General features: G+C 51.8%; 3 protein-coding genes across 11 annotated transcripts; all 3 read right to left on the minus strand.

Annotated features, from left to right (window-relative positions):
- Positions 1 to 581: 581 nt before the first annotated feature.
- NUP214 (nucleoporin 214) lies at positions 582 to 95,583 on the minus strand. 5 transcript variants are annotated; one of them, XM_087869258.1, is made up of 36 exons: positions 95,419 to 95,583; positions 92,984 to 93,179; positions 92,250 to 92,401; positions 90,996 to 91,194; positions 90,253 to 90,323; positions 89,020 to 89,083; positions 88,460 to 88,563; positions 86,448 to 86,554; positions 85,545 to 85,611; positions 82,321 to 82,447; positions 81,072 to 81,233; positions 77,479 to 77,926; positions 75,586 to 75,761; positions 72,913 to 73,010; positions 70,046 to 70,132; positions 69,702 to 69,851; positions 68,654 to 68,812; positions 66,194 to 66,297; positions 64,170 to 64,352; positions 63,400 to 63,485; positions 63,218 to 63,301; positions 54,115 to 54,375; positions 53,021 to 53,182; positions 50,576 to 50,675; positions 39,682 to 39,757; positions 38,275 to 38,353; positions 35,122 to 35,212; positions 32,828 to 32,889; positions 28,909 to 30,723; positions 27,097 to 27,167; positions 15,517 to 15,667; positions 8,807 to 8,959; positions 4,246 to 4,417; positions 2,176 to 2,315; positions 1,313 to 1,337; positions 582 to 866 (listed from the first exon to the last, which is right to left on the minus strand). In XM_087869258.1, the coding sequence occupies exons 1-36, from the start codon at positions 95,461 to 95,463 to the stop codon at positions 833 to 835; spliced, it is 6,261 nt and encodes a 2,086-aa protein (XP_087725384.1). In that variant the 5' UTR covers positions 95,464 to 95,583; the 3' UTR covers positions 582 to 832. The 5 variants fall into 5 exon arrangements, with proteins under 5 accessions (XP_087725384.1, XP_045627247.2, XP_087725387.1 ...); XM_045771291.2 differs by having other exon boundaries at positions 15,517 to 15,670; XM_087869261.1 differs by having other exon boundaries at positions 15,517 to 15,670; positions 72,913 to 73,007; positions 95,419 to 95,582.
- A 1,428-nt stretch (positions 95,584 to 97,011) lies between these two features.
- On the minus strand, positions 97,012 to 118,726 carry AIF1L (allograft inflammatory factor 1 like). 4 transcript variants are annotated; one of them, XR_015727274.1, is made up of 7 exons: positions 118,570 to 118,726; positions 118,350 to 118,411; positions 107,552 to 107,618; positions 104,976 to 105,017; positions 102,697 to 102,859; positions 99,412 to 99,886; positions 97,012 to 98,629 (listed from the first exon to the last, which is right to left on the minus strand). XR_015727274.1 is itself a non-coding variant. In XM_045771064.2 (6 exons), exons 1-6 carry the CDS (start codon positions 118,598 to 118,600, stop codon positions 99,799 to 99,801), a joined length of 453 nt encoding a protein of 150 aa, XP_045627020.1. In that variant the 5' UTR covers positions 118,601 to 118,726; the 3' UTR covers positions 97,012 to 99,798. The 4 variants fall into 4 exon arrangements, 3 of the variants coding, with proteins under 3 accessions (XP_045627020.1, XP_045627021.1, XP_087725388.1); XM_045771064.2 differs by having other exon boundaries at positions 97,012 to 99,886; XM_045771065.2 differs by lacking the exons at positions 118,350 to 118,411; positions 118,570 to 118,726 and adding an exon at positions 116,765 to 116,963 and having other exon boundaries at positions 97,012 to 99,886.
- Positions 118,727 to 121,932: 3,206 nt separating this feature from the next.
- On the minus strand, positions 121,933 to 178,543 carry LAMC3 (laminin subunit gamma 3). Of its 2 annotated transcripts, none has more exons than XM_045771159.2 (28): positions 178,118 to 178,543; positions 163,988 to 164,292; positions 159,850 to 159,980; positions 156,678 to 156,844; positions 154,484 to 154,672; positions 154,289 to 154,406; positions 152,387 to 152,485; positions 150,550 to 150,686; positions 148,105 to 148,215; positions 146,062 to 146,254; positions 145,755 to 145,873; positions 142,326 to 142,544; positions 140,548 to 140,736; positions 138,548 to 138,793; positions 137,566 to 137,719; positions 136,766 to 136,908; positions 136,128 to 136,306; positions 134,653 to 134,794; positions 133,168 to 133,373; positions 132,701 to 132,777; positions 132,105 to 132,239; positions 130,850 to 130,997; positions 129,725 to 129,916; positions 129,451 to 129,553; positions 126,908 to 127,107; positions 126,189 to 126,335; positions 126,009 to 126,108; positions 121,933 to 123,408 (listed from the first exon to the last, which is right to left on the minus strand). In XM_045771159.2, the coding sequence occupies exons 1-28, from the start codon at positions 178,488 to 178,490 to the stop codon at positions 123,158 to 123,160; spliced, it is 4,773 nt and encodes a 1,590-aa protein (XP_045627115.2). In that variant the 5' UTR covers positions 178,491 to 178,543; the 3' UTR covers positions 121,933 to 123,157. The 2 variants fall into 2 exon arrangements, with proteins under 2 accessions (XP_045627115.2, XP_045627117.2); XM_045771161.2 differs by having other exon boundaries at positions 129,725 to 129,874; positions 178,118 to 178,542.
- Positions 178,544 to 214,962: the final 36,419 nt, after the last annotated feature.

The following is a 214,962-nucleotide window of genomic DNA, read 5'->3' on the forward strand; positions in this document are numbered from 1 at the left end:
TGACCAATGTCACTGTCACTGGAGATAAAGGCGCTCTTCTCCATCACGCCTCTCCAGAGTCGAAGAAATCAGCTGTGGCACACACAGCACCCAGAGCCAAACCGAGAAGACGAGCTGACGGGGCTGGTCCAAGGGCGGCATCCCCGTCATCGGCGCCCACCAGCCTATTTTCCAGGCTCACCTCACGGCCACCTGTACTTTTACTTCAGGTGCCACGAGCTCTTCTGAAACTCAGCCCGTGTGAGGGAGCTCGTGGCCCTCCACCCAATCACAAGGCTGGTGCCTGATTCCCAACGGCAGCAAGGACACGAACGGGAGATACCAAAAGAAGGCCACAAAGAGGTGGCAGGCCAGCACTGAACCTCTTCCCTGGGCGAGGGCCTAGGCCTGAGGAGAGCGGGGTCTTGGGAGAAGCTCCTGCCCACCCTCTTCGTCCACCCATCATCTCCTAGGCCGCTAACTTCCGGTGTCGCCCTTGAAGACATACCCTGCTGGCTGGCGGAAGGCCAGGACGGTTTCGCAGAGCCACAGCGATGTGGGAACCTCTCTCTCAGGCTGTGACCTGACATAACCCACATACGTTCAGCATGGAAACAGACCAGAGTTTAATAGTGGGGGACCGGCGGCGGGGGGGCCACGACAACCAACACGAAATAGAAAATAAAACAAACAAGCGATCAAGCATCTCTAAGAGTTTTGGTTTCTGCTGTTTCTTTCTGGGTGTGTGTTTCAGTGCGAATGTTCACGGGAAAGGACTGCTCCAGTGTGGCTCAGCGAAGAGGAGCTGAGAACGTAGTTGGTCACAGGAACTGAAAGGAACACCGACACCCACTCAGCTTCTCCAGCCACCAAAGCCCTGGACAGACCTGCAAGGAAGCGCCGGGAGAGAGGCAGATCAGCGCCTGCTCTGAGGAAGGGCTTCGAGGCTCATGCAACTGCCCGTAGGCCAACTTCGGGACTTTAATGTCACGTAATTACACGAAGCTTCTGAGACCCTAACAGGGACTAAGGAACAACATCTCTTGGGTCCTGCCCTCCAGTCTTTGCTCATCAGAAGGCACACTGCTCTCTCTCACGCATGGCCCTCAGAGGCAGCCAGGCCTGGCACCTCCTGCTATCCTCCTGCTGAGACCAGCAGGTCTACGAAACCCAAAACCTCTGCTGAACCCCCATGCTTCCACGACAAGCTTATAAAACAGGAAAATTGGATACAAATGGACACATAGAGCAAAAGTTAGTAGTGTAATATTTTCACATACCACACACTCCTCCCTCCTTATTTAATGGCTGGAAACTGGAGGTGGATACTTACGAGTTAGACGATCCAAAGCTGAATCCTGAAAAAGACAGGAAGGTGGGCTGAAGCGAGTGCACGCACACTTGAGAGGCGGAGGGGGGTCCCGGACCTCCCCGTGTCCCTCCCTTCACTCCCCGTAGAGAGCCCCGCTACCCGCCACCCCAAGGCCAGGTGGGGCGGGGAAGGTGAAGGGCCTTGTTGGCATTTCAGGGTTCTTCCCTCCCCGGCACCCGCTGTGGGCAGTGGGTCCCTGGCACGGCGCCTCCCACTCAGCTGCGCTGGGGCCACATGGACCCCCTTCATTAGGAAACCATGTTTTTGTTTTCCCATCCACTTGCTGCTTCTTGGAGAAGCAAGACACTTGGGTTCTAGGCCCGGCTCTGTGGCTCCCTCTCTGGCCCTTTGGGCAAATGGGCCCCATGGGGTTTTTGTCTTCATTTTTAAAATAACGATGGCGCCTGACTTCTGTGCCTCACAAATGTGTTGCAGGGACAAAAGCAGAACATACGTCTTCCACTATCTGAGGAAGCGGGGGTTCAACAAATCAAAGACATTTCACCAAGTCCCTACATCTTATTGTTGGCGTTTGCCGCCTTGGATTTTTAAACCAAGGTCTAGTATGACGATTACTATTTTGGGTTCTTGTCTCGAGAGAAAAATCAAGGCAGTCATTTCTTTCTTTGGTAAGAAATGGCACAACGTTACACGTCTAATTAAAGCCTGAAAAGAACATTTTGTCTTTCACCCACTTTCAGCCTTCAAAACACGACACTGCATCGCCAGGTAAAAACCACTCATTTCTCTGGGGGCAGGGGCGGGCATTTACCCAGGAGAAGGCAGAAGGGACAACAGTGAGGGAACCATGTCTGGCCACCTACCTCCTCCACCCGATCCGAAGCCAGAGAATCCCCCGCTCTGGGTCCCAAAACCAGAGGTCTGCTGGGACAGCGACCCGAAAGTCGGCGCGTTCTGACTTGCGAGGGTGCCGAAGGACGTGGTGTTGCTGCTGCCCCCAAACCTGGGTTCCAGGGAGAAGGCGGTCGGCGGTGAGTGCGGCTGCACAGGCACCGGCTGCCCGCAGGGCCTCGGGCTGCATGCCACGCACAAACTGAGGGGACGCGCTTGGTTCAAAGTAGTGGCCTCTCAGAAAGAGCAGGCTAGAGCCCAGAGTGAATCTCAGCTTTGGGAAGGAAAAGGACAGGCACGCGATATAAAAGCTAACTGGCCCAGGGTTTTAGGTTTTCTCCACTGTGTGGAAATTCCAGCTCATCTGGAAATGGAACAGCATGACATTTTTTGCTCTATCGCCAATAATTCTTGGATTTCATCCCATCATTTTAGCATTTCTCATTTATCGACAGCCTCTTTCCCCCAATTTATTTGTCTTCAGCTCCTCTTTGGATCTTGATTCCACTGACTTTTCATGACAAGGTGAGGGGTCTTCTGGAAGTAGACCCTCGGAGTGGTCCTGACTGGTCCTGCTCTATTCCTACCCCTGCTCTGGGCCTCACACAAACAGTGGGAGCTCCTCAGACATCTGCCAGGGGCAGATCAGGGACCTGGGGAAAGGCGATGGGCTCTTCTGGAGTTCTCGTACCAGAGTTGGTACCTGTCAGCCCTCTTTGACAAAATGGAACTAACCAGCCAGTTGGATTTATGTGGGTGAGCCCCCACCTCCGCCCAAGGCAGAATATGATACTTTTCTACTAGTAAAGAAAATAGCAGGTTTCAAATAAATAAATAAAACCTCAAGATTCCCCGTCAACCCCAAACCCTCCAACCCTGCAATACTCTGTGCTGGGCGGTCACTGGAGACATCAGTGTCCGTCGGAACCTGCCAAGAATACTGGTTTAAGTTGGTCCCAACTCTCCTTTAAAAGCTTTCCTTAACTTTAATTCTTGGGGCTTCCTGAGGGAAACTTAAAAGAACCATTAGTCTCTACATGAAGTCCAGGAAGCAATCTATCAATTCGCTCACTTTCTGGAAACTTGCCAGCATTTCCTCACCAGCATCTTTCATGGGGGGGGAAGGGTATGAGTAAGAACATACTTTAGTTTACTTTCAAGATAAAGATGCTATCACTTGGCCAAGACTCACCCCAAGTACCCCGACCATTTCCCCAAACAAAGCCCACCTCCTCCCCCCCTCTTGAGCTTTACGCATCCCACGTCCTGTGGCCAGGGCCACCAGACAGTGACTTCAGACACTAATACATCCTCTGAACGAGGCACTTTGTAGTCATCACCACAGACATTTTATCGGGACTTTGTAGTGTGGTGAAGGCTATTTATTTTCTCCTTGGGGTTTTGGCAACCAGATTGAATTTCTGGGGCCCTTAAAAGCCAATCCCTAATATGGCATTTTCAAGGGAGGATGTGCACGAGGCGGTAAGAGCAGCTTTGAAAGCAGGGCAGTCACTGAGACTCTGAAATGTGCCCAGTGTGGAAGCTGGGCCCTGGGGCTGTGAAATGAATACCCACTGTGGGGGTCTCAAGTGCAGCAAGGGACACAAGGAGTGATCTGCTCAAGGACAACGGGTCAGTGACACAACAGTCCCAAGAGGAAAGAATGTGGCAAAAACTATTCATCTTGAATTCCCTAACAGAAGTCACCCCACAAGGCGCAGGCCTGGCTCTAAAATAGCCAGGATGGGACTGTTTTTCTTCCTTAAATCACCCTTTAGTTCCGCCAGGAGAACGGGGGCCTGCCGATCAGTACTCTACGTTTTCGGGCGACGGCAACACAGCTTGTGCCCATCCGCAGTCGACAGTCTTGCTTAGGAGAGATGAGCCTTCCCCAAGGAGGATTTCAAGGTGGATTGGTGGATTTCAATGGAGGGGGGCTCAGCTCAGTCAACAGTAGGGAAAACGCAAGAACTGTCTTCCTGAAACAGGAGTCCCGGGCCCCGTGCTTCCGGCGGTCCCCAGGCCTGTCCCCAGAGGCTTACCCGAATCCTCCCGCGCTGGCAGCCGCAGTACCCTCTCCGAACACTTTGCCTCCCGTCGAGCCCAGAGGGCTTGTAAAGGCTGGGGCTGAACCGAATGCTGGCACCCCTCCAAACCCAGGGGATCCCCCAAAAGTAGGAGGGCTGCCAAACACTGGAGCAGCACCGAAGCCACCTGAGCAAAACAGAGGCAAACAAACAGAAACAGGGAAAAAGAAAGGAGACAGGAAGAGAAGACAATGAGTGGTGAGAAACCAAATCAGAAGAGGAAGGAAAAAGGGGAAAATAGGTTAGAAATTCAAATTCGAAAAACTGTGACTGGGGGCGACAGCCTTTCTAAATACCAAGCCATCCCCTCCATTTCTAGCAGAGGGGTCGGGTCCACCAGGGGAGCTCCTTGGAGCCCTATGAACCCCACAGATCCCGTTTGTCTGTGAGACCCTCAATCCCTCCCATGGGCAAGCTGGACATATCGGCTCCCAGTCTCGTGGAATCAGATTGTCACCAAGAACCAGCCTGGCGCATTTCTGACCCCTTCCCAGCCCCACTGTGCCAATGTGAGGCTCCTCACTGAAAAAGCATTCTTGAAAACTCTGACCCCTGCCCAGTTGTCAAAGATGACAGATGTTGTTACTGTCACAACACAGGTAAGGCTTCCAGCTTCATGAGAACCCACATTATAAAGCCAGAGGCTCGAAGTCTCCTCTCGGGGAGAACCTATGAACTGGGTTACAGAAGAGATGGAGAGGCGCACGGCACTGGTGCTCAGCCAGGGGCTTTTTATTTATTTAAAGCCTTATGGCTCTCACATCTCTCTCCACAGTCTCTCCGCACGGAAGAATTTCTTAAAAAATGCTTTCTCTCTGCAGTCAAGAGCTACTCCTCAATAAAAAAGCACACCGAATTTCCTCTCTGGAGGAAGGCGGCTGGATAAATGTGATAGAACAATCCATCAGCTCTGAGGAGAGCCACCAGAGCCCCTGACGTCCCCCGCTGCTCACGCGAACAGAGGCGGTGGGCCGGGGCAGGCACACTCGAGGGCCATCGTGCCCAGGGTCAGGTGCGCCGAGGTGGCCTCCTCGGGTTGGTGGATTTGCCCACCGGGCGGGAAGACCAACCGTCCTTCCCTGACTATTCCTTCTGCTCCCGAGGGGGTTCCCAAACCCCAAGATACTGTGTACATCATTTAAGGCTATGAGCGGAGACGCTCAGTGAGTGTCCGTCGAACAGAATGGAATAAACTGCTCTAAGAAATGTGCTCTAGAAAGGAGTATTTCTTAAAATGAGTACGGGCCTAAGGAACTACGTGCTAAAGGGAATGACAGAGGCCTTGGCACAAGGAAAGGGGCGCCAGGGACACTATGCTCGCCCCTTGAGGAGAGTGAGTCTTGCTCTCAGAGGCACCAATCAGGCCTTCTTACATAAGCATCACCTCACCACAAGCTTCTGCTACCTGAATCAGGAAAGATCGGACCCTGGGCAGGAAAAGCTGTTAGCTGAATTCTTTCGTTATTTGTCATTTTGTGATTCAATCACGTGCTTACTTATCATTGTTACTGAAGATACTTTTTGCTAAAGCTCATGTTTGGGTTAACATTCTAGATTTTCAAACCTTGAGTGAAATTCCAAGCCATGATAATGGAGACTGTTGGGTTACAAATATAAGAGACTGGAAAAAAAAAAAAAGTGCTAAAAAACCCTTGCAGTTGAATTATTTACGACCGACCACAGATCTAGTTACACTTTCTTCCTAGACACACGTGGCTGGATCTGGTGCCGTGTGCACAATATTACTCCGACTTCTTGGTGGAGGGCGAGTGAAAAATGAGAAGTCACAATGATACAGGAAGTACACTGGACAGGGGAGAGATTAAACACACGTACACACACGTGCGCCACCCCTCCCTCCCACATGCACACACATCACACCCACACAACACATACACACCCACCCTCACATACATACCCCACATACACACACACAACATAGACACACACCACACACACACGTACACATACCACGTACACTCACACAATGCCCCCAAACAACAAACCTGGGTCATAGCTAAGTGAAACAGGAGGAAAATGGTCACTCTGGTATTATTTTTTGGAGATAGGCAACTCACTCCTGATGCTAGGAAGGGTTTGATTTTATTAGATGCTACATTTTCATGATTTTCCTCTCCAGAAAAAAGAGACATTTGCTAATAAGCAATGATAATAAACACCTGACTTACTGACGGCCCTCTGCACGCCAGCTCCGAGACAGCCGTTTGCCTTATCCTGCCAAATAAACCCAGGGTCCCAACCTTGCAGGAGGAAACAGGCTCAGAGAATGTTCTTTGCCTAAGTTCAGCCAGTTGATTGTGGTAGCGCTGGGCTGACTCAAGACAGCACCCACCACCTAACTGCATGGGTCAGCCTGCCTCCCTCCACCGCAACTGGGGTGAGCCCGATAGGCTGGGCACGGAGGTCTGGGTCCACCTCTGCCCCCCCCCCCCACCCAAGTAATCTCCAGCACTACTATTTCCTAAGGCAACTGTACTGAGGGAGGATGGACACTTTGGAATTTTCCAAAGACCCATCAAAATGGCCCATCTAAAATCTGTATTAAAGCAAAATGCCAATCGTGATGTCTCAGGCATTTGCACTGCCTGCGCAGGAAGGACGACTCCTTTATTTAAAGCAGCCTTTCCTTAAGCTCAGGGCTCTGTGGCACCTCCTTCTACAGAGGGAGCCCCCTGAGAACTGCCGTGAGTCCTGCAGCGAGAGCCAAAGCGCCGGAAGCGCAGGGGACACAGGCTGCCTCCACCCTTGCTGTCACCTCTGTGGCTACCAGCTCCTCCATCCCTGTAGCTTCCTCTGTCTTCAGTCTGAGGGGTTTCACGGGGCAAACAATCAAACAGGAAAAATATTCTGAAAGGTAGGAGGATAGATTTTCTCTAAGACTAAAAAAATAAAAGCATAAGATTCTCGAAGTCAATTGGGACCTGATTCCAGGATAAGGAACAAAACAAAATAAAAATACACGAATCAAAAAAAAAACCCCCAAAACATTATCTAGTTCCTTAAAAAAAAAAATTAAAATAAGCCTCGATAATTAATGAATTAAAATTTCTTAGTCAGATGTTTGCTTTGTTAACTAGGACCCAAAGTTTTGTAGCCTTTTCACTTCTAAATCATTGACCGTGAGGAAGGGTGGGGGCAAAATGAAGCTGCAATGCTCACGTCTAGTGCATTTTAAAGTCTAGGAAGAAATCAGAACCTGGCAGCCAAAGACTAACCCACTCAAGCCACAGGTCTGAGTAATGGAGCACAGTGCATGGAAACCACGGCAGTTTACGTTCTAGACCGTGGGACTCCAGGCATGGAATGCAGGGCGGTCCTAAGTCAGAGCCACCTACGCATCTGGTCCTCGCTAGGGTCCTTCCTCTGGAACTCACATAATTTCAAAGGCTCCCAGACACATGAGGGACAAGTATCCTGGGCGCTCACCCTTGGGAAGTCTGCTTTCAAGAACTCCTTTCTCTACAAACATCCTCCCCCACACTGCCACTGATCTCTTTGGAGGGAAAAAAATTTTTTTTTCACGCAATTTTCCACACAACAAAGGCAGGAATGCAGACCCTCTGTAGATCTGAGACAGAAAGAGGACAGAGAGGCAGCTGACAGAAATGAAATATGTTTTTGTATCTAAACATGTATTGTTCCTTAACATTTGAAATTATAAATGTCGTATATGATTATAGAAAGTCACACAGTTCACATATGTGTACTTTAAAAGTAACGCTGGGGGGCGCCTGGGTGGCACAGCGGTTAGGCATCTGCCTTCGGCTCAGGGCGTGATCCCGGCGTTGTGGGATCGAGCCCCACATCGGGCTCCTCTGCTGTGAGCCTGCTTCTTCCTCTCCCACTCCCCCTGCTTGTGTTCCCTCTCTCTCTGGCTGTCTCTATCTCTGTCGAATGAATAAATAAAATCTTTAATAAATAAATAAATAAATAAAATAAAAGTAACGCTGGGATAAGAAGGAGCGCCGGTGGCGCTCCGCCGGCGTGGTCTCCCTGTGAGAAGTGACTGCGCTGTGTCCCTGCAGTAAGTGGATGTTGTATGGGTACACGTATATGTAATATATTTATGTATGTTATGTTCAAAAGTTAAAAAAAAAAAGTGACTTGAGAAAGAGGACAAAGGAAATAGACATAAAAACTATGCAGACCATCGGTCTTGCCCATGACTGTGAATGGGACCCCAGCTCTTCTGTGACCGGGTCCTTTCTTGTTTATATTTTAGTTATCACTCTCTTGTATGTTCCCATACTTTCGTTGCTCTGCACCTGCTAATTATTTACATTCTTGTTTTTAACATGTCTCGGAGATCTAGAACAGCGTTAGGAACACAGTAGATGCTCAATAAATGCAAAAACGAATCGGGGAGAAAAGGTCATTTCATCCATACTCCAATCCTACTCCCGGGAGAGCCAGCCTAGAGACATCTCCTTCCAGGTATCTATGCGTATGTAAATATACATCTAAAAGTAACCACAGCTAATAAGTATCCGAGTACCTGTTTTATTTGCAGTAGAAAATCCGAAGCCTTGGGACGCCACACTTCCCCCTCCAGAGCTGAACGTGCCGGCAGGTTTCTGCTCTCCAAACGATGAGCTGGTGAATCCACCAAATGTCTTGGCCCCACTGTTTCCGAACAGATTAGAGGTATCTAAAGAAAGGGGGAACATGCTGAGGGAGATCAGAGGTAGAAAAATGTCCTTATCTACTTAGAACAGAAAAGAAACTGCAGCTAGGTGTTTGAGGAGAAGCAAGTGGCAAGTCTGGGATTCAAGGGAGCCAAGCTGTGGTGAACACCTTCTGTGATTTGCTGGCATGTTGATGACAAGTTCTTAATCTCTGGGAACCCAGGCTCGGGATTCTACGGGCACGGCATACGGGGGAGCTGCAACAGGGCCCAGTGAAGAGGCTCCTTTGCAGGACGCAGCTGCGCTCCCACACGGATCAGTCTATCTACCAGCTTCCCGCGAGACGTGTCTCTTCTGAAGAAGAAGGCTTGCTTTCATTCATCTCCTCACATGAGCACCAACTTCACGTTTTGTCGAGCTAGAGAAATAAAGTCAGAGCAAATCCGAACCAAGCTTAATGGCTGCCAGCTTCTGCTTTCATAGTCAGGTTGGACGTGTTTCTGTTGCCCGATCTGCTCAGGGAATGGTGGCGCAACAACAAAAACCATGAAGCCCCTAACGCCGATCTGAGGGGAGCTAGAGAGGCTCTGAAGAATGTGAGCAGCAGCAAGACTTCCGGTCTGATTTCCTTTTCCTAAGCCGTTCAATGAAGCCCTTGACCTTTCAGATGCTCATCTAGGTGGGTCACTCCTACACACTGAAGCCACGCCAAGAATGCAAGGAATAAAGGAAACTAACTCCTAAAAACCAAGACGGGTAAGAAGTGTTTTGTCAGTTATACAAGACATGCGAATCTGACCGGTAATAAGTAGCCAGAACCATATGTACAGAAGCACTTGGGAACACGAACAGCACACTACCAGGAATTCTTCTATCACCCTTTTTTGGGGGGAGAGGGGAGGGACAATTCACACTTCCCCACCGTGTTTGGATGGGTGTTTTACTAAAGCAAGTTTGCATCCAAAGAAGGCAGGGAGAAGCTGTCCCCAAACAGGGTCTAGGCCCAAAGGCACAAGCATATGCGGGGCGCTGAACGGATGCTCTGGGTGGGTAATGGAGAGCGTGTGCCACATCACCAAGTGAGAGGTGCAAACATCTGCACGGGCCGGTGTTCCCCCAAGCCGATCAGGTGCTCGCCGTGAAGGGGACAGAGAGACGTGGAGGGGAGTAACTCACTCTCAAAGTCCAGGTGTTTGAAGAGGTGGCCCATCACTAACCTGTCAATCCCAAGGTCCCCCATCTCGCTCTGCTGCCAACCCCACCCCCACATGAGATTAACTGTTAATACTTCCAGTTGCAACGCTCCTGACCTACAATCCAGGAAGTGAACGGCCTTCACTCAGGGACATGACCACCAATACGCAGAGGCCCAGGCCACCACATGGTCACCTGCTCTGTGAAACCCCTGCTGGCAGTCTGAGAGCCTGGCTAGGAGTGTGCCAGGCACCGATGGCGGGAGGGGTTCACAAGCTCCACTTCATCACCCCAGACCCGGTACCACAGGATTATGCACCTTCCTTTTGTTGAGGGTTCGTAGGGGGAGCCTGCAACACGTCCTCTCGAAGAGCCGGAGCTTGCCGGAAGTAAGCTAGCTGGGAGGCCACGTCTTATTCTCTCAGTGGCTGTACATTCATCCGACACTGGAGATGAAAACTGGGCTCCTCAGCCATTCCTTTACTTGGTACGTCAGGAACAGAGGACTGCAACTTTCTGACTCTGTTAGGACCAACGCGGCAAAAATTACAAATAGCAAATCATTTCAAGTGTGAGATTTGGGGCTAGCTCTCCTCTTGGAGAAATCTGAGATACAGAGGTGAAATGATTTTACTGGGATGATGCCAGGAGACTGAAATGCCTGAAGTTAGAGAACACAGAAGTTTCTGGGCATCTTCACCCCTTCATCTCCTTGAGACGCCTATCTGAAGATGCTCACGGGCGTTACAGTGGAACACACAGGCGTTCTGCAGCCAGCCCCGGCTCAGGATACCCAGTAGCTGTGGGCAAGGACTTCTCCTTCCCAAGTCCCTGTTTCTTCTAAGACAAAATGGGGACAGCCGGGGTTGAGGGGGGGCGGTGTCCGCATGGCTGCTGTGAGGATCAGATGAGCTGACGTACGAGGAGCGCCTAGACGGGCGATAGCAGATCCTCAGGAAACAGAACTTCCCCTCTCTGTTTCTTTAACTCTTCCTCCTGCTACATCCCACTTGTGCTCAGTATAATAAGACACAGAGCAGATCAGCAGCAAAAAATGTAATCCTTTCCATTTTGCAAAGATCATGAGAGTTAAACCAGTCAAGTTGTAACAGTTTTCGTTTGCAGTCTCAAGAGAAGTTCTGCGTGTTGAAAGGTTTGAGGATTTATTTCAGCTGTTCTGAAGCAAAGTGGCATTAACCGAGGTCTGCTTTTCTCTGTTTCCACGGTCAAGGATGTGCTTCTCGGTTCTCTCCTAGCGGTTCCAAAATAACACAGTCCCTAGCTCTTAAAATACGGCAAGTAAGGGGGTTATATCTTGGTTGTTGGAACAATATGTCGTTGTAGGAGATGCCTCTTCACTTGTGGGCAGAGCAGCCCAGAAGAAAGCCTGTCTTCACAGAGCTGGCTGGTGACTTCTACTCTCGGGGGGTGGCGAGTCCAGGGACAACCTGTGTCTGCTCTGGGCTTCCCCCTGCTGGCACGACACGGGGCCTCTTGGGTCTTGTATTTGGCAAAAAAAAAAAACACTTGCATAACCCAACATCAGGGTCCAACCCTACTCCAATTAAATTATGCCTGATATGATTAAATTAAATTTGATATAAACACTATCACAGAGACCAAGTCCCATGTCATTCTGCAGGTCTAAAGTCACTAATTAGAATTTCACATGCACTGAGAAGGGGGTTCTCAAGCAGCTCTAGTCCCAGATACTTTCCAAGACATTTTCTTAAAGAACAGTTGTAGAGGGAGCCTTGCGGGCCCAAAAGATTCTCCTCAAATGGCTTCTCTCTCCTCACACAAGTACGTCTTTCAGGCCTCCGAACAGAAAGAACGTGTCGAGGATGGCCTAACCAGGGTCCTTCGGACAAGACTCGAGGGGGCAGTAAGTGCTTATTGCTAACAATGTGCAGTGGTGCTGAATTTCAAGCGACCCCAGGGGTTAACAGAGCATCTCAGGTAGTCTCGGGACAGAGAGCTCAGAAACCCTGAGGAGGTGGATAAAGAACTTGCCAGCTCGCAGCAACAGTGTTCCCGGCCTGTCTTGCTCCATCAAGGCGGAGGTCTAATGACTTCTCAGGGCTAAAGACAGCAGCTTCAGGGCCAGGCGGCCTGGGGTCTACATGTCACAGGGGAAACTGGTGGCTCAATCTGCGCTCAGAGATCCGTCTGCAGGGGAGCGTACTCGACGCCCCCGAGAATGAGCCCAAGGGCTGTCAGACAAGACACACCTGGGAGGAACCGTGCTCCGTTGCAAGGCTAGGAAGATCTCAGGAGGCAACGGGGTGGGTCAGAGTTCTGGCAACATACCCGGATTAAGCCCAGGCTGCTCCACTTAATGGCTGCTACCTCTGTAAGTCTGCATCCCTTCTGCAAACCTATTTCCTTATTGGTAAAATGGGGACGGCCACACCTAAAAGCACTGTTCTAAGAAGTGGTTAGCCCAACTACACGGAGCATCTGGCACACAGTAGGTGGTCCATAAAGATCTGTCCCTTCCACTTGATGTCACATGAAGGAATGGAACAACACAAGGGCTGTTGGATTCCAGAGAGGGAGAGATCGCCGTGGACCCACGACCCGCAGGCCAAGCTGCACACAGGCGCAGACTTAGAGTCACCTTTAAAGGAAGGGTAGGTTTGGTGGGTGGAGTGGAGGAGGCAGGGGAGCCCTGGCGCTGAAGTGGGGAGAGAGGAGTGGCGTGTGTACGAAGGACGGCCAGCAGTGGCTGACACAGAGGGAACATGCTGGGGGAACAGGAATGTGTGCAGGGCAGCTCACGGAGGGCCTGGATTTCCAAGTCGAGGAGCTGGCTTCACATCCGTGGGAAGCTGCCAGGGGTTCTGCGTAGGGAGAGTGGCAAAAGCAAAGCAGAGTTAAAAACACTCAGCTTCGTGTGAATGTCCAGATGCCAGGGGAGGAGGCTGGATACTGTGATAACCCAGATGACAATGGGGACATGCCTGCAAAGACAGAGAGAAGCAGCAGAAAAGGAACCGTTTGGAAGGAAGGAAGAGAACGAGGAGAGTCGGTCTATACAGTCCAGGAAAGACGTTGAGCTCAAAGTGTCAAATATTGCAGAGTCACCCAAAGAGAAAGAGGCTGTCTCTGGTGGTTCGCAGAAAGCATCCTTAGTTCTGGTGAGGACGATGCCTGTCCCCAGGTGACTTCTAGCTACTTCTCCTGCACTGTTCTTCCTCTTCTCGTGCACCTGGTCCTCTGGGCTACAGAGGCTCCTGTCCCTTTCACTATCAAATCATATCCTCAGTTTTCAAAACCAAATAATGTTTAAGTCTTTTCTGTCCTTGAAACTTCTCTTACCATAAAAATAAACTGCTGGTTTATAAAAAACCAATATTTAGGAAAATGAAGACCAGCAGGTGTCCAGTATCAAGCATCCGGTATAATCCTATAAAGTATCTGGTTTAATTTTAAACCAGAATTAAAGAACTGGAAAAACGGTGTGCCAGTGAATAACGGATGGGGGGGTGGAGGGTGACCTGCCGCGCTGTCCAGTTGCCCTGGTGTAAACACTCGCACGATGGCAGAGTTCAGGCTGCCCAACATGCGATCACCCGAGGCAGAATTGGAGGTGTGCACAGCCAGCCCTCGCAGGCCAGGGTATGCCATCGCCAGTCCCCCACTGAGAGAAGGCAATTCTTTCACAGGTAAAAGCCATGGCCTAAGAGATGAATCAGCCAGGAGGAAAGGGGATTTTACAAGGATATGACACACCTAAGTCTCAACAAAACTGGTGAGCAGCACAATCTCGCAGACGGTAACCTGCCTATGGGAGAAACCCACATTTCTAAGTAGCATGTTCCAAGTGCCTCTTCTGCACCGGATGCTGTTTTGTATGCTACATATGATCTGGTAGAGTCCTAGATCTGCCACTTTCTGGCCTTGTGACTTCAAATCACCTCACCATTCGGGGCTTGTTTCCTCATTTGAAAATGGAGAGAATGCCACACAAGGATCCTGTTGTCCGAGTATGTGTTATGGAGCCCTGCAGTCCCATGCTGAGAGCCGGGGAGGGGGGGGGATGGGGAAACCACCCAGTATCTCTGGTTCTTGACCCCTGCTTCCAAGTAGACCTATTTTTACCTGTTTTACGCATTGAGATTCTGCTTAGAAGTTCATCAGCAGAAAGAGTTTTTGAAAACTACTAGACTCAATTTCTTGGATCCCTTCATTCTAGGATTCTTTTGTTTTTGTTTTTTGTGTTTTTTTTTGAAGATTTTATTTATTTGATAGAGAGTACACAAATGGGGGGAGCAGGAGAGGGAGAAGCAGGCTCCCCGCTGAGCACAGAGCCCGATGTGGGGCTCGATCCCAGGACCCTGGGATCATGACCTGAGCCAAAGGCAGATGCTTCACTGACTGAGCCACCCAGGTGCCCATCATTCTAGGATTCTAAATTCCTCCTGGGAGACTGAAAGCTGAAGAACAAAGATTTCTGCTCATATAACTGCACAAGTGAAGAGGTCTGTGTCTCTTGACTCTAATCTTTTACTAGGTGGACAGTGACATCAAAACAACTGATCAGGGAACGTGGAGACTCCGAATAGAGAGCTCTGCTTTGAGCTGCAGGAGCCTCAACATGAAGGTAGTATCTGTCCTGTCGGAGAACAGTAGCTCCCGATTCGCGGGGATCTTGGTAGCATAGCAGATGAGAGAGGCTCCGTGTGCAGTGTGTTAAATGAGGGAAGCAGAGATGATGACAGGCCCCCAACTTCCCTTCTCAGCCTCCATCGGCAGCAGGATTTTTTTTTTAAGATTTAAAAAAAACACCCCAAATTTCTTTCATTTCCAGCCATGAATAGACAGATCAACAAAGTATTTGAAAAATTAGCTGGAGAAAAAAAGTGCCAACAGAACGATATAGCTTCATTTGAAAATAAGACAAAAATGTAAAGAGATAAGAAATAATGAAGGCTTCAAGTTTTGGGTAACATTTCTCTGTGGCAGCTGAATTTTAAAGCGAATTCAGAGAGAGGACTACACCACACAAATCCAGACGCTCCTTCTCCAAGCACACCCAGCTTGCCCTGCTGCTCTCATTCATGCCTGTCCGCTTGCATTCACTTCGAGTCATTTCAACCCTAGGAAACAGAGCGATCTGGGCCTTGGAGAGAGGAGAGGAGGAGCTCAGGGCACAGGTCCTCACCCTGCAGCTCCGATGCCTTTTCACGATTATAGAGGACATCTCATTACAAAAACCAAAAATCAAAATCAAAACAGATCACACTGCTTTGATCCATATATTAAATGGGCCTTCTAGACCCCTCTCTTTCCTTTCTACATTTGTCACCAAAGTTCTGCTCGCACCACGGGGATGACAATGGCATTATGGGGCCAAGGGACTGGGAAAACGGTCTCAACTTACTTGGGGTGGCTGCAGATCCAAAGCCCCCGCTGGCCGAGCTGAATGGGTTTTTGTTGGCTGCATCCTGGCTGGGTTTCCCTCCAAGGCCACTGAAGAAACCTCCCCCTCTTCCAGTGTTTCCAGACCCAAACACGCTCCCACTGGAAGAGGGTTGCTGGAAAACAAAGGGGGCAGGAAGCGAGATAGGATGAGAGGTCATCGTCAAACAGCAGGCCACATCCGCGGAGAGGAGGCACTCACAGCTGGGACAAATGGAAAAAGCAAGAGTACTCTGATTAGTTCTGGGACGGAGGCTCTAACCGCCACAAAAGCAGCTGGACTCTGGACAGGGACTTCCTACAAATCAGTAGTTCTTAAGCTATTCCACGTTCACAGTTCTCTGAAAACATGATTTATGGGAGGAGGGAACTTTGAATGTTTATCTGCCCTGCTGCCTGCAGTCTCTGCTTGACACAATGCCGGGGCAGGAAAGTCGACCCCTCAAGAGTTCCCCCAAATGAGAAAGTTTAAAAACATTTCTAGGAGATTATGAACACGACTTATTATGATTCCTCCAGTATTTGGCTGAACTCATCAGCAACTGATGAAAAGTGATTTACACTGTCTTTTCTCCCAATTTGTGCATTTTTATTTCATAATGACTTTCCCATACTGCAGAAATAAGCTTAAATTAGCTTCATTGTTGAAATGATGACCATAGCTGAATTTTGTCCAAGTCTGCAAATCTTCTGCTCCGAGGATGCTGCTAACTTAGGGTGAATGCTGACTCAAAGCTGTCTCAGGCACCACACACTTTATTTCTGTTTGGAAATTGGTTCTTTAAGGAAGACCAGAGCTAGATTTGAGGGACCATTAATATTAGTTTCATGTGATGTCTTCTTGGCTAATGATGTAGAATAAGATAGGCTTTTTAGAAATGGGTCACTGCGGGGGCGCCTTGGTGGTTCAGTCGGTTAAGCGTCCGACTCTTGATCTCAGCTCATCAGGTCTGGATCTCAGGGTCATGAGTTCAAGCCCCACACTGGGCTCCACACTGGGTATGGAGCGGAAAGGAAAGGGAAGGGAAGGGAAGGGAAGGGAAGGGAAGGAAAGGAAAGGAAAATGGGTCGCTGTGCCCAGGAACCTTATAGAAGTGCCCTTCAAAGGCGGACACAGTGGTGCCGAAGTCCATCTCCTGTGAAATGGGAATAATGAACTACCCACCTCAAAACGCTGAGCCAATTAAATGCTCTATGACACGTGACGCAATTTAGAATAGCGCCTGAAATCAAGCACAGGCTCAGAAAACAGCTGCTGTTTGGTATTTTAACAGTGATGGTAACAGACCAATGACTGGGCACTTTCTAGGTGCCAGGCATTTTTCTAACACTTCACACTAAAGTCACACCTCCAGTGGGCCACCTCTGTAACCCCCCCGGGCATCCCCTCACGGGCACATCCCCTCAGACCACCCTGGTCTGAGCCACCAAACCTTGACTTCTCACCTGGACTACAGAATGTAACCAACGTCCTGCTTCCGCTACAATCTATGTTCACACAGCAGTGAGAGTAACACCCACGAACTGCAGTCAGATCATTAAACTCATATTTAAAAATCCTACAAGACCCTATGTGATGTGGCCCCTGGCCACCTCTGACATCATCTTTTATCATCTCTCCTCTCCTCTTCCCCCAACATGGTCCAGTTACACTGGTCTTTTATACTGGAACACGACAGGCTAATTTTTACTTGAGGGTGATTGTACTGAAGGCACTTATATTTGTCTCTAACTCCCTCTTTTTCCCCCCTAAATTTCTTTAAAACAACAGTAAGTTTACTACAACCATTTAATGAGTAAGAGCTTTTTAAAACCTGGAATCCAGTCCTAATCCAATCCAATCATAAAAGCATAGGCTTTGATAACTAGCAGCCAGACTCTGAAAGGAAGGAAGACATGGCAACGAATCCACGCACCATGTAGAAACTGTCAGACTTCGTAGCTGACTCCCGTGCATCAGACTGAGACACAGTCAATTGCCAACATGTGGCTATTTTCACCCTACCAAAAAATGGCAATTTCAGATGGTTCAACCTAAATTGCAAAAATAGGATTTGAAAAATAATGGCTAGCTGTAGAAATGAATAGAAGGGGATCACAGAAGTGAATGTGAATTGATAGTTACTGCATCCTCATAAATAGGTTAGAGAGAGTCCCGTTCATTTTAATTGTAATACATTACAATAGTTTAAAAATATTATGGAAAATCTCAAAAGTGTACAAAAAGTAGAAGAATATAATGCTCCTACCCCATGCCCATCATCCAGTTTCAGTGAACTCACAGCCAGTTGAGTTTTATCTATAACCCATTACTTCCCCTCATCTTTTATTAGCATGAAGCAAATCCTAGACATCTTACCATTTGAACCACTGATTTTTCTAGTATAATCTCTAAAAGATAAACCATAACCATATCATTATCATGCCTAAAAAATTAACATTTATTTAATATCATTAAAGAGGGAGTTATTGTTCAAGATCCAACCTCATGTTGCTCCCCCCGCCAAAAATCAAATCTGAATCTCCTCAAGCCTCCAGACCCAACCCCCACTTCACAGGAAGTTAACAAAGGACGGGACGAAGTTAACCTAGGAGCTGTAATGTGGGAATGCAGTCAGCAACCAGACCATAGGAAATTCTACAGAACAACTGAATTATGAGAACAACAAAAGGAAGAGAGACACAGAAGGGTTATCTGTAGAGAGAGACACTCAGGAGACCTATCAAGCAGTCGCAATGTGTGGACTGGATTTGATCCTAATTCAAAGAAACAAATATAAAAAGGAAAGGGAGACACTGATGAGACTTCTTCAGAAAGGCATTTCCTGACCATGTAACCTAAATCGTTCTTCCTGATTACTGTTTTATTCTCTTCATAGTACTTAAAACTCTGAAATTGAACTATTTTGATAAGGACTCTCTCCATCAAATGTGATCTTCCAATCCATGAACGCTGGATATCCTTCCATTTATTTAGATCATCTTTAATCTCTTTAAACAATGTTTTATGGGATTCAGAGTGTTTTACACTTATCTTGTTAAATTTATTCCTAAGTATTGTGCTCTTTTTGATGTTACTGAAAATGGAATTTTCTTACTTTCATGTTCAGATAGTTCATTGCAAATGTATAAAAATAGGTTTTTAAAAATATTAATCTTGCATCTGTAATCGTGAACTCATTTATTAGTACTAATAGCATTTTAGTGGATTCCTTAGGATTTTCTATATACCGGATCAAGTTATCTGCAGATACAGAGTTTTACCTTTTTTTTTTTTTTTAAGATTTTATTTATTTATTTGACAGAGAGAGACAGCCAGCGAGAGAGGGAACACAAGCAGGGGGAGTGGGGGGAAGAAGCAGACTCCCAGCGGAGGAGCCCGATGTGGCACTCGATCCCAGAAGGCCAGGATCACGCCCTGAGCCGAAGGCAGACGCTTAACGACTGAGCCACCCAGGCTCCCCAAGAGTTTTACTTTTTCCCTTCCAATCTAGATGCCTTTTATTTCATCTTCTTGCCTATCTGACCTGGCTAGACTCGACAAATGCTTCTGAGACTCATCCATATTGTTGCACGCATTGGTCACTCTTCCCCTTAGACTGCTGAGTAGTATTCCATTACAGGAGTATGCTCGTGTCTACTATTCTCCTGCTAGACGTCTGGACTGTTTCCAGGTTTTGGCTGTCATAAATAAAGCTGCTATGAGCACTAAGTCTTTTTGTGGACCTAGATTTTCAGCTCTTTTGGGCAAATACTTAGGACTGGAACGGCTAAACCACAAAATTAGTGTATATTTGAGTTATGAAATCGCCAAATGGTTTTCCAAATTACCACTTTATAATCCCACTGGCAACACATTACGAGATTTGCTCTAATCTCCACATTTGGTTTTGTAAGCTCTTAAATTTTAGTAATTCTAGCAGCTTTGGAGAAGTGCCATATTGTGGTTCCAATTTGCATTTCTCTGATGACTAATAATGGTGGGCAAGTTTTCACATGCTTATTGGCCATTCACATACTTTGTAAGTATCTGTCCAAGTACTTTGCTTAGTTTTTAAAGTTCTTTATATATTCTTTACACATTCTGGACAGAAGTTCTTCATTTGATATATGTATTATAAATATTTTCCCCCAGTCTATGCCCTGCCTTTTCGTTTCATAACAACATTTTGGTGAGCATTACTTTCTTTTTTTTTTTTTTTTTAAAGATTTTTATTTATTTATTCGACAGAGATAGAGACAGCCAGCGAGAGAGGGAACACAAGCAGGGGGAGTGGGAGAGGAAGAAGCAGGCTCACAGCAGAAGAGCCTGATGTGGGGCTCGATCCCATAACGCCGGGATCACGCCCTGAGCCGAAGGCAGACGCTTAACCGCTGTGCCACCCAGGCGCCCCAGCATTACTTTCTAATTCTGATGGAGTCTACTTCTTAAATTTTCTTCTTTTATGGTTAAGTGCTTTTTGGGTTCTAAGAAATCTTTACCTAATAATGGTTTCTTAACAGTGGCACTGACACTGTGGGCTGGATAATTCCTTGTTTTGGAGGGTTATGGAATGTTGAGCAGCACCCCTGGCCTACATTCCCTAGATGCTGATAGCATCCCCTACTCATGAGGACCAAACAGGTCTCTGTTGCAATTGTGAAATTCCCTCCCGCACAGAGGTGGGGGGTGGAACTGGTAACATTTGAGAACCACTTGTCTATGCAAAGGGAGCAAAGATATTCTCTGCCTTTTTGCTCTGGTTATCATATATTTAACATCTCCTCATAACCATACAATACACTGTTTCCTTGTATGGCCTGAGTCTTTAAAGCTGCTTTAAAATTTTTCTCTTTGTATTTGGTTTTCAGAAGCTTATCTATGATGTGTCTAGGTGTGGTCTTCTGGTATTTACTCTGTTTAGGGTTCACCGAGTTTCTTGGATTTCTAGACCTTTATTTTTCAATACATCTGGAAAAGTTTGGACATTTTTCTTCAAATATTTTTTGTCTACTCCCTTCTGTCTCCTCTCCTTCAAGGACTCTGATTACACATACAAGAGACTGTCCGACATTGTGTTACACAGGTCACTACTGTTCTGCCCAGTGGTTTTCTCAGTCTCTCTGAGTTTCATTCAAAAAAATTTGTTTACTCATTTATATATTAATTTGAAGTAGGCTCCACGCCCAACGTGGGGTTTGAACTCAGGACCCTGAGATCAAGAGTCTCACGCTCTACCAACTGAGTTTCAGGGGCCCCCATTCTGAGCTTCCTTTTAGATAATTTCTAACTGACTTGTGTTCAAGTTCACTGTTCTACTGTAGTACTCACTCTGCTGGTATGCCTAATCATTTTGAATTTCAGATACTAGATTTCAACTTCAGATACAGATCAAGACTTCCTATTTATTTTTAAAATTGCCAATTCTCTGCCGAGATTCCTTATTCAACCATTCTTTTCTTCTCCTCTAAATCCTTGAGCACAATAGTCACAACAGTTATTTTAAAGTCTCTGCCTGCTAGTTCCACTATCTGGATCATCCACAGGTTGTTTCTTGCTGTTTTCTAAGATACGATTGTGGGTGCCTCCTTTTATTTTTGCTTTTTCACATGTTATATATCCTATATATGCGATATGTACGTAAAATATATACATACCTATATTTTTTGGTATATAAGACTTTGTATATAGAACAGTGGTGTGGGGACTGAAGAACACTGTTCTTCCTACAGCATGAGAGGCCTCTCTTTCATCTGTATCCCAAAGTGAATGTGCAATTATTCACATCTCATTAAGTGTTCAGTTGATCTAGAAACAAGTCCAAGATTGAAGAATGCTCACCTCTGTGTTTGCTTAGGGTTTAAGTTATTTGTCTTATGGTTGAGCCTGGAGCCAGGAGGCAGTTGGGCTGCAGTGTTACCTCTGGATTCAACAGTTCTGGGCAATGAGAGATTGTAGGAATGTGCAAGTTCTTTCTGCTTTTCGGTCCTGCCTTTCCGTCCTTTCTCTTAGGAAAAGTGGGGGAGGGGTGGATAGGGAAGATTTTTATATCAAATAACTGTTGTACTTGGAGCCTTTCAGACCCCAATTTGTTTTTTAACAAAACAGCTTTATTGGGATATAATCCATACACTACAAAACTCGCTGATTTTAAAGGATAAAATTCAATAGTGTTTGGTATATTACTATTAACTTAAAATTGTGGCAAAGTATCATTTCGTCATTTTAACCATGTAAGCATACAATTCAGTGGCCTGAATTTTATTCACAATGCTGTGCAGCCATCATCACTACCTATTTCCAAGATTTTTTTCATCACCACACCAAAATTCTCAACCACTAAGCAGTAACTCCCGTTCTCTCCTCCTAACAGCCACCGGTGATCTCTAATCTACTTTCCGGCTCTAGGAATTTACCTAAATGCTTCCTGGACGTGGAATCATATATTATCTGTCCTTTTATTGTGGCTCAGTTTATTCAGCATCACGCATTCAAGGTTCATCCATGCGTAGTATGAATCAGAACTCCATCCCTTTGCAAGGCTGAATAATATTCCACTTTATGTACAGACCATACTTTGTTTATCTAGTCATCTGTTGATGGACACCTGGGTTGTTTCTTCCTTTTGGCTATTGTGACTAATGCTGCTGTGAAGACTGGTGAAAAGCGCCTCTTTGACTTCCTGCTTTCAATTCCTTTGGGTATATACCTAGTAGTGGAATTGCTGGGTCGTATGGTAATTCTGTGTTCGGCTTTTTGAGGAACCACTGAACTGTTTTCCACAGTGGATGCACTATTTTGCATTCCAACCAGCAATGTTGGGTTCCAGTTTCTCCACATCCTTGTCAACACCTATTCTTCTCAGGTCTGTTTGTTTTTTAAATTATAGCCACCGAATGGGTGTGAAGTGGTATCCTTACGGTTTTGATTTTCATTTCCCTATCATTTAATGATATTGATCATCTTTTCATGTGCTTATTGGTCATTTATTCTGCTTGCCCCCACTGTTGCCAATAACTTCTGGCTTCTTCTCTAGCCAGTACATTTCCTCAGTCTTCAGCGAAGCCTCTCTTCCACTTTCCAAACCCAGACCTGACATGTGCCCCCACAATCTGCTATACCATCACACTTATCTACAGTTGGCTCCCCTCTCTGGAAATGAGGCTGATGCTCTGTGACTAGGTCATAAAAGGTTATATATTTTCTGCCTGGCTCCCTTTCTTTTTTGAAATTTCTCCTTGGAATCCAGCCACCACGTTGTGAGGAAGCCCAAGCCACAAGGAGAAGCTAAGACCTCCTGTTCAGTTCTGAGCCAACAGCAAAACCAACCACTGGATAATATAAATGCCACTGGGTTTGGGGGTCAGGTGTTACACAGGACAAGAGAATTCCAATATGCAAAGGATAAGTGTGATTATTACACTATCTGGATTTTGTTTGGTGTTGTCACAGGAGTTAAGGTCCTCTGCATCCTAGCCAGAATTTGCCTCGTATCCTCAGATATTTCTGAGGATACTCCTATCAACTGGAAATTCATTCACTTTTAGTGCTTATCATGTGCTAGCCACAGTCCTAAGAATTGGGGACATAGCAATGAATACAACACAGAAGGCCCCTGTCATCAGAAAAAGAACTATCGACTTGAATTTCTGGCCCTTCTGATTGCAAACATAATTTCTGTGATGGAAGAATATGTGGGTTGGGGAGTGGGAAGGAGTAACCAATACGGTGTTGATCACAGTAAGTTTTCTATCTCTTAGCGCAATATCACGCCTGTGAGTCCCCCATGCCACTCCAGTTCAGTCATTTTCATACTGGATAAAATTCTATAGAATACTACAAATTCATCCATCCATTGGAATACTGGTCAACATCTGGGATGCTTCCAGTTTTTGGTTACTAAAACATTGTGGTTATGCACACCCCGTATCCTGGGGCCCGTGTGCATGAGTTTCTCTAACGAATACACCTAGGAGTTGGAATTACCAGTCTCCTCGGGGTCACGCCAAACTATTTTCCAAGGTGGTTGTACCAAATGACACCTGACCAGGCGTGTATGCAAATTTCCTTTGCCTGCAGATTCGCTGGCATTTGGTATTGTTGGACTTTGAATTTCTGCTGTCGTACAGGTATGCATCCCTTTGTCGGTTTAATTTGTATTACTAATTGACCATGTTTCTTGGTCTTCTGGCTAACCCTTATTTACTTATTATATTTTATTTCTCCTTCTTCAAAAAATTATGATAAAATATACATAAAACTTACTGACTTCAGCATTTTTAAGTGTATAATTCAGTAGCACCAGGTACGTCCACAATGCTGTGCAACCAACAGTATCTTTTTTTAATGAAATCTTTGCCTGTTTTCTTTCTATTGTGCTTAAGTTCACAAATTTTATGTGTAAAGAGCTCAATGATTTTTGCCATGTGTTTGTAACAGTTCAAGATAGCAAACGTTGTTTTAGAACTTTAGAAGGCTCCTCTGTACCCCATGTTTAATGCCCTAAGAGAAACCACTATTGTAATTTCTATCACGCTAAGCTTTGCCTGTATTTGCCTCTTTAGGAAACTGTAATCCAACCGTATGGACTCTCGGATCTGCTTCTGTCATGTAACACTAGGTCTGTGGGACTTACGCAGTCTGTTTTGTATGCGAACAGCACATTTGGTTTCACTGCTCTGCAGTACTCCACTGTATAAATACACCGCAATTAATTATCTCCATTCTTCAGCTGATACGCATTTGGGGTGCTTCTTATTTTTAGTTACTATGACTGTCTACTACGAACATTCTTATACCTTCTAGTGAACACAGGCCCTTGTTTCTGCTGGTTACATATCTAGAAGTAGATACACTGGCTCAAGAGGAATTTTTTGTGTATCTTGTTTTGATAGCACCAGGTGGTTTTCCAAAGTGCTTCTATGGATTTGCACTCCTCCTGCAACATGTGAGAGCTCCTAGTTGCTATACTCCTCACCAATATTGGCTATTGTCAGCCCTTTCAATTTTAGCCATTTTGGTGGGGGTGTACTTGTCTTTTCTCTTTTTGATTTGTATTGTTTATATATTCCGAATACAATTACTCTGTCAGTTTTACAGGCTGTAATTTTCCTATTTCATGGCTTGTTTTACCCTAAAATTAAGAGAACCATAATTTTAGTGAAGTCAAATTTTCCTTTTGCCTCAAGAACATCCTTTAGAATTTCCTTCAGGTCTGCTAGGCATAAATTCTCTCAGTATCTGTCTGAAAAAGGTTTTGATTTCCACTCACTCTTTAAAGATGTTTTTTGTGGGGTTTAGAAATTCTAGGTAGCTAGACTGTCTCTGGCTTTCACTGTCACCGCTGAGAAGTCAGCTGTGAGTCCAATGATTGCTCTTTTGAAGGTAACCTGTCTTTTTCTGACTGCTTTTAACGTTTCATCTTTATAGCTCTGCAGCTTCACTGTGATGGGTCTTGGAATTAGCTTTCTTTCACACATTCTGCTTGGCGCTTGTTGGACTTTTGAATCCATGGGTTACTCTTTTCTACTGGTTTTGGAAATGTGTCTTTCTCTTTGATATTGTCACACAACCTTTCTCTTTCTCTTCTCTGATTAAACGTGTTAAATTTCTCTTTTAAGATTTTGCTCTCTCTTGTGTATTTTCCATCTGTTTTGCTCTACGTGATGCATTCAGGCACCTTAATCTACCTGCCTTCCAGCTCGAGGGCCACCAAACTGTAGTCCGTGGGCTCAATCCAGACTGCTGTCTTTGTAAATAAAGCTTTTTGGAAACATAATCACGCTCATTCACTCACTTACTGTCTATGGCTGCTTTTGTGCAGCACGAGTAGCTGTGACGGAAACTGTACGTGGTTCTCAAAGTCGAAAATATTTGCTCTCTAGCCCTTTACAGAAAAAGTTTGCTGATCCCTGTCTATTATACTACTGTTCTCTTCAGCAGGGTCTAATCTGCTGGTGTTTAATTTTAATTATATTTTTCTAGAAGTTCTCTTTGGTTTTCAGTGTAGCTATGACACTTATCTCCTATTCTTTACCAGTATGTACAAGTTTGCCTTTTGTTGCTACTGAACATGTAAAAACAGAGCTGTTCTATATAGTCTAGAAGTCTTTGCAAATGAATGTCTGATGTTTATCCTGGCCCTTGCTCATAGTTCTTTGTTTCCTTTTGTGATTAGTTTAGGCGTAGGAATTGATGTCCTTAAAAATTGTCTGAGGCCTAGAGTAAAGTTACTTTTCTTCAAGGTGGGTCTGTGCTGCTTTTGCCAGACATCTGCAGACACCACCATCCTAGGATCCTGCCAGGCTACATTCACAGGCAGAGACCAGTGAATCTGGAGTCCCAGCTCATTGTGGGGCAGGATCTCTCCTAGACTGCCTTCTTTGTGCATACCTCAGTTACTGATTTCTGCCCCTTTGCCCTTTGGGTTTATTAAAATAGGAAATTAAAATTTTCTCAGATTAATAAATGCCCTCATGGCAACACTGGCTCTTATGCTCCCATCACTTCTAGAGGTACCCATTTTCTTTTCATGTGGCTTGGCAAAATACCTCGTTAGCTTGCCAGTGCTTTGAAAACTATGGTTTTTATGTTTTATCTACCATTTTTAGCTGTTTCCAATGAGGAACTTGGTTTACATGACTTAACCTGCCATTACCAGCTCTGAAGTTTCACTTCTCCCTGCCACAGATCACGGAGCAGGGCAGAGCCTGTCTTTGAAGGAACGGGAGCACAAAGAAAACGTCTTCCTGGAGATGTGGCAGAAACACACAATACGTCTGCTGCTTTGTTAGTTAATGGACACGTGCCAAGCCCACCTTCAGAAAGCCACTATCGTCTCTGATCTATCAGAAGACCTTTCTTCAGAAGGACTCTTCAAGGTGTTACTAGGATCTGAAAGCAGCTGGCATGTGATGTAACATTACATTTACTCTCTCTGGGCCCTTGCCGTCCTCATCTGTGGAATGGGGACAATAATAGCACCTACCTCACAGAAGCACTGATGATTACGTGAGTCCATTTATGGAAAGCACTTAACACTGTGCCCACAGGTAGATAACCACTAGCTGTACAAACTCAAACTCAGGTCACCAAAGGGAGCATATACAGCTTAGTCCTGGGGCCATATATGGTGTTGGTTGCATATTCTTTTTTTTGCTTAAATAACCATTTAAAAGGGTAAAAACTATTCTTAGCTTCAGGACCTTGACACACACACACACACACACACACACACACACGAAGGCTGAGGAGCGGATTTAGCCCATGGACTGTAGTTTGCCAAGCCCTGCCCTAGCAGAAGATGGATGGCGATCAGGCAGTGTGCTTTTTAAGTGCTTTCCTAGAGGACTGTCAAAGAAGGGTCAAAACTGTAGCGATTCTCAAGAATCAGAGGCGGAGATCTCTGCCTGCCCGAGGGAGCTGCAGAAGGCTGAGCTGAGAACCACGTGAGGCTGTTTGCTGGCACCGAGCACACAGGACGAGCTGCTTACACCGTGTGGGAACAACGGGGATGGGTCTGCTACATGTGGATGCGAATGGAGGCAAACACACGTTATTTACCTGGCCAAAGACTGTTCCACCGGTGCTGGCTGCTTGACCAAACAAAGAACCAGTATTAGTAGACCCAAAACCTGTAAAATAAGAAGAATACAAGTTTAATTCGGATGACTCTTTCACGACATCAAGTATTTTGTTTGCTTTTAAATGGCATTCAGGTGTACTAAGATACCTGATAATCGATCAACTCGTGAATAAAACCTCTTTTCCTTTATACGCAATGGAGAACATTATGAGTAAATAAAGACCCTTGGTCACTGCTAACATTTCATACTAGTATAAGTTCCAAAATCTGAGGACTGAATCCTTGTCTCCTACCAAACCGCGGGTGGGTAGGGCCTGGGTACACGCACGGGCTAGCTTTTCCTTAGATTTAGCTGTCAAGGAGTCTTTCTAATGACTGACTTAATATTATGAATATTTTTACTCCCTGGTTTCCTCTGATCTCAAATACGAGATTCTTTTGGGGTAGTTTATCTTTCTTCTGGGTGGCGTAAGACGATTGAGGTGCTAGTCTGAACAGGGCCTGGGAAAACCGGGGGGACTGTGTATTTTAACCAAAGAGACCTAGACAAGGGAGTCAGAAGGCTGGAGTTCCATTCTCATCTCAGGCCAAGTCTCAATTCCTCCACCAGGGCTGGAGTAGACTGCTCAGGTACCTTTCCATATCATTACCAGATGAGAGAGTTCGTCAGAGGTTCTCAATTGTGTTCAAATAGTTTGATTACACTTTGTGAGGGATTCTCAAGTTCAGACTGCAGAAAAAAGGACGTACTCGAGAGCACCCTTCTCTGCAAGACCCCTCAGGCTTTTCCCCCTGCCTACTCTCTCCACCATGTCATCACATTTCCCGTAAATCCCACAGGCCAAACAGCGTCCCGACAGGGCAGCAGGTAGATCTCAGGACTGTCTTTCAGCCCTGTGTCCTTGTAGCTGAACTTAGTGGGAGCTTAACATTTGTTGAAGGAAGGAAGGAAAAAATTGAATTCCTGATAAATTGAGCCATTTTCAAATAAATAATCACCAAATGAACGAATGAGCCGTTATTTGTAATCCTGCCCACCAAGAAATCGTTAATCCTTGTTTCTCCCCCAACAGCCTAACTACTGAAGAAACGCCTTTCCTAAGATAATGATCAGAAAGTGAAACTTAGAAACTGTTTTCAAATTGTCCTACTGATAACTTGTGGGAAGTAAAAGCAGCTGCTAAAATTGGACATGCAACAGTGGATTATGTTTTATTTTAAAAAATGGTAACATTTATAGATTTTTGTTTTAATTACACTGAAAATAGGAAAAAACACAACTTTTCAGAAGTCAGTATCTGCCCTTCTAGCAAGCAAGATGGCGTCAGAGGAAGCAAATATAAAATGCTGGCAGGCAGCGAACTAGGGACGGGGTGCTCCGGAGTCTGGGTCTGGCCCCACGATTAGCACCTCATGACATTAGATCGGTCTCCTTGAGGCTTCACAGTTGGAACATAAGAGCCTCTAAAGCACCTTCCAAATGTTAAGGTTCATTTTCATGAGTCATTCATTACTTGCCATGACCTTAAGCTAAAGATGCCTGTGTTTTTCCCCCATGAAACTGGCACTCTGGTGGCTAACAGACTGGAGAATTTGCTGAACAGCAAAACTGCAGTGATGGTGACAAGGCCCAGAAAATTCCCAAGGCTGCCAGTACTCCAAGCGCCCTTCTTGAATTTAGAGTCTTTTGTTTTCCCTTCCTTTCTTTTAATTCGAAAGTAATAGAGGACTTTTGCAAATGTTTTAAATAATGCAGAGGAGAACAAAGGAAGTCTTCCATAAATTCTTACCTGAAGCTTGACAAAAGCTAAACCCAGAGGATGACGCTGTCGTGGTGGTGGCCGGGGTGCCACCAAACACAGAGCCTCCCTGCCCAAAGCCGGGACTCTGCCCAAACGCAGGAGGGTTGCTTTGGCCAAACAGCACCCCTCCTGTGTTGGCAGAAGACTGTCCAAATGAGAAGGAGCTGGAGCTACTGGTGCTCGAAGAGGCACCAAAGACGTTCCCACTGGCGGACGTGGAGGTGGAGGACACGGGCTGGCCAAAAGCAGGCACAGAGCTGAACCCAGGCTGACTGAAGGAAAAGCTGCTCGCGGGGCTGCTTGTTGACTGCCCAAAGGCCGGGGCCTGCCCGAACGTCGTCTGTCCAAAGACCCCGGTGGCTGAGGTGCCGAAGGCGGGGCTGCCAAAGCCCGAGCTGCTGACCGGTGGCGTGGCAGCCGCTGTGCTGGCTGTGCTGCCTGTGTGCTGCCCAAACAGGCTCGGTGCGGTGCTGGCCGCCACCTGCCCGAACACGGGGGTAGCCGAGGGGGCGGTGGCCGTGTTGCTGGTGAGTTGACTGAAAGCCGAGCTAGAGCTGGCAGCGGGAGGCTGGGTGAAGACAGATGAGCCCGAAGTGGCCGTCCCAAACACCACCGTCTCCGTAGCCAGGCTTGGAGCGACACTGGCAACAGAGCTGGAGGTGGTGGGGGGACCTGGGGTTTCAACGGCCACGGGGACCGCGCTTGGGGCCGTAGCTGCCGTGATGGTGGTCTGCCCGGGCGCCGGGAGCGTGGAAGCAGGAGATGCCGGCTCCGCCTTGACATCAGGGACCGCGGGCGCTGCTGGTGTGGCCTCTGCACCGGGTGCCACGAGACTGGAACTGGACGCTGCAGGGCCGGGGCTGCTGACTGCAGGCTGCGCGAGAGCAGCTTCTTTTTTAACAGAGTCGGAAGCCTGCAGAGGAGCCTGGGGAAGCGGGGCTGACTGCTGCTGCCCGAGAAGCGAGGCTGACGCTGAGATCTCACCATTGTCTGGCTTCTCGGGCGAAGCTGATGCTGTGGCCTCCTCTGTGCTTTTACCAGAGGACGCAGGCAGGGTGGGAGTGGATGCTGAACTCAGGAGGCTACCAAACGACAGGGTGGGGAACGAGGTAGGAAGGGGAGCGGCAGTTGTCGCCGACGGAGGGGCAGATGGGGGCACTGGACTACTCGTCTGTTGGCTTCCAAAGGAAAAACTCGTCTTGCTACCACTAGGGGCCATCCCACTGAAACCAATCACCCCGGACGATCCCGCACTGGTGAGGGGCAGGCCGCCAAAGATGCCAGTCGAGGAACTGCTGGTGCTTATGCTGGCCGCAGCCGCTGCCCCTGTGGCGGCGGTCACACAGGAGGTCACGGGGGGCTCTGCATGCTTCCCTAACACGGGGGGGCCAGTAAAACTAAACCCCGAAGGGACGGTTGAAGTCTTGGTCGGCTGTGTGCTGGTCAGGCTTGTGGATGAAGCCTTCATGGCTGGCTTTGGAGAATCATCTGCTTGGCCGACGCGCAGTCCCGAGAAACTTCCCAGGGTCTCTCCAGCCAAAGAACTTGGAAACAGAAGCTCTCCCAACTTCGACGGTGGAGTCTCCAGCTTGCTAGTGGCAGTAGAAAGAGCCATTCCAGGTGCCGCGGGTCGGCTGCTGGAAGGCGCAGCCTCCGCAGGAGAGGTGGTGGCGGCTCCAACGTGCGGTGCTGTCATCCCCGAGGGGGGTGAGCTTTCAGCAACGGGCTCGTAAAAGGGTTTGCCTCCCCCGCCAAATGAGAACGTGTCGAGCTGGTGTGACTCTTTAGTGGGTGGTGCTGCCCCTAGCAAGAAAAAGAAATTAGAAAGTGGGTTGGATTTAGCGACACATGACCCGTCACATTCCGTTGGACTGTTTCCAAGCCCCGGTCTCTCTCCCCTCGATGCGGTCGGGACGGCTGCTCTGCGACAGCGCTTTTCCTGGGGGAACAGCATGAATGCTTTCACAGGAGGGCTAGCTCTGAGTGAGGTCACGGAGGTGAGAAGAACAAATACCCTTTCAATGACCGTTACGTCGCCAAATACACCATCCTATCTAGAAGGCATGAAATTCACAGTGGTACCCCGAAAGAGAAATAAAACGGCATCTTCTCTCATTTTCCCTTGTGTGTGACTTCCTCCATAACACTCTTGACACCGTGCTTGTCTATGGACCTCCTGGTAGGCCAGGACTTGATCCAAAATGGAAGTTTCTCCTGTGTCTTTTATGCGCAAAGAAAGTGTCAGTCCACAGACAATTATTTTTATGTACAAGGAAGGGCTACGTCCTAGTGCTCACCTCAGAAGCAGCTATACAGAGGCCATATGGCCTAATGGTCAAGGACACAGGCGCTGTGCCACTTGCTGGCTGTACAACTCTGAAAAAGTTACTTTACCTCTCTGGTCCTCAAGTTCCCCATTTGGAAAATAAACATAGTAATAGTAGCTACCTCAAAGAGCTGTTATAAAGATTAAATGAAATATAGGTGAAGCACTGACAAGGCCTGGTCAAACAGTACGTAGTCAACAAATAAAGTAACCAAAATTTGATAGTTATAGGTAAAATTAACTTATTACAGTGTTTATTGATGTTTCTAACTCCATATTGTTCTAAGAAGTCTGGCTTCTTGGGAAGGCTGCAAAGCCCCAACTTCCCATGTAAAACTTCCTGAAAGACCTTGTTGTATCACTGCTCTTGTACTAAGTTGCTTATGGTTCCGGGTTGTTGCTATTCTCGTATTAATTAAAATGTTTACAGAATTACCACTGCATTTTATGACTATTTTGCTTATGACTTCTGACAGCTACTGTTTTGTTCCTCTTAATCTTTTTATATCACTGAGTTGTTTTTCCTCTAGAAAGTGGGACAGGGAAGAGATGGGCCTCGAGGGTACTCTGCCATATCTAAGTGGGCAAAGGTTACAAAAACAGTTTAAGAATCACTATTCTAGAAAGAAAGGAAGGAAACTACCAACACTTTAAGTGCCACGCACAAATCAGGTTTAGGAAGTCTGCTATGCTTTCAGCCCCCCAATCTCCCTCCAGATCTTAAGGGATCCCTTTTTTACTAAAGCCTCTAACCTTTGAGTTGGCACACAGAAAGGACTCAAAAAGTATTTGTTGAATTAACAGATGAAAGATGGTCAATGTGTTATTTGTTATAGGGAAAATCTGGAAATAACTTAAATGTCCAACAGGTAAATGGGTTAAATAGGTCACGGCATATATACGAGATAGAAATTATGCAGCCATTACAAATAACATTTATATAAGATTTCCAGTAATACTGGAAAAGTCATAAGAGATAGTGTTAAATGAAATAGAGTAGAAGACAAAAAACCCTGAAGGACCTATAACCGAAATGCAGTAACTGTGGGGTGCAATGCGTGATTTTAGAATATATCACTTTCATAATAAGAGCTTGCTTTTAAAATGAAAGAAAAACAAACATAATTACTTAAACTGAGAACTGGAAGGCACTTAAAAATACATGTGGTTTCTTTACAGGTCCCTAAATTCTTTTCAACATTAAAAACATGGCAGTTGATGGATACATAACCAGTGTGCTTGCCAACAGGTTATCCAGGAGAGAAGACGAATAGACTTTTACAGATAAGAAGATGGAGTGAGACATTTTAATTCACACGTTAACATCCACATTGAAAGTACAGCCTTGCTTTTCCAGAACCAAATCCTTTCCTTGTTCTTAATTTAAAAAGTCAACAGAAGTCCTCCCCTTTAATTTAAATCCAGCTTATTTTGAATGCACAACATCGACACCGAACTTACTGCAGATGCTTTAAGCAAGACTCAGCAGCAAGGAAAATGCTGACACATCTGTACGAAAACCCAGCATTTGTTTTGAGGAAACACAAAGGGACGGCTGCACCCCGCAGAGAGAGACTGTACCTTGTGTGGCGGTGACGTTAGAAGACGGGGTTGGTGTGATTATCCCAAAATTAAAGCCAGTCCTAGGGAGCGCAAGAAGAGAAGTTAAAGAGGAACAAACACCTGGGGCACAATATTGCCCTTTTAATGTCACATTTTACGACTCATTCATACGATCGATCTGCTCATAGAACTTACAACTGAGAAGATAAATGACAGCAGAGTAAAAGCGTGGATCTCGAAGGCAGTAAAGGGCTCAGAGGGACAGCTGGGCTTTCCACGGCAGAGTCTAGGTGGGGCCCTGTGCCAAGGAAAGCTAAGGAGCAGTTGTGGAAACGCGTCGGGAATGTGCACGCGGGCACGGTGGCTAGGGCAGACGGCGTGACTCGTGACGGAGGCAAGGGAGCCGGGCCAGGGAGAACCCCTTATACCCCACCCCGAGGTCAGAGAGCTCATCAGGAGCGCGCCACACTGCCAGGGGGCAGGGAGGAAAGCATGAAATAGAAGCCACGACCCCTGCTGTTTGGACAGAACTCTTAGTTCTCGGCTGGGAAAATATGGTTCAAACCCTCTCCAGACTCCTTTTATCAACCCCTCTCTCCTATTGTAGATTTTCTTTAAACTGTAAGTAAAGACACCACAGCCAAAGGAGAAAATTCAGCACATGCATGAACCAGAAGAGACTACTCACTGTGATAAAAGTTCAAACAGCAAATTTAAAACCACAGTTTTAAAGCATAAAGGGCCAAGCATATCAAATACGGTATTGTAAGGAAATAGGTGTTCCTCTCCCGTCACTGCCTTCCGAATGGACAAAGACCATCTAAGAGGATGTATTAAATATTTTATCATATTTTTTAAAAAACCCTTTTTTTGTCTCAACCTCGGTGAAGAAATTTTTATCTACTAGAGGTAAGCCACTGACTGAGTGACCCAAACTTTTTCACCTTATCTTAAAAAAGGGAAGAAGAATATCCATTCACACAAGTAAAGATTACCAGCCTTTGTGAAAGTAGCAATAACGCCTGGCACTGACCTACTCTTTAAGATGGGCTCCAAACTATCTTTGAGAAGTATAAAACACAATGATTTACGCTAAAGAAAAAATAATATATAACTTCCCCCCTCAACTTCTATTCTAACACCCCTCTTTGCTCTTTATGTGTTAGGTTGAATGACACTTAATGTGTCACATCAGGGAAGAAACTGTGGTTAATGTGATTCCAGTCACAAAAGCATAAAACAGAAGCTCCAGAGGCTCTCCTAATGGAACTGAACACGCAACCCTTCAAGGGCAAAACAATCTTTGGCTAGGTTTTTCTCTCTGCTCCAGAGAGCCTAGCTCCCTGCTAAAGGCACCTTCCACAGGGCTCCACACAAGTGCCTCCAGCACAGAGAAGAGGCACTGTCCCTCTGAGGTTAATCAAGGCTCCCTTGGGAAGAAGGTTAGAACACTCTTTTGTTTTTAAAAAGACTCAACTTTACAAGTACAGCCATCATTACTTTTAGAAAAATGAAACAGGAACACTTCCCCATATCTATGTAAGACCCAGATGTCCCAATGGTTACAGTCTTTCCCCACCTTCTCTCAGTTTAATGTAGTGACCTCTCGAACAGTAAAGCCAATCCAAATGTCACACCTAGCCCCCAAATGGTGTCTGAATGCAAGTATGTCACGGTGATAAGCTAGAAGACCAGCCACAGAATCTGACACAGACCTACTGTCCAAAGAAAAGGAGGCTTATCCTAAAAAACAAAGCAAAGAAATACAGAGTAACAGACGTATACACTTGAACTGAAAATGGGAAATACAGCTGGCCCTTGAACAATGCGGGGGTTAGGGGACACCCACCCCCGTGCAGTTGAAAATTCGCATGTAACTTTTGACTCCCCAAAACGTAACCACTAATAGCCTATTGTTGACGGGAAGCCTTACTGGCAACATCAACAGTTGATGAATACATATTATATGCATTATATCCTGTACCTTACAATACAGTAAGCTAGAGAAAAAAACATGAAGAAATCGTAAGAGAAAAGACATCTATGGTACTGTACTGCATTTATCAGGAAAAGAAAATCTGCGTGTAAGTGGGCCTGCGCCATTCAAACCCATGTTGCTCAAGGGTCAGCTGTAGATTTACGTGAGGACAGTAAGCTGCTGCTACTATTATCAGATGCATTATTGACGTGATAAGAACTCCGGGTTCATATGCAGTTAGTAAGCAGATAAATATACCTCTGACTGTAAGACTGGGGGAAGCTATCTATAAGGTTGCTGGCGATCTGCCATGAAATTTAAGCTCATTACTGACCCTGCTGGAGAAAACGAGAAAGACTTGCTGAGCTGCCCAGCAGCAGGCGGGGGAGAAGTCACAGCTGTTTCTATCTTGGCTGCCCCTGGCCCTGAAATCATGGGAAAGAAAATAAGAACATTACAACAAAGCTATTAGAAACACCGTTCCAGTGTGTGATTCTGTGCAGTCCCAGCTGTGTGGTGCCACACAGAGGAGCGCAGCCCCAGCCTGTGGGCCCCACCGTGCTCTCCCGACGGGTCAGGTCAGGGGTCAGGGGCCAGGGAAGCGGGTGCGTTCCAAACTCATGCACAAGGCCTCTGAACTTGCTCATTGGCCCTGTCAGTGTTAATTCCAAGCCAACACATGCCTCACCCTCCTTTGCAGAAGAGCTATCAAAATAATTCCAGGGCAGTTTAAATTGAAACCTTTGAAAGTAGTTTTATAATTTTATAAGATATAATTTATAATGAAGTTTTATAATTATGGAAAAGTAATATATACTGAAGGAAAAAAATCCAAAGAGAAATAGATTAATATGCAAAATATCTCTGAGTAGTGACTTCATGGCCATCTGCTTTCTCCCTACATTCCTGTATTTCTCATAGAGGATAGTTTTATATTTAACAAATAGCTTTCTTTTTCATTCCAAAAGTAATACATGATTGCTATAACGCAGTCAAGTGTAGAATGCTAAAAGTGCAATCCAACCTCTTCCTCATGTTCAATTTCACTGTAAGCACTCATGAACAATTTAGGATATTATCTTCAATCTCCCCCTTACTGCTTCACTTTAAAAGAGGGAGGGAGAGCAAACACTTTATCTAAAAAGCCCAAACCAGGGTGCCTGGGTGGCTCAGTCGGTTAAGTGTCTGACTCTTGATCTCAGCTCAGGTCTTGATCTTGAGTTCCTGAGTTCAAGCCCCAAGGTTCAGCTCCACGCTGGGCATGGCACCTACTTTAAAAAAAAAAAACAAAAAAAAAACCCCCAAACTAAATCAAACGTAAGAAAAAGTACATTCTCTTCAAATGAGTCTGGGGTATATATTAGTAAAATTATTTAAAAAACTACTATAGTGCAATGTGGTGTGTATTAAGGATATTCAGTGCAACCTTGCTTATAATCTTGAAAAATCAGAAACAATCTAAACTATCAGCACAGTACTCAAAGAACTTAACAGGGTGCAAATCCTAGGCTACAGCTGAAACAGCAAGGCAGAGCTGTGTCAGAGGTGGAAAGATGAACAGAGTGTTTATTGCAATGGGGGGAGGGTTAGCATATACAGGACATGCCAGTTTCATTTAAAAAACAACAATGAAGTAATCTTCAAGATATACAAATTAAATCATTAAAGGTTGTTATTTCTGGAATACGAATTTAATGGGCAGCTTTCACTTTCCACATTATATGTCTCTTCAATGTAAATTTTTTGAGCATCTAGCTTTATAATCAGAAAAAACAATGAAGGTTATTTCCATTCTTGATAAAAGAACTATAGAGGTTTCAGAAAAAAATTTTTAAAGAAACTTGTGTAAACTTTTACACAGTATTTTTCAGGGAAATTTTTCTGCCTCCAAAAGTCCTTTTCCTTTGATTATCCATCAAGTGAAAACAGAAGTAAACGCCCAACAATGAAAGACAATATTTCACAATCGCCGCTACATGATGAATTTCAGAAATGTCTGGGCAAGTCACGCTGTGTAAGATGTATGGGAAGCAAAGTTTCTTTGATTTCCTTAGTTCTTAGGTTCGGGAGTGACAAAAAGCCCTTCAAAACAGCCCTTGAAAGAAGCTGGGATATAGGGTCTTTCAAAACTTTCCGAAACATTAGCCAGAAATGGAAACAAACTTAATTTGAATCCTAAATGATTCCAAAGCCTTTGACAACTCTGCCTAATTTTTCCTTCAGTCAACTTTATTTTTTTTTCTTAAAGATTTTATTTATTTATTCGACAGAGATAGAGACAGCCAGCGAGAGGGGGAACACAAGCAGGGGGAGTGGGAGAGGAGGAAGCAGGCTCCCAGGGGAGGAGCCTGATGTGGGGCTCGATCCCAGAACGCCGGGATCACACCCTGAGCCGAAGGCAGACGCCCAACTGCTGTGCCACCCAGGTGCCCCCTCCTTCAGTCAACTTTAGATCCCAGTCAAGATTGCTACACACCTCCTTCTCATGGAGAGCTTAGAAGGCAACAACGGTGACTCTGCACTAATCTAAATTCTAGAATACGACTTTGGCGTACATACTAATGGTTTTCTTCTGAGTGCAAGGACTACTAACTGAAGATAAACCCAGTATCTAGTCAGACAGCTTTCAATTACAGAGAAAGTTAGAATGACAGTATGGCTGAACAGAGATGATGGAAAGTGGGCTGCTGATGTGGGGGGTTCAGTCTCCAACAGAATCTGCCTGGAGACCCACTTGAGAGCATGAATGAAAACAAAGGCCGGAGTCCCAGGTGTGGTGAAAACTCAGAGCTCTGGGCCACACAAGAGCCCCGAAGCAGAAAGTAACACATGCCAAATTAACCTTATAAAAAAAGGTGCCAACAGAAGGGGGTGCTGAGGAAGACCCCATATCAACATCAGGTTAAACATCACCTTGTGCTTCAAGGTGGTTTGGGCAACGTGGAACCCTTGAGCAAAGCCTTGGTCGAAGGGTGACTCCAAAAACTACGAATTTTAGTTAAGACTAACTAAGCTTGAGTGGGTATTGGGAAGTACATGAGGTCATGAAATCTGATGCTGACATCACATCTACTCTGCCATCTTATATCACAACACATCTGTTTTACCTTCTGCACTTTACCAGCTTTGAGTTAGCAGTGTGACCCAAGAGGATTTTTCATCCCTTTTAGTAGAAGAATATAGTTCACATTCCACTCCACTCCCCTCCCCTCTTGACTTTCCAGCAAGGCTAGTGAAGACAACACTATTGCTCCTTTTCAGAAAAAGCATTTCCAGGAAGATTTTCTTCTACTGTCCTCAAATTTCAGAAACCTGCAGAGCTGATAAAGGACTCACTGATTTCCTGGAGATTCTTCATTGACTGAGGCTTCCCAAAGATCTCTTTATTTGATTTCCTATGTCAACCGCCTCCGTGCTCTAGAATGCTAAACTGCTATGGGGGGTTTCTTTCACCTTTATTTTCACTAAAACAAAAATGCAAACTGACCTGAAGCTTTATCACCAGATGACAACGGACTAGACACTGGAGTGGGCCCCGACGGCTTTAGGGAATTTATTAGAGATCCCTGTAACAGAACACAAACAGAACATTTATGTGAAACCACTAACCATCCTTTAGAAAAAAGAAACATGTAAAAGGAGAACATCATTTAAAGTAAGCAAGCATAAACACTTCAATTTAGTTCAATTTTTAAAATCCTTACAATTTAAGTGAGTATTTTTAAGTGCCTGCTGTGTGTTAAGAGCGTATTGGAAGATGGAAATAGGAATATCCTGCAAGCTCCAAGAACACAGTCTTGCCTATGTGGCTATTTTCCCAGTGCCCAGCACAGTGCCTGGCACACAAGAGGCCCCGGATTATCTTGCAGGTGAATAAGTGAATGAATGAAATGGGTGCTGGCTCTCAATAAATTTATAATAAAATAAAAAGCAAAACTGTTTAACTTCCCCATCTCCGGGGCAATGTTCCTATACTCATGTATTATCACTTATGCCTACCCAGGTGTCCTCCAAGGTCAACACGGAACCCTCCAGAAGCATGACCAAATGCTAAATGCTTAAATGCCATTTTAAGTCATGGCAAACTAAGGCTCAGAGCCATATTGAGAACTCCCAGAGGCAAATTCTGATGTTCAATCTCAAACACAATCTGAAATGACTCATCTCAGAGACATGGAGAGCAGCAGAGAAACCAGATCTCCTTAGGGAAGATTTCAGAGATGGCTTAATCTACCTTTCAGCCATCTCTGATTGTTCTTTTCTGGACTGTTTAATTGTTTACCTGTTTACAATACAACCTATTTTTCTAAGGAACAATGTTTATCAGGCAAGAACCTAAATGTAGATATAACGAAGATTACTGAATAGACAGGCTCTGAAAAACAGACATTGTCGGAGAAAGCCAGAGAAGCCACTCCCCAGACACCGATCCTGAAAGGCGCAGTGTAAAAGCCAGATGGCAAGAAGGTACAAGAGCTGGGCACCAGCTCCAGCATTTCCTGATCATGCGAGCTTGCGTCAGTCACTCGCGCCTCAGCTTCTTCATCAGTGAAACACATTTAAACACCTGCCCCGTTGTACTGCACATGGTTGTCATATGGGTTAACGAAGATCATGCTAAGTGAAGGTAAATTAGAAACCCAGTAACCTGAGCAATGATAACATACTAGAATTGTGACCCAAGACGACTAGATGCAGAATGTCAAACGGCATGAGAAGACGTCAGGTCCCGACTGACCTACTATGTCAAGATCGGCATAAATTATAGGGAAAGGTTCACAGGTCTTTGTCGGCCTTATAGTTTGTTTAAACGAAGTCAGGACTTAAAACAGTACTGTCTTCAGTTTCAAAGACAGACACTGCATGGCTGGTCACAAAAGCAAAGGTAAGTCACCTGCTTAGCCTGGTTAGCAGCTGCTGGGGTCGTCGCGGGGTGAGGGGTCTTGGCTGCAGAGTATGGCATCGAAGAACTGAAAAACACAAAAGCATATGCTCAAGGGAGAGGCACGTGGTGGAGATTGCATTCATCCTTGATCCTACCTTCTATCCAAGAAATGATACCAATTTTGGGTACAATAGGTCAGGGACCCTAACCAAAGTCAGGTGACACTTTTCTGAAGAATAAATTCTTTAAATAAAATCTGAGTCTTTAGCATAAAAGTCAAAGCAGTGAACTTAAAACTTTTTTTTTCTTCCTGAAAGCCTAAGAAAAAAAGTTAAAACTCTTCAGAAGTAGAGTTTTTTCTTATCTGGAGAGTCAGCCTTTTTTATCCTCTTCCTTCCCCCATCGCTGGTTCTAGACTCTGTGGCGCATGCTGATTCTCTTCTCCAAGCCTGAGAAAATGTTCGACAGGATCCATGGGATATATAGGAACTGCTGCGATAAATGGCTCCAAGGTGTTCCTCGAAGAGGAGACAGCAGCCACCCCCCCGAGCCCAGTGCCCACCGGGCAGCACACAAGAGAGTCAAAGGCACCGCTATATCACGTAACCTGCACCTTCGCTGCGGTCTGGAAAGCGCGTCCCTGATTTGTAGAAAAGAGATCTTCCGCTAACCTGGAACGCAGTATGCAGTGAACTCGAATTTCAGTAATTGTTTAGTGTTAACGTGTGAGGGAACAGACCTGCTTGCTTAATGCAATCATGGATAAAAGCTCTATTCTTGGTTCCTGGGAGCAATTTATTTATCTGACCTCAGTCCAGAGCTACTTTGGTAAGAACAGCAGTAGTAGCTGCAGGATCTAGTTTTATTTTTCAGAAATCCCCCTAGAATAGGGAGGCTTGCTATTTTTCCACCAAAAAATTAACTTGGAAGAGGAAAGACAAAAATAAGTCCAGGCCTCAGAGAAGAAAATTATCAAATGATGTAACGATCTTACAAGCTCATGACTCTGCTGGATTAACACAGGAGCCCTCCTAAACTTTATGAGATTGAGAGACAAGAAAAAATGGAGTTTTTTGCAATGAAACATTCCCTTTGCTTTTCCGTGAAGACAGAAGAAGCTATAAACGTGTTCTCTGAAGGAACACATCTCTGCTCCCCTGAGATGTTCCACCACAGAGAGAAGGAATGTGGGAGCGGGGTTGCTGGGGCTGAGAAAGCCCCGGGTAGACACGGCCGACCTGGGTAAAGATGTGGTTCGAGCTCATAAAAATCACAAGGGAAATGAAAATCTTTTATGCTTTCCCAAAGACAAACAAAAAAGAAATTATAAGTAAAAATAAAAGCAGCAATTTATCCAACTTTCGAATATTTTTTACGCCCAAAACTTAGTCATGACGTCATGGTAAATTAAACCATGCGCGGAATGGGCTGAGTATAATTACTGTTCTAGTTGCTTGTGATAATGCTATAAAATCTCTTGGGTGTCCTAAATCCCCAAACACACAGCATCAGGAATTCACAGCACCTCCACGCTGGGCCACGTGACAGCCCTGCAGAGAAATGCCGCTCAGCGGAGTCCGCTGACAAACCAATGGACTAGATGGGATCGGCCGTGATCCCAGAGAGCAACAGACAAGAAAGGATGACTGAATTCTACTTTCTAGCAGTACAGGCCTGAGAGGGACGATCAGAACTTCATCTGATATGCTCTGTTCCACACCTGAAAACACAACTCAGAGCACTGCGAGCAGAAACTGGCAGCGCACCAGAGCTCCAAAGAGACACCGACTGCAGGCGTTCACAGATGACATTACACTATTGGCGACACTTAAGCGCTGCTTTAGAAATGAGTAATGGGGTCGTGCAGGTCACGGAGAATGGTCCAATTTGGTTTCTGGAGAAAAACACTTTCAACGGAATGCAAATCCTCTGGCTCCCAGTCCCAGACCACTCTGATAAAAATTAAGTAACAACCACCCCTAACCTGTCCCTAGATGTGGGCTGATGTGCCCATGTTGTCGGGTGTGCATTCTACACACGATTATAAAACTGAATTGTTAAGACCGTGGAGCAAGAAAATGTCACGTAGGCCCTACGAACTTTAACAAGGTAAATATACCGTTGTTGTGAAAGGGGCCAACTACTCATCCTTTCACCTACTTCAACATTTTCTTTTTAAGTAAGCTCCATGCCCAACATGGGGCTCAAACTCACGACTCCATGATCAAGGGTCGCACGCTCTATCAACTGAGGCAGCCAGATGCCTCTATTTCAACATTTTAAAGGGCTTAAAAAACAAGAGCCCTGGTTATGCTTTATTTTGGTAATTCTGCATCATTACCATGAGTATCCGTTATGTATTCATTGATGACACAGCAGATCTAAACTGTGAAAGCTACTCAAAACTTAACTAATGAACTAAGAATTCTTTGGTAATCGTTTAAAGAAAGGTAAGGCAAGTGAGGAGAAAGGACAACATCTCAAGAGCAACCGAAGAAACAGACAAAACAAAGATCAGGAGAGAAAAGGAAAGCAGATGATAGAAGATACAGAAAACAAAAGCTATCAGTCCATTTTCTCACCTACCAGATGGACAGTCACCCTGAAGTCTGATAACAAATATGACACTCTGGGCAAAGAGACGGGCAAGCTTGTGGTCATACACGGCTTGTGGGAAGATAAATGATACCACCTCTACAGAGTAAATGTGGCGACAGCTGTCATAATTACATCCATGTATGTCCACAAGTACACAGGCGCCTCCGTGGCCTCCACAGTCCTGCACTGGAGAGTTTATCCTACAGATACAGCTAGCTGCAAGCATGAAAAATGATCAATGTGTCCAATTATTTATCCCAGCATCGTTGGTAACAACCCAAGAGGAGCATCCCCAATGTCAGTTAGTGGAGAAAAAAAAGCTATCAGTTCATTTTTAGGAGTTTCTCATGTCTGTCAGTGGAGACAGTAACTACCAACCACTGTTCCCTATCGGTAAATTTTATGTCCTTGAAGATTCAAAATATTTTCCAAAATATCATTAAAAGTCTTCTAACCCAGACTGCGGTTCTTGCATGAATGTCCAGGTGCCAAATGACTTAAATAATGTAAAGTTGGAACTGCTTTAGAGTTCTGAGAAAGGCCTATAAAAACGGGATTCTGTTAAGAATCCATAAGAACATGGAAGATGTTCACAATTAATAATGTTTCATGATTAAGCTGAAAGAGGAGGTTACAAAGCAGTATGTATTCAAACTTCACTTTAAAAAACTAAATTTTCAGAGAATAAAGATGAATAATACGCAGTGACTGAACCTTTGTGATGGGAATAAAGGTGATTTTAATTTTGTTCTTTTTAACTATCTGCTTTTTATAATGTCTACAACGAACACTTATATAATCAGTAAACATAAGGATCAAAGTTTTTTTTAAGGTTATGGTTGTTACCAAAGTTAAAGTGGGTCAACAACTTTAAGTCAGTGAAAGAAAAAACTGTCAACCTAGAATTCTTGGTGAAAATATCCTTTAAAAACAAAAGCGATATAAAGACTTTGGCAAACACATGAAAGCTGCAAGAATTCAGATCTACACCTGAAGAAATGTTAGAGGAAGGCCTTCAAGCAGAAGGGAAACCATAGCAGACAGAGACATGGGGCTAAACAAAGAAATGAAGGGCACTAGAAATGATAAAACCATCTGGGTAAGCAAAAGAGGTTTTTCTTATTTAAAAGATAATCAACTCTTTATAAGGACGTATTATGGAACTGATGACACAGGTGGAAGTAAAAACATACAATGATGACAGCACAAAGGTGGGGAGGGCAGAAATAGAAGAATACTGCTGTAAGATTCTTACACAGTAGTTTTAAAAAAGATTTTATTTATTTGAGAGAGAGAGAAAGAGCAAGACTGCATGAGCAGTGGGGAGGGACAGAAGGGAGAAGCAGACTCCCCACTGAGTGCCCCCCCAACCCCCGACATGGGGTACAATGTCACTCGGAGACAAACTGGGGTAAGTTAAAGATGTATACTGCAAACCCTCATGCAACCATATAAATAACACACAGTGTCAGAGCTCATAAGACAACAAAAAAGATAGAATCATAAAAAATACTTAACCCCAAAGAAGTTGCAGAAAAAGAGGAAAAATGGAACAAAGAACAGATGAAACAAACAGAAACCAAACAGCAATATGATAGATTAAAACCAACATCATAAAATCACATTAAATATAAATGGATTAAGTACTCCGATAAAAAGTCACAGATTGTCAGACTGGATAAAAAGCAAAGACCCAACTATATGCTGTCTATAAGAAATACATTTTAAATATAAAGGCACAAAATAGATTCAAAATAAAAGGATGGGAAAAAGATATACCATACTAGCACCAAACAAAGAAAGCTGGATTGGCTACATTAATGTATGAGAAAGTAGATTTCAGAGCAATTAATCTTACCAGGGATAAAGAGGGTCATTTTTATAATGATAACTGGGTCATTTCATCAAAAGAATGTAAGAATCCTAAACGTTTATGCAACCAATAACTAACTTCAACAGGACACAAAAACTGATAGCACTGTTAGGTAAATAAGCAAATCCACAACCATAGTTGAAAATCTCAACACCACTTTCAGTAACTGACAGAATAAGTAGATAAAATCATTGAGAATATAGAACACTTGAATAACACTATCAACCATCTTAACTTAATTGACATTTATAGAACACTCCAAACAACAAGAACAGAGTATGTGTTCTTTTGAAGTGCACAGAGGACATTTACCAAAATGACGGATATTCTAGCTCAGAAGTTGGCCAACTACAGAACAATGACCAACTGCCTGTTTTTATATCTAAAGTTTTATTGTTAACAGCCACGTCTATTCATTTACGTGTTGTCTATGGCTGCATGCAGACTACAGTGGCCAAGATGAGTAGTTGAGACACAGACCACATGTCCTGCAAGCCTGAAATACTTACTGTATGGCCCTTTAAGAAAAACCTTCCTGATCTCAGTTCTTTTTTTTCTCTTTATTCTGTTAACATGATGTATTACATTGATTGATTTTCTTTCTTTTTTTTTCAGTCATGAAAGAAGTCCCAATAAATCGAAAGACTTCGAGTCATACAAAACATATTCTCTGCTCACAATGGAATTAAGTTAGAAATAACAAAAAGATATCTAGAAAACATTCAATTATTTAGAAACTAAATAACACACTTTTAAATAATCCATACGTATACATATATTTTTTAAAAACCCAAAGGATAAATTCAAAAGTATTTTGAACTGAATGAAAATGAAAACGTAACATATTCAAAATCTGTGGGATGTAACCAGAGTGGATCTAAGCTAGAAGGGTATAGCACCAAATGCCTGTGTTAGAAAAGAATGGTCATAGATCAATGACCTTAGTTTCCACCTTAAAAAACTAGAAAAAGAAGAGCAAATGAAACCCAAAGCAAACAGAAAAATGAAAAAAAAAAAAAAAGATAAAGTAGATAAATAATAGGAAAAAAAATCAGTGAAACCAAAAGTTGGTTCCTTGAGATGAATAAAATTGATAAACCTTTAACCACACTGATAAGGAGGAGAAAAAAAAAAAGATATAAATTACCACTAACAGGAAAGATGGAAGTGAAATCACTATGAATTCTAAACACATTGAGAGGCTACTAATATGGGACTGTTATGAAAAACTTAACGCCAACAGATTCAACAACTCAAATAAAATGGACAAATTTCCTGAAAGACCAACTACCAAAGTTCACTCAAAAAGAAGTAGGTAAGCTGAAGAGTCCTACAGCTATTAAAAAAACTGAAAATATTAAGACCAGATAGCTCTACTAGTGACTTCTACCAAACATTTAAGGATGAAATAATAACAAATCTACATAAACTCTTCCAGGAAATTGAAGAGGAAAGAATACTTCCCAACTCACCCTACAAGGCCAGCATTGTTCTGATACCAAAATTGAACAAAGACATCACAAGAAAATCTACACAATAATATCCTTCATTAAGACATATGCAAACAGAATTTTAGCAAATGGAATCCAACCATATACAAGGGCAATGCATTGTTATCAAAGATTGGTTTGCAATCAAAAACCAATCAATGTGACGAGGCTATCAAGACAACTTAATGGGGGAAATAGAGTCTTTTTGACAAATGGTCCTGGGACAACTGGATATCCACTGGCCAAAGAATGAAGTTGGACCACAATGTGACACTATTTACAATAATTAAGTCAAAATGGATCAAAGACCTAAATATAAGAGCTAAAACTAAAAGATTTAGAAGAAAACATAGATGTAAATCTTTATGACCTTTGATTAGGCAATGGTTTCTTAAATATGACATCCAAAGCACAGGCAAAATACATACATACAAACACACATATATACATACATACATAAATAAGCTGAACTTCATTAACATTAAAACTTTTGTGATTCAAAGGACACTATCAAGAAAGTGAAGAACCACCTGAGGAATGGGAGACAAACGATCCATTTAAAAAATGGGCAAAAGATCTAAAGGGACATTTCTCCAAAGAAGACACAAATGGCCAGTAAGCACAAATGGACGCCCAACATCATTAGCCATTAGGAAATGCATATTAAAACCACAGGAGATACCACTTAACAGCCAACTAGGAGGACTATAATCAAAAACATGGATAGTACAAGTGTTGGTGAGGATATAGAGAAAATGGAACTCTCATTGCTGTTGGGAATGTAAAAGGGTGTAGCTGCTTTGGAAAATAGTTTGAACTATGTTTAGCCTAAAAAGCTAAATACTGAATTAACAATTTGATCTAGCAATTCTACTTTTTTTTTTTTTTTTAAAGATTTTATTTATTTGAGAGAGAGAGAGAGAGCGCGTGTGCACACACAAGCACACATGAGCAGGAGGAAAAGAGCAGAGGGAGAGGGACTCGATCCCACGACCCTGAGATCATGACCTGAGCTGAAATCAAGAGTCAGATGTCCAACCAACTGAGCCAGCCAGGTGCCCCTAGCAATTTTGCTTCTAAAACATTACCCAAAATACTTGAAAGCAGGGACTCAAACAGACACTTGTATACCGCACAAGGACAGTACACAATGTCTACATTATTCACAATAGCTAAGAGGGGGAAACCCACGTGTCCATCAACAGATGAATGGATAGAGTATATCCATACAATGGAATATTAATCAGCCATAAAAGGACGGAAATTCTGACACATGCTACAACTTGAATGAATCTTAAAAATTCAAACGAAATAAGCCAGACACAAAAGGACCAATATTGTATGATTCCACTTATATGAGGTACCCAGAATAGGCAAATTCTTAGAGACAGAAAATAGGATAAAGGTTACCAGTGACTGCGGAGAGGGGGGAGTGGACAGTTATTTAATGGCACAGGTTCTGTCTGGGATAATGAAAGTTCTGGAAATAAATAGTGGTGAGGCTTACACAACATGGTAAATGACTTAATGTCACTAAAATTCTACAGTTCAAAATGGTTAAAATGATAAATTGGTAAACAGTAAATTTTGTTATGTATATATTCCACCACAACGATTCTGTTTCTACCATTCCTTAGTCTACTCCTTTCTCAATATAAGGACCAGAAGCTTCCTGCTAAAACCATAGGTCATCACAACTTTTGCTGTTTATCAGAGCTCACAGAATTTTACACTAAACGAAGGTGAATTTTACTACATATAAATGACGCCTCAATTTTAAAAAATTTGGTAAGGTTAAAAAACAAAACAAATCAGATCAGGTCATACAATTGCCCCAAAGCATCCAACAGTCCACAGCCAGGTCCTGACCAAGGCTCACTAGACGTTAGAGGACACAGAACTCCGTCCCTGCCCCCGCTCCGACCTTGGCTCCAGGCGCCCTCCCTCCTGCTCCAGCCACCAGCAGCCTCCTAGCCTTCCCAAACTTGCCAGACACGCTCCTGCTACAGGCCCTGTGCTTAGGGCTTTCTTTAGGATACTCATGAGACCTGCCTGCTCTCTGAACTTTCGGTCTTTACTCAAATGTCAAGTATCAAAAGCCACTGAAAGGCAGAATTTTATGTAAGACAGGAAGATCCAGCTTAATGGTGAAAGCAATATGGTCTGGTGCTTCTGAGATACTTTAGTCATTAACCAGGGAGGAGAAGCACCTTCTTTGGCCACCCTCTTTAAAATTGTAGCCCACACCCAGATAACAGTCCTTAAATCCACTGCCTACGTCGATTTCTTCCATCACACCTGTCACCATCTTAAACACTGCATATTTGACTTATTCATTTCACTTTTTGTCTTTCCATGACTAGGGCAGGGTTGGTTGGTGGTTTTTTTTGTCTGTTTTGTTAACTGTTTTATCCCTAGCACCTAGAACAGTGTATTAAGTATTTAATTAAGGGGCGCCTGGGTGGCTCAGTCAGTTGGGCGTCTGACTCTTGATTTTGGCTTGGGTCATGATCTTGGGGTCGTGGAATCAAGCCCTGCATCAGGCTCCACGCTCAGTGCTGAGTCTGCTTTTCTCTCTCCCTCCCTCTCCTTTTGCCCCTGTCCCCACTCACGTGCTCTCTCTAAAATAAACTGATTAATTTTTTAAAAAGTATTTAATTATGTATTTGTTGAAATAATAAATAAATGAACACCAAAATTCCTGAAAGAAATGATGTGTCTGGGCACCTGCGTGGCTCAGTCGGTTAAGCGTCTGTCTTCAGCTCATGATCCTGGAGTCCCAGGATCAAGTACTACATCGGGCTCTCTGCTCAGCAGGGAGTCTGCCTCTCCCTCTGACCCTCCCCCCTCTCATGCTTTCTCTCTCTTAAATAAAATCTTAAAAAAAAAAAAAAAAAAAGAAACGATGTGTCTGGTGTGTTTTGGTAACAACCAAAGAAACCAGCAACCCCACATCATTTGGCCTCCCTCTTCACACTCCACCTCCTGCCAAGGTCTCTAGCCATACTGGCCTTCTCTCGACTCTGCCTCAAACGTGCTCTGCTCTGTCCCAGGTGTGGGCTTCCAGATATTCTGCATCTTCTGTCCAGGACACTCTTCTCTCCACGGGCAACTTCTGGTCACTTTCAGCTAAAGTATCTTTCCCTTAACCAACCTCCTCGTCAGCCCAGACTCAAGCAGACTGGCTCGTTATACGCCCACACTTCTTCATCGGACTTACAGTACTGAAACCAAATAACTGCTTGTATAATTGCCAGTTTAGTGGCTGTCTTCCTAAAACATAAGTGCTGTGAAAGCGGGGACTTGGTAAGTTTTCTTCATGACTGCATCCCTAATACCCAGGGCAGGATCACACTCAGAGCAGATGCCTGGTAAGAAGCCGCAGACGCCAAAGTGACTGAGTAGCTGTGGGTTCACACTAGATCAACCCTCTTCCTTAAAACAGGGTGGCTCATCACTGAATGTCATGGATGAAGCCGATGAGCATAAGATACACCAATGACAGAAATATGTAAGCTCATCTTACAGTAAGTCTTCTGTACGATACTAATCACAAAAAGTTAAACACAAAGTTAACTACTTAACATACACTTAAGGAAACTACCGCTTACCAGAATCTGAAAGCAGTTTCATAATGAATGTATTTCTCTCTCTAGCTTTCTTACTGGAAGAGGCAGTAAATGCCAATCTGCGTTTATCAGTTATGCTCAGCATTAACGCATTACTCGACACACGGTTACTAAAAATGAACTACATTCCAGGCACCACGCTGGGCATACAAATTCAATAACTGGACTGGAGTCCAAATCCGTAGGGAAGGGAGAGAAAGTTTCTTCAAGACTCCTCTTCGTTTTTTGTGTCTATTTTTCTTAGGTCAGAGAAAAGGGCAAACTTAGATCTGTTCCTCTGACAAAGTCCTGCTCAGAGATCTGTTCAGACGAACCAGTTGAGGGAAACAGAATTTAAGAAAAGGCTAAGTGGGGGCACCTGGGTGACTCAGTTGGTTGAGCATCTGCCTTTGGCTCAGGTCATGATCCCAGGGTCCTGGGATCGAGCCCCATGTCGGGCTCCCTGCTCAGCGGGAAGTCTGCTTCTCCCTCTCCTTTGGCCCTCCCTCAACTTGTGTGGTCTCTCACTCCCTCTCTCAAATAAAAAATATATTAAAAAAAAAAAAAAAGAAAAGGCTAAGTGAAATCACCAAGAGGTGCTTCTTCTCCATGGTTAATGGCTAAAGTATCTCAGAAATACCAGACCATATTGCTTTCACCATTAAGCTGGATTTTCCTGTCTTATGTAATATTCTGCCTTTTGGTGGCTTTTCTTTGCCTTCCCTACACTAGGAATCTGGCTACAATTCCCAAACTCTAATGCACAGTTCTTTGCCTTGGAAGTTCACAACAACCACAAATGCCATCTTGGTATAAACAGCATACCAAAGCTTCAAGGTCACTACAAGATAGGAAAGTGGGTAGGCTTGTTTTTGGCCATTAGGATAGCCCTGAGATAACTAAGAAATTCCTGGAACAGGCAGTGTTGATAAACGGACCAACGAGCAATAAAGAGAAGGCCGGTGGACTAGTGAAGCAGGGCCACTTGATAAGGCCAAAACAGGGCAGTGAGCAGACCTGCTCTGTGGGGTGGCAGAGAGCAGGCATGATGTGGAAAAAAACACAGGTCCCGTGGCTGCTCTTCCTGCCGCGGGACTAATCACCAGACACCAACTCCCTGAACGACACTGGTCCTCATCATCCCTATGTTCAAAGTGAAGAAATGCCCCTCAACTGTGCCCGGGACAGGGTGCGGTGGATAAAGAGATCTAACCTAAGAGAACCTAAGGCTCGGCCAGAAACAGCAAGACTGCAGCAGTGCTGCCCCCTGCAGGCAGTCCATAGCTACTACAGAAGAACTCATTGGCTGAAGCACACTCCAAGTAGCAACATACCCCATCGCTGCAGAGGTGGCCGCGGGATTATTCTTCAGTTCCTGCACATTTACCACTTGAGGGACATTCTTCAGAGTTGATTCAGTTAAAGTACTTACAGCTATTTAAACAGAGAAGAGAGAGGCGTATTAATTTCAGTAAAGGGTCACAAATTCCAGCCATACACAAATGAATAACCAGGACAACAAATTCAAGCAAAATGTAATCTTATTATATAAAGGAAATCTACTCTGGGCAGTTCTGCAGCTCTGTGTTCAATGGGAGAGCTGGCCTACTCCATTCATAAACATTATGGGATGAGGTTTTGTGCAATTTAATCAAGTGTTCTAGTTTAGGAAAAAAGAATTCCCTGGCCAGCTTTTATAGAGCAGAGCTGAGCTACCTGCAACACTGTTGGCTCATCCTGGAAAAGGGCAGAAAGAGCTAGAGGATGAGCAGTGTTCCGATTAAGGATTTCTGCCATCCATCCATCCATCCATCCATCCATCCATCCAACCATTCTTTCACACGGGTGGCTTATTATTGCCAGATTCTGTTAGGTGCCGGGAATACAAAAAAAATGTCCAAAATACGGTTTCTTCTCTAAAGGAGCTCACGGCCTAGCGAGACAGGCACATGAATAAGGTGGAAAATGGAGCCTGGCCAAGAGGCCTGAATTAAGGAATGGCAACAGGGGTGGGCGTGACACCTCATCTATCTTAGGTGTGTCAGCTCGCGGGTCTTTTTTAGTCCTGTCGTTTCAAACTGCGCTCCAAAACACTTAATGACATTTTATAATTAACTACCAAGAAAGTATGAGCAAAGCTCTTGGATCAGTTTTTTGGCACCACTGAACATGGTGGCCAAGGGGGGACGGGGGGTGCGACAGCTCACTCACTCCCTCCTTCAGAGAAGCGAGCAGGCTCGTCTTGCCTATGGCTGCACACACTGCATCTTTCACGTTCAAAGGTGCCTACACCTTAGAGATTTTTTTGCTTCCAAAATGATAACAGAGATCACACCACCTCCTGCTGAGTGGAATAATCCTACACCCTGGCAGATTTTCCGTTTATAAATAATCGACTCCATCAGCTTGATTTGGGGCCTATTCAGCACAATGCCAAGATCCTGCTTCCTCCAAGACTTCTATTTTTTCAGAAGGCTCAAAGGTACCTCTTTTTTTTTTTTTTTTTTTTTAAGATTTTATTTATTTGAGAGAGAGAACATGAGCAAGAGAGCAGAACCAGGGGGAGCAGCAAAGGCAGAGGGAGAAGCAGACTCCCTGCTGAGCAGGGAGCCTGATGTGGGGCTCAATCCCAAGACCCCGGGATCATGACCTGAACTGAAGGCAGCCACTCAACCGACCGGGCCACCCAGGTGCCCCATCAAAGGTACCTTAAAAAGTTATCTTGTTTGTGCTGTTTCATAGCTATTTCAGATGCTTTAATAAGGGTTTTAATATTTGAACTTTTCTTAAGAATGCTTTTATAGTAACAGTAATCTTTTTTTGTCTAAATCAAACCACTGTCTCTTTAGTCTTTTAAAAAGAACTGTCCAAAGTGATATGTGTTCTGAGCAATGATAAAACTAAAAAATTATTTTATTCAACTAAAACAAAAATATTTGCTTTCTAGCAGAGTTTCTCGACTTTGGCACTACTGATATTTTCGGCCCGGATAATCCTTTCTTGTGGGGGTGTCCTGTGCATTTGAAGATTTTTTGCAGCATTCCTGACCTCTACCCACCAGATGCCAGCAGCACTGCCAACTGCTAGGAAGGAGTGTGGGGTGCAAAACAGCCTCCACTTGAGAACCACTGGCTTGTACAAACTGATTACTAGTGACAACTGAAGCCCTTGAGGCCAACTAGCTAGAAATCCTAACACAGGAAGTTCTGGATAACCACAAGGCATTGACAAATGCAAGTGCTGACGATGACGAGCTCATCAGAGTCTCCATCTGTAAAGGCTACACTGGCAACCTAAGAAAACAGTGTGCTGAAACAGAAAGAGCACAGGGCTGGAGGCCGGGTTCTGCGGCTTATTGGCTGGGTCACCTTCACTCTCCCCGAACCTGACATTACTCGAAAGCAAAATGGGCACACTAATACCCACCTCCCAGGGTGGCTGGGATCCTTAAGACACCGAGAGACAATTCTAATGTTATCAGGTGATCTAACAGCAAAGATTAATTTGGGGCTCAAAGCAGACATGATTCAAAAGTAGGGATCAACCACCTCATCCCAAAACCACTGATTTCCCCCTCGACTGGATGAGGCGGGTCTAATACCTCCCCTTGAACTGAAAAAGCTTCAGCTCTAGTCTCTGCCTTCTTGGGACCCGCTCCCCAAAGTGGTGGGAGGACTGTCCCATCAGTCCTCTCTTCTAAAGGGCAGCAAAGAGAGCCAGCTGCCTCCTGGGACCTGCTGTGCTGGCCTGCAGTGGCTGCGGCTCACGACCGTGTCTACCTGGGGCCTGGCTGGCCATCTGACGTCTCAGTGCTGCAGCGGCGGCTGCCTGGGGGGCCGAGAGGCTGTGGGAAGGACCGGGGGCACCATGTTTCACGGTTTTTGTGGCAAGCATTGTGCTATCAGCCCCTTGAGGAATGATTTTGCTAGCAGACGTCGACACTGAAGGAAAAAGAAACACTAAGTGAGACAGTTGGTCAGAGAAGAGGAATACACAAAAGTGAAAAGTGGCAAGTCCTCCACTGTGAAGTTGCAGGGAAAACGCTAAGGTTAAAAATGCTTAAGCACGCACACGGAAAAGTACCAGTAAACTCACAGGCTGGCACTTCTTTCAAAGATGCCACATGCGATGTGCCTGCCCACTTCTATTAGCTAAATCCTTGACACAAGCATTTTCTCTGATACGGACTGAGATAGAACTTTCACGCCAACGCAGGTCAACTCCCTGCTCTCTTCTCGTAAGATCTCTCCATTCGAGCGCCGCCCCATGGGTGTTTGTTCTCTGTTAGAAGTCCCTTCAATGTGAAGTCCTGACACTGAACTGGAGGTGTGACAGCCCGATACCGGTCACCTCTGAGAGCCAATACTGACACCAAGCGTGGCAGCCGGCAAGTTCCGGGGCAGCATATGGCTACAAGGAACGAGCTGAAATGATTTAGGATTTGAAAGGCATGAGTGTGGATGTTGCTTTAGAGCGAGGCAAACAGCCTCCTCCTCTTACTCATGAAAACCCCATTTGTGTGTGTGTTTTTGTTGTTGTTTTTTGTTTGTTTTAATGTATGTATGTAATCTCTCCACCCAACATGGGGCTCGAACTCATGACCCTAAGATCAAGAGTCGCACGCCTCTCCGACTGAGCCAGCCCGGTGCCCCACACCTGTTTTAGAAATACCAGCTTGACTCAGCAGAAGAACTGGGCCAGTGTGAGCCCTGCAGGGCCCCTTCTTCCTGCCTCTTTCAGATGTTTAGAATTCAGCTTCTAATTTCTGGACTATTAGCAGAGAGGGGCTGGACTTAGTGGTGTGACAGTATAACAGCCACGTACGGCTCCTCCAGCAGACACAGACCTAACAGGGAGCCCGCAGTGCACTTACTGGACGTTCCCATCACGCCAGGTGAACCATGAATCAGGTGAGATTTAGTGAAAGGCGTTGCCTGCGGCAAGACACCGGGCTGGATGGAAGGGGTGCGCACCACAGGCGCGTGCCGTGGGACCTGCGCCACCGTGTCATCGTCTTTACAGGACGCCCGCGTGTCTTCGCTCTCCAAAGACTGGGAGACGGACGACGTGGAGCTGGCTTCATCCAAGTCTTCATAGTATCTCTGAGATAGGAAGGCTGACCGGGACAGGCTGGCTACCAAGCCCAAAACAAAACACAAGTTAGACGATTCGAGTAAGTCTGCAAGCTGTGTCATTTTCACTGTCGATACAGAAATACCCAGTTTAGAAACACTTGAATTACAACTTCTTTTAAGTGGAAGAAGCTGTCGTGGAAGGTGAACATACACGGTTTGCCGGCCCTGCTCCAAGGAAGCTTTGAGAAACCGAGCGGTGTAGGACAGGAACATTCTGACTGTCAAACAAAATCTGAAGTGAGAGACAGAATGCTTGCTGTGCAGGAGACCTAGAGCTGCAGCCACAAGTTCTCACAGACAGAATACCAACAAACCTGGAAAGTACCAGACAAGCTTGCACAGAAGAGCCTCTTGCCAACGACAAACTTCTAAGAACAGGTCACACGAACTGGGGAAGACCAAATGTCCTCAGTCTCCACGCCTCCAACATCCCCAACCCTCAAATGATTCTTTTAAATCAATCAGGTTAAAAAAAAAAAATTCCTGACTGAAACTAATTCTGACTTTCCCTCTTTTTTCCGCTTCTATAAATGATGAAGTAAGGCCTCACACTAGTTTGGAATACATAGGACTACGTGTATACTAGAAAAAACACAAACCAAACCAAGACCTAGCCCTTTCTAAAGTTACTTAAAAGCACTGCTACTATTAACTGACTTGGTTGCCTGACAGGCACATCACTCTGCAAGATTTTATTTGTTGCACTCACCAAATGCAACTGAAAACCCATGCTACCTGCTGGGGCTGCGGCACTGTTCAGCTTGGCGGTCATTAGCCATATGTGACTATTTAAGTTAAAAATAATTAAAAGTAATTAAATGAAAACTGCAAGTCTTCAAGCTTCACCAGCCACGTGGGGCTATCATACTGGAGTGCACAAATACAGAACATCTCTCATCACTGAAAGTTCTACTGGACAGCACTGGGCCAGAGTATTTTCATGCAAGTAAACAGGCAGCAGGGTTACTTGGAAATTCCATCCATAACCACCAGCACTGCTAGTAAAACTGCAGTGCGTATCTTCTGAGAACTTATTTGGTGCCAGATGCGATACAAAGGATCTACATAAATTATTCCATTTAATCCTCACAATTATCCTATAAACGAAAAACTGCTATCAGACTTTATAATTAATACTTAGAAAGATTAAGTATTTGCATAAGGTCCTGAAGCTGCTAAGTGGCGGACCAGAATTCAAATCTAGCTGCATCTGACTTGAAAGACCATGTTCTTAACAATATTACCAAACCCTGTGCTGGGAGGAACGGTGATCCCATGACCTTTGCCCCTGGGGCCACACCATGGTTACGTTTCCTCACATGGCAAAGGAATGTTGCAGACATAATCAAGGTTACTAATCAGTTGGTCTTAAAATAGGAAGGATATCCTGAATTATTCAAGTGGGCCCAAAGTAAAATCTCGTGAGCCCTTAAAGGCAGAGAGAGGAAGCAAAAGAGGAAGTCAGAGAGCTGAGGCCCGAGAAGACCTCACCGTGCTCTTGCTGGCAGGCATATGAAGCCAAAGAAACACGGACCTCAGTCCGACAGCTGCAAGGAGCTGAATTCTGCCAACAAGGGGAATGAGCTTAGAGGTGGCCTCTTCCCCAGAGCCTCCAGATAAGAGCTCGGCCCAGCCAACATCTTGACCTGAGTCTGGGAGCCCGGAGCAGAGGACAGAGTGGAGCCACACTGCTCCTGGACTCCTGTCACGCACAACTGTGAGAGCATAAATAGGTGGTACTTCAAGCCACTACATCTGTGGTGACTTGTAACGCACAGAAAATAAGTAGAAACCCCACATTTTCTTAGGGCCATACTGCTCTAAAACAGTTCTCTAAAATCTTAGTTCCTGAGAGGTAACAGCAACAAAAGACAATTCCCATTCATCGCCTTCAAGAACTGGATAGAGACTGCCATAACTATGCTTAACTCCCAAGGTCTGATAGAACCCAGGAGGTCTCGTGTTTCCTTCCTTCATCTTTATTGATGCCATTCACTGACCTTGGATGGAGGGAGATCCACTGCGTGAGAGATGCAATGGCTATGCTCACTCACAGAGGCCAGGAGCCTGGCCTGCCCACTCTCCTGATGGCGCTGTCTTCACAGCTGATATGCCCACTCCCTGCTGGGATCAAGGATGCGGCTACCTTCCTGGCATTAGAAAAGGGGCCCCACTGAAACCTAAAGAATCTTATTCTGCATAAACCCTAACTTAGGTTAGAAAAGGCAGAAAGCCATGTTAACAGAAAGAAAAAAAAAGAAATCATCATCTCAGTAGACACAGCAAACCTCCCATCTCATGGGGAACTACAGATGCCCACTCACCACTTTAACGGACTCTGCACTGGAGGTCCTAGCAAGTGAAATAAGGTAAGAGAAATAAAGGACCAAAAAAAGAAGAAACAAAAGTATTAGTACCTAAAGAGACTACACCTGTTCCCATAGAAAGTTCAAGAAATAGCTACGTACATTATTTGAATAAATGAGTTTAGCTAGGTTGCTGGATACAAAGTCAACACACAAAAAATTCAATATATTTCTATTATCACATCTAACATAAAATAAAACATAAAATGAAATTTAATGAAGAAAATCCACCATTACAGCAACATCAAAAATATTAAACTCATAGGAATAAATCTAACAAAAGATGTGTATGTTCTTTACAAAGAAAACACTGAAAGAAATTAAAGACACAGATAAAAATACACCATGTTTAGGAACTAAAAGATTAACACGGTACAAATGCCAATTCCCTCAAGTCGATCTAGAGATTTAATACAATTCCAATAAAAATCACAACTTTTCTTCGAGGGTTGAGGGGGACAGAATTTACAAAGACAATTCCAATATTAATATGGAAATGCAAAGTACCCGGAAGAGCCAAAACATTCTAGATCATGGGTCAGCAAACTAAAACCATGGGACAGCTACCTGTTTCTATAAATAGAGTTTTACTGAAACACTGACATGCCCACTCATTTGAATACTGTCTGTAGCTGCTTTCCTATCACAAGGGCAGAGTTGAATTAGGTACAACAGAAACCATGAGACCAGTGAGCCTAAAATATTTACTACCCAGCCCTTAAAGAAAAAGGTTTCCAACCACTGTCCTAGACTGCAGAACTTTCTGTGACAATGAAATTACTACTATCCTGTTACAGTAGCCACTAGTCACATGTGCCTACTGAGCACTAGAAATGTGGCTACTAGGGTTGTATAACTGAATTTTTAGCTTAATTTAGTTTTTATTAATTTAAATAGGCTACTGTATTAAGACAGCACAGCTTTAGAATCTAGAAAAAGAACCGTGCTGAGATTTATTTTAGTACAAGGTAATTAAGGCAGTGTGGTAGCAGTGGTTTCTAATCACTGTATGACACCAAGAGACCTACATATAAGGATAACTGATTTACAACAAAGGTGGCCACAAGCGGGGAGCAAAGGAGTCTCTTCAGTAAACATTACCGGGACAATCCAATCTCTAAACACAAAACACGTGAGCCATACTTTATTTCTTTCTTTTTTTTTTTTTTTTTTTAAAGATTTTATTTATTTATTCGACAGAGATAGAGACAACCAGTGAGAGAGGGCACAAGCAGGAGGAGTGGGAGAGGAAGAAGCAGGCTCATAGCAGAGGAGCCTGATGTGGGGCTCGATCCCATAACGCCGGGATCACGCCCTGAGCCGAAGGCAGACGCTTAACCGCTGTGCCACCCAGGCGCCCCCATACTTTATTTCTTATGCACAAGTCAATTCCAGACAGTATACACAAAATGTGGTATACCCATACAATGGACCACTACTCAGCAATTAAAAGTCATGAACTACTTACGTTATGCGTCATGCGCGAACCTCAAAAACATACTAAGTGAAAGAAACCAAACAAAAAAACTACATATGATTCCATTTATACGCAATTTCAAAAAAAGGCAGATCCCTACAGAAAGAAAACAGATCCGTGGCTGCTGGGGGCAGAGGAGGGAATGACTATAAACAAGCACGAAGAAACTTCCTGAGTGGTAGGAGTGTTCTAAAACTGGAATGTGGTGATGGTTACACAATTCTGCAAGTTTAATAAAAATCATCATACTCTACACTTATAAAAGATGAATTTTCTAATATGTAATTATACCTCGATGCAGCTGTTTAAAAGAAAATCAACTCCAGGTAGATGGGAGATCTCAATTTGAAAGGGGAACCATTAATATTTTCAGACAATAAAAAAGTGCACGCATACTCCTGTTACCCAGCACTAGAGAAGGATTTCTTAAAGAGAACATAGGAAGTACCAACTGCAAAAGAGAAACCTGGTAAGTCTATTTTAAAATGAAGCACTTCTGTTTGCCAAAAGACATCATTAAGAGGGAAAAAAGCGAAAAGTGAGTACCTACAATCCATATAACCAACAAAGGGCTGGAATCCAGAATGAATACAAACTTTCATAAATCAGTAAGACAGATTAACCAATAGACTGATGAGCAAAAGATGCAATCACGCACTTCACGGAAGTCAACTACTAACCAAATACTTAGTAACACATACACAGGTTACACAAAAGTAGTTAAAAGGAAAAAGACTGACAATATTAGGCTTGGCAAAAATGTAGAAAACTGAGATAGTCATACGTTGATGGTATAAGTAAAATAAGCTGGTACAACCACTGTGGAAAACCGTATAGAAGAATCTACTAAAGCTGGGTGTGTGGACAGAGTAGGAGCCAACAATTCCATTCCTGGCCACGTGACCAAATATAAGGAGTACACATGTGCCCAAAGATGTTCAGAACAACATTCTATTCTATCACAGCCACAAACTGGAAACAGTAAATGTCCACTAAGAGGAGAACGGATAAGCAAATGTAGCACATTTATACAGCCAATCACTATGCAGTAACAAAACGCTTCCCATGCCAGCATGGGTTACTCTCACCAACCTGATATGGAATGAGAAAAATCCATCCAGAGAATAAATGCGTGGATATGCACAGCCTGCAAAACCCCAAAAAACAGGCGATGCCAAATGACAGTGTCTGAGGAGACATTTCTCAGGTAATAAAACTGCCAAGAAAAGCAAAATTAAGGAGACTGAAGAGAATGACAACTTAACGCAATGTCCAATCCTGGACCGGATCCTTGATTTTTAAGAGAGGTGCTATGAAGGTCATAAGAGGGACAGCTGGCAAATTGTGAGTATGGACTGCATATAAGATAACAGTGTTCTGTCAATGTTAAATTTCTTTCTTTTTTTTTTTTTTAAGAGATTTTATTTATTTATGTGACAGAGAGACAGCCAGCGAGAGAGGGAACACAGCAGGGGAGTGGGAGAGGAAGAAGCAGGCTCCCAGCAGAGGAGCCCGATGTGGGACTCGATCCCAGGGTCCCAGGATCACGCCCTGAGCCGAAGGCAGATGCTTAATGACTGCGCTACCCAGGCGCCCCTGTCAATGTTAAATTTCTTAAATCTGATCATTATATTATTGTGTAAGAGAACATCTTGTTCTTGAAGGGCACATGCTGGAATACTTAGCAGTAACAAGTCCTGTCTGCAACTTATTTTCAAATAGTTCATCAAAAATAATAATAGAAAGATGTGTACTCTGAAAACTGTAAAAAACTGATGAAAGAAATTCAAGACGACAAAAAAAAAAAAAAAAAAAAAAAAAAAAAAGGAAACACAGGGGCTCCTGGGTGGCTCAGTCAGTTAAGCGTCTGACTCTTGATTTCTGCTCAGGTCATGATCTCAGGGTCCTGGGATCCTGAGCTTTGTGCTCAGCGGTGAGCCTGCTTGGGATTCTCTCTCTCCTTTTCCCTCTGCCCCTCGCCCCCCTTGCACGCACACTCTCTCTCTGAAATAAAAAAATAAATCTTAAAAAAAAAAAAAAAAGAAAAAAAGAAAGACATTCCAAGTTCATGGATTGGAAGAACAAATATTGTCAAGATGTCTATATTACCCAAAGCAATCTACACATTTAATGCAATCCCGATCAAAACACCAACAGCATCTTTCACAGAACTAGAACAAATAATCCTAAACTTTGTATGGAACCACAAAAGATCAAAAATAGTGAAAGCAATCTTGAAAAAGAAAAAACTGGAGGCATCACAATTTCAGATTTCAAGTTATGTTACAAAGCTACAGTAATCAAAATGCTATGGTACTGGCACATTAAAATAGACACAAAGATCAAAGGAACAGAATATAAAACCCAGAAATAAACCCACGCTTACGTGGTCAATTAGTCTTTGACAAAGGAGGAAAGAATACACAATGGGAAAAAGAGAGTCTCTTCAACATATGGTGTTGGGAAAACTGGACGGCCACATACAAAAGAATGAAACTGGACCACTTTCTTACGCCACACACAAAAATCAACTCAAAATGGATTAAGGACCTACATGTGAGACCTGAAACCCTAAAAATCCTAGAAGAGAGCACAGGCAGCAATTTCTCTGACATTGGCTGTAGCAACATCTTTCTAGATATGTCTCTTGAGGTAAGGGAGACAAAATAAACTATTGGGACTACATCAAAATTAAAAGCTTCTGCACAGCAAGACTAAAAGACAACCTACTGAATGGGAGAAGATATTTGCAGATGGCATATCCCATAAAGGATCAGAATCCAAAATACATAAAGAACTTACACAATTCAACACCAAAAACCAAACAATCCAATTAAAAATGGGCAGAACACACGAACAGACATTTCTCCAAAGACATACAGATGGTCAATAGACACACGGACAGATGCTCAACATCACTCATTATAAGGAAAAAGCATTCAAAACTACAATGAGATACCACCTCACATCCGTCAGAATGACTAAAATCAAAACCACAAGAAACAAGTGTTGGTGAAGATGTGGAGAAAAGGAGCCCTCATGCACTGTTGGTGGGAATGCAAACTGGTGCAGCCACTCTGGAAGACAGTATGGAGGTTCCTCAAAAAAATTAAAAATAGAACTACCCTACAATCCAGGAATTGCACTACTGGGTATTTACCCAAAGAAAAACACTAATTCAAAGGGACACATGCACCCTGTGTTTAGTGCAGCGTTATTTACAATAGCCCAATTACGGAAGCAGCCCAAGTGTTCATCAATAGATGAACGGATTAAGATGTGGGGTGTGTGTGTGTACAGACATAAAAGAGAATGAAATCTTGTCATTTGCAACAATAAGGGTGCACCTAGAGAATATAATGCTAAGCGAAAAACTGAGTCAGAGAAAGACATATACCATATGTTTTCACTCATGTAGAATTTAAGAAACAAAACAAACCAACAAAGGGGGAGAAAAGGAGAAAGGAGGGCAAACTAAGAAACAGACTCTTAACTATAGAGAATGAACTGCTGGTCACCAGAGGGGAGGTGGGTGGAGAATTGGGTGAAAGAGGTGATAGGGGTTAAAGAGGACACTTGTCATGATGAGCACTGAGAAATGTACAGAATTGTTGACTCACTGTATTGTGCACCTGCAACTAATATAACACTGTATGTTAACTATACTGGAATTAAGATAAAAAACTTAATAAATATATTAAAAAAATAATAACAATAATGTGAGCACGTGTGGTGGAGAGGAGAAAAATCAAGCAATTGTGACCAACGCTACTGGGAAATATGGGTGAAGGGTAAGTGGGTGCTCAGTATTATTCTTGCAGCTAGAGTTTTGAAATTTTTCAAAATAGCAAGTAAAAATTACAAATATCAAAAGGAAAAAACCAAGCAAATAAAAGCAAAGGCATACTTTCATTAACGTTCATACAGTGGTACCTCTTGGGAGCAGGAAGTCTGGGGGGCACAAGAGGAGTCTAGGAAGTTGGCAATGACAAGGTTCTGGACATTTTTGTGTTCTTTTCTGTACATGTGTTATAGTTCACAACTTTAAAAATTAAATGTTTAGGGGCGCCTGGGTGGTTCAGCCAGTTAAGTGGCTGCCTTTGGCTGAGGTCCTAGGATCAAGCCCAGCATCGGGCTCCTTGCTCAGCAGGGAGTCTGCTTCTCTCTTTTCCTCTGCCCCTCTCCTCTGCTCGTGCTCTCTCACTGGGTGGCTCTCTCTCTCAAATAAATAAAATCTTTAGGGGCGCCTGGGTGGCACAGCGGTTAAGCGTCTGCCTTTATTTATTTATTTATTTATTTATTTATTTATTTATTTATTTATTTTTATTTTAAGATTTTATTTATTTATTTGACAGAGATAGAGACAGCCAGCGAGAGAGGGAACACAAGCAGGGGGAGTGGGAGAGGAAGAAGCAGGCTCCCAGCAGAGGAGCCCGATGTGGGACTCGATCCCAAAACGCCAGGATCACGCCCTGAGCCGAAGGCAAACACTTAACGACTGCGCTACCCAGGCACCCCGAACTTTTTTTTCATTAGTCACATGGCTTCTTTTCCACAAGTGCATTGTGCCATCATTCCCTTATCAGCAGTTTTTTGCTTTATTTCCTAAGTAGTTCCCCCTACCCGAATGCAATTCTACTCAAAAGCCCATACAAATTAGACAAGTAAAGCATCTCCAGACAAAGCGGAGGCCTGGGTCCCTGGTGCCAGCTCAGGCTCCTCCAAACCCTTGGGAAGCACCACCACATAACTGAAGGACTGCAGAACACAATGTCAGAGCCACGGCAACTACCTTGAACTGCCCTGTCCAGTATGTATACGCTGCTCCCTACTCTAATATTCAGATGCACAACAGATTCTGGGGACATTTTCTCTATTTCCTATTAAGAACTAAAGGAAAACACAAACACGGATACACACAGACTCCTCCTTCCAGCCTACTTCCATACCAGGTACTCCATGTGTGATACTAAAAAATTCAGGACCAGTTCCCTTTACCTGGAGCAGTGGATCTCACTGGGGGGGTCTTCCTCTTGGCCAAGAAGTTTCTCAGCTGTGCTTGTTTCACAGGGGACAGTTTAGCTACAAGAAATTCATGAACCCGTAAGTGCTTAAGACTTGGTTTTTAAGAAGGCAACAGAAGAAAACACAGAGTTAAAGAATGAGAAAAATGTGTTTACCTGGCACTCTGGACAAGGACTTGGTGTGAGATTCTATGGTGGTTTTCAACAAAGCGTTACGGAGACTTTCGAGGTCACTGTCAAAACTGAAAAAGGATCATGTTATATACAAACCAACTATGATGTAAGAAATCTCCCCAAATATAAATGTGAGAGATGAAAGGCTCCCCAACACAGAAACAGGAAATCTGACCAATCAACCAACATAATCAATCCAAAAGGAAGAGATTACAATCTCGAACACCCTCCCTCCCCAACCCCCAGCGAACACAGCACTAACAGAGCTGTAGCACAAAGCGCAGTTAGAACGTACACATTTGGCTTAAAGGCAGAAACATTAAATCAGCCTGGTAACTTCAGGAGTAAACTATCTAACTGCCAGGCCTGAAAGTTTCTACTCAAACAAAATGACAAGTCTGAGCTTCTAGACACGTTAATCAATCTAATTCTACCAGGTAATTTTCGAAAGAACAGAGCTATTTCTAGAGACTCTGCCACGTCTACGGGCGCCTGTTTCATTTGGCACGCTTAATTTAACTCTCCAATCATCCCCTGAGGCAGGTATTGTTACTCCCATTTTTAAGCCAAAGGAACAAAGGATCAGAGAGGGTGAGGAACCTGACCAGGATCACACAGGCAACAGCAGTCACTTTCAAACCCACATCTGAACTGCTCTACGACTTTTGCGCCTGACTCCCGAACAGTTATCTATTCCTTCAACCACATTCATCGAGTGCCAGTAGCATCGACAGGCCTGTTCCCCTGCACACCCATGAGTGCCGCTCTGGGAGGTGACATCCGAGGGAAGGCTCCACTGGGAGGTCTGGTTATAGAGACGGAGCTGCTGGAGACTGTCCACCAGGTGATTTAACCTCTTCCTCTGCTGGTTGATGATTTCCCGGTTGTTGGCTAGGGTGTTAAACAGGGTCTCCCGCTCTGGCACAAGCAAGCGTCTGTTGACAGCAAGGAGGAAAGAATTCAACATGAATGGTCCAAGTATTACAACTTTAACAGTGAAAGAATAAAATGGAGAACCCCCGGTGGACAGGCAGCATCGGGAAATTAACCAGAATATAAAAACGGGATGAAAGCTTCACAAGGAAAATAAAGAATGAGGAAGGAGAAGTTTAGGGTAAGTAGGCTGGGCCTGTAGCAAAGGCCAGCAACATCAGACAAAACCTCACAGAGATTCCGGGGAAGAAAAGGGCGGGGAGTGTCAAAAATGGGGGGGGGGGATGCATTCAGCTACATACTTAGGGTTTGTCTATTTTCCTGCATGTCAATTACACCAAGAAAAAAAAGCCCTGGGGTCCACTAGAGATCTATGGAAATCAGTCATTTCTTCAGGGTGCTGTTAAGAAACACTGGGATAAGATCTTGGTGTAGGAACAAGGAGGTACCCCACCTGAAAGATCTAAAACAAGAAAGGAACAACAGGCCCTTTCTTTCTGGTGACAGGGCAGTTCAACATAAATTTTTAAAAAGCCATTTCAGTAGGGTACAAGGTAATATTTAGAAGGACTTCAAAACAGAGATGCGCTAGAAAAGTACAGATTTATGAACTTAAACTCTGCAGAAAAGGAACTTAAAAAAAAACCATGTAAAGTAGAAAATGCACGGTTGTCATAAAGGGGAAGAAAGCCTGGTCTCTCTGTTAGCATCATATACTTTGTAAGAAGCAACTTACTAATTGGCAGAGAGCGATCCATCTGTCACGCAGAACAGAAGGCTCCTGCTGTCAGGTCAAGCCAGTCCCTCCCACCCGCTTGAACATGAATTCAGAACCAGCGCAGTGAGCTGGGAAATCTCTAATGGGGATCGACTGCCCAGGGGACAAGTGCCCAGGCCACAGAATCCTCCCCCAGACCAGCGTCTGCAGCATCGAGGCTCACCTCCACCTTCCCCTACCTGTGCTCCAAACTGAGGCTCTCAGGTCAGGTACAAAGCCTTCCTCTGTGTTGTACAATATGACATATTAAATTCTGTTTGCTGAATTTTAAGCACACTCTAGCCCAGCCCCTGACATCACACCCAGCTTGTCCCACTTACAAGTTCTGTGATCCCACAGAACAACAAGTAAACAGATCATTTCCCAGTTTGGTTCCTTACAGGCCTAATCACAATAATCAAGTGTAGGTGTTTCAGAAGCCGAGCACTTTGAGGGCTCATCTGTTTCTCGGCTTTCCTGTGGGCACTTCACTGTTCTCACGAAGTATCGCCTTCTATTCCTTCAGGGAAACAGATGGCATACAACCAAACATCTGGGGACAGAAGACCAGGGTAGTACAAGGTTTTCCTGCGCCTCTCTTCCTAGTTATCCACACTAATTAGGAATGTTTTCTCAACAAGAAGATTTGGAATATACAGAAAAGTACAAAAGAAAAATTTCTCTTAATCCCATCTCACAGATATAACTGAATATTGTGACAGATTTATTTCTAGCCTCTTTTCTATGTTTAGACTTCCAAACTGAGATCATCCAGTATGATTTTTATCTTACCTCTTCCATATTTTCTGGGGGGAAAAAAATTCAGTGGTTACACAGTACTCCACGTTAAGAAAAAAATGTGACTGGACTTATTCAGCCACTCCTCTAACTTCTAACATTAGGTTGAATCCAACTTTTCACTGTCCTAAATTGTGCTGCAATATAAATTCTTTTATGTAAACTGTTGCAAAGGTTGCTATAATTTCTGTCGAACAGATTTCCAGAAATACAGTGACTGGGTCAAAGAGAAAGAACCACCGCCGGGTTCTGAGTCAGGGCCCGTGGCGGATGAGCGACCTCGCTCACTTTTGTCTTTTCTTTTGTTCCAGATGCCGGTCCCATTCTAAGTCTAGCACGTCGTTCACATCTTGGACAGCAAATCTCACGTATTGATGAAGGCGCCGAATTTCCTACAAGAAAAGGCGAGAAGGCAAATGACTTGAGTTTTCCCGTAGCTGGAGGAGGGTGTACCAAAACAATCAAAATAATCATACAATATTTCTATACCGAGAACCATACTGAACAGAGAAAATAAAAGAGGCTTTAATATAATCATTAGAACGTTATAATTAAAACAAACAACAGAACTCAACCTTTTTAACTGCGACAGAAGCAGCTACCAACACAGGCAAGCAGGTTGGGTGTGCCGGCCTAGGGTTCCGGGGAACACACGCGGTTGCTTATTCTCATTTGTCAGCTCCTATAAAGTAACTCAGCACGCTCTAGGAATTTTCCACTGCACTCTGTTGCTCCAACCACACATCCATTTGGCTTTTGCTCTCCCACCCATGAAATTAACTATAATACAGACAAAATTATCCTACAGAAGTGCTGAAAATAATTCTGAACCTATCTATTCATAGCATAGGACACGTAAGTCTTCTTACCAGTTAGGAAAAACTCATCTCTTCTCAAAGAATAGTATCAGCACTAGACAGGGAACTGACCATTCACTAAAATTCACACCGATTTACTTGAGGCCTGCAGTAATTTTCTTTAGACTTCAGTCTGGTGTTAACTTTCATGGCTACACAACCCGACTCTCAAAAATGAAAAGTGAAATGAGGATGAAGCATTCTATTAAACATGTATACAGAGAAAGACAATGTGCTACACGCTAGGAATAAGTTTTTACACCTGTACAAAGTTCTTACTGTGCTTAACTGTATTTTCAAAATACTTTTGGCTAAGGGTGTACACCCTGAGTGAAAAAGAGCAAACTGGCCTTTCAGAAGAGCCGGGCTGATTCCAGGAAGCAGTAGTAACCGTAGCACCAGGGATAACTCGCAGCTCACTACTTGGATGGCTGCAGGGAGGCCCTCTCCTTTGAGCACCTCAACTGCCGCCGTGCCTCGTGCGTTCGCGAGCTGCTGCTTCTGAGTGCCCTCCCACTCTGTCTACCAGAAAAGCCAACTTCTCTTTTAAGGCCTGTCATAGAGACTTCTTCTCTGTGGCTTAGCTGCTCCCTCATCTGCACTGCTATAGCAACAGATCCCACGTTGTATTTCTATGTTCCCCTTTCCACCGCCACTTATCCAGCTGCGGGGACGGCCCAGCGTGGCACAGTGGAGCCAGGCTCCAGCATCTGTTTCCTTACCCTTCTTTTGCGCATGGTATGTGCTCGATAAATGCTATTATTATCTGCTTAAGTACTGTGAAAAAAAGAAAAGCATTTCCTTTTGAATGGGGGAAGTGTTCCCCCAAAAGCTGCATGCTTTTCTTTTAGTTTGGACACAGAGCAAGAGGTGAAAACGCACGGAGGAACAAAGTGATTCTAGATGCAACAGGGAGGTGGTCGTTTGATGAGTGGTAGGCAGGGAGCCTGCTCTCTCTTGCTAAGACAGTAAACAGCCACAGTCCTCCAGCAACACCACAAGGGCTGAGAGACACAGCAGGGGTTCCTCAACCTCTCCAGGACAAGGATCACTTCGTTCCTTTTCCTACTACCAGTCCATTTGCCAGGTATGGGATGGAAATGGCAGAAAGCGTAGAGTCTGCGGTCTCAAACTCCCCGAGGCAGGAGGGGATTCATCACACTCACAGACCTCACATTCTAGGGGAGGAAGTTCAGAGCGGCCACCCGTGCACCATTTCCCACCAGGACTCTGGGCAAATGTGAGGAGGGAGGAGGTGACCCCTCTAAAGACTGTGATGCTACAATTTTCAGTAAATTGAAAAATGAAAACAAAAACCAGATTTGGCTACAACAGAGAATAAGAATAATTATAAATGAATGAGAGAAGTAACTTTGCTGAAGTATGGTGTACAGGAAAGAGCTCCAGCAGGTGGAGCTTTCCAACTGTTCGATCGTACTAACATCATCACCGTGGTCAAGCTCCTGAGACCACGGGGCCCAACTTCCTCAACTGTGTAATGGTATCAGTAACTCTCATCTTGCAGCGCAGGTGAAGTCTAGAAATAATGTGTAAAACACACCCAGCACCGTACTTAGTGCTCAATGAGTAACTGCGACACAAAAACTTATTATTTATGATCTGATTTTTAAATATATATTTTTCAATGGTAGGCTTTCTACCAAGATTACACTTTAATCAAGAATTCTAATGTTAGTTTTAATTCTACAAAACATGAAGTGGAAAAGTGCTCTTTTCTTGGTCACAGCCAAGGACACCTATGGAAAGTGGGCAAATTATTCACAGGAAATCGACAACTTCCTAAGAGCAGGCACCCGCACCAAGACCTCGCAAAGGAGAATGACCTGCAGGAGTCCGTTTTAAACAGCTCACTTGGGCTGGGTTCTCCTACCTGGAGCTGGGCTTCGCTCTTGGGGTCCAGGGGTCTCTTATAGAGCAAGTGCAGATACCCCGAGTCACAATCCCTCTCGTTTTGTTCCCTGGCTTCTTCCACACCAGCAAAGCCCTCGAGTAAAGTTGTTTTCAGGGTACTGATATCTCCATGAAGAGACTAGAAAAGGTACAAGGGCCGTATTGAGACAAAGAGTGGCATTTCTGAGAAACACGCCTTTCTGTCCGGATCAAGGACAACTATTTGGTGTTTCTCAAATAGCTTACATGATGCACCTGTGAGTATTCAAACAGAAATTCATAGAAAAAAAAAATGCACTGCTTGGAAAGGAAAATACAAATATTCACTTTTTTTACAGTTATTTTTTCTTCCTCATTGAAAAACCACATATTCTAGTGACCAGAAACTCAAAGAGTAAGAAAAGCTACTGACAGTACCTACAGTCCCACTACCTGGAGACAATCACTGCCGACACCCCAGAGAACTCTCCTCTTTGCAAGCATGTTTTAAGAGCGGGGCTCTAGAGGCAGACAGGCCGGGACTGGCACATGGCAACTGGGTAGCTCTGGGCAAATTATTTCACCTCTCTACGCTTCAGCCTCCTGACTTGCAAGACAGACAGAGCAATACCACCTACCAAACAGGATGGTTTGAGATCAGCAGTAATACTTGGTATTTCTATACTGTATATGCTCTTAAACCTAACTCTATTATAACCTAACAATTTATTATAAAATAAGGTAACTTTTCAAATATACCTAAATTAGAAAGTATAATAGACTTTTATGGAGTGGCTGGTATAGGTCAATGGGGTGGAAACTATTATTCCATTTTCTATATGAGAAAACTAAAACCTAGAGTAGCAACATTAACTTGTCTAAAGTCACATAACTTGTTAAGTACCAACGAGAGGATTTGAACTTGGGCATTCCTAGGTGAACTACCCATTGTTCTAAAAAAACAACACTGGGCCCTTGAAGAATGGAGTGCTAGGAGAGCAACTATCGAAGTGCAATCCAACTCCGGAAGAACGTCAGCGAGCACAGACCTCCGTGGTCTCTTTAATCTCCAAAAGGAAGGTGTGCAGGTCGTCGGATTCCATTCGCAGCATCTTCATCTCCTCCGAAGCGCCCACTTGGAAACAGGCTTTGGAAGTCCGGGCCTTCAGCTCTCCCAACTCCTTCTGAAAGTGTGCAATCTGCGGGAGCCAGAAAAGAGGAAGGCCCTCGGTCTGAACGCTGTCACTGCTCCCGGGCCCTCACAGCACGTGGCCCCCGGGCGCACCACGGCTGAACACCAGGACAAAACAGTCATGCACAAGTCTGCACTCGGAGCCACGCCAGGCTCACGCTCAGAGCTACTTCTGGAAAAAATCTGCAGGAACGACTTTACCTCCTCTCCAATTCCAGCCATCACAGGATCTGACTCTTTCCACTGATGTCCCTGCTTTTCTGTGACGGGAGGCTGAAGTGACTTCGCCTGAAATGGAAGGCACAAGGTTGACAGACGCACCCCCACCACACGTATGGCCTCTTGAAGCAGCTGCTTCAGTGCCTGGCACCCTCACAATACAGTCACTACTCCCTCACCCATTCTTTCGAACCCATACTGACAGGGTACCTACTTGCTGTGAGGCATGTTCCAGACAGTGGAGAGAGAGGTGAACAAGACAGAGGAGGTCCCTACTCTCCTGGCAGTTAGGTTCTCCTGGGCCAAGACAGGTAAGAAGTAAACAAGTCAGATCATTCCAGCTGGTGATAGTGATAGGACAAAAGTAAACAGAAACTTAAGAAGAGAAAGGGGGCACGACTGGAGAGAAGGCCCAGAAAGTCCTCACTGAGCACAGTCTCTGGACTGAGTCCTGAGGTAAAGCAGAAACTTATGGAAAGTTCTAGGGGAAACACCTTCCAGGCAGCGAGGGAGCAAGCACAGAGACTGCGAGGCAGGAAAGAACTCTGGCATGCTGAAGGCCAAGAGATAAAGTAAACGTGGGCCAGAGAAGTCAGGGAGGGAAGTGGAAAGGGCTGGGCAGGTCATGTACGACTAAACCAAGGAGTCTGGATATTTTTCTAAGAGTGCTGGAAAACTACTATTGGAGTTCCAGGAGAGTTTGTTCTTTGATTTATGATTTTAAAAGATCCTTCTTGCTGCTAAATCGAGCACAGATGTCAGTGAGAGGGAGAAGAAATAGGGAGACCAGTCAGGAGGGTAACAAGGCAAGAGATGACAATGGCCTGAAATATGATGCTAACAGGGGTGAGAGATGTGGATTTATGCCACGCACACGCCACATCAGAACACAACTGACACAATCTTCCGCTAGGAAGGACCAAGGGGAGCTTCTGTTAAATAGAGGGATCCAGAATGACTTCTGGGTTTGGGGCTTGAGGAAACCACCTGGAACAAGTTCTGGGGGAGACAGAAATCAAGAATTCTGCTATAGAGACATTAAAACTTGAGATGGCTTTTAGATTATTTGATACCTACAGCAATTACCATATAGAGGATTTTCAGACTGCATAAGCAATCAAAACAGCAAACATTTATCTAATAAATACCACGTGAGTTGCACCATGACAAAAGCTAGACCTATAAGCTGGGCACTTACTACGCACCCCGTAAACACCAAGCATTTATGTAACAAGTCCCACAAGGCAAGCATTATGCCAAAAGCTAGACCTGTAAATGGGGCATTTACTGTGTGCCCTGTGGGGGTGTGTGCTGAGGGCAGGAGTGGGGCTGTGGTTGGGAAAGAGAAGGAAAAACCATGACTCTGGTCCCGAGGGCATGCAAATCAAGTGGGAAAGTGACATAAAATTCTCTTGAAGTTAAACCATAATAATAAACTGAGGTGATGGATTGTAAATCTAAATATGAATAGAAAATAATAAAGCTTTTAGAAAAACACAGGAAAATCTTTTTGACCTTGAAACCAGAACACACAAAGCACTAATCATAAAAGAAAAAGTGACATACTGAACTATATTAAAAACTTGTCATCAAAAGACACCACGAGCAGAATGAAAAAGCAATTCACAGAGAAAGTATCTGCGTTATCTGTGTCCACACATGGATGTGTGTACCCAACAAGGAACTCTTACAGAAATCAGTAAGAAGACAGACAACCCCATAGAAGAATAGTTATAGACTTGAGAACAGACACACCATTAAAGAAGATATTCAAATGGCCAAAATCACATGGAAAAAAGACTGAATTGTAGTGGTCATCAGGACAATACTAATTAAAACCACAAAATACGACAATAAGAAGTGAAAAATAAACCGACGAGGATCCGGAGCAGCTGACTCTCACATGTTCTCAGTTGGCATTTACTGAGGAGAAATATACACGTATGTTCTATGACCCAGCAATTCCACTGCTCGGCATGCGCCCAGCAAATATGCATACATATGTTCACCCCCAGACCTCAACTAGCATGCTCACAGCAACGCTATTCGCAATAACTTAAACCTGGAAGCTCTTCCGATGTCTGTCCGGGGTAGAATAAATACTTGTATAGCCACCCAATGAACTCCATACAGCCACAATGATTGGATCAATCTCACAAACGTAATGTTGAGCCAAACTGCCCGATACAAGAATACACACCGTGTGATTCCACTTTAGAGAAGGTATGAATAGGCCAAACTAAGCTCCGCTGTCAGAAATCATAGCAGGGAGCCCCCTTCGGCAAGGGATGAATAACTAAAAGGACACAGAGGACACATGAGGGAGAACTCTGGGGTCCTGATCATGTGCCATTTCTTATCTGAGTGTTGGTTACCAAGGTGTATTCAGCTGGTGTATGGGAATACTTTCTTCCCCCATGTGTATAATATGCCAATAAAAAAATTAAGTAAAATAAACTGATATGTTGTGGATAAACGGAGATGTTTTGGAAAGCACAGAAAAAGAGGGCACTGTATAGATTTCTCAGTTACTTTGGGAACGAGAGAAAAAATCAGGCGCTACAGTCTTTTCAGACAGAGAGAGAATACAACAAAGTGAACAGCACAGTACGGACAAGCTCAGGAGCCAGCAGAGAAAACAAGGCTAAGACTCTGGGATTGAGATAAGTGGCTTTTAGAAGCACACATTACAAATGTTCCAAGCTCATATTTTAGTATTTCCCATCACATAGCCCTGAGCACTATTTCGAAGGCATGAGTTCTAAAACACGAAAACCCATTTTATTATAAACATGCATGACGGGCAGCAGATGAATACTCACACCATGGTAAGTCGGGCCTGAACATACCTGGGGAGAGCCTGACTTTGCCACTGGAGGGGTTATCCTGGGTGACTTCTGTACCATTGAGGGCACGGGGCCTGGGCTGCCCTGAGTAGACCGCCCTGCTGGAATAAGACATCAGAGAAAACAGACAGTGTTTCTTGCCATTATTTCTCCCAGCATATGTGTCCTTCCCTAAAATCTAAAAAAAAAAAAAAAGCTTCTCGGTGTCCCCAGCCCCCTTCATGATTTTTGTTATTGAGAGTGACACCAGTTTGTTAGGCCTGTTCCAAGATAACGAAAAAACATGTAATACATTTTTAAGTTTTCAGTAGTACGTTTTAGATGGGAAACTCTTTTATAAAGCAGGTAAAACTGGAATGTCTCTGATAGCAGTAGGTATGTGCATGTTTGTGCAGGCCCAGGAGGCTGGCCATTTGGCCCATCCTTACTCCCCAGAGACTCCTGTTGCACCCCTGGGAACTGGGGACAAAGTTCAAATAATCCCATTACCTTATAAGAACTCGCAGGGTCTTCAGGACCCTCCTGGAAGCTTCTAGAACAAGTCTTGCTCTTTTGCACATTAGAAACACCCAGGGAGCTTTTAAAAAACAAATATACCAAAAACTCATACCCAAACCTCACCTCCAGAGCGCCTGATTGGACTGTTAGGGAGAAGATCCTCCAAGGAGTCTAGAGTGCCACTGGAACTGTAATCCAATAACCCAGGACCCTCCAAACTTTAAGAACTAAATAACGGCAACGGGGATGGGGGTGGGGATCTGGGTGGTGAGCAGTGGAAATGGAGACCATGTATGTGCATCACAGTTCAAATGTTCTCGCCTACACTGAACACAGATGTGAAAAGACTAAGGCAAGACTCTTTAGCTTTCTGGGTCATAGACAGACGTCTTTCAGAATTGGAGGACAAGTCCTAGAATGAAGTGACTTTGGCAAACTCCACAAGGCAGTCTTTTCTCCTGAGCGATAGGTAAGATAGGTAAGAGATATGATTTCAGGAATTCCCAGCTCAGTGCCTGCTCAATATTTACCAAGATAACATTATTCCTGACACTCAAACACTCAATGTTTACCCAAACATGTCTGGCTACGTATCATCGCTGACATTCATGAAAATAACCCACTTAAAAACTGAGACACACCTGCAAACACCATCTAACCACATGAGCAAATTCATATTACTCGTGTCAGGACAAAATGAAATCATGTGACATGATACGCATCACCTACGTGGTATTACTGCCCAAAACTTTTATTTATTTATTTATTTTTTAAATTTTATTTATTAATTTGACAGAGAGAGACATCCAGCGAGAGAGGGAACACAAGCAGGGGGAGTGGGAGAGGGAGAAGCAGGCTCCCAGCGGAGGAGCCTGACGTGGGGCTCAATCCCATAACGCTGGGATCACGCCCTGAGCCGAAGGCAGACGCTCAACGACTGCGCCACCCAGGCGCCCCTGCCCAAAACTTTTAAACAGAATCTCATCGTGTGGAAACAATCAAGTCCAAACTGAGGGACCGTTCCCAAACTACTGGCCTGACCTCTCCACAAACGTCAATGCTGAGAAAGATGAGAACGGCTAAGAAATATCTGACACTTAGACTAAAGAGAAAAAACTGGAATAGAACATGTAGTCCTTGACTGGAGGGAAAAAGCCATAAAGAACATTATTGGGATAATCGTGGAAGTGTCAATGTGGGCTATTGATTAGATGATGGTTACACTTCCTGAGTGTGATAACATATCACGTACCCCTGTATTTATGAGATATGTGCTTATGTGTTTGGGGGTGAAGTCTCTGCAATTAACTCTCAAATATTTTGTTTAAAAAATATATGCTAAGGGCGCCTGGGTAGCGCAGTCGTTAAGCGTCTGCCTTCGGCTCAGGGCGTGATCCCGGCGTTCCGGGATCAAGTCCCACATCAGGCTCCTCCGCTGGGAGCCTGCTTCTTCCTCTCTCACTCCCCCTGCTGTGTTCCCTCTCTCGCTGGCTGTCTCTCTGTCAAATAAATAAATAAAATCTTAAAAAAAAAAAAAAAAAAATATATATATATATGCTAAAAAGACACCAAGCAAATGGTGCAAAATGTTACCAAGCATTGTCTCGGTGAAGGGCCCAGTCTTCACTACACAGTTTACGCAACCTTTCTGCAGGTATGAAAGGGAAAGAGAGGCCAGGTACATTTGCTCGTGGAGTTGTACCATGCACTCTGATCCAACCTGGTTGTAAGAACTATTTCCACTTGTAATTGTTATTTAATACACTTGCTCACAGTACGGCTGAGTGTGAAAATCACAGTTGGCCGTCAGAAGCAGTAAGCCAAAGAGTCACCGCAGGCTCTTCCTCCTCTATGGAACTTCACGAACTGTTCTGTAACTGCCCTTCATGCAGGGCAGGCTCCACATGAAGACAGATGTCACACTACAAGAGACTTCCTTTTGAATCATCAAGTACACTCAGCTCCATGAGAAATGTCGGGAGAGCCAAGCGTGGCAGCGGGGAGGCCGCGGCAATCCTCCCAACTGAGAGTACGACCGTCAGAGCTCATCAGTGTGCGATACAGGAAGCGAGAACAAATCATCTAGTCTGACTACGGTGGCTAGGCTTCCTAACAACTGAAACACGCAAATGTAAGAATTCGGAGCTGAGCTCTGGAGCAGTTGGCTTAGAATCATACCTGATGCCGAGGGAGAGACTGAGGACTTTGAAGACACGGAGCCAGGTGGTGCTGAGAGGGGCGTGGGGTGGCTGAGGGGTCCAGAAGCAGCCGGCTTGGAGGCAGAGGGGAACGGCAGCGTCGCGGGCGCACCCTGGGAGCTGACGGCAGGAGTGGAGGGAGCCACGGCAGTGAACCTGAAACGGCGGCCCGACTGCGTGAGGAGCGTGCGTGCTGAGGCTCCTTCACACTGGTCGTGAGCAATGCCACCAACGGAGGACTTACTGCTCCTACGGTTTTGCCTTTGTGACACATAAATGTTTAGCTCTTTCTTACAAAAGGTGAACGCTCCAAGGAAACATTTATCTTATCTTCTGCGTATTGAGGAGTAAACCACTCCATGAAAATAACGAGCACCTAACATGAGGGAGAAATGAAGTCTGTCAGGACGTGAAATGTTTTTCTTTTATCAAGCCAAGTGGAAAAAAAAGGAGGCTGGGAGTCCACTGTACTCAGGAGAGGCTAGTACTGTCCTTCTGCAGAGGCAATTCCTGAGAGCTTGCTTTGGGGCGCTCACCTTCTCTGGGGAGTGAGAAAGGCGGAGGGGAGCAGATCACCGTCTTTGGGACGCTCAGGGACATGGAAAGTTAAGTTTTACCTACACAGCAAAAGCCCGAAAACAATCTAAATGTCCAGTGTGAGCTGACTGGCCAGATACACTTCAGTGAGGCTACGAAGTGGAATCCCAGGCAGCTGTTGGCATGAGGTAGCTGTGTGACAATGGCAGCAGCGGGGGCGACAGCGAGCACCGCCTCCGTGGCAACGAGAGCCAGCAGAGAGGAGAGCGGGACAGCTGGGAGGGTTGCGAGGTATCAGGGCCCACTTTCTGCAGGAGGCTTGCATTCCAGCGGGGAGAACACAAGCAGCAGATAAAGAAGTAAAAAAATGGGGTCTGAGTGAGCTGGTAGGACCCACACGAGGAGGAAACCGAGGACCACGTTAAGGAGTCTGGACTGTCCTGGAAGAGCAATGAGAAGCCCGTGGGGACCGTCAGGCAGGAGAGTCAACTGATGCAGGTACAACTTCATAGACCACCGTGGTGGCTGTCACAAAGCAGTTCAGAGTAAAGAGGAAAAGGACTACAAGAGATTCATTCGCCCCATTGGACGTATATTCCTTACTGCTTCATTTTTTTTTAAAGATTTTATTTATTTATTTATTTGACAGAGAGAGGCAGCCAGCGAGAGAGGGAACACAAGCAGGGGAGTGGGAGAGGAAGAAGGCTTCCAGTGGAGGAGCCTGATGTGGGGCTCGATCCCAGAACGCCAGGATCACACCCTGAGCCGAAGGCAGACGCTTAACGACTGAGCCACCCAGGCGTCCCATGCTTCCTTTTTTAAAATAAGTAATATCAGGACACCTGGGTGCCTCCGTTGGTTAAGGGTCCAACTCTTCATTTTGGCTCAGGTCATCATCTTGGAGTTCTGAGATCCAGCCCCGCATCGGGTTCCGTGCTGGGCATGAAGCCTGTGTGGGATTCCCTCTCCCTCTGCCCCTCCCTTTGCATGGGCACTCTCTTTCAAAAAATATAAATAAAGTAATAAATAAAAATAAAATAAGGAGAATCTCCTACATTTTAAATCTGAAAAAGCAAAAACAAGCATAAATATATAAACCTCTAATGATTAAAAAATAAAAAATTCTAAGAGACTCTCCTGGATTCCATCCATTGATTAAACACAAATGTTTCCTATTGTTTAAATTCTTACCACTTGCCATTACTACTTTGGGAAACAGGAAAAAGAGAAAATCTATTCGTAACTTCACCCACAGTGACTCTATTTCCAGTGAATAACATGTGATATTTCTACTCATGCCACAGAAGCAGCAAACTTTTTGTCAAGTGTTACTTACTTCTCGCTAAGGTTGACCTTGACCGCAGAGGCTGAGGGTGGGAAGGCAGGCTTCAGTCCTAAGTTTGGAGCAGACACACTTGGCATCGGTGTGCTTTCCAGCGTAGGCTTAAAACCCGAGGATCCAAAGGAGAACGAGGCAGCGGAGGGCGTCATGGGAGAGGCCACAGGGGTGGGCACTAGGGAGGCTTGGGAAGGCGGAGCAAAAGAGAAGGTAGGTGCGCCCGAGCCACTGGAATATGGAGGGGGCTCCCCTGGGACAGAAGCAGATGACTTCAAGGATGAAGAACCGAAGGAGAACACAGCAGGAGCTCCACCAGCAGAAGGCAAAGAGAAGGTGGAGGGGGGAGCAGCCAGCGATGAAGGTGGGCCAGAGACGGGTGCTGCAGGGGCTGGTGTGTCGAGCTTCTGTGGGGCTTGAGAGGAGGTTGGGGTAGTGGGAGTACTCCCTGCAGTGAACAAAATGGAGGAAAAGGAAGGGAGAAGTTAGCAAGGTAACAATGGAGGTCAACATGACAAACAGCAAGTGGAAAGGGGCCGTGGCAGAACAAAGCCGGCAAGAACGGGCCTAGTTCAAGAGGGGAAGAAAAGGGAGCGGGGTGGACGGTGCGCTTGCCACCGCAGACTTTCCACATGGTAAGACAGACAAAACTTTGAAGGAAAAAGAGGACAGGGAAAGACGTTAGATTAACAGGACTTCACAAACACCCAGCTGAACCACAGAGGAAAATATGCATGTCTCACCAGTTACAGTGAAAAAGAAACCATTCTGCAACATTTCATAGCAATCAGGGTAAAACTTTAATTCAGACCTCCACTTCATAATAGTCACTAAAACCAGTTCCACCGAAATTAAAGATGTCTACACATACAGAAGGACATGTATGTGTCCATCTCAAAACAAAGGAGGCAAAAAGTGAGGAAGGTCACTGAAGAGTCTAATGACTTGAAATTTAGATGCAACCAAGAAAAAAAAATCACAAAAAGGAAAAGATTAAGATCTGACCGAGTAAAAATGGTTACATAACTAAAAGGTAAATAAACTAAAAAAATCTGTAGCAAATGACAATATGTTTTATGTATTTTTTAAAACGCTCATACAAATCGAGATAAAGAAATTTCAATACTCTGACACAAGCTGAGAACCTAATGCGAAAAATAATACATTCAATCTGTCTAATCAAAGAAGTGCAAATTTAAATGATGCATATTTTTATTGTTCTCTGAATTATCAAAATTTAAATATGTGTAACCCTGTATGTTTGGAGGGGAAAAATAACCTGAAACCTTTTACACCGGTAGGTACCTAATTCAGCATAACCTTTTAGAAAACACTTTAGCATTATGTCTCGAAAATCATAAAAAAAGGACTCAGTAATCCCACTTCTAAAAATAAAGCCTACAGAAAGAACCTAAGACATGAAAAAGACATTTATTACAACCCAAATGGTAAAAGATATTCAATGGATTAGTAAGCATTCTTTTAAATGAATCACGAAGATTACATAAGAACCTAGAAACACAATTTAAATTAAAAGCCTGCACGCCAATGATGTATACAATAGGATTACAGCTATGAGGAAAGATGTTTATGAAAAAAACCCTAGAAGGGAAAGGTAGGTTTAAATATTTCTCTATTTTCCAAACTTTCTATAAACATGTTTATTTGCCAAATTCAGTAACTCAATAAATGAATAAGAAAGCAGTGTTTTTTATCAATACATTTATGTTAGTGGATCTTGATTCTTCCAAACTGTCTGAGCTGACTGATAATTTACCTTCAATGTGTCAAAAGTAATGAAACACTTAGGATACAGGTATGAAAATACTTCTGATAAAGACCCCAGTAAACTGCCACTTTTACGGAAGTATAAAAATGCTTATGTAGTACTTTTTTCACACAATAAACATGGAACCAGTGACAGCTTACTTCTTTAAAGACACAAACGGATAGATGTTCGTCAATTCTACACACGTTTAAAAGACCAGTGTGAAAAGTATATGCCAGACCCGAAAGAAATCAGAGGCACTTTCCTAAATGAAAATAGAACTGAACATATGAAAACCCACGTGATCATTCACCCCAGCATCCGTGGAGCTGTATCGTGGAAATGGGCAGAACCATTAATGTCTCCTGGACCCACCGCCTAGGCTTTAGCTACTGCTGCCAGGCTACTTTCTCCCCCTTCCAAGGCTCTCTTCCGCTCATCTGAACACGGCTGCCTCCTCTGGACCAAGTGTGAGGGAAAAGGGGGCTTTCTCTAGGAGAGGCGAACAGTAATGCTAGCCTCTGCCTGTGCTCGGGGGTTTGACGGGCTAGCAGCAAAGTCCTTCACACACAACTGTGCTCAGAAACAAACACCATCCCGCAGGCTCCCAACTTCACAGGCTGTACTGCTTGTGAACAGACAGACCATGCAACTGAGTGTAGACAGCGTGTGGTACTCGGGAGCACTTAAAGAAAAACAACTCAAAGAGGATCCACTGTAGGTAAGGAGATGCCCCAGCACGAGGCTCACACAGGCTACGCACAGTCACCTGGCTTCCTACTTGGGGTCGTGCTGCCAAATGTGAGGAGCCCAGGTGTCCTGGCGGCTCTAGAACAACCCACTCTGCACTGGGAAGCAGCAAGAAAATATACTGTCAACTTATCCAACCCACCTGGTCAACACGCTTTCTCTTAGAGAACTGGTTACACCACACATTTTTTTTAGCCAGAGATAGTTATATAGTCACAGAATTCAAAAAGAGAAATAGTGGTGAAGTATTAAAATTTGGAACAATCCTCTTTTAAAAAGTTTAACATTTTGTTCTCACAAGTGATACACTGTCACTGTGAAAAATGTGAAAACACAAATTAGTGTTTGCGAGCGTGCATTTATGTGTATAAAGAATATGTACCAAAATGTTCACTATGACTGTTGCTTGATGACTGATGGGCTCTTTAGTGATTTTGTATTTTCTAATTTTCCTCCAATGAAGGTATACAACTTAAGCAATATTTTCAAAGAGGAGGAGGAAAAAAAAAAACCTAAGGAAAATTAAATATAAACAAAAACAAAATCTCCAATGTTCCCACCACCCAGCTATAACCACTATTTAGATTTTAATATCCACCTTTCTAATATTTTCCCTATGTATATACCTTCTTCTCAGGAGAGAAGGATCATAAAGTATACAGTGCTTTTTCATGATATGTCCCACTAGCGCTCTGTCAACAAATGCAACATTCTGAAGTTACATGGCATTCACTGTACGCACATACAAGCACATACTTAAGCAATCCCTCAGGACCACACATGTCTGTAGGATTCCGACCATATAGTACAGGGTGCTGTAACAGGATATTGTTGGTAGATTACCTGATGGGCTCCCTCTGGCTGGGCTTCCTTTTCCCTAAAGTAAAGGTTGGAGAATACAGCTTGTAGGGATGCAAGAATGTGCGTGTGTTCAAGGAACAGTCCCTGCCTCACTAAGACAGACTGCCCCGATGAAGAGGACCACTACGTGTCCCTACACAGTGTGCATTCTTGGCAATGGTCCAGAACCAACCTCTGGTATTCCCTCTGTGCGAGAGCAGGGAGAGACACGTACCTGACGACTTGGGCTGTCGTTCTCCTTCTAATGAGAGTCGCTCTGGCGTCTTGATGAGGGACCTAACCCCAGGATTTTGATTGATCATATAAAATGGACAAAGCACACCATCTGTTGAAAGTAACATAAGAACCGGAGCGGGAGGAAGAGTCTTCTCATCATCTGTTAAAAAAAGAAAGCGCAAGTGAAAAAAGAGCCAAGGGATGAAGGGCCTGGGCGGGAAGGGAAAGACCACCCCGAGCGAAAAGGGGTGTAGCGGACTCGCCCCATCAGTAGCTCAAGTCCACTTGTTTTCGATTCACACCCAAACAGCCTCTTGAGCACCAGCTCTTCAAGGAGAGCTCCTGCCATTATCGACTGCCACCGTCCTGCCGGACCCCGCACAGAAGCGCCAGCAGTCCTGCAGCAGCCGTGACTGTCCCTAAGCTCCTGCGATTTTTACGAGTGTCTCAATGTTCAAGATGTTCCCCTGACCAAGACAGGGGTCTCTAGGCGGGGGCCGGTCTAGCAGAAAAGTGACGGACTACACACTTTGGAAAACACACAGAAGGACGAAGAAAGGTGAGTCACACCACTTTATTCATCCACAGTTGAATCCTAAGATGTATTTTGTCAATTAAGAGTTGAAGAGAATCAAAGTAAATGAGCTAAGGAGACCCAATAACCTGACCAGGGAAAGGACAGGAAGGAACTCAACGGTGCTCGATGAGGACACCTGTCTACACTGAAGCACCGAAGAGCAGAGAATACGTGTTCCGCTGCGCGCGTGCAGCCCTGCCACGCTCCAGCAGGGAGAAGACACACTCAGAGCACACACTCAGGCCTGCTTTGGAAGCCAAGTGCTTGAGGGCCCCATTCTCTGTCCCGTGTCTTCACACCAAGCACTGCTACACAGGACTGGACGAGGGTGCTGTTCCCATGGGGGGCCACCCAGGGACTGGAGTGCACAGAGAAACAAGGGGATGAGATCCCTGTTCTAGATTCCGCCCGTATGCGAAAGCACATACAGATATGCACACACGCACCCACACACGCAGAGTCTGGCTTTGGTCTTATCAATGAATGTCCACCAAGTTAATCCAGCGTCGTCACAATGCACTCTGTATCCATTCTTCAAGTAAAAATGCGCTACCAGAAGTTAAAAGTGCCCCGCAGAGTAGATTTTGTCACGAACGTGCAGAACGGGATTTAAGTATCAACTATGATTAGAAAGATCACTTCTGCACTGAGCCGCACAGGCCATACTCACTGATGGTGATTTCTACTTGGTTAGTATAGTCGATGGCAACTCCCACGGGCAGCGAATCATCACTCTTGTCTGTCACAGGCAGTTCGGCTCGACTAGAATCCTCCAGGAGCCAAGATTCCCAATTAATCTAGAAAAAAGAAGTAGAAGATGAAATGTTATGTTGATTAGAGCTTTGCATTGGTTCTCCCATTACTCAAATAGGAGAGAATAAAAGGCAAGTCACTTGGTTTAGATTTACGTGTCGACTAGACTCTGAAATCCAAGAAGATGGTCTAAAAAAGCCACAAGCATCCTAGCAAGTGAGCGGTTAATTTTCCAAATCAACCTATGTGTTCCTGGTATACAAGTGCCTGCCTTGTGTGTAAGTAATCACTATCACGAACACTTTCCGTGGCCACCATCCACCAGGAACCAAGCAGCTTCCTAAAAATGGTGGATGAACCAGTTACCAGCTGCTCCTGGAGATGTGGGAGCGGCTCCTGCAGTCTGGCGCGCAGTGTGGCTTATCAAGCTGGCCAGATGCCCTATGCTCACTTGTCCATGGAGAGAATTATCCTTAGTTCCTGTCTTCTCAGATTTTGGCATCAGTTCCTCACACGGACCCCTCTTCCTGCCTTTGGGGTCCTTGAGAAACCCCTAAGTCTTTCCCATAAACTCCCCTTCTGCTTATGTCTATGCTTGAATGGGCTGTATTCCTGCCAATAAATGATTTCTGATTTTGAAAAATCACTACATCGATCTAACTCTCAGTGTTGACCAAAACTGGGCAGCATGAATCAAAAGGGATAGGGGCGCCTGGGTGGCACAGCGGTTAAAGAGTCTGCCTTCGGCTCAGGGCGTGATCCCGGCGTTCCGGGTTCGAGCCCCACGTCAGGCTCCTCCTCTATGAGCCTGCTTCTTCCTCTCCCACTCCCCCTGCTTGTGTTCCCTCTCTCGCTGGCTGTCTCTATCTCTGTCAAATAAATAAATAAAAAATCTTTAAAAAAAAAAAAAAAGGGATGAATGCTCCACGAATAACAGAGAGAAAAGCAAAGAGCTGTTTAGGAAAGGGAACATAATCATACTGCATGACTTAGCTATGGTGCGAGTAACAGTCGTATTCATAATAATGTAAACAAAACTGACCTCAACTTTGAAAAACAATCTGTAGACAAAACAAAAAAGACTTAATAATCACTAGAACAGAATGCAAACAAGTCCCAGTTTTGATTTTGCAAAAGACAAGCCACAGATGACAACAGCCAGGAGGTGGGAGTGGGAGAAGGGGTGCTAAAGGCAAGGGTGGGGGAGAAGGCATTCCTCTCACAGAGTAAAAGGTTAAGAGATACCGCGTATGGCGACACCATAAGAAACAAAGGTAAAAAATATTACTTACAGTTACAAAGGAAGAAAAAACACAGAAGAAACTACAATAGTGCTGAAATCCCACTGAGAGGAAGGACGAGGATTTGAGGGCCATATGTGAGCTACACCCTTATCCGCCACAACAGCTGATAAGGCCTAAAATTAATCATCACTAACTAGTGATGAAGCAGATTATTATTTATTTTTTTTAGAAGTGCGGAGGAGCAGAGGGAAAGGGAGAGAGAATCTTAAGCAGACTCAATGCCCATGGGGCTCGATCTCACAACCCTGAGTTCATGATGTGAACCAGAATTAAGAGTCCAATGCTTACCCAGCGGAGCCACCCAGGTGCCCTAAAGATTATTTAGAGATAAGGAGGTAACCTTGAAAAGCAAAAATTTACAGGGCGCCTGGGTGGCTCAGTCGGTTAAGCATCTGCCTTCGGCTCAGGTCATGATCCCAGAGTCCTGGGATTGAGCCCTGCAAGGAGCCTGCTTCTCCCTCTCCTTCTGCACTCCTCCCCCCACCCACACCCCACTTGTGTTCGCTCCCTCTCTCGTGTTCTCTCTAATAAATAAATAAAATCTTAAAAAAAAAAAAAAAGTAAATATTTACAAGTTAAAATATGTCCCCTCTAAATAGGGCTGGATAAGGATGGGGTAGGGCAGGGGTAATTTTATTTTTCATTTATAAACCCTTTCTACTACTTGATTTTTTAGCCATGTACATAAGTTATCCTGATGAGAAACAAAAATACAAGTATATTTTAAATGTGTCAGTACATAAAATAATTGTGCTCTTAGGAAACTGTTACTAAAGATAAGCTAAGACTTCACATCAGACTGCTGAACTCTGCCCTGTGACTCCAAAGTGGCCCACCCTAGACACTGCGAGAGCCACGCACTTACAGTGGACTACCCTGCCACCCCGAAACGAGGGATAAGTACTAGATGGTTCGAGAGGCATAAGATTCTGTGTGGGGGGTGCACACAACATTTTTACACTCTAGGCAGAGTTTTAAGAAGAAAAGTTTCCTGGGACACCTGGGTGGCACAGTCAGTTACAAGCCTAACTCTCGGTTTCAGCTCAGGTCATGATCTTGGGATCGTGGGATCGAGCTCTGCATGGGGCTCTGCACGTGGTGTGGGGTCGGCCTGAGTTTCCCTCTCCCTCTGTCCCTCCCCGCTGCACGTGCTCTGTAAGGTAAATAAATAACTTTAAAAAAAAAAAAAGAAAGAAAGAAAAATTTCCCTTTCCTCACGTCCCCCTGTGGTCACTCTGCATAACGTAGCTTGGTTTAGGATGGCTTACCACAATCACCTCAGCCCAACTCCTCTCTGCAAGGAGGACAAGTGCAAGAAAGGAGGCGGGTGCTTACACACTTGGGTGTTTTTAGCTCTCTGGTGGTTTTTCAAAGTGAAACAGAAAGTACCGCTGGCGAGTCACAATTTGGTTTGATCTGCATGTTTCTCTCCATTAATGAAGGATGGGTTAGAGGTGACTGAACAGAAGGGGCAGGTTCAAGCAACAGGAAGAAAAATAAAGATGGTAAAACAGCACAAGGCAGAAAACCCTTCTCCACACCCAGGTGAGCTCCTGTGGGAAGCTGGTTATACTGCCTGTTCCCACAGATCATGAGTGGATCCAGAAAGGACAGAAGGGCTTTTTATAACAGCGGCAGAGCTGCTGAGTCTGAAACCCACGCCTGTCCAACGCAATGTCCAAGCCACCTGTCATGTCAGCCAAGTGTTAGCTTTGCTCTCACCCAGAAACTCACGCAAAAGGACGTGGCTTCACTTAAACCTTCTCCACGTAGTTAACTCCCTCCAGAATCTTTCTCAGAAAAGTATCCCATAAAAGCGACAAAGAGTGAAATGTACCTGATCTGTCTGTCGAGCCAGGATGCTGACTTCTGTGGAAGCCGCGGACGCCGCCAGCACTAAATCCCTTCAAGGAAGGAAAGCGGAAGACCGTTAAATTGAAACGTTGCAACGGCTCTAACCCAACTTGAGGTTGGGGCGGAATCCATGAGAACTTCTCGAGACAACAAGGAAGAAGGTGAGGTTTTCTACATGGCTGAAGAAAGGTGAGAAGATTTTAGATGTAAAGCTTAACATCTTAGTTCATACGATAAAGCCCTGGAGACTCAGCCAACTGCCTACGTATTTCTGACGAAAGTCAGAGACATAACAAAATCAAGTCGGAACTTCCAATAAATCTACTGCCCTGTAAACAGAATAATCTCTTGAATTTTTGGAAAAAAGCTTTGCTTCAAGCTATCTCTCTTTCAAGGGGAAGCTTTTGCTCTCAGAGGAAACCTTTTAATACATTCCTCAAATGTCAGTATTGTCGTTAAGTTTTCACTGGAGTTATTGAGAAAACGGGTTTTTAAGATTAGTAAGTATTTGACCTAGATAATTTAAGATTGGGGAAACAAGTAGTCAGAGAGGCATTATCCAGCATCAGAGGAAAATATGTTCAAGGGCATCTCAGGTCTCTGTTCTCCTTTCCTACAGAAAAGAATTTCAGGGGCGCCTGGATGGCTCAGTCGGTTGGGCATCTGCCTTCGGCTCAGGTCACGATCCTGGGGGCCTGGGATCGAGTCCCACAGCTTGCTTCTCCCTCTCCCTTTGCTCCCCTGCTCCTGCTCTCTCGCTCACTCTATCTCAAATAAATAAATAAAATCTTAAAAAAGAAAAGAAAAGCATTTTGAAGTCAGAACAAAGCGATGCAGGTGGGACCCGACAGAGAGAGGAGGGACCCCTCCTGGATTCTCAGCTCACCATTCTTCGATGTAACTGAGGTAGTAATGGTGCTGCCTCTCCGTGCAGCTGCCATAGCAGGGCTCCATGAAGTTCACAAAGATCTCTGGGTGCTTTTCTTCTTTTTTCTACAATAAACAAAAGGAGAAAAAAAAAATCCCACGTGCAGTTATTCTACACAGTTAAGGATCTCGAAAAAGAAAACCACTTATAAGAAAATTCACTCAAGGGGCACCTGGGTGGCACAGCGGTTAAGCGTCTGCCTTCGGCTCAGGGCGTGATCCCAGCATTCTGGGATCGAGCCCCACATCAGGCTCCTCTGCTGGGAGCCTGCTTCTTCCTCTCCCACTCCCCCTGCTTGTGTTCCCTCTCTCGCTGGCTGTCTCTATCTCTGTCAAATAAATAAATAAAATCTTTAAAAAAAAAAAAAAAAAGAAAATTCACTCAAAAATCTATGTCCAAATACACAGACACACTATAAAGGCCGAGTTGAGCAGTCGGGCAATATGAATGGTGGCCACTGACCGAACTGGATTCAAACTGCTTTCTCACTTTCTGGCCATGGGACAGGCACGGACAGATTACTAGGCCTCTCTGATACTGTTTTCTCATGTCTGTAGTGGGCCTGCTGAACTTACTCCACAGGCTGTCTTAAGTGTGGAACAAGATGATACACATAAAGCTTCTAGCCCAGGACATGGAACCTAAGAGTCAATAAACGCCAGAGCTAATATTTTCCCTGGGAAGAGAAAATCTTCATGAGCTCTTGAAATAAGGACCTCAATAGACATATTTTTAAAATTCAACATTATCCGGAGCCCAAGACTTAATAAAAACAAGGCCCTTTTCTACACGTCACTGGCGATGATTAAAAATGGTACCACTGCATCATGACACACACGGGGGGCAAATGGGAGCCCCACTGGTGGGAGATGCATAAACGGCTATAACTTTTCCAAAAGACACTTTGGCAATGTTTTCAAAAGCTTAGCATATGCCACTCAACCAAACTCATTTCTAGGTATGTATCCTAATAAACATAATCACATAAAAGGCACACAAAAGAACATATCACGGTATTCCTTAGAACAGGTGAAAACTCAAAACAACAGTGAAAGAGCTAAAAAAGTTATCTGTTCAAAAAGCCAAATATAGATTGTATCCACTGACTTAGAAAGATGCTTACGATTTACCACTAAGTAAAACAAGGTTGCAAGACAGAATAACTCCTGCAACTCCCACTTTTATTACATTTAGACATTTATTTATGTATTTTTAAACGTTTCCTCTGGACTTTGAAAACCAGTGCTGATTTGAAAATATAAGCTCTACCTCATTTGCTTTTTTTTTTTATAATGCCACTGCAATTTAGTGACATTTTGTAGATCTTGTTATTAATGTTCTTCCATGTTTTCACAGTGACTCACACCCTCAGGTCATTCCACTCTCTGCTCAAACGGCTCCTCCTCAGAGGCCTTCGAGTGCCCAATCCGCACGGCACCTCTGCCATCATCTGCCCCATGCCCTTCACCGCTCCCTCCACCACCCTTATCACTCCTTGATCTACACTTATTTACTGACTAGCACACTCATCAGAATGTCAAATCCACAAAAGCAAGGACTCTGCCCCTGTCACCACTGTGTTCTCAGCTTTAAAGCAGTGCCTAGCACCCTGCAGGCATTTGCTAAACATCTGATAAATATAAATAAGTGAAAGAATTTTAAAACTCAAGGTATTTTCTTGCTTTTCTAAAACCTCTTTATCAGGTCAACATCTACCAGGACTCCCAGTTTATGGCGTAAGCAACAGCAACTTTTAGGATTTTTTTTCTCCTTGTGACTAAACAGGAGAATATGCTCTAAGCAGACACCAAAATTTTGGCCCCCAGGCCCATGGTGCAGCATTCAACTTTTACACTTGAAGTTGTACCATCCCTGCCAGCAAAAGAAGGAAACTGAAGCCAAAGCCTTGAACTTTATTAGAGGACCTCTATGACTCTCAAAGGACAAAGATGTCCCTTTCACACACATACCGGGAGGAGAGCCATCACCACATCTGGAGAAGTTTCCAAGGTCCCATCTGCAGCAGCGTATACGATTGTGAAGACGTAAGTACCAATCCACAGCACATCCAGAACTGAAACACACAGACCCTAATGAAGCACCTTATGTTCGCAATAGCTCCCCTATGTTAAAAAAGTAACAGCCCACGGGTAAAAAAATCAGAGTGCTATGGTTTTAACAAAGGTCTCGATTTCACGGTCTAAATATAACTCACAAATACAAAGAATTCAAAGCCCAAATTCGTCCCAAAGTAGTATTTTTGGTTTTTGGCGGACTGTAAGGAGGGCAAATTTTGAAATTCTAATAAAAAATCAGGGTTCATTTACTGTGATTTACCACGAGACACAAGTGTCTACCAGAGGATTATTGTCACGATGACTTCATTAGCTAACTGTAAGAATGGGAATATTCACTCAGGAGGTGCTAACACTTTCCTGAGCGGGCATGTAGCCGCGTCGCAGGATGTGAAATTTCTATAATACTGTCACCTCATTAGAGGTCGACCCAGTAAGAAAAGCAGGCGGGTTACCTCTGACAGGATGATCCGACTCATAAAACGGCGGACAAGGAATGACTTTTTTTTCCTGCAAAGTCTGAAAGAGATGGGGGGGGGGGGGAGTGTCAAATGACATAAACCTAAACCAGCGAAACTCTGTCAAATCCAGTCTGCTCCCCCAGACACCACTGTGTTTCATCTTCCCAGCCAGGAGAGACTGAACTCAGGGAAGAGTGAATGACTACGTCCAGGACCCCATCCTACTGAAATCTCCCACAAATGTGTTCGGGCGTAGAGAGAGGATGCCCAAGGCGATACCATACGCACTAGCAAAGCCACGGCCACCAGTAATGGAACAGAGAAGTGCATTATGGTACATTCACACAGCGGACTACTGTGCAGCCATTCCAAAGAATGAAGCAGCTCCATATATAAGACGTTGGAAAAAGAACCCTGATAAAGTATTAAGTTTAGGGCAAAAAAGGCAAAGAGCCGACCAATAACAATAAGCCAATTATCTTTTTACAGGCTGATGCCCTAAAAGGATATGTACCAGATTTCACATAACAACTTTTTTTGCAACAGCAAGAAGTAAAATCTTAACCTCAAACCCATACCACTACATTCCCTGCTTTACACCCATGGAGAACAGTCTCTCAAGGAGGAATGCACAGCAACGCAGGCCTTGGTACTGCCTGTGGACCCCTCCTTCCCACCCAGGCTTGACCGAACATGTATGAATTCTTTGTCAATTTATGTTGAAGAATATCTGTGAATATTATCTCAGGAAGACCACAGGGAGGGGATGACAGAGTGACAGGGGCATCCACTGTCTTGGGTGCCTACAGTTGGAGAAATTGAACCTTTGAGACGGATTCAGCTAGCAGACGAATAATGCTATCCTTCAACTGTTTTGCTGGAGTGTTTTTATGGAATGGATTGGGAATACAAAGTTAGAGAATGTTGCATAGAGTATGATCAGTGGGTACAGTAGACGTGTAAGCATCTATACACAGACTATTTGTATAAGCATCCAGAAAAGTCTGTAGACTACCACTAAATAAAACACAGAGCGTGCCTCTACAAGGACTACGGGATAGAAAGAAAGAGCTCCACTCTTTCCTGCATTCACTTGTTTACTGATGAAATTTGTTTGAGCGAGCATAAATTACATTTTAACAGGAAAAACACCAATGAGCCCCCAAACCATTCCCAAAAAACAGTGGGTAACTTAAGAAAATGTCTCAAGTCCAAGGCAAGACTTACGGGAAGATACTGGACCACGGTTCCATTCTGCTTCCCCACTGCCAGCTGCTTTCCTTTGGGGCTCCAGCACACTGAGCAAAGAAGAAAATGCTGCCAATTAAGAACTGAAGAGAATGGTGCAAACCAATGAGGTCTGTACTGAAACAGCCACATAATCACCACTTCCCGTTCCTCTGTCAGTCCATGGAAGACTGCGGGATCATCCTTATTTGGCAAAATTAAAAAAAAAAAAATCATTTTGACAATACAAACCAATTATGATGTATCCCTGGGCCATTAAATCAACTTCTAAAAATGTTTTTTCAATGAAGTATCATCCAGAAAGCTGGAAAGTACAGAAAACTCTATAGTCTTTAGATAAGGAGAACAGAGGTTTTCAAGTATCAAGAAATCATTCTCTTACTCATATTCAGTATTTGTAATGCTTTTCCATGATGGTACAAATGACTTTCAGTGTACCATCCATCGTCCTTGCAGTTCCAGAAGCAAACATTCTCAAAAACACATTTCTAAACCAGCTGTACCAAAATATTTTTTTTCTCCAAAAAACCCACGCACATTCAAGTTAAATCATGTCTGCTGTTTGGCTTCAAACACCCACTATGGAAATAAAGACTACTCTGCACTTCTATCAGACAACTACAGATACAACAAAAAACCCCATTTGCGTTTATTTCCAGAAATTAATTTTTAAGTAGATTACCATTACTGTATGTTATGGAGTGAAAGCCTTTATTACCCACCAGATGTTACTGCCACTGTGGAAGGGAGAGTCGCACACACTTTCACTGTTTCTGTGATTTGTAGGACAGCAATGCTGCCATCAGCCAGACAAACTGCCATCATGGAGGGAACAGCGGGGTTCCACTTCATATCGATCACCATGCCTCCTGCATCTTTCAAAAGCTTATGATAGGCAAATGGGCGTTTTTGCTGTTTAGCCTTTTAAAACAAATGCCCAGAAGCAAAAATAAATTGATAAATTAATAAATACACAGACATTTAATAGTTGAAGAAAACTATCAAATATGCACGTTTTCTCAAATTACAGTTCCCTTTTCTCCGTGACCATGACCAGAAAAAAAAAAAAGAGCTCTACACAACAATCTATTTGTTACAGACAATTTCAACACAACTTTGAAAAATGGCAGTCCAATTATTCTAGCACACGGGAGGGACTGCCAGCAGGGGAATACACAAAAATATAATAATTGGTAAAAAGCAAAGACTAGATTAAAATCTTGGCTCTGCTTCTTAATAGTGTTGGGTCCTTGGATGTGTAAATTCTTTGGGCCTTTCTCTCCATCTATGAAATGAAGACAACGCACCTACTTTGTGAGGCCATGGTACGTACGAATGAGGACAAGGCATATAAAGCACCAGTATAGGACCTGGCAAACAGTCAGTATAAATACTCAAATTACTGACAATTATCATTATGAAACTGCTTGGAATGGAAGAATACAGCCAGAGGAGGTCAGAGACCTGGGATGTAGGAATTTGACTTTTTTTTTTTTAAGATTTTATTTGTTTATTTGACAGAGAGAGACAGCCAGCGAGAGAGGGAACACAAGCAGGGGGAGTGGGAGAGGAAGAAGCAGGCTCCCAGCGGAGGAGCCTGATGTGAGGCTCGATCCCAGACCACCGGGATCATGCCCTGAGCCAAAGGCAGACGCTTAACAGCTGAGCCACCCAGGCGCCCCTCTGACACTATTTTTAACTCTACAGCCTTGGGCAAGGTACCTAAGGCTCGCTGGGCCTTGGCTGTCTCATTTGTAAATGAGAAAAAATACCTTGGGGCAAATGTTATGAAATAATTTCTTGAAGTCCCTTCTATCTCAAAGATCTATGATCCTACAGTTAAGGACTTTTTTAAAACCCATACTTCGATCTAGAAAATGACTCCAAGGGTCAACCCAGAAATTTCTAGGTTATGATTCAATAACAGAAAGTCTTTTTAGGTCTCATGTTGACACTACAGTTTGCCAGTAGCTTACCTCATTTGAAAATGTGCGAACATCAAAAAAAGCGATAATGGAACCATATTCACTGGACATCATGCACACGGAGAGTGTGAGGTTATCACAGCTCAGGGCCAGGTGATGTATCGGGAATTTCATAGGAACCAGCAAGCCTTGAACTTTTTCAACTAAGAAAACATTTAAAAAAGACAAAGCAGAAGTGTAAGCCACAAGCCCTTTATCCAGGTCTATGTGAAACAATTTTCACATCTACATTGATACCTGGTTATGCAGATAAATCTGTTTTCTTACAGATGTACGGTGATGCATTAAATTTCCCAGATTCTTCCTCACATGACCTAGGCAAACTGTGGCTGTTGCCCTTGTTAAAAATAACATCCTGTACTCATATTTTTGCAACAATGCGTCCTATTTGTTTGGATGGTACTATTGTGCCAACTAAAATGCCATGCAACAAAACCCTCCTCCTAGGGATCCAGAAACCAGGTTCAACTGAGCAAAAATAAAAGCATGGCAGAATGATCAATTCTTCTTCCTGCTGAGCTCAGAGGAACAACTCGCCAAAAGGACCAAAGGGAACAAACAGAAAGGCTTCCAGCATCCTATCTGGAACTTATTCTTCTTAGGGATCAATGTGAAGACTAACAGCAGTTTTAATCTATATACTAGAATGATTTCTTGGGAAGGACACTACATTAGCACTTCGCCACACTCCTCTCTCCACCGTGCAACAAAATTAAGTAACTTACCAATCTTATTGGGATCGTCACCAGGTTTATTTTGAATCAGAAGATTTTTAGTAGGAAAAATCTGCAACCCACTGGCTCCACCAGCAAAGACCAGGCCATACTTGTTGGACACCGCAAGCAGACTCGAGCGTTCCTTGGGCAACTCCTCAGGCGAGTCAAAGATTCTCACCTTCTTCAGCGCTCTAAACTGAAAATCCTATTGTTGAGGGAAGAAACCATGATCAATTCAGGATAAGAGAATATTAAATCATGTCTGTCATTATACTCCAATAGCCCTAATTCCAGTACAACCAAAATAAATATTACTCTGAGGCCAAGGGCTGTGTGGCTCAGTGGTTTTTAAGCTTCCTGTGCATACTGTGGTACGTGGCACAGGATCTTATTAATGTTTACTGAATAAAATAAAGTTTTAAAAATTCTTTCATGAAGCCTTCCTTAACTAATCCAGCTCACACTGATCTTTTCCTTTTCTACTCCTAGTTTATTGTCCTAACCACCACCCATGCTGCACTTTATAATTCATAATCTTATCCTGTTTGATGGTATGTATTGTTTCACGACCCAGGGTGGTGCTTAATAACTGTTGTTAAATATTGAAAGCATCACCCAACTACGCTGTTAGCCTGAACTTCCAGTGCAGTACTCAACAAATAATGACCACAGAATGATAACCAAATCCCAAAAGAACTGGCTTACTTGCATTAAATACGAAACAAAATTCCATCACAGAAAAGGACAGGTATGGTCAATCTCTTAATATTCAAGACCTGCAAACACACCTAGATGCTATAAGGACACCTAAACACAAGTCCAAACCCTAGGCTGTAAGGCCAGGCATGGCTTGATGTGTCTGCCTCTGAGACCTCACCTCACAACACTCTGCTTTCCTCCCACAAGTGCACCATTACCTCTGCAACATCCAGGGCCACCTCCAACCCAGACCTGTTTCGTTTCCGTTTCTTTCAATGCTCATGCTCCTTAGCACTTCAGGGCCTAGGAGCCTTCCCCAACCTCCTGTCAATGCCTGACTCACCTAGTCTTCCATGAATACATCTATACGCTTTCAAAGACAATTTTCAGTGTGTACCACCTCTTATTAAGAATTCCCTAAGTTTACCAATCACTACATTAAATTGTACCATATATGGGTGATTTTATTCAATTCCAAATCTACCTTAAGTCAAGGTGTCGGTAAAAAGAATGTGAATCCCCCTTTGCTTACATTCCCAAAGGGTAAAAGCCAAAGACAGCCTTTCTCAGCCTTCATTTTTGTACACTTGTGGTGTTTTGTACAGGATCCCTAACACAACCCACATAGTAATTTCCTTAGATTTGGTGTTTTACACATAGGTGCTAAAAGATGAACTGAAATACTCTTCTTAATTCCAAATGAGTAAAGTGACCAGAAACCCACAGCTTTCCAGACGAAACCACACAGGAGTAGAATGAAATTTTCAGTACTTTTGTAATTCTCATCCTGGTACTCCTAAATATCCTATTTGGGACACAGGGGTGTGGAGAGCCAGTGGGATGAACAGGCACAGGAAAGCTTTCCTTTCTGTTATGATCAGTAACTCAAAGGGAGACTTGTCATCTTCCAAGTCTGTGGTTCTGAAACTTTTTCTTCCTTCTGCCCCAGCATACCTGAGAAATTGGCACACTCTCATTGGGTGGCTCACCACTCCGCCCGCCCCCCGCCCCGTCATTCTCAACAAAGAATCACTACTCTAAATATGGGATGGATTACTACTCCCCAAACGCATTTCAGTGACGAGTTCAATCGCCTAAGAGCTTCCCGCAACTTACTCATAACCGTCATTTGGATCACCCGCCCCTCTCTTCAGTTCCCTGACTTTACGCTGATTTCCAATACCAAAATAGTTCTCCTATTCCATTCAACTAAAGGTTTTGTAGAAAAGGTGATGAACCCCGGCTCTGCCTTAGGCGCGCCTGGACCCTTTTACAGAGGTAGTATAGTGAGTGTGTACGAGAGGGTCTAAAAAAACCACCTCGCTTTCAGCCCCTTTATCAAATGTGACTTTGGGTAAGCTACTTCCCCAGCCTCGTTGTGCTCCTCTTTATTAACAACTCCTCATAGGGCCGCTGTGATGAGTACCACAGTGTCTGGCACACACTGAACGCTCAATAAACAGTAATTATTACCACGACTCCGACCACCACATGAAAGTAACTAGGGTAACTCAAGTGGCGCGCACAAGACCAACAAGGGACAGAGGAACTGCATTCGCCGGGGCTACTGCGCCGGCGGCACTGCAAAGTACAGCAGGACGCGCCGGCGAGAACTCTGAACGCGGCAAACTGTTCAAGCAGGAGGCGGGAAGCGGGACAGCCGGCCCCCGCGCGGCGTAGTTCAGCGGGGCTCCGAGGCAACGCCGGGACTAAGGAAGGGAGGGAGGCCCCGGCCAGTCTCTGACCTTCATCTCCCGCTCGGGGATCATGGCATCCATCTCGTCTCCCATCGCGCCACCCTCAGTTGGTCGAAGCAGCCGCCGCCGCCGCCCGCGGCCTTGCCCACACAGCCCAGGCCGTTCCGAGGCCAACTTCCTTCCCTCACCGCTGGCAGCGCGCAGCACACTCCTCATTTCCGGCGCGCTTCGGTGACGTCACGCGCCCCGGGCCGTCGTGCGGTCGGAGGAAGCTGAGCCACCCTCTGAAGTCGCGCGCTCTCCCGGCTACCGCTTCCCATTGGCCGGGTAGGGGCGTAGCCCTGGGCCGACGCGCCTACGCCCTGAAGGGCCCAGGTCCCGCCCCCGGCGTCGCGGCTGGGGCGGGCTGGCAGCGTGTTGGTGTGTGTGGTTGTTTGCGCGGCGCCAGCTCCATCTTTCTGCGCTCCTTGTGGCGCTGAAACCCCGCAGTAACCATAGGGTGTACGAGGTTATTAACAGTCCCCGAATGACGGGAGTTAGGAACCTGACAAACATCTCCAGGGGGCAGCTCTTGAGAGAGGCTTTGGAGGTGGGTGTGGAGGAACAGAGGTTCCGAAAGTGGGCGGGTGGGTGGGGTCTCGGAGGACTCTTCGGCTCTAAGCGCGAAGGCTCAAAGGGGCAGGGCAAAGGGTACCAACCATCAGCTTTGTCTACTCCTTCCATGGTAATTTCCCGAGCAAGAGCCTGGGCACTGCGCAAAACACTTCAGACGTGTTATTTAAGCTCCAAGACATCCTAGCTACCGAGGGGTTTATCGTTGTCATTTAATTGATGAGAAATTAAGAAAATTCCCCAGTGCCCCTCACTCGCAAAGTGGTGAAGGCAGGATTAGAATTCAGTTTGTCCGGATACGTTGATTGATGACAGTTCTCCGTACAGGTGTTTGTATCGGAATTATAAATGCTCTAGGACAGAAATTCTTAATCTGGAGCCTGTGGGTTACCTGGGGGGGTATTTTCTGCCACTTACTGTTTGGTTTTCAGCAAATTGCTTATCTGCTCTATGCCTGCGTCTCATTTAAAAATTTTTTTTAAAGATTTATTTGAGAGAGAGGGCATGATGGGGGGGGAGAAGCAGACTCCCCACTCAGGTGGGCTCCCTCCTTGGACCCCGAGATCATGACCTGAGCCAAAGGCAGACGGTTAACTGACTGAACCATCCAGGCGCCCCCCTGCTACTCATTTTTAAAATAAGGATAACATGCGGCACCTGGGTGGCACAGCGGTTAAGCGTCTGCCTTCGGCTCAGGGCGTGAACCCAGCGTTATGGGATCGAGCCCCACATCAGGCTCCTCCACTATGAGCCTGCTTCTTCCTCTCCCGCTCCCCCTGCCTGTGTTCCCTCTCTCGCTGGCTGTCTCTATCTCTGTCGAATAAATAAATAAAATCTTTAAAAAAAATAAAATAAGGATAATGTAACAGAACCAGACTTACAGGGCTGTTGTGAGGAGTAATGAAGTCCAGCACTTAACAGAGCCTGGCACGCGGGACACATACATCAGAGCTGTTACTATATTAGCTATCTTTTCTGAATTTGCTGAGCCCAGGAACTGTCCCCAAAATACACAAGTCAAGACACTGATAAGTTCGTCTGTTTTATTTCTAGTCGGTAGAGATGATACCCGGCGCCACAGACACTCACATGCACACACACACACACAGACACGCTTCATCCACCTGAGTGTGCCCGGCAAACTCCTTCCTTTTGAGTCACAGGGACGAAGCCATACGTGGCGGTCCCCGAGTTGCTGGTTACATTAGTTAGATTTGGTCTTTCAGAAAGAAAACAGCTGAAGTTCTAAGAAGCTGAGCCCTTAGCCAGAGAAGTAAGTCCCAGAGCCAATAGCCACAATCTGAAATACACGCACCCCCCGCCTTTCTAGGGACCACTCTTGAGCCCCTCTCCCTCCAGGAATTGAGTTCTAGTAAATGGTGGAAGAACTGGTGGTGTTTCCCAGGACACTCCCCTTCCAATGGGAGAACTCTTTCCTGCCCTTTCCAGAAGCTGGGGACACACCCACTTGTCCCCCTCCCTTAAATCTTCCTGCAGTCTTGTAAACTGTGGAACCTGTTGAAATAAGCGTGGTTGCTTCTGCCTTCCTCTCCGAGTGAGGAACGGGTACACTGACTATAATGGTTAGTTATGGAAGGTACTACCTTGCTCAAAGGTCTCAGCCTGTCCTAGAGAAGAGAGGCCAGTGGGAAGGGGTGGGGACAGGCAGTCGTTCGTCTAATGATCTGGGGGGAGGGAGAGGCAGAGGAGGTGGTGGGGTGAGATTTTATATTTACAGGGAGAACTGTTTTTGCTGGGGTTTAAATTTCAACTAGGCTTGTGCATATGAAGCGACTCCTTAGGCTGAAGATCAGCCAGTCATGGCCAAATAATCTTGTTCCAGGAACTGGTTGAGACCAGTGGATTGACCCAACCTGGGCAATTCCCCATCCCCTAACTGCTCCACTCCCTCAAGCTGCTGCAAGGGCAGCTCCTTAAGCCCTTGATTACGGGTCACTAAGCAGCTGCAGGGGGCCCACACTGACTCCCACCTCCAACAGCACCCTGACATTTCCACTTAATGTTTGGCGAGGGCTTCACCAAGACTCTTGCTCAGTCTTGGGCCCAGGATTGCAGTGCAGTCACCCCACAGTCCCCTCTTTCTTAACATTCATCTTACGGGTTGTTGTCTGGTTCTGACTTCCCCACTAGACTAAATTCCATGAGTGTCCATTTCACTCTCTGGTTCTTAGCTCTTGGCCCATAGCAGGTGCTTAATAAGTATGTTCAATGGACGAGTGCATCTAAGTCCTGAGTGGGCAGGGTAAGGGACTCCAGAACACAGATGGGGTCAGGGCTGGGGTCCCTGCTCAGCCAAGATGGGGGTAAGTGGGACACCTTCCTGCTTGAGTTCTGAGAAGTGGCTTGGCGGAGAAGCTCTAGGGAAGGCAGAACTGCAGAGGCAGCCGGGCCCTCACCCAAACCCTGGTGCTGACATGGAGGCACTGGGAAGGGTGAGTCCTGGCCCAGGTACTGACCTAGAAGATTGCCCCCCCCCACCCCTTCCCTCGTTTTCATCACTGAGACTGCCCAGAGCAGAGAAGAGGTTGGGCACGGCATCTGAACAGCTGGGTTCCAGTCCAGACTTCCATCTCCAGATTAACCCCTTGGCAAGGCACTTAATCCCTGTGAGCACCAGTTTTCCCACCTGTGAAATAAGAGGACAGGTCTAGCAAACCTACAGAGTGGATCAGAGCTCTCAAACCTTGGGAATCCATCATAAGGAACTCCAATCCAATCCCCAAGCTCAAGGTTTTGGGTGAATGGAAATGGGTTAGAGGGCAAGGCACATGTCAGGACAAAGTGGGGGGACTTAAAGCTTATAATAGGTGGTCAATAAATAGCCACTGAATGACTGAGTGAGTGAATGAATGAATGAATGAATGGAGTAAGGTGGCAAGGCAAATCGGGGAGCACAGTCAGGTTTCAAGCAGACTGGGATCAGAAAGGCAACCTTCTATTTCTCAGCTCTTGGCTTATTAGTGGTGCTGACGGTTTGCCATGAGCCTTCTATTCCTCCTCCTATCCTGCTGTCCTCAGCATCCTCCCCAAAAGGTGGCACCAGACTGAACAGACACCCCTCCCAAGGCCCCTCGCCTCCCTTCTACCCCCAAAGCCCTTTGCTGCCCTCACAAAGGACACGGGGGCTGCACTTTCCCTCCGAGCTGCCTGTAAAGGTGTGGCTGCGGGCAAGGCCAGAGGATTCCTTCTGGAACCTTCCTGAAGGGCTCAGATTGCCAAGCCCCTCTCCTTCTCTCCTTCTGTCACCTCCCCAAGGATGAGAAGTGTGGGCTGAGGGAGGAGGTCAGTGGGGGAGGTGGGACACAGTGGTCACGCCCTAGACGACACAAGAGCACGGAACCACAGAGCTGTCTGAGGAGAGCCTAGGTTCCACTCCAGGGTCTTCTGAAAGTGGACTGTGGTCCTCACCAGGGCCAGGCCAGCAAGCCTGGACTTAGCTCAGGGACCCTGGAAGGACGGACTATGCCAGCTCCAAGCGTGGGGATCACAGTCTTCCAGTCTTCCTGCCCTGGCTGCCCCCTCCAGGTTTTGGTTTGATGTCAGCCCTTCTGCACAGGGAAGAGAGAAGGAGGGAAGATGAGAGGGAGGGTCCCCAAGGCTCAGAATTCCCTGGCCCAGAGCCGCTTTAAGGCAGATAATTTGTGCTTTACAAAGAGATCACTGATTCTGCTGATTGAAACCAAAACAAACGCATGACGACCAGACAAAACAAATAAGACAAATCACAATGAATCAAGAAGGGCAGCAAGATCAGGGGGGAGGAACGGGGGGGGGGGCGGGTCCAGACGGAGGTCCTCAGGGCAGGCTGGCAATGTCTCTTTCTGGAGGGGGGCCAACTGGCTTGGGGCTGCTCTCGTTGGCTTTTCCTTCAAACATCATGACTCTGGTTTGGAGACAGAGGGGGGGGAAAAGCAGGATTAAGATTCCTTCCCTCATCCAGGGAGAGATCATCCTAGCCCTCCTGTCTGCAGGGTCCTCAACCAAATGCCCTTGCCTCCATTCTCCAGTGGGTTCTTCTCTGTGTGGAAGGGGCTCTAGCCCCATTCCACAGAACAGAAAACTGAGGTACAAAGACCTCTGTAAGCCATGCGTCTTCCCCTAACCACGCTGCCTGAAGGAGGCAGAGCTAGGCTGGGCCATGGCTCTGCTCAAAACCCCTTCAGATCTTCAAAAACCTCCCAAGGTTTTAAGAGTAACATCTGGGGTGCCTGGGTGGCTCAGTTGGTTAAGTGCCGACTCTTGATTTCAGCTCAGGTCATGATCTCAGGATCGTGAGATTGAGCCCCAAATTGGGCTCCACTCTGGGCATGCAGCCTGCTTAGGATTCTCTCTCTCCCTCTCCCTCGCTCCCCCCCCTCCACTCTCTCGTTCTCAAAAAAAGTAGCATCCGGGAAGTTAGAGGATAGGGGTTCTGGATGGAGCCTCTGGAGGGAAACAGCCTGATTTGAATCCCACCCCTACTATTTCCCAGCTGGTAACTCAAGAAAAAGACAACCCCACTCCCCACTGATGCTCAGTGTTTCCGTCTGGAAATACGGATGCCAAAAGTGCCAACAGCCTAGAACTGTTTCAAGTACCCCACTCTTCCTGTAGTCATACCTTGGCTGGGCTCTTTCTGACCCCTGGCTATAAATCCCATCCAAAGGGTGACAGTCCACAAGCAGGCCACCTCTGAGCCGATCTGCACGTCCAGGCCCTCCTTGACTTTTACCCTTGGATGTCGAAAGGACACTTCCAACTTAATCCATCAAAAACTCAACTCCTGATTCCTGCCTTCCCTGCCGGCTCTTCCCCTAAAGCAAACAGCAACCTCACTCACCGCAGACAGATAGGATCATCTGACTCCTTGTTGCCCTTTACACCCCTATCTGGGCATCGAAGCAAGTCTTCCAGCTCTGTCTCCCTAATCATTCCCGGTTCCAGCAGCTTCTGCCTACCTTCGCTGCTTCCTTCTCCAGGCCGAGTGGCCTCATCTCTTGCCTGCACAGCCTCCCTGCTGCCACTCTCAACTCTGCCGCAGCCAGAGGCTTTTAAAAGTCAGCCCCTAGCTTACAGTCGTCCAATGGCATCCCTCCACATTAGTGCCAAATGCTAAGTGGGACCGGGACCTACAAGGCCCCATGTCACCTGGCCCCTGCCCGTCTCTGCAAACTCAGCCTTCACTCACTGCACTCACTGATGGCCAGACACACTAGCTTCTGTGTCGTTCCCTTGAGCATACAAGCACAGTCTGCCTCAGGGCCTTTGCACTTGTTGCTTCCTCTGCCTGGAATGCTTTTCCCCAGATCTTCACAGGGCTCATCTCTTTACATCTCCCGCCCTCAGGGCTCTTGTCAAGTGTTGCCTTCTCAATAAGATCCTCCCCGCCCTCTGTCGCACCCCCTGTTCCTCTCATCCACTTTGTTTTTCTCTGTACGACACCATTGCGATCTGGCATTTTAGTTTTTTGGGTTTTTGATTTTGTTTTTGTCTGTCTCTTGCCATGAGAATGTAAGCTCCATGAGGCCAGCAAATCATGTGTCCCCAGCACCTAGAATAATTCTTGGTACGTAGCTGGTGCTCAATCGATATTTGCCGAATTAATAAATGATACGTCTAAGGAGTCACTGGGTAGACCAGTGCCTGCCACATAGTAAATGCACAAAATCTTAGTTTTCTACGAGCATCGACACTCCTTTGCTGCCACCTGGGGCGTCTGGCATCCCAGGTGTACTGTGGTCTGACCTTGATGGTTTTCCCACGACACCTCTTGCCCCATCCCACCTCATACTCGAAGCCCCGCTCATGAGCACTTCCTCAGCTTCCTTGGGCCTCGACTTCCCTCTTTGTAACAAATGAGGTGGTATATTTTACACCCGTACGTTCAAAACCAGAGATTCTCCAGGGAATCTCTCTGCGGGGGGGGGGGGGGGGGGCAGGAGCTGGGAAGTGTGATTTTGGCCACCACATACCAGGTGTTTGCCAAGAGCCAGGTACTGGGCAGGGGGGCCTTGCTATGCCTTACGTCACTAGCCCTCAGGAAAACACTTGACACAAGATACATATTATCATCTCTCGCTTACAAACCAAGAAACTCAGGCTCGGGACCTAAGGGGATTTGCCCAGGGTCGGTTAGGGGGCAAGTAACAGCATCAAGATTTGAACTCTGTCTCCCTTCAGAGCCGGTCGTTAACTATATTACGCTCTCCACAACCCCGTGGGGGGTGGGATCACTTTACCAATGAGGAAACCCAGGCTCAGAAGGTTTCACAGTAGATAAGATTTTATTTATTTATTTGAGAGAGAGAGAGCACACAAGCAGGGGGAGGGGCAGGGGGAGAAGGAAAAGCAGACTCTCAACCGAGCAGGGAGCCCAATGCGGGGCTCGATCCCAGGACCCCGGGATCATGACCTGAGCCAAAGGCAGATGCTCCACCCGCTGAGCCCCCCCAGGTGCCCCCACAGTGGATGTATCCTTACCACCATCATTCTACTTCCTGAGTGCTCATTCTACCGGAAGTTCTGCTGCAGGCCCATGTTGCCTGCGAGGTATGGATTAACGTGACCATTCGACAGATAAGGAAATCGGGCTCAAAGAAACCAAGCACCTCGTCCAGCAGGTCACACGGGGAGTTCCCTCCTGGCTGGGCCAAGGCCTCTCCATGCACAATGACTTTGCCTTCTGAGGCCCCAGGAGAGGCGGGAGGTACTCACAGCTTGAGGACAGCTGACCGCTTCCCCAGCATCATGTTCACAAAGTCTCGGTAGGAGATGGTGTCGCTGACCCCACCTGTCACCTCTGAGATCATCTTTTTCATCTCCAGGTGGGTCTTGGGGACCCCGAGCTTCTCCATCATCCTCTTTAAAGACATCAGGTCTGCCAGAGGAAAAGCAGATCCGTCAACTGGAGATAGGCCGCGAGCAAGGAATGAGCCCATCACACCCTCCCCTGCTCTCCTCAGAGGGAGTATAGATGAGTGGTTAGGGACATGGACTTGGGCTGGAATCCAGCTCTGCTCCTCCTTGCTGTGGGACCTCGGGCAACCTACTTAACCTCTCTGAGACTCTGCCCCCCAAAGCGGTAAAATGGGTCAATGGGATCATCTGAGAGGGCACGATGCATGAGAAATACCCGGCACAAAACAGGTGTTCAGTAAGGGAGCCACTACTCTCCACTGTTATGTCTGCTGCGCCCCGAGTCTAGGGTGAGCCGTGTGCCCGCTGCTCCAGCTCCCCAGGGAGTCACTGCCCAGCAAGGTGGGGTCAGGCTGTTGGCTTGACCCGAGGCAGGGAAAGTCATCCTGCAGGGTGCCGGGGGCAGCTTCTCTCCACCTGCCTCTCCCGCCCAGCAGTCCCAGGGTTCCGCCCCGCTGGCAGGGCGAGGGGGCCAAAAATACCCTGCAGAGCAGGAAAACGAACAAAGGAACAAAATTCAAGGAAAACAAGGGAGGCACCAAAAAGTCACTCCAGTCCACAGAATCGCAGCCTCTGACCTCCCGGCTCCCCAGATCTTAGGCAATTTCCTACAGATCGTTCTGTGAACAATGGGTCGGCAAAGGATGGCGGGAGAGAGGCGGGACAGGGGGCTGATTTTCGGGCCAGGGGAGTGGTGCGACAGCTCACCCGAGAGCAGGACGGACAGGACTGATGCCAGACCCCAAGGTGCCAGGCTGTCCAGGGCATTTGGAAGAAAACTAGGCAGCACTCTGCGGGGAAAAGTGAGAGGTCTCCCACACGCCGCTGGCCAGACTCAAAATTGGCAAGACCTTTCTGGAAGGCAATTTGGCAAGATGCTTCAAAAGCCTTTGACCCAGAATGTCTAATTCCTGAGATTTACTCTAAAGAAATAATCGGCGATGTGGACAAAGATTCATGTACAAAGATGCTCTTCACAGGACTATCAGAAGTCGTTAAAACTGCAATTGTCTAAATGGGAGGTACTAAGGCATTGGCTGAGTAAATGACAGTCCGGGCCCGCGATGGAATATTATGCAGCCATTAATTATATTTCCAAAGAAAAGTTAATCATATGTCAAAACACGCACAATATATTGGTTTTTAAAAAGGAGGTTCTAAAATGGTTCTAAAACTGCATTTGTGATTGGAACAAAAGGTGGAAGGTTATAAACCAAAATGTTTAGAGCAGTTCTTTCTGGGAGGGAGGATTGTGGTTGGCTTATTTTTGTCTTTGCCCTTTATTGCGTTTTCCAAAGTTTTTTATGATGAAAACGTATTAATTTGGTAACCCCCATTTTTTTTTTCCTGAAGGAAAACAAGGATAAAAATATTTAAAAAGGAGAAGAAGGAGACGAGACAGAGGAGGGGCTGAAACAATGCAGCGGCAGCAGCAACACAGAGCTCAGGGCGAAACGGAGGAGGGAGAGCCAGTTTGGGAAGCAAAGGCTACGACTTGGACCCTGGGCCACCGCTTCACCACCACGAGCCCCAAGCGAGTCAGTTCCCCCTGCTGAGCCTCGGCTTCCCTGTCTGTGAAACGGGGATAATTAAGCTGGCCTTGATCATGTGATAGCATTACTCGTGAAGGCCAAGGTATGGTTTGGACCTAAGGGCCATGGGACCGCGTTTGTCACCCCCCACGCCTGGATCACACAATACAATCAGGGTCTGCTGGAGGAGGGGAGCAATGTGCTCAGAAGCCCCGTGTCCAGTGCAGGACAGCGTACAGGCCGTCAAGAGCCCGAGCATCGCCAGCCCCAGGCAGGGGTGGCACCCTCTATCCTGAGTCCCCGCAGCACCCAGCGTGGAGGGCTGAGACATGCGCAGGGAGGTGGGTGGGAGGGAAGCAGTGAGGAGAGGAGTCTGGGGGCCGTGGATCCAGGGTAGAAGGCAGCCAGGCTTAAGGGGGGCTCGCTGGCCTGGCCCATGGGGGAAGCTTCTTACCCACACAGGTGGGTCAGGGGGGCTCTCTGGACCCTCAGAGCCTCCACCCACCGAACGCCCTCCTCCCCTTGCGCCATCGAGGCCTCACTTACCAATCTCGCCTTCATTGTTCAGGTCAAACTCCATGTACTTCTCTGGAAATCACAGAGCAAAAACTGGCATTAGCTCAGAAGCAGGGTCCCAGAGACGCCCTTGAGGGCAACTGGCCGGGTCCCCAGGGAGCCCACCCCATCCTCCTCACCCCCTCACTTGGGAGTCTTGCCGTGAGTCCTGTCATCTCAGCCACTGTCTTTGGAGAAAGAGCTCGCCCCGCCTGCCCCCCTGTCCCATGGGCGCCGTGGAAGAAGGTGCTGGGGCCATTCTGACGCTCTCCTGAGGAAGCCAGCTGCTGCTTCCCGCCCAGGTCCCCACCAGCATGAGCTGGCTGTCTCACACTGGCTCCAAAGTGACTAGAACAGATTCCCAGACCGATATACGGATGCAGTGGCTTTGGGAAGGGTGGGGGCAGGAACTGGTACATTCTAGAGTGTCTCAGGTGATTCTGACCGGCAGCCAGGTGTGGGAGCCACCAATTTAAGGCGTCCCTGTGGTTCTGCACATTTTGGGGGGTTGTGGGCACCACTGAGAATCTGATGTTCTCCGGAGAGAAATGCCGTGAACTGCCCTTGACCCAAAGTGGCACAAACAGTGTCCAGGGGTACACAGACCCTCCCCCCGCAAGCCTCACCTCCAGGCCTTGAGTTCAGCCTCTCTGATCAAAGGGTCCAGGGAATCTCCAACAGTGAAGGAGGATATGTGGAGCAATGAGCTCGGTATCCTCTGACAAGGGCGGCATGTGGCCCTGGGCAGGTCCCCCCCCCCACAAAAAAAGCCCTCAGGGTTTACTCTGCACTGAACAGCCAGTAGGAGAAGGCCAAGGTCTTCGCAGCGGCCTGAGTGGTCCCTGTGATCTTCATGAGAATCTGCCCTCCAGCCTCTCCAGCTGCCTCTTCCTCCCTCACAGCTGCAGCCCCTGGCCCCTCCCTCCACCCCACCCCACCCCACCCCACCCCACCCTGCCACACTCCTGCTGGGGAGGGCTGCCCCTCTGCCTGGATGTTCCTCCCAGGTGTTCTCAGGGCCCTTGCTCACGCCTTCAGGGCTCCCCAGCCTTTCTGGTTGGGCACGGCCACCCCCACAAAGCCCCTTCGGCCATCTGGGTGCTCAGCAGCGTCCTTCTCTCCCCCCCCGCCCCGCTGCACACAAGCTCCTTTGCACAGGGTTCTCTGTGCGCTCCCCATTGTACCCCCAGGCCTGCAGAGGGGCCGGCACGTAGTAGGTGCTCATTTGGAAGTCAAATGAATGAGTGAGTTGAAAACCTTTACAGTCCCTTTGCTTCCAAGCTCAGTTCCAGTGGTTCCAGTCCACCCTAATGGGCTGTGTCCATCCTATGTCCCAGTGAAGACAAGGAGAGGAGATCTCTGTCTCTCCTCCCAGAGCCACCTCCGGAGAGGGACCCCCTTGGTATCCAGAGACAAGGGAATGGACCGCTGCTGCTTTGCGTGGTTCTCCTATGGGCAGCGGCGACGGGTTGGTGGAATGGGGCAGGGACGGGGGTGTCTTTGTTCTAATTCTTTTTGTTAATGTAAACAGCCCCATTGCATAACGGTTCAGAGCGGGGACTCTCTCTCTGGAGAGAGACCAACATGTGATCAAACCTTAACTCAGCCATCGGAAAGCTGTGTGACCCCACACACGAGACCCCGCCTCTCTGAGCCTGAGTTTCTTCATCTCTAAATTGAAGCTCGCACCCATCTCCTTCCTGGCTTAATTGGGATGAGCTGGGGCACTCACAACACCGCATTCGAAGTGCTTCCCACGAGGTCAACACTCAACAAATGCTTCGCCATCAGTGTCCTGCCTAAGGACAACGAAGCTGTGAGCAGCCTGCGGAGCACTGGGCAGGCTCTTCGCCTTAAAGCAGGGAGGATGTCCACGTTGCCAAGATGGGGGGGAGGGCGCATGCGGCCTCGAGGATATTCTCTGAGGTCCTCCAGCGGCCAGGGCTCCCTGCATGCCGAGAGCATCTCCCAGGCAGGAAAGGTGGGTCTGCCCTGCTCCTTATGTGCACGGCTCCTCTCCTTTCGAGCTGCTGGCTGGGACCCAAGCGCCAGGGCCCGGAACAGAGGGACCTTTATGCCGCCCCCTCCCCGCGCGGGCTCCCGGGCCCTGTTTTCTTTTCATCCCGTGCTGCTGGGATTCAATGGGCAGAAACTCTGCCCCCTGCCCCACTGTGGCGACACAAACGTCCATTCTGCACAGGGGCTCCCGAGCCGCTCCCCCGCGGAGGGGAGAGGCCAGGGCTGCTACAAAGGGCTGATTGTGTGCTGGGGCCCCAGGAGCGAGTAGGGTCTGGGCAGCAGCGGACAGGAGCCAGCCTGAGCCCTGCCTGCTGGGCAGTCGGGGGGTGGGGGGTGCTGCGGGCAAGGGTGAGGGGCCTGGGGTGGCATGGAGGCAGGTAGAGGAGCCAGTGCCTGGGCCTGTGGCTGGGCACCCCATCTCACAGCCCTCCAGGAGGGCGTTCTGGAAGGAACAGGGGGCGTAGGCTGGCCTTGTGGGGTAAGGAATCCTATGTGCCAGGGGGCCAGCCCCGCTCTCCCTGGAGGTGGGGCAGACAGCCCCAGCTTACCTTTGAAGGCAGCAAGCTTTTCTGGCAGGTTCTCTTCATCACTGTACTTCTGGTCGCAGAGAAACTCCTTCGAAGGTGAAAGGACAGCGCTGAGCACCGGGTCAGCAGGCAGAACTCACTGACATGTAGGCCCACAGCCCCGTGTCTGCTCCCACGCCAGGTGGCCGGGCTTGGCCAGGGAGGGCAGGAGGAGCCAGTGTTTGTCCTGGCCTCCTGTCAACCCCCAGAGGCAGGTCTGCAGGAATCTGCCCTGTGGGCAGGAAGTACGCTTGGTAGCCCGGGGTGGGGCCCGGAGGGTCTGCCCTAAACACCTTCAGCCAGCCTCTGAATTACCAGTGTAGGGACCTGGGCCTCCTCCCCCAGGGCACCCCAGCTCCAAGATCCATGAAGCCGTGAGCCCCAAACACAAGCTGTCTGCTTTCCAGCATTAACTTCTTAAGTATGTGACCCTAGCTTATTAATTCCTCCCTATACCTCTATTGTTTTATCTGACAAATGGGTAGAATCATCACAGCTACTTCTCAAGTTCGTAAGAGAATCCAAGGAGAGGTGTACGTCTCTTGGTATACAGCAAGTGCTCAATAAACAGCAACTATTGCGTTATTAGTCTCTACTCTAGCCAGAAAGATGATTGTATGTTGCTTGGGACGTCACTTACTCTCTCGTCTGTGTCCTCACCTGTAAAAGAGGGCCACCTTCCCCTCAAATGATGCCTTTCAGAACCAGAGCGGGAGGGGGAGGGGTGCGGGACACGAACAACAGCCTCCAAACACCAATCCGCATGCTCTCTTAGGCTCTCCCAGGGGGCCCACAAGGTAGCTACTATCATTACTCCCATTTTACAGATGAGGGAACTGAGGCTCACCCAGGCAGAGCTTCACCTCGGCTCCGACTCCCATAGAGCCCACGTCCTTAACCCCGACACTTAAAGATGGGCAGAGAGCAGGCATTCATCCGGCTTCAAAACAAAATGCCACCAATCGGTAAGCACCTGTTATGCGGGGCACAGCGCCAGGCAGCTGGCTCGCCTCTCGCTGATCTTCAAGCTGCCCCAGAGCCTGTGTTCAGATGGGGAAGCAGAGGGCATGTTTCCATCCTAGCACCGGACTCCGCAAATCCCCTCTTCCCTGGACCTCGCTTTCCTCATCACTGAGCAGACCGGACATGGGCATTGCCCCTCCTTCAACAGTTTTTGAGGGACCACAGGGTACATGGCCCTAGAGGTTCAAGGCATCCATGGAACAGGTGAGATCAGGGAAATAAGGTCCTTACTGTAAAACCACAAGAAGCCCACGTTTAAAATGATGTTAAATGTTACCTGGATCTGTCACTCCATCTGTTTCTAAATTCCTGCTGCCAGGTACCACTCACTGACGACCACGTCTGTACTCACGCATCTCCTAGAACACAAGACTTGCCAGTCTGCTGTGTAAACCCCCAAGAGCTTTAATGTAGGAGAATGAATACGAGAATTACTGATGATAAAGTGCTCTGGGTTTGGGTCTCAGTCGCCTCCTCACTAGCTGTGAAATGGGCACAAGGGTACCCATCTCCTCGGGCGCCTGCCCCTCAACGGGGATAACCCACCTAGTGACAGGCTGGTTCGTCGGCGCTCAAACAGCAGCGGGTAGGACAAAGTGCAAGGCAGACTATGATCCCTTTGGGAGTTCATGTTCCTCCACATTGACTCAACCCCCCTGGACAGAGAAGGAGTATCCCCCTCCAGCGTGGCTCCCCTCCTTGGTTCTGGGGGCTCCGTCCGACTCCTTGAGCCCAATTTGCCTGGATCCCTAGAGGGGGTCGGTACCTATCGTGGATGGGCTCTGGCCGGTGCAGGATTTCTGCTTTGGGAGGGCACTGTGCTGTCTCACTAGGGTGGAAACAGCCAGGCCAGAGAGGTCAGATGACATGTCTGAAATTCCTGTACCTAGGAAGGCACAGGCTTCGTTTGGAACCCGATTCTGTTGGACTCCAGGGTCCAGGCCTCCAGCAGCCTAGCAGAGAGCAACCCCAGGGCCCACGGTGTGGACTGGCCACAGCCTGGACCTCGTTACCAGGTGCCACGCATGGTCCTGCCTCCACTTAGCCAGAGCTGGAAGCGTCTCCTGCCGCCTGGGAGGCCATCCTCCTTCTGACTGGCTCTGTCCAGGACTTCTCTTCCTCTTGGCTCCCTCTCATAGCTCTTCACCGCCCCACCCCATTCTCTGACCAAAAGTAGGACAATTAACTCGTCTGTGGCCCCGAGCAAACCGGGCACCACCCGGGGTCACAGGTCCTATTATGTGCACAGCAGAGGGACAACTAGGTCAGTGGTTCCCGGACTTTGGGATAATGCAGAAGGAAACATGTCCCCAAAAAGTAAAAAATAGAGGGAGGTGCTAATATAGGGCTGCCAAGGTTTTATTTTGCCAAGTAGAGACTCAAATAATCACCACTGACAGTTGCCATGAGTTCAAAAAAGGACATTTCAGGGGTGCGTGCATGGCACAGTCAGCTGAGCATCCGACTTTTGGTTTCGGCTCAGGTCATGATCTGGGGTCCTGACGGCGAGCCCCGTGTCGGGCTCTGCGCTCAGTGTGGAGTCTGTTTGTCCCTCTCCCTCTGCTCCTCCCCCTGCTCTCTCTTTCTTGTAAATAAAATCTTCTAAAAAAAAGGACATTTCGTAAAAGTAGGAAGTTCATAATTGTTCAATGGAATCCATTTAGCCTATGTTCGGTTCACCGCATTGCCCCCGTGTTCCCTTCGCTTGACCATTTTGGGAACTGGAAAACCTTCATGGGGGAGGCACAAGGGTACAGGCCAGGCCCAACATCTGGGAACCTCTGGTGAGAGGCCTGGGGGCCCTCCCAGCTCCCACATTCTGGTCAACCAGAAATCCTGCACCAGCCAGAGCCTGTCCCCAACAGGTAGCAACCCCCTGCAGGGACCCAGGCAGGTTGGGCTCAAGGGGTGGGACACAGCCCCTGATCTCAGAATCAGATCACACACAGACGATCGATCACAGGACGACCAGGCAGTGACTCCTGTTCACTGGGCCCGACCCAGGGCTGGTAGGCACACCAGCCCTGGGGAACCACGCTTATTGTCTTCTCGCCAAAGAAGCCAGTTTTCTCCTTCGTGCTTCTGACACCTGACATGCTGTTTTACTGGGGATCTCCCCCCACCCCACCCCCACCGCTAAAGTGAGTGCCTCGGCCACGCAGGCCTCCTTTCCGGGCCTCCCCTGTGCCAGGCTTGCTCCCAGCTTGGGACCTTTGTCCTTGGCTGTGCCCCCTTCCTGCAGCACTCACTCCCCCACACCCGCATGGCTCTCTCCCTCACCGTCTTCACGCATTGGCTCAACTATCACCTTCTCAAGGAGGCAAACCCCATCCATCCTGCCCACCGCAGTCACCTGCCTACTCCCAACCCGCCTACTCCCAACCCCCCTTATCTGGCCGAGCATCTCCTTTTGTCCAACGGATGAGTCACCTCCAAACGCTATTTACAATGTGATGCTAATTACAAGGGTCTCGTCCATTGTCTGTCTCCCCTCCCCCTGCTATAGTGTAGGCTGCACATAGTAGGTGCTCAATCGATAGCAGCAGGCTGAGTGGATGAACTGAGAACCAGAGAGGATAAAGAACTCGCTCAAAGCTGCACAGCTGCCGAGTGACCGCGCTGGGGTTCACGTCCACAGTGGAGACTGTCTGGGCTCCTTCCCTGCACAGAGCCGAGGAACCCAAGTGACCCAGGGTCGGGGCTGTTGGGAGGAGGCAAGCCTGCGGCCACAGGTGCCAGAAGGAGGGGGTGCTTACTGTCTCATGCCCCACAGGTGCCCAGCACATAGTAGGTGCTCAGGAAACCTCTGTTGAGTGACTGGAGAAGCCTGGCGTTCAGCCCGGAATCACTTTCTCCGCTCTCCGCCCTGACAAGGTGGGGCAGCTTTGCAAATGCGTACGCGTGCGACACAGACCGGAGGGGCTCAAAGAGGGGAATCCCATTTTTCCTTAGAGCCCCAAATGACAAGGGCTTGAGCCACAGAGTGGCCAGGGCTGGGAGAGAGGCATCTGACCCGTTCATGGGTGGGTGGGCAAGCCATGCTGACCCTGGGCTTGGGGCAGCTGTGTGGACCGGGCCCTCGGCAGGGCGCCAGGGAGGGGGCAGGTGGGCAGCAGAAACAGGAGTCTCATTGGTAGGGCTGCCAGCTCCCAGCCCGGCTCCAAGCTTTGCATTCTTGGTTCCTGCTCATGCACAGCCCACAGCCTCCCCACGTCCGGGGTCCTCCCTCCTCCCCCCTCCCCCCTCCCTGGGATCCTTGCCCAGCCTCGGGGCACAGCCAGGTCCAGTGGGCAGGTACCCTGTGTGTCCACGCTCTGGGACCCGCAGCTGGCCTGCCTCTGGGTCCCCAGGCAGAGGAGAAAGGGACAGAAGCCACCGCAGATGTTTGGAACAAAAGCAGAAGAAGAAACAAAAAGAGGGCGAGCTGGAGTGGCAAGGCCTGGGACCGGATCTGCATGGAAATGACTTCGTTTGTCTGTGCCTTGGTGCCTTCATCTGTAGGAAGGATAAAAACGCCTCCTAGGCTTGGCCCGAGAATCGCAGGATGTAAGCAAATACATGGGAAGGACTCACACAGTGCCTGGCACCTAGTAAATACCACATAAGTGTTAGCCGTTAATTACTGGGACCTCCTAACACTTACACGCGTACAATGCACTTACAAAGCCCACAGCTCACCATCCAGACCATCATCAGCTACCAAATAGATTCGGAAGCAAACCCCCTCGCCAGACTTAGGCTAGTTATGATTTCTCTTTCCCCAGTCTGGGTATTCCCATTGGATAGATGGGACAGCTGAGGCCCAGAGACATTGCTCAACTTGCTCAACATTGCAAAGTTTGAACAATTCAAGCAGAGTCTACCTCCCTTCACCATGCCCGCTCCTTCCCTGCTCCAGACAAGGAGAGGGTGGCCCGGCCACGGGTTTCTGGGCAAAGAAAGTCAATACTGAGATTTCCCTTTCCTCTTGGGCGGCTGCAGAAAGGGGTTATTCCAGAGGCCAGGGAGCTGCTCTATAGCCCACCAGGGAGATGAGGAGGCATTCCTCCACCCCCATGCCCCTCTCCACTCCAATGCACTGTCCCAAAAGACAAGTTCTTCCAGCTGCAGGAACTGCTGTCGGGGCTTCCAGGTCTGAGGGGTGCAGGGGCCCCTGGACTCTGAAATGATGGCCTGGTCAGTCCCTCGCAAAGAGCCAGAATCTGCAAGTGGGCAGGAGTCTGGGGTCAAAAACAGGAAGCTGTGAGCCTCAAACCGGAGTGTCCACGGGCAAGGCCCAGGAAGGTGGGAGGACTGCTAAATGCCCACACAGGCCCAGAACCTGGAAGGGACTCAGAGCATCCAGCTCGTCCTCCTTTTTCCATAGCTGGGGAAACTGAGGCCCCAGAAGGGAAAGTCTTGCCTCCAACCACAGTGGCCAGGTGCAGGGTGTGCAGGGCAGAGGGCTTGGGGAGGGAGGGTGAATCAAGTTGCCGGGGTTCAAATCCCAGCTCCAGCACTTGCTGGCTCTGTGGCCCTGGGCAACTTGCTTTACCACTCTGGGCCTCAGCTTCCTCATCCGTAAAGTACGATCATGATGACAGAACCTCGTCATTGGGTTGATGTAAGGATTAGATGGGCTAACTGCATAGAGAGAGCCTGGCTCCGAGCACACTGCCTAAGTGTTAGCAGTTACTATGATGCGTCTGGATCGCCCAAACTCAGGCCTCACCAAGGGAGAAGCATGAGCAGGGGAAGGGCAGAGACCCACCCACAACTCTCTGTTGTTGCGCCACGGAGTCCTCCTGGTGAGCCTTGACCCTTTGGCCATCCCTCTGCAAGGGCAAGCTTCGATTTGTCCTTGGACACCTGGCGGACTTGGCAGTGATGGGCCATCCACACGGGACACAGTGCTCCCATCACAGCCCCAGGGGACGGCGCCCACAGCCACACCTGCTCACCACTGCCTCTCTTGGTCCTCTCCAACCTCTGATGCACGTCAGAATCTACCCCCATCCCTGAGAGCCCCATCGAGGCACTTGTGCCCGGAAGGGAATATTTCCAAAACCAGCAGAGGCTGGCAGCCCTCGCTGTGTCCGGCCTTCCGGATCCCAGCCACCTGCCTGCTCCCCCCTCCCCCACCCCCTCCTTAACTCTCTTTCTGGCCTGGTACCTCTAGCACCTGCTCCCGGATGCTTGCTCCTGGCCCTCCGGGCTTGTCTTTATGTATTAGCTGCAGCAAAATTTTGGGGCGGGCAGATATCACCATCTTGGAGGCCATCCAAGGAGCTGGTGGCTGGAGCCCTGGGCAAAACCCCCAAGGACAGGCAGCACCATACCGGGCCTGGGCCGAGATGCCTCTGACGCAACCCACAGGCTCTTAAAGGGCCAGGGCCAGGCCTGTGCCCGGTCTGGTGGCTGGTGCGCAGCAGGGGCCTGTAACGTGCACCCACAAGGGCAGCAGGCTCACGCTCCCCATGGCAGCTCCGGGGCCTCATCTGGAGGCAGCATCCTTGCCAGCAGATGGAGCAGCTAAAGAAAAACACCCCACACATGACACAAATGAAGCAGACCCGACAGAAATTCCATCCCCGGCTTCCCGTGACACGGCCACGCCAAGGTCGAGACCGGCTGTACCCGCGGGGACACTGAATCCTCGGAGGCTCACGTGGCCACTTATCACCATCTCCCTTATAATATATTAAGGAAGAGCAAGAGAGACGGGTGCCCAGCGATGCCAGCAGGGCATAGTCACCCAGGCAGGGACAGACAGGGTAACACAGGGTACACAGGGCAAGAGACACACCTGCGTAGTACCTGGCTCGGGTCTCAGAGGTCCCCTATTGCTAGGGCAGGACAGGGGACATATAACACCGGGCCACAGATCCCCAGCCTGCCCTGTCCAGCTCTTCCCAGTACAGACGGTGCATGGGCTCTGAAATACCCATTAGGCCCCTAAATGCTACAGGGAATGCCGAGTGCCCTTCACTCGACCCAGGAGGGCTGGGAAGGTGGGCCAGTAGCCAGAGATCTTTATCACCTAAGCAGGAAAGGCCTGTGTCACAGGCCACCTGGCGGACAGAGTCCCCGGCAGGTCACGGGTGCCGTCCGGAGTCGGAATCCCAGCTCTGCCACTTCCTGGCTGGGTGACCGTGGGCAGGTAACTTCACCGAGCTGTTTCCTCATCTCTAAACCGTGAGCCTGAGTAATCCCTGTCCCATGGGGTATTTACAGATGTCTCTCGCACATCTGTCTAGTCAAGCGCTCCATCCGGAGGAGTCGCCGAGATGATGCATGCCAAGTACTGCGCACGGGCCAAGGCACGACGCACGGTCTCTGTTAAAGATCCTGGCCCCTGGCCGCTTCGAGATGCAGCCCTCGCCCTCCCCTGGGCTCCTCCCGCTCAGTCCCGACGGTGAGGGCACTCTGCAGGGCAACCCCCCCGGCCCCACTCCTTCTCTCTGTCCCTGTGGGAAGCTGGAGAGAATTCGTCCCGTTGCCATATAAGGCCAGGCCTGGCTGGCCCGGGGTCACCTGCCATGCCACCAAGGCTCAGGGAATGTCAGCTATGTGGGGGGGGGAGTAGGAGGCGCGCACACGTCCTGCCCCCTTCAGTAGTGCCGAGAACACCCACACATGCTCGCGCGCACACGCACGCGTGCACACACACATGCCCACGCAAGGCAGAGACGGGGTGGCTTCAGGCAATGTACTCAGCCCCTCTGCGTCCTGTCTTCTGTAAAATGGGAATAGACACTCACGAGATTAGAGTGAGCGCTCGGTGAGATAATGCCCGAAGCACTCCTGGCACGCTGCCCAGCTCATGCCAAGTGCTCAGACAATGATCACAAAAACTAGAGCAAAGCCAAAAAAAGTGCATTTCCATGCAGCCCCCCAGGACCTCTAGGTCCACCCAAGTCTCCTTCTATTTTTGCTCCTGACCCTTATAACAACAACAGCTAAGACTGAGCTGCCCTGCTATCCCCTGGGAGCTGGCCCAGCCCTGGGGGGGGGAAGGCCCCAGAGGGCACTGGGGTGTTGGCCCAGAGAAGCCCCCAGAGCTGCCAGCCAGGCTGGGCTTGGCCCCAGGCAGCAGCCACAGAGGTGCTCAGACACACACAGCCAGTGAGTCACGAGGCCCCATCCTCCAGTCGCTCCTGCTTCCGCAGGGCCACTGGGAAACCGCTCCGTCCGGCCCCCCAGAAGCTCTGCTCCAGTGGCGGCAGTGAAGCTGCACCCCAAAGAAAGGCCGTCTGGGCTGCCAACATGGTTCCCTCTAGAATCCGCCCACCCTGGGGAACTTCTGCTGTGGTTACGGTCATGGGTGAAGCGGACTCAGACCCTCAAACAGAGCGACTCCCTCAGTCTGCAAAGAGTGCCTGTCTGCTCGTCTCCACTGATTGTCGCAGGGACTCGGAACAGAGCAGGGATCATCGCTCCCATCTCAGGCAGGGAAGCCTAAGCGTCTGCCTCGTGGAAGGGTCTGGCCCAAGCTGAGCAGCCAGCATGGGCTGTGGCTTGTCTCAGACCTTGCCCCTGGAATTCCACTGTCTGTCTTTAAAAGAGCACCAAACAAACCGATGACAACAATCATAGCTCCGTGCTTTACGCAGATCATCTCGCTAAAAAGTCACCACCACCAAACTTCCATTATCTCAAGTGCGTACCCAAGGTCATAGAGCCAGTGAGCGCTCTGCCCACCCCTTCACCCCCACTCAGGACTCCACACGATGGGGGGCTGCCCGGACCTCCTGTGGGGGGAAGCAGCTCAAACTTCTGGTTTGATCCTGGAGTCCCCTTCCTGTGGTTTGATCCAACAGCCCAGGAGCAGCCCAGGTTCGCATGGTTGGGCTCCGAATAGCTTCTGGGTAGGGAAAGGACAGCAGACCGCAAGTTCTGTCACCGGCTCTGTGTGTCTGTGTGGCCTTAGCCAGCTGCCTGCCCTCTCTGGGCTTCGGGGTCCCAAGGCGGTGACACATGGCCCCTTCTTGCTCCCTTTCTCCAGTCCTAGCACTGTTCAGATCAGCCCCTGAGAGCCACGGCCCTACCGCCTTCTGAGCCAAGCCAGTTCACCGCCCAAACCACCAGTGTAGCTTACCGCACCCCCCCCCCCCCGCCCCGGCTTCCCCCCCGACCAAGGGCAGGACTGGCATGAAAGTCCCACACATTCTCAGCAACTGTGTTTTGTCTCACCGTAGTCACCTCTCCCCCATCTCCAGCTGTCTCTGGCTCAGGGTCCTGCGGGCTGTGGGTGGATTCAGCCAGCTTGGAACCCGCCCTGTCGAGTGGCCCAGGGGGCTGTATGAGGTCAGGGTTCCAGGCTTCTGTCCAGAGGGCAAGAGCAGCCAAGACCAAGGGCGGGCTGGCTGCAGAGTAAACTGGGAGGGAGCCCAGCAGCCTCGACCCCTGAGAGCCCCGGCCACACGTCCAGTCTCCCTTTCAGCTGCGTTCAAGATGGCACCAAGAGGCAGGGTAATGATGGCACAGAAGGGACCAGAGTTTACTTGGAGGGACCCTGGGTCCCCAGAGCCCTGCTTGGGATTCCTACAGCCAGCGGAAAGAAATCAGATAGACTGCCTCGTTCCAGACACTTCAAAAAATCAAGGAGGGAATTAAGACTGCAAACCTTGGCAAGGAGAACTACTACAAAATACGACAGCTGTACCGCAGCCCCGGGACCCACCTCCACATCGCCTTGACCCGGACCCTGCTGACCGTCACCAGCTTCCCATTTGGGGACTCTGAGCTGGGCTTACAACTTGGGTGCCCAGCAGCTGAGGGAGCCAGCAGGGGGAATGCCCAGCCTTGTTTCAGTGGGCATGCCTGTCAGGAGGGGATCTGGGAGACGTCTACCTTAGAAAAGAATTCTAGCACCGTCCCCAGAAGTCACCCCTCCTGCCAGGTGTTGGACCACATACACTACATGCCTTCCCTCGGTGAGCCCTCATGATGACCCCAACTTCATTCTGAGATCGGGTACCTGATGGAGGCCAGGCCCGAGCCCAGATCTCACAAAACCCCAAAGCTCGGGCTCTGCTGCTTTTGAGCTTTGGCCAATCTGGGCAGACCCTGACACTTTTCCTTATTTTCTAGAATTTACGCGGTCATTAAGCAAACGTTTAAGGAGCTCCCATTGTGTGCCTGGCAACAGCAGATTTCTATAAAGAAATCCATGAGGTCCAACAAGAAAAGCATCAAGTGTCTCAGAGAACCTTTCCTAAAAGCTGGAGTGAGAAAGAGCTGGGGGGGGGGGGCTTGCGTTTTCTGTGGGGGAGGGAGCACCATCCTGCAGTCTGGACCCCGGGTTCTAAAGGCAGCCCCGCTTGGACTCGCTGTGCCATCTCGGGGGAGCCACCTAGCCTCTCTGGGCCTCCCTTCCCTCCCGCGGCCGTACTACCGGGGACTGCTCCGAGACATCGGGGGTCCCTCCCTGAGCCCAATCCTTGCCGCCGGTCCCAGGCGGGCTTCCGGGGAGGCCCGGCCGCGCGGCATCAAAGCTCTCGGGCGAGCCCCACCTCCCCAGTCGAAGAGTAACAACTTGCAACCCGAGACGCGGGAGCCGAGTTGGGCGGAGGGGGTGGGGGCGGTGGAGGGGGACCTACCTGGAGTCGGAGGCACGGGGGCAAGGGGCCGAGGGAGGAAACTGGGGGAAGCCCAGAGGAAGAAGACAAGGGGGTTGATGTGGCGGCTGGCACAGCCCCGCAGAAGGAGGGGGGACCTGAGGGGCGCTGGGGTATCTGGGGGCGACTCGCAGGCCGCCCCGGCTGTACGCGCTTACCCTGTTGATCTCGGCCAGCCTCCTCTCCTGCCGGGCTTTGAGCAAGCCGAACGCCTTCCCTCCTGCAGGAGACAAAGAGGCGGCCCGGGAAGCGGGGGTCTCCCCGGGCCGCGCGCCGCGGGCCCCGCCGTCAGCCCCGCGCGCGCAGGTGGCGGGCAGGGGACTCCGCGCCGGGGGGCGGGGCAGGGGCGCGGAACGGCGCGGGGACGGCAGCGCCTACCTTGGAACCTGTTGCTGAGCGCGACCGACATGGTGAGCGCGGGGCTCCCGCCGGCTCGGGGCTTGGCGGCCGCGGCGAGGCACGACGAGGAGGGAGAGGCGCCCGGTCCGAGCTCCGGCGGCGTGTGGCGGCGGGACGGAGGGGCGGAGGGATGGCGCGGGAGGCCGGACACACCCCTCCCTCCCTCCCCACCCCACCCCCACCGCCCGCCCCGGGCCCTCCCGCCCCGCCGCCAGTATCAAAGCGCCTATTATGCGGGACGCCGCGCCCGCCGCCCGCCCCTCTGCTGGAGGGCGCGGAAAATGCACGGCGCGGGGCCGCCCGGGACCTCCCCGGGTCCCTTCCCCGTCCCGGGCCGCGGTGTCCCCAGAAAGAAAGTGGGGACGATCTCAGGACGCACTTGTTGGGGTGGCCGTAAGGATTAAATGCGGTCCCGGCGGCAGCGAGCGAGCGCTCCACCAGCCGAAGCTGTTAGGTTCCCGTGGCCCTTGGCGCCGCACGCGCTCGGAGAAGGCAGGCCGGCCTCCCCAACCTTTACTTTTAACTCTGGAAAGAAAAATGTGAAAACTTTCAGGGTCGGTTGTCTTTGGAGTTGGGAAAATGCATCATGACAAAGTGCTACGAAGACATCAGTGATGCTTTAAATCAATCAGAATGATTTGTTTTAATAAAATCTGTTTCTTGAGCACTCACTATGCATCAGGCACTTTGCCAGGTCAGTACAGGATATATTTATGTCGTTTCATTCTCAAAACTCTGTGAAATAGGACTTGGTGTTCCCATTTTACAGAAAGGTCAGGAAGCTGAAGCCTGGGGGACAAGTCCACTGGGATGATAATAACCCAAGCCTCCAGCTCCTGGGGGAGTGGGGCTCGGGGTGCAGGAACCAGGGACTAGTGACAGGGCAGTAATGCAGTCTCATGTCCAAATCAGGACATTTCTGAGAGTGAAGGGTGGCAATCCTAATAATTATGCTGGCAGTCACAGGTACAAGTGGGAACTGTCCTGGGCGAACAGCACACCTGGTCACCAGTAATACCCGCCCCCCACACCCACACACTGAGTGTGTCCCTGGGGATCGGCTCTAGGACGTCTCCTTCCCCACAGACTTGCCTTCATCTTCACCCCCAGGACTGGGATCCTGGGGCCAGCTGGTAGTCTTTTCTGTGGTTGTCACTGGGCAACAAAGTGGCCAGGTTGTCCCAAGGAAGAGGGCTGGACCGAATGGAATGTCCCAAGGTGGGCCAATGCCAGGGCAGCCGCAGTTCAAGGCCCCACGTCCCCAGCACAGTGAGCACCTGCTTCCCCTAGGTTATTCTTGGATGCCCATCCTCCTCTAGGCTTTGGGTCTGGCCAAGCTGTGTGACCTTGGGCAAGGCCCCCACTTGTTTGAGGCTCAGTGTCCGGAGCTGCAGAATGGAGGAAACAGCGCCTCTCACCAAGCGCTGGCTGTTATAACTTTTATGACTTTCAGGGTGGTTTGAGCAGAGAGTAAAAGCTTGCAGGGGAGAAGGGCTTAGGAATTACAGCCCTCGGTTGATGGGAGACGTCCATCTGGAGGCCAGATTAGGGACCTAACCTAGAATAGGGCCCTCATGACACACTTCCCAGTCCAGGCTCAGATGGCCTGTTGCCCTGGTTGGTTGCGGTGGTTGGCCCCGTCAGCCACTCCGCGGGGCAGAGGCCACCCCACCTTCCAGTGCTCAGCTGCTGGGCTGCCTTGCTAGCCAGATGTTCAACAGCTGCCACATTCCACCCAGCACAGCCCCACCTCTGGGGGCCGGAGAGTGGCTCTGCACACAGCAGGCATGACTGGACCGCATGACTCACGAGATGTCAAGCCTGAGGTACGTCACCATGGAATGGAGAGGAGGCCTATTCCCTCCCCCCCTCCAATTTGGATGCTGAGACTGGGCTTGGCTGAGCCCCACAGCTGGAGTGGATAGGGGTTTAATGCCAAGAGCAGGCATCCGGATGGCTGTGTGCCTTTATCAGCACAGAAACCGGGTGCTGGGGAAGAGGGGCCCCAGGGCATCAGACCCTATCTGTCCCAGGGGTCTTCAAAGAACCTGGGTCTCCTTGGCACCACCTACACCAGACCCCAATCCTCAAACTCCCTCTAGAGCACCAGCCTCCTGCCCCTGTCCTTCCTCTCCTACCTACAGAGTCCCTCCCTGGGTCACTGATGTCCACCACGTGTCTCTCTCTCTCTCTCACACACACGCGCACCCCTCACCGCCCATGGCCTTGGCTTTCAGCTTGTCTGTGGAGGACCATGCCTCTTCCCTGAATGCTCTCCTCCAACAGATCTGGACGGGTTCAGACAAGCTCTCAGTATATGGCCTTGTACCCAGAGACTCCTCTTATTCTGACTAGGAGTGGGGAGCCCTGGCCTAAGCTGGGTCTGTCTCTCTTGAGAGAAGGTGGAATCAGGACAGTTTCAAGCTTGTCTCTGCGTTTGACCGAAGACATGGGGCTAGAGGGGGGGGGGGGCGGGCATCCTCTTCCATCAAGCTCAGGAAGAGCAAAGAAAGCTGCTCTGTGGTGGGGTGGGGGGAAGCAAACATGGGTGGGGCGGTGGGCTGGGGAGAAGCAGAGGCAGAGGCCGAGGGAAGGGGCAGGAGGGAGGGGACAAGAGAGTCCCCGCCCCAGGCTGTCTGGAGGCTTGGCAGTCTTTCCCACCCCAGGATTCTAGGAGACACTCCCATGTCCTCCCAACGAACTCCCCTTTTTAATTCAAACCAACTTGAAAGGGGTTCAGACCATGTGGCCAAGAGCTTAGACTGCATGTGCTCCACAATCCATCCTACCCACACAGCCTGGGGTTCTGGAGTGATCTGTGCTGGCCAGGCCCCCACCCTGTGAACCCTGAGCTATTGCCTACCCTCCTGCCTGGAATGTTCCCTCTGTCTCCCCACCCTTTAAGGCCTGGCCCAAGCCCTCCTCCTCCTCCTCCTCATTGGTGTCCCTCCCTGAGCCTTTCTGTGCGGGGGGACACTTGATCGAGTTCACGGTGTCCTGCCTCAGTGTCTCCAGCCTGAACCAGAGGTCAGCTGAGGGCCCCTCGCGCTCCCCTAGGCTTTGCCTGACAAACCCCCTGGAGCGGAGGGAAGAGAGCAGGTGCCTGTGGTCGTCGGACCCCAGCCGAGCCCTCCCCACGGGAAGACCCTGGCAAAGCCAGTGAGCTCCGCTTTGGCCACCTTCCTGCTACTGCACATGGACCAAGGTGGATCACTGAACAATCTTCCACCCATTCACCGGGTGCTGGGCGTGCGCACCCACATGCCAGGGTAGTGAGTCTACACCGACAGCCGGGGCCCTGCTGCCAACCAGCAGGAGAGGACCAAAGGCATGCCACCCAGCTAGCAAAGGGGTCCTTTATTTTCACATTAAACAGAACCAGTCCATGCTCCTGCCTGTCCCCCCTGCCTGCGGCAAGAAGAGCCATGGGAGGGGTGGTGGGCTCCTGAGGCACGATCCTGGTGCTGAAGGCCTGATGTTGGCGCAGAGAGGGCCCCGGGAACAGGGAGGAGCTCCGGGAGGAAATGCCAGGAATCCTGGGCAGAGGCTGGCGGGGGGCCTGGCCACAGGGGGACTCCCCAGCAGGACAGACTGGAGAGGCAGCCAGGCCCCCACACCCAGCAGGGGCCTCCCCAGGGGCAGGTAGGGCCACAGGGCCTCAGGGCCAGTGTCAATCAGTCAAAGGCCGACTGGGGTCATGGGATCCCAAAGAGGAGCTCCCCCCAGGACCCTAGTCCCCCTGAGGCCCTTGAGGCCCAGCTCTCTGGTTAGGCCACAGGCTGAAAGGAGCACCGGGCCCAGGGCGGGTGATTCCCAGGATGCCCAGACCAAGCATTGCACAGAGCCAGTGATAACCGTGCAGGGGTGGGCTATCCCCTTGGTGGGCCGAGTAGGCTGCACCACGGCCCTAGAGGTCCCCAGGCCTCAGGTTCTCCTGCTGAGACCCCCCGAGACCGCTGCTGAGGACCTGGCACCTCTTGGCCTGCCTGGTCCCTCAGCTGTGCAGAGCGGGCGATGGCGGGTGTCCCGGAATGTCCTGCAGCAGGACAGGGGGCAGCTCTGGGGCTGGGGCCTCTGTCTTGCCAAACCCACCCCGGATCTCTGCAGGTGGTCCCTCCTCAGCCTCTCAGGCACCAGCTCTGCCTGGGTCCTTGCCTTCGAAACAAGCGTGAGGGCGACAACACCGCCCCCAGCATCCGGAGGGGGTGCGGCGCAGCCGAGGCACCGGAACCGGCGGGGACTGAGTGTAATGCGTGCACGCGCAGAGAAACTTGCATACGCGTGTGCACTGTGCACACCGGCGTGTCCCCACAAGGTGTGCCTGTGTTAGGACACTGGGGCGTGCACTTCTGTGCATGGCATGGGAGTGCACGCCTGGGTGAACTGTGTGGTACACTCACGCTGGTGGGCATGGACAGGATGTGACCATGCACTCGGAAGGCTAGGTGGGTATTCCCCTGGGGTGGGTGCACAGCGGCAGGCTCTGTGGGTGTGCCTGCAGGGGTGCAGCTGTGGGGTGCATGGGCATGCCCCGGGCCAGGGCCACAGCGGGGGGCCTGGGCGGCCCTCACTGCCAGCTGGCACAGCTCTTGGGCAGGCTATGCAGAATGGCCTCCAGGTTCTCCTTGTCAGCACGGATCTCGGCGAGGTCATTCTCGAAGCTTTGGATCTGCAGCTCCTGCTGCTCGGACTCCTGCTCCAACAGCCTCAGTTTCCCCTGCAGGGTCCCTGGCGGGCTCAGTTGCAGCCTCAGGCGCTCCAGTGCCCTCTGGGTCTTGTTCAGGGCCCGGGCTGGGGCTTGATGGGTGTCCAGTGACCCTGCAGAGGGGCCCGAACAGCCTCAGCCTTGGCCAGCGCCCCTGCCGGCCCCAGAAGTCTGTTCAGCACCCCCCCATCCCTGAGACCCTTGCCAGCCCAAACCTTCCAGAAGTCTGACTGCCCACAATCCACTATGAAAGCAAGGGACGGAGAGGGCAGCATGCCTGGTCTGGGCACCCCACTGGGTCCACATGAAGACTCTGAAACTTTCCCCCTAGGCAGCAGTGGGCAACTGTTCATTTTTGTTGTTGGTATTACTGTTATTGATAAAAAGAACGCCCTGGGGATGCCTCAGTTAAGCGCCTGCCTTTGGCTCAGGTCATGATCTCAGGGTCCTGGGATCGAGCCCCACATCGGGCTCCGTGCTCAGCGGGGAGCCTGCTTCTCCCTCTCCTGCTCCCCCCATTTGTGTACTCTCTATCAAATAAATAAAATCTTCAAAAAAAAAAAAAAAAAAAAAGAACACCTTGTGTGGGTCCTGAGCCCATTTCCTAAAGCCATGTGTGCACACACGGTCCCCATGACTCCTGCAGGCTCCCACAAACGTGCTGATCCGCCGAGAGCACATGCTTACAGACACCCCCTGTGCCGAGAGGCGGACGGCCACTGGGGTAAAAAGAAGCATCTCTGGCATGAGAATGAGGGCTGGGGAAGCAGATGGGGCAGGAAGGGCTGCAGGCCCCGGTAAGCAGGCAGCGGGGGTCTCGTCCTGGCCCAGCACCGGTTAACTCCATTTCTTGGAGTTAAGTACTTCCCAAAGCCTCTCCAAGGGTAAAACAAGGAGGTGGGGCCCAGTGCTCACATGTGAACTTGGTGGTGGTGGTGGCGGTGGCATGGATTCCCCGGGCTGTCACCCCCACCTGGCCTTTGTCACCTTGTCATTTAAGGGTGACATTCAACAGGAAGACGAGGTTCAGCCAGGTGGGAGAATAGTGGGGATGGGGAAGTAAGCTCAAAATGGCTTCTAATCCCACAGGACCCCACTGTGCGCAGGGCTCCCCCGAGCCCCAAATTTCCTCGGCAACGAAGGTGGGGGTTGGAGGGCAGGCAGTGGCAGGAGCTGAGGGCGGGGGAGGTGAGCAGGAAAAGGCATCGGGGAGCTGAGCCCTGCTGGCCTGGGCAGATCCCACTCCCAGCAAAGACCTCCAGCCACAGCGAAGTCAAAACTGCCTGGGCTTCGAGGAGACTCAGGTTCAGGTTGCAGCCACACTCCACCTGCCCAGCGGGGGCTCCCAGGCAGGGTCCCACGGGGTGCGGTTCACGCCTGCACCCCCGAGTCAAGTGCAGCACGGGCACACATGAATAAATGACAGCCACAGCCACAGCAGTTTACCCTCGCAGAGCGCCTGCTCCGTGCCGGGCACTGTGGCCAGTGCTCTGAGTCCCTGACGTCGGGTACAGACCAGCGGCTACCAGTGGGCACCCCGCATCTGCTAGACCTGCGTGTGAACCTCAACTTCCCCACGGACTGGCCATGGGGCCCCGGGCACATCATTTAAACTCTCTCTGCCTCAGACTGCCTGTCTGCAAAATGGCAAGAGAATCCAGCTCCTTGCCTCCAGAGCAGAGAATTCTAGAACATGTGCACGCGTAGCTTGGCGTGGGCCTGGCGTGCGGACACAAGGCGGAACGTGGCGACTCTTCCCCTTATTAATAATAAGGGAAAATGCGTGCTGTTATGTAAGGTGACCCTGAGGACGTGACACTAAGTGGCAGACAGTCATAGAAGGACGGATACTGGGTGTGAGTCCACTGATGTGAGGCCCAGGAGGGTCAAGTTCACAGAGATCGAAGAGAAGATGGGGGTGCCAGGGGCTGGGGCAGTAGGGAGTTCACGTCCAATGGCTGTGGTGTTTCAGTTTGGGAAAATGAGAAGGCTCTAGAGACGGATGGTGGGGACGGCTGCCAACAATGTGAATGCACTTAATGCCACTCAAGTGTATGCTTAAAGATGGGTAAAATGGCCAATTCTGTATTATGAGTATTTTACCACGATTTTTAAAAATGCATGCCTACTCTCCCCCCACCGTGCTCCGAGGCCTCAGGCCCTGCTGGGTGCTCGCCCCTTCATCTGAAACGTCTCCATCCTTCCTCCTCCCTGAGGGCCGCTGTTCACGGACTCCCACCATGCAGCGTGGTGAGCACTTTCTAAATTACACCAGTGTTTACTCCCATTTTACAGATGAGGTAACTGAGGCTCAGAGAGGCAGAGTGGTTTTCCCAAGGTCTCACAGCCAAGGAAGAGAAAGCACCAGACTTAAATCGTGGCCTGATTCCAAACCAGCACCTGATTCTCGATGCCATCCTTGCTTCTGTGACATCCCCTCTCCTGCTCTGAAACCCTCAACCGCTCAGGGCCCATCTGCTCCTGTGGTCCCCGCAGGTGTTCTGTCTGCTGAGATTTCCCTGTCTCTCTCTCCGCGCCGGACTGGTGGCCCCAGAAGGCACACAGTGACTCGCTTTGGGACACCAGCCCCACCTCGCACGGGGCCTGGGGCTATTACAAATGCTTGTGGCTGGGGGCGAGGAGGAAACCTTCTCTAGAACTGGGCCTCACAGAAGCTCCTAGGGGGCCCCCAGGGACCCAGGGGTCTCCTTACCCAGCCCGGCGAGCAGCTCCAACAAGGCCTGGATGTCCTTCTCCAGGGAGGTGCGCGATTCCCGGATCTGCCACTCCAGGGCATTCAACCCGGCACCCATCTGGAGGAGGGAAAGCTTGAACGGCTCCCTGCTGGCTCGGGGGCCAGGAGTCATTGGGGCGGGGGGCTTGGCATGCATACCTGCTCAGCTTTCTCCAGCTCCTGTCTGCGGGCTTGTGAGGCCAGCACCTCCCGGGAGGCCTGTCGGAGCGTCGCCCGCGTCTGGCTGGAGAGCCGGCCTGCCCGGCGGTGCTCCTGCTTGCCCTTCCTGAGCAAGGCCTTGGCAAACTGGGGGGTGGGCAGCAGTGGAGGGAGAAGGGGATGAATGGACTGAGTCTTTTCAGAGGTAAAGAGCGCTGACAGCCATAATGCCAAGCAGACAACAATTTGAGCCCCGACTCATTCATTCATTCCACAGACAAGGACCAGACGCTGGCTAGATACACAGAGCCGGCGGGGGCTGGAGAGACGCACATGGATTAGACTTTGGCCCCAGTTAAAAAACAAGAGCCTAGAAGTTTGGGGGAGTAAAGCCAAACAGACCTAGGTGAGAGTCCTGGTTACGTGACTCAAGTCACTAAACCGGGCTGGTCCTCGGGGTCCTCCCCTGTGACACCAGTGGTAACAGTGACACCAATTTCTTGAGGAATCAACAGGGTCACTTGCATGGCGCTCCAGGGCTCCGAGCCTGGGGCTCCCTGAGCCCTCAGTAAGTGTGGACCGTTCAGCATGGTCTACACGGAAGGGGGCAGATCTGTAGGGACCACGATTCACCTACAGAAGGGGCAGCTCTTCTAGGACAGTCCTCCCCCGGGCCCAGAAGGCGGGGACGTCACTGCTGTCACACCGGTGGCCCTGACCTTAGCACTGTCCTTGGCCAGCATCTCGGCTTCCCTGCCCTTCTTCCGGGCACTGGAGGAGACAGACGCTGCGTTCCCCAGCATCCTCTCCGCCTGCTTGGTCTTCTTCGTCACGTCTGCGAGGAGCCTGCCGCTGACGATGCCTGCCTTCCTCCCCACCGTGGCCTGGTCCCTGGGCTGAGGAAACTGCCGCTTCATTTCTGCAAACCCAGGAGAGGCTGCGTCAGCAGGGCGGGCTCACCCCTCAAAGCCTGCCAGGCGGTCAGTCACTGCCTCAGGCCCGCAGACAACGTGAGAGGGGATTCTGGAGGCAGGAGATCTAAGTGTAACCTTCTGAAGCTTGTCTGGGAAACAGGTAACGCACAAGACATACTGTTCAGTGAATTTAAAGATTCATATTATATTATGGTGTTGACTCCAATCGCGAGATTGCGTGGTTGGCCAATTCCTGGGCCAGGGGTGGGAATGGAAGGGGAGCCACAGCACGGTGCCCAGCAAATCCATCCAGCTCTGTTTCTGTATATATACCCCTATTTCTAAAAGGGCTTTGAGGCAGCTTATAGTGATAAGTAGGTCAACAACTGGACCATTAAACTGAAACACCAAGGGCCATATGCAACTGGGGATGAGGAAGGGCAGAAGAGGAGTGGGACATGCCAGAAAATTAGGATAGTGATATTGCAGGCACTGAATGCTCTATTTACCTCTGAGCTTCCTAGCAGCCAAGACAAAAAGGGAAGTATTATGATTTGCATAGGTTTTATTACCTAATAAGAAGTAGCTTTCCTCTGTAAAGAGGAGAGTCCAGAGAAAATTCTAAGGGAAATCAGGAGTACTAATGATAGTCACGTTTTAAAAGGAATCAAGCCTTCTAAGGCAGAATGTCACGTAATTTTCAAAGAAGATAATCGGGAAATTAGATCTACTTTGTTTCCTGTACACAAAACTGGTGTTTCTTAAAATGCACAGAGTCCGAACTCTATGGGGTATTACTAAACATCATGAGGAAACGTCAAGCTTAAATAAAGAGAACCAGGTTTCTTCATTGCAGGACTTCTCAGGACCTTTACTATTGTAAGGCACGCACCGTATGGCCTCAGGAGGGCACTATAGTAGCGACATTTCCTAAACTTATCTGAATACAAACACAACTCGTGGCAGAGCATGTCTTGGGCTAAGGGCTCCAGGGCCACACCCTGGGGAAAGCTGATCCATATTCGCTCAGTGAATTTTCCTTTCATTTTGAATACACACTGAGCACAGACGGACTGGTGGTGAGAGAGGGTGTCTCTGAAAAGGGGTAGGATTGGGGAAAAAAGCCTGGGGTTAGCGGTTTGAGACGAGTCCTTGTGTGGACCACGGTACTGCACCAGGAAGGCAAATTTCCACGCCACACATCCAATGACGAGAAGGCAGTACCCTGTGAGCTAGTGAGCACCTGTCGCTGGAGGTAGGGAAGCAGAAGTGCGAGAGCCCCTGCCCGGTGAGGGGGTTGCAGCAAACGGCTTTAGCAACCCTGGCAACTTTAATGTTCTAAAGTCCTAATATTCTACCGTTAGTATCACGGAATTTACATTCTCCTAAACACGACTCAGAGACAAGTGCTCGTGGCCACACCTTCCCATCGGAAGCCCCCTGGTTGGTGGGTGGCCAGGCCTTCCGACTGCAGAGAAACCTAGAGAACAGGAAGTGCTGACCAGCTCGCCCTCTGCCCCAGAGGGCAGGGGTCCGAGGCCAGAGCCACGTCTCTCAGCGGCAGTGGATGGAGTCGGGGAGGAAAGCCCCGGAGCCGAGGGGACCGCAGAGCCTCACTTCTGGCCTGACTGAGACCCCAAGGGGCCTCTGGGGCTGCCTGTGTTCCTGCCCTGCCCGGGTCACTGGTGCAGAGCCACAGATAGGGGGTGAGGGGGCTTCTGTCTGGAGCAGAGAGGACATCACTGAAGCCTGTTCCAGAGGGGGACACGGAGCTGGAGAATCCGAACACTGGACGGTTTCTATTCAGTGCACCTCTGACTCAGGGATAGTTACCAATCCCTTTCCTTGGTCTACACATCTATAAAATGGGACCGCTTAGCCTCATTTTCCTAAAGTCAAGGAGACCTGGACTGGCATCAACCCACACCCCTTTCTAAAGAGAAGTCTGTCTCCCTCCCTGTGGCCCCAGCTGAACCCTGGAGCGTGGCAGCCCTTTGTACCAGGTGACAGGACCCCCGTCAGAACAGACTAGACCAAGGATGGACGGCCGAGGGCATCAGATTCTCTTCCCATCTCCCCTTGACGGGTTGTGCATATGGTCGGATGACTGACAGCCACGTGGGCGAGACACCCGTGAGTGGTGTGTGACAGAGAGACAAGCGGCTGTGGGAGAGGTCCTGGCTGGGGGTGGGGGGTGGGGAAAGGGCTTCTCGGCTTATGCCCCCACATCTGGACTTCTGTCCCCTTCTTGTCCCCAGGGCCAAGCTGGCCTGGCTGAGGTGGAGTATGGATGGCTGTCACGGGCATTTGTGCGTCAAGAAGCCTTGGGCTTAGCAAGGCCTGTGTACCTTCCAGGTCGGCCAGCAGGGTCCTGGCTCCCGTGACAGTCACTGTGGCAGCCTGGACGGAGGAGGAAGCCCGGGTCAGGGCGGCTCTGGCCTCCTGGCGTAGCTGGAGAGAGAAGAGGAAGGCTGGGCGGGGGGTGCTGCAGGCGGGAGACACTGGACGGATGGGAAGAACTATTTCCAGTCTTTGCCGTTCCCTCTCCTCTACAACCCCCCTCCCACCCAAGGACAGCACCCCCCACCCCCCAGGTGCCTGCCTCAAAGGACAGGAGCCCACCTGCGTGAGGGGCTCGGTCTTGTGCAGCATGGCCTGGGCAGTGGCCTGGAGGGCCCGGGCAGCGTCGGTGGCCTTGTGCTCTCTGGATGCGACCATCTTTTCCAGGGCCTGCACCTTCAGGCTCAGGGCCCTGGCCTGGGACTTCTGAGGCTGCAGGGAGACGGTGGGCTCAGGCAGGGCCTGGCAGGAAGGCTGGAGGCACAAATCCTCTAGTGGGTGAAAGGTGCCCTGGGGGCGGCAATGGCGGGGGCTGAGGGGCCAGGGCGGGGGATGCCAGGTGGGGGAATCTGTCTCTATTCCAGCTTTACCAGTTACTAGAAGTGAGGCCTCCCTGACCTGCATTTCCTTCCCTAGGTCCTCAACCTCAGCAGAAACCCTGGGGTCGGATGGACTTCCACATTCAGAATTTCCCTGACTTGAGAGAAGCAGAACAGTGCAGGCCCTGTACATCATCTGGCACCTTTGGCGGCATCTGGGGCCGCGCTCAGGGTCAGGCCTGTTAACACCTGCACAGGACTCTTCGCGTTCGGGGTGGGGGCAAGCACAGACCCCAAATAAGTGGCTTCGGGCCGGTCAGGTTTTACCCCAAATGTATTTGCAGAAGCTTAGTCTCTTCCTTAAAGTCCGGTTTCTGAGTTCCGGGATTTCAGGATTCCTGGGCAGACATGACCACGCTGATTTATCCGGGGGGCCGACAAGGGAATCCTCTCCCGGCCCGCGTGGACACAGCCTTAGCACAACCTAATGGGCGAGCTCTGACAGGGGACCTAAGTGAAGCTTGTTGGGGGGGGAAGTCCTCGGCCAAGGTCACAGATCTGGAGTGGCCGGCGGAGCTGGGATCTGATCCCACGTCTGTCTGGTGCCTTTGCTAATGCCGCTGCGGAGAAGACGCCTGGCCTCACTATTATTATCGCGACCAACAACAAAGCCCGGCCAAGGGCTCACTCTGTGCCAGGCAGGCGCTCTGCCAAGCCACGGCGGTGGATTATCTCGTTTTAATCAACTGCAATCTAGTTAAAAATAAGCCACATCATCTGCCTGAGCTGGGCCGCACTGGTCTCCCCGCTGCCGCCTTCCCCCGCCCCCGCCCCATGCCGCGCTGCGGGGCCGGCCGGCCGGGCTGACCAGTGCTGCAGGGGCGGCCAGCGAGGCCAGGCGCAGGGCAGCGTCTGCATCGACTCGCTGCATGGCGGCCAGCGCCCTCTCCGCTTCGGGCAGAGCCTCTGCCACAGCTGTGCCCAGCGCCTTCTGGGCCGCCTGGACCTCCTGGTACCTGAGAGGAGACAGCAGAGGTGGCTCTCGGGAGCAGGACACTGGGAGACGCTTCCCCACGGCTGTCCCCCCGCGTCCCCCACCAGAGCCCTCTTCAGGGTGGGCGCCCAGCAGCTGGCCTTGGAAACTGGCCGCTACTCGGCAGCGTTGGGATGAATGGAAGAGGCAGTAGCGGCATTCATTCCGCTCAAGCACTCTCTTCTGAAGGGGCTGCCCTTGCTTTCCACCCGACAGCCATCTGTTTTGCAAATGTTGGGAGCCTCTGGCTGAATCACTAAGCGGAAAGTGCCTGGTGCTGGAGAAAGGACGGAAGCCCAGGCTCTGGTCTTGGCTCCGCTGTGCCCTTGGGTGATCTTGGGCATGCCGCTCTCCATATAAACGGAGAGCCCTGGGCTGTGTGATCACTCTGGGGCCCCTTTAGCTCCGAGGGGCTGTAGTCAACTGCCTAGAACAGTTCCCTGTCCCGTCCTGTGGATTGCACCCTCCCCGCCCAGCTCCGGAGGGCACTGCTGGGGCAGGGACCTCTGGCCATCTCTCATCTCTCCCCACTTCTCAGAGAGCCCCTGCCCCCACCCGTCCCGGGAGTGGGTCATGTGACCTCACCCCACCCACGCCAGTTGGCTGGGGGCTGGCCACCTGATTGGAGGCGGGCTAATTAGATTCTTTCATCTAGGAAGTCACCTTGGGACTTTTGAGACCTTGCTGGGTCTCTCCTGACACTTTGGCTATGGAGAATATAAGAGGGTCACCCAGAGCAGAGAAGCAGAGGCCAAGCAGGAAGCTGGCGCCTGAGAGGAGCTGTTTGGGGGAGTCTGGGGTGGGGCTGGGAGATGCTGCAGGGGTGAGAGAGGGAGGTGCTGTTCTGGACCCTCCTGGTTCAGGCCCTCGTCCCTTCTCTCCAGAGGCTGAGCTGCACCCCCAGGCATAAGTGGGTTCCTGTAACTCACCACCCAGTGGGCCCAAGACCTCAAACAACCCCCCCACAACCCCACCCAAAGACCATCAGGACTCGGGAAGGAAGCCTGTTCTGGAACCAGTGGCCTCTGGCCAGGCCCAGTCAGCTGCAGCAGGCCAATTCAAGCTTCTACCCACACCTGGGAGGCCTCACCTGTCCTCTAGTTCCCGCTGGGCCTCCAAGGCCACTCTGCCCTCCACCAAACTCCAGAGAAGCGCGTAACTGGTGTTGGAGGCGACCAGGGCCCTCCGAGCAGTGGCCTCGATCTTGGCAGTGGTATCCCTGTGGCTGTATGGAAATGCCAACCTGACCATTACCAACAGCTCACACAGAAGGGGGCCTGTGCCCGAACCCACACCTCCCACCACGTGGGCCTCCCACCATCCCAAACAGAGTCCAGCCCCGAGGGCCAGGCTCCTCCCCTCCCTCTGCCTGACACACATCAAAGGCTGATGGGAAGGGGCCCATGCTTCTGTTCCCGTTACATAGAGCTTATGCCTGCTGTCTTGGCAAAATGATCCACAGGCCTTTTTATCACACATAAAGTCTCAGTTTGGACAATAATGATATGGTCACTCTAATAAACCCATCATCACAGCAAAGGGCGGGCAGGACAGCCTGGGTCTGAATCTGGGCAGGGGGACACCTGTGAGGCTGACCCTGACCCCAGAGCCCCCCTGGAAAAGGGCTGGGCTCCCTTCATGACGGTGCGGGTGGGACCTCACCAGGCTCCCCGGGTGGGGTCTCACCTCCTGGCGAGGGCACGGGCTTCTGTGGCCAGGTGGCTCCAGGTGGTGGGCTGGCTGGGCCCTTCCTGAGGAATCGCCTTTAGAGAAGACAGGGAGAGAGCAGAAACCGCTGGCCATCCCTGAAGGGCAAGGGCCTCGTTTGGTTAAATTACTGGGAGAACCAGACGTGCCAGTTATTTTATAAATGCTGTATAAAGCCTCAAAGTCAGTGCCCAGTGAGCAGAGCCCCAGAACATGGAAGCGACAGCAATGCCCCCCCCCCCCACTCATCCAATGGTCATTCGCCGTCCACTGGGAACATGACTTGTTCTATGTAGACATGATCCCACTGAGTCAGCACAAGGGGCACTGTGTGACCCCCACTCTGCAGATGAGGAAACAGCCTCTCCAAAGAGGCACACCCCGGGCCACCAGATAGATCACCAGATGAGCCCAGGACGGGTGGTGGGGAGGGGCCCCTGGGGTACCAGCGATTTGAGGATGATGGCCGCCTGCAGAATCTCTTCTTCCGAGGACTCTAGCACTGCGTCGAGCTCTGCCAGCTGGAAGCACGTCTTCTCTGCCCGGGTCTGGGCACAGCGGGCACTCCTGCCCAGCACCCGCAGCTGTTCCCGGGCAGCCTTCACCGCACCCTCGAGGCCTGTCACCTGCTCCAGGAAGGCCTCCCGGGCTCCTGCATGAGGCCCACAAAGTCCAGGGGTCACAGAGCAACTGAGATTTCACAGTCAAGCACCACCCTCGGGGCCCCCCATCTGTGCCCTGCACTCTGCCTGGGCACAGCTGAGCTCCATCACCAGACCTGAGCACCACCACCAGTCAATCCCAAGGGAAGAGCCTCGCCATCTTACAGGTGCGAAGGCTGAGGCCCAGAAGAGGCCAATCACAGCCCAAGGCCTCCCACACAGGAAGCAGGCCACAGTCGGAGGACTGGAAGGAATCCAGACCTGCTAGGGCTGCAACAAGCAATTCCCAAATCTGAGACTGCAGAGACACCCCCGCCTCGAGTCAGCTCTGCGATCTGCAGTGTGGCTCGGTATGGACTTCTTTTTTCTCTAAAGATTTTATTTATTTATTTGTTTGTTTATTTATTTATTTAAGAGACAGAGAACGAACATGAGAGAGGGGAGGGTCAGAGGGAGAAGCAGATGCCTTGCTGAGCGGGGAGCCTGATGTGGGACTCGATCCTAGGACTCCGGGATCATGACCTCAGTTTAACCAACTGAGCCACCCAGGTGCCCCTAGTATGGGCCTTTTAACACAGAACATCTGGAGGTTCCCTAGTCTGATAATGATGTTGCTAACGGCCTTTTAACACAGAACATCTGGAGGTTCCCTAGTCTGATAATGATGTTGCTAACAGGTGCTCAGCTTACCTATGTCTGGCTGCTAAATGAGCATAGGTGCTTATGAACATGAAATTACAGAGAAGAATCAATTCACTTTCAAGCGTCCCTAAATTGCAGTGTCCCAAGGCCAGATTCCACCTGGCTCTAATAACAACTTTTTTTTTTTTCATTCACGCATTTATTTTCTATGCTGGGGAGTGAGGAAAATGGCCAATAGTCAAGACGGTAGAAATGTCACCTGTTCAGCACCAGGGACAGCACCTCAATGATTATTGGTCGCACGAGTGAACCCAGCCCCTGTCCTCACGGAGCTGACAGTCTCGGTGGGGCATGGGGCTAGATGCCATCGTCAGAGACTAATATTAACAAGGTTACAAAGTACAACTAGGTTGGGGACATTGAAGGAAAGATTCAGGGAGAGACAAGACTGTCAAGGGAGGGGCCCACGTAGTTGGGGAGGTCAGACAGTCTCTCCCAGAAAGTGACTTCTTCTTAGGACTGAGCCAAGAGCCTTCGAAGCATCCTGAGAGCAGACCAAAGGGCTCCCAGGGACGTGTCTGACCAGCCAGCCCTCCCGCTGCCTCCCGCTCTGTTCTCTCACTGTACCTTGCAGCAGGTGGTGGCCCTGGTAGATGTCCCCCCGTGGGGCCTCTCCCTGTAGAATGTGCAGTGGGCCCCAGGGCTGGCCACAGTCGGACCCCTGCAGCCACCCCTCCATCAGGGTCAGCCTGGCCTTCAGCTTGGCGGCCTGGAGGAATCAGGAGAAGAAGGGTGCATGAGGCTGGTGGCCTGGAAGTCCTGTCCGGACACCTCCCTCTGGCTTCTGCCTGGCCTTTCCTCCCCAACAGTTCCCTTCTCCCATCTCATCCTGGGCGTCAAAGCTGAGGACGCAGCAGACCTTCGAGAACCTGCCTTGCCCACCCCTTCCTCCTAGCGGTCCCTTCCCGTCTCACACCCACAGCACCTGCTGCCATTCAGCCAACCACTTCTCTGCTCCACTTAGAGAGGGATGCGCAGGGAAGCCCCAGGAGGATCTGTCTGTCCTGCTATATTGCAACAGAGCAGGCGCACCTGGGTGCCTGCTGGCCGAGCGAGCGTGCCGTGCAATGTCTCCTTGCACTGCTCTTCTAACCACACGAACGGGAACTGCATTTACGGAGCATGTGCTAGGAGCCAGCCACTAGTGCCCGTCGGCCACACGCCAGCTCACGTTCGCCCTGTAACCACCCTAAGGGCCAGGGGTCGCAGGTCCCAAGCCCTCTCTTCGATTCTAAAAGTCCAGAATGCTCTGAAAAACCACAAGGCTTTCCATTCCTTATATGATGGCAAAATCCAGGTTAAAAAAAATTCTAAGCTCATTGGGAAGCAAAGCTGTTCTGAACAAGGCTGTTTGTGGCCCTTATTTATTTGTTTGGTGTGACTATCCGCCTGTTTTCCCACAGATACGTCACTGTGTTTGACTGCAGGGACTGGCCTAGGCACTGCTGGGGGGCAGCTTATGCTCAGCGCCCATCATTGTACCTTTCTAGAGTACCATCACTCTGAAGGCTGGCCTCCGCCCCACCCCCAGTCTCAGGGAAGGGGTTGCAGGCCTGTGTCCACTGTGGAATAGGAGACAGACACCGAAACTGACCAAAAGCTAATGGGGACAACGAATGGGGCTGGGGAGGGGAACCCCAGAGCTCAAGCTCCTCATCCCTGCACCACACCAGCAACCTGCTCAAAATTCCACTTGTGCCCCAGAACGGGCATGGCCCTCCTCCTGACCCTCCCCACAAAGGGCCATCTATGGTCTCATCCCCACTGAACTTGAGAAAGTGTGAGACATGGGCCTGGGTGCTCGGAAGGACAGCCGGTGCCAGGCACTTTTCTCCCATCCACTCAGGAGCCAGGGACCGGCAGAGGTGAGGATGGAGTGGGGCTGGCCTCGGTCCGATGGCTGGGTGGGCACAGGCAGAAGGTGACCAGTGGTCCCAGAAGGCCTGAGAGCTGGGGGTGAATGACATTTCCCGGTGCCCAGCACAGAACATGAGTGCTTGGGGTGTGTGTGTGTGAAGTGATGGGAGGTAGGGCGGGCTCACCTCCTCCTTCACCAGGGCGTAGCAGGATGGGCACTCCTGACAGCGTGTGCCGCCGGCCGTGAGGAAGAAGTTGTCCTGACAGCGGTCACACTTGTAGCCCATGAAGCCGGGCTTGCACACACACGTGCCGTTCTTGTGGCACTGGGCCGAGGCGGCGCCCAACGGGGAGCACCTGCAGGCTGAGGGAACCGGGGTGGATGGCACCCCCCATCGGAAACCCCAGGTCCCCGGCATCCTCACACCTGGCTGCTCCAGACCCCCCGGGGCCAGCTCAACTATACTCCTGGGTCCTTCCCGCGGGACTGCATCAGAAGGTCAGAGGTGACAAGGACTGGTTTCAGTGCCCCTGGGTCTGAGAAGCAGCCATGTCTAGGAATGGCCAGGCAGTCCAGCTGTGTGAATACGGACGCTGAGGCCCAGAGAGGTGACTCGATGGCCCCTGCACTCGGGAATTGAGCAGTGGAGTCTGGGGCTCGAGTTTGGGTCCCCTACGCTCTCTCACTCCACATTTCTAAGGCTGCTCTTAGAAGACAGGCCCGCAGCTGATCTTTCCTTCTCTGCCACATGGCTGGTGTCCCCGTGGCTCGGAAACCTGAGGCCCCACCCTCCAGGACCCGGGAAGCACCTGGCCTCCTCACCCCGGCAGCCCTTGATGGAGAAGCCGAAGAAGCCCAGCTGGCATCTGTCACAGGCCTGGCCCTCAACCCCCGGGCGACAGGGGCACTGCCCGGTCTTGGGGTGGCACTGGTCCTCCTGGGAGCCCAGCGGGTGACACTTGCAGCTAGGATGAGGAAGGAACCCGGTCAGAGACAAGCTCTGGGCCGCAGACGGAGGGGGGCCTCAGGATCCCACTCGCTGCCGCCGAGGCCCCATAGCCACATGGCCACACGTCGAACAGCTTTCCCCAAGCTGTGTCCCGGGAAGCACAGTCTCACAAAAGTGCTACCTCTGTCCCCTAAAAAAGGCTGTGGGGACTTATAAATCTTGCAGATTATATCCCTCTGTTGGAAAGTCACAATGCAATGAGCATATTAAACGCTCTGAGGAGTCCTGCAAGGAAGAAGCATGTTTGGTGCACTGGACATTTCCCTGGGGTCTTCCACTGCTCCCTAAAGACACCGTCTCAGGTGCTGCTCTGGCCAAACAGGCCAGGGAGCGACGGCATCACTGAGTAGGGAATCAGAGACCGAACTGGCCCCTGCCCACCCGGGCGTCCCTCAGGGCTGCTCTTGGCCTGCGTCCTGGGCTGGCAGGGCCACGAGTCTGACCCCCCAAGGGACCATCCCTTTGTCCCCCTTTGGGGCAGGGCACAGTGTCCCTGGCAATAGGCCTGGGACGACACATTCTAAGCCAGGCCCCCCTCTGCAGGCTCCCCGGGACTTCTTCCATCCTGGAGACACACCCAGGGCAAGGGCACCCGCAGCTTCACCCCACCCACCTCCGGCAGCCCCTCCCGGGCTGGAGGTCGTAGAAGCCGGGGCTGCAGCGGCCGCAGTCCCGTCCCGTCACATGAGGCAGGCAGGGGCACTGGCCCGTCACCAGGTCACAGGCTCTCTGCTCACTGACTGAGCCCTTGGGGTGGCAGCCGCAGGCTGGGGACAGAAGCAGAAACAGTGCTGGGGAACCACACAGCTCATTGACTCCACCTTTGGGGGTCCAGGAGAAGATAGGGAGCCCATGGAGATGCCTTTCAACCCAGACTCCTAAGCTTTTTCTGGAAAAAGGCTCTAGGGCCGGGCTCAACTCTCACCCCATTTCCTATGTCCTTGGAGAGACAGCCTAGAATCATCAAGGTGGCAGATGGCTCTTCTGAGCCTGCCCTGAGCCCCCGCTGGCTGGAGAGAAGGCCAGAGACCTGGCCAGGGAGTCATGGGTAGACCCCTGTGCCCACTGTTTTGGGGCACTTGACCCTTCTCTCCTGGCCTCCAAAGGAGAGGCCGGCTTCCCCACTTGGAGAAAGGACTCTAGAGCAAGTAAGTTTGGGGGAAACGCCGAGCTTCCCCCTCCAGCACTTCCGGGGGCCTTCCACGGGCCAAGGTACGCTGCGGCCCTCTGAGCGGGAACAGAGGGCTAAGTGCTAACCCAGGCAGGGGAGAGGAACAGCCCAGTGGAAGCCCAGCGGCAGCACAAACGTGATGGGTGCTGTCTGCCATGGACGACAGTCACAGGTGCTAACTGTGGGGCTTGACGTGAAATGCTAAGTTATCAAGGCAGAAAAAAAAATCACAGGATCAGCATTGATTAGATCAAGGCTAAGAGAGACCCTGACCTTGGAGGAGAGCAAATCCTTAGACCTCCCAGACAAGGGGACAGAGAAGGTGAGGAATCTGCCTGAGGTTGCCCAGCCCCCCACAGCTGCTGCCTGGGTCTGGTAGAGGGCACCCCATGCCCCCCCCATGGGGCGGGAGGTGGGTACTCACGCGTGCATCTGTCTGCGGGCCGAGGGGCCAGGGCGCCCCCGTAGAAGCCTTCCTGACAGCGCTCACAGTGGGCACCTGTCGTGTTGTGCAGGCAACGCAGGCAGTGGCCAGACAGGGGGTCACAGTTGCCCACGGCGTTGGGGTCCACGTTCCCACTGCACTGGCACCGCCGGCAGGGCTGGGGAGCCCCAGAGAGCCCCAGAGGGTCCCCAAAGTAGCCATCATCACAGATCTCACAGCGCCGCCCTGGGGAAGGGAGAAGGCTGTGTGTGGAGGAGGAAGCCCGAGGCACGCGGCTGCCGGGTCCCCAAGCGGGGAGGGCGGGTGTCCCTCGGGCCTCCCTGTGCAGCAGAGCATGGGCTCCGGGGCCAGGGCCCAGCTCAGCCATCAGCTGGCTGTGTGGTCTGGGGCAAAGCCCCTGTGCTTCTCTGAACTGGGGCTCCTCGTCGGCAAAGTGGGGACGATGATGGCCACCACCGCCGAGGGCTTGTCACCACCCTCCTCAGCACCACGGCCACCATCCTCTTCCTCAGCAAGGCCCGCAGGGTACTGTGTGGTGAAGGCGGGGGCTGGCGCCAACCCAGGCCCCCTTCCCAGGGGGTTGCTCCCTCCACGCACAGCAGCGCCCTGCTCCCCCAAAATCCTCCCTCAGGCACATCTCAGCCCGGGCCAGACTCAACTTCTCAAACTGTCCACGCCCACCGAGGGGGCTCCCCTCATGTCTGCAGACCCGGGGGGAGCCAGAAAATGTGGGGGAAGTTTAGGGAACGGAGGCACAGCATGATGGCAGGGTGGGGTGCAGGGTTCCCAGCTGGGACCTGGCTCTGTCAGGTCTTGGGCCCCCCACCCCCGCTCTGCCGCTGGCCATGGGGAGCTGCTTCCAGAGCTCTCCCCAGCCAAGCAGGCATCTGACAGGACCGATGTAATGAGCCGTCCTGAGGCAGCCAGTCACCAAACACACAGTCAGATGTCTGAGAACCTTGGCAACATTATGTCAAGTGAGACAAGCCAGACACAGAAGGACAGACACTAGAGGATTCCACTCACATGAGGTCCCTGGAAGAGTCAAATGCAGAAAGACAGGAAGTAGGGTGGTGCTCAGGGTGGTGGTGGTGGGGCGGCTGCAGAAGGGGGATGGGGGCTGTTTAATGGGGACAGAGTTTCTGTTTGGGAAGATGAATATTCTGGAGACGGATGGTGGGGACGGCCACACAATGCCACTGAACTGTATGCTTAAAAATGGTTGAAGTGACAAATTTCATGTTATACATTTTTAGCCATAATTTAAAAAGTTATTAATGGAATATACCAAAAAAACCCACAACCAACCTTTGAGTTGTATACTTTAAGTGGGTGAATTGTAAGGGATATGAATAGTATCTCAAAAGAGCTGGTAAAGACAATCAGATGTTGAGGGTGGCCCCGGGGTCATGGAGTGGGGGCTGGGGGAGTTTCTGGCAACATGTTTCAGAAGCTGAAAGTCTGGGGACACCTGGGTGGCTCAGTCGGTTAAGCTCTGTCTTTGGCTCAGGTCATGATCCCAGGGTCCTGGAATCGAGTCCCACACTGGGCTTCTCGCTCAGCGGGGAGTCTGCTTCTCCCTCTGCCTCTGCTCTCCCTGCTTGAGCTCTTTCTCTCTTTGGCAAATAAATAAATAAATAATCTTTAAAAAAAAAAGCTGAAAGTTTAATCAGAGGTTTTCCACGTTAATTGTGTATCAGAATCAGCCAGAGCACTCGTTACGCATACAGATTCTTAGGGTCCATCTCGAGCTCCTAAATCAGGCTCTATGGGGCTAGGGCCCAGACGGGGATTTTCAAAAGCTCTCCTGGAGATGCTCAATCGCTCCAGTTCTGCCAGGAACCCACAGCAGCCTGGGGCCCTGGCCATGTTCTGAAAGGTCAGGCCTGCCCTCCTAAGCTGGGCCCTCCCCCATCTGTCACACTCCAAACCCAGGACCCCACTCCTGGAGGCAGGGCCCCAGGGCACGAGCCACTCACCTCTCTGGCCTAGGGGGCAGTGGGTACACACCACCTCCCTGCTCTCTGGGATGGCTGTGCAGGCCGACTGTCCGGGGCACGGACAGGGCTGGCAATCGTCGGCTTGGCCTGTGAAGGGGTTGCCATAGAAACCTGGCAAGCAGCGCTCACAGGACGGGCCCTCGGTGTGGTGACCACACAGGCAGATCCCTGAGGGGCAAGACAAGCACCGGTTATGACCACCTGAGCCCAGAATGCTCCAGAGACAGGGGGCATCTTGGTGGGAGAGGTCACAAAGCATAGCCCCAGCACAATGGAGGTAGGAACCTTCCCAGGTAGGAGCAGCACGGCCTGGGGAGAAAAAGTCTACCACTTACTGACTGTGTGGAGCTGGGAAAACATCTAACACCCTGCCTCAGTGTCCCCACCTGCAAGATGGACACAAGGGCTCTGACCACGAGGGTTTTCGTCAGGATGCAGTTAGAGAGCCCCCTACACAGTCCCCGGCTCACAGAATGATCTGGACTGTTATCGTTGGTATTTTAAATTCCAAAACCTATCAGTGAACCAACAGACGGCACATCTGTGTCTGCACTCCCGGTTTTCCTGCCCCTTCCTGTGCTCTGTTAACCTCAGGAGCCAAAAGCGAGAGGGCCGCAGACCCGGGAGTCTGTTCCTGACAGGAGTTGGCAAGGAGGCTCCCCACATATGGAGTCTACGGGTTCCCAGAGGTGGCCTGGTCTCATAGAACAGACCCCCCGCCTCCCCTGGTTGCTCACCAGGGGGACCGTGCAAACCCCCTTCTCCAGCACCTGGAGTCTGCTTGGAGCCTGTGCCCTGGGGTAGGGGGGCACTGCACCAGGGACTGAGGGAGGGGCCTGGCTAAGAAAGGTTCAGTGATGCAAGATCACCGCTTCCAGGAGGCCCGGCAGCACCTGGAGGGGAGGGGGATAGAGGGAATTCAGGAGGGACCATCCAGGGGGGACCATCATGCCTGTGCTGCTTTCTGCTGGTCCCTGCCTCGGCCCAGACCCACACGCTCACTCCTCTTTCTATCCAGTGTGAGCAGCACTGGCCACGCTGCCCATCTGACAGGTGAGGACTTGCCCAAACGGAGCAGGGAGTCATGGAGCGGCCAAGGGCTCTGAGGGGCGACAGACCGGCCATGCATCCCGCTTCCCCGGCGGGCGCTGCCTGCAACAGCGTGTGGAAGGATTAGGAGGCTGCATCTGGGCTCGATTAGTGATGCCTGCCACGGCCAAAGACTAGAGGCCACTCATATGCAGCGCACCTGTCCCCTCCGGCTAGTCTGCAGATTCCCAGGCTGCTGTCCTCTGTCAGCTCCAGGACAGGCATTTCCCAGAGAGCCCCCACCTGCTCCAGGAGGGCAGCGGGGCATGGACCCTCCCACTTCCGAGGCGAGAGGCCCACGGTGTGGACAGAGGCCCCCATTCGGCAGCTCCTGCCTGGTGACATTGGTGGAGGGCTCTCTCTGCGTTTCCTGGGCTACAAGTGGGGATGAACAGCTGGTAGCGAACTTGTGGCTGGAGCAGCTCTGCCACCTACTGCCGAACAGCCTCCCTGCGCCTGGGGTCTCTCACCTGTGAGATGGGACACTAACCGAGCATCAATGATGTAGTATACAGAAAGGTCCCCGCATGGGGAGGAACTGGATGAGTACCATTTTATGAGCATTGATCTTGGTGACCCCTCGTACATGCACACAGCGGACGCTATTGAGGGCATCGGCTGTGCTGGGTGTAGCCCAGGGGGCTTCTGGATGGGGTGCCAGGACTCACCTGTGTGGGGGTCACAAGTGCCATGCTGGTTGCAGGTGCAGGGGACACAGTTGGTATAGGGACCCCCCAGTGGTGTCTCCCTCTTGTATCCTGGAGCACAGGATTCACAGAACTGGCCTGTGTACCCCTTGGGACACGAGCAGGTCTCTACCCAGGAGGCTGGCGGGGAGAGCCCCCGCTGGGCTGATGTGAGCCGGACCTCGGTCAGGAACACCTGGCCTGAGGAATGAGCATAGAGAGGAAGAGGGTTATAGGCACACATTTCCGCGCCCCCCCCAAGACACTCCTATTCACATACGTAACAGGTGAACGGTTATTGGCCTACATACAGAAAGGTGGTCTGTGAGTCAATTACAATTTTATAAAAACAGACAAAGGGCAAAAGAAAAACAAGGTAATTTTCAGAAAAAAAATTGGATATGGCTGGGAATTTAATGGAAAGACATTTGTTCTCCCGGGTTATTAAAGACATGTAAACTTAAATAACGAGTATACGATTCACAGTCCTCAGGTTAGTAAGCATTTAAAGATCAATGACAGCAGGGGCGCCTGGGTGGCTCAGTCAGTTAAGCATCTGACTTCGGCTCGGGTCATGATCTTGGAGTCCTGGGATCGAGCCCCGTGAGCCCCGTGAGCCCCGCATCGGGCTCCGCACTTAGTGGGGAGTCTGCTTCTCCCTCTCCCTCTGACCCTCCCCCTGCTCATGCTCTCTCTCTCTCTCAAGATAAATAAATAAGATCTTAAAAAAAAATCAATGGCAGGCAAAGATGGTGGGGGGACTCATGCACAGGGATATAGGACTCTCCAGGAGATTCTGCTTCTAGTAAAGCAGGAGAGCCCCTATCAGACCCACCTTCCCCCAGAAAACAACTAGAAACTTAGGGCAAAATACAAAACAATCCGTAACCCCTGGAGAAGAACCAGAGCAGGCAGACAGTGGAGGAGGGGGGACACATGCCCTGAGAACACAGATGGGTACAGCCTTTCTGCAGGAAAATCTGGCAGCGGCTATCAAACTTTAAAATGTGCCCTCTTTGACCTAACACCAAACATTTCCATTTTTCCATTTCGAGGAACCGATGCTACAGACGGACTTGCACGAGGAGACAAGGACCTTTCTATGGAGCTCTTCCCTGTTCTCTGCAGCACTGTTTGCATAGTGAAAAACCAGAAACCGCTTCAGTGTCTAGGAATGGAGGGATGGTGGAAACTTTCGGGAGCATCTATACCATGGAACGATATGCAGTGGACGGACAGCCAGCCTTTTCTCTGTGTAAGACAAGTAACGGCCTCCAAGACACAGTGTTAGCTGAAAGAAGCAAGTGCATGAAGAGAGATGGCCCAGAACATCATCAGTGGGGAGAGGAGATCGGGTTGGAGGGGAGAGGGTCAGTCGGCGTGTCCACCTGCCTCTCCAGTTTGCCTGGCAGCCAGCACGGGCCCGGCCTAAGTAGGTGGTTTGTGAATATCTGTTCACTGAAGGCTGAGTGAGCGGCAGAAATGAAAATTCCTCCAAGAAGCCTCAGCAGGATGATCTGCGGAGCATGGAGGCTTTGGGGGAGGGGGGGCAAGGACGATGGGGATGAAACTCCAAAGAGAACGAGGGATTCGAGACAAGAGGGGCTGCGTTACAACCCCCAAGCCTGGACTTGAAAGGGCCCCGGAAGTCAAGGGTTCTCAAAAGGAGCCCATCACCCCCCTAGAAGCAAATCTGTGGCTGTCTGGGTTGTCACCATGATGGGGAGACGAGGGCCAGGGCTGTCAGGCACCCCAACATGAGCAGAACTGCCCCTGTGACTTTCGAATGTCTGGCTGGATGCCGAAAGGGGCAGGGGTGCCTCTTTGCAAACATGTGAGCCCAGACCCCAACTCCATTTTAAACATAAGCGCGAGGCATTTTTGAACGTGCAGGTGCACATGGAATGGTCTAGCAGCGCAGCGACCGTGAATGTGGAGGGACCATCATGCTTTATCATGCTCAGAATTTTCCTGAAAGTCATTCACCACTTTGGAAAATCATGTCACCAGTGCGCCCCCCCCCCCCCCGTGCTGGGAGTTCGTCACCAGTGTGCACCCTGCCCACGCCACGGGCCCCTCGGTAACTGCCCCACTTACAGTGATCTGGCCAATAATCCCATTTAGTGATGATGTCAAGACAACACATGTACAAGGTTTAAGGAACAACGGTCAACCATATTCAATGGGTGTCTGAAACTGGGTTTTACGGCTTCACCCACAAATGGATGGTTACTTTGCCGAGGCGTTTTTACCCCCTAACGAAGCAATGAAACCACCAAGGCTAAGTAAACCTTTTCAAAGAACCGCGCTGACCGAGACAGCAAAACTGCACCATCTCCTTGCCGCCTGTGGCCACGCGAACCAGCGGCTTCTGTCCCTGCCATTTCCGTCAGTGAGGGCCCCACCGCACGCTCCTCGAGTAAGTCTGCCTGGGGACTGCTGATCCTGACCCTGGTTTTTATGCCGGCGTTAGCCATGCACGCGCCTCCCGTCGGAACTTCCCTGCTCTCCGCGTATGCAAATGGCCACTGAGTTTCGGTTTCTCTGGCACCCACACTTACTCGCCACGGGGGGGGGGGGGACTCTGATTACCTCCTTCTGTCGTCCAGTGTGGTCACGCCTGAGCACTGACACTTTGGAAATCGATGATTACTTTCGTGGGCCATTTGCTTTCCTTTTATTTGCTCTGTCTACTACAACTAGGATACTATACTGGTTTTAGAAACTTGTGTCTGGGTAGGTTATGCTATCTCTAAGTTTCCCCTCCAGATAGTAAAGGGGTGTTCTGTGTGACATACCTCTTCTAAAAGGGGAGTAGTGAAGATGTCCAGTCTACACCCACACCCAGGGTATGGGTGGGGGGGCAGAGGACAGAAGGAGAAAGTACATTAAGGAGAGAAGGAGGAACCAGGAACAGTTAGAGACCAGCAGCACGATCACCATGAGAGCAGGGTGAGAAATTCCCCTGGAAGCTGGGTCCTGACCCAGCCCCCTCCGTGAGAACGTTCAGAAACCAGAGCCGCTCTCAGGGTGGCTTAGGGGCAATACCACCAATGACCAGCAGGAGGAGCCAACTCTGGGATCCTGACCTGCCCCTGAGCCCAGCACCCACAGAGGACCCTCAACGGTCCCGCCTTCTGACAGTGGTGGAATTGGCTGCTTCGTGGCCACACATCTGCCTCTTAGAGCTGTCCTTCCTCGGGCCCCTTACCTGTACAGCCCCGCCTCTGTCCTCAGGGTCTACCCTCCCGGCCCTCACCCGTTACATGACTTTGGGCAAGAGTCCTACTTCTCTGACCTTCGGATGTCTTTGTGGTGAAACAGGGCTGGTACCTGTCTGCTGTGGGGACTCAGCAAGGCTATGCACGAAGGATGGTTCTGGGGATGGGGGCTGTCCTTATCATTACTGACCAGAAGGGCTTGGGCTCTGGCCACCGGCCCAGATGCGCAGAGCCGTCAGATTGGCGAGCAGCCGCTGGAAGTGGAAGGGGGGCAGCGGAGGGTCCACGTCCTCGGAGGTCTCCTGCAACCTGGCAGGGGAGGGGGTCAAACCAGATCCCGAGGCTGGGGGCAGGTGGTGCCAAGGAGCCTCCAGCAGGGGTGGAGAGGGCGGGAGGCCCCAGACCACAGGAGGATCCAAGTGTGCCCAGACCTCAGGGACCACCCTGACTGCCCCACCCCACCGCTCAGGACACAGCAAGACACATAAGACACTTACTCAAACCTGAGCCGTACTTCCCCGGGCTGCCCGGTTTCCGGGGGCCCGGAAAGGCTGGAGTGCTGCAGAGTCAGGGCCAGGCCCGCCCCTTCCAGCCTCAGCTGCACGGGGAGTGGGGAGCCCCCGGGGGGGACCCAGAAGGTCAGTGTGAGGGGCTGTCCGTAGCTGAACCGCTGATCTCCCAGGAACTTCTCTGAAGACAAGAGAAGGCTTGCTTTCACTTACTTAGCTTGATTTCCAAGATTTTAAGTGCCTACAGTATATTGATTTTATTGACAATTAAATATTCAAACAAGATAAAGCTACAGCACGGAGAAAGCCGAAGGCTCCCTGCACAGCAGACGCTGAGCGCGGCCACCCACACCCCCTGCAGGCCGGCTTCATGGCCCTGTGTCCCTGCAGTAACACAGGGCCCCACGCCTGGCCTACTGCTCTGCTGTCACCGTCTCGAGCTTGGGTTCTGTAAGAGAAGCCTGATGGGACAATGGAGTTTCTGGAAGCAAAGCAGACATGTGCATCGCGCACAGTGGTGGCACCCAGCCGTCCCCGTCCCGATCTGTGCTCACAATACCCCACCAGGAGCTGCTGGTGGCCCCACGAGTGGGGGAGCTTAGTGGGGCTCAGAGCGCGTACAAGGTAAGCCTGCTACATGTACGGCTAAGCAGAGGCGCTGACCGCCCCGAGGCCACGCTTTCCACGGGCGTCAGAACATGTTTCGAGCAGAAAGACGGTGGTGGCATTCTAAGGAACACAGAGGAGCCAGGGGCCCTATCACGGCCTTCCACCTGCTTCAGCTGAAAAACCCCCACGTGGCAGGAAAGGGCTCCACCGGACCCTCCCTGCTCTGTCTCCCTCCTGTGTCCCGGCACTCACGAATCAGTAGGGGGCAGAGCGTGTTGCTTGAACATGGTGCGTGTCAAGACATGAAATAAAAATGGTTGAATCCGTCCACCTGCCTCACCCACTGCACTGTGCCCAGCACAGGACCCAGCAAAGACTTCTTAAGCAAAAAACTTTTTCTTAAGCCTGTCAACAAAGCAGCCACGGAATAGAGCGTGTTTTGTGCCCTCGGGCCTCTGAGCTCGGAGCACCTGCTCCAGGACGGGGGTCTTAGGACCCCTGTGACGTCTGCTTCCTGCCTGGGTGCTGTGGCCACAGAGCAAGCCAGATGTCTGTGCACCATCACTCCAGCCCTTCTTGAAGAGGGAGGTCAAGGGCAGGACTGGGTTGGGGAAGCCAGTGGACCTGGAATCTGGCCCCAGGAGAGCTAAGAATGGACTCCTGGATCCTGGTTCCAGGTCTGGTACAGTTTCCAGGAGACCAAAGTTGCCCTACTTGGTGGGGTGATTCAGAATAATCTAGAACTTGTTGCTTCTGCAGGAATCCCAGGACCCTGGAAGGAGGGTGCCGTGGCCTGACAGAGTGAGAGGCTGATGGGAGGTATAAAGGGGTTTCTGGGGCCCTGAAGGAGTCTGGTGGCAAGGCCTTGATCAAAAAGCGGGGGGCGGGGGGGCCCCCAGCAGACCCTGCAGGGCGTGTGGTAGGTGGAAAAATGGCCCCCGAAGATATCCATGTCCTGATCCAAGGAATCTGTGAATGTGCTATGTTGCATGGCAGGGGCAATTAAGACTGTGGATGGGATGAAGGCTGTTCATCAGCTGACCTTAGAGTAGAGAGATTATCTTGGATTATTCACCTGGGCGCAGGGTAATCACAAAGCCCTCCCTGCACAGAAGAGGGAGGGAGTAGAGCTGGTGTCACGGAGCTACCACAGGGAGAGACTCCCGAAGACGAAGACGAGGAGGGGCCTCAAGCGGAGGCCTCCCGAAGCTAGAGAAGGCAAGGGAACGGGTTCTGCCCTCGAACCCCAGCAGCCCCGTGCATGCTGTGATTTTAGCCCCGGGAGACCCATTTCAGCCTTCTGGCCTCCGGGACATGGAGAGAATGTATTTGCATTGCTTTTAGCCCCTGGGCTGGTGGTCATTTGTCATAGCAGGAAATGGACGTGGGGCAGTCCCGCCCCTGCCTGGGGTTGGCAGGTACCTGGCAGCGTAAGCTCCTCTTCATCTGCTGGACTCAGGAGGAGCCCCCTCGGGCTCCATCGTGCAGGATGCTCTGGGCCCCCCACACTTCCGGTCCGCCAGCCCTGGGCTCCTGGACAGCAAGCAGACACGGCCGGGTGAGGCTCTGGAGGGTGGCCTCCAGCCCCCCTTCACACCCTTCCCAGGGGTGCACTGATGGCCCCCAGAGGCCTGAGCACAGCCTGAAACAAGTGACCGGGTGTGTGGGGGGAGACTGTTCTAGAAACAGGTGGGCGTTGGGGGGGAGGTGAGAGCCAGCTGGCGCTAGCAGATGCTCTGTGCTGCCCACAGCCAGGCAGCTCAGAGCCCCCACCCCGGGGTCAGGATGGGGGTCTTAGGGTGGGAGGTAGCCCCAGGAAAAGTGGGAAAGCTCGGGGTGCTGGCTCTGTTTAGGGCGAGGTCACACCTCGGAGCCTGCCTTGCCCCTTCGGTGGGCTCTGAACACAACGTAAGGACACAGTCTGGAGACCCCAGCATGGGGCACTGGGACATTGGGGCCATCTCCAACAGTACTGGACTTTTGCTCACCCGAGACCTCACCACACCTGTCCTTTGAGAGGCATGAGTCATTAGCCCTACTGCACTGAGGGAGGCCACCGGGTTAGGAAGTGCTCAAGCTAGGATGAGAACCCAGACCTTCCCATCCCCAGTCCTGCCCACCCTCCCTCTGGTGACGGCACTACACCAAGCAGAGTCCGGCATAGCACGAGTGACCTCAAGGGAGCAGCTGGGAAATGGGGTGGAGGCCCGACCCCTGGGGCGCCGGAAGGGTGAGGAGGGAGGGATGAAGGGAAAGAAGTCAGAAAGAGGAGGTCTGCAGCTCCTGGGTGCTAGACTAGGTTCTGCCCCGCACTGGCTGTGTGACCCTGGACAAGTTACTTTGCCTCTCTGAAGTTCCTTATCTGCAAAATGGGGACAATGGGGTACTTATGGCCCCAGCAACAGTTCTCAAAGTTGGTCTGAACACCCCGGGAGATCCCCGAGCCTCTTTCAGGGCGCCCACGAGGTCGAGCTAACTTCTTAGTAACACTAAGAAGAAATTTGCATCTTTCATGCTGTGTCTTATCAACACACGGTGGAATTTTCCAGAAACTGCAAGTCATATGCTAACACAACACACTGAGCTCTACTAATCCAGCTGTAAAGAGATGTGTGAAAGTACACGAGTGCTCACCCCTCTTTTTGTCTTTTTGAAAAAGAAATATTTTTCACAAGCTCATATTATTTTGTTATACGTTTATTATAGTAATTTTAAAATGAATTAATATATAACTATTTTTAAATAACCGTTTTCATTTCTAATACAGAAAATACTCATGGAAACTACCCACGTAAAGAACGGTGCTTGGAGGTCCTCGGTAATTTTCAAGAGCATGAAGGGATCCAGGGACCAAAAAAGTTTGAGGACTGTGGCCTGAGGGTCACAGCGAGGTACACGAGATCCTGAGACAGACGGACCAAACCCAGCGCCGGGCTCAACGTGAAAACAGAAAACGGTACTGTTCTTAGGGTCTATAAAATGAGTCCCGTCTGATGCTAACACCCTAGACCCCCTGCCAGGTGACCTCAAGGCGGGTCCCATCTCCGTCCTGTTTTCTGCGCAGTGTCCAGCAGAGGGCGCACTGCCCCCGTGTCTGGGGCGCCCCAGAGCTGACACCCATCTCCTGCCTGGGGAAGATGCAGGGGTGGGGGGAGTCTGTGGGGGCAGGGCAGGGGCCCCTGTAGGCTGTGATTTAATGTAGAGCTCCACCGCCCTCCGGCTCCAAAGATGTGCGTCCACACAGCTACAGTCGGGACCCAGGGCACCATGGCAGCCCTGGACCCTGCCCCCAGACAGCAGGCCAGCCCTGTAGCTGAGAGCAAAACTCAGGAGCAGACAAACCTGGGGGCCAACCACTAAATTCTGTGACATACCTTTTCTGGGCCTCAGTGGTCTCATCTGTAAAATGGGAATAACAGTACCTACCTTCCAAGGACTCTGGGTTCCCATGCACGTAAAGAGCTCAGCACAGTGCATGGCACACAGCAAGTGCTCAATAAATATAGTCCAGGGGATTGAGCGTGAATCCCCAGCACTAGGACATGTCAAGGGAGGCCAACCTTGATAGACTGATTAGAAACCCCCCACAGGGTCTAAAGGCTGCCCCCAACCCTGCTGGAGGCTAGGGAGGGAGCCAAGGTGTGCAGGTAGGTCCTGGGGAGCGCTGAAGGGTGGAGAGGGGCACATCTTGCACGGTGTGTGTGTGTGTGTGTGTGTGTGTGTGTGCCCGTGGGAGATGCTTCCCCTGCAGCCTGAGGCTGCCCCCTCCTTCCCACCCCTTCCCCTAGCACTGCAGGGTATCCCCTGCCTGGGCGGGGAGCAGACCCCCGGGGAGGTTGCTGTGGGGGGATGAGAGGCGCTTCCTACCCTGGCGGAGGTCGGAGAGGATGTGGTGCTCCCGAAACTGGGCAGCGGCCGCACACACCTTGGAGTGGCCGTAGCAGAAGCAGCTGGTGCAGCCGGCCGGGTTGTGGGGCTGCAGGTTGAACGTCCCGGGGCGGCATCTGAAAGGAGCACATGCCCCCGGAGCGGGGGTGGCAAATGAGTCAGGGAGGTTCAGGGGATCCCAGCTAGATCAAGGTCAGAATCACTGGGGACACTTCAAAAAATATATATATATATTTTTTCAGATTTACCAGAGTTGCAAAGATCATACAGGGAGTTCTGGGACCTCTTCACCAGCTTTCCCTCATACCAACACCCCAAGTTGCAAGGACGCACTTAACCACGCCGAAACAGTCACGTTAGTTCGCTGATTTACTAAACTCCCGATCTGATTAGGATTTCTGCCCTTTTCCCACCAATGCCAGTTTCCTGGCCTGGATCTGATCCAGGACCACAGCCACCACCCGCCCCCCCCCCCCCCCCGTCTGTGCGGTATTCTTGGCATTCACGACCTTGACGCTTTTGAAGAGTAGCGGTCAGATGTTGTGTAGAATGCCCCTCAATTCGGTTTCTCTGATGCAGTCTCATGATTAGACGGGGGCCATGGGTTTGGGGAAGAAATAGAGGGGAAGTGTCCCTCTCGTCACATCACATTGGGGTAAACGACGCCTCTGTGACGTCACCGCGAGTGTTGACCTTCACCGGCCGGTCAAGGTGCTGCCCGCCCCGCGCGCTCCTGCACCGCAAAATGGCCACATTCTCGCCATCAGAACAAAGTCGCTAAATGCAGCGGGCAGCGCGGGGAGTTAAGCCCCAGCCCCCGGAGAGTGGGGTCTTAAAGACGTGTGGACACACGCTGAGACCACCACAGTAATTACCAAATATTTTGCAAGGGAGATACTTGGGGCAATGCAAACATCCTGCTTCTCCTTAAAATTCTGCCCAGTTAGACGGCTCTTGCCCGTGACCGTTACTGTGAAATTCGAACCGATTCCCTATTTCCCCCTTTCCTTCTACATTTATTATTTAGAATTCTTTTGCCAGGAAGAGGTGTCTTCCGTGCCGGTATATTTATTTTCCCCTCATCTGTTTCTATCAGTGTGGACTCGCGGGTATTTATTTGATTCTTTGGGTTATGATCCAACACCGTCATTATTTATTTTGTTGTTCAAATCGTTCCAGCTTTGGGAGCTCTTTCAGGTTGGTGCTTGTGTCCTTTTGACAAAGGCCCCCATCTTGGTTTAGAGTTTTTTCTGTTCGTTTCCATCTGGTTTTGTTTTTCATTAAGCACTTCCTTGCTCTCTGTGACGACCAGACACTCTGGGCTCATCTGGCATGGTCCCGGCCCCAGCCCCGGAATCAGCCATTTCTCCAAGGAGCCCTGGAGAAACCTTTCACAGACTCTGGTCTGCACCTGGGGGCTCTGTGTGAGCTGGCCGGGGCAGACGTATTGGGTTCGTAAGAAGCCGTCGATGACCCCCCGATGCCCAGCCAGCTCTGAGGAACACATCTCCTCAAGCCGCCCCATTTCACAAACAGGCAAACTGAGGCTCAGGAGGACCCCCTCAAGGTTCTCTTTTCTTCTCCCTCTTCCCCTCCCGTGCTCACTCTCTCTCTCTCAAATAAATAAATCTTTCAAAAAAGTATAAACAGTGTTGAAACCTTCAGATAACTTCAAGGATGGCAGACCCATGGTGCTCCAGGAAGGGGGACAGGCGGTGAAATCACCCAGGTCCGTACGGACCCTGCCCCTGCTCCTCTCCCACCACAAGCCCCGAAGTCACTCCCAGCAAGCTGAGGGTTGGGTCGGCTCACCCACCTGTCACACAGGTGGCCTTCCACGTTCTCCTTGCAGGGGCAGCGTCCGCCATGGGGGTCACAGGTGCCCAGGCTGCCGGCCGCACTGCAGGCGCAGGGTCTGCCAAGGAGATGGGACGGTAGGAAAGGTATCCGATGAGCGGTTCTGGAGGGAGGCTAGCCCATCCTCCTGGGAGGGAACTTCTCCATCCTTCCCCATTCCCTAGAGGACCAGGAGGCAGGCTGACCCAAGAGCCTGCCGCCTGGCTTTTACTACTCCCACCTTGCCAAGGAAGGGACCCATCCACTCACCTGAAGAAGGATCCATCTGCCGACCCACCCACTCATTCACCTGTACATTCTTCCAACCACCCATCCATTTATTCATCCTTCCAGCCTTCTATCGATTGACCCACCCACCCATCTATGCACCTTTCCATCCATCCATCCATCCATCCATCCATCCATCCATCCATCCATCCATCCAATCATCCATCCATCCATCCATCCATCCATCCATCCATCCATCCATCCAATCATCCATCCATCCATCCATCCGCCATCCGACAAGACATGGTTCCTGCCCTCACAAAGCCTACAGTCAACTGAAGACTGACAAGCAAACAGGTAGGTGCTGTATTTTGATATGTTCTGTGAGGAAATGCGAAAGGCTGTAGGTACACCAAGGAGCTTGGGGTAAGGGACAAGAGGACAGGTAGAGGGAAGAATTCCTGGGGGAGTGATACCTCGGCTGAGAGCTGTAGAAAGCAGAGGGGTTTGCTCGACAAGGCCAGGAGAGGCAGGGGGTTGCAAGGAGAATACTCCGGGGTAGGAGCATATGCAAAGGCCCAGCGGCCTGAGAAACCCTGGGGAGACATGCAAGTTCCTGTCTCATGGCCAGAGTTGTGCCTAGACTCACTGAATATTCTGTGGGGGCATCCAAGACTCCCCATCCAGCCCCAATGCATTTCCTCTGCCTTTCAAATACACAAAGAGCCTGTTGTAACCAAAGCCAAGTTCGTTTAAGTGTTTCTGAGATTCTAAGAGCTTTATTTTTTCGGTCATGGGTGTTTCTCAATCAAGTGATTGGGTTAGACCGGCATGTTAGGCCCCTCTTCTGAGGTCTGGACCCGGGGAGCCCGTCTGTCTCTCTCCCCTTGGATGCCCCAGCAGCACCGCAGACTCAGTCTCCCCCCGTATTGTGCTCCCTGTCGTGAATGGCCTCCCTACACCCAGGGGTAGGGGCTCAGCCTTCACCCCTACTTCTTCTGCTCCCTGATGATCACCTCCTGCCAACTCTGCCTTCCAAGGGGCTCTGCAATCTGTCCGGTTCTCTGCCTCTCTGTGGCCAAACCCTAGTGCGAGCTGCCACGTCTCCCAGCTGTTCCTGCTGCAGCCTCTACCCCAGCCTCCAACCTCATCCCACTCCTGCTTCATGCCTGTCCACAGCTCCTCCTGAGGCCTCCGAGGCCCCTCAGACCGTCCTCCTCTGTGCACCCTCCTGCCCTGTACCCCCCGCTCATCCATACTGAGCTTTGCCTTGCACTTGCCTCTGAGCCTTTGCATGTGCTCTTCCTCCGCCTGGAACACCTGTCCCTCTGCCCTATCTTGGCAGCCCTCCCTTCTCAGGCCTCACACTAGAACTCCGTGCCTCTCGTGGGAAGCCTGCCCTTGACCCCCAAGACCAGCCGGGCTTCCATGGGACTCATGGCCTGTCTCACAGTTTCCAGGGACTGAGTGTCTCTAGTCCTTGCATGGGACTGGGGGGACTGGGGTAAGAATGAGACGGAATGACGGACAGAGGGATGGAAGGAAGGAGGGAAAGACAGCTACTATCCTCTTCCTCCCACTTCCTGGCATTCATGTCCAGTCCACCAGCTGTGCCCTGCGTGGCCGTCCACACCCACTGCCCTGGCCGCCTCACCTGCAGCCTCCCTCACTGAGCGAGTGGAACCCGGGCCGGCAGCGGTCACACTTCCAGCCCGTCACCGTGGGCTTGCAGACGCAGGTCCCCGAGGCGTCACACTGGAGGCGCAGGGAGCCTGGGGGAGGAAGGGCACAGGGCAGCGGGGGCCCCGATCGGGGCAGGGGGCGGGGGCCAGGAGGTGGGGCCTGCTACCTGCCGGGTGGCAGTCACAGGGCTGGCACAGCGTCCGAGGGCTCCAGCGATAGAAGTCCTCCTGGCAGCGCTCGCAGTGTGGCCCGGCCGTGTGGTCCCGGCAGCGGAGGCAGCGCCCGCCGTGGCCCGTGCTGCGGAAGAGCTCCCGGTCGAAGGCGCACTCCTCCGAGTGGCCACTGCAGTTGCAGGCTGTGGGCAGGAGGCAGGGGGCGGCGCGTGAGTGGCTGGCGCCCAGCGGCGGGGGAGGCTGGGCCCATCGGCCTCCTGGTGATGAAGGAGCCGGCAGCTCCAGGAAGGTCCAGGATGAGTGCAGGCCCAGCTTGATCAAGGATATAGAGACCAGTCGACTGATCTTCCCAGACAGGACTCTCAAGAGCAAAGGGGGCCCCAAGACCCAGGACCCTCCCAGGAGAGCCGGACACACCATCCGCAGGCACGGATCACGGCTGGCCACCTTCTGGAGTGGCCGTGTGGCTCACTCCTAGCTGTCCCGTGGATCCTCTCAGCCCTAAGAATTGCATAGACCTGGCTCCTAGTGACCATGAGGTTATTCCGATGCGGAAATACAGGTCACCCCTTCACTCACTAATTCATTAAAAAAGGAGTATGTACTAAGGGTCGCTCTGGCAGTCTCAACTCCCATGGTGAGCCCAGATTGGGGGGCCCAGCGAGTAGCACGAACAGGGCTGCCCACTGTTTGACAGAGGCCAGATGCAGCAAGCAAGTGGAAGTCCTACAGGCAGAGGGCTGCAGGGAGGCTCTGGGAGCTGAAGGAGGGACCCGACGGGCTGTCCTCAGGGCGGGGGGAGTCCCAGGCAGGAGGTGAGGGCCACAGCATAAACCGTGGACAGCCAGAGAAGATCTACCCAGTGCTGGGCAGCTGGCAGGTCACCTGATGGGCCACCTGACAGGACAGGGAGGGGTGTGGGGGCAGCTATGGGGTCAAGAGGTCAGCAGAGCCTGATCCAGGGAGGCCAGACAGCCATGGTCAGTAGACTTCACTTTGGAGCAAGGCCAGCTTTGGGAGGGTCCGCCAGGGGCTGGGAGTAATTGTGCTGGCACTTTACAAGGGCCTCAGGCCGCGGGTGGAGCCGGGCTGGAGGCTGGCGAGCAGGGCAGGGGGAGAGTCAGGCCTGGAGAAGGGGTGATGGGGCTGGGACCAAGGCAGACTACACAGGATACAGTCAGGTGGGCTGGAGGGACCTGGGTGAGGCCGAGCTCAGGGCTGCCTGCGCCGGGGGGTGGCAAGCGGTCAGGCACGAAGCCCCGGCTTCCCGGCTGATGGTGGAGAGGACAGAGATGTGACCACTGGGCAAGGACATGACAGAAGAAGTGGTCTGGCTTTTTGTGTCCCCATCATGGAGACAGCCTCAGGCTCAGAATGGGTGAGCCAGCCAGCACTGCCTCCTTGGCCCCAGGGAGGGCTTCCTGGTGGAGGCAGGCCAGTGAGGGCAACAGAACCCCATGAGGACCACGGTGGCCCTGGGAAGCTCCCGCAGGCAGCACTACGCTGTTCACAGGACAGGCTGTCCCCCTCCCCGCCCCAGCTCTGGCTGCCAGCAGTCGGGATCCAGGGCCCGGTGATGGCCAGCTACACACGGGGAGCCCAAAGCAGTTCAGGTGACTATCAGGGGGGCAGGTCAGGGCTCGGAGCCCCGGGAAGCTGGGGTGGGGGCTGGGACTGATGGTGACGGACAGTCCCAACCCCACTGTGTGCAGCCCCACGTCCCCGGGGAAGGTATGCCGGCCCCATCCTCTCTAGCCTGGCTCTGAGGTTCTGTGGTCAAAGCCACATCACATGGGGACCAGGACATCAAAGGCTGCCTGGGGGGCCGTGGGAGAGGCTGGGTGGGCAGGTCAGCACCCCCCAGGACCTGGGGCCTTCTGTTCTGGCTTTCATTAGCAGCTGTAGTGGGAGCCATTGAAACAAAGAACAGCGGGGGGGGCCTTCCCAGCCCTCCCGCCCACAGCCGCTCAACCCGGGGATTTGGTCTGGGGGATCGCTTTGTGCTCTGTAGGGGCAAGACGGAGGAACACAGGCCCCCTCCCGCTCTCTCCCCGCCCCTCCTCATCCCTGCAGCGACAGGGGGGCTTAGCATCAGGAGCAGCCCCTGCTGCCGGGTCTCAGGGAGTCTGCTCCCCCGCCAGAGCCACGGCCTCTGGCCTCCGGTGCCCAGAGTCCCAGGACACTCACGCACACACTCGTTGGCAGCCTCGGCCGTGCCCCGGGCCCACGGGCGGTCCTGGAAGAAGGGCAGGCAGCGCTCGCAGTCGGTGCCCGTGGTGTTGTGCTGGCACCGGCAGACCAGCCGGCCCGCCGCGTCGGGACCACACTCACTGGCGTGCCCGTTGCACTTGCACCTGGGGGAACACGGAGATTGGGGTCCAGAAACTGGGGAAGGCACCGTCAGAGGAGGGGCTCATCCCCAGGTAGCCCCTGATCCGGCCGCTCAGTGACGGAGCTGCAGGGAAGCCCTACTATGAGCCCCGGGGGGCAACAGTAACGGAAAGCTGGCCACGCTGCGCTCTTCTGAGCTCCGGCCGCGGACAAACCCAGGGTCTTCACGAGCCTGCTATCCTTCCCATTCCACGGATGGGGGAACTGAGGCACACATAGGCTATCCCAGGCCAGCTGTTAGGAATGGCAACATTTGCGAGGCTGCTGCTGCAGGAGTCCTAGCCGAGAGGGACCCAGAAAGAAGTCCTCCCAGTCTCCAGGTGGAAGGTAGGGCAGCCCCCAGGCGGGGTGGAGGAAGGGGGCAGCCAGCAAGTTGCCTCACGCAGTCCTCCTTCGTGTCTACAGGGGTGAGAAAGAGGTCGCTCCTTACCGAGGACGGCCCCCAACTCATCTCAAGTCTGCGGTGAGTCTGTGCCTCTGGGACAGCCCCTGGGGCCCGCGTCCCACTGCATCCAGCTGTCCACAGGGACAGGCGACTGGCAGAACTGGGCAGACACAAGTGAGCCCGTGGGGCCACCACGACGTCCAGCTTCCAGCCTTCCTCTGTGCCGCCCCTAACCAAGCTCATACCTTCTTGTGGGAGCGTCCCTGCTGCAGTGGGAGGGACCACCCCCGCCCCCATTTCACAGATGAGGAAACAGAGGCTCAGGCCACGAAGGACAGGTGCTGAGTGGCCGGGCTAGAATCTGCCGCCTGCTCTACTCCACGCAGACCCCGCGCCCCTGGACACGCGGTGGCTCCCGTAAGCTACGTTCCATGCTCCGCACTCAGTGGGTGTTAGGAAATTGCTGACCGCTGCCAGCACCCCCAGTGTCTTCTCTACTTTGGGGACACAGGGCTTGGGGGGGGCACAGGGCATTGTTTCCTCCACGGGAGCCCCTGGTAGGCAGGGAACGCCCCAGCATTTCTGGCGGGGTGAGGTGGACACCAAGCAGTCTTGAGAGATGGTGATCCCTGGTCTTGGGACAAAGGACCGCCCATGTCCCCGGGGAGGTCTGCAAACACCACCCTCCTCCATGAAGCCCTCTGACCCCCAGGGAAAGAATGAAATTCTTCTAGGCCATTGTGGGACTCAGGGTACCAGCCCACCTGCCCCCCAGCCAGCTGCAGGCCCGAGGGTGGTCTGGCTCTGACAGCTGGGGCCCAGATGTTCTCTGGCCCGAAGCCCCCTGACAGCAGGCGCTGGAGCTTGCCACCAGCCCGCCATCCATGGAGAGCACCTCCTCCCAGTGGTTTGCCCCAAATCAGGTGTGCGAGTGGCAGGGGAAGAGGCGCAGAGGGGCCCTCATAGACACCCCACCTCTCCTTCACTCCCAGCCCCAGCGTGCCCCGGAGGGGGCAGACACTGCGAGCGCAGGCAGCTGGGCCCTGCGTTCCCTTTCTGCACTTCTCCACCTCTCTGAACGCCACCCAAGTGTCCCCGCGTTCCAGAAGCTCCTTGCTTCCCACCCACACAGGCCATCACCCCCACAGCAAGCTGACTTCCCATCCCAGACAGCCTGCAGACCCGCAAGCTTCTCTCTGCCCTACCACCCGCTTCCACGGCCACTTTCCTAACGTTCTCTGTCTTCTCTCTCCTTCTATCCTTCCACATGTGATGTCAGGGGGTTGGGGCCTTTTCAAACCCTGTGACTACCCTGGCCAAATCCTTCCACGGCTTCCCACTGCCTGTGGGACATGAATGAACTCGGTCCATCTTCCAGCCTTGTCTCCGGACGCGGCACACATGGGCCCTTCTGCCCCGGATGCTGGCCTCCTCCCACCTTGGCTGGGCCCCCCGTCTGCAGAGCAGTCTCCCTGACCGCCGGAGTACCCTGCCCTGGCCCCCATCCTCGTTACTCTGGGGTGCGCGGACATGTTCCTTGGAGAGTAATCTGATTACTGTCTGCCACCCCCTTGAGGTTGGGGCGGGAACACCTCTGTCTTCCTCTTTCTTTTCCAAGAAGGAAGCCCCCAAGCGTTCCTGCTGACGACACCGTGTGTGCCTGCCCTGGTTCCACAGCCCGCCACGCGTGCCCAGTACTGGCGGCCACGCGGGAGACAGGCTGGGGATGTTGAGGAAGACAAGGCCTTTGCCCTTAGGGCAGCCCCGGCTTCCCAGAGAGCAGAGACGTGCAGCCAGCACCAGGGGTCCAGACAGCAGAGCCCAGCACTTCCCACAGGAGAGAGGGGGCCAAAAACGCAGCCCCTGCTCACTTGGGGCCCCTTCCAAGTAGTCGGCCGTAGGGCTCTGGAGTGGCCTGAGCTGTTCGTCTGCATGGAGGTGCCTCAAAGTCTTATTAAAAACGTTTGGGTCCCCATGAAGCCTGACCATGCCCAAGGTTAGCAGGAGACTGAGGCAGGAACGGGGTGGATGGGCTTCGTGGTTTGTAAAACCAGGAGTGATGACAGGAGTAAAGCTTTGTAAGCTTCAAGCCCTGCACCTGCCCGCGTCATCCCTAACCAGCTTGCCTTGGAAAGAAAAAGGAGGAAGGGGGGAAGGGAGAGGAACAGAAGGGAAGGAAGGAAGGATGAGGAAGGGAGGAAGGGAAGATGGAAAGGAGGAGGGGAAGGAAGAAGGAAGGAAGAAGGAAGGAAGGAAGGAATGCAGGGAGGGAGGACAAAAGCGAAGGGGCAGGGACCCCCAGGTGGAGGGATCAGAGGCGTGAAGGTCTCACCGGTCCCGCGCACGGTGGTGGAAACAGCTGATGCAGGAAATGCAGGAGCTGGGATGGGGCTGGGCCATGAAGGCCTTGAACGCCGGGCCCAGGGCACCAGGATCCTGTCCCCCCCGACCCTGAGAATTCTGAAATGGCTCCTTCACCTGCCACAGCAGCCACTGGCTGACCCCCACATGGCGGCCGCCTTCTTTCTGCCCACCGCTCAGGGTCCTGGGGTCCCCGGCCCCACCGTCCTGCCTCCCACCTACCTGCCACCCACAGAGAGGTCGGACACGGCATAGTAGTAGGACTGCAGCACCTTGGGGTCCTTGAAGATGTCGTCCCCAAACGTGTTGAGCCGGTCCAGGGAGATGAGGAGCTCGGTGCTGGTGACCCACTCCTGGGGGGGGGGGGGACAGAGGAGGGAAGGCATCAGCAGGCTCCTGAGTATTTGCTCTCACCCTGCTCTGCTTGAAGGTCCAGCCGGCTGCGCTGGGGGTCTCCTGGGCCCCAGGGACAAACCTTGCTTAGACAAATCCCAAAAACGGTGCAGAAATAAGGAGCCTGTGCTTTGGGATCATGCCCGTCTGGGGGCCAGGCCGCTTATAGGCTGTGCAACTTTGGGGAGTTACTCAACGTCTCGGAGGGTCCCCTTCCCCATCTGTAAAATGGGACAAGGAACTGTGCCAACCCCACAAGGGTGTTTGGAGGAGGATGGTCAATGGCAGCAGTGGGGCGTGGGGTAGGGTCACGCCCAGTAAGTGGCCGAGGTGCTGGGACACAGGGCCGAAGCAGCCCAACCTATCACTTGTCACGCAGGTCACTTAACTTCTCCCAGCGGCTTCTGCGCCCGCATCCTAGAGATTAGCGGAGGGAGGACATGTCCCAGTGCCCTTCTCCCCCACTCAGCTGGGCCTGATGCGGGGCAGGTCCTAGTTTCCAGGCTTCCCACACGCTTAGGCTCCCACAGCCAGTCCCCTGCCCCAGGTGACACCTGTCCCTACAAGAGTAGGGATTTGGGGCCCCTTGTTCTCACGGCATCCCCAGCCCCCAGGCTCTGCCTGGCACGTAGCAGGCGCTCAGTAAATACCTGCTGATCGCTGAATGACACCTCCCCCTGGAAGAGCGCGGCGGGGAAGGAGGGGAGAGCCCACGTGAAGGCTGACATTTTCATCCGCCTGCTGTTATAATCAGAGGTACACAGAGGCAGCTCCAGCTGAATTTTAATCAGCGTTTTAATTCAGCCCAGGAGCTCCTGGTTTAGCAATCAGGCCCATCAGGGCAGAAACGAACTTCTGGCAAAGTCTGTCTTCAGGTCCCAGCATGAAACGTAAGCCAGCGGGTCTCTGTGGCTCCCTCTGAGCTCAGCAGCTCGCCAGCCCACTGCCTGGGACCCGGGGCCTCTGCTCAAGGAGGTTTCTGCTGGGGAGGAAGGGGCCGGCACCAGAAAAACTTAAGTGGGAGCCTTAGCACCGAGCCGAGTTTGAAAGTGCCCGTCACTCCTCAAAGCAAAATGCCTCGCAAATGTCAGTGTGCCTTCAGGGATCTGGTTAAAACACAGCCTCTGAGGCAGAGGTCAGGGGCGGGGCCTGAGGCTCTGCCTTTCTAGCAAATGCCCAGGCCGTGCTGATGCTGCCGGGTCCCTGGAGCAGAGAGCTAGTGCCTGGGACGGGGGAGCCCAGCATGCATGGGGCTGTGGGCTGGGAGAGAGAGGGGAATTTGTTCCCTCGGCCCGAATCGTATGGGACTCCTCCTGATGCCTTAAAGGTCATTTCAGGGCAACCCGGAGCCCCAAGGTACAATGGGCTTTTGCAGCTTATAATGGCCCCAGCCAAAACCACGAGTGGGCTCTCAGGCAGATTTCGGCCAGACCCTGGGGTCCAGGATGTGGCATTACGAGGCAGGGGGCGGGGAGCTTCTGCTCCAGCCAGCACCCCGCAGAGGAGACGCTCAGGTGGCCACTCGGGTCTGGTGGCCCGATTCTGCCGTGGCAAGCCGGCCTTCTCCCCAGGGTCCCTGGCCCCTCATGGGGAACAGAGGGACCCAAGACCCCGCAGCACGCGGACACACCCTTCATTACTTCCCACCCAAAATGCTCCAAGTCCTCAGAGGAAGCCACCGTCCCAGACGTGCCCAGAAGGAAGGACAGAAGGGCAAGGTGGGTTTGTCTTTTGTCATCCTTCTCTGACCTTGGGTTCCACCTGGGAGCAGGGGGCTGGGTGGGGGGAGCATTTCTGAAGACGTTGTTTCTCTGTCGGGACAACGCCCAGCACATAGGAGACAACAAGTCATGGAAGGGTCTCAGCCTGAGCCTCTGCCCCGGGGTGATGGCTCAGACACAGGAACAGGGGGCCCAACCCTCTGCTTGTCTTCTGATGACCTTGGCTAATAATTGGTAATCTACAGAGCTTGGAGCCCCGTGGAGAAGAAATTGTCATTTTAAACAGAATCACGATGATGACATGCGAACATTTTTAATGAGACAAAGAGGACCTGGGCATCTGGAAATGTGATCCTGTATCTTAAAGGATTAGCCTTGCCCAAAGAGAGGCCTGGCCTTTGTCCCCCGCTCCTGGGAGGTCGCTTCTAAGTCCTTGGAGTGCCCTGTTTGATAAGAGTGTCTTTGCTCGCCCGTGGTCTTGGGCCTCTCCAGACAGTCTATGCTAACAACTGGTTTATACGGGTGCCTTGGGCCGCATAGGATCAGCTTGCCCTCTGCGGGAGCGGAAGGTTAAGGTCAGCAATGTGACCTAGACCGGCCGTCTATGTGACCGACTCCTAGGCAGAGGCGAACCTCCCTGGTTGACAGTACCCTCCATACCGTCACATGGTTGGTGGGAGAAATAAATGCCATCCCCACGACTCTACTGGGAGAGGACGACAGGAAGCCCCACACCTGGTCCTTCCTGGACCCGGCTCCGGGCACCTCTTGTCGCTGGGGTTTTCACGGCTGTCTTGAGTTCTGTGAGTCCCTCAAGACCATCACTGAACCTCAGGGTGGTCTTGGGGACCCCAAACCACCTGATTCCACGTGCTCCTGTGCTGGGCAGCCCGAGCAGGAACATAATTCCTCCTGGGCCTAAGTGTTCCTTTTAGAGAGAAACAGGAATTCTACCCCTCGCGCCCTGTTTATCTCTGACCAGCAAAGGGAATGTTCTGAGCCTGTCGAGAGAAGGCAGGGCAGACTTTCTCGGCACAGGAGACCCAGGGACCTGGACTAGAGGGTTGACCAGCGCTCAGAAACATCCAGCAGAGCTCCACGTCTGTAGGTGAAAGGTCACTGACACTCAGGAATGTGGCCATGCGTGGGGACCAATACTGGTAAGGCCACGAACCTGAGCAGACCCCGGTGGGCTGGACAGCGGGACGTGTGAACGGACATGGCTACGGGCCTCTCCTTGAGCCACTGGGAGCTCTTCCCTTCAAAGTGTGATTGGGCACCTCTTACGTGCCAAGCACGGTGTCAGCCGCTTCACAGTTGCCTGTCCACACCAGGCAATTCTAATTAAAATTCATTAAAATAAGACTTAAGGGGCACCTGGGTGGCTCAGTCGGTTAAGCATCTGTCTTCAGTTCTGGTCATGATCTCAGGGTCCTGGGATTGAGCCCCACATCAGGCTCCCTGCTCAGTGGGGAGTCTGCTTCTCCTTTTTCCTCTGCTGCCCCCTCTCCTGCTCCTGTTCTCTTTCAAATAAATAAACTCTTAAAAAAATAATAATAAAATAACTTCAATTCCTCGGTCACGCTAGTCTCATTTCTAGGGTTCTACAGACATGTGGTTAGTGGCTACCATCCTGGACGACACAGCTAGAGATGACTTCTGCACTGTAGAATATTCTGGAGAGCACCGCCTTACAGCACGGAACCAGGACTCTACGATTCCCAAACTCATGTTCTTTTCACATTTCTCATTTTATCCTCATAAAGCCCCCGGGGACACACGGGGCAGGCAATGGTATCAGTTCACAGAGGAAGGAAGCAAGGCCCTTGGGAGAGTGCTCTAGAAGGTTCTAGAAAGAGCACCAGTGAGGAGTCAGGACACTCAGGTTCTGGTCTGGGCCCTTCCACCAACTCATGCGTGCCCCTGGCAAACCCCTTCACCAGTCCAGGCCTCAGTGTCCCCAGCCACATAAGGAAGGGCTCCCGGGAGCCACAGGGCTCTGCCACAGCACGCAGGGGAAGGGACACTTCTGCTTGGCTGAGCAGGTCCTCCTCCATGTATCTCAGTGGTGGAGTCCACAACACGCATAGACACCACAAAGGCCTCTGTTGTTTAAGATCTGAAAACCGTGGGATCCCATAGGACCCCCTGTGTCCTTCCATTCGTGACTTTCCTGTGCTCCCCCAGGCCCAGGGATCCCCCCCTGCAGCCCAGTCCCGACTCGCCAGGCCCGGCTCCCCTCTGACCTGCAACACGGGGCTCTCCTCGAAGTTGTAAGCGCTGGGCCGGCCCTCCAGCGTGGAGAAGGCCACGTTACCGCCACTCAGCGGGGAGATGTCGCTGAACTCGGAGGTGCAGAAGGCCACGCGCTCGTCCTCGCCAGGGCGCAGGTACTGGCCCTCGGGCCTGCCGTAGGTCTTCTGGCAGGAGGCACTGTAGTACTGGTAGGGCTCCCACGGGCCGCTGGCCTGGGTGCGCTTGTAGATGGCAAAGCTCTCGGGGCGGCTGGTGTGGAATTTCAGCCTCACGTAGGTGATCTCGTAAGCCTTCCCTGCGGCAGGAAGACATGGACCCATTTTACGGCAGGGAAGGGGGGGTCAGAGTCCTGGGGCAGGGAGAGTCGAGGGGCAACGCGGTGTGAACTATCTCGGGTGGGTCATTAGAGGCTGTCTGGAGCGCTGTGCTCAGCGTGCCATGATCGCTTAGTGATGCCTGTCCAGGGGCGCTGGAACTGGATGGAAAGTGAACACTGCTATGCTTCCTAGACGCCTGCCATCCCTCACCTAGGCCAACTTGCCTTCCTGCACAGGATCTGAATGGTAACACCCCTGACAGGCCTCCAACCCTTTTTGCTCAAATATCTCTAGCAACGGGATGTTGCCACATCCTGAGGAAGGCCACTTTACCATTAAAAAGTTATTTCTTTTACTACATTCCAGCAAAGCCAACCGTTCCACCCGCGTCTTTAGGCTCATTCCTCCCCAGTGACTTCAGACCCTTGGAGTCTGCAACGCCCCGTTCCAACTCCCCCGAACCCTAATGCAACCCTCCCAGGACTCTCGATTCTTCTGGTGTCCCTTTAACTTCTCTCTTGGTCCAAATTTCTCAAGAGAAGTCTACGTCTGCTTGGCCCCACAGACTCACCTTCCAACTTGGCCCTCAGTCCATTGCAATTCAGCTTCTCCGGGCTACTCTATGGAAAGTGCTCTTACGAAGCCCCCTCACCAATAGCCCTCCACGGCCACAGCCGGGGGGCCTGAATTCCCGGGCCACTGGCCATCCCCCCAGGCCTCTGTGCAGCCCACCCTCCTGGGTCACGCTCCTGGGCTGCTCCTCAGAGCCCCCTGTTCATCCCCTCCCCCAGTGCCTCCTCCTCCATCCGCTTCAGCCCTGCCCCCTCTCCCACACTGCTGACACCAAGAAGGGGGAGCTTCCAGCTTCGGTCCGCCCTGCCCTCCTCTCTGCCCAGCTCCCCCCATCACATCCCGGAAGTCCCCACAACAATGACCCAGATCCCCCACAAGGACTCCGGGCTGTGCTGGAGGTCGGGATGGGCAGGAGGGCTGTGGGTGGGAGCAGAGCGGGCAGGGAGGAAGGTCTGTCCCTGCGTCCTCACCGGCCGTCAGGGGTTGTCCACGAGCAGTGCCTGAGAACAGAGGAACGAAGTCGTGCTGGGGGATCGTGCTGGGGGATCGGGAGCAACAGAAGAGGACTAGCGGGGAGAGGGAGGGTGGCTGTTTCTGGGGTGGGGGGCTGGGTGAGTGGTAGGGGGAGATGGGGAGTGGCCTCCACAGTTCGCTGAGCATCGGCCCCTCTAAACCCAGGGCGTGCCTGTCTGTAAAACAAGCAGGAAATCAAGGGCCGACTTAGAAGGTGACTTCCCTGGACATCCCCACCCGCTCCTCACGGTCCTATACGCTCCACATGGGTGCCCCTCCTCACCCAGCTCTCCTCCATAGCCCCCCCCCCCACTGGCACGTCCTCCCCCAGCTAGAGACGGGGCCTCCTGGGCACAGCACAGTACACGGGCATCGCACTGAGCGTCCTACGCTCCGCGTCTCCCCACTCCCCTCATCAGCAGACAACCTTCTGCTCATCGATCTGCATCCCTCACTGGACAGAGCTCAAGGCCAGCACTTGGCCTTTCCTTTTTATACTTTGTCCCACCAGCGCCTCGCAAAGTGCCTGACACCTGGCAGGTACCCATGAGCGTCTACACGCGTATGAAGAGGTCAACAAGGGACCACAGGGCCTACCGTGGCCGGAAGCCTCTCATCCCCAGAGCAGCACGAGTCCCTCCCCTTTCCTGCATCTGCTTTTTTCTCTCTGCCCAGGGCCCAGATGCCCCCGGAGGCCTGCCCTGCCTGCCGCACTTCTGTCCCTGTGCCCAAATACCCCTGGAGGCCTGCCTCGCCCTGCCGCACCTCTGTCCCTGTCCCCAGTCTTCCTTACCCACCCAGGAGACATCACTACAGTCCTCTGTTTAAACATTTTGGTCCTATTTAAGCGCTAAAACTACAAAACTCAGAAGAAAACATAGGAATAGATCTTTGTGACCTGGGCAGGGCAAAGCCTTCTTAGCTGTGACCCCAAAGGCACAAGTGACAGAAGCAAAAATGGACACGCTGGACCTCATCGAAATAAAAAATGTCTGTGTTTCTAAAAACACTGTTGATGGGGCACCTGGGTGGCTCAGTCAGTTAAGCATCTGCCTTCAGCCCAGGTCATGATCCCAGAGTCCTGGGATGGAGTCCCGATTGAGCTCCCTGGTCAGCAGGGAGTCTGCTTCTCCCTCTGCCCCTTACCCGGCTTGTGTGCTCTCTCTCTCTCTCGCTTTCAAATAAATAAATAAAATCTTTAACAACAAAAAAAATAAAGACACTATTGGGGCGCCTGGGTGGCTCAGTCACTAAGCGTCTGCCTTCGGCTCAGGGCGTGATCCTGGAGTCCTGAGATCGAGTCCCACATCAGACTCCTCCGCTGGGAGCCTGCTTCTTCCTCTCCCACTCCCCCTGCCTGTGTTCCCTCTCTCGCTGGCTGTCTCTCTCTCTGTCAAATAAATAAATAAAATCTTAAAAAAAATAAAAAAAAATAAAGACACTATTGAGAAAACAAAAACCCACACGATGGGAGAAGATATTTGCATATTTATAACTGAGAAGCGATTTACCGAGAATATATAAACAATTCTTACAACTTAATAACAAAAAAGACAAATAACCCAATTAAAAAATGGACAAAGGATCTAAACAGGTATCTCTCCAAAGACGACACGCAACCGGCCAATAAGCACATGAGAAGACGCCCAACATCATTAGCCAGCAGGGAAATGCAAATCAAAACCACAGGGGCCACCACTTCTCTCCCCTAAGCTGGATACAACCAAAGAGACAGATGAAAACAAGTGCTGTCAGGGACGCGGAGAAATCGGGGCCCTCCTACCTTGCTGTTGGGAATGCGAGATGGCGCGGCCGCTGGGGAACAGCCCGGTGGTTCCTCCAAAGGTCGACACGGAATACCGTGTGACCCAGCAGCCCCAGCCTCGACCCCGTGCCCCAGTGAAGGGGAAACACGTGTCTACGCAAATGCACACAGATGTTCACGGCAGCATTGCGCGTAATAACCAAAGAGCGGAAACAACTCAAATGTTTGCCAACTGACCCATGAATCAATAAAACGTGGTACGTCACATACTGAGATAGTATTCGGCAACAAAAAAGGATATTCTGATATATGCTACCATGTGGATACGCCTCGAAAACACTATCGTAAATGAAAGAGGCTAATCACAAAAGACTACACATCGTATGACTCCACTTATCCTGGATGTCGTGAGTCGGCGCACCCATAAAGACAGAGAATAGACAGCAGTTGTCAGGGTCTGGGGGATGAGTGGAGACGGAGGGCCACTGCTAAGGGGTGCAGGGTTTCTTTTGGGGGTGATGAAATGTCCCAAAGGCAACAGTGGGGATGCGGACACAACTCTACAAACGGACTAAAACCCACTTAGACTTTAAATGGGTGGATGGCGGGGGGGGGGGTGCGCCTGGGTGGCTCAGTCGGTTAAGCGTCTGCCTTTGGCTCAGTCGTGATCTCGGAGTCCTGGGCTCAAGCCCTGCATTGGGCTCCCTGCCCAGCAGGGAGTCTGCTTCTCCCTCTCTATCCCCCTGCTCATGCTCGCTCTCTCTCTCTCTTAAATAAATAAAATCTTTAAAAATGTAGGGGTGGACTGTATGGTGAGTTCTATCTCCACAAAGCTATTTTACCTGCATTCAAAGATTGGATCGCATATGCATGAGGCTGGCCATGATTCGAGGCAAAAACCACCTATTAACAAGTGCTGGTGAGGTTGTGGAGAAATGGAAACGAAACCTTGTGCACGGTTTGTGGGATTGTAAAACGGTTCATTTGCTATGAAAACGTTTGGCATGTCCTCAAGAAGTCAAAAACGGAAGGAGCCTACAGTCCCGCAATTTGGGTATATACCACAAAGAACTGACAGCACGACTTCGCACAGCTATCTGTCCACCCGTGCTCACAGCAGACAGAAGGTGGGAAGAACACCCACGTGGCCATGATGATGGACAAACTGTGGTCTAGCCACACCACAGAACAGTACTCAGCCCTGAAAAAGGAAATCCGGACACACGTTACAACAGAAACGGACCCCAGGGACATTATGCGGAGTGAACTAAGCCAGTCACCAAAGGACAAATACTATGATTCCACTAACATAAGGTCCCTAGAGTCGGGGAGCTCACAGGGACGGGGAGGGGAGTGGCAGGGGCTGGGGGCCGAGGGAGGGGACGGGGAGTCAGTGTTTAATAGGAACAGAGTTTCAGTTTAAGAGGGAAACGTCCTGCGGGTAGATGGTGGTGATGGGCACACAGCAATACAAACGGTTGAGATGGTTAAGTTTTACGTTGTGTGTATTTCATGCAATAAAAGAAAAACTGGGGACCCTACCTATGTGTATCGGCCCCTTGGGAAGGCCATTTGGTGGCACGGACGAAGGGCCATGGGAGTATCCCTTGCCTTTGGGAAAATCATCCCGCTTCTGGGAATTCAAACAAGGAAAGGAGCCTACGTGTGTGAAAATGTGCATCCGGGTGTTTTTTAGAACAGGAGAAAAATGGGAACCATCGGGGTCCAGTAAACGGGAGGATGTAAATTCGCGGGGTGACCAGAGCCATAGAGACAGCCGGCAGTGAGCTTGTTGCACACGGGCAAAGCTTCAGCCAAAATGCTGGGTAGAAAGACACGAGATCGTACGTTCAGAATCATCAGATTATAATTTAAAAACTCCCAAAGAAGAGGCAGAAAAGGGAGACATCAAACGAGTCTGGGTGGAGGGCTGTGAGTGACACTGCCTCCTTTTCAACTGTTCTACGTTTTCCTAATTTTCTCTCACGAAGCTTGTTCTAATTTAAAAACTGGAGAAAACACATTAAAAAAATTTTTTTTTGAAAAGCAACCGCCTTGCCATGTTGTGTTTCAAATGTTTTTCAAAGTTCCGTTGCAGCACAGCTTGGCACTGGAATGCCAGGCCCCCGAAAAGAAAGCATGTGTTGGAACCTGAGTCGGTGTCTGGGGGCAGCCCAGTGGCTGCTTCTGTTCCGAGGTCCGGGCTTCAGAACCGGGCAGGGGCTTACCCCAGATGTGCGTTCACGAGAGCACACTGGGTGGACACTGCTGTGGGTCCCACAGCCCAGACTCCTCCGTAAACATCCAGCAGCCAGACACCTCGCGGGAGGGGAGCTTGGAGCCACTTAAAAGGTAGCTGGCAGCTAGAAGCGTGATCGGAAAACGGCAGTCACTGGGATTTCATGCAAAGAAGCAACATCACGCGCTAGGAAACATCACGGCTTTTCCTCTTCCTTGCCAAGCCAGGAGGTGAGAGAAGACACGACAACATCACAGAGACCCGGCAGGGACTTTCTGTTACAAGAGTTAATTAGAAGGGCCAAGAAAACAACTTAATCCTAGCTTTGTGATGAAAAGGTTTCTGCCGAAGGCAACCCAAAGGCTGGGGAAGGAAGCGGCTCCAAGATCTTCTGAACAGTGACAAGAATTAAATTTGCAGCCTCAACGCATACGCTTGCAAGCTCCAGGGGATGACGAGGCTTCAGGTTGATTAAGATAGGTGTGTTCCTGTCAGGAAAACTGGGCCAAAATGTCATCCCCAGTTCTTAACTGAGAGGACACTACCTCTTAGCAGCCCAATATGCTGTTCCCTCTGCCTGATTGCTGTTCCCTGTGCTCCTCACCTGGCTGGCTCCCATGCATCCCTGCTCATCCCTCTGGCCAGCCTCAGCCTAGTGTAGAATGCCCTTCTTCCCACCTTTCCTAGGTGACAATTACTCACCCCTAGAGCTGTGGGTTTGGGTGCCCCGTCAGTGGTCCCCCAGCCTCCCTGGGCTTCTTCATCTACTTCTGGAAAGACCTGCCCATCTCTCCCACCAGTCTGTGACCCTCTTGGGACAGGGCATGGGACTCCTTAAAGCTGACCACAGGGCCCGGCACACAGGAGGTGCTCAATAAATGCTTGCCATATGAACGATTAAAGATGAAGCATGATCTGTACCTTCAAGGTGTTTATAATCCAGTGAGCGAGTTGAGACAGGCAGGTCTGACAATGCCACTGATATTGCAAGCCACGACCCCTGAATGCGTCTGTTTTACAGCAGCCAGGATTTAGTGAGCAACTACTATGTGCCAGGGACCATGCTAAGTCCTTTTCTCATACTATAAGGCTAAGATCCCCAAACAGGTCCATCACTCAGCCTGAGGCTTAGGCAGGAGAAAGGCTCAACATCATGCAGAAAACAGCTGGGTCTCTGCTTGACTGCAGGCTTGTCTGCCCCCAAAGTCACTGGCCTGAGCTAGGCTACCCTCTGTTAAGGAATCTGTGGGTTCCCAGAGACAAGGGGCTGCCCAGGAACGGGTGCTGGTACCCATGAAGACTGCAGAGGCCACGTAAACCAGCACCAAGAGCACCAAGCATGGCCTCTCCGGCCAGCTGGGACATAAAGCCCATCAGGAATGACACCAGGGCAGTCATAAAACCAAGCCGGCCCACATCCGGCACTGACCAAGCAGAATGAGCTCGGAACAGAGAGGCTTATTTTGGGAAAGTGGAAACAAAACAAAGCTCTTTAATTGGAGCCATCTGGGAAGCAGTGGCCCGGGGGTGGGGCCGGAGGGGGCAGGGTGGGGAGCTGAGCTGGGAATGTGTGGGCGAAGCTGCCCTGCCCACTGCGGGCATGAGAACCAGGTGGGGAGAGCTGCTCCCAGCCTATGGGGGAATCACTTGGCCTTATCATGGTCATTCACTATTCCTGTCTTCCTCTCTCACCCCAGCTCTTGGCAGTCCGGGGCACAGTGAGTCCTGTGAGGAGCTAGGGAATCCCCATGAGCACAATGACAGACACCATGAGAGCCCAGCTGACTGAGGGCTGGGCCTGTCACAGTTCTCTAGTCTTTGGACCAAGAGTCTACACCCTAGGGGTGCCTGGGTGGCACAGTCGTTAAGCGTCTGCCTTTGGCTCAGGGCGTGATCCCAGCATTCTGGGATCGAGCCCCACATCAGGCTCCTCTTCTGGGAGCCTGCTTCTTCCTCTCCCACTCCCCCTGCTTGTGTTCCCTCTTACACTGGCTGTCTCTCTCTGTCAAATAAATAAATAAAATCTTAAAAAAAAAAAAGAGTCTATACCCTAAATATGGATCAAGATTGTCAAGCATGTTGTCTAACCTGGGAAGAGCAACCAGTTTCCGTTGCTGATTGATTATTGCCTAGGGCTTTGTGTTAAGAAGGATTCTGAGGTCTGATCTGAGAGGTGACTGAAATGTGCAAACTACACGTTTGCAAAGAGAGGCGGCAGGGCATTCAAGGCCACTGCAATGAATCAAGGAATAGATGAGGGACTGAGTGAAAATGATGAAGAGGAGGGGAAACATGAAGGATATTCCAGAGAACAATCTAGTCATCTGGTGAATGCTGAGGTCAAAGGAGGGAAGAAACACAGCTGACACCCAAGTTTCTTGCTCTGGTGCATGGAAAGATGGGAGGACGACGCCTTTCCTTTCTACTTTTAAATACACATAAAATTTGCCATCTTAACTTTTTTTTTTTTTGAGAAAGAGAGAGAGTGCATGAGAGTGATTGGGGGGAGGGGCAGAGGGAGAGGGAGAATCATACACAGGCTCCATGCCCAGTGCAGAGCCCAACGCTGGGCTCGATCTCACGACCGTAAGATCGTGACCTAAGCCAAGATCATGACCTGAGCCAAAATCAAGAGCTGGATGCTTAACCAACTGAGCCACCCAGGAGCCCCTAGTTTTTTTTAAGTTATCTCTACACCCAAGGTGGGGATCGAACTCACAACCCCAAGATCAAGAGTCACATGCTCTTCTGGGGCGCCTGGGTGGCACGGCGGTTAAGCGCCTGCCTTCGGCTCAGGGCGTGATCCCGGCGTTCTGGGATCGAGCCCCACATCAGGCTCCTCCGCTGGGAGCCTGCTTCTTCCTCTCCCACTCCCCCTGCTTGTGTTCCCTCTCTCGCTGGCTGTCTCTATCTCTGTTGAATAAATAAATAAAATCTTAAAAAAAAAAAAAAAGTCACATGCTCTTCTGACAAAGCCAGCCAGGTGCTCCCATCTTAACTCTTTCAAGCACACAGTTCACGGGAAGTAAGTACACTCACACTGCTGTGCGCCCTCACCCCCAACCACCTCCAGAATTCTGTTCGTCTTCCCAAATGAGAGTCCTCACCCCGGGAACAACTTCCCCCTCCCGACCTGGGCACCCACCATTCTACTTCCCATCTCTAAGAACCAGGCTCTTCTCGGGGCCTCCTAGAAGCGAAAGCACCCAGCACTTGCCCTTCTCAGCGTGACGCCCTCCGGGTTCACCCACGCTGCCGCAGGTGTCAGAACCTCTCTCCTGTCCCAGGCTGAACAACACTCCGTCGTGGGCCTGGGCCACGTTTCGCGTAGCCGTTCGTCGCTTCGCGGACACGGGTTGCTTCCACTCTGGCTACTGTGAATAGTGCTGCTGGGAACGTGGGCGCCTTGACTTTCGGACCCCAGGTTTCAGGCCTGTGTGACGACCCCTGGCTGACATTCAGCTGGGTGTTCCAATGACCTGGTCAAGGGCTCAGGTGGGAGACCGGGCGAGAAGAGCAGGGGGAGTCCCGAACGCTGACCAGGGTTCCAACAGGAGCCCTCGTGGTGGCGGGGCTGGCATGGGGATGACGGAGAGCAGGGGAAGGCAGGGGTGAAGTGGCTGGAGGGGGGAGGCTGGAGCAGGGCAGGGCCAGGAGGAGGGCTGAGGCCCTCGTGAACGCACAGCTCAGGAGTCTGGGCTGTATCTGGAAGGCTGGGAAGTCACGGCGCCTGCACTCGTGCGCTCGCTCCCCTGTTCCCAGTGCAGGATACGGTGTGGGTGTGGCTGGGATGCGCTGAGGTTCAAGTCCGGCTCCATTTACCTGGCCTTGGGCAAAATACCTAACCTGGGGGGGGGGGTCATTGGACAAGTGACTTGAAGGCAGGGCCTCATCTTCCTTTCCTTTTTTTATTGCTTTGCAAAACAGGTGTAATAACAGGGCTTGAGGAGTAAATGCCTGCAAAGCACGTGGAACGGTCTACGCACACGGCATGTACTCGGCTAAATGCTAGCTGCTGTCCCATCATTCACGCGACCAACGTTTAGCAAGCACCCCTGCGCAGGGGGCCTGGGCTGAGCGCCGTGGTACAGCTGTGCAAACAGGCATTCCTCTGCATCTCAGAGCTAGGATCGACACAAACAAACCGAAACCCCAGTGCAGCACGACCCGCTGTGAAGGGGTAAGGGCGGGGGGCTGCCTGGAGGAGGGCGCCTCTAAGCTGAGAGGGGCAGACAGTGGCTTGTCCACGGTTGCATCCCAAGGGCCTGGCACAGGGCCTAGCACACAGCAGGCACTCTACTGAGCTTTGGGACTTCTCGCTCCTGCAAATCCTGGGTCAGTCCTGAGCAGCCCAGACAAGGGTGAGGCGGACAGGACCAGCTGGGCCCAGGGGCTGTGCGGCGACTGCTTCTGTGGGTGGACGCAAACCAAGGCTGCTGCCTTGACCCTTGATCTGAGTAGAGCCCAGCGTTCCCGCCAGACCCTCCAGGGAGAAGGAAGGAGGACTCGGCACCCCAGCCCCAGCCAACGCAAACACGGCCGCCCACTCGACAGGAAGACACAATGCGGCCAAAGCTCAGGGGACCCAGCTGGCTTCGGGGCTCCGCAGAGGCCGGCAGGGTCCTCCTGACGTCCAGCCCCCACCCAGACCAGGCCCCCCAGTCTCCCTGTCCCCTTTGCTCCAGCCGTCCAGCCTCCTGGCTGCCCTGTGCTGCCCCCTTGAGCCAAATCATCCTTTGGTCTTTTATCAGTGAGGCTGGCTAACCATGTGTGTTCCCAGAGCGTAAATCCTCATGCATGTCATCCTGGGCTTGACCCGTCTCCTGGCAGGCCGTACCCCAAGGCCAGCACGGCCGAGGCTCAGCTCAGGCTTCAGGCAGCCAGCTGGACGAAGGCACAGAGAAGGCCTGCACATGGCAGTCAGACCTGAGCCTGGGGAGGGGGCAGGCAAGAGCCCACCTGCCTTACCCCTGCAACTACCCCCTCTCCAGGGCTCAGTGCTCACCTGCTTGCAGACTTGAGAGTTTTCCTGTTATTCCAGGAGATTCTCAGAAATCCAAGGAAGTGTTCAAACAAGAAGGGAGGTTCTCTCCACCCTTACCAAAAGCCAAGGCTCAGACCAGCCTAACCTGGCATCTTCTCATTCCCAAGGGCAGCGCTGTCTGGGCGGGACCCCAGGGCCTGCCAAGTACTGGCTGAGTGACCCTGGACAGCTGACTTTACTTTCAGGGCCTCAGATTCCCTGCCTGTAAAAGCCCTCAGGCTGGGCTGGGGTTCTCAGCACTTGGTGGGAGCCCCCGGAGTAGTGTCACCCCTGATGGCCATGCACCTCCCCCAGCCTGCCCCCTTCCCTGGGCCTCGGTGGAGGGCGAGGACAGCCAGACCCTGACGCTGCCTTTCATCCCAGACAGGAAGGCTCAGCCTGGCGACTCCGGGATTTGGAACAGATGTCTGCGAGCTCACAGGGGGCTGGGAAAGCAGCGACCTCCATCCCGGGGCTGACCAGCCACCCCTCCCTCCCCTGCCTCTTACCCCACTCCCTCCAGGGGCCGCAGGCCAGAGCCAGCCACCCATTCTCCCCTCCCATGAGCCCCGAGGAGTGGGAGAGCTGCTAGGAGCCAGCAGAAGTGGCCTGAGGACCAGGGGGAGAGGATGGAGGCCTCCACTGGGAACACCCTGACAAGCCCAGACCTCTCCTTCCTCCGGTATTGTGCAATCCACAGCTCAGCATGGGGCAAACCAAGGCTGAACGGAACCCCAAATGGGCTAAATCTGGGGCCGCTGCAGGTCTCTGGCGTGCCCAGTGCGGAAACAGGGCCCAGGGTCAGGACAGATTTGGGGAGCCAGCTCGGCAAGCGTTTCCCAATCCTTGCATAGAGGCCACCCCCAGGGGAACCTCAGCCCTGAGCTGTTCTCAGCAGAGTGGCCTTGGCCACACACAAGGACTGTCACGGTTCCTGTAAGCACGTGGCCAACCTGAGCTCACGGAGCCTGCACCACCGCGGGGGAGGTGGCCGGTCTCAGCCCCATTTCATGGGGGAGGACATGGGGGCACAAAGAGGTGGCAGCATTGGCCCAATGAGGGGCTGAGCTGTGCCTGCGTCCAAAGCTCGTGTTGTGATTTCTACTCTGCTCTGTCTCCCAGAGCAGGCCAACGAGATCCCGAGCCGGGTCCAGAAGCACAGGACAGAGGAAGGGACACCGCCATCCATTCATTCAGGCTTCCTTTCTTCATTCCTAGGAACATTCCAGAGCCCCTCCTATATGCCTGGTGCCGCGCAAGGTGACTGAAAGAACACTGGCTCAGGGTAAGGGGTGTGTGTGTGTGCGCATGCGTGTGTGTGTTGAGTGTGACTATACGAGTGTGTGAGAGCTTAAGTGTGCAAGTGAGTATGTGTGAGTGTGAGTAGATGTATGTGAATGTGTGAGTGTGAATGAGTGAAGGTGTGTGAGTGAGCATATGGGTGAGTAGATATGTGTGAGCATAAGTAGATGTGTGAGGGTGAGGGTGTGGACACAAGTGTGGTTGTGGGCACGTGAGTAAATGTGAGTGTGAGAGGACGTGTGTGAGTATGAGTATATGTGAGTGAATGTGTGTGTGTGAGGGTGAGCATATAAGTGTGAGTGGATGTGTGTGAGTGTGACTAGACGTATGCAGACGAGCACGTAAGTGTGAGTAGATGTGTGAGAGTGTATGAGTGCGAACAGACGTGTATGGCTGAGCATGAATGCAAGCAGATGTGTGGGGGTGAGCACACGAGTGTGAGTAGATGTGTGTGAGTGTGTGTGAGTGTGACTAGATGTGTGCGGACGAGCACATAAGTGTGAGTAGATGTGTGCGAGTGTATGAGTGCGAACAGACGTGCATGGCTGTGCATGAATGTGAGATGTGTGGGGGTGAGCACACAAGTGTGAGTAGACGTATGTGAGTGACTGTGTATGAGCATGTGGCTGAGCATATGAGTGTGAGTAGATGCGTGTGGCTGTGAACATGAGGTTCTCTGCCACTAAGGATCCCAGGCAAAGCTCAGCAAGGTCACCCAGCCAAGCACAGGGTCCCCGCACACAAGTGCTCCGCAAACGGGAACTGCCCCAAACCCACGGTGCTTCCCCGCCCGCCCCCCACTTTGAGCCTGGGCTGAGCCTCTTGCCGGCCCCCACGTTCCACAGACACATGCAACACGTCAGCCAAGCCCCCACCCTCCGTCATGGAACAGCGTAACCCCCCACAGCCCCCACCCTGTCCCAGATTCCTTCCCCAGTGGTCTTGGGGTTCTGCCAGCCCCGTCCAGCCAGCTCCCCCAGACTCTCTCCCCACGCTGGTTTCCTGTCACCCGTCTGGGGAGAGACCCCGCCCCATCTAGAGGTCCTGACAGGCCAGTGAAGGTGACAAAACCCCAGGGAGCTGAGCTTCTTGGGGATGACAGCCCACAACTGGCCTGCTCTGCTGAGGGGCTCAGTGTCCCCACCCCCACCTCACTTCAATGTCATCTCCCAGGCCTCCCCGATGCACTGTCACCCAGGGCTGGGATGAGCCGATTCCATGGCTGGGTGGGGTTCATGTAAAGGAATTTATGCTCTGACCTTGGATACACACGGATGTTCCTATCCACTCATTTAGCAGCTGTGCGTCTTTGGGCAAAACACTTAACCTTTCTGAGCCTCAATTTTCTCATCTGGAAACTGGGGTTCCATAACCCCTAATCCAAACTGCTTAGCTGTGGATGTGTTTTGGGACTCAGAATTTTTTCGAGTTTAGAGAGATGATGTAGTCCTTATACCACGGATTGTGTTAACACCCCCAGCTGGGTTTGCCCCCACAGGCTGTACTTAAATGAGATTTCAGTAGCAAAATGTATGAATATTCACTCTAACTAGGATAAACAAGGTCTATAAATAGCCTCGGGTCCGGTTTAGCAGCCAAAATGAGTTACAAAAACACTTGAATTTTCAGAGTTTGGGGAGATTTCAAACCCACAGACAAGGGAGTGTAAAACGGGTGGACCCACCCCGCCAAGGGCTGCAACAGAGAAGACGTCTAGCTCAGTGCCTGGCACATCTTGGGGCCCAGGGAGGACCTGGGTTGGGCTGGAATTGAAGGGGAAGGGGATAATCCCATTCCCAAACGGGAGTGAAGGGCTGGGTCCAGGCTCCGGAGGCTGAGCCCAGGGGTCTGAGGGGCCGAGGGGAGGGAGGCGCGGGCGGGGCAGAGCAGGGCGGCCATGCCATCAAGTCCAGCCACCCAACAGCAAGCTTCGCTCCTGCTCAGGGGCTAAACCTTCCGGGAGGCGAATGTCTCCTAGCCCCAAGAATACATCCAGGACTGCACACAGCCCCGGGGATTCATGGGCCCCCAGAGTCGACCAGATGATCCACGCTGACGAGCTCCTGCCCTAGAGCGCGGACTAGTGCACCTCCGGGTGGGTCCCCCCTTCCCGCAAAGCTCTGGGTCTAGGAGGACCCAACCGTTGCAGGGCACGGTCCTTGCATCCAGACCCACTGCTCTATGAAGGGCTCCCGGGAGGCTTCCCGCCCCTGCCAGCCCCCCGGGGGGGGGCACCCATCAGTCCACCCTTCCAGTTCCCCGTCTTGGGGGGGGAGTGGAGCACGGGCCCCGTCCCGTCGACAGCCAACCCAGGGCGCGCAGCACCCCGACGGGCTGCGGTCCGGGGACGAGGCGGCGGCAGCGCCCGCGGCCCGAGCCGGCGCTTACCCAGGCGGAGGGTGATGTTGACCGAGGTGGGGTACTGCACACCGAAGGCCATGGACGGGCTCTGCCACCAGGTGCTGTCGTCCTGGCTGTGGAAGTCGGTGAGGTAGGCGGCGTCGTGGCGGCGCCGGGGGTCAGCGGCGTCGCAGCGCTGGCACTGCGCCCCCGCGCCCGGCGCGCCCACGTGCGGGCAGAAGTCCTCGGGCGGCCGGCCGCACGTGTGTGAGGCCTCGGCGCGCCGGCCGAACGCCGCGTTCTCGAACACCGGCAGGCAGCGCTGCGGCCGCCCCGCGTCGTCGTAGCACGCGCCCATGCCCGCGCCGGCCGCCCGCGGCGCCAGCAGCGCCAAGCCCAGCAGGAGCGCGGCCGCCGCCATGGCCCCGGGCCCCGACGCCCCGCGCTCGCTCTCGCAGCCCTGCGCGCCCCGACTCTGCCCCGCCGGCTGGGCGGCGGTGGGCGCGGACCCGCCTCCCCACCGCCCCACGGCGGGCGGGCCCCACGGACGGGGCGGGGCGGGGCGGGGCGAGGTGGGGAGGGGCGGGACGGGGCAGGGAGGGGCGGAGCGGGGAGAGGTGAGGAGGGGCGGGGCGGGCGGCACCCCCACCTCGCGGCCGCGCGGTCCCTGGGCGCTCACCCCCACCTGGTGGACGTGCCCGGGAGTGCCCCCGCTGCCTCCGGGCCCGCCGCAGGACCCTGGCCTCCCGCAGCCTCAGCGTCCTCATCTGTAAAATGGGATCGGTAATGACGCGGGGGCATTTCCACCCTGTGAGCTGTCGGTGGCGGCTCCTAAAGTGGGAACGGCTCACCAGGGTCTTGCCAGGCCTGAAGTAAAGGGTCTTTCTAACTGGTCTTTCTCATGGCACATTTCCTCCTAGCAACAGTCACCCAAGGCAGATTGCGGGGATGGCTCCTCTGGTTTCCGCCTCCCCATTAAGTCTGGACAGTGCTCCGGCTGATGCCTGCTGTCTACGCTCCAAGCAAAGAGATTCTAACCTGACATTTGTGACCGAGGGTACCAGGCCTTCCCTGCCCACCCCCTATTGCCCCCTTTTACTCTCCTTTCACTAAAATTAGTAAATCCAGGGAGAAAAGCCACATGCTTAGAATAATAGATGCGAAGGGAAACAGTTGATGAAGCCTAGCAGCCCTTCCAGAAAACTCTAAGGAGAACGGAAATAAATGGTCTGACATGCTAAGACTCTGCAGCTAGGGTCCCAGATGCAGACTAGGTCTTGCCAGTCGGATGTCCTTACTTGCGATCCGGAAGGTAGGAGTGGGCGGAAGCCATCTTCTGCCCTTCTGGTGGCCAGAGGGGTCACAGAGGAGGACGTTTCCTGCAGCAGCATGCTTCCCGCATCCCTCTCTGCAGGGCCGGAGAGGCCTTTGTGGGGCGGTGGTGGCAGCAGTGGTGTCTTGACTTCTATCTCTGGCCCCTAGGTTTGTACTTAGAGGGCGAACTCCCAGAGCCTCCGGTGGTGGCAGCTTCCCAGGTGGGTCAGTTCTGCGGCGTCCTAGCTGTCAGCCCTTCCAGTCCTTCCAGCCATCCTCTGAGCCCTTCATTCCCTGCATTCAGTCCTTCCTGCTGGATATAGCCAAGCACCTGCCACGCGCTTGGCCCAGAGCCCAGCACAGACCACATGTGCGGTACATTGCTATCACTGTCATGAAGACCCTTTCCTGCCCCCCGCGAGCCCTGCGTCTGGTTGGAGAGGGAGGTCATGCATGGCCTGAGAAGCAGCCTGCTGACGGTATTCCCAGGCTCGTTCTTGCCCAGTGTATAAGACAGGTTGGGGCCGTGTGTTCACCATCAGCTGTTCCTCAGCGAACATATACCGCTGCCCGCTGTGTCCCCTGCACTGAGCTGGAGCAGGACGTGGAGGAGAGTTAGACACCCCCTCCCAGTGCATCTATACGCATAGATGTCCGTGAACATCTTGGGGCTTGGGGTGTGGGTGCGGGTGGGCGGCGGCTAGCTCTGCCTGGAGTTGGAGTGTGCTTTGCGTAGGAGGCACAGCACGAGCAAAGGCTCAGAGGGCAAGTCTGTCGTGTGTTTGCCGCTCGGGGTGGGGGCTGGTCCTGGGGGCTGAGGCTGGAGCAGAGTGTGGAGGCCAGATGATGTGGGGTGTGGGGCGCCCTGGTGATGAGCTGGGGCTTCAGCTTGCAGAGGGTCTGAGGGAGCTGGGGGTTCGTGGGGCAGGGACTTCGTGTGGCTCACCCTGGTGTCCCCAGAGCCCGCACTGAGTGTAGTTCAGGGAATGTTGGGGGGACAAGCAGGAACCACGCACCTGGCAAAGGCTGATTCTACAGGGAGTGGGCAGGAGATGAGGTGCCAGCTGGGCGTTCAGCGCCCTTGCCCAGCTCCTGGCAACAGGGCCATCCTACCTCTGCTGGCGACCTCAGTCCCGTTCTCCTACCAGGCTCCCACTTGCTTCCTGCTTTTCCAGTTTCTCCTGCCTGAGCGCCACATCCAGCTGTTCATGTTCACCCAGGATCCACCACCAGGTGGCGACATTGGCCACATTACGGGACTGGCCCCTCTCGCCCCCTGGCGGCCAAGGACACCTTGGGCGGAGGTCCCTGTGCAGCCGGTGGTCCAGAGACCAGAATAAAATCACTGGGTGCAGGGCACTGGCCCTACAAATGGGGAAACTGAGGCGCAGAGAGGGGAAGTGGTTTGCTGAAAACACATGCACAGCGGGACAGGACCAGGTCCCTCCCATCCCAGAATGGGAGTCAGGGAGGGACTGGGATCTATAGATGCTGGGAAGCAAAGTATGACCCCCTAAGCATGGGGTGTCTGTGAACCCACAAAATCTCAGGATAACTCCCCAAATCTGCATGACAAAGAGACAAGGAACACCTCTGTGACCGCAGGAAAGGGACCTGGAATGGGCAGAACTGTGGACATCACCATTTGGGACACTGGGCGACAAGAGGCCTGCTACCAACCGTCCATCGAGAGAAGGCTCCGACTGTAACCTCCCAGCAGGACTCACCATGATCCCAGTAAAGGTAACTGTGCCCTGTCGCCAGGGGCCCCTCTGCACACACATGACAGAAACCCAGTCTTTGTAGCCCACAGAAGCTATGGACCACCTAGCCTCAGTTTCCCTGCAGCCTAGAGCTTTAAGGCCCAATCCCACAATCTGCCTGTGATCCTACCCCATTGCCCTAGTGGTGGCAGGGAGCCCGGGAAGGATCTTCAGCAGCAGAGCTGAGGTCAGTTTCCTTCGGGAAGATGGATGGGGGTGGAATCCAGGGGGCCAGCCTGGAGGTGGTGTGGGAGGAAGGGCCAGTATCTGTGTGTGGCTGATGGGGGGTATGCCTATGCTGGGAACCTGCAGAATCTCTGCAGAGGCCTGGCCTCCTGCTTGGGGCTGTGAGCAGACGTGGCAGACTACCCTCCGCACAGCCCCCCTACCAAGGGTTAAAAATTTCCAGGCAAAGAAAGGAAGGAGAAAAACCCTGTTCTGATTTGCTTAATGAACGCTAATTAAAAAGACAGAAGATAGCAGATTCCTTCAGGACAAAGATGAAAGGCCTGTTAATTAAATCTAGGGAGATGAGGCCAGGACCCCGCTGATCCCACCTGACAGCTCCACAGCCTCCTTGGAGCCCAAGGTTGGGGCACTAGCAGAAGGGGAAAAGCAGCCCCCTTCCCCGGCCTTGAGGCCCTGCCCTGGCAGTAACTCAGGTGGGCCCTGCCCCTCTGGGGTGCCTCGTTTTCCCTACCTGGACAGCAAGAGCCTTAGCTTATGGTTTCCCATGACCCCCAGTCTGGTTCCAAGGCTCTGCAAGTCTGTGCTCTCTATCTGCATACCTGGGCCTCAGTCTTCCCTTCTGTTAAGTGGGGAGACTGCATCTGCTCAGTAGACAGACAAGGCATGAAGTCAGAATTGGGGGTCTGCCAAGGCTGCGTGGGGAACCAGGACGCTTAGTGACTGGCTACAGCTGGCCCCCCAGGACCCTGCTGCCAGGCCCAAGTCCGCGTGTCTGCACCGCGATCACCCTCCGGGGCACTGTCCTGTACTTCTGAACAGGGACAAGGTGGCCTTCACAGAGGCTTCCTGGGAGCTGGGCCCGGGGTGAGTGCGCCACTGGCACATGTAAGTGTAGGCTGTGGTTAGTCCACGAACTCCCGGGGCTCCCCAGGGGATTAGAGAGATGGCAGTGACCCAGGAAACAAACTGATGAATTAGGCAGTGACAGGTCCCCAATAAGAGCCACAAAGGAAACAGATGAGGGGACGGGATGAACTCTGAGAGGGGATGAGTTTAGTTTGGGCAATCAGGGAAGGCTTCTCGAAGGAGGTGACAGATCAGTGGAGACCTGCAAGATGGGATGGGAGGCAGGGTGGGGAGAGAGGGCTCTTGCTGATGGGAGCTGACAGGGGGCCCCCCTCAGCTGTTGCCGTCACAGAGCCTCCTCTCCCTGGAGTTAACAAGTTCAGACAGGCCAAGGGACATGGCTGGCTGCGGGCATGTCACCACTCAGTCCAGCAACTGTCTCACGACCCCATCCCCCATGCTGTGCCCAGCCAGGTCCCAGGATGAGTCAGCCCTAGGTACCCTTCAAATGGAGGGGCCCAGAAGGACAAAGAATGCCCTCCTTCTGGGTGGTCCGGGGACCAGAGGCTGGGCTGCCGAGGAGGCTCCGTGAACAGACATTTACTGGGTCCACACGCCAAGCCCTGGGGACGGAACGATGAGTGATGGCAAAACTGTCCCTGCATTTGTGGGACCCAGATGATAAACCAGTGATTATAACACAGGGCAGCCAGTTAAGCCCTGGGCCAGAGAAGCCAGGGAAGGCTTTCTGGAGGAGGTGGGGTCTCAACTAAGAGCTAGAAAGGTCTCTGTCTGGGGAGGGGTGCCATCCTGAGACAGGGGCACGGGCTAAGGAACAGGCCTGGGGAGATAGGAAGGTCAATTTTAAGTGTTCAAGGTATGCGTCCCAAAGGTCATCCAAGAGAGGTATTCAAGAGGCCAGACTCTTCTCCCTGCTTGTCCCCTCCCTCGCTGTGTGTCCTCAGGCAAGTCCCTTCCCCTCTCTGGGCCTTAGGATTCCCACCTGTATGATAGAGGGTGGCCTAGAATGACCTCTGAGGCCCGTCTGGGGTGGCTTCTCTTTCCCTGAACTTCTCCCAGGGGACCAGGCTGCCCCCTCCTCAGTGAGAGACTCTCTAGACTCAGCCTCTGGCCCCTACCAGGTCTGACTCCCACTTCCTCTGGGCACCCAGGGTCTGGGCAGCAACACGTGGGCCTGGGACTGCCTGAGGAAATGCCCATGGCCAGGTCCACACACACTGGCCCTGCCGTGCCCAGGCACGGCCCACACACAGCCCAAGTGTGTGTTTTGCTGTTCACAGAAGGGCCCAGCCAGGGATACCAAGGCCGTGGAACCCACCCTGTGGGGAGATTAAACATCCAAGCTGCCCCCAATAAGTTTTCTGGTCTGTCTGACCCCACTCCAGACCAGGGACTCCTAGGGTAGGCAGGGAGGGGTCTGACTCATACCCTGGGCAGATGGCAGAATGCGTGCTCACAAAATGTCCAGTGAATGAATGAAGGATGATGAATGAGTGATAAATGAATACATGAAAAGTGCAGAATGAGTGCACCTGCCACCCTTTCCCGTTGGCCACTGGGTTCCGGCCACGCCGGCCTCCTTTCAGAAACAGCACATTCCCACCACAGGGTTTCTGCACCTGCTTCTTTTGCCTGGAGCACTGTTCCCAGAGATCTCGGCATCCTTCCCGCCCAGTGTCCCTGCACAGAGAGGCCACCCAGACCTCCTGCCTTCCCCTGTGCTCCCTGCCTAGGCACTCTGTGTTGCTTTCCTCCCGAACCTTCGCCGCGCCCGAGACGGCGTATTTGTACTTGCTTGTTTTTCTGTGGTCTGCCTCCTCCGTCAGACTGTGAGCTCCCTGAGGGTGGGGGCTGTGCTGCCCTCTGCCCCCCGGCTCTGTGCCCAGCAGGTACACGTGTGGGACGAATAAATGGAGACACGGTATCCATGGGGCACAGGCAGCAGAGCAGGGCACAGAGTCACTTAGCAGAGTGACCGGCACTTTGTAGACACTGGTTCTCACCAGAGGTTCCCACTGCAGGGAAGCTGTCCTCAAACAGTAATTTCATTTCTGAGCTCTTTCTGCTGATGACAAGGAAACAGCAATTATAAGTCAGCAGCAGAACCCGGCCAGGCAGGGGAAGGCACAGGAAAGCAACACTGCCCCCCAGTTGCCCTAGGGATTCTGAATCAGTGCTGTGAGCACACTGGGACCCTCAAGCCTGAGTTGGACCCTGTCTGTCCCCAGGGCCTGGCATGACCCTGCAGGGGCTCCCATGGCCCTTGGGTAACGGCAGCTTCTCAGGCTTCAGCTCCTCAAATCCCAGAACTCCTGCCTTGTTGGCCAGCCTCTTCTAGACACTCAGGTCCCCTCCTGCCCCAGGACCTTTGCACCTGCCAGTCCCTCCACCTGAAATGCGCTCTGCCAGATCTCACCAGCTTGGTTCTTGCTCCTCCTCCTGGCCTCAGGGTCAGGATAATGTTGCTTGCCGAGGAAGCCCCCCCTGGTGCCCCGTTCCTGATTACACGGCACTTCTAACTCATTATTAGTTTCATGTCCTTCTGCCAAGCCCAGAGGATAAGAAACCTGTGGTTTCCTGCGCTGTCCCTGACACACACCCCAGGCAGGATACACGCCAGATGGTCCCTAAATGGTATGGAGTGAAAGAACAAGTAAGTGAGTGAGGGGAGGAAATTGGGTGGGAGGGAAGGAGGGAGGATGGATAGAGAGTAGGCGGGAAGTGAGGAGAAAGAAATTGGCTGGGAGGCCCAGGCTCCGCTGAGGCTCCTCTCCCAGCGTGCTGGCCCTTTAAGGGGGTGAAGGCCAAGGGCAGGGAAGGAGGTGGCAGGCCCGTGACAGGGAAGTGATCTACTAGTGCGCCTCGCCCTTCGCGTGGCTTTATTTTGAAAACGTGAACTTTACAAATGTCAGGAAAAGGTGGGATTCTCAGCCTGGGACCGAGAGAAGCCGATTAGCATTCCCGGTGCCTGTGCTAATGGGGCTGTGCATAGGCTGTGGGAAATTTATGCCGCCTGCTGGGGCCGATGCAGAGGCCAAGGCAGGAGAGTCTAACACATGAAGCGGCAAGGTTGCCAAATCTATGTCTCCCCCCGGAGGACATGCGCCACCGTGGGGAGGCCCGGAGGACGGGGAGGCAGGTAACCCCCACAGGTGGTGGGGGCCATGGGGGCCGGGCAGGGTTAGAGGACCCCCGTGCGCTGCACCCTGGGAGGGATGACCCCTCATCCTCCCTCCTTGCGGCCAGGCCCTATTCGTGACCCCCGGACTACAAAGTTCATTCCGATTCGTCTTCACGGGGCCCTGTTAGGGAGGGCCCGAGCCCCATGCTGCCAGTGCACAGACCGAGGGTCAGGGAAGCGAAGTCACTCAGCTGGACTTGAACTCAGTTCTGTCAGCAGCCTCCCTGCCCTCCCGCGCGTCCCCCAGTTTCCGGGACAAACCTCATTTGGGATGGCCCACAGCATCAGTGCCCAATTAGAGCTCCCTCCAAGAGCATCTAGGGAGTTCTGTGTGGGCCGCAGAGCACCTACACACACTGTTCCCTCTGCTGGAACACCCTTCCCCGCCACACCCGAGACCAGCCTGCTCCACAGTTGATGGTCTGTGCCCTCCCCCAGCAGGGAAATTCGTCTCCTCAATGGACATTTTCTTTGCAAATCACCTTTCGTGCAATGCTGTGTCTTAGGGACATGTTGGGAGCTGTCAGGCTTCCGTTTAGATCTGTGTGTGGGTTGTGAGTGTGTGGTGTGTGTACGCGTGCGTGCGTATGCGTGGTGTAAGTGCTGTGAGTGTGTGTATGGTGTGGGGTTTGTGTGTGGGGTGTGTGCGTGGTGTGTGCACAGGAGTGTGGGTGGGTGTGGGGTGGAGGGTGAGTGCGTGTGGTGGTGTGGGGTGCGCGCGCATGAGTGGGTGTGTATGGTGTGTGGAGTCTGCACGTGCGTGCGCGGCAGAACCCGCGCCGGTATGGGCACAGACAGACCAGGCCTGAAGGCCGAGGAACGGGGAGGGGTGGGTGGTGAGGGGCAGGCGGGCAGCAGGCCGTGTGGTGTGAGCTGGAGGGGGAAGGGCGCCTGCATCTGCGGGGGAGGGAGGCCCGCGGGGTCCCCGGAGCCCCCCCGCCCCCGGGCAGCTGCAGGGCTGTCCCAGGCCCCACGGCCTGGCTGGCGCCAAGCAGGGCTCAGAGCCCACTCTGGGCTGGGGAGGCACAGGGGCTGGGAGCACCTGCAGGTGGGTGGGTTTGAGGCCAGAGGCTGGCCTCTCGGGGACAGTCCCTGAGGGGCCCAGGAAGAAACACTGTAGGCTGTTGCAATCGTGGGGTGCAGGAGTCCACGCGAGGTGGAGACCCCAGAGAGGCCACCGAGGTCACGCTTGAAGCGGGTCCCTGGGGCTCTCCAGCTGTGTCCCCCCACACGCTGGGGTCCTGTCCCTCAGAAGAGGCCGAGGCCTGGGACAGCGCTGGGGATCAGGGATGACCCCGGGGCGCAGCCCCTGAGGCCTCCTGTCGCCCCCAGAACGGGGCGTTGCTGAGAGCCCAGCTCCTTGAACACCAGGTGCCGTGTCAGCGCGGTGTGTGGAGGTGCTGCCAGCCCTGCACCCTGAGTTGTGCAGATGCCAGGCCTCCTCCATCCTCGGAGCAACCGAGGCGAGGCTCGGGGACGGGTGACTCGTCCGGGCTCCCAGGGCTCAGAGGCGCGGGTGCCTAGTTTCGAAGACGTGGCTTGACTCCAAAGCAGAAGCCTGGCTTGGCCAGTTGGCACGCGGTTCCCGTGGGAGCACCAGGCAGGGGAGCACGGGTCATGCATCTGCCATGCTCTCCAGACGCAGAAGAGCGAAGACACTGGGCCTCCCTGGGCCCCACAGGCGAGTGGCCAGAGGCTCGGGCTCGAGTCCTGAGTAGGGACGCCATGGCCTGGTGGCTGGCAGAGGGCAGGCAGGGCAGCCTGCCAAACGGAGGCCCCTCAATACTGGGGAGTGACCGGCACGTCTGCTCCCTGTCCCAGCCGGGGGACAGGCTCTGCCTTCATAACGCGTGATCGATGGGCCTAATATGGGACTGGAGACGGCGGGCTGGCAGCCCCGGCCCGGCCTGCCGGCTGCCATTTGCCCATATATTTATTTATTTATGCATTCTCCTCCGTGGCAAAAGCCCAAAGACAATAAAAGAAATTGAATTGCATATCAGATGGGACATCAGAGGGAGATACGGCCATAAATCGCGTCGTATTTATTCCATAAATATCAGCGCCTCCCGAATAGCCAGTGCCCGTTATGAAGTTATAATCAGGAATCTGGTCCCAGGGTGCTTGCCACCAGCCCCTCCCCCACTAGACAAACAGGCTGGGTCCCCAAAATAAATAAACGCTTCCTCGGGCCACCTGCCCCCACCGACGCAGGCATCTGCTCGCCAGGCTGCCTCCCCCAGGAGCAAGGAGCAGGGTCTACGGGCAAGGGCGGGAGGGGGCTGGCACCACAGTGTGCCCAGGCCTGGAGGGAAGTAAGTAAGCTTCTCCAGGCCCTGCGCCCCCGCCTGCCCACCTGTACCCCAGCAGCCCCTGGTTGGAGCCAACGTTCTTCCTCTCTTTCTCTCTATGCCAGGTTTTTTTTTCCAAAGTATTAATTTACATTCAGTGAAATGCACAAATAAGGGTATGGCTTGTGTCCCCTCAAGCCCCCTCCCTGTCGCTGGCACCCCTCCAAAGGAAGCCGCTCTCCTATCACCTTAGGTCACTTTGCAGGTTCTAGAATTTCAGAAAAATGCAATCGTGTGATCTAGGCTCTTCCACACCTGCTCCTCGTTTGCTTGACGTTGACGTGCAGGCGAACCATCCCGTCATCGTGCGTATCGGGCGTTCCTCCTTTCTCGTGCTGTCGGTATTCCACGGGCGACTACACACCAATCTGCTCGTCCATTCTCCTGCGGGTGGACGTCTGGGCTGTTTCTAAGCTGCTGTGGGTGTCCTTGTGTGCGTCTGTCTGTGAATATAAAAACTCGTTTCTTGAGTATGTGGCTGGACGTGGAATTACAGTGTCCCGGGGTAGAGGTACGTTTAGCAGGAAGTGCCAAGCACGTCTCCAAAGTGGCTGTTCCAACAGGGGCGCCGGCGGGGCTCAGTCGGTGAAGCGTCTGCCTTCGGCTCAGGTCATGATTCTGGGTTCCTGGATCGAGCCCCGTGTCGGGCTCCCTGCTCTGCGGGAAGTGTGCTTCTCCCTCTCCCTCTGCCCCTCTCCTTGCTTGTGTGTTCTCTCTCTCTCTCTCTCTCTCTCTCTCTCACTCTCTCCCGAATAAATATATAAAATCTTTTTAAAAAAAAACCAAGAAACCCCAAGTGGCTGTGCCATTTTCCACGCCCACCGCAAAGTGTGTGAGTCCCCGTTACACCAGGTTTATGTCTACGCTTGGCTTTGTCTTGTCTTTAATTTTGGCCATTCTGGTGGCTTTGTACTGAGATCTCTTTGTGGTTTTAATTTGTTATCTCCACCACCAATTCTTACCTAGATGACTGCGTTGGCTGCTCCCACCCACCCCTCCAGGGTCCCTGGCTGGCCCCTGTCCCCTGTCCCCTGCAGTACCCCCTGCACCCAACAGCCAGAGGGACCCTGCTGTCTGGTCAAGACCCACCTCTAATCGAAACCCTCCCATTGCTCCCAGCTGCTGACAGTAAAAGCTGAGGCCTTCATGGGCTCTCCACCCCACCCCGCTCTCTGCTCCCCCACACTGGATCCACGCTGTGCCCCTCTTCCCACCTCCAGACCCCCTGTGTCACCTTCTCAGGGCCACCTGTGCCAAGCCCCCTGCCCACCTCCTCCCTGCATCATGCGTCTCCCCAGCACTTTCAGCACATTGTCATCTGTCCCCTCCCTGATGTCAGCTCTCAGGGGGGCTGGACCTGGGTTTTGTTCACTGTCGCTTCCCTGGGGCCTAGATCAGTGCCTGGAACAGAACAGAGGCTCAACCAGTGTTGGTTGAATAATGGAAATGAGTCCGTGGCGGGTACCGTGGCAGTTTGACAGAGCCACTTTTTAAAAACGGAGGTGAAATTTACATACCATAGAATTAAGCATTTTAAAGTGTATAATCTGGTGGCAGGCAACGCATTCACATCCCGCTCTTGTTCCAAACGACAGCTGGTTTGGACGTGGCCTCATCAGCCTCTGATGTGACCTTAATAGTCTCACTTTCTCTCTTAATGACTGAACGTCTCTGAGGTTCTTTCCAGCTCCCTCCCAGCCTGAGTCGCCCTGCGTTCCTGAACTTCTCTTCTCCAGTGTTTACAGACTATCAGACCTCCGAAGTGTCCCCCCTGGACGGTTGGCTGATGGCTGACAGGGGCGCCCTCCAAGCTGAGTGCCCAGCACCCTCCCAGGGCGCGATGGAGAGGTGGGTGGAGGAAGTGGCTGGTTGGGCTCTCCCCCTGCCCCCCACACCCACCCACTAGCCACTCTGCCTGGGCCCTCGGGTCCCCTGGAGGTGGGACAGCCCTGGGCAAACCTCAGCTCTGCCATTCCACACCCGTCTCCCCCATGCCCTTGGCCTCCCTCCTGAACCTGCAAAAATCTTTCCTTTCCTTTGGCTAATAACTAGAGCAGGGGAGGAAGACCCAATTTATTTGGCAACAAATAAAGAGCTGCCATGATTAAGATGGGGGGGTAAGGGGGAGGGAGAAAGTTTAAAGGAGGAAAAATACCTTGGGTAATGCCATCTCCTGCGTCTTTATATTCGGAAACGGATCGTTCTGGACGCGGGCAGAAGGCCTGATTTAATATCCTCATGGAAAATACTCCACCTGATCCAATTACCACGGGAATTTTGATACAGTCAGCAGTCAAGATGAAAGATTCAGAGGCGCTCGCCACGGGAGTAAACACAGAGACCGAATTACCCCGACTCCTCCGGGGGCAGATAAGCGGTTCGGGTCACGGTGAGGGCACCTCGGGCCAGGCTGGGGGGCTCGACTAAGGCCAGCGTGCTGCTGTTGGCTGCCGTGGCCACGCTGGTCTGTCCCTCGGCAGTCCACCACGCTGCCCTCCAGCCGGTGGGAGCCCTTGGGCTGGGACCCTGGCGTGGCAGGCCAGGGACCACGCGGAGAGGCGTCCACATGCCATGCCCAAGGTGCCACCGGGCCCTGGAGGTCCTCCCTGGTGCCCAGTCCCTCCCCCTGCCACCCTTGACAAACTCTGACCAGGCTGCCACCTAAACAACTCTCCCTGTGTCCTCCTGGTCCGGTCTCCAGGCCACCAGGCCGGCCCAAGCTCAGCCGCCCAGCCCGGACACCTGCAGCGGCCCTTCTCTGCTTGCCCTGTCTCATCCTGACATCCTGTTGTGACAGATGGCTTAAAAACACGAGTGTAACCGCCTCATCTGTGCCCAGAACCCTCAGTCACCTTCAGGGCACCATGTATCTCAGACCCTGCACCCTCCCCAGCCTGGCCCCCATCTCTCCTCCCAGCTGGCCTCCCCGGTTCCCAGGATGGTCCAGTTCTCCCAGTTGCATGCACTCTGAGCCCCTGTGCTTTGCTGCACAACACTGGCCATGACTCTAATCACAGAACCATGCAAGCACTGAGTACTGCACATCCCTCTCCCCTGCTGGGTTTGGGCTGCACAGATGTCACGGGCCCTAAGGTGCTGCGTCTGTCCTGTGCTAGCCGTGCAGCCTTGGGCAAGGGTCTAGACTCCCTGAGTTCAGCGGACTGACCTGCATCACATCCCAGAGGGCGTGGGACGATCCACCTGGGACGATCCACCAGACAGAGAGGAGGGTGATAAGGAGAGGAAGTTCCACGGCCAGGTTCTTCCGGGCCAAGCCCCAGCTCTGTGTCTCAGTGGCCTCATCTGTGAAATGGGTCGTTATGGCGATTACACCCGTAATATCTATGTCCCTGGCATTTAACAAGCCCGGTAGCAGTATTACCTCGTTTGGGACCCCCACTACTTCTGCATATCGCTGGAGCTCCATGTATCATTCCCCCCCTTGAACGGGGGAGCAATTAAAAGCTTTGGGGCACCCCCACTATCGCAGACCTGTGGGTCAAAGCCTCGGTCAAAGCCCCAAGTGCTTCCCTCCAGAGGCAGACAGCATTAGCCCATTCACCACAAACCCGTGACTACAGCCGAGTCTGTCACCTCCAGAACCCGCCTCTTAGGAAGGGACTGCCCCCCCACCCTCCTGGGGCGGCGGGAGTGGTGGTACGCAGGAGGGTATGTTTTGAATGGGGACGGGAATATAGCCTCCCCAGGGGGACTGACTCCCTGGGGAGGCTTTTGTGCGCAGAGAAGATCACCCAGATAATGACTTTGATTTTAAACGTTAACGTTTGATTCATGAGTGCTACACATGCCCAGCTGCGTTCTTTCCTGAGCCTGTAAGTTCACATGACATTTCTTACTGTTCTATTTCTATTTACATTTTTATAAACTTAGCACATTTGAACAATCCCCTTGAAGGGCCATTTGATTACTGTTTGGTCCCATTTACAAAACCAGTTAATCAAGCTCCTTTAAACACCCTAAACGGTGAACGTATTCCATTTCTTTCTCACTACTTCCGCGGTCTGCCGAGAAACCAGCCTCTCTCTCCGCGGACCGAAGGCCACTTCGGTACGTGGCATTTACACACGCCGGCCGTTCCCTCACTGCTTACAAACTTCCTAACAGCACAACTTAACACCCCAAGTCTAAGTCAGGCGCTCACTTCCATATTTTCAATTCGAACCGCAAGGCTGGGCTCTTTCTTTATGATCAGCAAGATACTCCTGAACCTTCCAGAGGCTGAAGCCTGCACCCGCTTAAGACAGAGTAACAGTGCTGTTTGCTTCTCTTAAATGTGTCTGTTCTTCATTCTAACCTTTCTTGGGGCCGAAAGGTGCTAACTTGGTGTGGGAGCGGTTTTGCCACACCCTGGGGTCTGGGGGCTGCCTTCTCAGCTGGCTGAATCCTTCGGGACCGGCGTGGCCTGGCTGGGGCACCCACCTTCCCAGCTGCCACCTCCCGGGGCCCGGGCCCGGTGCTGGACTCCCAGGGGTCCCCCGGGGCTGGCCGGGCTGCCCCCCTCAGTCCTCATTCTTCTCTCTGCTCACGCCCCCCCATCCCAGTTGATTGGATTCAGCTGATCGGTTTACGGATTCATTCTCTCCTGCACAATTCATATTCCCCCTCTCAGTTAGGACCTCCGCCATGGAGGACACTTAATGACAGATGATTGGATTCCGTGGGCCTCCCAGGGCCTTTGTCACACTTCTGAGGTCACCTCGAGGACGGGCGTGGGGTGGGGGAGGTGGGTGGGGTGGAGGCATGGCCACCACCCTGGGAAGCCGGGAGCAGGAGTGAGGAGCATGTTTCTCCAAGGGCTTCAGAGCCACCCGGCCACTCCAGTCTCCCCACCTTTGCACAGTGCTGGGACAGCTCGAAGAAGGAGGGTGGGGAGGACCTGGGGCTTCAATTCCCCCCAGCCTGGAAGAGACTCGTGCAGCCTTGCCCTCCCTGCTGAGTGCTGTGGGGCCATTGCTTGCTCTCTGAGCCTCACCTGTTAAACCACAGACAGTTTGGGTCTTAATGCTTCCTCCTGGGCAGCTCCCTGCTCCTTCCCGAGCTCCCTGAGGCTCAGGGGAGGGGCGGTGCTGACCATGAGAGTACTGACACTCTCTTTTTGATCTCAACAACGCCATGAAGACGGTAACTCATATCTGGTCGGCACTGGGGCTCAGAGAGTTTAAGTAACTTGCCCAAAGTCACACAGCTTAGAAAGGGTGGAGCTGGGGTTTGCACTCAGGCCAGTCTGGACCCTCAGCTCCCTTGTCTTGGCCCCTGTGCTGTCCCTCCCCAAGGCCATGGGCCCCCAAATTTGGGCTTGAGCCGGCAAGACAGAAGCAGCAGGAAGAGGCCGCCGTGACTGAGCTTTTTCCACGGTGGAGAGGATTCCGTTCTATCTCCTACCACTCCCTCCTCAATTATTTCGCCACTGGGAACCTGAGAATCTGACCGGCTGTGAAGACGGCTTCTCTCAGATAAAAGCCGCAGCCGGCAACCGAGGCTGGCAGTCCAGCGGTGGGGGCATCTGCCAGGTGTCTGGGCCTGTCGGGGCGCCCCCCGGGGGAGGGCGGGGCGGGCTGGGTGGGGGGTCTCCCTCCAGCCTCCCCTCCCTCCCCGCCAGCGCCAGCGGTGGCCGGGAAGGTTGTCTTGGTAACTCGGTCTGAGTTTCAGCTCGCCCTCTTGCTGGGATTTCTCACCCTGCGATAAAAGGCTCGTGGAGGAGAGGAGAGGCAGAGTGAGCCCAGGACCCTCCCTCCGAGAGGGGCTGCCGACTTAATAAGAGATGCTACTTTTCGGCAGGAAGCCTCAAGCACAGGTGCTCGCGATGTGGCGGGAGTCCGGGAAGCCAGGCCCAGGCAGGGGTGAGGGTCTTCCTGAAGCCTGGACCCCGTGGGGAAAGTCGTCGGGTCCCAAACATGCTCCCAGGCTGGGGCAGAGTCTTGGAAAGCCCCCAGGTGGGGCCATGAGGCTCCTAAGAGGAGCACAGCAGCCCAGTGGTTTGCTCAGCCCTGGTCGGCCTGAGTCCCCTCTGCTCACAGGCTGGGTAGCCTTTTCCTCCCCGGCGCCAGGGAAGTAATGAGTGGGGGGTTGAAGGGGGTAGAATGAGGTGGTGCTGTAAAGCCCTCGTTGCTGGGGGCCAGCCCCATCCAAAGGGGCCTGTGTCACCCTTATCATGGATGCAGGGGGATGGCCACGCGCCAGCCTGACCGAGATGTCCACCCCGAGAGCCCTGCAGGCGGGAACCAGCTTCCTTTTCTGTCTTTCTCCTCTTTTTTCTAACCAGCTTGCAGAATTGCAAAATCATCTGTCTCGGACCCAGGAGGAGCTACAGAGGGGAAGCTCGCCATGCCCGGCTCTCAGGCGAGAGCATGCCCCCCCCTTCACAGATGTGGCCACGTGAGCCCAGGGAGGTGACCTGACTTGTCCTGGGCTGTGCAGTGACTTGGGTCTTCTCCAGCAGAGGTGGTGGCTCAGGGTGGGGGTGAGAGTCCAGGTTGCCCCCGCCCATGGCTCTTTCCTCTGACAGCCCATCAGCTCTGCCCTCTGTTCAGAGAGACCCTCGAATCCCCCCACAGCGAGGTTGGTTTCACGGTAAAACACCCGCACTCTCCATCCAGAGCCCGCGTGGCCTCGGCCGCATCGACAGGAAGTGACCGCGTCAGAGGCCAAACCCCATCTTGATGCTGACCATCGCTCAAGACACCAACCCGAGGCCTGAGTGTCAAGACAGCTGTATTACAAGCACAGGGCTGGGAACAAGAACTTGTCTGATGGGAAGGTGTGGGTAGGATGGGGCCAGGGAGGGAGGGGGGTTCCGGAGACATCTTCTGCACCTGCTTCTTCCTTACCACGGGGCAGGAGACCCAGGACACCCCCCACGGTCCTCCGTAATGTCGTGGACAAGATGGCTATGTGTTCCCTACTCGTCAGAGTGAGTTTATTTCGTGAGCACTTACCGCGCCGGGCTCTATGCTCACTGCGTGTTGTGGGGAAAGTGGTGCCCATTTCAGAGATGAGGTAAGTGAGGCTCGGAGAGGCAGAGTCTCCTGCTATCTTAGGTGGTTCTTCCAAGGGCAGGCGCCAGTCAAGGATTTCAGGGCAAGTGATTTTACGAAGGAAGTGCTCCCAGGAGAAGCCGATCAGGAATGGAGAAAGCAGGACAGAGAAGGGATCGAAGGCCGACAGGGGGTGTGGTTTCAGGCGAGGTCCTAGTCTCAGCCTGAGACCTTGGGGAGCGCTGGAGCACAGATTGTACCTTGGTGCTTGTCCCATCCTGAGACCCGGAGTGGGGCTTTCGTACCTGCCCCCCAGCCGATGTCTGCAGACAGACAACGGGCTCAGCAAAGGGGATTCACGGGATCCGGCCAGGACACCAAAGTCTCCACCACGGTAGCTCTAAGTCACGCATCTGGCAAGTGGCAGAACCAGGGTTCGAACCCAGCCATGCCCCCACCAGGCCCTGGGTTCGTAACCACGTCCCCGCGGTTACCCCGGAGCTGGTGTCCTGGCTTCCCTTGGGGGCCGGCTCCCCCCGTTCCCTGCTCTCTCTGGGAAGCCGAAGAGCATGGTGTGGAAGCGACACGGGCATACATCGCGCGCTCTCATTACACCATGCATTGTACCGCGCTCTGCTACACGGCCTCAGCACAGAAAATATAGCACAGTGTCTCATGTATTATTTATACAACGGGACTCTTGGTGGGGGTACCGGGGGGCAGCCTTGGTTGTATACACATATGGCTGTGCACACTCGGAAAATCCCCCGTGCGCAGAGGAACAATTAGACACTCCTGACTTAGGGCCCCTCTCCTCGCGTGGCAAAGCAAACAAGCCCACAAATGACTTGATTTAAAGAAAACGATGTTGTAAATGACGCTGCGGTTGGCCCATGGATGTGGCAGGATGACTGTGGTGTGGGAGGCGGTAGCCGGTTTGAGGGAGGAGGGAGCAGAGGCAGCGAGTGCGGGCGGCTCTGTGCTGGGCATTAGCTGACCCTGCGGCTTCTTGTCCCCCATAATCCCCATTATGCTCTGGGGGGTGAGGTCCACGGAACCTGCTTCCCGGCCTTCTCCAGCCAGATGCAGACATGGGACTTGCTCTGGCTTGTGAAACCCGATGGGGCGGGTGGGATGTGGGCTGCTCCGGGGCCAGGGCATGTAAATGTGGGTGCGGCACCCTCCACGCGGTCCCCAGAGCAGATGTTGGAAGGACGTGTAGTGCGAGTGAGGAACAGAGCTTGGCACCCATGAGCCACTGAGATTCTGGGCTTGTCACCAGCCTGTTGTGCTGATGGAACAATTTTACAGGTAAGCAAACAGCTCCGAGGCACGGGCAACTTGCCCAAGGTCACACTGCCTGGAAGTGGGGTGGCCGGGGTGGGACCCAGTCCACCTCCACGGGCCTCCAGTGGCTCCTTTCTATCCCTAGGGACAATCGATTTTTTCAAAAGACCTGTCAACAGGTCCTGTCCAGCCACATCCTAAGCCTTTCTCCAATCTCCGTCCACTCAGCCTTGACCTCTGGACTCTGGGGCGGCTGCCCTGGTCTTACTGGGGCTCCTCCTCCCTCTTCTTGCAAATCCGTTCTCCTCACTGGAACCAGGTCGTCCTTCCAGACACGAGACTTCTTGCACCCCCCACCATTCAAAGCCCATCGCCCATTCCCCAGGGCCCCCAGGACAAGGGCCCGGTGCCACAGGCCTCTGGCCACACCCCAGCCACCCCAGCTCCTCTCAGTCTCTCTAAACACCACACTCCTACTGCAGGCTTTCTCAAAGGCTGTTCCCGCCACCTGGATCACTTGTCCCTGCAATCTTAGCCTGGCTCACTCCCACGAGGGGGGCTCCTGAGCCCAGGGTTAGAAGCCAGGAACACACAGTGTGTGTACGTGCGTGTGTGTGTACGTGTGTGAGCTCCACCTTCCCTCACACTCCTGCCCAAGCCCCTGTCCCTTCTGCACCAGCCATGCTGTATTTGCTGTTCACTGCCCTCCCCTACTGGAACATACGCTCCGTACAGACGGGGGTTCCGCCTTGTTACTGTGTGTCCTCAGAGTCTCGCTGGCGCCTGGGGCAAAGGAGCGTTACTGAATAGTCACTAACTGAATGAAGGAACGAATGAACGCTTTGCACTGGTTGACAGTGTGAGTGGCCACAGATCCATGAAGACATATTTGAATTTCTCTGCCCATCCCAAATGGGACACAGACCCAGCTGCCCCTCTCCTGGGGTCCACACCAGGGCCAAGACCCACCCCCTCTGGACAAGCTACCGCCCTTCAGAGGGTGATAATATTGTGAACTTACCTCTAGGCATGGCTGCACCCGGTGCCCTGTGCTCCAGGTCTGGGCTCTCTGAGGTTCACGTAGAAACCCTCACCCTCTCCCAGAAGTCAGGCCTGGAGCCAGCAAGCATGTGCCCCACCCAGGTTGTGGGTGGTAAAGACCTTGGGCTTTGGGGCCAGAGAGACCTCCCTGCCAGTCACCCTTGCTAGCTGTGTGACCTGGGACAAGTCACTGGACAATTTGCTGGAGACCTCAATCATCTCTTCTGTAAATAGGTATAAAACAGCACCTTCTTCCAAGGGCAGACAGGAGGATCTGGGGAGCTGACACCTAGATCCTGGAGTTCTGACTGTTATGACCTCAGCCACCCAGCCCTGCCGTTGGATCTGCGCCCCCAGGCAGGGACTGCTGACTGCAAGAGAGTCACAGTGTGAATCCTCCTGGGAGCAGAGGCAGGCAGGGAGGACCATGGTCCCAGAGGACAGCACCACTCAGGTCAAGGCTATGTGGCCCTCAGGAAGTCCCCCAGAGGCAAGTTTCCCTGCGATAAGCTCTGGAGGCATTTTCACTCCAACAGGTGCCTAGTCGGGGCCAGTGGAGGTGGGGGAGAGGCTATTACAGGGATGCACACAGGTGTGACTCTGGCCACCGCTGGAGCAGAGGGGCAGGCAGTCTTTACCCCATGCTGTGATGGGAAGTTCGGGTGGCAGGTGGTCAGGGAAGACAAGTCAAGGACCGGTGGCGTTAGCTGCTGACAATGGGAGGGGACAGAGGGGGTGCAGCTTGGGCAAAGGCCCAGAGGAAGGAAAGATGCAGAGTGTTTGTGTGTGGTGGGGCCTGCTGGCTGGTCCAAGGGGCTGGGGGCGGGTACAGGTAACGTGGGCCTGGAGAGGTGGGCACGGCAGTCCCTTGGGAGCGAGCCTGGGCTTTGGAAGTGATGGAGGGTGAGCCAGGGAAGAAGGGAGGAGATCACCTTTGTTCCCCTGTCTGGCCCATGGGGTGGCAGGCTTTCCTGTCCACGGCTACATTCCACCTCCAGGCATGATGGAGGGACTGCCCTTTAAACAGCCATGGGCTACTCGGGAGGGAGATGGAGGCTGGTGGGGACAGGGAGCTCACATGGGGGTTGGCGACGATGCCCTTAAAGAAAGGCTGCCCCCATGCTTTGCCCCACCACTGCCGTGGACCTGATGCTCTGGGGCCTCAGTTTACCCCTGGGAGCCCACACGACTAGGTTAGTCTTCTCCCCCCGGCATGCCGTGAGGGGGTTCAGACCTGGGCAAACGGCACAGGATCCTGGCCATGGGGGTGGGACCGTGGAGGAGTTGCCCTGTACACCACGTCTTGTCACAGTGACACCTCCCAGCCGGAGGGTTGGAGTCACTGTGCCTGGCTCTGGATGTCGCTGTCACAGGGCAGTGGCTGCCCGCAGCCTGGGAGCCGCCGGGGCTGGCAGAGACCTCACGAAGGCAGGTCTGGCATCCGCACAAATGGGGAGTGGGCAGTGGACCCGGCTGCCCCTATGGCTGGGCCCCCAGCGGGCTGCGTGGCCTGGGCAGCCCCAGGCACTGGCTGCCACCCCGGCCCATCTGCTGGAATTTCAAAGGCAAATGTTCTGAGAAATAATAGGGCTTAATAAGCCGGGCCGATCGATAGTCCATTGAAGGGAAAGGAGAAGGAGAGGGAGAGAAGGAGCAGGAGGGAGAGAGAGGGAGCGGGAGGCAGAGACTGACCCAGAGAGACACAGGGCGTCACAGAGAGCGAGGGAGACATTCATGCACAGAGAGACACGGAGAAAGACACAGAAGGAGGGAAGGAGAGAGGCAGGTACGGGACAGGTAACCACATGGCTGAACGACACAGAGACACCCAGAGATCCACCAGAGGGAGAAAGAGACATAGGGCCCCCTGCCTCCCCCCACCCCATGCACAGAAACAGAGATAGAGATGGGGGGGACACCAGAGGATGGGGAGAGGGATGTGAGGGGCCAGGAGGAGGGCTGGGGCCGGGGGCGGGGAGGGGGCGCTGAGCTGCCTCAGGACATCGGGTGGAGCTACCGAGTCCTGGGCCCACGGTCAGCCCGGCCAGGGGGGTCTTGTCCTCGGTCCTCAGGCCCTCAGGCAGGGGAGCGCGTGGCCAACCGCCCCTGCCCCAGTGCTCAGGACACTGAATGGTGGGCCTGGCCAGCAGCAGCACCTACGATCAGAGCGGCAGGGAGGAGCCCCAGTGACAGGGCTGCCACCTGGACCTGTGCCACCCCCCACCCTGGGCAAGACACCACATCCCTGGCTTCAGTCCTGACATCTGCAACATGACAGGGGTGGGCACCGATTCCGGCCTCCCAGGGTGGTCGTGAGGGTTGAAAAAGCAACCTTTAGTCCGGCAGCAGCTACCCTTTCTGGAAACTTCTGATGTGCCAGGTCCATCCGGGGACCCAACAACTATCAGTGCGTTAGGCACAGAAATCCCCACTCGCAGGTGAGAAAACGGAGGGATGCCAGAGTGACCTGCCCGAGGTCCTGTAACCGCCTCCGCAGATAGGAGGCTTGGACCCAGGTCTTTGAACACGCTTCTACCACCCAGTGCCCTTGAGAGCAAGGAGCAGGCAGCCCCGGCGGCCCATTCCTGTGCTCAGGTCGGGCTGAGGGCTCGGGACGGGCAGATGTCCACCTTTGGGGGCAGAAAGCCTGTCACTCGCCCACCCCCTCCCTCCCTCCCTCATTCACTTTTGGAACATGTGTGAGTTTCTGGCTGTACTAGATTATTGATAAATAAAGATTTAAAAACTAGGTCCACGGTTCCGCAGAGGCGTGTTGAGAGTATTTTCAGCCGCCTACGATTGCTGGACGGCAGGCCTCCTTCCCCAAGCCTGGAGACCACACGCGGCCTCTCCCCGGCGCACGGTCCCCAGACTGATGGGCCTCGCAAGGAGTGCCCGCCGAGGTGGGGCCTGGAGGCCCCGGGTGTTCATTCCCCTGGAGGGGGCCTGCCTGGCGAGGCCGGATCAGACCATGCCTAGACAACAACTGGGCTGTTTGCTGTTCCAACCACCACCGGGTAGCATTTTCTGGATGTTCACTGTCTCCTTTCGGCTCTGCTACCCCAGGAGGGAATGTGTTTTCATGGCTTCATTTTTTTTTTTTTTTAAGTAGGCTCCATGCTCGGTGTGGATGGAGCCCAGCATGGGGCTTGAACTCACGACCCTGAGATCAAGACCTGAGCTGAGATCGAGAGCCGGATGCCTCGCCAACTGAGCCCTCCAGGGGCCACTTCACTGTTCATTTTATCAGCTGGGAGATGGAGGTATGAGATCTGAGGTCACATAGCTGGTGCTGGGATCCGAACCTGGGCTCTTGGCCACCTCCCTGTCCGCCGGGACACCTCACCCAGCCCCACCCCCCCACTCCTGTGCCCTCGATCCTGGCCCTACACAGGAGTGGCCACTCCAGGCACCTCTCCGAGGCTTGGTCCCAGGGCCCTGCCTCTGCATGGAGCCAAAGACCTTCCCGACCCTCGTGTCTGTGGGTTGTCACCGTACTTCTGTCTAAGCCGGGACTCCACTCGCCTGCCCTTTCTCTGCAGAGCCCTGGGCTCTTGACGGCCCCACCCTCTTGTCCCAGGGGGCAGTGTCCATACTGCCAGGGGCCACATGATGACTTGCAAGTAGCTCTAGAACTTTCCGCATGGCCCCTGGGGCTCAAGAAAACAGAAGGCTTGAGAGAAACCATCCCCCTATTTGATCTTCCTTTTCGAACTTACGCCTCCTGAAGTCCGCTCCCTGAAGTGGCTGCTGGTGGACACGGGATATACACTAGGGAGTCCGAAAAAGCCGGACTCATGGGTCTCACATGGCAGATTCCAAAAATTCCACCAGCCCGGACATCCCCACAGTATTTGTTTAGAGTGGTCAAATACATATTACATAAAATTTACCATTTTAATCATTGTAAATTTCGATGGCAATAAATACAGCCACAATGTGGTACAACCATTCCCACTATCTCAGTTCCAGAACTTTTCCCCACTCCAAGTGGAAACCCTATACGCATGAGGCAGTCAGCCCCCATTCTCTCCTGCCCTCCCCCAGCCCCTGGAAACCTCTCGTCTGCTTTCTGTCTCTACGGATTTGCCTATTCTGAATATTTCATATAAATGGAATCATATAGTACGAGGCCTTCTGCAACTGGCTTCTTTTATTTACCATAATGTCTTCAAGGTCCATCCACGTAGCAGGTGTCAAAACCTCACTCCTTCTTACAGAGCAATATTTCTCCATTACGTGGAAATACCACGTTTTGCTTATCCATTCATCCACTGATGGACATTAGGGTTGCTTCCAACTTCAGCTATCGTGAATAGCACCGCTTACACGATTGGATGTACAAATATCTCCTTGAGACCCTGCCCGCAATTCCTTTGGGTATAAGCCAGAAATGGCATCGCCGGTCACGATGCGAGAACTCTACGTGTAATTTTTTTAGGAGCCTCCCTACTGTTTCCCACAGTGGCCACGCCATTTTGCATTCCCACCAGCAGGGGACAAGGGCTCCAATTTCTCCACATCCTCTTCAACACGGGATTTTGTTTTGTTTTTTAACTATAATCGCTCTCCGAATGGTATGAACTAGTATCTCGAGGTTTTGATTTTCATTTCCCTAATGGATGCCTCCCATTTCCTTTTCTTGCCTAACTGCTCCGGCTCGAACTGTGGGTGTGCCTGTCGAGTTTTCTCGAGACTCTGACGGGCAGCCTGTGGTGGGAACTCCCGGCTTGCTATGGTCAGCGTTTCCCCCACCTCATTGCATTCCATTCCCATGACAGTGCCTTTTTTTTTTTTAAGGTTTATTTATTTGAGAGAGAGAGCATGAGCAGGGGAGGGGCAGAGGGAGAGGGAGAAGCAGGCACCCTGCTGAGCAAGGAGCCTGATGCAGGGCTCCATCCCAGCACCCTGAGATCATGACCTGAGCCGAAGGCAGACAGACGCTTCACCGACAGAGCCACCAAGGCACCCTCTGATGACAGTGTCTTGAGGCCCTGTTTGCATGCTGGCTTTACAGACAGAGAACAGATGCCGCAGAGGGGAGGTTCTCGGAGAGGCCGGGAGGCTGGCGGCAGAGCCCGCAGGGCCCAGGCAGGGTAACAGGACCTCATGCACTGTTTGCAGCCGGCACCTGTGCTGATGGGAGCAAAGGTGAGCAGCTTGGTGAGGGTTTTAAAGGTCCCCACACCTGGCCCAGCTCTGCCCGATTCCAAAGCCCTTCCTTCCTCCCATCCAGGTGCAAGCTCCTAGCCAGGGGATTGGCAAACTGGGGCCCACAGAGTTAAGAAGGGTGTTCACATGTTTAAAGGATTGAAAAAAGAAATCCAAGATGAATATAGACAAACCCTAAAACACCTAGTGTCAGGCCCTTTGCGGGAAGAGATCACCGACCGCAGCTTTGCCCAGACAGACATCGCTGGAGCCTGTGGGCTGGGGGGGGGGGGTGGGGGTCGGCGGGAGAAATGCCAGAGCACCCCAGGTGTGGGGATGTGCCTCCCAGCTGCAGCTTGTCAAGGCCCAGGTGCGGGCCGAGGGCCGAGGGACCGCAGCACAGCCGGGCTCCCCTCAGCCGCAGCCGCCCCTGCGTGGGTCCCCAGTGCCAGCCGTCAGCTCTGGGCAGCTCAACCCTCCCCCATCCCAGGAGGAGGTGAAAAATGTGACATCTCAAAGTGGGACATTAAAGTTTAACGGGGGCGATGCATATTTAATGGGGCTTAACAAAGCATCCTTAAAGACATCCCAGACAGCCCCCCGGGGGCAGGGGCAGGCTGCTGAGAGGGTCCTGCCCGGCAGCCGGCTTCTTCCCTCATCTGTCTGTGGTGGCGGCCCTGGGACAAGTTGGCCGTCCACGCTCCTGCCAGAGCCAAGTGCGGGCCTGCGGGCTCCGAGTAGCTGCCCTTTCATTATTAACATTAGGAGGGTGTCTGAGGAGCAGCGTGAGCAGGGACCAGCTCAGGCTGCTGGCCCCATTCCAAGAAGCACCCCCTACCTACGCCGTGGGAGGTGTGCTCTGGGTCCCCCAGTGCCCCTCTGCCCTCTGATCCCCCACACCTGGGGCCACTGTGGGGACTGGAAGGTCAGCTGGAGACGTCCCTAGGAGGGGGCACAGGAATGGTCCCCCAGAGGCTTTGGCGTAAGATGGGCCGCGGTCATGGACTCTGGGGTCATGGCCTGAGAATCAGAGATCATAGATTCTTAGAATCCTGGAGTCTCAGAAGGGCCGCTACAGACCCTCCTGAGTCTGACCGGCTCCAGCAGCCCTGCCTTCTGACCAAGTCCCGTGAGCACAGGACTCACTTTGCCCCCACCTCTCTTGTCAACCACATGACTTTGGGGCCACAGCCTCCTCTCAGAGCCACCTGGATATTCTTGGGGGTCCCTGGGAGCATCTCACAAGGATGATGTCCTGCCCTGGAAGGTCCTCTCGGCCACGTTTCGGGCACCCTCCCTAGGATGGTGGCCTGAAGTGTCAGGCTGATCCCTGAGACTCACCCCTGCGTCCAGCTGCATCTCATCCTGGGAACTCACCCTCAGTACCCCTGCTGCAGGGCTGCACCTGCCATCCAGTGCTGCAGCAGCCCATACCGGGGCCTCCAGCACCTTGACTTCCCACGTGGTGTGTTCGAGGGCTGCCCCCAGCCCCATATGTCCAGTAGGGATTTGGGGACCTATCCTCCCAAGACTGGTCCCGGCCCCGGGTTCCCTGTTGATGTGATGGGACCCTGTCATGGAAAGGCCTGGACCATACCAGTGGGGGTGGGAGTGGGGGGCCACACTTGCCACCCACCTCTCCTTGGTGACAAGGAGCACCCTGGTCCCCCATCACAGCGCCCTGGCTCCCTGCCTCCTCACCTGTAACACGTGTTAGCCTTCCCATCTCATCTGCTCCTTATCATTTCCTCAGGGGACCCTTCCCGACCCTTCCTGACCATGTCAGACCCCCGAGGGATTTCCTCCCCAGCCTGGGGTTTCTGTCCCTTAGGGTGCACATCACAGAGGACACCTGGCAGCTTTTGGGTGACCCCTCCCCAAATGTAAGTCCGACTGACCCATTTGGCGCCCAAGGGCACTGGCTTTGCTGTAAGACTCCCCACACCACCCTGACTCTGGGTTCAGGCGGGGGCACCCCACTCTGCCATTTAGTCCATCCTTACTTGTTGAGCACCTGCTTGGGGCCAGGCCTGGTCCCCTGGGCCCTAAAGTGGCACTTTGGAGGTGGGAGACCCAAGTGTCCCAAGGTTCACCCTCAGAGGGGCCCTTCCTCAGAGCAGACATGCCACCCCCCACCTCCTCTAGTCGCCTCTGCGGGCTGACATCGGGGCCACTCACAGACCTGAGCAGGATTGCCAGCTTGGCGGGGGGTGCCCAGACCCACCTGGCATCTAGGGAGCTCAGCTCATTGACTCAGAATCAGTGATTCTTCCGTGCTGAAGTTTGGGTGTCGTGTCTACAGGCGACGACCCAGGCCGGGGAGAAAGATGTGCTCACGGTCTCAGGATCCGCAGAACAACTTTGGGGCAGGGACGAAGGCTGGAGGGGACGTGGGAGGACACTGGGAGGCCAGTGGGGACCCTTAAGCACCCCACCCCCACCCCAGAACAGCTCTGATGTGAGACTGGGGGCTTCTGTGAAACGGCTCATACAAGCCGAGAGTTGCAGCTACAACTGAAGGCCCCCCTCACTTGCAGACCCTGCAAGTGTGGCTGGGGGGGCGGGGGCCGCCTCCTGGTCACGGCTGACTCCCAGGCTAGCAGGGCCCAGCTGCGGGGACGGGAGCAAGCAGGAGAAGGCGGAGGGGGGCCCGGCGACATCTGGAGTAGTGTGTCACGTCTCAACGTTCTTTCTCAAGAGGAAGCAGGTGTCCTGGCAGCCTCTCAATGTCGCTCCAGCCCCCTCGGTGTTCTACCCCCTACCAGACGCCCCACACCCACCCTCCAAGATGGTACGAACGAATCAGCCGTCCTCGCATTTGGGAAGTATTTTCAAATTCCTTTGCCGTTACTGATTTTTTTTTTAGGAAAAAAAAATTCTCCCAAACATCCTGGGAGGCCCATGGTTTCATGATCCTGATTCTCTGGTCTTGGGACTCTGCAGTTGGAAGATTCTAGAAGTTGGAGATTCCCATTCAGCATCTGGGGGGCCAGCAGCTAACGGGTCCGGGGCCTCTGCCACACGACAGAGCCCCCCCGGCATCAGTTCTCTCTGGCCTTAGTCCTTCCAACCAGTCATGTCAGCCGAGGGATGAGGCCACAGCCAGCTCCCAGCTGCTGGCCTCTGGATAGCGGAGTTCAGAGACCCTCACCTCCGCTCTCCCCATCAAGGGCAGAGGAAGCCTGTCCATCTGGGCCACCCTCCTAGAGGGCAGGGTCCCCGTGTGTTGAACTGTCAGAGCGCATAGCCACAGCTCCCTCCTCTCTTTCTTCTTGGGGTCTGAGGGCCCCTTATCCCCCTAAAGGCCTGGGTGGGCAGTCCAGGTGCTGGCCGCAAGAAGGGACCTCATGGACTCACCCCACCTGATTGACCTTCCATGGGCCGCCTCACCATGCCCACCTGTCCCATCCGCATTCGAGTCTGTGAACCCTTTGCAAAGGGACTTCGTAACCCCTGTCTTCTTTGACCTCCACAGTGCCCTGGGAGGTAGACTTGATGAGCAGATGGGGAGGCTGAGGCCAGAGAGGGGGTGTGACTTGACCGAGTTCGTGGGGCATGACGGAAGAGGTGACTGGCTGACAACACGGAGGGGCCAGGGTAACTGGCTCAGCCCAGGTTCTACCCACTTCCCTCTCTGGGTCCCCACACGGGTCACGGTGGACACTCTAACGCTGGTGAGGGCACTTCCTGAAGGTGCAAACTCGGGGGGAGCGCCTCAACCTCGGTGAGCCTTAGTCGGGACCGGGCACGGTCTGCGAGGAAAATTCAGTCCGAAGGAGTGCAGGAGAGAGAGCCCGTGCTAGACAGGAGTTGTGGGGGTCCAGGACCTTGGGATCCAGGCAGGAGACCACCCCGACCACCCCCTGCCCGGGATGGAACACCCCTCACCCTAGAGGAGAGGATCTGGTACATCCTGTTGGATCGGCGTCTGGCAGTTGACAGCCCGAAGCCCCCACCCTACCCTCTCAGACGAGGACCCTCAGAAGGAAGCACCTTCCCGTGTTTCACACCATCAAACTGCCGAAGCGTGGCCATGACACAGGGACCCGGCACCACAGGGCTTTGCCTGGCTGCTCGGGGGACGATGCCATGCACCCCCCCCCCCCTCGTCACCATGGTGCAAGGCCTCTTGGCAGAGGGGACAACCAGGCTGGGCTGCAGCCCCCATCACAGCACCCAAGCTGTTGATAATGGGGGAAATGGAAAAAAAAAAAAAAACAAAACCAGATGCTCCTTTGAACATTTCTGGCATTCACAAGGCTAGGAGTTGCGTCCCAAATGCCACTAACTTCCTCTCCCATGATGCCTCCTGTCTTCTGCGCTGAGCATTCCCACCCTCCCGGCCAGCATCAGGAGGACAGGAGGGCCTGCGCCTTCCTCCCCCTTCTTCCCTGCCGCTCCTCACCTCCTTCCATCTCTCCAGCCACCGAGCCTTCATTCTGCCTCCCCCGCCCCAGTCTCCCCCGGGAGCCACATTCCTGGCCACTCCATCTGGCCCTGTGCCCAGGCCCATCGCTGATGGTCCCCTCACCTGCCCCCTCCTTTGCTCCTGAGAGGCCGTGGCCTTTGCCAGCCCCCAGGGGCCTCCTGCAGAGGAAATCGGGCCCTTGCTGTGCTCCGGAGAGACGTGATTCATGACAGGGGCTCTGCGCTGCCCTCCCTCCCGAGCTCCACAGAGCAGCAGGGAAGGGGCTGGGCCTCTCAGGGGGCTCCAGGTGGCTGGCAGGTTGGCTTGGAGGCAGTGTATCACCTGCCAGCTAACAGGACGGGCAAAGACCCAGGCTCCAGGCCTTTCCTTGACACCTGCCCCAGGGTCTGGTCAGGGAAAGAATCCAGGAAGGGGGCTCTGCTGGGTGTCCTGAGGCCCCTGCGGGCCCCGGCTTTCTGTCTGGACATGGAGGGGATTTAGGCTGGATGGCCTCTACCGGCCCTTCTGACTCTGACATGGTAGGATTCTAGAACAACCGCCCCACTTCCACTACCCCATCTCCACCACTAAGGGAAAATAAAAGGGAAAAAATAACACCCACCCCATCTAATCCTTTCCCAGCTTATACCACGCAGCTCAGCTCTCTTGCCGGCTCCTCTGGGGGATGATGGAAATCTGAATTTAAATAGAGTTATGTCAAAAGAACATTACCCGGCACAGTCCCAGCAGGGAGAAGCCCTGCGGAGTCGCTGAAGCAGGCCTGCGGTCGGCACCTTCACAAGGGAGGCCAGCACCTTCGGACAATTACAATCAGAACGGCTTGATTAGCCTTCCTCCCCGCCTCGCCCCCCCTTGCCATGGATCTCCTTAATAGCTAGCTGCCTTCTCTCGGGGCGCCGGGGCCGGCCGCCGGGGACCAGCCGGCTGTAGATAATCTCCTGGTGGCACCATGATGCCATCCACAACTAATGGGGACTCCAAACCAGCGTTCCGGGTGGCTCGCTTTCCCCTCCTGGCTGGGGGTGGCCACCAGCCTGGGACAGGATTAGCATGGCTGTCTGCTCTGAGCTGCGGGCTCAGGCATGGGGCTCCCGGCTCCCCTGCACAGCCCTGAGCCCACTTCCCGTGGCCCCCCACACTCCTTGCCCCTTCCCATTGCCTGGGTGCCCTGGCTGGGGGGAGGGGAGTCTGCCTTCTGACTGCCAGGCACAGAGCAGGGACGCGGGACAGGGCCATCCTTCCCTGCACCCGGGGCTAGGGTTTTTGTAACACTCAGCAAGGTCAGCTGTGGGAGGTGGGCAGGGCTAGCAGCACAGGCTTGTTTAGAGGGGGCACCTGTTGGCCCTCAGACACGCCCTTGTGCCCAGAGTCTCACAGTCCTGCCTCGAAATTGCTGCCGGTTGGAACATTCCAGATGAGCCCAGACCATCCCATCTCCAGTTCCCCTGTTTTGGTCGTGTGCCAACTCTTCTGCGGCCCCAGGATCCCATCTGGTACGTTTGAGTAAATTAGAAAAAGGTGCCCTTCTCAGACCCCACCTCCTTTCTCAGTCTTGTGCGGGGCACAGCCTGGGCAACTATTCCAGGCGACCCTGATTCATTTCTCTGCCTGAACTCTTACAGCAAAAACTCCTCTTGCATTAGCTGGAGGCCAGCTGTATACCACAGGTGTACCAGGCTTGTGGGGATACAAACACAGGCACTCTGGATCCTGGTGTGGGCTCAGCTGGTCCGCCTCCAGCGTCCAGGAGCCGCTGCTTTACAAAGAGCTGCTCTGCAACTGGGAGTCGATCCAGGCGGGCCAGGGGTCTCGCTGGCTCCTTCCTTCCTTCCTTCCTTCCTTCCTTCCTTCCTTCCTTCCTTCCTTCCTTCCTTCCTTCCTTCCTCCCTCCCTCCCTCCCTTCCTCCCTTCCTCCCTTCCTCCCTTCCTCCCTTCCTCATAACCAAGCCCCTACTCTGTGACAGGAGCAGCCGCAGTTCCTCGAGGAAGATCCACCGCCCCTGTCCTTTCTGGAAGAACGCTGCCTCGCTGAGAGGCCCAGGCCTCCTCTACGGGCACACAGGCCAGGCCCCAGGATGTCAGGCTGCAGGTCAGGTGCAGAAGCGGGCAGGTGGGGGCTGGGCAGAGGGAGGCCAAGGGGGAGGCTTCCCAATGACGCTGGGCTCAAGGCGGTGTGGGAAAGAAGGCGGGAGATTGCAAAAGCAAGGCCAGAGTGGGGCCGCAGGGATGAGGCATCTTAAAGACGGTCCTGCCCTCTGACCCTATAATTCTCTTCGTGGGAATCCACCCTAAGGAAGTAATTAGCGAGGCCCAGGGCGAGGGAGAGTGAGGCTGTTCACTGTGTGTGGTTTACAGCAACTAGAAAATAGAAAGAAATGTCCACAAATAAGGCGGAGGGAGCTTACAAACACCAGGTCCTCCCACCCCGACTCTGGAGTCCGACGACCTGGCCGAAGTCTCCAGTCTACAGCTATATGACCGCCCCGTGCCTCAGTTTCCTCTTCTGTAAATGGGCTTCGCTGCTCAGCGCGTGCAGCACACCAAGCCCCGCACCCGGCACGCAGACCGTCTTCCCTACATATTAGCTAAGATCATCATTAAATAGGCCAAACTGGAAAGGTGAGCTTTGAATTTTTAAGAAATGGGAAATTTTCACAATCAGGTTATGCAGCGTGTGTATTAGACCTCTGTCTGGCACAGCATGGCTTTAGCCCGAGGCCCTTCTCTGGGTCAAGGGCAAGACCCGGTCACTGGGGCACAGACGCCGTTGGCCCCTCCATCAGCACACTTGCCGCGGCCAGAGTCTGGCACATCCTAGCAGTAGGTGGGTCACACTAGAGTTTGCTGAGTGGTCTCGAGAAGGGATGGAAGCTGCAGGCACCGCGTTTGGCTGCTAACGTTGGCTCCCCGAGAAGCAGAGAGTGGCTTGTCTGGAGGTGATCCCAGCCAGTGCTGCAAGGGGCATGGGAGGGCGGCCAGCAGAGGGTGAGGGAGCAGCTACATTTATCCTCTACCTTTCCAGCGCCCAGCCTCGCTGGCCAAGGGCTGCCCTTGGGGAAGAGGGTGCGGTTACAGGTCTGGCACACTCTGGAACGGTGAGTGCTGAGTGCCCCCGCGGGCAGAGACCCAATGGCACCTACCACATGCTGCTGCTATTTTCCCATCTCGACTCCAAGGGCCTGCCCACAGAAACACCACCAAGACCCTCTCCCCAACCGTTTTGTGTATTTGTACATTCAAGCAGGTCCCCCCAACTCTGCTGGTCCTGCTGGCCCAACAGTGATGTGGTCTCTGGCAGCCACTTAGGAAAAAGATTGGAAGGAGTCACCCGAAAGTCGTGACCAGGACTATCTCGGGGCACGGGGATCATAGGTGATTTTTATAACCGGGAAAAAACTGTGAGAATGGTGAAAGAAATATGCAACTTGTCGCAGGGGTGGCCACGACGAGTTCAGAGTTGAGAAAGCACTTAGGGAAGGTCTCTGTTTTTAGATGCACAATGAATAGGTAAGCTAGTAATACTAAGTAGTGTTTGCTGAGCACTTTCCGTGTGCCAGACCCTGCGCTAAGCCCTCGAGCACACAGTCTCGTTCCTCCATCGCCCTGCTCCGGGAAGGAGGCAAGGGGCTGTGTGTCAGTCAGCCGTGGCTGCGGTACCCCCGGGGAATAGCCACTCCCAACACTCGGAGACTCACCGCAACAGCGTGTATTTTCTGGTTTGTGGCTCTGCCAGGGTCAGGCCCAGGCCACATGTCCCTCAACCTTCTGGGCCCTGTCTTCCCAGGCATGTTCCTCTCATGGTCTCAGGAGAAGTCAGGGCAGGAGGGCACTGCTGAAGGTCTAGGCTCAGGACACCCGCCATTCAGCGCTTCTGCCCACGTTCCAGTAGCCAAAGCAAGTCACAGGGCCAAGTCCACTGTCGGGGGGCTGGGAGGCACAGGAGAGCGGCCAGGCCGAGGGTGTCGGCGTAGCTCTCTAACAGGGAGGGAGGAACTGGGAGCAATCATTCTGTCTACCGCGAGCCCACCATCCACCTGTGACCGCTTCTCGTTTCATGACTTGGTGACCTGACCTGGACTTCTCCCTGGACTGGACCTCTCCCTGGCACTTCAGACTCGGGTATTTGACGCCCATGCCACGCCCTTCTGGGAGATCCAATGGGCCACTCAGACATAACGTGTCCAGAACAGAACTTCTCACCCCAGCCAGCTCCTGCGTCGTTCCTCCCCAGGGTTTCCCATATCTCGGGGAGTGGCGCCACTATCTGCCTGTGCCTTGGGTCCCCGACCTTGGCATTGCCCTGGCTCTCTCCACCTGCCTCCAGGGGCGCATCTGCTCTGCCAGCCAGCCCATGGCTCCACCTGCACAATTTGACCCATATCGCTCCACTTCTTTCTGCTGCTAACACCCCACTCTGAGCTGCCCCCACTTCTCACCAGAGGCGAGAACAAGCAGCCTCACTGCGGTCCCTGCCTGCCCTCCAGACCCTCTCGGAGCCTGTCCTTGACATGGCAGCCAAAATGAACTTGCAAAAACATTGTGCTCCCACCTCCAATCCTCTGAGGGCTTCCTATTGTGACCAGTGTAAAACTCAAACTCATCCCTTGCCCTGAATCATCCCTCCCTCCTTTCCTCTCTGACCCCACCTCTGCCTTCCTTGTCCACTGTGCTCCCACCACAGGGCCTGTTGTCAGGGCTTACCAGGCCAGTCTTGTTCCTACCTCAGGGCCTTTGCATCTGCCGGCCCCTCTGCCTGGAGCACTCTCCCTCAGGGCCTTCCATGATAGGTTCCTTCAAACACCAGTTCCTCCCCGGCACCCCCAGCCACTCTGTATGGCAGCCCCCTGTTTCGAAAGTATCTTATTTGTTCACTAGAATTAAGCTCTACATAGCAGGTGCTCAATAAATACTGGTTGAAAGAACTTGCTGGTAGATAGCACGTGAGAGGTGAAAGCATGAAAGCTCTCCCTGGGAGCTCAGGTGGTCAAGGGAGCTTCCCCATAAGGCTCCAGAAGTTAGGGGGGGGATGAATTCCATGGGAACCACAGCTGGGGAGCACTGGGCCCTAACAGGGGTGGTCGGCTCCCCTCTGAGGCTTGGGACAACGTCTTCCCAGGAGGAGTACAGGCGGAGTGCTACCCGAGGCCTGTCTGCCGGCTGGCCCTCTCTCCCCGGCCTCCCTGGCCTCCCTGCCTCCCCTGCCCCTCTGGGCGAGACCTGGAGCGTGAGATGGGGGCACGTGGATCCCCACGCAACAGGGCCTTGGGTTCCAGCACGCAGCATAGAGCCAGGGCAAACCCTCAGTGACCTGGCAGACGGGGACAAAACCCACCTGCACGCCAAGTTAGGTATGACGAAGCCAGGAGGGAGACAAGGAGACACTTGCCCACAGATGGGTGATCACGGGCCTGTTCTCATGGAGACCGGGTTTTGCCTTGACTCTATCCCCACGCTGCCAGCGGCACAGCCATGCTGGGAGCCATGTGGCTATTTTTTCCTAAGGGCACCAGCCCTTCGCTCCTGGGTGGTGGTGGGTGCGGGGCAGTGCAGCTGGCCGGTGGGGGGAGGGGTGGCTGGGGAGCTAGCGCCGTGATTGACGTGTCCCGGCACACGCTGACACACTGACACAAACACGAGGACGAGGTTTGACCAAGATGCCAGCTTCCTTCCAGGCGCAGATGACAGCCCAGCTGCTCTCCTGCCGCCGCCTGAAGACTGGCCGGATAGGGAAGGAGGACATTGGCCGAGGCAGAGCTGTGCTGCAGACCTAATCCCGAGGCCCATAACCTTGGGCGGTGGGGTTGGGGCGGGGGAGGGGCCGCAGTGAACATTTGCGGAATGACCCAGTGAGCGAAGGAACGGACGGAGCGACAGAGGGACAGGGGCTCTGGCAGACGCATCAGAGCCACCGTGACACACCGCGGTTCTCAGAGGAGCAGTGGGAGAAAAGCAGGGTGAGAGGCAGGGCACCTGCACCCTGGCCACCGCTCCTGGAGGTGTCACGCTGGAAAGCCATCTGGCTGTTTCTTATCAAGTTCAACTTTCTCCTGCCCTATTATCCAGCTGTTCCGTTCCTGGGTACACGCCCATGGAGGGTGTTCACGTGTGCACCAGGACGTGCGTGCAAATGGGCACAGAGATCCCGTTCTTAACAGCCTCAGATGGAAACAGCCGGAATGTCCGTCCACAGGAAGGTGGCCAAACACACGGCGGCCAAGCCAGAAATGAAATACCACTGGCCGCAGAAAGGAGCACGCGGCTGGTAGACACGGACGCTTCGCACCAGCCTGATGTTGGGTGAAGGAAGTCAGACCCGAAAGAGCATATACCACATGCGTCCGTGACATAAAGTTTCAGAAAAGACAAAACAAAGCCTGGGCGACAGAAATCAGAACCGTGGATACCTCTGGGGGGCCGTGTGTGACTGGGAAAGGGGCATACGGGAACTGTAGGACAATGGGATCTGTGCGTTTTATTATATGGATATCAGACTTTATTTTATTTTTATTTTTGAGAGAGAGATAGAGTGCGAGCGGGGGGTGCGGGCAGCAGAAGAGCGAGAGAGAGAATCTCAAGCAGGCTCCACACCCAGCGTGGAGCCCAACATGGGGCTCGATCTCACGACCCTGAGATATGACCTGAGCCAAAATCAAGAGTTGGACGCTTAACCCACTGAGCCACCCAGGAGCTTCTAAACTTCATTTTTTAAAGTTAAGAAAAGAAAAATAGGCCCGAGAGAAGAGACTTTTGTTGTCAGTGACACCATAGACTAGACACCGACCACCAAACGTCTGCAACGTCAAACATGACGTAACAAACATCTTTCTAGAAGTTTAGCTAAAACAAAAAACAAGGGAAGTGAACAGAGGCCGGAAACAAAAAGGGGGCAGAGAACCCGCGTGGGGATGGACAGACAAGGAAACCCCCCATCTGACGGGGAGACAGTTTCTGCTTTAAATGAACACCTGCAGGTCTGCTCTCGTGAAGATTTGGTTTGAATTTATTCTACATGCAAGACGAGCGCTGAAAGTGGCCCTTGGTTCGGAGGGTCTTCAGACGCCTCCCGGAAACACAAGCAAATCCAGGGAAGGACGAACTCGCAGCTCGGAACACACCGGGTTCCCACCGATAAGGCTCCGACAAAGATGGCACATCCAATCCAAAATTACAAAACACACCAGGAAACACACCACCGTGAATAAGCCGGCATAAATAACGACTCTAATCACCCCAGGGTTAGCACTCCAGGGACCTCGGTGCGTACAGTACCTTACAGTGCACGGCCCAGAAAGGAAGTCTGGGGCACCTGGGTGGCTCAGTCGGTGAAGCGTCTGCCTTCGGCTCAGGTCATGTTCCCAGGGTCCTGGGATCGAGTCCCACCTTGGGCTCCCTGCTCAGCGGGGAGTCTGCTTCTCCCTCTCCCTCTGCCCAGCTCAACTTCAAGTTGTGACATTCATGAGATGTATGACCTTGAGCAAGGTGTCTGACCTTCAGGTACTCCCTTGGTTTCTTTATCTGTGAAACGGGGATAATAAGTCGTAGCGGCTGCCCTTAGGTTTTTGGGAGGATTTACCCCAGGAAATCCAGGTGGCCTGCACGGGGCCTGGCTTTCAGTAAAATGATAGCTGTTCTGAATGCTCTAAAACGAAAATTGAAATGGCTCACGCTCAGGTCACCTGAGGGGCCGGTTTCCTACTTGGGCTGAATTCTGGACCTCTACAGTGTCCCTGCCCTCCCCTCCGGTAGCTGGACGCTGCACTCTGCCTTGCACTGACCTTGGCGTGGGGCGGGGTGCACCCCTTCCATTTCCCAGAAGCGCTTTGGACACAAGGCTGTCGAGCAGAGTCTTCCCAAAGACCGAGGGTAACGGCACTGAAAACTGCTCCCTGCGAGAGCACACACCCCCCGCCCCAGCTCTGTGGTTCCCAGGCCCGTCTACACCGAACCGCTGGCCTCCACATGCCCTCTCTTCCCTCTTCCCCTCCGCCCCTCCCCTTCCAGCTGCTTTTGCTGAAGCCTGCTTCTCCTGGGTTTCTGGCTTCCCTCCCGTGTCCTGCCCTCCCCTCCCCGGCCAGCCTTAAGCCTCAGCTTTTCACACCCAAATAGTCTATCAGGATATTCTGCTGCATAGAAAACCAGACCTCTGCTTCTAGCTTTTAAAATGACATCGTCCTTGACTGCTCTGTATTTATGGAGCACTGACTGTGTCAGAGGGTCTACGGGAAGGGCTGGGGGCACAGAAACACATGGGCAGGTGCCCTCTTGCCCATAACGACGGGGTTATCCTGCTCCCGGGCTCCAGTCCTAGCCCTGAGGACCTGGCCT

This window comes from Ursus americanus, chromosome 18, assembly GCF_024610735.1.
Source record: "Ursus americanus isolate L20-20 chromosome 18, mUrsAme1.1.p, whole genome shotgun sequence".
NCBI classification, from domain to species: domain Eukaryota; kingdom Metazoa; phylum Chordata; class Mammalia; order Carnivora; family Ursidae; genus Ursus; species Ursus americanus.

Coding starts and splice junctions, on each gene's coding strand:
- NUP214 (XM_045771291.2), bottom strand. CDS start 95,463: ATGGGAGACGAGATGGATGCCATGATCCCCGAGCGGGAGATGAAG. Junction 69,852..70,045: donor TGGCTGGAATTGGAGAGGAG/GTAAAGTCGTTC, acceptor TGGCTCCCGCAG/ATTGCACACTTTCAGAAGGA. Junction 64,353..66,193: donor GAACAAAAGAAAAGACAAAA/GTGAGCGAGGTC, acceptor TGCTGTCAACAG/ACGCTTGCTTGTGCCAGAGC.
- AIF1L (XM_087869262.1), bottom strand. CDS start 113,852: ATGGCCTCCAAGATGGTGATATCTGCCCGCCCCAAAATTTTGCTGCAG. Junction 102,860..104,975: donor GAACAATGAAGGCGAGATTG/GTAAGTGAGGCC, acceptor TTCCTCTGGCAG/ACCTGATGTCTTTAAAGAGG. Junction 99,887..102,696: donor CGGTCAGCTGTCCTCAAGCT/GTGAGTACCTCC, acceptor TCTCCAAACCAG/AGTCATGATGTTTGAAGGAA.
- LAMC3 (XM_045771159.2), bottom strand. CDS start 178,490: ATGGCGGCGGCCGCGCTCCTGCTGGGCTTGGCGCTGCTGGCGCCGCGG. Junction 156,845..159,849: donor GACCTCTCTGTGGGTGGCAG/GTAGGTGGGAGG, acceptor GTGTTCCCCCAG/GTGCAAGTGCAACGGGCACG. Junction 138,794..140,547: donor CTGCCCCCTAGGCCAGAGAG/GTGAGTGGCTCG, acceptor TCCCTTCCCCAG/GGCGGCGCTGTGAGATCTGT.